Source organism: Oryzias latipes, chromosome 15 (genome assembly GCF_002234675.1).
Source record: "Oryzias latipes chromosome 15, ASM223467v1".
Classification (NCBI taxonomy): domain Eukaryota; kingdom Metazoa; phylum Chordata; class Actinopteri; order Beloniformes; family Adrianichthyidae; genus Oryzias; species Oryzias latipes.
Genome location: NC_019873.2, coordinates 28978487 through 29263089, shown reverse-complemented (window position 1 = coordinate 29263089; position 284603 = coordinate 28978487). Strand labels below are relative to the sequence as shown.

Genomic DNA, 284603 nt, shown 5'->3' with positions numbered 1-284603 from the left:
CAAAGCAATAAAGAATTTACACATATTTATCAAACTCATTACAGAAATGATGAAATGCATAGATTAAAAAGACAGAAAACAAAACAAAAATGTCACTTAAATCATATATGCTTAATTAAATACAGTGATAATTAACTGAGGTATAAGTAGAGTTTGATTTATTGCTTGAAAAGGAGTGGGAAGAAGCAAGCTTATATAATCCCACCCCTACTGAGTTCATTCATTTGATTGTTTAACAGTGTTTTTAAATCTGGTTAATGTATAGATAATGTAAGTCGTGACGTACAGTCGATGCTGTAATTAAATGGTACCCTTATTTACTGAGGCTGAGACAAATGTGTTCATTTAATTAGACAATTTTAATATATATATGGCAACAAATAATCTATTTTGATTTTATTACTTGCTAAAAATAACTAACTTTAGTCTCACTTAGTTCAGTTCTGTCTAACAGCTAAAATTGCAAATGTTATGTTGGATTGAATAAACTCAAGTCAGTCTGGCCGCACCACTTCAAGCCTCATTGTTCTCGGTCATAGCGTCCTGATTTTAGACAATACAAGAAAGACAAATGAACGAACGGTGTGCTCACTTGACCCATTCCTTTGCACCAGGCGCAATTGAAATTTAACTACAATTTTAGTAGATGAATCGCAAACTGCAATTGCACAAATGGGCAAATTTGTGAAACATTTGCACAAACTAAATCTTAAGGAAGTAAAAAGATGCTCGTTTCAAGAATAAATGCAATTAAAATTGCAAGAAAATGTTTTTCAATGGCAAAATAATCTTAATTTGAGAAAACATGTTTTAGTGACTAAATATTAATCTTAATTCTTGATAAAACCATCTGCATTTTCTCGGTTTTGATTATTTAAAGAAAATCTGCCAATGGGGTAAGAATGTTTGACTTATTTCAAGGTGGCCTGTGTTTGCAGTGTTTCTATCATATATATGAAAGATCATGTCATTTCATTAATGGCCACGCCCCCTTTTTGGTCTTAAATGGAGAGTCCTAATATAAGATCAAAACAAAATTGTGAAAAATCATGAACTGGACTGACTCCAGTTACTTCATGTTTAACAAACAAACAAAAGACTCATGGAGTTAAAAATCCAGTTTTCCTCTTTCTTCTTCTTCTTTAGAGTTTTAATATTAAACTTTCATCCAAACATCATCGTCATCCATCAACAGAAACTCCAAACAAGCCTTTTTTAATGCCTCAGCATCTGTGCTGCAACCCCCCCAATGCACACCAGCCTAAACATGCTCCCTAAATCAATCAGTCAGCTTATTTCCATGTTCATCAAGGAGCTTTTATTGCTGCTGCTGCTCTCTTTGCTCTCATCCAACCTGTTCACTCAGCTCACTGCCCACTCTGAAAAGCTTTAATTGTCTTTCAATTTCCACGGGCTTTTTGCTTGACTCTGGGAGCACATTGTTTACCCTCAGTTCCTGAGAAGATCCATCCAGCCACCTAGTCAGGTGCTTATCTGATGCAATGGACCACTGGTCACCTTTTACCCTTTGCAATGAATCAAGTCTCTGTTAGCTGAGGAGAGAATCGTCCCACTTGGTAACCCAACACTAACCTAAGATATTGCTTCTTCAGGTTCACTAGCCCTCGACTTGTTAAAGTGCTTTTGTTTCACCCGCATCTGTGCATGATGCAAAAGAAATATTTCAGTGGAATCACAATGATCCATGTCTCACACAAACAACAGGAATTTACCACCAGTGAACAGCAAACGCATAGGATGAAACAGATGAGCAAGCATCCTCTTTAAGGAAAGTCAATCCCTATACTGTCTCATAAACTTTGTAAAGCACTTCCTCAGTCGTGTTTACACATTGCACAAATCCAAATTCCATTAAAAAAAGAACATAAACACTTTGTTTCCCTCAACAAACCACTAGATTTAGCCGTTCTGACAAAGACATTAAGGACCACCATATGGTCAATGCTGGTCATTAGAGCCCGATCGCTGTTTGTACATCCTATTGCAGACAGACTGCATGGGTTGCGTCACAGGCTAAACTCTGGAACACTGTGACAGTTTGTAATTTATCTCAAGGTTGTCAGGACTACAGAGACGAATACTGGCGAGGGGAGGATGAAGCAACGGGACTGTTGTGATGTCACAGACATCACAACAGTCCCGTTGGGGTAAAAACAAAGCAGACTGCATCGCTGCAGTTGGCTTTGTTTTTACTCAGAGGGCAGCAGTGGCTCATGCGGTTGAGCAGGTCATCCGATGAATGTCCCGGTGATGGTCAGAGGTGCGAACCGGCAGCCACGCCTCTGTCATCTCAAAGTATGAATGAGGACTGAAGGAAAATGGACACAGTGAGCTTTGAGCGTCTGGAACTGCATCTAATCCATTCAAGATGCTTCCACTTTTGGATCTTCTCTCAGTTTGCATTTTCTAAAATACTTTAATGCAATTTTGGTTTGTTGTTCTGTAAAGTTGTTGGCAAGTGGATTTTTTTTATTTCTATTTGTTTGCTTAACTTTTCGCACAAGACTGAAAGACGTGGGAGAGGACATGACGCTGCAGCAACATATATTTTGCCTGATTGAAAAATGAACATCAGTAATTCGTCCCAAACTCTTTCCTTCAATTTACAGATGGGGGGTGGGGGGTTAATAGCCTCTGCTTGTCCCACTGGCTCCACTGAGTACCTAGTTTCTAAATGGGGAAGGGGGTGAGGGCCAGATCGTGGTCTGCCGTTCCTCCCGGCGCCTGAGCTGATACAGTGATGCCAAGAACAGCAGCAGCAGTTAAACTCTGGAACTTAACCACCAACAACCCCCCCACCCACCCCCCCACATAGCTCCAGCCTAATTGGGCCATAATTTTACTGTAAGCCACAAAGTAGAGACATCAGCCATGTGGGAAGTTGGGGGCGTGTGTGGGGGGGGGACAGGGGATTAACCATCGTTCCAATAGTCCCATTAAAGGATTTCCTGCTCCGGGGATCATTCACTCTTCCACAGATCTTTTGGTGAAGGTCAGCATTTTTTAAATGTGATTTGAGATCAATAACCCTACATAAGCAGCAGGCTCCTTTAATGGAAAGGTTTTTTTAAAAATAAGTATATAATGGCTTTTCTTCATCACAGCTCCAGGAAGTGAACGCCGCCACTCCAAGAATGTGAGAATGGTTAAACAGATTACCATCTCTTCCTTCATTCTATTTTCACTGGAGCCCATCCACTTATTATTGCAAGAAAACAAAGTGTGTCCAGCAGTGAGTAAACATGACCTCACCAGGCAGCCGTGCCATAAACGTTTGCGCAAACGTATGACTTTCTCGGTTTCGGTAAGCGAGGACAAAAGCCGCCGCAGAGGTTTGTGCACACGGTGAAAGACATGGCATTTGGCGATCTTTCCCGGGTTTTCTTTTCCATCAGGCAGGCAAAAAGCAGGGGACAAGCAAAGTCCAAACCTCACACCTAAAGGAGGAATGTTTTTCCAACCGCCAGAAAAAAAAGGCCCACTTCATGGTGCTGTAATTCTTTCATAGGTTACTCCAACCACAGACAAACACTCCAGCCCCAAGTTTGGTCAAAATGGTCGGTTTTAATGCAGTCAGATAATTACGCAGGCAGTAATATACAGCTCAGTAAACGGGCTAAATTATTGTTGGACAACTTGTGCAGTTAGTGGCTATTATACTTTGCATTCCTTCTGGGGAGGAATGCAATAGGGTGAAAATACAGTCAAGAATAAAACAGCCCCTCTGTTTATCTTTCTTCATCCTTCCTATGATATATTCCCTGTTGTCTTCACTGCAAACTCCAATAAATGGTTATTTGTTTCTCAATAAGTACGGGTACATACTTACCCTGCGATTACTTTCTCTGTTTAAATGAAACATGCTGCTCTCTTTTATTGCTTGCACATATTTAACAACTTTTCCTGCCCCGGAGTGAAAGGAAGACCAAACATCCTCCATCGTAAATTTCCTTCCAGAGTGCAATCCAACGAGCACGCCACACAGGAAACCAAGGACACACATGCACAAGCCCACACGCTTACAGGGGAGGATGGGGATGGGGGGGCGTCATCATATGTGGAAAAGGATTTTCCTCCAAAGAGGATTCATCCAGTTGAAGCACCAGCGGATGTGAAGGAATCCTCCACATATTCCCGTTCTATGCGAACAGATAACATGTGCATGTTTCTCACCAACATCCCATCAGTCGCCGTGAAGGTTTGGATGTTCATGGTGGCTGCTCCTCTTCACTGCAAGATAATTGGAAAATCAGTTTTCGGGAATATCTTTGACTCATTGCTCATCTTGAGCCCCCCTGTTCAATGAAACGAAATCAATTTCTCAAACGTGATTCATCTCCAAATTGATATTTAGCTGAACTGTGATTGATGATGATGAGGATTAGATCTGGTATGAAGATGTGCTGGCAGCTCTCTGAGCTTCATCCTCTGCTGCAGCTGATATTTCTGCAGACAGAAGCAAATGGGTCGTTTTTTAACGGTTTGAGGTTTGGTTTGTGCACGTGTCCGTGTCAGTAAGGGTTCTGGTCCTGCAGGGTTTGTGGCTCTGGTTTCAGACTCCAGGAGGCCGGAGGACCGGAAACTCCAGAATTTGGTGGAGAGTTCTGTTCATTTACATGAACTGTTAAAAACAGAGCAGGAACTTTTCATTATTAATGGTATATATCAGAAAGTAAAACAATGTTTGTTTCTTTACATTTCTTTTATTTCATTTGGGAATCAAACCCAGATCTGGGTCAGACGGACACGACTGTAGACGGGGACTGAACTGTCTTCGTGTCAACGTCTAAACATGTGACTGAAAGTGCAGCTGAATTTACAGAGAAGGACAAAAATGTAAAGAATAGAAAGTGTCTGAAATAATGAAGCCCTTATCTGGATTTAAATGATGTGACTCAAAACAAAACGGTTTAAAGTCCTGCAGACGAACAACAGTAAAAGTTGGTAAATCTCCAGCTTTTAGATTCATTTTCTGGGGTACATGACGTCTAATCAGCAAAACACGAAAAGAGGAAGAATCTACAAAAAGTAATGATGTAAAAATAATCAAATTTGGTAACAGTAAATATAGTTCCAAACGGTGCAGCTGGTTTCATGCCTGTGGACCAGCGTCCCAGCATGCCTCAGGGCCGCAGAGACTTCATGTTTTTAGGAAGACATTTTTAATCTGCTTTCAGTTGAAATTTTTTATTTGATATTTTACTTATTTTATGTGCTCTTTTAAACCATTTGATATATTTGTAATTCACATTTACCAATTTTTGTCAGTCTATTAAGGTATATTTATGTACTCATGTGGTTTTTTATCTATTTTTATTTTTATTTTAGTCTTTTTTTCAGAGGGATCCTCCACATCAGTGACTGATCCTTCTCAGTGAACGTTGCAGTGGGATCTACCGGGTCTGGCTCTGGGGGGGTCCCAAGTGGGGGGGTCACTGATGTGGACATGTCCCCATAATATTGTTTCCCCGCTTTAGTACAAAGCCAGATTTCTACATTGCATCATTTTAGTGAATCCTGTTATGCTTTACCATGTTGTGTGTATGGGTCTATGTGTGTGTGTGTGGGGGGGGGGGGGTGAATGAGTTTTAGACACAATATTTGTTTGATGTCGTTTGTTTTTGACATTGGATTATGTTTTTATCTAAAGCACTTTGAGCAACACAAACTAAACTAATTTGATTTAATTTAAAAAAAACACATAAAACCTAAAAATACACCCAACAGGTTTTACCTCTTAGAGTTTGTGACTAATAATAACAACAATAATAATAATATTAATAATAAAAATACTAATAATATATTAAGTGCTTTCGCAAAAGCAAAAAGTCTGATGAAGCTCCTGTGGATTAAGTCCTTACATCATAAAAAATGTAAAAAAAACAATGAATAGCTATGTGAAAGAAAAAAACAGAAAAACATAATAAAACACTTAAAAGTTCAATTTAAAGTAAAATCCTCACATGTGACCAAAAGCTTAAATGTAAATACAAGAAACACAGAGGGATTTCTGTGTTTTTTCTTTCATTTTGTTATCCAGTTTGTTCTTTCAGTCCTTAGTCGAGAGTAGAAAATCACCAGCGGCGCCTCCAGATCGTGTTGCATTTTTTCAAGTTTCTTTTCAGTATTTCTCTCCCACTTACATAATAAATTCCTAAAGCTTTCCATCAGCCTGTGGCTGTTTCTTCTGCACAAAGCCTTCATGACAGAAACTCAGATTTTTAAAGAATCTGTAGAATTCAATATCTAATGTAAGTAAACGACAGAAAGTGTCCTGATACAATAACCCCAAGTTAACCAAAGTAGCTTAGCCCTTGTGCTATCTTAGATGACCCCCCCTTCCATTGAGGTGTTCTCCCTACCATGACAAAGGTGGATAAAGGTGGAAAGATTTCATGTAATCCATGGACACCAGTCAGGTTCACAAATCATTGAAGAAAAAAGGTTCAGAGCACTGTCTAGTGGGTCTAGATGACCCAACTCCCAATGTTAAATTGCCTAGCATAATAATGTAATCATTAATATATCCATTCAGAATAAAGACTTTTGCATAGCCAGCATCTATGGTCCTAATGTTGACGACTCTTCCTTCTTTCACAGATTCTTCACCTCACTCTCAGTTCACTCTGACTCCACAATCATTATAGGAGGAGACTTCAACCTTGTTTTGGACCCTGAACTTGACAGACTCAGCACAGCAGCAAACCAGCGTACATGGCAGTCTGCAAGTATTCTAAAGCAGTACATGAATGATCTGGGTCTCTGCGACGCTTGGCGCTCATGTCATCCAAACACTAAGGGGTTCACCTTTTTTTCTCCAGTTCACCATTCACAATCTCGTTTAGATTATTTATTAGTCAGTAACTCCCTTTTGAAAGAAATTAAAAGTTCCAACATTCATCCAATTATTATCAGTGACCATGCACCAGTTTCTGTTACTATTTCAAGGGAAGTACCCAGACCCTCGGGTTCAACCTGGAGGTTTAATACGTCTCTGTTAAAAGACCAGGAATTTATTGAATTCTTTAAAAAAGAGTGGGCAACCTTCTTAGAATTCAACGATACTTCTGAAATATCACCAAGTATTCTTTGGGAAGCAGCAAAAGCAGTCATGAGAGGGAAAATCATCTCTTATTCAACGCATAAAAAACGCAAGGAGAAAGCAGATTTATTAGAATTAGGAAATAAAATAAAAACTCTGGAGACTGCTTATGCTGCTTCTGCACAGGAACACATACTGGGGGACCTGAAAAATTTAAAGCTGCAGTTAAATGACATCATCAATAAACAAACACAATTCCAGATACAAAGGCTTCGACTGGAAAGATATGAAAACTCAAATAAATCTGGCAAATTTCTAGCTAATCAGCTTAAAATTAATAAAGAAAAATCAACAATCACTTCGATTATGGACCAAACAGGGAATGTCACCCATGACCCGGTAAAAATTAATAATGCGTTTAAAGACTTTTATCAAAACTTATACACTCCACAGATCAATCCATCAGAACAAAGCATCAACTCATTTCTCAACAATATAAACCTGCCCAAGTTAAACGAAGATCAAATCACAAATTTAGACTCTCCGCTCTCGTTGTCTGAGCTTCATGAAGCTCTGTTACTTATGCCTAATGGTAAAGCACCAGGGCCTGACGGCTTTCCTGCAGAGTTTTATAAGGAATTCTGGGAACAACTGGCACCAACGTTTTATAAAACGGTAAAATTTATCAATGAAAGCCAATCTCTACCACCTAACATGAACTCTGCCAACATTATCCTTCTTCTAAAACCAGACAAAGACCCCACGAGTCCTTCGAGCTATCGCCCCATTTCTTTAATTAATGCAGATGTAAAAATTATCTGCAAAGCACTAGCACAGAGAATAGAAAAAGTCACTCCTCACATAATTGACTTTGATCAAACTGGATTCATCAAAGGCAGACACTCGGATGACAATGTCCGCAGACTCGTTAACATAATAGACTTTGCCACCATCAAAAACCAGGAAATGACTATACTATCACTGGATGCTGAAAAAGCCTTTGATAGAGTAAATTGGAAGTTCCTCATTGCTGCCCTCCATAAGTTTGGATTTGGAGAATCATTCATCAATTGGATCAAAATATTATATCACAACCCCAATGCATCAGTTAGAACTAATAAACAGACTTCCAACAGGTTTTTTCTTGGAAGAGGAACTAGACAGGGTTGCCCACTCTCCCCCTCGCTTTTTGCAATATTTATCGAGCCTCTAGCTGCAGCAATAAGACAGAATGAGAGTATTAAAGGAATTAAAACCAAACACAGCCATCATAAAATTAGTCTCTATGCAGATGACATATTACTGTTTTTAAGTAATATACATTCTGTAAATGAAACGGCAACAATCATTAATGAATTCTCTTCTATATCAGACTATTCCATTAATTGGAATAAATCTGTTTTATTACCACTGAACAGTAATGCGGAGCAAGGACTCACAATACCAGTTAAATCAGGCAATATAAAATATCTAGGTATTTATTTTTCCCCCAAAATATCAGAACTGGTGCTGCTAAACTACACCCCATTACTGAAAAACATACAGGACGATCTAACACGCTGGACCAACCTGCCTTTGTCCCTTATGGGCAAGGTAGCCACGGTTAAAATGAAAATCTTACCCAAAGTTAATTATCTCTTCTCAATGATTCCCACACAACCGCCATTAAAATGGTTCAAAACATTAGACTCATCCATATCAAGCTTTCTATGGAACAATAAACCTGCAAGAATTAGTCTAAAAACTTTAAAATCTGCAAAAAGCTGTGGAGGATTAGAATTACCTAACTTCCACAATTACTTTCTTGCAAATAGATTACAATACATCTTAAAATGGTTAAAAAATAATCCAGAAACCAACTCATGGTTAGACTTGGAACAGGCGTTATATGGAAAGATCAACCTGTCAGATCTTCCATTTATTAGTCAAATAGTTAAAAAACAGGATTGTTTCAAAAGTATTAATATAAATGCCACTTAAACAGCCTGGTGGGAATTTCTCAAAATATCAAAATCATCAATTCAACCGTGCAAAATGACACCCATCTGGAACAACCCAGACATCCTCATAAACAAAAAAATTATCCACTTCCCAGCTTGGCAAGCAGGGGGCATAAAACAACTAGAGCACATAATTATTGATAGAAGATTCATAACTCCCCAGGAACTTCAAGACAAACATGGAATATATAACTTCTTGGAATATCAGCAACTTAAATCAATTATTACTAAAAAGTTTAAATACAGAGACAACGATTTAAAGCTACCAGATGTAGTTACCACTCTGATCAATTTCTCAATGAATAAAACTCTCTCCAAAATATACAAACTTTTATGTAATTTAGATAACAATATTTCACTTCCGACAACAAAATGGGATGCGGATTTGAGCATCAGCACAGATGAAAGTTTTTGGTCAGAACTTTGTCTAAACACCTTTAAAATGACAAAAAATCCAAATCTGCAGCTAATCCATTTCAAAACTCTTCACAGAATTTACTACACTGGACAGAGGATGTTCAAGATGGGTCTCAGTAACTCAGACATTTGTCAGCACTGTGACAGTAATCTACCCGACAATTACATGCATGCACTATGGTTCTGCACGCCTGTCCAGGCTCTCTGGCAGCAGGTATGTGCCGATCTATCAGTCTGGCTTAAGGTTTCAATCACAGCTTCACCGTCACTTTGTGTGCTTGGTGACATGAGTGCCATCGATGTAGAAGGAGGATTAGGCTCTATCATTTTCATAACTCTTTGCATTGCTAAAAAAACTATTTTAATAAATTGGAAAAGCAAAAAAAATATAAATATAAGTCAACACAGAAATCTGCTGCTTGATCATATCAGCTTGGAAAAAATGTCAGCCCAAAGTTCAAGTAACTTTGAAAGAATTCGGTCTCTCTGGTCTCCCATAGCTAACTCCGTGACTTAGGGGGTGGGGGGGGCATGGTCGTCGCTGCTCCTTGCCCTTCTGCCGTGGGCCGGGGTGGGGGTCGGGGCCTCCGGTGCCTGGCCGGGGGTGGTGGGGGCTCCGTTGGTCGGGGGGTCGGGTCCGGCGCCTGGGTGGGGCGGCCTGGGGCGCTGCGTGGTCCTCTGGGCTTGGGTGTGGGGGTGCGTGGTGGGGGGGGGTGGGGTGGTGGTCTGGCTTGGCTTGGGGGGGTGGTCCCTTTGCCTGTGCCGGGGGGGGTTGGCGGGGGGCGCTGCTCGGGGGGGGGGGCCAGCGGCGCTGGATGGGCTTCCCGTCTACACCTGGGGCTGGGATCGGCCCTTCCCTGGCTCTGGGGCGGGACGGGACAACCCTCTTGGGGCCCCCGGTCGCTCTGGGTGTCATCCGCTTCGGCTGCGGGGTCTGGGGGTGGGGTGGGGTGGGGGTCTTGTCGGCCCTGTCCTGTGGGGGGGCATTCTGGGGGAGGGGGGGGGGGCACTATTGGTACGGGGCAGGGGGGTTGACGGGTCGGGGTCTCCGCTGAGGCCATCGGCGGTTTCCCCGGCCGGTTGGCTGCCTCGGTCCCGTCGAGGCCTGACCAGAGCTCTTCTAGGGCCGGCGTTTGGGGGTGGGGGCCTGGGCTTGCTCCGGGGGGGGCCGGCGCTTTCTGGCTCCCCTCTCTCTGTGTAGGGGTGGTGGTGCTGGGCCTGGGGTGTCTGCGCCTCCGGGGGTGGGGCCCCGGGGCTGGGTGGGCCTGGCCCCCTTGCTGGGGGGGGGGGGGGGCGGGGGACGGCTGTTTGACCACCGGGGGACAGTCTATCATCTGTCCCCAACTTACCCCCTTCCTCATATAACCTCATAATAGGGTGAGGGGGTGGGGGGCTTAGCCTGCGATGAGCCTTGGGGGGGGGGGGGGGGGGGTTTACTAGGCAGTGACCCCCCTCCTGTGGTTGCCGTATGGAGTGGGCCCCCCCTCTTTCGGTTTTATTTGCACCTTAGACATGTAGGGCCCTTGGTAGGGGGGGTGCTTGGACATCACTGCCAGCAAGCAGCGGATGTCCTCCTAGCACCCTACCCGCCAATTTTAACCGCACCTTAGACATTTAGGGCCCCTTGGTGGGGAGGGTGAGGGGACGTCACTGTGAGTAATCAGGAGACGTCCCCTTAGTGCCCTACCCGCCAATTTTAACCGCACCCCCCTTAGTACACACACCCCTCCCCCCTCAATATATACATCCCAACATAAACACACACACATGCACACACACACTCTCTCAAACACACATACACGCACACACATTTTGCAAGGAAGGTGGGACCTAGGACCATCTGTCCCCTGCCTCTTCCCTGGTGGGGGGTACGGGCCCCTTTGCAACGGCGGCTGTGTCCCCGGGGTGCTGGCTTCCTGGGCCCGGCGGTGCTCTCTCCGCGCGGTGGGGGGGTTCACATTACATCTGAGCCGGGGGTGTTCGTGTCCCTGGGGGGTGGGTTCTGGTCCTTGCTCCTGAGTGCTGGGCCCCGCCAAATTTCCAACTGTGGCCGAGCCTGGTCGGGCCATATTTACAACACCCCTTGTGGGCCCTCTTTTTTCCCCGGGGTTCCCCCCTTCTGGGCGGGGGCGGCGGGCCCCTGCCTCGCTCCTCCCTGGACCAACCGTGGGCCGGGCGGATGGCTGCCTGGAGTGCGGAGTGGGTCTCCCTTGGGGGGTCCTGGCCCGTACCTGGGGTTGGGACGGGGGGATGCCCGGAACTCCTGGGTGGTGGTGGGGTGCTCGTCTGGGGCTGTGGGCGTCCTTCTCCGGTGGGGCCCTGCGTTGGGTTCTCCCGGCGCGGCGGGGGGGCTGCTCTCCTGGTTGGGCTGGGGCGGCGCTCTCTTTCCCTCCGTGCCTCCCTGCTCTCTGGCTCTGGGGGCCTTGCGGCGGCCCTGCTGGCCCTGGCCTGGGTGGCGGGCTTGGTCGCCCGGGCGGCGGTTGTTCCCTGCCGGTTCCCGTGTGGTGTTGGGGTGAATTTGGCTGCCGCTGCTGGTGCGGTGGGGGTCTTGGGGTGGGGATGGCTGGGCACTCTCACTCCTTCTTTTCACGTTCCACCATCCATTTTAGAAGAACATAAACACTCACCTGAGCACAGGTATTAGCTCAACAGACTGAACGACTGAAATATTTCACACTAGTTGGTTTTAAGGCATAAGTATGCGTGTGAACACTATCTGTTTTGTGTACATGTCGACAGGTGGACATTTTTGCAACTAACAGGTGTGTTTATAACATTTGAGTGTGTGTGTGGACAGGCTCCGCCCTTTTTTTTGTTTTTTTTTTACATTTGAACCTTACCATAATGATTAACAACCAGTAAACTTGTTGCTTTATGCTGCTTCATGGTCTTATCCCCCTTTCCCTCCTATTATCACCCCCTACCCCCCCTCTCTCTAACGTCCCTCTTTCTTCTTCCCCTCTTTCCTTTTCCGTCCGGTCCAACACCAAAGATTTTCAGACATGTTTGAAATTAATAAAGTTTGGCCTCAATTACAAAAGGGGTTTATTCAGACATACCTTTGGTTTGTCTGAAGATTAATAACCCCTCTTGTTAAAGTAAAATATGTCCAACCCAAGAGGCCCTCAGCTCTCATCTGTCTGCCTAGCTGTTGGACAGGACAAGTTAAAAAAAAAAAGGAAAAAAAAAAAAAAAAAAAAAAAAAAACATTGCCTAGCATAGCACAAGGGTTAAGGATCCAGATTGGGAATCCAAAGGTTTCCCGTTCGGGGAGGGGCAGCGGTCTGGAGATGCTCTCTTGTCACTCGCAGTAAGTGCCCGTTCTGGAGCCAGTCTAAAGCTCCCATAATCCCGCTCTCTGGACTCTTTGGAGAGACCATAATGTCTTTTTATAAGGTGACATGACATTAAAGCACAGGGAGAACATTAGAGTGCCGCCAGGATCTCAGGAATAGACAAAAGCCTTCCGCCTGTGCTTCCTTTCTCTCCGTTTCTGTGCTGTTTGTGAAGGACTGCTTCAGCCTGAGAAGAAAACGCGTCCACATGTGTTTCTCTTTGTCTGGTCCAAGGTTCACGGCGAGTCCGAACAGCAGGGCTGGCGAGCCGCTCTCTGTCTGCCATCACCCATGTCCACTTACACACAACCTGGACCACCGTTGGAATGAAGAGGGGATTATGGCCCCGTCTGATCCTGGAGGGGCGCACACTTAACACTACAGTAAACAACAGGGCTCCACCCACGCTGAGCTGGAGTGGGGGGACTTGATCTGGCTCCACAGAGCTTGTCTTCTGAAGGGCTGTGGACACGCGTCTTACTCCCAAACATTAATGAGCTGATCTGAAATCTTACAAACAATAACTTGTGTGTCTCTACTAGTTTTTTAAAAGGGGAAAGTCTAACACCAGACTTTCTCCTCTTTGACTATAAAATACTGGGGGAAACGGATTCATAGAGAAATAAGTGAGAAAACGTGTTTGAATACCAAACAATCATTTTTCTTGAAGAAATCAGTTTGACTTAAAATAAAAAGTTTACACTCTGATGCAGAATCCAAGAAGTTTTACTTATTTGTTAAAGTCCGATCATCTTCTGATTTGTTTTCAAAGCGTTCTGTTGTCTTTTGATCCGCATGGTGCCGTTTTTACAGCAAAATCCAAAAACCTGTATCATTTCCTGGGACACAGTTTCTGCAGCAGCAGGAGGTCTGCAGAAAAGTCACCTCCGAGTTGAGAACGAAACCATCCATCTTAGATTCAGATTCACACATGGGTGATGGCAGAAACACGCTTTTCATTGCAGTGGGTCTTTAAATTTTGAATGATGTGTCACTCGGATAGTTTGTGATTTCCTGATGACTTTATGGTAGAATATTCACGTGTGCCGACCTTCTATTCCAGAAGAACAACCTTCTCTAGTTGTCTTTTTCTTACTTAGCAGAACTTGAGGGAACCACAAAGGGCTGGGAGAACTCGACGCGCCGCTCGCTGATGTTTGTGCGTGACAGAAGATCGTAGAAAAAGATCTCGGGCCATAATTTGCTTGGTTTGGGCCAGCTCCAGAGGGGCTGCAGAGGCTTTTTCCTGCTCCAGTAGTTTGGGAGGGGGGGGGGGGGGGGGGGGGGGGCAGTGAAAGCAGCCCCCTTTAAAAGATCCGAAACAATATGTTTCACATTTTTCTGACTCGTAGGAATGATGGGACTTTTCACCCGATGGAGAAGAGGTTTGCTTTAGTTTCATGAGCAAAGCAGGGAGTTGTAAAGTAAAGGTTCTTCTCCACAGAAAATATATGAATGGGAAACAAATGCCTGGCACCCCCACCCCCCCCACCCCTCTCCCACTCTCTATAGGATCCATAAAGTAAACTATTGCGGCAGAGCAGCTCCACCCGCAGACCCTCTGTCTCTGCAGCTTTTTGCAGCAGCATGTTGTGTGCTGAACATTTAAGCTGATGACAGACTTTCACAAACATCATCAATCTCCTCTGATGTGAGCCTAACACACTTTGGTTCTTTCTCCTCTTTATGTATTCTAATAATGCTTTAGTCAACGCATTCAGGAGCCACCGGGCCTCTCAGTGGAATCCAAACATCACTGTCCTGATCACAATCCTCCAACACAGAACACCAACAAGACGCGTTGCTTTCTGGAATGGTGGTAGACGCTGCAGGTTTCTGGATGGTTGTGAGGCCACCCTCCCATTCTCCCATGAAAGTGGCCTTCAGAGTTAAGCTCTGCAGCCAAGGAATTTCAGCAAAGCCCCAAAGGTTTGTTTTTGCAGCGGTCTTTGGTGAGCCTCAGCGCAGCCTAACCAGCTCAGCCTGGCTGCGAGCAGGAGGGGCTCCAGATGGGAGCGCAGCCCTCTGCCAGGAAGAAGGTCTGAGGACCCTGGCTGCCGGCCTACAACCACAACCTCCAAGAAGTGATGTCCTCAGGCTCTTCTCGAGCAGCACAAACCGACTCCCTGACTCCAATCTGCACCAGAAAAATACAAAAAGAGCTACGATGATTTTATCCATGAAGCACTAAGGCTCAACGGCTCAAACCCTGTCTGGAAAACCATGAAAAATGCCCCAAATGTCAAACCATGAGAAGATTGATGACATCCAGCGAGTGAACCCACAACCTGAGCTGCACTCTTTTGTCTGCACTTTAAAATCTTAACAGCGTGCCTCCACCCATCATTGTCTCTGCATGAAAGAAAGGAGCAATCCATAATGTTGCAACACTTTGCAACTGTTAGCTGACAGCAAACCCAGAAATAATAAAAAGAAGAAAAATTTAAGGGCTTTGAGGGCCGTGATTAAGGAGGGAGCTATAATTATGCCGTCCTGCCCGGGCAGGACAGAGGGAGCTTTTGTTGCCTCTGAGACTCCAGGTTTGTAGGAAAGTGCATCACTCACAGTTCACTTCTTTTTAACAACTTCTTGACTGTGAGGAAAGTAGAAAGAGGGAGGATTTTTCCTGCACCTGCACACAAACATTTAGCTAAAAATGATCCGAGCCTTAGAAGAAGTGGAGGAGAGTTTGGGCTAACATCACCTGAATAGTAAAAAAAAAAAAAAAAAGAGGAGAAAAGGAAAAGGAGACTTTTGGAAATCTAAAAAAAACAAAAGCAAAGCAAGGATTGAAAACTGCGTTAGCATCCAGGTAATCTTTGGAGTTCTTGTTACCCCAGGACAGAGGGATGTTGATGAAGCAGGGGGATTTATTCCCAGTGAATTTATATTCCATGGATGTCACTGAGGCTTTGACATGGTGACCATTCGTCATTGCAGGGATAAAAACCAAAGATAGACGCCAGCCTTTGCACCTGAGGATGTGCAAACAGGATTATCCGTGTCTGATGGGAAACTTCATTCAATACTCAACGCCGTCTGGAGCCGTTTCACATGGTTTGCATCCGCGAAAAGATCCATCTTCACAAAGACAAGAGTCTAAAAGCAAATTTTTCTGCTACCTGTGGAAGCTGCTTTGGCTTTGACTTATGGACAAAATCCACTCTTCCTTTTGGAGAGAAAACAATCTTAGGTTCAATCAATCATTCTTCCACTTCCTGCTCTTCCTCCCCTTCGTCCTCTTCCTCCTTAAACTTCCCCTCCCTCAGCAACCGAAGTGTGTATGTGCTGTTCTGGGAGCCATAACTCTGTCCAGCTGCCCTCCTGCACAGTTTCAATTAAACATCGTTTATGAGCACTTCATTTTTTTAACAAGCTTCTTCTTTTTTTTATTGGCCAGGCCTGTGTTTACTCCTGACAGTAAGAGTTCTGCTGGTGCACCAGCCGTATATCTCCATCCAGCCTGTCTCCTGTCATGAAGGCCAAAGGAGGCAGCAGACTCTTTATTATCAACATCACACTAACAGCCACCTTTCTGTCCGCCTGCCAGTAAAATACGGCTCTTCCAGGCAGCAGAGCTTGTGTCAAGGAAGAACAGCTTCATTATTGGACTAAATGTGTTCTCAGCATCACTAAAGCTCCAAAGAAAACATCTGTTTCTCAAATAAATCAACAAAGTAAAGAAGTTTAACCTTCTAATGGGGTAACAATTAGTTTTTCACACATGAGCTTTTTCTTTATTTCAGTCAAATTCTATGAGTTTTCTTTCAAAGCATCCGTCATGAGCCGTTGACGCTTATTTGTGCTTGAAAAACCAACAGTTGGAAAACAAGCTGGCAGGTTATGATCGCTGCACGTCAGGGTTGGATTCCTGTGATGTCACCACTGACGTCACGACCACGAGACGAGGCACAGGGGAACGAGTCTGCCCGAAAGGCCGAGGGGCTGTGATTGGCACCTCCAACTTTATGATTCAGCCCACGTATAAAACACACCCAGAGCCGTAAAACACGGCGTGTCAGGCGAGGATGGCAAACACAGCAGCCCTTTACAGTCCTGCACTAATGCACCCTTTGACGTGCAAAACAGCACGACAAGACCCGAACCGCAGCAACGCTTCAGCAAACAACAGCAAGGAAGAACAGAAATCCATACATCCGTTTTTTCTTCTATCAGTCCATCATGGAGCTCAGAGCAAACTTCGCGAAAGGAGAGCAATGGAGTTTCTCGAAGACCAAACATGTTCTTCTTCCTGATGATGGAGGACTTTCGTAACCCTTGTGCTATCTTAGATGACCCCCCCCCCCTTCCATTGACGTGTTCTCCCTACCATGACAAAGGTGGATAAAGGTAGAAAGATTTCATGTAATCCATGGACACCAGTTCACAAATCACAAATCATTGAAGAAAAAAGGTTCAGAGCACTGTCTAGTGGGTCTAGATGACCCCACTCCCAACGTTAAAGTGCCTAGGATAGAACAAGGGATAAAGGAAATTAAGCTCAAAGCTCGATTTCTGAGTATTTCTTCATTAAAGTCCTTGTGAACCTGGATCCGATAAAAAACAGATTGAAAGACGATCGACTTTAAACGCTGCTTTTTTAACCTTTTGAGACCCTAGCTCTTCTTTAATTTGCCTTTTTTTCTTTGGCTCTCACAGGCTCCCAGGTAATCAGAGTTTACTACAGTGCTAATAAACCCACAATGTGATGTCCTCGAAAGAGGTTACAATGGTTCCCTGTTTCCCATTTTCATTGTCATGCTTACTGACATGTTGAAAGTGTTTCGAATCATCTATCTGTCCCATCCATTCATTGAGGGGGGGGGGGGGGGCACTGGGGTTAGTGAGGCAACACCCAGAACATCACCAGCACTTCCAGGGACACACACATGAAACACAAACCCTCAGACACACAATTCAGAGTCACTTGAAGAAACATGGTTTGACATGTTGTTGTCGTTTCTACATCATGTTTGTGTTTTCGTAAACATGGTTTTGTCTAAAATGTTTTGTCTGTAGCTTTTTGAGAGTCTGTGTTTGTGTTGGGAACTTCAGTTGTATTGTTTCTAGTTTTCCTATTTATGTATTACTATTACTAGATATTGTACATATTTATACTGTATATTCTGAATATTTTTTACAATCCATATGTTCTGCAAAGTATTTTCCAAAATTCTAAAGTTTTTTTTTAACATTTATTTAACTTTTTTAATTGAATTGACGTCTTTTTTTTATCTGAAACAAGCTCCTTTATAGACCTGATGTGATTTTTTTTTTTAAAATGTGTTTTTGTGTTTTTATCATGTTTTGTGATAAAAACATTGAAAAAACATTGCTGATAATGGATATATATATATATACACTCTATATATGCATATATATATATATATATATATATATATATATATATATATATATATATATATATATATATATATATGCAGAAAATTAAGCCCAAAATTGTTTTTCTTTGTTTGAATAGTTGTAAATCCGGAGCAGACGAAAAAACGTCATTTGAAAAAGATCAGAATTGAGGCTTTCTGTGAGCCACAAGCTCCCCGCTCCGCTTTAGCCTTCAACCAGGAAGGGGGCGGGGTTGTCTATGTCCCGCCCACAACTCACAGATGAATTTCGAATGAAGTCCTGCAGCTCTGCAGAAACTATGACCTAAAAAAACATTGCGCTTTTGCTTTTTTCGATTTTGGCTAAAAAACGGCATCATCACAATTAAAAGACCATCGGGAACACTTTGACAGTAGAACCAAAGATGATCGAAGCGAGACTTTCAAGAAAACCTCTTATTCTTCAACCAATAAATAATAATCTGCTGACATCTAGCAGATCTGCTCTCTTGCCTTCTCCTTAACAGTTTTTCCCTCTACACTCCAGGATTTGTCGCCTCAGATGTTCAGCGAAAGCAAAACCCCCACACCTAAACTCCTAAAACAGTTTTATATTTTTGTGCTTTCTGTGACACAATTAGTGAATGTTTAGAAGATCTGCTCACATCACCTCCACACTCACATGAACACAGACTTGCCTTGTTTATCCTTCCATGCAGAACAAGACACGGTTCCTGCAAGCCCTTAATCAAACAAAAGTAGACCCCGCCCATACGTGAGTACTGACCCAGCGATGAACCATTCATTATCTGCTGTGCAGAGCAAAGGCTGGGCTGAGCGGCAGAAGCTCAGGCAGCGTTGGTAAATCAGGAAATATCTGCTGTAGATGCACATTGTAAAATAATGACATGACAGAAAACATGCCACACTCAGAAATGTGAACTTTTGACCAAAAACTCTGGTGTCCTGCCCAGGTTTTCACCACGGATCTGCACGCCCCCTGATGCTGTCAGACCCCTTCTCTCCCTGGACTCATCTCCTGTGGATGTGGGCTCCTTTGGCTTTGCACAAAGCCTCATGTTGACATTCCAGAGGACCAAGCCTTGTGCAAACACACCAGATCCTACCAGATGGCTGGACAACAGAGCATGGGGCCACAAGGAAGATGAAGAGGAAGACTGCAGGCAGAAAAACATCAGTCTGAAGGTCAGGCGACAGAGTTCATCGGCCTTTTGCGCCTCTTCGTGCTCTCTTGAAAGTTTCTTAAACTCAAATCTTCTCGCTTACTAAATATTAAGATGAAAACTATATTTTCCATACAGATTGCAGCACATCTGAGACAAAAAGGAGCAGAGGAAGAGGAAGACAAACCTCTCCACAGTGTCTTCCAGATTCTTCTCTCTTAAGTCATTCAAAGCTAATATTTGAGGGTCAGCGGGTTAATCTTCAGGGAATTAGGCAACGAAAATCCCTCCAAAGGAAATACTCATTTAGAGCCCTGACTGTGTGCAGATTTCTGTGTTTATTAGTGGAGGACAGGAAAATGGCCCAGATCCACAACCAGGAGAGGTAAAGCGGGTTTAATATCACACATTTTGTGTGATATTTGTTTGAAATATTGATGGAATAAAGGAATCGTCAATGTATTATAGTGTGCTTAATTCTTCAAGATGGATGAACATTGTGAAGGCTGCCAAAGCAACTAATCCACACTGTCCCAGTGCAGGAATCTCCATGAAGGTTTCCCCTTCCTGTGTGTGTCATCAGTCTGCAGCACAATAGCCCTTCATTCTGATCAAATCCAGCCTGGATATCCGGCTCCTTTTCTCTTCACTCCATCCATTTATATTGCAGTGTATTGCTGTGGTTCATCCCTTTCTGCCTGTCCAATCCCCCGTGCCTTTTTTTTCTTTACCCTCATTCTATGGAAAAAGAGGAATGTGTCTGACTTTTGCCTCCAATTCTTTTCAGACTTGGAAGACAAGAGGGAACATGTCTGCTGGAGGAGGACTTGTGTGTTTATTCCAAACAAGTTGGAGCCTGGTAATAGATGGGTGTCCCGGTTCATGTTAGAGAACACCTTTGGTATCCCTTCTAAATAAGTCATTGTTGTAACTCCTAGTTGTTGGAGAACATGACCTGCTGTGGAGAAACGCCTCCTGGTCAACTGACTCTCTTGTAGGCAAGCATGAAAAGAAAAATGATGTAAACGTTTCTGTGGATGTCTGTACCAGTTTCAGAAGGGAAATTATGTTTTCTACTGAATTCTTTTGATGCTTGACACAATCAGGGTCGTCTGAACACACGTCACCCTGCCTAAAGAGGGTTGGAATCTTATTAACCCTTTCATCCTATGGGGTCAAGATGACCATTGACGTGTTCTCCCTACCATGACACAGGTGGATGAAGGTGGAAAGGATTTCATGTAACCAGTGAAGATCACAAAAAGAAAAAAGGTTCAGCGTTCTGTCTTGTGGGGTCAAGATGACCCAACTCCCAATGTTAATCCTTGTGCTATCTTAGGCATTTTAACATCGGGAGTTGGGTCATCTAGACCCACTAGACAGAGCTCTGAACCTTTTTTCTTCAATGATTTGTGATCTTCACTGGTGTCCATGGATTACATGAAATCTTTCCACCTTTATCCACCTTTGTCATGGTAGAGAGAACACGTCAATGTAAGGGGGGGTCATCTAAGATAGCACAAGGGTTAAAGTGCCTAGGATATTACTAGGGTTACGTAAATATGCAATAACCCACATTTAAATTGCTTAACCTGGGTACACCCTGGATAGGTTGTCAGTCTGCTGCAGTGCCAGAATCACATAGGGACATCTTAGAGTCAGCAATTTACTATCAAAGTCTGAATCATGTTGTTAGACTGTGAGAGGAAGCTGGAGTGGAAAAAAGCCATCACAAGGAGAACATGCAACCTCCACACAGAAGGGTCCCAGCTGGGAGGCAAGCATGCTAACCGCTGCACCACTATGCAGCCTAATAAGTTATGCCAAATTAATTAAATTAAAATTCAGAGCACTGTCTAGTGGGTCTAGATGACCCCACTCCCAATGGTAAAGTGCCTAAGATAGCACAAGGGTTAAATGGTATGTTGTGAATTTGCAACAGTGTGAAAGGATGTAACAGTTTCCCTGCACCTCATGTTACGACCACTGATTGTACAGCAGTCTGAGTGGCTCCTCCCCCCTGGCGTTTCCAACAGGAAGTACCTGCTGGCTCCAAGAAGCCAAAATCTCATAGACTTCTATATGAAAATAAACACATGATGATTTGTACGTCAGTTACGTAATATTAATGGGATATGTGTGCCGTATATGCGATATGATTCATGTGTGAAAAGTCCATTTGACACATGTGGACATATGTGGACGTATGGCGCTGGTGGTGTGCCACAAATATCTTTCTGGAAAAAAATCATGCTCCGTAACGTAAGAATTGCATATAAACTACGTAAAATACACATAAACTGCATAAATCTCAAATCGACCAAAACTTTCAAAAAGCTCAAAATTTCTTCACATAAAGACCCGTCGGCTGAAACCCGGACGGACATCTGTGCACATTGACAAATGACTAACGCAAGAAACACTTATGAATTCCATGAATCACGCATGTATAACACTTGTGCTATCTTAGATGACCCCCCGCCCCCTTCCATTGAGGTGTTCTCCCTACCATGATAAATGTGGAAAGCTTTCATGTAACCCATGGACACCAGTGAAGATCACAAATCATTGAAGAAAAAAGGTTCAGAGCACTGTCTAGTGGGTCTAGATGACCCAACTCCCAACGTTAAAGTGCCGATAGCACAAGGGATAATGAAAGACCCACATGTCGTGTGTGAGAAACTCGCGAATTGTATGAATCATCAGTGCGACACGGCCTTTACTGATGACGTCCGGCATGTTGCGGAACAATGGCGAATAAAACCAGAAGAAACCATTTTCTATGGATGACATCACACTCACACACTCCAGTTCTCGCATACAGTCAGTGGTTATGACCTTCTTCACACGTCTGCCATCAGTGAAATGTGAGGTTGGTAATTAACCCCCAATGCAAAGAGTGACCACATTCCCAGCCGTCACTCTTGCTAATATGTCTGCTACGATTCCTTACATTAAATCAGGTAAATCCGCTGCTCGCTCTGCAGAATTTAATCTGGTCTGATAAGCCTGACGGGGAAATCCATCAAGCAATGAAAGGACCGATTAGAGAGTCTCTCAAATGATCAAAGGCAGACAGATGGAGACACAGACATGCTATCATGATCAGTGTCTTTTGCATTAACCAGATTGCTTTGATTCTTCAAGTAAAGTCTTCATTTGATCAGATTTCATTTGTGATGTGTCCTGGACAGTTAAAGGTTAGTATTTTTTATAGCAGTGCACCATCACATGATCACTCCATCCTGCTGCTGATTTTTCCAGTTTGTCTGACCTAACTGCTCATTTGGTGGAAAAAAGGTCTCTCCTGTTTCCCAGAGGTGGAAACTGATCCACAAATCAAACAAGAATGTCTGGTTTGGGGAAAATGTTCACAATTCACACATTAAACCGTCCAAAAAGTCACAGCTAAACCACAAATACAAATTTCCATATTTATTTTGCAAATGTTGTAGGAACCCCTGCAAAACAACAACTGCATGTTGGTCCAGTAGAAAAAAAAACCTTTGACGCGTTCTTCTCCAGATTTTTATCCTTTCAGGTAAATTTGACAGTTTATCTAAGTACAGAGGCAGATTGGTAAACGTCTTATGTCTTTCAATTATACATAAATATCCAGAAAATGCAATTTCCTAAAGCGCAGCTACAAAAGACTGGATAGAGATGACACAAACATCTACACATGAAAGGGATTAAGTGGCTATAAAATGTACACTTTTTAAAATTTAACTTAATATTCACATTCATATATAAAACTCATAAAAACTTGAATTTCATTAAATGCTCTAAAAATACTTTTTTTTTTCCTGTTATTGTTGAAAGATCGCTTTTAAATTAGAATACATTTAAGTGATTATTTTTGTACTATCAGCATTATTAATGTCATCATTTCCATCATAATTTTTCAAAAATTTTGATTCCTCTCAAAGTACGTAAGTCAATAAATTAACACGCTACCTCGGTCCCTGAAGCCAACTTTGTTAAAAAAAAAAAGCGCAGGAAGGTTTTCTGTGTGCGTCCACGTCTCCATGAAGCAAAACCAAAGGACACATCATTTTAAAATTCAAAACATGGGAGAGGGCTTACTTCCAAGTTCATACAAAAAATAATTCATAGTAAATATATATTTTATACATATTTGAATATATTTACAAATATACCCAGCACTATACATTATACTGTGTATTCTTTCTCCAAAAGAATTGGGGAGGTTTATCAAGAAACATAAAAAGAAATGTACCAATATTACAAAATAAACAGGAGGGAAGATTTGATACTTGTTCTCCTCCTGTTCCTGTTTTGTTAGTTAAATCTGTCTATCAGTCCGTTTCCTATTCGTCTTCTTTTTCGAGTCACCTAAAGGTCACACCAGTCCATACATTCCTCCAGCAGCAAACCTTGGAATCCCAGTTCTCCAACTGGATCACCAAACGTCTTTGAAGCTCTGGGTGCAAAGATAAGAACCAACAGGAAAAGTTTATTCTGTGAGAAGAGGAGGAGGATGAAGGAGAAGCATCCCTGGGGAATGAAGTTCCTTCAGTCAGTCTATAGTAGCTTCTGTAGAGTCCTCCTCTTTAAGGCTTCACATCAGCATGTTTTGTGTGTTGTGTGAGTGCATGGCAGTGTTAGTGTGACAGCAGCGCTGACACCAGCATCGTCCCATCCTGGCCCAGGAGATGGGCCGGATGATTCCAGAGAAGGTGTCCGAGTGAAGTTGAGGTTGGAGCCCTGTGGGGAAAGGCTCATCTTTTGACGTTCCCGTTAATGTGCTGGTACTTGGGGAGGCAGGGCTCGTCCGGTAAAGGGTCGTGGGAAAATACGGAGTCGTCACCGGAGGAACAGGAGCTCCTGGTGTCGGGGAAGCTGGGGGAATACTGCTCTGTCGGGGCACACAGATCGAGATACTCCTGCAGGAACAAAAAAAAAAAAGAAAAGCAAAATATGAAACAGGATTATTTCAGAAGGGAGGCGTTAAACCTTAAAGGATTTGGAAGCTGAAGCCCAGTCAAGAAGAACTGGGACTTTCCAGAAAAGGGTGTGAAAAGACAGAGAAGACTTTCACCTTGATAGAGATTCTCATCTAAAACCGACCAAATCATCCAGAGAAGTTTCTGAAATGGAACCGAAGAAATATGCATGGAAATAAAAGAAGGAGGTCATTAACTGTTGGACTTTAGAGGAGCTGGTTTGGTTTTGAAGGACAAACACATTTAGGGAAATGGCAAAAGATGATGTTCAGCTTAAACGGATGTGATATATGAGACTGAGCGCCTGACATAACAACACTGGAAGATGGTTCGGAAAAAAACTCTCGCAGGAGCAAAAACAAACCTCCATGAAGAAGGAAGAAGAAGAAAACTTTAAAAAATCCCGTTATTAACTTCTCACTTGCTGCAGTGTTTTGTGAAGTTGTTTCTGCCACCCCCCCTCCTCACAAGCACACCCCTTATTTTCACGGTTTTGACTGGGACTGGCGGTGTTGGAGGAGGAGTTTGCAAAAAAAAAATCAGCACTGGCTTCCATTTTCCCAGCTCAACACAAAAAGGCTCGCATTACTAAAGTTCTCCACATCTGCCAGCGGTTTGGGGTACAGGAAAAGGAGGGGGGAGAAAAAAAAGCAAGAAAAGGGCACTTTATTACATTTTTTAAAGTTCTGACTCTAATTCCAGTTGCTGTTTTTTTGGCATAAATCTCTTTGGATCCAGCTCCAGAACTTAGGAGTTTTGACAGATTTCCATCCACAGCCTCTTTTCAGGTCGACACATGGATATTGCAAAAGACAAGAGGAAAAAACATGCAGGCCATTCCTTCTGATATTCCTTAGCTGTTTTCAGAAATCATACCAACATGATCCACGAACTTCACGCAGAAGTAGATGTTACAGGATGACCTTCTCTGCCCTATCTTACTCCTTCACGCCGACCAAAGGAGGGTCTGAAAAAGGTAAAGATGTGAAGGTCAGAGCCACACTCACCTCGTTGGTGCTGAGGCTGAGGATCCGATCCAGATCCTCCACAAGCTGCTTGAAAGTGGGTCTTTGAGATGAGATGGCGTGCCAACAGTCTTTCATCATCATGTACCTGAGGGGGAACAGAACCACAAAAACATCAACAACAAAAAAAGCATCTCCTGATTTCTTGAGGGTGTCTCTAAAAATGACTTATCAGTTTTCTCAGAAACTCTGAATTTGTGGATTTTTGGGGGGTGGAGTAAAGTGATTGGCCCCACCCCATATTTTTGTTGGGTGTGGCTTTTTAAAAGCCTGTGTTGCACCAATGGAGAAGCTGCCATGTATTCCATCCTCTAAACACTTAAACCGCTGATCAAGCTGAATGTTTTTTCCGGTAAAATGTATGCGTTTGTGTTTGCGGAACGGCTAAACTTACAGCTCGTTGGTGCAGTTTCCAGGCTTGTCCATGCGATGGCCCTCTTTGAGCAACTTAAAAAGCTCTTCCACAGGAATGCCAGGGTAGGGCGAACCCCCTAGGGTGAAGATCTCCCACATCAGCACCCCAAACGACCAGCTGTTGTGGAGACAACAGACATCTGTATTGGTAACACACTAACAAACACCTATAGGTTCAATCGATGTTCCCCCACTGCCACTACAAAGGGTTGGTCAAATGAAAGCATTGTATGAAGAGGCTTCAATCCCAACTCTTTGCCATGCAGTGACTTGTGGTGCTGAGCTAAAGCAAGAGCTACTCTGGCCATGGTCACAATGATGGTCTTTGTGAGCGGCCTGCTGGTCCCACAAACTGGTATTGTTCCATCACACCCCACCAAAGCAAACACTGACCCACTCATGATGGAAAAAAGAGGGCATGTGTTGAGATGGACATAGAGACTGATAGTTATTAACTGCTTCCTGGTTCTGGTGTCCAGTTGTTAAATATCAGTGAATCCAAGCTGTGTTTTTGTCTGCAACAAAGGCATCGCAAATGATAAATCTGGCAGTGACAGCATGCCTGGTTTGTGCCAGCAAAAGAAGCCTGCTTTATGATAACAATCAACACATACACACACACACACACACACACACATTAGAGGTCCAACTAGTTTGCAGGACGTGAAAAGTGAGTGTTATCCGCTCTTCCATCTGTTTACACAGCCAGTCGACCGACCAGGTTTGTTCTGTCCTTTATCAGCTCTTTGTATCTGTCCTTGTTGACACACACGTCTCTCCTTTCTGTGTCACTTTGTAACCATCTCTCAGCTCTTGTCAATCTGCCGCCGGTGCGAGTCCCTGTCCACTAGCAACAAAATGAACAGAAAACCAGAACGCTGCATGTCGAAACAGCAGAGGCCGGGTCTCATTGGAATTCATTTAGTCTGATGTCATGTATAGATCCAGCGCTCTCTGAGCGCCAGACCCCGCCCCCTCCGCATGCTACAGAAAAAAGCCAATTACAATAAGTGAGTGATGAATTGTAATTAGCAGTGTGGTGATGTACGGAGGACTAAGAGCGCCGCTTCATACCCACAACCCTCTTGTGCTGCCCCCCCCTCCCCGTATTGATTGGTTCTGTGGAGCTTAAAAGGCACGACGTCTGTGCGAAGCCAAACAAGCCCGACCGCGACACAAACCGTATTCTGCATTAAAGGACGGGATGACTTAAACACAAACATGTTTGCGGTTACATTTCTTTTCATCGTCAACAACCCAACAATAACTAGAACAGACTATTGTTTTATGCGTTTTCATTAATTCCCAGTGAATTTAACTGCAGTCTACTCAAAAATATAGAAGTGTTTTAAGTGTGGTTTTAGGTGTGGTGTGGTACCACATGAGTCCCCATAAGAGCAAACACACACACCCTCCTGTCCTGAAGGTCAGCGTGGAAGCCAGTTATCTAATTGCAACACACTTTTGCCGCCATTGTCTGCGGCAGAAACTTCAAACAAAGCTGTCAGTCTGCATAAGACTCAAAGACAGAAAAAAGGGAGACGTTCCCCTTTGTTCCGTTTTTAGAACCAGAACTCTTGATCTTAAAAAGGAAAGGGGGGGTTGACAGAGATGGGTCAACAATTCACATACCAGATGAAGAAAAAAAATCAGAATGCAGAGATGAAGAGGGGCTATTTTCTGATCATGGAGCTGCTCCAGAACGATGCTGCTGAATGAGCAGGGGGGGTGGATGAAACCCAGCCCCGCAGAGTTCCGGCATGGTTACGTTCAAACATGAGCGAAGGCCCAAAAAGGTGCGGAGACTTCCAAGCTGGGCCGGAGGAGGGAGGAGGCGCTGGTGGGCTTCCAGCTCCTTCCAGGCCCTTTGAAGCCGCTCAGATTAGTAACACGGCATTGGCTCCAAGTCTAGCGTGAAATCCTCACTTTTGCCACAGACTGGCCAGTACTGCCCCCCTAAAGACAGCCCCTCCCCCCCCCCGCACCACCTTTGTCCACTGCAGCACCACGGAAACCTTCACCTTCCAGAAAAACAACCCGTTTAATCTAAAAGTACAAACTGAGTCCAGCTTTTCCACTGGAGTTTCTATTGATTTTAAAGAGTGTAACAGCGACACACTCTTGTGTACTTACACATCACTCTGGTGTGTGTAGACCCGGTCAAAGAGAGCCTCTGGAGCCATCCATTTCACCGGGAGTCGACCCTGAGGACACACACAAAGGAGGACACTGGGGTTAACTCCACTCATTACCTGAGGACTTTATTTCTGTTGTCCTCAACATGTTTAGAATGAGTCGCTGCAGCCAAAGCTCACACAGGAGCCCCCAGATGCGTCGCAAGATGAGCAGATGTCTGAGCGAAAGACTTTCCTGGGCAGCATTTACTCTGTTAGAGCAACACCACTGATAAACAGGCCCAGGCAGAGGGGAGAGTTTATCTCCGCACGCCATGAAGACTGATTGGGAATCTAAGCGAGGTTGACAAAGTTGATAAATGTGAAGCCCAAAGGCTGGACTTATCTCATGACACTGAGCTGTTGAACAAGGAAAGCTACACAAATGTTCAAATACAGTGATCCTCTCGTTTATCGCAGGAGTAGCATTCTAAAAATAACTCGCATTAGGTGAAACTCATAAAGTAATCATCTAAATGTTTTAAAACAATTAACATAAAAGCTCAAAATTGCACTTCTGGGTATTTCTTTATACAAATTGTTGTGAACCAGGAACATTTTCATATTTGTAACGTAGAAAATACGCTGGATTGGGCCACTAGCTCCCTGCTCCCCTTAAACAGAGAGCTCTCAGCAATGGGGAGGGGAAAGGGGGGGGGTGGGGTTGCTTCATGCAAACAGAATCGCCCACAATCCAAATGAATTCCTGCCGCACTGCAGAAATTATGTGCTAGAAAACGACCCAGGTTTTTGATCATCGGAATTAAAAGGCCACTGGGAACGCTTTGAAAACAGATCAGAGGATAATCAGAGTGGGTCTTTAGGGCACTGAAACTCCTCACTACACGCTTTCTACACTTTTCTCAGACAGACATGAACATTTTCACACTTTTTTCTCTTGCTTAAAGTCTCAAAGTTCAAACCTTCGTAGAAAAATAAGTGCAGGGTTCAAGAATGAAAACAAAGATCTGATTGCAATTCAAGATAACAGCGAATCTGGCAAACTGAACGCACTTGGTACAGGAGACACGGCACGGAGGAGATTGATTGACAATGGTCTACAGCCAATCAGAACGCAGAAAACAATGCACTTTTTTTTTTAAAAAGCATGCATAATTGCACACAAAAAATCTGCAAAATAGAGAGACCACAAAATTAACCCTTGTGCTATCTTAGGCACTTTAACATTGGGGGTTGGGTCATCTAGACCCACTAGACAGTGCGCTAAACCTTTTTTCTTCAATTATTTCTGATCTTCACTGGTGTCCATGGATTACATGAAATCTTCTTCACCTTTGTGTGGATCTGTGTCTTTAATTTAGAGTGATCCCCAAACTAGCAGCCATCACTATCGCATTTGTCGCCCCGTCATCATGGCTGCTCTCAGCATGATGGGCAATCGTGTATTAAATGAGGATATGAAGCTAGTCCTTCTCCATGGTGGGAAAGAAGGAACCCACCGGGACACTATGGAGATGTCAATTATGTTTAGGCCGCTCCCTCCCCCTTCTTTGTGTCCCCCTTTGAGCTAATTGTATAAGTGTCGATGAAACCAAAAGAACAAGAGACAGAGGGGGTAAACAAGACACAGCCTTCAGAGGAACTGCATTCACAGCCTGCCTGGGAACCCTCTGTTTCTGCCAAGACACCAGTAGAGGAAAAGAATGAAAGAGGAAAGATGAGGGAAGGGAGGGAACGCAGAAGAGGAGATGGACCGCTGTCGCCCAGACGCCTGCTTCAAGCCCCACTTCCCTAGGACATATGTGTCCATCAAGAAACATGTTGAGGACTCACATTTGTGGTCTTTTTATAGTAGTCGATGTTGTGGACGTCCCTGGCCAGCCCAAAATCAGCAATCTTCATGACGTTGCTCTCCGTAACCAGGACGTTCCTGGCTGCCAGGTCTCTGTGTATACACTGGGATGGAGAGAATAGCAAACAGAGAAAAAGACGAGGTCAAGGAGAGAAAGACGTAAAGGGAGCTGATACACAAGAAACATTTATTGACCAAAAGTACACATGGTCCGGAAAGGTGTTCGGCCCATAATCCTGCCACATTAACTATTCCCCCAGCACGCCTGGGTTACGGTGGCTTCTTCATGTACTCAGTTGCATCTATAGCTGCAGGTCCGTCCATCAGCACAGGAGCATCAACGTAAAAGCAGCTCTGCATTGGTGTGCGTGTGAAACTCCGTGCTTTGTCACATTCCAACAGTGAGAGGAAGCGTGAGGCGGCATTAGGCCAACATGGCTGGAGCCCATTGTGAAAACTTCACGACTCTTCTGCACAGAGAGGCTTTTGTCATGAAACGGGAGACAATGCAGGATTGGGCAGGGGGTCTGAGTGGTTTTTAGAAAAAACAATGTTCCCACAGTGACGTAAACCGTCCCTGAACAAAATGGCCAGTCCCCCCAAACACTGGCACAAAGGATTGTCTGAACATGCGATCCAACCTTTTTATGTTAGCGAGCGTTTTCTTCTCACCTTCTTTGATGCTAGGTACTCCATGCCTCGTGCCACCTGATAAGTGCAGGACACCAGATCCTTAAAGGTCAGTTGTTCGTCTGAGACACGAGCAATGTCATAGGAGTACTCCATGCCGGGTGGCCGTCGGGCTCTGAGGTATTCCCTCAGGTTGCCTTTGGAGGCATATTCTACTATCACATAGAGAGGACCTGTACATGTGACAAGACTCTGGTTAGCTTTTGAACTTAGTTGTTATTAGTATTTTTCAACTGAAAGTGACACATTTTTGCTGCAATGTTTCTGCTGAGAAGCAAACATCCTACTTTTCTTAGTAACGGCATTGTTCAGTTGCAGAAAGAGATACGGTTTGTCCCATTTTTAAGAAACGTCTGAGAACTGAGCAGCATCCACACACGACTGTCACATCCATGCAGCTCACGCACGCTACACTGAAACTGCAGACGTTTCAAGAATTCTTACATCCATTATAAATGTATGGGATTTATTTTTCAACATATCTGAGTAGTTAGGACAAAAATATTATTTCAAATTCCAAATAATTTGACATAAAAAAGCAGTCTCTGAAACTCACCGTCTTGTGTGCAAGCACCCAAAAGGTTGATGATGTTCTTGTGTTTGCCCATCATCTTCATCATTTCCATTTCTGACACGAGGTCAGACAGGTCTTTTTCAGTGGCATCGTCTAACAAAAGAGGAGGTTTCAATAGGTTTTGTCTACAAAGTTAGAAAAGAAACTTGACAACTGCTCTTCTCTTATTAGCAGTCCAGTTAGACAACAGTGCATTTTGTTTGGGAATCTGAATTAGACGCACTGACACACAAATCAAGCTGAAGTTACAACAGTTGCAGAGGCTTTTCAATTGTGAGGAGAAAGGAAGAGGAATTTTTAAAAAGTGTTGGCTTTGTTACCTTTGGCAAAGCTTTGTTTTAGCCAGTAAAAGTATGGTAATGTATCACCACACTGGAGTCAATTTCTAGACACATCACTGTTCTCAAGAAGGGTCAATCTGTGGGTCGACTGCGGCTCAAACTGTGTAGCTCAGCGCTCCTCCCTCTGCTTTCATTAATCACAGCAGCAATGCTTGCGTGACTTGCTTCTTTGTCTGGGTGCTGACTGAGATTTAGCCAGCTGCTGCTCTGGGGTCAGGTATGTGTCCACTCCTAACCCTCACCTACCCAACCCTCCTACCTCAAGCCGTCACTCAGCAACCGCCAATAAGGAATAATAATGACAGCCCCAGGCTCCACCTTGCACCTTTGCTGAACCCTTATTGCTGCATAAATCAGTCTCAGTATGCCCTAAACCTTACCAGACAAGACACAATAAAGCAGTGTCCGTCTTATCCCACCGCTCAGAATATAATCACAAGTCAGACGTAAGACAACACAGCCTTACTGTGGTTGTGCAACAAGAGGAGACCCACTTACCTTTCAGCATCTTGACTGCGACAGTAGCAGCCTCCTTGGGTTTGTCCTTGTCGATGCCAAGGGCTTCTGCCATTACAACTTGGCCGAAGCAGCCCTCACCCAGAGGTTTGCCCAGGGTCAACCTACAACCACCAGACAAGGACAGAAGACAGGGAGCTGATTAGTTGCTGAAACACAGGCTGAAACACACCCAACCCATCTGTGGAAATAAACAGGTTAGATAAAGAGGAAGAGTAAATGAAACCAGGCACCAGGCCAAATTCCTAACCTTAGCCTATCTTTTTTCTTACTACGTCACTCTTGCTGGATTTCAGACCGATTGCATCTGTGTGAGTGCTTTATTGGCTTTGGGACGGCAGCCTGTGCCAGAGTAGTAGGTAAGAAGGCAGACACGGCAACGATAATCACTTGATAAAGCCTGAGAGAGCCGGTGCTTTCTAAACTGTTTACCCTGTCCTGGCATGTTCTAGTATACACTCTTTACAAGTCATTACGCAGGGCTTAGCTTAGCCCTGACACATTAGCCTGTGACAGATGGAATTCTGCCTTTGTTTGGAGTTAAAGGTGGGTCTAAATGCAATTCCGATTGGAAATTTAGAATCAAAACTAATTGCTGGTAATGCAACAAAACCAGCGTTAAATGCATTTCAACCTGTGTTCTTTCACAGTTAATCCAATGACCTGGAGCGCCCATCTGACCCTGACCAAGTGGTGGACCTTGGAGTTTCTCATTTGATTGACATGTTGCTCCCACCCCAAAGGCCCAGTGTTCTGCTGTGTAAACACTGCGCAAAGCAAAGCCACGGGCCTGAGGCCGGCGCCCTGCCGTAGTAACACAATCCCCTATCTGTCCACACACACACACGCCTCACTCAATGGCAACTATTCTGCTCATCCAGCCACACATAATCTATGTTATTTTTCCTCCAACCGCAACCAATAGCATTCCTTAATGTAGTGCAACCCCAATATAATCCCTCAGGCGCTGGGATGACAGGTGGGTAATAAAGACCCAAACAGTGAGGCGCAGAGATTTATTCCATCTGGACAAAGCATCCTTTTTGGTCAGATCATCAATTAAAAAACTAGAATGCTATTTGTCATGCATGCACAGAATGTAGCATGACATCAGATTGATGGTAAAACTTAATATCCAAGATGGTTTCTACAGCCTTTTTTTAACTAAATACAGAGCTTCACATTTGCAGTCTGGGATTTCCCCTTTTCTTTCAAAGTTTGAGGCCACAGTTGGGTATTAAACCCTTCTAACCTTTGTTATCCAGTTAAATCCACCCTAAAGCTTGTCACTAGCTGCCATAACTGTGACTAAGCGAAACCTCATCTGTGTTAACTCGTCTGATATGAGACAGCCCAAACACTCCCAGCCCAAACATGCAGATGAAAGCTGTGAATGTTAACCGCTAATTAACAGGGCTTTAGGTCTCCTCCAGCAGCAGCATGTGGCGGGGCCGCGGCTGAGTGAGAGTGTGAAGAGTGGCGGTTGAAATGATGAGGCGGGGAGCCTGGCCGCCATGTGCAGGTCGTTTCACTGCAGCAGATGAGTCAGGAGTCTTCCTCTCAGCTGCTACTACAGTACTGTTGTCCTCCAGTTAGTGACTTCAGGCTGCAGAATGATCCCACACAAACACTCACCAATACGTCTATTAGCAGTTTGCTTAACGTTCAAATGACAACAAAAGTCTATGTTGGGAAATAAAAGGTTCTACTAAGGCCTCAGTCACATTCGCATGTATGGGGGGGGGTTGACCCGTATGGGTTCCTTGGATTTAGCGCTGCTGGGGTCCGTGGAGGGTCATAGAGAGGAGGGGCTGCATCTTAAAGGGAGCATTAAAACGACACGCCTGCATTTCCCCTACGTCACCCGTGTGCGTTGTATGTGTGTGTTCTCCACGCCCGCAGCACGCCCGTATCAAGACGTGCATGAACCTTTTCTCTCTGCGGGTTCACTGAGCGGTCCACGACCTATGTGGGTCACCCGTGTGCCCCGTCCAGGTTTGACCCTTTTTTTTTTACCCGCAGACGACCCGTATCCACCTTTATGGACAGGTGTGACTACGGCTTTAGGAAGAGTCAGAAAAGAACAGAGTTAGCAGAAAATTGCAGCCCTCACCTGTCTCGGGAAAACTCCCATCGCGGATCCTCTGGAAGGTCATATTCCGGGATGGGCAGATCGTGGGCAGAACTTCGCCGGGTCGTGATCCGAACCAGGGGAGTGTTTGAGTTCATGGAAGAGCTTGAATCCGATGACACCTAAAGGAAAAATGCAATTGGCTGGTCACAACTGTCAACGTTCAAAGATCAGATAGAGCTCAGAGGCATCGCTAGAGGAGTTTGGGATTAGAAATAAAGATTTCCACGTTAATCTGAACAGAATAATTTTCATGCTTGTGGATAAAGAAGAGGGTCTCTTATTTGGGAAAAAAAAATTAACATTAGTGGTTTCCTTTCTCCAGTCTGACCTTACCTTAACACAGGAATCTGTAGTTTCAGGGCATTTGACTTCTCGTGGGGGGAAAAATTTGTCAACATGAACCAGACATGATTTCTGGATTAACATGTAATTAACATAAAGTGGAGTAATCTACATTCAGTGGAACAGCAGGTCACATAATCAAAAATCCTTTTGAATCCAAAATCCATAGTACTTTGTGGATTTAAATGAATGTTTTTTTTAACTATGTGAAGTTTTTCAGGTGGTGTTATTCTATTTTTACTTTTAATATTTGTTTAATATTTTTTATTGAAGACTATGAAAAAGATTAAAAGTATTTACACAGTAAATTAGTATTTCTTCTACACCCAAATCTTTGCAGAGTCTTCAGACATGAAGGACAATAAAGGAAGGGGTGCCGGAGACAGTTTTCATGTCCCAAAAACTTTATGAAAGTCAAGAAAACAAAGAATAGTTCAATTCGGTAGCATGATGTGGTTTAAAATGATGCTTACTTGTACCAAGTCCTCTGTATTTTTTATATTACCATATTTTTAGCTTTGTTTCTTTGTTTTGTGTGGGATGGATTTTTTAAGTCCCTGTTAACTAAGAGAAGTTGAAAGTTTTTCTACGTTTTCTTCAGTTTTCTGCCTTTTTCTGAAACATGTTTGCGTGTTTTCTCCTCTAGAGGTGTTAGATGCCTTTAGAACTCTTTATCTACTTTCTGTTACCTGGCGGCGCAGAGGAAGCTGTTTGGTCAGTTTGTGGACTGCTGGCTGTCCGTTGAAGTCAGGCTTTTTTGCGGTGGTCCTCATTCGGCACACCACCACGATGACCACCATGCACAGGATCAGGAAGACGCCCGCACAGTAGATTGCAATCTCCACGTAGTCTGGGGAAATTGGCCCTGGAGATTTCTCAGGGGCTGAGTGACATGAAGGGACACCGGTGAGCACACAGACACAGTCTGGCCATCAAACACACAAATGTGGCCAGTGATGACTCAAGTCTCAATGTACCCCCCATCTACAGATCAGTTATAATTAATAGACATCCTTGTTTACAACTTTTGAGGTTCTGTTGTGTGTTTTTTAGAATCCAGCAGACATGAACTGAGATAGTCTAAATATGTTTAGATCAGCTGGAGCTCATTTACCTGAATCTGAAAGCAGTGGCAAAGCTCAGACAAACAAGGCTTGCACCAACGATGATGCAAAAATCACGTCTTTTGTTGTGACATTTGGTCTGAACTGTATAAAAAGGACTTTATGAGTGCTAGTGTACCGGTTTAGTCTGTTCCAACACCTGCAAAGCAGTGCAAAACACAAAGTATAGTCTTGGGTCACCACATTCTCACCCCAGCCAATCATATGTGGACACATGGGCGGGTGCCCCCCCTCCGCGCCACATCTTGTCGCCTTGGATTAACCCAAATCGCTGTTTTTCAAAGAGTTTGCCTGCTCTAATTAATTTACTTCAGTAAAGTTTCACAAATTCTGACTTCCACCTTAACAATAATACTAACGATAAAAATAAATTTATTTTCTTTTTCATGGTATGGTCTAAAAGTAGCAGTTGATGTATTGCTTTCCCTTAAAATATTCTACATTTGGTTGAAAACGTAAATCAATCACCAGCATTTTCAGCTTTACCAAGTCAGAATTATCCAAAGCGTTAATATGTGACCCGGATGGGGGTCCCTGCCCATGCGTCCATATGTGACAGGTTGGGGCGAGAACGTGTTGCCTGGGCAACTAAACAGCCAATCAAATGTGGATGAATTGACTGCTAGGAAATGTTCTCCTGCTTGTTGGATGTCTACTGGTCCAAAAAAAGAACACACACAGCCTTTGAGACTTTACAGCAAAGGAGTCTATGGATCTGTAATTACACATAATCATAATGATGAGCTTCACACTCATTACAAATATACTTTATTAAGAAAACACAAGGAGGTTTTGGCTCTGATAATTGAGAAAGTCAAGCCAACATAAAGCAAATGTTGAGCTTTTAGCTTTCAATCTTTATTTGAAGAGGATGAAATAAAGATTCTTAAATGCGTCCATTATCAGAGCCAGAAAAAGGAAAAAGTGCCTTGGACACTTTTGCATTGGAAGGCCAAATCCTCACTCTGCAGTCCCAAATCCTGAATCCTTATGAAGTTTGAAGATGCTACGAGTAATATTGCGTCTACAAAGTAATTTTGTAAATTAAAAAAAAGATTTTAATCAATCTGCTGAGTGTCCTTGCTCTTTGCATTTTCCAAGCACTACAGATTGAGCTTACAGGGGGGGGGGGGATTTGCCTTCCAACAATTTTACATAAGAGCCAAAAGTGAAAGAAGCACAAGGAGGACAGTATTGGAGTTTATATACCTGGAAGCACCGTCAAAGTAGCAGTGTGATAGGAGATCCCAATAGAATTACCCGCCAAGCACGTGTACTCCCCAGCATCCTCAAATGTTACATTGGGCAAGTGGAGAACTTCTATCTCCTTATCTGTGGTGTTAACACCGGCTGTCTGAGAGAGGAAGAGCAGGAGGAAGAGGAAAGGAATAGAGGTAGATGTGCAAAAAAAAGGGGGAGGAAATTCCAGAGAAAAAAGGGAGAAAGAAAGAGAAAAAAATGAGACCCAAAACACCAAAAGAGGAAGCAGAGGAGGTGAATAGTGTCCATCGCTGAAGTCCCGTCTGGAGGAGGTGATGTTGGGAGCGAAGATGGAGAAGAGACAAAGACAGATCCCAATGCACCATCAAAACCTGAGAGAACAAAAACCAACGCACCAAAAAAAACACAAAAAGACACCCATCACCTGAAGAGCCTACCAACAGGAAGCACTAATCCAAACACCAACGTGGACACATGCATGGAAAAACACGGACAGCATGGAGAGCACTGTTCACCATCTGGATGGAACTTGCACTTCAAATAGAAGAGTAAAATTAAAAAAAAAAAAGTTATAAAAAGTGAATTAAAATGCTAGTTATGTAGTTGTCAAAGTATGCAAGCCCAACCAGTGCTTCCATGGCAGCACCAGTTCCAACAGGGGGATGAAGAGGGGAAACCTGAGGGGTGTAACACTGGAGGACAGAGAAGATCCCCGAAACCTGGGACCACCACGAGACCACCAGCAGGACCAAAGGAGAACAATAAAGGACCCACGCTGGGGAGGGGGAGGGGGGTCAATGCTCAAAGGTTACCTGGGATGACCGTCAGCCACCCCGACTGGTGGGCCTCCCCAATATAATTGGAGACCTTACAGGTATACTCTCCAGCATCTTCCTCAGAGACGTTGGTGAGGGTGAGCACCTCCACGTCTGAGCTGTTAATGCCTGAACGCTGAAACCCATACACACAATTCAGGAACATCAGACAAACAAGCAGACAAATTCAGGTGGATCGTGTGATGACAGCTAGAGATCCGGGCCTACAGGACACAGCCAAAATCACCGCCGAGAGCCGGCTCGTACATGTGTGAGCACGCAAGTTCACATGATAGACCTTCGTCCATGAACTCAAAACAGAACGCAAACGATTGTGGAACGTACCTTTAGCACTCTGACGTAGGGGTGGCCATCAGGACCCAAGCGACTGCCGTTCTGGGTGATGTGCTTCAGCCACTGGATGTGAGGTTGAGCATCGCTGTAAACTTTGCACACAAAGCGGGCGTCTTCACCAACGTGCACAGTGGTGTTAGCGGGAAGACCAGCCTGGAGAATTGGACGGTGAGGAGACCGCTCTGCAGGGAGAAAACGACCATTTTCTTTTTACTTTTTTGAATATAAACACATTTTCAGAACATAAAGACAAGAGCTTCCAAACCAGGACACCCCAACATTTTTTAAACAAAGTATTACAGCATGTGAACAAGACAAAGGCTACACAGAGAATGATAAGACAAATTTAAAAAAAGCAAAAAATTACTTATTAAACAGGGAAGAATATTATAAAATTTATTAAATTATGTAATAAATCCAAAAACCTGAGGAAAAATATTTTTTACTTTGCATTTTTGTGTAAAAATGTAGGTTTGAAAAAGATTAACACGTTAATCCTAAACTGCAATTTCATAGTATGATGCTGTGGTTATATGTTGTCATATCGTATTTGATATATATCTATAGGAGGTGTTTGTGTTTGTATTTTATTGTAAATGTATTTGTGTTTTTTGAAGGACTACAGATGAAAACTTGCTTTAAATAACCTATTAATCATAATTATTTTAGCTTGGCAGCATGAACTGTCAGGAGTCACCCTGTGTTTTTGTATGTGATGTGTGTTTTCATGTCAGATGGAGGATGCAGAGACCCCTCCCTAAAGCGTGCAGCAGCAGCGGGGGCCGATCCACATGTGAGCCGCTGAAAAACCTTCATGGAATCGTTTGTACGAGTAAACATTTGACCTACGTATCCAAACAGAGCTAGACCTGTGGAACAATGCCCCCTTTCAAACACAAGAGCCTGCCAGCCCCCACCACCTACTGCCCCCAAACACTGCAGGGAAAATGGCATCTAATGGAGGGGCTTCAGTGACCTTCCAAAACAACGACACGGGTGCAGTTGTGGCGAGCAGAGGGCTGGTCGGAGGCGGATCCTGACGACTACAGCCGTTAGACGGATGGAACGCAGATGAAATGGAGGCTCCTGTCAGTCGCATTCTCCCATCTCTCTGAAGTATATCAGAACAGACCCCCACCAGCCCGCCTCCCCCTCCCTCCATCACATTCCTAGAGAGTTCCTTGTTTATTGTCTGTCTTTGTTTACTGCCCCTCTCCAGAGCTTCACAAACAGAACAAGGTTGAGACCTTAACTCTGACAACAGTCGGCGGCTTTCTGCTTTAGTTTCTTTGTGAAAGCCTCTGAAAGTTTCACTAAAACTACTTTGAAAGCAAAAAGAAGACAAATGTGCAAATCTGAGGATCTTAGAAAGAAACCCCGGCTCTAGTTCTGCACTTGAAAGGTTCAGGTCGTCACAGGAACAGCTCTGTAATTCAGAGTCTGGCTGGTGTTTCTCCTGGAAAGGAACATTCTCAGTGCTGTGATGGACAGGACATGTTTACATGTTTTAGGTACCTCACTGGGGGTCAAAGGCATTTTGCTCCAGACTCTTGACAATTGAAAAACTGGATTTAAGACTCAAAAAACCAATTGCTTGATTTTGGAGAGCATCCACCAATAACCAAAGTCTGATCGGTGTTCTGCTAGCAGGAGTCAAAACGCAAAACTTCACTGTTTTACACACTTTTTTATACACCACAGTGGGCTGAACTTCACTGTTCAGTAGCAGGAATCTCTGTCTGAGTCTCATTGCTGGAAGTTTGGATCAAGAGGATCTGGATCCACTTTAGGTCAGAGGATCAATCCAATCAGATCTTTTAAAGGGAATCAAAATCGAAAGGGAATCGACTCGGCAACCATAAATATAGAATCGAATTATTATTTTTACTTGATGGAGAAAGAAAACCCACAGAAAATCTACATGGCATTTTATTTACATATTCAATTCATTTGTGTGAGGAAGCTCTGTAATATTACTCATTTTTTCCGTTTTTCAATGTTTGTGTGGAAGTCCTTGTTTCTAGATATTCAATTTTTTAATTTTACATTTCTTTAGTAAACTGTATTATTCTTTTCTTCTTCCTGGAGATTTATTTCTATCTTTTCCATATTTTTAGGCTTCCCTCTTTATGCTGTGATTTGAAAAACTTTAAGAGTGAAGAGGAAAATGGATGCAACGATGAACTTTAGGATCTGTTTGCATGAATGTTAGGATGAAATTTGGTTTATCACCAAGAAGCTCCGACCAAAGCTCTGTGACGCCGGTCTCCAAACGTAGGAGTGACCAAACACAGTTCCTGCTGCGGTGTCCCGTGAAGCCTGAACTCCGAGTAACCTGGCGGTTTGGCAGACAGGCTCTGAGGTCAGCGAGGGGGGGGGGCATGATGGCACAGGATGGCACGCCTCTTTCAAAAGTGTTTCATTTCCAGGGCGCCACAAATCTAATTGAAAGACTCAAAGTTTGTCCCTTTTGCTGGTTTCTCTGCAGACGTCCAGACTCCAGTCTGAACCAGTGAAGTCAGGCTCTTCCTGAGAGTCGCTCCTGCAGGTTATTTAAACAGAGAGAGGAACCCCCCCCCCCCTCCCTCCCTCCCAATTCTCTGCCCACTGCACTGTAGTGGAGCAGAGAGGACAAAAAAGGTTAGCAGGGCAGAATGGAGGGGCCTTAGTGCTGCAGTAAATATGTGTCTGAGGCAGAGCTAACTGGGGGGGGGGGGGAGGGGGGGGCAATCCCATGGCGATTCCATACAAACGAGAAGCAGAAGAAAATAAAAGGTAGAGACAAAGTCAGAAGAGTGTTGTAAGAACTGGGACGGAGGCTGGACGGGAATCAGACCTTTGCAGCGTCATGTCTGCCGCCCTTATCTGAACGACCGCTGCAGAAAAGCTCCGATATGAACTGATAGCTTCACAAAATGGGCCAAGGGACGCCAAAAAAACCGAGCTGACAAACACGGCTCTGCTATCTTTATCCCACTCCACTTGTTGTTCCCGCTGTCTATTGATTCTGCAGAGCTGACAGAAAAACACCGTCTGATGCTCCAAAGGTGGGTTGGGGGGGCTGGGCCTGCATTCCCACTGATGAGGCCGTCCTGCTCAGAGAGGGGGCCGCAAACCACCATCTTTATACGATTAAGACCCTGAGCAAACCTGAAAGGTCCAAATCTCAGAAGCTCATTTGGAGGTGCCGGTAAACCCAGATGTGGTTCCAAAACGGTCACTTACGGAGCGGGAAGCTTAAAAAAGACTTTTGTCAGCGAGCCCACAATGAAAAGATGACAACTACATTCATTCATTTTTGTGGCAAATTATAATTTTTTTATTTATTTTTTTACAATTGACAAAATCAAACCTATATCAATAAAAGATTATTTATTAATGTCACTATATTCACTCATCCTTATTATTAAATGTCATTTCTCATATCTTAAATAGCATCTTTGTTGGTCAATTTTTAAGGCAGGTTTTAAAGTTTTCCACCTTCTTAAAGAGTTTTGTTAGAATTTTATTAGTGTGGAATAAAACATCTGGTTTGTGAACACACTAAATCTTTTTTTAATTCATTCTTTAAGAAAGTTCATACTGAATCAAGCTAGATGAATTAATCGATTAAATTGAAATGAGTTATGACCTTTAGATAACTTTTCTCCATTCAGGGAACTGAGTTTGAGTTCCTGAGTTCTGTTTAAGCTGAGGAAATAGCCAAATGGTTCCTAAACCAAATGTTTATCCCTTGTGCTATCCTATGGGGTCCAGATGACCCCCCCCCCCCCCCTTCCATTGACGTGTTCTCCCTACCATGACAAAGGTGGATAAAGGTGGAAAGATTTCATGTAATCCATGGACACCAGTGAAGATCACAAATCATTGAAGAAAAAAGGTTCAGAGCACTGTCTAGTGGGTCTAGATGACCCAACTCCCAATGTTATAGTACCTAGGATAGCACAAGGGTTAACACATGTCAGTCACATCCATTCAACTTCAGGTGAGCTCTGAGTCTGTACTGACCCACTACATCCAGGGTGTAGGTGTGGTTTATGGATCCCAACTCGTTCTCCACCACACAGGTGTAGTTGCCCTTGTCGGACGGCACCACGCTCTCCATGAGCAGAGTCCAGTGCTGGGAACGCACCTGGGTCAAAGACACAAGATCAGCAGACATGAAAGGCCTTGATCAGAAAAAAGTAGCAGATGGGATTTTGGGTGGAGTGTAAACGGTGAAGCTGGGAAACAATTTTGAAGTTGAAGACAGTCTTTTCCTGCAGGAATGACAGCATTGGGATGGTTTTTGTTCTTTTTCTGTTTCCAACTAGTTTGAGGTTTTTGAAATCATAAATTTCCTGCACGGTTCGTTAAGCAGAGATGTGGAATGTTTCCAACTCTGCCATTGTCTGTAGAAAAACACACCCCTGCACTCTAAGCTCTTTCAAGTATGCAGGTATTCAGTTTTTATTTGCAAAAGCAGGTTCACCTGTGTGTGGAATCCACAGGTGTGAGCTAACAATAGTTTCCTTCTGCAGGCCACAGGGACACTGTAGCCTTTGCTTGTGCAGCCTCACATTCCACACAATGGACAGGTAAGGCCACAGGGTTGGGCTCAGGTATGGCTTTTGTCCAGCATTTGTGTAGTAAGTAGTGAATCTGACAGGCCGACGACGTCATTCCTGTTCCTGTTGAGCCCAAAGCCACATCAGCAGCTACGTTTACCCAATCCTTTCCTGCATTGTCAGGTAGAGACGCACAGTTTTTCAGGAAACCTTCAGTTTTTTATTCCAAATTAGGCAGCTTAAAGAATGTTTGTTAGCCACTTTACAGACAAGAAAATCCCTTAGACCAGTCGCTCTGTGAGCAGTTCTTCCTGACTGGGTTACCCGAACATCCTGCTCTCATTTCAGTTCCGCCACCGCCTACTTTTTCTCTGTGCGTCTGTCGGTTGTTCCCCCCTGAAGCCCTGGGTTTGTGTTTCTAATAGATTGGGGTAAAGAGCAATTTCGGGTTACAGTCGGAAGCTCTGCAAAGTATCCCCGTGAGTGGAGGAACACGGATGAGCAATTCCAATTTCACACCAGAAACCCTGCCCTGGCTCCCTCCGTCCCTCCTCCTCCTCCCGTCTGTCTGGTGAAGGGTGGAGGAGGGTGAAAGAAGGGCTACAGAATGATAGGGGGCTGTTGCACCGAAGAGAAGGAGGAAGAGGAGGAGGAAGAGGCCAGGTCCTACCTTGTACCCTCCCATGCGGTCCTCTTGGCGGAAAGGCTTTTGGTTCTTCAGCCAGCGCAGACTGGGCCTCGGGTTGCCTCCTGCAGCACAGCGGAACTTGACCGTGTTGGCAGCAGGCACCGCGTGCAGACGCTTCTCCATCTTTGCCGGCGAGGTCCAGTATGGAGGCCCTGCAGCCAGAAGGGCGTATTCAGTCAGGAGAAGAGCTCAAGGTCTCAGACTGGCTACAGCAGGACAACAGGGGCCGCATTCCCAACACCACCAGAACCCCCCCATGCCCGGCGGTAACAGTGGCCCAGTGTGGAACAACATAACCTGGTGCTCCCACAGCTAAACAGAAACACACTCTCTTCCTGTGTGCTCCACACGGTGCAGCAAAGTGGTGGTGGTGGGGGGGGGGGGGGCAGCTCTAAAGGGAGAGGGTGGCTGGGCGTTGCCAGAAGGGTAACTAGACCATCACATTCAATTTCATCTTATTCCACTGAGCAGCTTTTTTCCCTCCACTTCCTCCAATTACCGTAGCCACCCTGTTAATCTGCGCGTCACTCTGCTAGATACCCATAACTTGGCCTCGGATGCTTATCCAAAATCATTATGAGCCGTCTGGGGAGAAGATGAATGTCACATTTCTGGAGTTAGCAAAGAAGGCGTTTGTTGGGTCACCCATCAGCAGCCATCGGCACCAGCGCCGGTGCGCAGGGAAGCTGCATTCCTGGAGTTGTGAGCTCTTTAGCTTTCCACTCTCCCTTTCTCCCGCACCTGGAAGCCTGATTGCCCAAGCAGATGGGGCTCGGAGGGGAAGACGGACTGGAAGTCAAACAACAACCCAAACGGTTCTCCACACCATCACTTCCTCTTTGTTCAGCAGGAGTGCCGAGGGAATACCCGCAGATAACAGCCCTGCTGGCTGAAGAGCTGCAGAATAACAGTAAATCAAAGGTTTAAAGTCTGCCAGGATACCCCCCCCCCTGCCTATTATTTTCATGGCTGTCAGATTCGCGTGCTATCAGACACTTCTCATCCTTTTCCCTGTACACAGAAACCGGACGTGTCCAACATACTTGGTCAGTAAATGTTGCTCTTCCTTCCTGATCGGATGCCTCCATTTTTCCACCTTTTTTTGTCTAAATTTCTGCTCATGTTCCTTCATCTCCGCCTCTCAGGGTGCAGGTTTCCCCTTCATCCACTCTCCTCCTCATCACTGAATCTTCAGGCAGAAGCAGACGGCTATGTTGTCCCAAGGACATTAAAGGTGAGGATTGTTTCCCATGCTCCCTCAGACCTCCCTCCACATGATGCCAAACTGCTCCAACTGCTGCAGAGAGCAGAGTCTGACAAAATCATCCGGATCCTGAGTCAGGACTGATTATCCTTAGCCGGCCCGGGTCAGTCCAGGTCGTACAACTCCAGCTCCAAGTCCATGTTCTGTTTTAATCCAAACATACCCAACTTTCTTAAATATCTTAATGAGCTCACTCTCATTAACATTTTTGAAACGTGTTAAAGTTTCTGTTGTCAAAAATATTTTTTCTGTGTTTATTTTTTTAGGAGTTAAAGTCTTGAAGTTTTGACGTTTTTACAAACCTAATACTGCTTTTCTTTTGGTTTAAAAAAAAGCAGGTAAAAGGTCAACCTTTTGGTGGGGATGCTACGTTTTTGGACAGTTATTTATCTTTTGGACAAAGTTAGTGTCTTATCTGCAGCAGACAACAGTCGGAGAACTAAGTTTGGAAAATCAGTGAAAAGCTCTTATCAGAGATTCAAGCCAACAGCTGCTCACAGAGGCTTTCAGATAAGAATAATTTTTTCAGGAATTCTAAACGAGCTCGACTTCAAAGGCGGCGCAGCAAACCAGAACATTGTGTATTTTTAGCCTGTTTTTTTCCTGCGTCTGACACTTCATCACACTGGATTTGCAGAAACGGTTCGTGTTGAAGCACGACGTTAAAAAGCAAGAAGCTGCTGAGGAGAAAACGTAGCTGCTGAGAAAAAGATCCGTGTTACGTAACAAAATACATCGGCAGAGATCAGACAGTAGAGATTTAAGATGCTTTGGAATTGTTTAAAAAAAGGCTGGGTTTGTTCTCAATGGGATCAGTTTAGTTTTTAACAACAAGCAGAAAAAATCCAAGTTAAACCATAATTGTAAAAATGTTATGATAATTACAAAACACAAGACAGAAAAAAGTGTTCTGACCCGAGCTGTGGCAGAGCCTGGTTCTGACAGAAAACTCCGTCCCTCCTTTTTCCTCTATCGTTGCTGGACTGTAAACTCACAACCTGGGATTTAACTTAAAAAATTAATGATATTTTCTGAATTTTTGTCACCAATTACCGGTAATTTTTTTTCTGGGTTTGTGTATTTTATTCAGTCTCAGGAGACATTTTTGTTGTCAGGTGTTTTAAAGAAACTAAATGAAACTGAAACTAAATGAATTCTCTCATTTAAATAATGCAGACCTGATTGGCTACCCAGGCCTTCGTGGTTGTGGGGGTTTTGTGTCTTTGGACTTTAGTTTTCTTGGGTTTTGTGTTTGGAAGTCAATTTGGGTTCAAGTTTAGGGCTTTGCTCTTCCTCCTGGGTCGTGACAGCAGGTTAGGTGACTCCGTTGGTCTTAGCTAATCCTGCTTTACTCCTAAGGCCATGAATCTTTGTTACTCAAAGCCAAATCCTTTTAACTCTCCTGGAACTCAAGATTTTATATTTCATTCTGACATGAAAAACATCAGTTTACGTTTAGTAATTAGTTTAATTTGAGTTTCCTCGTCAGCACTTGTCTTCTGGATTTGGATTCTGATTCGTGTCCCTTCTGGGACATGACATTCATTTTAGGAGCAGAACGCAACAACTTCAGGCCCTGAAATAACTGAAAAAGCCACCCGATGAAGCTACTTTAAGGGAAAGCACGAACACACTTTGATTTAGTGACTCCATCTGGCTTCCTCCACCCGCTGCCCTACACAGCCCCCCAAACCCAGAGGAGGCTCCTCCACGTCTCCACCGACATCAGACACAAACACGGTGTGGCAGTTTTCTGCAGAGTCATTTCTAAACGCAGCGTTCTGCAGTGAGCCTCGCTGGGGAACCGAGGAAAAAGTCAACTCAAACATGAAGCAGCTTTCTCCTTCCCTCCCACGCCTACATGCACCCTCCTCCTCCTCCTCCTCCTCCTCCTCGTTCCAGTCCTCGGCTTGAATCCAATCCCCAACGCCGAGCTCAGAGAAGAGCTGGAGCTCATCCAGCATTCCCCCTGCAATCCCCCCTCCTTCACATCTCCCCCTCCCTTTTAATAATAATCTTTGCTTTTTAATTTTCAGAAACACACTAGAAGAAACTGCAACCGTCCTGCCAGAACAGCTTTCCCTTTGTCTTCATTCAGCCTATTACCAGCAGAACGGCTGGACTTTTCCCCCCTCCCTCACTTTTTTCCCTTTTGCCGAGATCCTCCCTCTCAAATTTTTAATGGATTTCAGGCAATTGCAGTGAGCCTGGATGTGGGGTGGGAGAGCTGGTGGTGTTTGGAGAATTTTAACAAGATGTGGAAGCCTGCAATGCAACTCTGTCCGTGCAGGGAGAGCATGCATGCACGCATGCATGCATGCGTGCATGCGGCTGCAGAAACCTCGCTTCAGTGAAACTTCAGGGAAAACGTTCCCTTTCACGTGCACGCTCACGTGCGCACACACCAGGTCCAGGTGGGTCACTGGGCGAGTGTCTTTCACAGTGGACCCAGCTGACTGGCTGAGAGGCTCCGACTATCCAGGAGATGCTAGCACATGGAATTTCAGGAATTCCTAAATTCCCTGAAGCATCTAAAATGGAAGAGACACACTTTCACAGCTCCCTGGATATGTTTGGACAGGAATATGGACGAGGTGATATGTGAAGGAGCGGCGGGTTTGGCTAACAACTAGCATCTCCAGATTATGACCAAGACAAAACACTTTCAGTTCAAAGAAATATTTTACTTTGAGATCAAGCTTTTTGGCAGCTGAGCTAATCATTCAAGCTGTAAGTAACCACTATGAATTCATACAAACCCTGAAGTTAGTTTTTATTTTATTTTACTTAAAGTGCATAAAAGTGAGCTAAGAAGAGGTCTACAGTAAATTGATATATTTGCTAAATATGGTATGAAAGTTTCAAACAAACTGCATCTTTTCCTGCAGAGGAATGAGTCAAAGATCTATTTATGAACATGGAATTGTTTTAGTGTGTGGCTCAATAATCTGCTTTCTTACAGGGCCTCAGTCTGGTGACGCTCGGTCACACCCGCCCTCTTCTCCCCATACTCACTTGACTGAACTCCATCCAAGCCAGTGTCCTCTGACCGCTCTGTGTCGTCCTCATCATCCCCCGAGGAGATGGCATCTGCACAGAGTAACTACAGTTACAGTCGCCCATCTTCACGTATCTCCACCTCCCAACTCTCAAAGTTGGATAACCGTATTTTCTGGAGTATAAGTCGCATTTTCTTCCAAAGATTTGCCAGGGGTGCGACTTACACTCGAGAGCGACTTATTTGTAATATTTAAACATAAAGAGGCTCATATAGTTGTTATTTTCCCCCTAAGAACCTATAGAGGGCGCTGTAGGTGCGTGTGTCTGTGTTTGCTGCTAGTAACAGCGCAGAAGAAGCGCCGCCCAAGAGAAAAAAAGGGCCGTGTCCGAATTCCCACCCTAACCCTGAACTACTAAAAAACTAGATTTTTTTAGACACGGATTTTAAAAGCAATTCGGACACCATGCTCACTACTTTTTTTTTTTAACGGCGGATATGACGTCATCGATTTCACAAAGTTACAATCGAATTAATATGAGCGTTTTGTGACGATTATTTATGAGTCCAATGTCTTCTGAAAATAAAATCGTTGATGGTTTAATAAAAAATTACATTTAAATACATTTTTTTGACAAAAATTGCATTGTGGTCTATATTTGGCAATCTAGTGAACATCGATGCACACTGGTTTTTCGCAGAGACTTCTGGGAAATTTCTGGGGGAACTGGATTTGGGAATTCTAGATTCGGACAGCGAAAGGAATTTGGACACACCCACGGAATCTGATCGTTTTTCTCCTGAATGTTATGATGGGACATTATTATTATTGCTTTTATTTTTTCTCCTTGGATTTTTGCGGGACAGCAAGTCATCAAACTGGGTCACAGAGAGACGGAAGAAATTCCAGCAATTCCAGCGTCTTTAAGATGCAGCTCCTGCATTACAAAAGGCAACGATCACGGTAAGAAAAGAGACTGCCGGAGATGATCGATGCTTTTGTAGAGCTCTTCCAAATAAATAAACATAATCTCTCAACATCATCCGTATCTTCTTTGCATTATAAACGTGATATGCAGCCAAAGCCTCCATGCGGGCTAAAAACGTCAGACAGTAGCGTCTCCACACGCTAAGAGCTTCTAGTTTCTGAACACATTTTTGGATAAGCAGTGAACATTAAATTTGATACGCGTCAAAAGAGGCCGCAGACGTGGATTTGACGCACGGATCGTGTTCGGCGAGTTTGTTCATAAATGCTTAACTTTTCTCTTAAAATTGTGACTTTTTGAGGTTTTTTCTTCTTTACTATGTATTTTTTGCTCCAGCACCTTATTCCCCACAGCGACTTATACTCCAGAAAAAAACGGTAATTCAAAATCAAATTTAGACGTTAAAGAAAGACATTTATTGATAAACTTGTCTGCCGCTGCTTTCATACATTTTTACTCCTTCAGAAAGTAACTGAGGCATCTCACCCTAACCAGATCAGCTCCATGGCCATTCCCTGAACTCAAAAGTCAGACACAAACGTCCGAGTCCTCTACCTCCTGACCTGTCCTGCCGGCTCGGACTCACCTGTGACATTGACTATGAAGAAGACCGTGTCTTTGCCTACGCTGGTGCAGGCGTACAGGCCTGAATCCTTGGGCGTGGCATCACGGATCTGCAGCACGTCCTGCTCTATCACTGTGTGGTTGTTGGTGCCCAGAGAGCTGCCATCTTTGGTCCATGTGATAGTCCCCGTCGCGGGCAGAGGGCAGCTCAGCCTCAGCGCCTCCCCCGGGTGCACTGAGCACACCGTGGGCTTAGAAATTTGGTATTTGTTCGATGCCTCTGCAGAGCAAACGGGGGGAGGAGAGGGAGTGAAGGAAAGGGGCGGATGGGGGGAAAGTAGGGTGAAATAAAGTAGGAAGAGGGTGCACAAGGTGAAGAAAAAAAAAGAGGAAGAAAGAAGCCAGAGAGTAAGAAACAAAACACCACAAAACCCCACTGGATGCACTGAAATCAACTTTTGCAGGAGGAGCGTAACAGAGAAGAGGCCCGAGTTTTAAACCGTCACACCATGATGTCGATGCCCCAAACCCCCAGTCAGTGTGGAAATGAACCCCGGCTGTGGTATAGGTGTGCAGCGCCGTTGGCGGGCGGATTTAGGGCATGCAGTTAAGGCTGTAGCAGCACGCGTGGAGGGTAAAATTATCGGTGCTTCTCATGGCGCTGGGACTCCTCTGATGACCCCCCCACACACACTTTAATGCAGATGCCAAGCAGCCGGTGTGAGTGAGGCGGGGCTGAGCAGAAAGACTGCCGTAGCTTTAAAAAAAAAAAAGTTTTAAAAAAATGAGCATTTTCAGATCCAGCATGTCTGCCTGTCAGGGAGGAAAGCAGCCAGAAAGATCCGGAATGGAAGCAGTTGTCAGGCAGGGGGGGGGGGCATGGGAATGGTTGGGGGTGGGGGCAGTTTGCTCTCTGTTTTTGGGATATTTTTCTGGCTTTAATGTGCGTCTATACTGAGGAACCGGTTAAACCCTTCACCGCCCTTCCTTCTCTTTTACAACATGGCCATGGAGGATCTGCAGCTCTGAACACGACAGCCGAGCCGAAAACCTCAGAAGCGGCTCCAACGTGCATAAAAGCTACATTTGAAGGAGGAAAACGCAGTCTGCGTGTGAGTGCACGACTGACCGACATGTTAAATCAGCAACGCCTGAAATCTCTTTTGTGTAACTCATGCTTCGGTTCTGTTTAAAGGCTGGAGTTTGTCCACATTTACACACAAGGCACTTGTGCAGTCCTGTTACTGTGCAATGGACTCAGACGGCAAACTCCTCACTTCTTCTACACCTCAATGTTTTTTGCACGCCTGTGGGCCTGTTTTTTAGAGCTAAAAAGGGGCAAAAGAAAAAAAAACAGGAATCAAAGTAGCTGCAATGGAAAAGCACAAATAAGAAGCCAGTGATGAAGTTTATGTGAGGAGTGACAGATGTAATTATAGAGGAGCTCCCAGCGTCCCTCTGTGCACCTTTTAAACAGCCCACTCCCCCCTGAGATGTCCTCCCTGTGCTGACAGCATAGTGGTACACCCCCCATGAACAGACAGTCCAGCTTCAAAAGGAATGGAAAGTCACAGGTGAGAAAACCTGAGCGCCTTCCCGCAGGCCGAGCTGACAGCGTTCCCATTTTTCTTCTGTTTTTCTTATTTCCAACAGGAAACTGTGAAGCCCCGCCCCACGATGTGTGTGGTCTGTGCTGAATGATGGGAACTGTGTCAGTGTTTCATCAGACTTGGTGGCTTTGTTTTTGTTTGTTCGTTTGTTTGTTTGTTTGTTTCTTTGTTTGTTTGAAATCACTGCTGGACATTTGTCAGGAATATTTTTGTAATTTAAGGTTTTAAACATGCAGATGAGCTGAAATGGATGAGCCAGCATGTCGGAGGAACGGAGTCCCACTCTGATCCCAGTGGTCTTTTCATTATGATGATGCCGTTTTTATATAAACGTGTCGTTTTCTAGGACATAGTTTCTGCAGAGCGGCAGGACTTCATTAGAAATTCACCTCCGAGTTGTGGGCGGGGCTGTTGGCACACAGCAAACCCCACCCGCCTGCTGTTGCTGAGAGCTCTCTGTTTACACTCTCTCCTACTAGCTTACAGCCCCTCACACCCCTAACCAAACATTAGTGGTGCAACAGAGACGGCGTGCAACATTGGAGCTATCCAGCCGTCCAGTTTAGACCCAGATTCCAGCTCAGACCAGGAAAACAAAGTCGTTTGTGGATCTATTTGTCTCCAGGTGGATGATCAGAAAGGGGCGGAGCAGGGAGATAGTGGCCCCGCCCAGTGTATTTTCTACGTCACAAATAGAATCTTTTCCCAACGGCATTTTTTCATCTGCTCCTGATTCACAACAATTTGAATAAAGAAAACCTCAGAAATGCATCTTTAAGTTTAATTTTCTATAAATATGTCCTCCATCCATGTTCCACAGGAACATGTTAAAAATACCGAAAATATCATTTTTAACTGGACTGGATCTTTAAAGACAATCATTCATGTCAGAATTACGCCTGGTTAAGTTAATTAACATCCAAACTGTTGAAATTCATGGAGGTGAAATCATAAATGGGGGCCTAAGTGGGCTCTAGTCTGAAAATGTATCAGAACTTCCCTCCAAAGTAGGAAAACTCACAAGTTTCCACAAACCACAATTTTGTCAAAAACAACGTTTTTCCACTCAGAGAGCGTATTCCAAAGGTTTGGTTGTGGGGAAGGCCAAGTGACCCACAGGAGTCTAAAGTCACTCCTTCTGATGATAGAGCAGGGATTTCAAATCCCCCTGTAGATTTAATGAGTCAGATCCTAAGATCCTCCACACAAACACAGAAAACCAAAAGTGGAGACCATCATTTGGGGGAAAAAGGTTTATCGGAATAATCTTAACATAATCTTAACATTTTCAAGTCCAAGTCCAGACCTGTACTGACTGGAAGTTTACTGGTGGACCATAGGTGAGCCCTAAATATCTTCTTTGTTTGAGAAAAAACTCCTCTGTGAAGAGAATTCTGCACGTTTGTTTTCATGACGTTTCTTCTTTGTGTCAAATGTAGCTTTTATTTTGTTCACCTGGGATTAAAGTTAACTGATCTCAACACCTGGCATGAAATAATCATGTTTATGACATGTGATCATAAAATCCTACCACTGAAAAAGGATTTTGGAGCTTCTCCGTGAGATGACGCTGACATGGCAGCAACACCTGGAGAACACGTGAAAGCTGGATCCACTGAGACGATGCAGGAACATTTCTGTGTTTTACACCCAACAGAAAAGCTCTACAGTAAAGTCCAAATGAGGGAGGGAGGGGGGGGTCAAGCAAAAACAGAGGGATGGGAAAGGGGAGGAGCTTCAGGAGACGTGCATCTGATTCACGAAAGTGTTGGTCTTATCTCTGCTGCGTCCATCTGTTCTCCTCCATCAATCCCTCCTCTGTCTTTATTTGCGTCTCCTTCACCTCCCCTTCCGTTTTGCCCTCTTCTCCCCCTTCCTTCACATCCTCAAGCCCTGCATTCCCCCGTGACCCCCGACCTCTTCCTGACCCTCCGCTAACCTGTTGACACCCCCCAGCATACCTGATTGTTCATGGGAACGTGTGCGCTCTAACACCCGGGGATAAAGACGAGCACACTTCAGTGCACGTGAACAGACAGAGGACCGTGCTGGGATGAAGACTTTAGGAACGTTTTCTCTTTGCAAGGAGAAGTGGGAGAGCAATGGGGGCTTTTATTTCCCATCAGCCATTTCTTTCTCAAGTTGGTTCAACATGCTGCCACCTGTTGCCTCCTCCATCGGTCCTCTTCTCCTGCTCATACAGGTGTCAATCAGGCGTGATGGATCCAGACTGTCCTCCTCCTCCATCACCTCATTTTTACTGCAATAATCAGACAATTCCCACCAAAGCTGGTCGGCCGTTTCTCTTCTTCTGTCTGTCGCCGGGTCAAAGTTTAGGATTCTCGAAGCCGAACTCGTCTGAACGTTTTCACATAAACTCTGACTGCTTCCATTCTGTCTATTCCAACGCTCCTCTTCATCATTCAAACCACAGGCAAACCTATATGCTATGTAGCTGATATTTATAGATCCATTTACCTACAGTGGATTTTCCTTTTCAGCTTTCTCTTCCTTGAGTAAAAAGAGGCAGAGAAATGTTTTTTCTTCTTCCTGTTCTTTTCTTTCCCAGATATAAAATCTTGTGTAAAATATTCTGTTTAGTAAACAAATAAAAAAACAAAATAAACCTCTAATGTAAGCTTTTTAATCTATTGCACATCTAATCTAATTTTCTGCTCACTTCTGGCTCAGATTCCTCAAACACCTGAGCTGGGACAGGTACCAGTCTCTTAGCACCTTTGCCCCAAAGGTAACAGGATCAGGAGGAAGAGCTCCTGAAAGTGTGAAAACCTCCCGTCCAGCTGCCCCCCACTTCCTGCTCGCCACAACCCTTATGAACTTTCCCTTTGAGTTTACGTCCACAGCCGCAGACTGCTGCTCATTTACCGGCTAACCGACAGTTTTATACTTTTACAGCTGCGCTCCTACTGTGGGGACAGCAGTGTTTAGAGTTCAGACAGATTCACACACATTCTGAAATGAATTCTGCATTTTTCTCTGTTTAATCTAATCTAGATTCTTTTTTTTAAAGTGGCTTCCAGGTGGAATCGAGCAGCAAATACAAATATGTCAGAAAAGCTTTGAAGCTCAAACTGTGCCAAGAAAGTGACAGAGAAAACAGTGTTACCTCTGTCTTAGCCTGGTTGAGCATGACGCTGCTGGCTTCATGCATTCTGGAGCCTATATTTATTTGACCACTGAAATATTTGGAAGTGTTTCCTTCAGGCTGATGAGAGGATGCGGTTTGGCAGACGCCTCAGGAAAGTGCAGCTACCTCTGCTGCAGCTGCTCCGCCTGCTGCCATGAAGAAACAGGGCGATGGACCGAGAGCACGCCACTCAACAGCAGACATGGATGTCAACCGCATGCATGCATGCATGCGTGCATGCACGCTCCTCCAGCATTTAAAGCCATTCAGCCCTGTCAGTGTTTCTACCCGCTGTGCAAATGGAGAGCACCTGACCCGAACAAGGTAAACACTTGCACAGATCCTGAAGCGGCAGCAGCGTCAACAATGGGCTTGTTGTGGTGGCCTCAACCGCCGCGCTCGCTCCGCTTCTTCTGTTACCGCGGCCGCAGGTAAACATACGAGCAAAGGCCATCAGAGGTGCAGGCGTTTCTGCAGAGACAGCGCTGATATGCAATCTGAAGCATCTACAACAAGTTCCCACAGACGCCGGCTGCAGTGTAAGCACCGCCACAAGGCACTTGGGGGCGGGGCCTCGCCGCCAGGTCAGTGGATGAGTCCATCTAACATCTTTCTCTTAACAGGTGAGGATGCCGTTCAAACTTTGTCTTTACCAAATCACCAAAAGAGGAAACTGAGAGTCAGATCAGAAGCTTTTTGTGAGCCATCTCTCCATCATGTGACCCCCACACACTTGATCTATAGTCACATGACTCTACAGCTGCTCAGTTCTTTAATCTCTGCACCTAAAGGAGAAGTCAGATACGCACAAATCCTCTTAGAAGTTTCAAAAAGGAGCGTGCCGCTCTGGAAGACTGTGGAGCGCGAGGAGCTGCAGTCTGGAGCCAAACTGTCTGACATTAAACAACAGAGGAGAGCTCAGGCACCTCCTCATCGGAGCTGCAGGAACCGGGCCGAAGCAGCAGAGAGGAGATCTCTTTGGAGGAAAAAAATGCTTTAAGCATTTTCTGAAAAAGTCTGAAAAGAAGCACAGTTCTGATTTTCTTCACTCCTCCTCATGTCTCTCTTGTCAGCATAAACTCCTCCCCATCACGGGTCATGGCGCCCCCCAGAACCACCAACCCGGCTTTAGCGCACAAACACACTGCAGACGGCCCAGACAGCAGTAAAGACGTCTCCACCTCCAGCTGAGGAAACCTGCAGCTCCTGATGCTGAACTTCATTAGTTTATTTGTTTAAACCTCCACACCCAAACTTTCAAGTTTTATCAAATGCAGACCATAAAAAATGTTTTACAGGAACTTTGATGAAATCTGTTTTTAAAGAAGGAAAATTTCAACTTTGAATCAGAAAACGTTACAGTAAATATATTCTAAATTTGCTGACAAAAAGGCACAGTCCTGTTTTATATTTCATAAACAGAATTTTAACTATTTTAGCTGTTAACTATTTGGTATAATTTAAGTATAATGTAAGACACCCCCCCCCCCCCATCCAACAGATTCTTGCCGCTCACCTTCGGGTTCCAAAGTGGCCTCCTCCCTGGCAGCGGTGAGTGGCGGCCGGGCCAGGCCCACGGTCAGGAGGGACAGCAGGATGGCGGCCAGCAGCCAGGCCATCCTGTTAGTGAGGGATGACACTCCCCATGCCCCCCTCTTCCACCTCCCCCTGGACACTGATCCCATCTGAGGGGGTCCGCCCAACCATCAACTGCTGCCCGGTCGGCCGGTCACTCACTGGAATTCACACCAATCACCTGGATTGAAAAAGGGGAGGAGAAAAGGCTGGAGTTGAGGAAGAGGGGTGAAGGAAAAAGTGAGAAAAGAGGAGAAGAGGGTCAGCTGAAATGAATCCTCCAGAACTGATTTAGCAAAGATTTTCTTTGCCTTCCTTAAATGCAGCAGAGGGAGCAGCTCGGAGCTGAAAAGCTGTCAAACAAGCCATGCCACAGACATACCAGAGCTGCAGACACTCGGTTCTAATCACATGCTGGGCAATATTGTCGAAAAACAGGGCAGAGTCATTTTATTGGAGCTCTCGGTGCGTCAAACCTGTTTGCTTCAAACTGCAGCTGCCAAAGCTGGAAGATCCGACTCCAGGAGTTGATTCAACTCACAGAATCAGATCTAGAGAAGCTCTGATAAGATGACCTGTTGCAGCTCAGCCCACCTTCCCTCATATGATGGGCCGGGGAGACAGAAAAGGTCACCGCGCTTTTCCTGCGCAACCTATGGGCCAAACCTATATGCGCTGCGTCCCTAAAAGCCTTTTTATTACATCACTGCGATCTGATTACGGGCTTTAACCGAGTACCGGGGCTCTGAAGACACATATGGACGGCGCGCGCGCGCCGCACACACGCGCGGCTGACAGGCCTCTGGAGGTTAGCTGAAGTCACGCTTCTCTGCGCTTCTTCTGCTCCAGCTGGACGTATCGATTGTCTTTACGCGCAAAGGCATTTGTGGTTTGACTTTTAAAGGGCGAAGACAAAACCTACACAAGCTGTTTACCCTAAAGCCCCCCCGGGGGCCACAGGCGCTGCGGCGCACCTGATGCTGATGCAGATTCAGAACTTCTTCGGGTGTGTTTTGGGAAAATGCATCGTTTTAACCTCTCAATTCAGCTCGGAGTCGCTCCAACATCATGTGAGGCAGAAATAAACTAAGTCATCAGAGCAAAAATCCGCCTCATTACTGCTGTCTGTCCGGAATCTTTCTGCAGGACGAAAAACATTTAAGTTCAAAAGATCCGTTTTTTAAGAATCCAGTTGATTAAACCAGCAAAAGAAAAAAATGACAAATGATTTTCAGCTCATTTAAGGAGGAAAAAGAAGCAATGTTACAAAAATCCCAGGAACGAGCATCAGAGCGCAGAAGTTAGTGCAGAAACGTGACGTGGGACTTTGCGCCGTGCGCCACCGAAGCCTTCATTTAAAGCCACGCTTTGAATGAAATGTTTTGGCGCTGCCTGAATTCCTTTTGACATTCAAAACAGTTGGCTTTCTGCACAAAAGAGCTCGTTTGGAGCCGTTCGGGGATTTAGGGCTCCGCAACGAGCCGCGAAAAAACAACTGCGGTCACGCGCTAATTGGCACCATAAATGCAATGTAGAAAATGAAGCAAAGTAATAAATAACCAGGACAGTTGATGAGGGTTTGGTGCGCGCTTCAAGTAAACAGGCGGACACTTTGCTGCTTTTTCCTTTCTAACATTTGATTTAGGATAAAAGAGGAAGCAAAAACTTGAGAACTTCCACCAAATTACGTAATAACTCAGGTGAAGAAAAGCCCAAACTGCAGAGGGAAGCTTATGAAATTGTTGTTTATAAAAACACAAACAGAAGCGACTGCTTTTTCCCAGCTCTGTTTTCCGTAAACCGAAAAAAAGAACTTACCAGGGAGCCTGGAATCGCGATGATCTGTGTTTTGGCACAGATAAGGACTGAGTCAGTGAGCGTGAGCTGAATCCACAGACAGGAATGTCTCCAACTCCACACAGCGGGAACAATCTGGGAGCCTGTTCTTCGTTTGTTATTCCACAATCAGCATCGACGCGCAAGAATATTCCAAAGCCGTCTGGCTGCGTGGTCCACTGTCTCCAAAAACAAATCCGACTTTACGCGCGTCAGTTATCCTTGGAAAACAGCTCGGTAACCATTGCGCCGTCCCCCCCGTCCCCCCTCAAAACTTTTCTCCCGTCACCGAGTTCCTCCTGCTAGAGCGCAAACATCCCCACCGCTCTCGCGGCGCACTTGTCAGCTAAACACAAAGTTCGTGGGGCTGTAGTGAAGCTGGTGGAGCGCGAGGGCAAAGCTGTCCGGGGCGCGGCGTCCTAAAATCCATCAGCGCGCGTGCTCCTGCGGCGCGAGCGGCGTCTCATGCGTCTCTTCCACCGACAGACTCCGCTCTGCCTTCAGCCGCTTTGTCAGGTTTGGTCGCTTTTTCTCCTTCTTGCGTCTCCGTACACCGCCTTCCTCCTTCCCTCCGGTGGGTGTCATCCCCCCTCCTCCTTCCCCCTGCACCTCCTCTCCACCCACTCACAACCACTCCGAGCGTAATTTGAGCTGCTCCCTGGCTGCAGCGCCTTCGAGCCCGGCCTCCCCTCCGCCCATCAGGCTGCAGACCTGCCCGCGTGCGCGCAGCTCGCTCCCATTAATGGGTCTAACGCGCGCGCCCTCCAGAACAGCGCCGCCCAGCGGCCAACGCGCGACTGCAGCAAACTCATGTGCTGCGCGCGCCAACCGTCCTGGAGCTGATTCAAGATTTTCTCTCTGGATGATGACCGCGGCGGGAAAACATGGAGCAGTTTTTTTGGGAAAGTCTGTCAGATCAGATCTGGATGATGAAAGTCACATTTCAGCGGGAATCCAACACACGAAGAAGAAATGAAGGTTTGGCGCGGTGGTGTTATGTGACCCGAAATAGGAATTTCTCACATTTCTGACATCAATGTGAGAAAAGTTTCAGGAGGAAAGAGACACGACGAAGAGCCAATCACAGCCAATGGTTTCCGTACAGTTGTCCAAAAGTTTGCATGTGAAATGATCATCAATAAGGTTTCTTTGGATCCTGGAGGAACAAACAACAGGACTTGATTTTACTGTTGTTTTATTTTTAGTTAAAATGTTTCAGAGGTTTATTTATTTATTTATTTTCACTTAATTATTTTGAGAATAAACTTAATAAACTGCGACAGACTGGCGACCGGTCAGGGGTGTCCCCTGCTTTCGCCCACAAGGGGCCGAGATAGGCTCCAGCAGCCCTGTGACCCCGAAAGGGACAAACGGATTAGAAGATGAATGAATGAATGAACTTAAGGTGTAACCTTTAGAAAAAAGCAAGCTGCACAGCTGTCCTCTTGCTGCAGTGTCACATTTTAAAGTGACAGAACATCCTTCACTTTTGGTAAAAAGGCAGATATCCTGAGAGTCTCACCCATTTTTTATAAACGTGTTCTCCAGTAAAAGTTCCTTCAAAACATTATAAATTCATAAAAAATCAATATCTCTAAGAGCTTGTAGTGAAATCACAGATCCTCTTAGCCCTTGTGCTGTCTTAGATGACCCCACCCTTACATTGACGTGTTCTCCCTACCATGACAAAGGTGGATAAAGGTGGAAAGATTTCATGTAATCCATGGACACCAGTGAAGATCACAAATCATTGAAGAAAAAAGGTTCAGAGCACTGTCTAGTGGGTCTAGATGACCCAACTCCCAATGTTATAGTACCTAGGATAGCACAAGGGATAAGGATCAGATGTGACCGGACCTTCCCCTGAAGAAACGTTTCGTGGAACAACCGCTCTGTGAGCCATTTCCTGAAGTTTTATTTTAAGTTTGAAAGTTTGAAAGAATTTAGCAAAAGGAAAAAATCTGAAAGTCTGTTCATTTGGAAAGAGTCTGCAGTAAATTGAGTTCCCCAAAGGAAAGTGAAGGCGCCCCCACATCAACGCCAACCACAGCCCGGCTGTCTCTCCCATCACTTCAGGCGTTCAAGTCCTCTGACAGAGACACCCGGGAGGCGGGGGGGGGGGCTCTAATCTCCACAGACTTTTTATCTTTGTCTTCTTTTCACTGCTCAAGTTCTCTTTTCTTAAACAAGAGGAGGGAAATGCTTCCATTCATGCTGAAAAGAGGCACTAACAAGCCTTTCTCTGAGGCGGAGGCTTGGACAGTGAATAGGCGGTTGTAGGTGTTTTTGTCTCTTCCTTCTGCAGGAAAACCCTCCGTTAACAGTGCAGCTGACTGTTTGCTTGCTTGGGAATGAGGGCTGACAGAGATGAGGCCACAAACTCAAACACATTTTTCAAGGAGAAGCACAAATCGGCCGCCTGCAGCTTCCCCTTTCTGTGCAGCACTTTTCTTGCAGTCCTTTTTACAATTAGCCGATTTATTTTCCACCATTCAGGCCTCCTGCTGGAAAAAAACCCATCTAGCAGAGGCCCTTTGACTGCTGACTGGATGGACTCAACGCTCCTGCACTGCGTTATCCATCAAGCTGTCACCTTTCAGAGCTTTCCTTCATCCTCCTTTTTCAGTGTTGGAATCAACATGGATGAGTTGTCATTGCCGTCTGATGACTGAAATGTGTCAGTGAGGAGCTCTCCCTGCTGTTCGGGATGAAGTCGGTCTCTTCTTAGCAGCACATCGATGCAGAGGTGAGTCCTGCCCCCAACTTTAATTCAGGTGAGTGCATTGGATAAAGCTGAGGTGCAGCTGCAGCTTTGGGTATTATGTATCCTGTACTCATTGAAAACAGCAGAGGAGCTTCTACTTTCTGATGGATCATAAACTTTAAACAGTTTATGATCCATGTCACAACACCCCATCTTTGCAGTGCTGGAAACATGCATCAGAGCTGGAAACATGCATCAGAGCTGGAAACATGCATCAGAGCTGGAAACATGCATCAGAGCTGGAAACATGCATCAGAGCTGGAAACATGCATCAGAGCTGGAAACATGCATCAGTGATGAAAAAAATGCATCAGATCTGGAAACATGCATCAGTGATGAAAAAAATGCATCAGAGCTGGAAACATGCATCAGAGCTGGAAACATGCATCAGAGCTGGAAACATGCATCAGAGCTGGAAACATGCATCAGAGCTGGAAACATGCATCAGTGATGAAAAAAATGCATCAGATCTGGAAACATGCATCAGTGATGAAAAAAATGCATCAGATCTGGAAACATGCATCAGTGATGAAAAAAATGCATCAGATCTGGAAACATGCATCAGTGATGAAAAAAATGCATCAGATCTGGAAACATGCATCAGAGCTGGAAACATGCATCAGAGCTGGAAACATGCATCAGTGATGAAAAAAATGCATCAGATCTGGAAACATGCATCAGTGATGAAAAAAATGCATCAGAGCTGGAAACATGCATCAGAGCTGGAAACATGCATCAGAGCTGGAAACATGCATCAGAGCTGGAAACATGCATCAGTGATGAAAAAAATGCATCAGATCTGGAAACATGCATCAGTGATGAAAAAAATGCATCAGAGCTGGAAACATGCATCAGAGCTGGAAACATGCATCAGAGCTGGAAACATGCATCAGAGCTGGAAACATGCTTCAGAGCTGGAAACATGCATCAGTGATGAAAACATGCATCAGAGCTGGAAACATGCATCAGAGCTGGAAACATGCATCAGAGCTGGAAACATGCATCAGTGATGAAAACATGCATCAGAGCTGGAAACATGCATCAGAGCTGGAAACATGCATCAGAGCTGGAAACATGCATCAGAGCTGGAAACATGCATCAGATCTGGAAACATGCATCAGTGATGAAAACATGCATCAGAGCTGGAAACATGCATCAGAGCTGGAAACATGCATCAGAGCTGGAAACATGCATCAGATCTGGAAACATGCATCAGTGATGAAAACATGCATCAGAGCTGGAAACATGCATCAGAGCTGGAAACATGCATCAGAGCTGGAAACATGCATCAGTGATGAAAAAAATGCATCAGATCTGGAAACATGCATCAGTGATGAAAAAAATGCATCAGATCTGGAAACATGCATCAGTGATGAAAAAAATGCATCAGATCTGGAAACATGCATCAGTGATGAAAAAAATGCATCAGATCTGGAAACATGCATCAGAGCTGGAAACATGCATCAGAGCTGGAAACATGCATCAGAGCTGGAAACATGCATCAGAGCTGGAAACATGCATCAGAGCTGGAAACATGCATCAGAGCTGGAAACATGCATCAGATCTGGAAACATGCATCAGTGATGAAAACATGCATCAGAGCTGGAAACATGCTTCAGAGCTGGAAACATGCATCAGTGATGAAAACATGCATCAGAGCTGGAAACATGCATCAGAGCTGGAAACATGCATCAGAGCTGGAAACATGCATCAGAGCTGGAAACATGCATCAGATCTGGAAACATGCATCAGTGATGAAAACATGCATCAGAGCTGGAAACATGCATCAGAGCTGGAAACATGCATCAGAGCTGGAAACATGCATCAGAGCTGGAAACATGCATCAGTGATGAAAAAAATGCATCAGATCTGGAAACATGCATCAGTGATGAAAAAAATGCATCAGATCTGGAAACATGCATCAGTGATGAAAAAATGCATCAGATCTGGAAACATGCATCAGAGCTGGAAACATGCATCAGAGCTGGAAACATGCATCAGAGCTGGAAACATGCATCAGAGCTGGAAACATGCTTCAGAGCTGGAAACATGCATCAGTGATGAAAACATGCATCAGAGCTGGAAACATGCATCAGAGCTGGAAACATGCATCAGAGCTGGAAACATGCATCAGTGATGAAAACATGCATCAGAGCTGGAAACATGCATCAGAGCTGGAAACATGCATCAGAGCTGGAAACATGCATCAGAGCTGGAAACATGCATCAGATCTGGAAACATGCATCAGTGATGAAAACATGCATCAGAGCTGGAAACATGCATCAGAGCTGGAAACATGCATCAGAGCTGGAAACATGCATCAGATCTGGAAACATGCATCAGTGATGAAAACATGCATCAGAGCTGGAAACATGCATCAGAGCTGGAAACATGCATCAGAGCTGGAAACATGCATCAGAGCTGGAAACATGCATCAGTGATGAAAAAAATGCATCAGATCTGGAAACATGCATCAGTGATGAAAAAAATGCATCAGATCTGGAAACATGCATCAGTGATGAAAAAAATGCATCAGATCTGGAAACATGCATCAGAGCTGGAAACATGCATCAGAGCTGGAAACATGCATCAGAGCTGGAAACATGCATCAGAGCTGGAAACATTATTCAGAGCTGGAAACATGCATCAGTGATGAAAACATGCATCAGATCTGGAAACATGCATCAGTGATGAAAAAAATGCATCAGAGCTGGAAACATGCATCAGAGCTGGAAACATGCATCAGAGCTGGAAACATTATTCAGAGCTGGAAACATGCATCAGTGATGAAAACATGCATCAGAGCTGGAAACATGCATCAGAGCTGGAAACATGCATCAGAGCTGGAAACATGCAGTGCATAGACAGACTGCCCCCTCCGCGGCAGGGTCCTCCAGCCATGAATGGTGGAGACGTTTAACAGGGACCTCAACTTTTAAGAACCCCAGAGCACAAAACCCTCTTGTTCTCTTTTTTGTTTTATTCTTTTGTGTGTGTGTGTGTGTGTGGGGGGGGGGGGGTGTTAGTGATGACTAACAGTGATGTGTTATTATACCTTCTCTGTGCCAGATCCAGGAGAGATGCTTGTCTTTTTGCTGCTGTATCACAGAAGCCCTCTAATTAAAACATCAAATGTGGGTGAGTCATTTCCGGAGCAAATATGAAGCGTGTGTGACGGGGGGGGGGGGGGGGGGGTGCTGGGGGCTTCCAGAGAGCGTGAGCGTGCCTGAGGCTCTAATTTGAACCATGTATGCGGTGCGACGGGACTCTGGGTGTAACAGCAGGAAGGGGGGAATGGGTGCGAGTAGCTAGCATGACGAGGATAAGGGGCTCGTTGCAGAAATCTGCTGTCCAACCAGACGGGACACTTTCTCCAGTAACCCCCCTCCCTGAGCTCCACAGTTGCTGTATTTTCCCCTTAAAAAGATAAATCCCCATTAAGTCTGGTGGTCCTCCTCCTCACCGTCACTGCGGCCCCCGCTGCCCTCCCCCTCAGCAGGTATCAGACTGAGTGGATGGAGGGGGAGTGGAGGATCATTGATCCAGATTCCTCTCATGTTTCCACCTCACTGCTCCAGACTGTTTGAAATAGCTGGGATGCCTGCAGATGTTGAGGAACAAGAGAGGAACGGCGGGTTGAGAGGCAAACTTTGGTGCTTTTACCCCCCTCTAGCTGCACGTGTTAAACAGCAACACTGGTGGAAACCAAGATTTGTTGATTTGCAGCTTCTTTTTTCAACTTTTCCACATGGATGAGCGTGTTCCAACCACCTGACTGGCCCTGCTTCTGATTAGAATACACTTTTCAAAGAGAGCAGAGGGAAAAGCTGAGTGGAACTGGCATCTTTATGACATAGAGAATGTTTCTTTTTCCTCTGCTTATCATCGAGTACAAGTTTCTTTTCCACTCCTCCTCTCTGCCTTTTATTGGCTCAGGAATCGCACCGACACTCTGCTCACACACACACACAGCAGGAAGCTGCTCTGGAGGAGAAGACGTCATGCCAGCCATGACTCATTCTTTGAAAAAGAGTCGTTCTCTTTGTGCTGCCTTTTTTAAACTCAACTTCACCTGGTTCCTGCCTGAGTGACTCCTTTATGCCCGGCCATCCCTCTGCAGAAGCCCAGAACAAACAAATACTCACTCCAGAGGTCTCTGTGGTGTAACTCTGTCTGTGACATTAAGGCATAATAAATAAGCCATTGGTAATTATTTTTTACATTATTATATTTTGCATACAAAAATATTAGCCAACAATTCAGTATCAAAATCAGATTCCGCTACGATGGTGATCTCTTTGACTTAAAGAGACTGAAAGCCAAAACTAAAACCTTTACTAACTTTATCAGAGAAGCACAGTACGCTGATGACATCGCCATCTTTAGCGACTCCTCACTTGGTCTGCAGACTTTGCTAACGGCATACAACGACATGGCAAAACGAATGGGTCTCTCTATCAATATCCCAAAGACTGAAACTGTGTGCATTGGTCCGGAAGACCAGTTTTTCATCGACGGCAAGCCAATCAAAAATGTACCTCGGGAGCATCGTTACCAGCGACTGTTCAGTAAAAGAGGACCTGGTCACACGTATACAAACTGTATCATCTGCGTACGGTCGGCTACGTCAACGTGTTTTCGATTCCCATGACCTCACACCCTCGACACCCTCACACCCTCACACCCTCGACAAAGCTGAAAGTTTATACCCAATGTTTGACGCCACTTCTTACATACAGATCAGAAACCTGGACACTCTACCAACATAACATCAATCAGCCTCGGACAGTCCAACAGCGTCATCTGAGGAAAAAACTGAGGATAAAGTGGAGCGACTACGTAAGTAACAAAGAGGTGTTACAGCGAGCGAATGCTGAGGATATTGAAATCTCCTTAGTTAAAAGCCGTTTGCGCTGGCTTGGTCATGCATCTAGAACGGATAACGATCGTCCTGTAAAATCCCTCCTCTACGGTGAACTCGACAATGGTATTCGTCCTGTTGGTCGACCGAAACTAAGATATGAGGACACTTTACACACTTGTATAAGTGTTCTGAAGTCGGGAAGAGTTTTAGATCAATGGAAAGAATTGGTTACTGACCAGCCGCTGGCAGGGTCACCAGTGAAGATCACAAATCATTGAAGAAAAAAAGCTTCAGCGCACTGTCTAGTGGGTCTAGATGACCCCACTCCCAATGTTAAAGTGCCTAGGATAGCACAAGGGTTAACACCAGAGACATCTAAATGAGACGCAACTTCCACTTCAGAATCACTGGAATTACGGTAATTGTGTAAACAGTAAAAAAGTTACACTAGTTGAAAGAGTGTAAACACTGGAGCTGAAGCTCAAATGTTCACAGGTTCATTTACTTTGTGAGCCTTGTGTGTTTTTGTTCTACTGAAAATGTAGCGATCTTTTGGCACTGTTGGTTTTCATGCTGTTTTTGGTTTACTGATAGTCCATCTGCGGTTTCACTGTAGAGAATCGCACCAGGGTTCACTTGGAAGTGATGATGTTCGAATGGCGTTTAGAGTTCCAAGCTGTCTGCCTGGAGAATAAGAATAAAAACTTTATTAGTTTGTGAATTTAACAGACCCTGGAGGTGCAGGAAGCGGCCACAGTTTATACCAAAACAGGCTTCAACGTGAGGAATAAAAGTTGATTCAAATCCCTTTTGTGGGCATACTTTCTGAGGAATTCTGGGATTTTCAGCTCACTTCTCCTTAGGAACCCTCATAGTTTTGTTGTTTTCTTCAGATTTGTGTTCTTTCGTCACACCTGGATCTCTGAGATCATTACCTGGACAGCAGCCTGTCAGCTGGATGTTTTTCTTATTTGATTGTTGATCCTTCAAATTTCACTTCATTTTTATTATGTCAAGCAGTCCAGTCCTGTTTTTCTCAATGCTTTGTCACAGGTCTTTTAGTTAAAAGCTTTACTTAATAAATTCTGCTGACCACAAACTATGAACCCAAAGGGCATGGTTCTGGACTTTGAGAGGAGGCCAGCATTTCTGGAAAAACCCTCCAACCCCATCATGAGCAGAACTGCTGCTCCGTGAAACTCCCAGCTGTTCAAGGGGACCGAACTAACAACGGTTTAGCTCCAGGAACTCTGTTTCTATTAAATATTTTCAGTTACAGCACATACTTTTGAATGAAAATGAGGGAATTCTTTGTTTTTATTCATTTCCAATGATAATCACAGAAAATTCTTTGATAACGCCATGTATTTAAAAAACGCATGGCACATGCCAGTTATCATTCCCTGAAACTCTCAGGGAAAACATCAATGATTGCAATGAGTTTAGCTTTAAAACAACCAGAAAAATGGGATTTGCGAGATGTTTGGTCTCACTTTAAAGAAAAAAATGTAAATAGCTGATTAGGAGAGTAAATTCTTGAGGAAAAAAGAAAAAGTTTCCTGTTAATCTGCTGGTCAACTGGGGTAGCAAGCAGACTATGTCTTCCTGGTTTGGGAGGTGTTGCATAAAGCCTGGCGGTTTGGCGGTTTCAGGCATTAATCTTTGGTTTTGCCAGATATGGTCTTTGTGTCACGTCTGCAGTGAGCATGTTTGGCTTCCAGGTAGAGCTGAGGGCCGTGATCTCTGCAGCTTCCCTGCCCAGCAGCGCAGCATGAGGTCTGGTTAAACATTGCACCGTGCACGGCGCCGTCTGCGCCGCCTGAACCAGCAGCAGCTCCATCCACTGCTGGGGAGGGAGCCCATCCCTCGAGATGTCCTCCCTGGTTTGAAACAGAACAGATGCTGAGATACTTTCACTGCTCGTGTCCAGCGTGCGTTCTCATCACGGCGTTTACAGATGAACCCGTGTGACTTAAAGTGAGCAGTTATCGCCACAGCCCGATAAGGTGGAGCGACAGGAGAAACAGAGTGAAAGGCTCTTTCTTTACCTCATCCCAGCACAGACATGGCTTTCTTTGTGTTTATGGATCGAGGGGGGACCCAGGGAATAAATCCCGGGGTCATTGAATGGGTTGTCTGACCTTTAGCCTTGAAGCTGAGAAAAGCCTCTGCTCTATGTCCTGATGTCATCAGCAAGTCATTACTGCCAAGGCTCTCAACACCTCCAGCATGGCAGCCGAACTCTGCAATAGCGCTAACCCAGGGCACCTAAATCATTCTGCGGGGCGTCACTTATAGACTTGACCTTGGCTCTCTGCTGCTTTCCATCCCATGCTCCCACATTTAACCGTTTATTGTTTCTACGTCCTGTCTCAGTGCCCTCTAGTTCCAGGAGATTCCACAAAACAACTGATGGAGCTTCATGTTCACCGAACTGCAGTTATTCATCCACCCAGGGTCTTTTTTTGATCCAAAAACGGCTTTGAAAAGGAACGTTTGGACACGCATTAGTCCCACTCTGATCATCTTCTGATCTGTTTTCAAATCGTTCCCAGTGGTTTTTAATGATGGTGCTGTTTAAATAAAAAATCCACAAAACCTGAGTTGTTTTCTAGGACATAGTTTCTGCAAAGCGGCAGGAGTTTATCAGAATTTTCACCTCTGACAGTTGACACACAGCAAACCCCAACCGCCTCCGGTTGCTGAGAGCTCTCTGTTTACACTCTCTCCCACTAGCTTACAGCCCTGACCGAAAATTAGTGCTGCAACAAACACGGCGTGCAACATTGGAGCCATCCAGTCGTACAGTTTAGATCCAGATTCCAGCTCAGACCAGGAAAGACGTTCGTGGATCTGCTTGTCTGAAAGTGAATGTGTCAGAATGGGGGGCGGAGCTTGGAGCTTTTGGCCCCACCCAGTGCCTTTTTCTTCACAAATACGATCTTTCTCAAACTACAACTATTGTTGTAAATCTGCTCCTGATTTACAACAATTAGAATAAATAAATAAATAAATAAATAAAAGAATAAAGAAATACTCAGAAATGCAGTTTTGAGCTGAATTTTCTTAAATGATATCCTCCATCATCAGAAAAATGCCACATGTTGAAAGCAGCTAGAACAGGATTTGGGGTCTTTAAAGACAACACGGCTTCTTCCCGGAGCTGGACAGACGTTTCTCAAGCTTGTGTTTTCTTAAGGGACGGTGAGGTGAGCTAAGGTTAACTATTTTGACCATGAACACCCAATCTGAGACTTAATTTGAGCCAAAAGGCCTCCTGAGGAGTAACCTCCTCACCTGGACCCTGACCTTTAACCCCCACATGGTGCCTCTGCTCTACATCCACTATAAAAGCTGCACAAGAAGGAGAAATAAAAAATCTAATGATTTGAGGATTATATACAGCTAAAATTTCCAAACTTCAGTGTTTTTCTACTGTTCTTGGCAACAGAGAAGCAACTGTGGACAAGCTGGATCGACTCCTGGCTTCAGGTTGCAGCACGCCCACCTCCGGAGCACATACTGACAGCTTTATGTTCCCGTCTACCGCGTCGTTCTGCACTTTGCAAGTCTTAATCATGCCGTTGAGCAATGGCATCCCCCTGAAGATCTCATCTCTCAGCAGCTACAAGTTTCATTCTCTTCCTCCCTTTTGCCCACAGCCATGGCAGAGATCCGGAGCCGTGTGCAGAGCGGGGAGGATTAAAACCCCTGCTGGGCCAATAAAATAGGCAGGTATTCATGGGGGCACCTGTGCAGACTCCTCTGCAGACGTTCACGCAGCTCAACACAAAGGAGCTTTTGACTAATGTATTTACATTAACGTTTGGGCCTACACCAGGGGTGGAGGCTTGCCAGGAATCGTCTTGACAATTATTGCTTCATGTAAACAGTGGTGTGGGCGCGAGCGTGTGCTGGCGAGCGCACACTTCACTGCGTCTGACTCCCTTCAAAGCCATCAGCCGTGTGAGAGCCCGTTTTGTTCATATTCCATCAATCACGATTAAACCACAGTGGAAAAAAAGAAGGAGCCCCGAGAAAGAAACCTTTTCAGGGAACGTGAATGTGACGGTGAAAAAGACGCCAAAGACCAGCCCCCATGAAAAAAAAACTGTTTTTGGTGTTTTCAACACGTTCTGGTGGCGTTTTTCTGCTGATGACGGACAATTGTTAAAAAATAAGTTCTAAATTGTATTTTTCTTCTTTGTTCCAATCTTTGTGAATCAGGAGCAGATGAAGAAATTCCATTTGAAAAGGATTATGTTTATGATGAAAACACAGTGGGTCGGGGCTGGAATCTGGATCAGAACCGAATCTGGATCAGAACCAAATCTGGATCAGAACCGAATCTGGATCAGAACCGTACGGCTGGATCGCTCTGATATCGCTGATGCACTGCTAATGTTAGACTGGGGGGATGGCGTGGAAATAGATAGATAAAGGGGAGGGGAGGCGGCTTTACCCCTTCCCACATCTCAGAGGTGAATTTCTAAGAGACTCCTGCTGCTCTGCAGAAACTATGTCCTAGTTTTGGCTAAAAACAGCCAAACCATAATTAAAAGACCACTGGATCGATTTAAAAATAGATCAGAAGATGATCCCAGTGGAGCTTTAAAGAAAAACACTAAAAGTAAAGAAATAGGTATTTGTTTAAAACCTTTTTGATTGATCTTTTAGGTTTTTGTATTAACTGCGTCATACTTGCAACTTGTTACTTGAGTCAGCAACTTCAATAAATGAACCACAGAGCAACGCGTGTTAATGTGTAACCGGGTTTCACAAATATAAACTCCTAAAATAGTTATTTGTCTTTAAGCACATGACATCTCTGATTTGTCGTTCTGGCGCCACAAATAACCTCTGGTTGCGCGCTGCATTCGCTGTCATTTGAAGTGTGGGAAAACCTGCGCTTGTAATTACAGTAACAGTGAAAGTCAAGAAGACACACCTTTGTAAGAGGATTCCTGAGAACCCCCGGCGTTCACACTGATGGCTCCTCCCCTGACTTTCCCTTAAAATGCATGGTTAGGGCTAACCCCCCCCCCCCACCCCACATGCACACGCACATGCACGCTCCTCTCTCCACGCCGCCCAGCACGCGCTGTCACTCCTTTAGTGTGTCACTATAATGCACACTGACAACAAACAACTGGCCTCACTACTCTTTACCCATGATCCCTCACAGAGCAGAAAGGAGAGGGGTAGGGGAGGGCACAAGGCAGAAAGGGGGGGGGCTTTTGTTATGGATATGAATCTATTATCGGTCATATTTGCTGTAAAACTGGGAAATATTTCCTTCCGTCCTGCGGGGACTCTCTGCAGAGGAGGATGAAGATTTTTGCTTTATGACTGCCGTAATTCTGAAACAATCACTCCTCATCTGTCAGAGATCGGTCACGCCGAGGAATGGGGGGCTGCTCACCTTTGACCTCTGGGGGGAAAAGAGAGAGGTAGAGATAGAGGGCAGTTTAACTTTCTGACCTTTCCTCCAAAGCAGAGCTTCTTGTGCAAAAGCAAAGAGTATTTTTCTCCCCCGTGAGACTTTTACAAGCAAAAGACAAAAAGAGAAAAAGCTGGGGGGGGGGGGGTAAACTATGAGAGAAGAGGAGGAGGAGGACAGGATCTGGAATTCAGTCAAAGTTGAGGCGTGAATTGAAGCCGGACTTCTGCAGTTGGTTCTGCAGCCGAAGCCGAAGCCGTTTTTCCTGCAGAGGACGGCCTTTCTGAGGATTGACGTGCCGATGGCACCAATCGACTGTTTCGTCTTTTTTATCTCGAGTTACTCAGAAAGGGAAAATCATTCAGGATGTAAACATTAACCCGGCTGCTCGGCGTTGCAGGGCATGAAAACACTTCCTTGGAAAAAGAGGGAATTTGCTCTCAGTCACATGAAAGAAACACAAATGACCCCGAAGAGCAAACACCGAGAGGAAAAACATACTGCGAAAACTCCTAAAACCCCTCAAGACCAACAGAGTTTACACACTTTTTAGAATCAGCGGTTCCACTTTTGCTTCAAACCTCTTACATCTTCTTGGTGAATTTAATGCTTTCATTTTCTGTCATATTTTCACGCTAAGATCAGAATCCTGGGATGATACAGACTTAGCTGTAGAATAAACCATGTTCATTTGTTCAGTGGATGTATGCTGCTACTCGCCCCCACCATCGCTGGATGAGCGGCTACATGCCCTCACTCTCCCTCTCTGCCCCGGACACCCCGGTCAGAGCTGCTCATTCTTTTCAAAATGGTGGCTTTTCTTTTGGTTTTATCTCCACAGCAACCATTTCGTGTTTGGTCACTTGGGCTCGATGTAACGTTTAGAAGAATCGGCTAAAGCAAACCTTTGGATTTCCTTGGCAACAGAGGTTTTTTGGTAACCACGCCCACATTCCCAATATGTTCATTTCAAATTAAATGTTCTCAATACTTTGTTAAAGGATAAGCGAGCAACACTTTAGTGAGCTTTCCTCGCTAACGCCGTTCAGAATCTACAACCTTTAAATCCAACAGCATCTTCCCAATGATGCTCCAGGAGTTTAGGAGGCGATAGAGGGAAATCCGTATAAAGACTTTACACTTTAGAAAACAAAAAGGGGGAATTTCTGGGAAAATACAAGATGGTGGCCTCTACCCGAGGTCAAAGTTCAACTGGCCTTTTATGTGGTTGTAGACTTTCATGAAGATCGCTTGAACTAAAGTGTTCTTTTCCCATATTTTGGGAAAATTCGAAAATCGCCAAATTTTACACTTTGGCACAGAATGGCCGCCAGGCTGTAGGTCCTGAGCTATCCCATAATAATTTCAAAACTTCCTTTGGATGTCCCCGACACGTGTGTTTGGGTTTTGGATTTTGGCCCCATTCATCTTTTTGAAGGTTTCTTCCGCTTTGATGTCATCCTTTCATCTTTTCCTTTGCCCCGGATATCGGTGTGTTCAACCTGTGGCGGGTTTGTGAGTCCGAGCCGGACGTCTGTGCAGCCATGACGTCTGCGTCTGCGTCTACGTCGTCAGGTGAACTCACAGAAATCTGGATCAAACCAGTCTGTTGACGTTCACAGACGTGGTGTCTTTCATTCTGTGTTTACAATTATGGATGAGGAAAACAATCAAAGAATGTCACCCCCCCAAACCCCTTCAACCTCTTTCCTCTCTATCCATCCCACATTTCAATCTACCCCAGCCCACCCTCCCACATTCCCACCACCCTCCCTCCTTTCCTCAGCCAAAAATCAAACTAACTAAATAAATAAATAAATAATAATTAAAAAAAACTTGCAAATTTGGAGTAAAACTATGCATTTAGGAGTAGAAAACATGAGTAGAAAACCTGAGTAGAGTTCAGTTGTAATCAGACGGCTAGACCATGGTACCGACAGACTGTAGACAGGGATTCTAGGTGGCCTGAAATGATTTCATTCAGCCTCTAAGTGAGAACCGCAGTTTCTCAGGTTTATCATTGTAGAGGACGTCACAGAGCCAGTGGGCGTTGGAAGGGGGGCGGGGATCTTTCCAGTTCGGTAACATCAGACGACAGGCCAGCAGAGGGATAAAAGCCAAAGCCCACTTCATGGTCCCTGGTACAGCATCATCAGGGGCAACTCCAAATATCGCAGTGATCGGGTCGGGTGCAAAGTGATGAGTACAGGCTCCCCAGAATAGAACCAGAATCAGGACACAACCAAACTGCAAAGAGGAGAGTGGAGGTGAAGAAAAGGGGCGGGGTGTCAGTCGGGGGTCCTGGTCGTGACCATGACGCCTGCCCTCCTGACCCAGAGCACCAAACAAGATCATCCCAACATGCAGAGTTGCTACGGCGGGTCAACGGCCTCGTGTGCGATCCTTAACCCTTGTGCTATCCTAGGCACTTTAACATTGGGAGTTGGGTCATCTAGACCCACTAGACAGTGCTCTGAACCTTTTTTCTTCAATGATTTGTGATTTTCACTGGTGTCCATGGATTACATGAAATCTTTCCACCTTTATCCTCCTTTGTCATGGTAGGGAGAACACCTCAATGGAAGGGGGGGTCATCTAAGATAGCACAAGGGTTAAACAGTTGGTTTGGATGCTGACAACCTGAAAGATCCACCACAAGTGCACGTTCCCGAGACTGAACTGCTGAGGTCACTCTTCATGGGCGTGCACGTGTCCTTTGGTAGTGCACGAGCAGATGGGGCTGAAGCGGTGTGCTCTGGACTCCATGGCTAATCTGCTAATGTTTTCCAGAGGTCAGAAGGCTTTTGCACCGAATCAATGAAGGGATTTACGCAGCTTTCCTCTGGAATGTGCCCCATCCGCACTCCGCCGCAGAGGAAAACCTCCACCTCGGCTTTGCCTGTCGGCCCATTTCCAAAAGCGTGAAGAGAAGAGAAACTCCAGGACAAACGTAGAGCGCTCCAGCTCTGAGCAGTCATGTAAAAGTTTGCAGGGACTGTGTTGTTGTGTAGATGTTAGATAAATCGATGCACAAAAACTTTGTTGTGTTGTTTCTGATGGGAGGGGTTCACTCATTTACAACAATCTTCTCAAAGATGCCACAGCGAATGTTACTATAATATAAACAGGAAATGGGTTAATGTAACGGGAATTGCATTAAATATTGTGGGAAATGATTTTTGTTTTCTTTTAGACATTTCATTTCATTTCTTTGATTCAAAGCAGTAATATAGTTATCTTGAATAAAAAGCAAACAACAGCACCTTTAATTTTGATCCGGTTTCATGGAGAAGCTGCCAGCTTGATGTGACCTTGCAGCAGAGACCCCAGCATCCCGCAGGAAGAGGAAAGTTCTGAAACCTGTCATTCATCCAGGTTGGTTCCATCATAGTAGTAGGTTTAGGGCCGTCATCTGGACTTAGTTTTTTAAGTTAGAAGGCAGGTTCTGAAACCTTTGATGCTTTATCTGTAAAGGATGATTTCAGAACTGAACCCTGCTTAAAATGTTGTTGTAAAAGTCCACAATGGCCTCCTCCCTCTTTTCCACAGGGCTGTAAAATGTATTTGAACGCCATCATCAGGGAGTAGAAGCGACGGCTCCGTCTGCAGATTGACGCTCGTTTTCGGACTGACCTGAGAGATTTCCAGCTCTCTTTCTGTGCTGCTGTGAGATGACTTACGCCAGACGGCAGCAGCTTTACGCCGCGCTCCTGTCCTCCTCTCGTCCGCGTCAGATCCTGGACGGCGGCGAGCTCATGTCATAAATAAGCTGGCTGTGATGGAGGAGGACGCCGGATCCCAGACAGCCAGGCGAGGCCTTGGGCTGAGGTCCAGACAGCCCGGCCCGACCCAAACCAACCACAGACACAGAAACTGGGGGCTTCGCCTTCGCCATCCTCACGGCTTCAGAGAGGAACAGGAGTTTCTATCCGAGTGAAGGAAGTTATTCAGTCAAAACCACGTCTGTGAAGAACATGGATGCTCTTGATAGCTGGTAGTAGGAACAGTTCTGGAAACACTGGATTTACGTTTCTAGCTAATCACTTTTGCCTAACCAAGTTCAAAAAGTAGTCTCTATTCCAGGGGTGGGCAGTTCCAGGCCTCGAGGGCCGGTGTGTCTGCATGATTTCCAGATAGTCTTGCCCTACTCATGGCTGATTACCTGCTTCAGGTGTGTCCAGCCAATTAGAACATGCCAGAGCAGGGTATGCTGGAAAACATGCAGGAATGCGGCTCTCAGTGCCCACCTCTGCTCTATTCTCTCTTCAAAACTTCACGTGTTCTCTCTATAATTCCCGTCTCTTTCTGATCTATTTTTGACAAATGAGAGTAAATTGTCTCCCTTTTATGATGACGCCGTTTTCAGCCAAAGTCCAAAAACCAGTGTCGTTTTCTAGGACATAGTTTCTGCAGAGCAGCAGGAGATCATCAGAAATTCCCCACAGAGTCGTGGTTGAGACCGTTGATGCAGAGAATGTCTGCCCCCCCTTCCCGTTAACCTCTCTCTGTAACATAGCGGTGCATCAAAAATGGCAGCAGTATCGGATCTATCCATCCGTCCAGTTCTGATCCAGATTCCAGCTCAGACCAGGAAAACAAAGACGTTCATGGATCTGTTGGTCTGCAGGTGGAGGATCAGAAAGGGGCGGAGCAGGGAGCTTTTGGCCCCGCCCAGCATCTTTTCTACGTCACAAATACGATCTTTTTCAATTTGAACGGAAAAAATACAAAGGAATGTAATTTGAATCTAAATGGTGAAGTTCACCAACAACCCCCCCCACACACACACAGACACACACAGACACCCCCCCCCCCCCACCCTGAGTCCTGTCTCAAGTCCTTCTGGGTGATGTGATCTGTCCATTCATTTGTCGGATCGTTTCCTGTGCACCGGGTGACGGACGGGGGGTCAGCTGCTCAATGAAGCTACCAAAGACCCCCCCACACACCCTTTAGCTTATGAGAAAGGCCCAGGATGGCCTCTGTCACCCTCTGTCACCCCTTCCCACTTGTCTGTCATTCCCTCTGACTGACAACCCCCCCCAAACGGTCACACCTCCTGCAGCTGCTCCCATTCAGCCAGAAACTCACTAATGGGTGGAAAAATGTGGACGTCACATTTTTTTCCACATGGAAAATGGAGGGGGGGACTAGTACTTCATGACCCCACCCCCCCACCCCGCAACATCAAATTCTCATGTTTTCTCCTCTGCCTCTTGGAGGAGCAGGAATGCATCACGTCAGGTTTGACAACACTGTGGGTGGCGTGAAACCGGGACACGCATGATCCCCCCCACCCCACCCCCACCCTATCACATGGCAGGACACATGGAAGGGTATTTGTAATAAGAATTTTCACTTTCTGCCAATCTGCCGAGGCAGAAAGTTGGAGGGAAACTCTCCTTCTCAGGAATGACAGAACCACACCATGACACTCCCACCTCCCACTGCACAGTTACACTTGACCAAACCTCCCTGGAAGACATTACTCATTTGTTCATTTGGTGGAGTGACACTCTTCATTAGACAAATGAGGCTTTTTCAGGAGACAGAACTTCTTGAACCACTACAGGATCCCCCAGAAAAGGTGGATCATGGAAAAAGAGATAAGAAAGAACTCAAATATGAAAGCTTCCCCATGACGGCTTCGTCCAAATTCCCTCACTATCAGAGCATTTACAGTCCACTAATTCCAAAATCCGGTGCCCTTGAAATTTCCCAGAAGCCTTTACAATAACCAGTGTGTGCCGATGCTTTTATATCTATAAATCTAGACCACAATGCATCCCATAATATTAAAATTGTGGCTCATTAACTCTTCAAACTAAAGGATAAGTCTGTTTTTAAGGTTGTGAATAAGTGTTCTGTTGTTTTTCTCCAGCTGCAGTTCTTCAACAAAATAGCAGAAAAGCAGAAATTATTGGAAGTATTTTCCTAAAAGTCGACACCTTAGCATGACTGAAAGCCGCTGTGAAGCTGAAGGAGAACATTTGGAAACATCCAGAGCACAAGGTCTGAAAACCGGGAAAACTTTAAGCAAATATTCCAGACATCATTTTTTAAAAAAAGGGAACTTAAACTCCATTCTGCCTCCAAAAATGCTTTTTCCCATCTCCGAGCTCGATGTTGGCCTTCCTGCTTCCAGCCACTGAACCCTGCTGTCAGTCTTTGAGTTCTCTCTGGTTCTCCACATGTGTGGCGTGTGCCATCATCTTCCTCGCTCTGTTTACAGAACAGGAAAAGCCAGAGGCCACAGAGCGGCTCGGAGACTCGTTCCTGCCACAAGCGGCCCATTCCTCCAGAAAAAATATTCACCACACGACCAAAGAGCAAAACACTTCCCTCCCTGCGGCTCCGCTTCTCCTCCTCTGGCCACCAGAACCCAGAAGAAACACAAACCCCAAATTATCTCCAGCCTTTACAAGGTGGTGCACTTCAAATCCACCCCTGCTCAGACCAACAGGGGCATTTATTCAAACCCCAAGCTGGCTCCAAAAGATCCTCTATGAGGCCTGTGTGCCACTCTGAGGTTTCCTTAGCGAGTCGGGGTCGACTTGAAAAATACTTCTGAAAAACAAACGAGCAGAAAGACGGGATGAGTAAAGGAAGCAGTGAGGGACAAAAAGGTCTGAACGGAAGGAGCGGCTTGGTTTTCTCCTTCCCAGCTCTCCTGGATCCTGGCTGGCCTGTGATTGAGCCAAAACCTCATTTCGCCAAACGAAACAAGAGTGCAGCCAGGACCATGATGTTTCTTTCTCCCAAAGTTTCCTTTTACGTTTTCTTTTCCTTGTTTAACGAGAAACTCAGAAACGCTGCGTTGAGTTTGACCTGCTTTCACACATTTTGAGTTTGATCTGCTCATTTCTCCCCCAAACTCCCAGGTTAGAGGAGTTTGTCCTGAATCTTTTCCCATAAATTCCCTCTGCGTAACTGCAGCCTAATGTGGGCCTGACTGAACTCTGCTGTCTTTGCTCAGCACTAACTTCCACCTGAAAATGGGCGCTGAGGTTGAAACTAAAGTCTTTTCTGCAAAAGCTGCTTTTTTCCTTGGATGACTGCTGGTCTGCAGGAATAGAACGTGATTCCCAGATCAGGCAGCAGCAGGGTCAGCCACAAATCTGTCCAGAAGACGTTGAGTCGGCGCTCTCATGCACACCCAGATACACCAGTAGCTTGGAACGGTTTGTGTTGAACGGTTCTGTGAGACGCCGGCGGGCCCCGGTCCAGAGGCCACGGTGGCTGGATGAGCCGGTGTGCGTGCTGCTGGGGATTTCTGGGACCAGCCTCGCATCTTCATGTGGTTGAGAGGCTGCAGCTTTTGAATCCAGCTGGATGAAATGCTTTGATTGATTGATATCGGTGAAGAAAAAGCAATAATCAGGGATTTCAGTGTCTGTGCATCAAGTAAAGTGTTCAGCATGGCTGGGCTTTACATGGATGTATCTGCAGAGCTTTGAAACACCAGGATGTTGGTTTGATGCTTCAGTTACTTTATTTTAAAGAAACCAGTTTAGGGGAAAAAAAGAGAAAAAAAAGCAAAAACTATTGAAGAAGTAAAGCTTCATTCTAGAAGGCTGGTTCTTTTTCACCATCATCAGGTGATCATTTTAAACTTCTGTAAAATCACAGATCAGTTGGTAGCCGATGACCTGCAAGCCGTCAGATTTAAAGATCCACTCTGATCATCTTCTGATCTGTTTTCAAAGTGGTCTTTTCATTATGATGAATCAGTTTTTTGCCAAAATCCAAAAATCTGTGTCGCTTTCTAAAGGACATAGTTTCTGCAGAGCGGCAGAAGTTTATCAGAACGAGTTTATCTGAGGTGTGGGCTGGTTAGCAACCCTGCCCCCCTTCCCTTCCCCATGTGGATCAGGGGAAGGGCATTTTTTCTTCTGCTTCTGATTGACAACAATCTGAATAAATAAATACTCAGAAATGCAGTTTTGAGCTTAATTTCTCTCCATAAATGTCCTCCATCATCAGAAAAAATGAGTCAAAAACAGCAGCTCTGCTCCTCCTCTGCTCCATCTGCAATCAGCATGGAGACCTTCAGGTTCTCAGACGGTTCATCTAAAGTTCTCCAAGCGTCCATTTAGAAAAAGCCACCCACACTTGTGGCAGGAGCTCCTCCAACCGTTGCCAGTGTTTTTGCAGACGGTCTCATGGTCCTGCAGAGTGACGGACAGGCGTCAGAGTGACGGACAGGCGTCAGAGTGACGGACAGGCGTCAGAGTGACGAAGACGAGCGCGCTGCAGCTGACAGCCGAGGGTTTTCATCAGGAACCACTGCTCATGTGAGCTGGAAGATCAAATGTGACAGAGATGCTGATACTGATACGAACACCACGTATTCATGGTTATAGAAGACGTAAGGAAACAAAAACAAAACTTTTCTCAGGGACTTTAAAAATGAAAAGCACACATTGTAAATTTCAATCATAAAAAAAGTGTTTAAAATGTCTCATAAAGTTGTTATTGGCCGTTAGGAGGAAGATTAGGCTTTTTATAGGTTATGTTTGGGAGTCTAATGCGTTTAGAGCATGAGGTGTGAGTAGAGGAGGTGAGGGCGGCTGCAGGACACAGTGTGCGCCCTCCAGACGGTTTGAGGATGGGTTGACCCCAGAAGAGCCGAAAGTCTGCTGCTCAGGTCTGAGCGGCATCAGCTGATCATCATGGCGCTCAGACCTGAGCGCCATGATGATCAGCTGATGGCTTCATTAAAGCCACAAGTGTGTGTTGTGATCGTCTTAACTGCACCTAGAGGGGGTTATTTTCATTTAAGGGGGCACGCTCACACCCAGACCCAGCATGTTACCGTGGCGATGCCAAGGACCCCCCCCCCCCCCCCCCCAAACAACAACAGGGGCATTCAACAGGCAAAGATTCAGAGCTTTACAAACTTTGGCCACTCGTTCTGCACCAAGAAAACAGGAGGAAGCAGAATGATGGTCTGGGCTCTTACCTACGCCTGCTCCTGGAAAAGTTTGCAGGAGAGTTTCCATTTTTCGCTGTGTATTGAGGAGAGGGAGGGGGGGGGGTTAAGGGAGACGGAGAGAGTGAAGTGACAGACAATTCCCAGAGGCAGCATATTGAGAGGTGGGCCGGGTCTCCTCCACCCGACAGATTTCCTCCATTCATACGGACGCATTAGTATTCTAATGCCAGTGGGAATATGTGAGGCTGCCTGTGCCAGAGGAAGAGGAGACCAGACAATGAGGAAGGACTAAACAGAGGAGAGACATTGAGCACACAAGGAGGGGGATTTATTCCTAAATATATGGCAACCACGATCATCTCATAGGTCATAAAGCGCCTGATTGTTCTTTAGTCTGACTGTGACAAACAGCAGGTTCACTGCTGTCCAACACTTATTTTGGGTTAGTAGAGAAAATTACAAGAAACAAATGTTTAAATCTGTAGATGATGGTTCCAAACTGAATTTAGTCTAGTTTATATTTATTAACATTTATTTTTTTGGAAATCTAGCAGTTATTTCAAAGAAGTTGCATCTTATTGAAAAAGCCTCCATCAGATTTAAGCTCTGAGTGTCAAATAAAAAGATTTAAAAATGGAAAGAAATGTCCCTCCTACAAGTGTTTTGCTTTTTTGGCTTTAAATATCCATCTTTATTCTGAAATCACCTTTGAAGATACAGACACACCGGGCATGGGACGCACTAAATGTCAAAGCGGTGCCAATCTGGTGAATGTCACTCCAGGCTTTTTCTTTCACAGCTCTATTCTGATATATTAAAAAAAGTTGGCGTCATAAATTCCAGCGGGACTCGAACCGCGATGGTTAAATTCTCTTTCATGATTCATGGGTTGGCACTTAAAGGGATGCCATCCATTCCTCCCATAAAAACATAGGTAGCAATGCACGACCATGAGAGTTTTGAACGCTGAAGCGCGCCTTCACGCACGTTTCAGTAGACGTGCTCGCTTGAACGCATTGCCGAGGGCGGCGTGGGCGTGGCTTTAGCGCCACAGCAGGGGTGTCCAAACTTTTCCCGAAGAGGGGCAGGTTGGGTTGCCTGTTGGGTTTAAGCTGCTCAGAACCAAAGTTTTGCAAAAGCCTTTTCAGAAACCAATAATCTATAGCTTCTGTGAAGCCATATAATGACAGCAGATGTAGAAAAATGTCAAAGAAATGTTGGTTTATTCCTGAGGATGGATGTGAACTCGTGTCACCTCAGGCATTGATATGCCATGAATTTGAGCAATGTGGAACCAGGGGTCTTCCTCTCTGGTTCCAGGCGTCCTCGGCTGCAGAATGCTTGAACGTACTGTATGTGTGCAACAATGCGGCGCTTGTGAGGACTTCCAGCGCGTCCAGCAGAGAACTGGATCAACCCGAAGCCGCGTGTCAAAATGCATTTTCCATGGTCCTTCAATAACACAAGCTAATCACTTTAGCTTTGTCTCTGACGGGACAATGCTTCCCCCCATGGGCCCCGTCCCAATGAGGGGCCCAGAGAGCAGAGCAGCCACTGTGTTGAATTTGGGTGACAGCGCCCCAGTGGGAGTGCCCCCCCCCCCAGCCACTGCATAATCCCTGGGAGAAAGGGCTAGCATTTAGGGTGCGATACGCTTCAACTGGGAGTGGCTCTCATTCACACAGCATTTCCTCTGGCCCAGAAGTGTCTGCCAGTGCCGGGCCCCGTGTGGGGGGCCAGGACAAACATGAGGTCACTCTACATACATGATGCACAGATGATGGACAGAGGAGGTGGGCGGGACACAACACAAAAAGCCAAGCATGTAACTTTGCACCATGTTTGCGTGGTGCCAATCCAAACAAGCAGCCCACGCTCATGAGGGCTGGTGAGTGAAAACACACACACACACACGCACACACACACACTGTACACGTTGTGGGCACAGCCAGTGTTTACCCCTCCTCCCCCCAGGGTATAATGAAGCAAAGCTTGCATGCAGTGTTGACAGATTTCTGAGGCCAAAAAAAGACGGAGATCAAAGCGGCCGCTGCCCACAGCCTCAAACCGACAAACAGGAAGTGGTGGACGCTCCTTCAGATGGCGTCCAGGTCTTCTCACTCCCATCACAAGGAAGCTGCTGGACGATCAGCTTGGTTTTCCAAACCCCTGAAGGAAACAGACTTTCAAAACAAAAGCACCATTAAGGCGCATTAATGTAAACAGCAGCAGATTTTCTTCCTTAGTTCCAGGGCAGGTTTCCAAAAAAAGAGCAAAGAACGCAGAGTGAACAGGAGCAGGAACATTTTCTCATGAAACTGCTGCTAATAAATAAGCGGTCAGTCGAGTTTCAGCTGACACTGAATCTGTCCTGACAGTGGAAACTCTCCGCGGTCCTATACAGTTCATGAAACCTCAGCTGCTTGCTCTGGGCTCAGGTTCTCCGCCTCCAGCTTTTTTCAAAATCTGCATGCTTTCCAACGTGACAAATCAAAGCCATTTGGCACCGGGACAGCCGAAAATAAACCAAAAGGGATCCGAAGAGTCTCTGTGACTGAAGCCTGACATGAAAATGAAGCCCCCCCCCTCCAAGCCTCCCCTGACGCTGACCCTTGGCTGAACGGAACTTCAGCAGCATCGTCAGCACAAACCTCATACTTACAAAGAATTATGAGCAGTGACACCATTATACTTCTTGTGGTATTATGGTCTGCTCATAAAACAGCCGTCCGGTCCAGGCCACTTGTTTTTACAGAGAGGTCCACCGCCGCGCTGGCTCGAGGCCTCATCTGCGGCGTCCACCAACGTTTAGAGAGCTTGTGGCCGTTCCAGGAGTCTGTGCGCCCGTCTGCAAGTGTGTGGACGGCAAGCCAGAGGGGGAGATGCCGCCAGCATCAGGGCTACCTTGTTGGAGAATTGGCGGTGAGTCATCGGTCTGGGATGAGGTCAAATCGGCGATCTTCAGGGTTCCCCTCCAGATGGGCCGCCTCCCAGAACACGACGGGTCAGGGAAGGGGTCGCGACTGCAGGTGAGCCAGTGGGGATTCCTGCTGCTGCTCAGCGTCTATAGATGATCCTAAACATTTATTTCCATATTTAAGGAGATTGTTTCACTAAGAAAGGCCGTCAGGCAAAAAACAGCAAATAAAACCACTTTATTCACTGCAAATATGTTCAAGCACCCAAACGTCGCCGTCAGCTCAGGAAGTTAATGAGTTCTTGAAAAAATGCTGAGAGTCAAAAGCTTCACAGAGGTGAAAACAAGCATTGGGATTTCAGGACTTCAGGACTGTGAATCTGCGTTTCAGGAAAGCTGCCCTGCTGTCTCACGTTCGGTCAGCTCATCCCAACAGCAGCTCCAGCTCTCAACCGTTTGCTCTAGAACATGTACCATGTCTACTCTTGGTATAGGAACTTTTGCGTGTTCCACGTCACACGGGTGTCATCGTGTCCAGGAAAAGGAGACTAGGGGGTGTGTGCAGTATCTTTATTAAAAACAGCAGGAACATGAAAACATCAAATACAACACTGCCTTAAAGGGATGAGGAAACAGATTCAAATGTTCTTTTTTCTTTGAATCTTCTGGAAAGTGAAGAGGATTTCCAGGAGATGCTGCTGAAATGAATCAGATCTTCTTTTCCAGCATCAGAACGGAAGCAGGGATGAAGGATGGAAAACACGGGGTGGGGGGCGTGGAAAAATCAGGAAAAAGAAGGAAAGGTGAAAGATTCTCAGACTAATGGATGAATCAAAGCATGCGACTGTGGAGCTGCAGCTCGGTGAGACTATGAGGAGACGCAGCAGAAAGCACTTTCAAGGACAGACGTGGACTCAGCGGGAGGCCGGCCTTCAGGAGCGGTAAAGCAGGATCCTCTCGGCGCACTGCTGCCCCACCAGGCTGGCGTACTGCTGCACCTCCCTCTCGTCGCTGGCGCCTTTGCGTTTGCGGCTGTAGGTCACGTAGGGCATGACGGCCCGCCGGTGCAGCACCAGAGCTCTGCCCACATCCTTCAGCGCCCGGCTATCTCCTGCAGAGAAACGGGTCATGGATGTAAACAGGGGCTGGCGTAGAACCCTCCACCCCCATAAACTTCACCCTCATCGTCGCCAACCCGTGAGTCGCTTGGCAGAGGAGCGCCGTTGCTCAGACAGCAGTCTTACCCCCCCTAAGATCTAATTGCCCTGAAGTTGGAGTCATGGCGGTCTGCTTTACAGTTTACCATCAAACTGTGCGTCACGCCATCCGCTTCCATCACAGCGACCACGAGGCCCAAAAGGTCAGACGAGGGGAGAAGAGCCCAAAACGACGAGCCCTGCTCTGACACTAAGGCTACGTTCACACTGCAGGGCTTAATGCTCAATTCGGATTTTTTGAAAAAATCCGAATTGTTTGCTAGACCGTTCACATTTCCAAGTAAATCCGAACTTTTGTGATCTCCAGTGTGACCGTGACACGACCCAAACGAGACCCGCATGCGCAGAAGCCAGAAGAATACTCAACGGTGAACGACGTCACTTATTGTTTGCGGAGCAAACGTTAACAATGGATGTCAACAACAGTGTTGTCAAAGAAGGCAATCTGTGTCATTGAGGCTACGTTCACACTGCAGGCTGAAACGACCCAATTCCGAATTTTTTGCCCCTAAGGGCCCAATTCCGATCTTTTCATGACAGTCTGAATGACACAGATCCGATCTTTTCAATTGCGACCCAGGCCCCGTGGATTTGCCGTCCTGATTCCGAATTGTAGCCGTTCTTTTCAATTGCGACCGCCGTCTGACCGGCCAGGCGACTTGATTCCGAACCGTACGTCATCGACACGCAACAAACGTCATCATTTTGCGTTGAAGTAGGCGGGAACGAGAACGTAAACATCAACCATGGTGGACGATGCTGCTGAGACCAGTCAGTGGAAGGGAAGGGAGGTCACGGATTGGATTAATATTTGGGCTGATCGCTCTTTTAAGGCCAAACTCCAGGGCTCTTATCGCAACTGGACGGTTTTTGAAAAAAATTCCAGCTAAATGGCAGAGCGTGGTGTTGAACATTTCCTGCGATAACTTTTTTTTCTTTCTCCCCTTTCCACCGTGCTCAGAAGCGCGGGGGACCCGAGGCGATCCTCCTCCTCCTCCCTGTTCTGATCCTTAGATTCTCCAGAACGGGTTAATAAAGAGTCCATAGCATTTATTCTGGGGGAAACCTTCTTTTATTACCGTCCTCCGTAACACACAACATGAATGCGCGCCCACACTGCCCCCCCCCCCCCCCCCCCCCCCATTCTCTATCGCGGCACGCACTTGCACACACACACACACACACGCGGGCGCGCGGCCCCAACACATACACATTCCTCTTCCACTACAGTGGGTCCAGACGATCCCGACTCCATTGCCTTCTTAAAATGAGTAGATTGTAATTGTGCTGCTCCTTCGTGAAAATAAATTTAATATTACAAAAAGAGCTCCGCTTTTGACAACACTGTTGTTGACATCCATTGTTAACGTTGGCTCCGCAAACAACGAGTGACGTCGTTCACCGTTGAGTGTTCTTCTGGCTTCTGCGCATGCGGGTCTCGTTTGGGTCGTGTCACGGTCACACTGGAGATCACAAAAGTTCGGATTTACTTGGAAATGTGAACGGTCTAGCAAACAATTTGGATTTTTTGAAAAAATCCGAATTGAGCATTAAGCCCTGCAGTGTGAACGTAGCCTCAGACTGTCATGAAAAGATCAGAATTGGGTCGCTTAGGGGCAAAAAATTCGGAATTGGGTCGTTTCAGCCTGCAGTGTGAACGTAGCCTAATAAGACCGCTCTGGGGGGGTGGGGGTGGCGGGCAGGAATAGCTGACCGAGCCAGAATACCCCGAACATACTAAAGGCAGTTTTAAAAAAAAGCTCATTTTCTCCAAATGTGAAAAGTCTAAGACTGATGGTTCAGTTTGTCCAACATCTGAAAGGCCACCCCCCCCCTCCCATAAAAATCCTGGTTTTGCAAACTGCCTTCTGATCCATTTTTGCCGCTCTGCAGACGCTGCCACAGCTAAAAATGTCATAATCATAACTGAAAGACGATCTTGTTAAAAGCTGCACCAAAGTTTGTGCTGAAGAACAAAAGATGAAAAAGGATTTTTCCATCAGAGCGTCTGCCTCAAACGGAGCTAAAAGGAGGAAAGGTTCTGCAGATCCACCCGCCTCTGCAAGGTTCCCATCATGGAACCAGCATTTACAAGCTCACTGTAAATGAGAGAATTATTTATGAGCTTCTATTCATGAAAACCAGCTGAGTCACACAAAGGGAATCAAAGATCATTTCAGCCCTGATCACGTTTGAGGATCCAAACATTTTCTGGAGCTTCCATACGGATACGGAATGAGGGCTTCACGTTCAGGAGCGCTTCAACGTGCGCTGCTTCCTCGCCGCAGGCCTGCAGCGTGGTCTGGTGTTCCTCATCAGGGCTGCCAGCCCACTCCACCACAGCAAAGTCTCGTTGTGAGGATATTAATGAGTGCAGGTTTTCCAGAAGGCGCTGGACAGATAAATGCGGCTTGCAGACGTCTTCTTGACAGCAGCGGTGACACTAAGCAGAGGCCTCATCTTTCTCTCTTCGTCTGGGAAATCCAAACATCCGCTCCTCACATAAACATCTCTTCTCCCTTTCACTCACTCCAGCTTCCTCCGTTCTCCTCTCATTTGGAGTGGCTGCAGATCCCGTCACCGGATGTTCGGTGACACACCGCTCTGGGGCCGCGGCTCTGTCGGGTTTGGGTTCAGGGGTCGGGCTGGCGGGGGTGGGGGGTGATGAGGGACACGCCTGCGTCACACCTGTGTCCCCCTTACTCACCCTAACGTGGTGTAGAAGTGTTCCCTGAACGCCTCTCATTGAGTGGTCTACCCCCTTGATCCTTTACCTGCGTGCCCCCCCTCCCCCGCAGACAGCTCGTTAGGACAGGTGTGGCTAAAGCTGCGTGGTCTCTGCCTGTCAAACTCTGAGAGACGCTTCGCCTGCGCTGAACCGCTCAGACCTACTGTACGTTTGTTAGAGGTCACAATGAGGCGCTCCCCCCCTCCGTGTGTCAACGGGGGGGGGGGTGTTATCATTGTGAGAAGAGCGGCGTGTAAACTTCAGATTAGCCGTCTTAACACACCTCATTACAGCTCTGCTCTGACGGGCCGGCTCAGTGACCCGAATGAGGCGTGGACTTCAGCGGAAGAGGCTGGAATGCTGCCTTCTCAGGTCACATGAGGCTTGACGGTTTTTCTGTTCCCTGTCGGAGTTACACTCCAGTTTGACAAATACAAACCCAAGAAATAAACGTTTGAAACGTCTGAAAATTAAAAGACTTTAATGATCACAGTGATATGTATTTAGTTGAAAGACAAACCTCCCGTTTGAGGTCAAATCCACAACTAAGTGTTAAACAGCAGCTCCAGAAGAGACATTTCACTCCGCCTCAACGCTTTTACACCACAAGGGCAGTAAATGGGAGCGGGGGGCCCCTGCAGCTCCCCTCCAGGACTTTAACTGACCGGCCTGCACAGTAACCCGCCGCCGTCTGCCTTTCTGGTTGACTGCAGTTCAGCTGGGCACCAAAACCGAGATGAGCAGCAAACGCTGGGAGGTGTCGACACTGTGTTTGGAAAGCTAAGCCTGAAATAAAGCCCAGACGGGTCCAGGATCAACATGCCCCGCTGGAGCGGGGGCACCGGCAGAACCACAGAGACAAACCGGCGCTGGCTACGGTGAGAACCCACAACTGTGGGACCTCCCGGCCACAGGCGTGTGTTCCCGCGCACTGATTGGTGGTACAGCAGTGCCTCCAGCTAAGCTGTTAATGGCAATGCTGTAAATGAGTGATTATGAGCTATTAAGGAGTTTGTCTTTTCACCTGGGTTTGGTGCTCCAACCAACACTTTAACCAGCAGGTACCTTAACTAATAAAGTCCAGTCCAGAAAGGGCTTATGATTATGGAAAGAATAACTGCTGACCTTTTTTATTGTTTGTTATCTTTTGCTGATATAATCAGATCCTTTTCTTCTGTCTGGGAAACAGTTGATTCTGATGACGTCACAGTGAGAGAAACCCCCAAAAACAGATGGGGCCAAAATCTCTGATGGGTCTCAAGAGACCCAAAACCAATCCAGAACAGAATTTTTTTCCCCAAAAATGTTTTAAAATTATTATGGGACGGCTATAAAAACTACAGCTTGGCGGCCATTTTTTGGAAAATGTGGAAAATTTCACATTTTTCACACAATATGGCAAAATTTTTGAAGCAATCTTCACAACATTTCACACACGCCACCAGGTAAAGTCTATTACCACAACCAAGTATTGTTGACCTTTGACCCTAAGTACAGGTCATCACCTTTTCCACACAAAAAAGTTACCAGTTATGAATTGAAACTCCTCCTAGGGATTTCCATCCATCTCCTCCTAACCTGGATCATCATCAGGAAGCCACTTGGAGGAAATAATGTTGGATTTAAAATGAGCAGATTTTGAACGGCGTTGGCGTGGCGAGCTCTCGTAAAAGCTTTTACTGGAATATTGTGAAAATGTAAAACACAAATCGTTGACCGGAACAATGTGACATACGATTCAAATGCGTTAGGAATGTGGGCGTGGTCAGCAAGAAACATCTGTTGCCAAGGAAATCCAAAAGTTTACTTTTGACGATTCTTCTTAAAAAATAAATCCATCGACCTGTCAACCAAAACATGAAATGCTTTCTATGGAGGTCAGTCAACACAAAAGAAAAAAAGGTGTTTTTTAATATGAATTTCTCACCTGCAGGTCATGCGGGGGGCGGGTAGCGCCCGCCGGCCGTACAATGGCGCTCACAGCTTCAATTATGGCCCGCAGCAGTCGTTTTATTTTGAAATGTCTTGCATGAACAATGAACAACAATAACTTATCTTTTAAAGGTGAAGTTTAAAATTCAACTTAATCAGCTAATCTGATTCTACCAGCAGGAAACGCATGAAAGGAACACAAAACTAATATCAAAGCTCCATTTTTCACCTTCTTTGCAGATGTGACCTCATGGGAATCAGGTTTTGCTACCAACTCCCTCATTCCTCCTCCACATGAATCACCTTATTTTCTCTTTATCTCTTCATTCCAGCTCAGAACCAGCAGGCAGCTTCATTCTACCTCGCCTCTCCCACCTCCATCTTTCACTCCTAATATTTTGGACAATTAAACAGAAGTTTGTTCCAGTCCAATGATTGAATCTGGAGGAACTTTTCGACAGTCCGCCGTCGAGCACAAAGGAGGAGAGTCAGCGCATCAGAAAGTACCTGCATCCGGATCCTGGTTGAAGCGGGCGTAGCGGGAGTCATCGAGCAGCGCTGTGCATCTTTCTATCGGTACCCAGGCGTAGGTTTCAGGGCAGAGGAGGTCTGACGGCCGGTACTGCCCCTAAAAAAGAGAAGTTTCATTCTCATTTGTACCTGCTACACCTTCAAAAAGCTTAAAGTACCATACAGTGTCTTCCAGCCTTTAATGAAATATTTACACTACATCATTTCCTGTGGGTTACATGAAGCTAAGGAACTGAAGGCCACTTCCACACACAACAGTGACTGGTGAGGGTTGAAGGCCTGACAGGATGTAAACAGACCTCGGGGTCGAGAAGAGGTTTGAGGCTGAACTCTTTGTTTGATCTACGCCTCTCCATGTCAAGAGCGCCGTCTGCGGCGCCGAGCGCCAGGCATAAACACGGCAGCATTTTGTAATGTGTGCTTGTCAAAATGGGTAGGAGTCTGTGCTTGACCTTACATTTTGGACGGAAAGTAAACCGCGCTGAACAGAAACAGCTGCAGAACGGAGAGAAGGATGAGGAGAACAGAAAGGAGGGAAGGAGAATCAATTATCAGAAAACCTGCGTTCTATCACATGGCCCCAAACAAATACAAACGGCTGAGAAAGCTCTGTAAACAGTCAGGCGCCGCCATGGGCCTGCTGGCCCGCCTCAGCACACACAACAATATTTAGAGTTTATATGACATTAAACTGCAGGACAAAGACTGCAGCATCTATCTGCAGCACATTTCATACACAACTGAGGTCAGAAGTGCTGATAATTAAACGCAAAACAGTCCTCACAACCAAGTATAAATAAGCAAGATAAAGGAAATACCATCTACAGTCAGCCTGACTGTGACCCATCAGCTCTAAAAATGTTTAAAAAAGAGACTGACTTCTATTGACTATAGTGTGATTCATATTTAATGGCATTATGGATCCATTTTGACTGATCAAAGTGTTCCCTAGTGCTCTTTTAATTATGATTCCGAAGCTTTTAGCCAAAATCCAAAAAGCTGTGTCGTTTTCTGGGACATGCTTTCTGCAGAGCAGCATTAGAAACTCACCTCTGAGTTGCTGTTGGGACCATTGGCACAGAGCAACCCCGCCCCCCTTCCACTCCCCGTTGCTGTGTTCCTATGTCAAAAATATGATCTTCATCTAACCGTATTGTTTCATCTGCTCTGGATTCACAACAATTTAAATAAAGAAATGCCAGAAATGCACTTTTAATCCTAATTTACCGCATCAGAAAAATGCCACAGGAACAAGTTTACACCAAAAACACACTTTTCTCTTTGTTTTTAAGAAAACAAAGAGACAATACCAGCTCAAGAGGCCGACGAGATGCTTTTAGTGTGGCTGCTAACAGACGGACGGTTGTGGAATGAACCAGAGCTGCAGCGGATGCAGCAGCATCGACGCCCTGAAAGCCTGCAGCTTCCACAAAGGCCAACAGCTCGAGCCTGCGAGTCTCACACTCAGCCTCACCTGTATGGATTCATTCAGCACTCAGACGCGCCCCTAAACAAAAAGCGCACACCTGGGTGGCACAGAAACACTCAGCCTGAATGTGGAGGAGAGAAGCCAAACAGAGGTGTGAAAGGATCCAACAAACACGAAACATTTCAGGTCAGAGCAGCTCAGAGTTTTGTGAGGGTTTCTCTTGTCTGCAACAAAAGAAAAAAAAAGGATTCCAGTTTTCTGCAAGTCTATACTTTAGTGTTTACAGATCACAATGATATACGAGACACTTTGTTATAAAGTTTCAAGGAAGAGATTTCCATCTAACCAAAATTATACACAGAGCCTGGTTGTGGCGGACACACAATTCCTCAATTCTCCCCTGAAAAGAGGCAGGATGACAAGAACGACGGGACGCAGATTTTAGTGGTCTGGATGGAGGAGAGAGGAATGAAAGGAGGAAAAAACTCGGTCTCCACCATGCAATCGTCAGCTTGTTTTCTTTACTGGACTGAACACGAAGGCTGAGCTCATCGCTGACTTGCTCCATCTTGCCTCGGTCCCTTCCCCTTCTTGTTTGGAAGGAAACCACGGGTAACTTGGAGCTTCTGTAGCTGCTCTATTGCCCTGCGTTTTCTGTGTTTGTGAAGGTTTCCGCTTTTTTATCTGGCAATAACTTACAGCTGACTGAAGTAATGTTGCACCTAATTTGTTGGCAAGATTTCTCAATCCATGATCCAAAAAAGTACAGAAAACAAACTAAATGATCAAAACAGGTTTGAAGCCCACAATGGCCAAAAAAGACCTTTTTTGGTTTACTCCATTTTCCACAGTATAAGGCGCATTTTTTACATAGTTTGGTCAAGGGTGCGACTTATACTCTGGAGCGACTTATGTATGAATTTTTAAAACAAATAGGCTCACATATGTGTTATTGTCCCACTAACAGCCACTAGGGGGCAATGTAGGTGCGTGTATCAGTATTTGCTACTGACAGCAACGCAGAAGAAGTGTCATCCAGAACAAACATGGAGGTGAATCGGATCATTCTCCTGCTGCACCTTATGATATTTTCCCGTTTCGCATGCAGACAATTTTATTCTAGTTTTTAGTTACTCTGACAAATGCGGGACAACAAGTTAATACGGCTACAGAAACACAGAAGTATCACTGAAAGCGCAGTCATTCAGATGCAGTAGAAGGTTAAGATTGATGTCAATGAAATAAAAAAACTGAAGGAGCTTTTGAACCCAGACATGGAGACGTGATTCCTGATGTTTTTGTGGAACTCTTCTGCCTCCTCTATGCATTGTAAACGAGACATACAGAGATACATCTCTATGTAGCCATGAGGCTAAGAACTTGATGTAGCTGATCTAAACCGCAACAGGAGCGTCTAGCTTATGAAGGCGTTTTTGGACAAGAACTCAACATCAAATTTGACGTGTTTGAAGAAAGGGGGAACACAGGTGAATCATATTCTGTGTGAATGCATCATTAAGCTGGGCTTGCTGAATTTGTTCAGAAGTATCACATTTTTCTACCGAAAGTGCGATACTCCGGAGCGACTTATATGTGGTTTATTCTTCTTTATCAGCCTTTTTTTTTGGCTCCTGCAACTTATACTCTGGAAACTCCGTCCGATTCCCTTTAAACGTCTTCCACGCAGACTGATGTGTCAGCGTCCCTCTCATGAGGAGACGGAATCGGCGGTGAAGAAGGTGACCGACTGACTCTGAAAGGCTCAGTTAGTCAGAAAAGTCACGGGAGGATGAAAAAAAAAGTTTCAGTTGGCCACCATCAGATGAATATGAAGACGGGGGGAAAGAGAAAATGAGGTGCAGATGAGCGAAGCGATGGTGTTTAACGCTGCTGAGGCAAGCCAAGGCGGGGGGGGAGCCGAAGATAATGGAAAACAACTTGGAAGGAAAGAGGAGAGGATTAAGACGACAGGGAAAAAAAAGCTTTTTTTTTGAAGGAATCCCGCTAAACAACATGTGATGGTAACTGTTTATATCTGATGTTTTACAGTGTTTTCCAAATGAATGAGCAGCAGTCACTGTTTACAGAACACCAATCAACCTCACTTCCCAATGAAAATGAACTTTAACAAGAGAATGACTCAGCTTCATTTAAATAACAGGCCGCTTCAGTGTAAACAATTGCAGCTTCAGTCATTGCAGCTAAATAAACACAAATCTCTGCTGGAGTTGATGTACAGATCTCCAACACTTTGCAGATGTTCCTCGCTCGGCAACAGTCATTCCTTTCAGCCCAAGCAGATCTCGCACAGAGAGATAGCGGTGACCTTTATCACCAAGCCAAACGCTGTGGCTCCTCCCACTCCCTTTGTTCCCACATTTCTGTCGGTTACTCACACCTCATGACAGTGAACGATGCCGCACACTCAGACCTGGGATTTATATGAAAAGCAATGTGTCAAGAGCCATAAACGGGAATGCACCAGTGCAGCTGAGGAATCCTCATGAAAGCAAACACCTCTCTCCCCTTTTGATTCGCCCCCCGACTCCCACTAAGAAGCGGGAAAACGGGCTCGGCATGCGTGGAGGCCGCTTTTTGAAGGGCCTCAAACGTCTTTTTCAGCTTCTGAAAGTGATGAAAATTTGTCGAGCGTGGAATTTACTCATCAAACACAATTTCTGCACACTTGTGTTGTGACAGATTTCAATTTTAACACCAATTTATTCGGTTTTGGTCGACAGATCAGAAGAAATGACACACTTCACGGTTCTGGCAGCGAAGAAGACGACTACAGCAGGTATCAGAGACAGAGCACACTTATGTTCTGCTTTCAGCATCAAATGATAAAACTACCTTTTTTAAGATGGCTTTGATTCACCCAACCAAACAGCAGAGGCGAGGAACCACTTTACATCTGCTGCACACTTCATATTTGAAACATTTCAAGCTGAGCTTGCATGAAGTCTCACTGCGTGCTTGTTTGCACATGTGCACAAAGCTTCAGCGCGCGACTCTTTCCGTGTTCAAGCATTAGATCACATCTGAACAGGAGAGATCACAACCGTAAACTCCGCTGAGCTCCTGCATACATACACTTAAAGACAAAGGCGTTTTACAAATGAAGTGAAAAAGCTTTTATTTTGAAAATACATACTGGATCTCTGAAAGTGGACAAACGGAAATCAAGTCAAAGTAAGGCGACTTGATTTTTGTGCGATGTGTTCTTAATCTGCTGCAAACTATTTTTTACTCGTTAAGATTTCTAGCCTTGTCTTTAGACCGTCCAAATATTTTAGCAGGTTTAGAGGGTTTATCTCCACCAAAATCAACTTTTTGAGCGTTTAAAGTGTATTCTAATGTTCATTCCTCATAAAAACAACAAAAGTGGTATTTTGATCCATTCACACATCGCTGAGTATTCCTCTAAAAACTGCTCTCTGAGCACCAGCCCCTCCTAATCCATAAAAATAAGTGGGTCTTCACATTGTGACATCACAAAGTGAGGAACCGCCCCTTCCAGTAAGAGTCTGCACTGCCAGCCCCACCCCCAGGCTAACACACACACACACACACACACACTTTCTGAGTGGAGCTAGCAGTGATCGGCTAAATGCTTTCATTGTACAATAAGCACATCAATCTTTGCAAGACTTTAGATGTGGTTTGTTTTGGTGGGAGAAACGCAGACACGCTGCCAAGGCCGACTCTAGGATGATGTCATGAAATGGGCGGCACCCACAAGGAGAGAAAGGCGGAGCCCCAGAGATTGAGACGCCTTAACTCTGGGTAGGAATATGAGCTGCAAAAATAACTCGTATTTCATTAAAGATCCTTTTTTTAGTGTGCCAAAGGTGATATCTGATCAAATGCAAGGATATAATTTACGCTGAAGGCTTAAGAAAAGCAGGATATAACTTGGTTGAACTTCTCTTTGCTCTAAATCACCCCGGTGGGGAACTTTTTTGTCTCCTTTAGAGCTAGGATCTAGAAGTAAAGAAATTATTATTAAAGTTAGTTTAAGTCCTGTTGATCCAAACGCTTGACAACAGAAAAAACTGGTATAGGAATCAAAAAAACTTACATTTCAGTGTAATTTTCGGCTCAGTTTTAAAGAGGTCATTTTAAAGTTCAATACTTGTTGACATGGACTGAAATTTATTGTTTATTTTTGTCAAAACAAACATTTTCATTTATGTTTTAAGAATAAGTGTTTTGAATTTTATGAGGATTTATTAAGATGGACAGACTTAGATTACCAAGATTCTCATTTGATTCAAGATTTGTTTATTGTCATTCCACACATAGTTTTTGCAGAGAAATACACAGGTGAGACGAGATGTTGTTTCTCACTAGCATTATAGTGCAAGAAAGCAGCAATAATAATAAAATAGCAATAATCTGGGTCACATTTTATTGTAAAATGAGTTTCTCCATTTATTACACTCGTTTTTTGACAGTTTAATTGTAATAAACTGCAAATAGGTTAATAAAAACGAAATAAAAATACAAATCATTTGTTTAGAATTAGCCTAAAAGTACTTTTCCTTTTTTTAGTTAGCTTTTTTAGCTTTTCTTCCCTTCTTGAATGCATGTGTGGAACTCCTTGTTTCTAGATTCTAAGATTTCTTGGTTAGTAAAAATGCTGGATGGACAGATCCTTTCATTACTTTCTAGTCATTTTCTTCCAAGCAAGAACTAAGAAAGCAGACAAAGAGGCATAGTGTGACCCCAAGGCAGGAAGGCCTAACCTTCTCAGGCCCAGGCCAGCACTCTGACCCGGGGGTCACGCAGAGTCAGTCTGAGTCTAAAACCAATAAACAAGCCCTGAACCCGACATGGGTGCTCTGTCCTGCACACAGCGCTCTCATTCTGTCATCCTCACAGAGCGGTCTGCCCAGACGAAGGGGCCTCCGGCTGCTGACGGACAGGCGTAAACGCTGCAGCTAGCAGAAACACTTCTGCAGGTAGACAAATGACAGCGACGACGAGGCTGGACTAAAGCTTTCACTGAAAGACATGTCAAAACAAACAGCTTTTTTTATGGGGGTGGGGGGTCCCCATGCAGAGCTACTCTCTGCACCTCTATGGCCATAAGTGCTGAGACTCAGTGCATCTGTGCAGGAGGGGCTTGAACATGTCTGAGGTCTACATTTGGCAAGATTTATGCTAACCGCTGCTGTTTAAACACTCGGGGCCCACCAAAGCCTTTTCACCCAACTCAACACATTACCACAGGATGACTTTCAAATAAAGCTTCCAGGCTGGCTAAGTCTCCCCCCCTTGGGCCCCCAGACAGCCTCTACAATTCCTTCCACTCACTCCGCTCTGTCCCAGCACTCCCCAGCTATGCGTCACAGCCCTGCAGATGACAGGTTAATGAGGAGAAAATATTTTTACAGGATCACATTTCCACCAAGCCTTGAGAAGCGATGGCAGTGCTTTTATGGGCATCAGCTCTCAGACCGGGCACTTTTATCTCTTTATCTTCCCTGGACTTTATGGACAAAGTGAGCTGTTCTGCCTGTCCAACACTGACCACACCATATTGATTTGCAGCCAGGGCCGCAGCCCCAATCTCAGGTTTCAGACCCCAGCCCGTACTGCTGCAAAGACAAACGACCCTCCACGTCTGCACTTCAGCTGCGTTTATGAGCTCTGCTTATCAAAGTCTGGCAGAAAGAAAGCAGACGGTTCAAGAAAAAACGCTGCAGCTGCAGAACTTTTGAAAACAAATAGTCGTGGCGCTAATAGCAAAGCAAACACCTCAGGCTGGCAGCTGGAGGTCCCTGGATCTGCTCAGCGTGACACAAAATCCAAACTCTCGATTGTGCCCCGGTGACCTTAAGAGCCCCCCCTATGGTCCTACCCCTCTGTCCACTCCACCTTCAAACTCTGTCCCAGCAAACGCAGTGAGAAGGTCTGACCCGACCCCCTGAACTCTGCTCCCTCAGTCCCCGTCAGAGCTCCTCCGGGGAGATGCCAAGCAGTGGCCGCCCCCCTCCCACGCTGTAACCTGTTAATGGTTTGTTAAGAACACAAGTCTGCTGGAGGAAGAAACGACCAGAATAAAAGAGGAAAAATGTATAAAAGTGTGCAGAAACGTTGCAGCACTGTTGGTGGTCTGCTGTCGAGTTCAATCAAACAAGTGTTTCTGTCAGAAAGTAAGATGGGGGGAGGAGAAGGAGCTGGGGGGCAGAAAAACAGCTTTTCCTAATAAATTTTGATGAGAGGTGGACTGGAAATGGGTCTGAGTCAGATTATTGCTGTGGGCGTTTGGTCGTAGCACAAGGTGCTCCTGGCAGAAATGGAGGCTTCAAAATGACAGTCGTACACCAAAGGAGTCTTTTTACCCCTTTATAATGGGACGTCCTGCAGCAAAGCCAGCCAAGAACATTCTGAAAACCTGGATCCAAGCTATGAAAAAGTACAAATATGCTCCTACCATGTTAAACCAAATAAAGGAAACGATGTTTTATCTGTACATGGAATCAGTTGAAAGCTTCTTTAGACATAATCAATCTGTCATCTTAACCACCATGGCGGCTGCTTTATGGAACGCTTGTTGAAAGAAGAACAGAAACAAAAAGAGGAAAAATAAGCTTGCTCTGTGCCCGGGCCTGCAGCGTCTACCAAGTGTGAATTCCACGTTCACACTGGAGCTCATTGGAAACTCGTTACAACCCAGAAGCTTCTCCAAGTCTTAAAAAAACAAGTTTTCCAGGTTTTTACCTGAAGCTCATGCAGCTGAAGTCTAACAAATGCCTCGAATGGTAAAAGTGGTTACGAAACAAGAAATTTAGGGAAAGATGATTTAAAAAAACTGAAAAACACATTTACGATTTCATATTATATTATAAACAATAATGACACCAAAAAAAAGTTCACGATGCACCAGAACTATCCTATAGTCCCACTCCAGTCATGTCTATGAACGCTCCCCCAGTGGTCTTTAAATTATAATTATAAAGCTTTTAGCTAGAATCTAAAAACCTGTGTGGCAGGAGTCAGAAGTTCACCTCTCAGTAAACCTGCAGTCCTTTCCCATCATGCCTTTGTTCACACCCTCTCCGCTAGCCTACAGCCCCTCACACCCAGTGCTGAGGGTAGGTGCAGCAAAGATGGCAGCAATATCGTAGCTATCCAGCTAGTTTAGATCCAGATTCCAGCTCAGACCAGGAAAACAAAGAGGTTCATGGATCAATTGGTCTGCAGGTGGATGATCAGAAAGGGGCGGAGCTTGGAGCGTATTTTCTATGTCACAAATGCGATTACTTTTTTTGTCTGCTTCTGATTAACAGTTTGAATAAAGAAATACTCAGAAATGCTCAATTGTCTATACAAATGCCGTCCATCCTCAGAAAAATGCCACAAAAACACACAAAAAAACAAAAACACGAGTGGCTCTTTAATAGAAAACATTAAACTCTAGCTTTACTGGAAAATGTCTAAATAATTATTTTTAGCTTTTAGGTGTATTTAATGTTCATTTCTCACAAAACAACCCCAAAGTGGAATTTTATCCGTTCACACATTTCTGAGTTTTCCTCTAAAAACCTGCCCTCTCAATCCAGCCCCTCCCATTCCAACGAGTGGGCTCGCACATTGTGACGTCACAAAGTGAGGAACAGCCCCTTCCAGGAAGAGTCTGCACTACTAGCCCCGCCCCCAAGGCTAACACACACGCCGAGGCCAACTCTAGGATGATGTCATGAAATGGGCGGTGCCCAAAAGGAGCGAAAGGCGGAGCCTCAGAGACAGAGTCATCTTACCACTGGGTAGGAATATTAGCTGTGAAAATAATTTATACTTTATTTTAAGAATCAATATGTTGTGTGCCAAAGGTAAATATATTATCACATATATGGATATCATTTGTTATAGATTTAAAAAAAGTGGAGACATCCCAACGACTGAGTTACACATTTATTGGAATTTTATCAGAAGAATGGGGGGGGGTAGACTTTTGGAAAATATTGATTGGGTTTTTCATTAATTGGTTTATTTCAATTACTAATGGAATACTACCATAAAAAAACTATAAATCAAAGATACATCAAACCCATTTCAGATCATATTAAATATAAAATAAAGAAGAAAATAGTAAAGATGTGAGAAGATGATCCCATCTTCTTGACAGTGTAATTACTCATAATCATAAATAGACCTGTTTGCTTAACGCAACAAGCTTACATGTCACATTAGATTCAATAAATATAAAGATTATCCATTAAAGTCAAGAAGTTTGATTTGTGGCTTGAAAAGGAGTGGGAAGAAGAGAATATATATGATCTCACCCCTACTGGCTTTTGTCTTTTATACAAATATTTTCACATTGTTGCGCTAATCTGATCCTTATCAGATCAAAAAAGAGTGTTTATTGGTCATTGTAAAAAACACTTACGTAATTTCAGTAAACATTCATATGAAACACACTTTGTGTAACAGGTTATGTGTATATATATATATATATATATATATATATATATATGCAGATATAAAGTTATTTGGTTAAATATTTTGTATAAAAGAATTTATGGGATGCAACATTTGACGTATGTAATGTCTGTAATTAGAACAACTCTCCTCCATGACGGCACAACCCTAATGACCAAACACAAGGCTTCCTTAAATCCAAAAAATATACTGCAGCAAAATGTACAAAGATGAGGGTATCTTGGAGAAACACCCACTCCTAGATGCCTCAAATTCATTCTGTCACTCAATCTGATGCAGAAGGGGTGCGCTCCACGCAAAGTGGCGCGTTCCATGTGTAGTCGCACACGTACGCATAACAAACTCTGTGCCCCTTACAGAAAATAAAAGGGCTGCAGTGGTGATAGCTGCAGCTCGGGCATGTCAGAACCTGCATCTGGAAGACTGAGAGCTGGCTAATTACATCAACAGATACGCTTGTTTACTGATGACTCAATGATTCACTGTTGAAATGATAAAAAAATGTGGAGGCCAGATAACAGTAACTTCATAATTTTGTATTATTCCTTTTAAAGCATCATCTTCTGTTCTATTGTAAAATCGTTCCCAGTAGACTTTTTAACTCTGCTGTTTTTAGCCCAAATCAAAACAACATAGTTTCTGCAGACCGCCAGGAGTTCATTGGAAATTCCCCTCTGAGTTGGCGGCTGGCAGCTCACCGTGTTACGGTAGATCAGGATGACCCAAATGCAGGACCAGACCCCAAAGTTGAGGGAAGATCCAGAGATCTTTTAATAACATAAAACACCACACTAGGTGGTAAAAAACTCCACAACATAACAGGACTAGGAACCAACAAGATACAGACCAAACAAAGACAACACTCCGACACAGAAGGCAGAAACCGACACACTTCAATAGTGTACAAACAAATCAGCCAAACTGCAGACAGCTGAGTGCCACTCATGGAGAGGACAGGACAGGAGGCGGGGCCCGAAGACTGTGACACACCGTTTACCGGTTTTCTGCTAGCTTACAGCCTGTCAAAACCTCAAGATGACATTACAACATAAATGGCGAGCAACATCAGAGCATTCCAGCCGTACAGTTCAGATGGGGATTCCAGCTCAGACGAGGATAACAAAAACGTTCGTGGATCTTTTTGTCTGCAGGTGCATCATCAGAATGGGGCGGAGCTGGGAGCTTGTGGCCAGCATATTCTTTTACATCACAAATACAATATTTTTCAAACTGCATTTTTTCATCTGCTCCTTATTCCCAACAATTTGAATAAAGAAATACTCAGAAATGCACATTTTAGCCTTATTTACTATAAATGTGCCCTCCATCAACAGAAAAATACCACAAGAATATGTTACAAAACCCAAATACACCCTTTTCATCAGAGTGGGGCTTTAAAGAAAACCCAAAGATTGGGAAATGGGTTTGCACTCTGTGGTGGGATGAAACTTTATGGAAGACTTTCAATTTTAATGGACGTAATCATCTTTATGGAGACAAACCTGCAGCCACTTTTCATCTAAGAAGAGCAGCAACAGACTGAATATATCCAGCTGTCCCCCTCTATTCTTTGACAGATGGATTCAGAAGCTTTAGTCATGTGGAAAACCAGTGTTATTGGTGAAGAAGAACTAAACTGATCAGAATTGCAGCAGAAAGAAGAGTTTCTGTGAAGTCTGTGAAGAAGTACCACCAGAAACTAACAACCCTTTTAACGACTCTTTTCTCGTTTGCTTTTTCTGCCACTTTTTTCCCTCTCTAACCACCTCCTCCCTTCACCCAACTTGCCAACACCGTCTTCTTTCTTTGGCTCTGTGGAAAAAGTAATGGTTTCCTGCACCCAGAACAAGACATTCTTTCCCCCAACAATAATAACAACCCTAAGAGCCACTTCATGCAACCATTTGAGTCCTGTCAAAGAGGGAAAAACTGTAAATGGGATGTGCATACGTGTCTCACTTGAACATCTCACAGCAGATAAAGACTACAATCTAAAACAAGTGGCTGAAAGCTCAGTTTGTTGTAAACAGACTTTCCTTAAGTATTTAAAAGCAGCTTTTGGAGAAAATTGCTCAGATAGACTCAGGGAGAAACAGAAAAGCGAGAACTTGGATCTCCTCTCAGCTCAGGTCAGGAAAACAATTAAACCAAATCTTGAGAAATTCTGGGAATTTCCAAGTCGATAAATCTTGAAACTGCAGGTAATAATAATAATGGATTAGATTTATCTGCGCTTTTCCAGACGCTCAAAGTGCTTACAATGTGTCCATTATTCATTCACTCTTCATTCATACTTGGTGATGGTAAATCATGGCTGCCGGTTCGCGCCTACGGTCCCTCTGACCATCACCGGTAGGCAGTAGCGTTAAGGGTCTCACTGGGTGGTGTTAACTGCTCACCAATTCAATTGCTTGCTTGTTCATTCCCCCCCAAGGAATTGAACCCTGGTTTCCTGCGTGTCAGTCCTTCACCGTACCTACCCAGCTGTATTGGGTAATCTTGTTTTTCTTGAACAGCAGGAACAAAGATGGATACAGTGTGTGTTTTAGTTTAACAGATGATTAAGCAATTCAACTCATCTGCAGGTATTGGAAACCTCCAGAAGAGTGTTTGCTCCTGCCACACACCTGCTGAATGCTCCAGAGTGCCGTCCCTATAGAATCTAGTTTGTGGTGACACGTATAGTAATATAATGTAAGATATACTGGCTCTCAGCATCAAACAAGACTCTCTTAGAAAAAGTCTCAAAGCCACAGCATTCAGAGGACTACCAGCTTCATCCCACCAGCAGGATTGTGAATAAAGGAGGGCAGCAGAAGGGCAAAGACCTCTGCTCTTGTTTAGCCTCCAACAGCTCCACCTTCTGCTCTTCACAGCCTAACATCAGAGGACCAGGCAGGGCCAACAGAGCAGGGACAGAAGCCAGGGGCAGGATGTCACGTCAAACCCCGGAGCTCCCAGCCAAACCAGCAGGACTCTGTGGGACGTTCAGAGCCAGCTTCCCCAACAAAGGACAGGGTCTGACACTGGCCAGGCAGCCCTCAGAGTCTGGCAGGACTTCAAGTCTTCCAAGGATCCTTAAAGGCTTCAGAACCATGTGGAGCTTTTAGTTGATCCCACATGCAGCTTTTTTCCAGGGTGCTTGGCGATGTGAGATGTTCAGCCACTTTAGGAGCTCTAAAATGATCAACAGACCGCTGTAGTCTTCAAAACAACAACAAGAGTCAAACTCATTTGCACTTTTGGGAATTCTATGAAATATTGTGTGAAATATGAACAGTGTTTTGGAGTTTTTCCTGGATTCCTCTGAACATGTTACTTTGTGAGGAACCTCACATATTTCTATAAACCAATAAATAGAAAATACTTGAACTGAATATTCAGAAAGGACCTTTTGGTGCAAAAGACCCAAGAAAACCAGATGTTTGTGAAAACTGGCAAAACAAAACAAAATTGAACTAAAATAAAAACTTTTATTATAAAGTAGGGTCTTTAAGCCACTGTTATCCAGCCAGGAAAAATGCAAAGCTGCGCCAGTTCCTGTGTTTTAAATCAAATCAAAACACAACAGAGCGTGCGAGCTCTTGTGAGGGATATCTAAGAGGCTGGGGGGTTGAAGGACAGTGGGTGGGCAACGTGGGGAGTGGGAGGGCTGTTTAAGAAATGGCGTCTAAGCAGGGTTTGAGTGCAGAGAAGAAAAAGGCATTCAGAAAAATTCCAGAAAACACAAGAGCAAAGCAGTGTTGGCAGCTGCGACGGTAGCGCCGTATGCCTGTGCATTAATGCTTCTGTTTGGCTAAGATGCTAATGAGAAGCCAGACACTGCGTGTGCTGAGAGCAGGTTTCAGCCAGGGAGCACTTCTGCGGTAGCCTGGAGGTGGGAACTCTGCAACCTTCTAACCCTGAGAGCCGCCACAATAGGAAAAAGTGGGAACAAGATGCAACGACAAAAGCTGGAGATGGGGGGATGGAGCAGAACACGTCCACACATCCCACAGTAAGGTGGTGTTCACATCCAGAAGATGATTCAAAACATAGAGAACAAGAAGAGAACATTTAAACCCCAAAGCTGGACACATCAAAGGTATTTCACCAGGACGGAACAATCATCTAAACCTCCAGACCTTTGTGATGCATTTTTCTACGTGCCCAGACATTTTAGGTCAGCGCTCTCATTTCAGTCCGCATGAATTCTGCTTTTGTGCAGCAGGTTCTGTGTGAAGTTCTAGCATTAGTGGAAACGGACCACAGCAGTTCCATTTTAGATGTGTTTTTGCCTCCTCCTCCTCTCAGGACCACATCAGGAAATCTAACCGCTGCAGTCCTGGAACGACAGGGTTCAAAGATGGACCGTATTGAGACTTAGATTACCAATTCTAGTGGTGAACTGTAAACGGATCAATGTTTGCAGTAAACCCTTCCGCTAGGATGGAGGGAAACTCCCAAAATATCTTAATTTAGTCAAAGAAAAAGATCACAAACAGTCTCAGCATTAATAGATGATAAACTATAGGAGAAATTCCAGCATTTTCAATATTTCACAGCTGGAATTCAGATTCATGAAGTGTTATTTTTCCATGGAAAATCTAGATCTAGATGATAGAGATGCTAAAAGCAAGGTAGTCAGAAATGACAAAGGCAGAGTGACGTCTGCAAAATCACAACAACTGAACCATTACTGAGGGTCAATAAAGTTTTTACAGATTCAATCTCACCCTCCATGCAGTCCGAGTTTCCTCCACTTCCAGTCAGATGAGGACGTTAAAACGCATGCAGCGTTCCCTCGCTTTGTCGCGGTTCACTTTTCACCATCTCGCCGCTTCGTGGCTTTTGTTTTTTTTAGTCCAATTTTTCTTTTTTAAACAGTGTTTTAAAAATGTGTGATAATGTTCATGTCTGTCTGAGAAAAGTCTACAAAGTGAGGAGTTCTACTGCCTTATACATCTGTATTCCTACTTCATGGATTTCACCAATGGCGGGCTACTTCTGGATCATATCCCCCGGGATCAACAAAAGGACACTGTACTCTACTTTATCATGACGTTTCTGCAGCCCAAAAACAGCTGATGTGGCATCAACTGTGCCACTCTGGTGGCAGCTGCCCCTTGATTTTTTTAAGGTTATTAGTTAGTATGTTGACTTCAGAAGGCACATGTCAGTTTAGAGCATAAAAGGCAAATACACCAGTTTTTTGTAAAGTATTAATAAAGACGATTATAAAGTCAGTCCCTTAGGATAAAAGCTCATTTTTAGTGTTTCTTTTTACTTTTTAGGGACTGAGTAAAAAAAGTTTAAAGCTCAGGAGGATAAGAAAGGGAAAAGATATGCTCATTTCTTTGCTTATTTGTATTTTTTGAGAAACGGTAATGAGTAAAAGTTACCAGCAAAGGTTGTGTGCATGTTTGTGCACGTGTGCGATAACTGGTACCTTATAGCGCATCTTTGGACAAGAGTGGATGTAGAAGCCCAGGTAGTAGAAGGACAGCTTTGGGGACTGTTTCTGCAGCTGCCTGGTGAACGCGATCTCCCTGTGAAAGTAAAAAAAAGTACTTTAAACTTTAGGAGAAAAGCTTCACACATACAGCATTCAATTATATCTAAATAATGGCATTTGTTATTAGAAAAAGTGAAAAAAAGAAATGTCATCAGAGTCTGCAGCCTTTCATTCATTACATGATCAGGACAAATCACATCTAAAGGAAAAAAACTTTTTTTAAACTAAATATGACTTTGTTTCTTTTAAAGCACAGCAAAAACTCAAGAAGTTCTAATAATAAAAGCTTCTTTTCTGATCAAAAACATGAACAGAATTAGGAACTACCTAAATATAAGGGAGAGACTCATAATATGATTTACTGAACTTTACCATGAAAATGACTGAAATAAGGTTTAAAAGAAGTTAAGATTAAAGGGAAACCAGAATCAGAATTTCCTTTTTGGTCACTGTAACCACAATAAAAGGATGATGTTTTGAAGGGGTTTAAATGCAAATCATAAAAAAATTTAAATATAAAAATATTTAAACAATCTGAAATAGTAAAGTCTAAAATGTGTGCCTCAGAGTGTGAAAAGATGTTTTCTGCTGCTGCAAATCAAATGGTCCAAAACTTGGTTTATGTGCATCAAAAAATGACTTAGAAATGCTGCAATAAGTTAACTTTTGTGATTTCTGTAAAGCAACATAAATGCAAAAACACATTCAAATAAAAGGAGTCTTTTCTTTTTTCAGGGAGACACTTTTCTCAAACGTTATTTTGTCAGAAGCCTGTAAACAAAGGCGTCACCGCTGCTGCTCTGACTGTGGAAGAAATGAAAGTGAGGAAGTAAAAACCTCCATTCAGAGGGGCTCCTTCTGTTGGCCTCAAGTCCTTCCACAAAAACACCCCCCCTTCCTTCACTGGCACTGAGACCCGGCACCAACCAAAAAGATTTACAGCTGCGGACTTCTACACCTTCTTCAAATACAGTAAATGTCTTCCCTGCTTTATTTTTCCTCAATAGTTTCTTCCTTAATTGCATCCTTTCACTGAAAGGCCATTTTCCCCTTTTCCTTGGGCCATTTCCTTTGCTCCTCTGTGACCAGATTCCAGCTCCTCTTTGTTTCGCTCTTCCTTCCACCGTTCGTGCTTTCGGCGCTAGAGGGAGGGGGGGGGGGGGGGCTCCTTTCTTACCACACTCCAGAAACAGAGGAGGAGGCCTTAAAAATAAAATGGATGAAGTGAAAAATAAGAGTCGGGACAAAACGAGAGGGGAGCACGCGGGGAGGAGGAGCGCGCTGGAGGAGAATATAAAAGAGGGGAGGTCAAGAAAGAGAAAGGAGCGCAGAAGAGACCGAGGTGCTGGAGGGTCACCCGCTTTCTGCCAGGTTCCTGGGTTCCCATCCCCTCGTCACAAAAGCGCCCGGCAGACCTGAATCGCAGGATGGGGGGGTGGGGGGGGGCATTCACAAAAAGCCATGTTCCCCCCCTTTCATTGGAGGCCCTTACACCCCCATGGCAGCAGCTTGAGCCTGCCATTATCCCCTCTTCAGCCATCTGACACTCCAGCACAAGCCAATTATCAAGGCCTCTGCTCCTGCACGGCTCCCCCATGCTGATGTGCACACCCCCCCTGCAGACGCGACGCGCCCACGAAGGAGCGCACCGCGAGGTTCTGCCGCATCTCCCACCACATTACTTCACTTAACAACGTTACCTGTCGCAGGTGTTTGTCCTAAACCACTGAATTATGATCCGGAATCAATCCTTCCATGTTTGTCAGATGAACAAACTCAAACACAATTTACGTTTTCCTAAAACTGTTTCCACACCGGAAAACCTAATAAATATTCTAAAAGGAAATAAATGATCAACTCTGCTCTGAAACAGCTGATGATGTCAAAGAAAATCTAAGTTTGTACATTTCTGCCTCGTCAACACATTTGCAGTATTTTAGCTAAAATGGGGCCAGCGTACATTAATCAGGACATCCTGCAGGAAAAAAAGGTTGGACACCAGCTGTGTTTTCTACACTCGGAGCCTCCAGCAGCTCATTAGGAGCTTCTCCTCCTACGACGGTCCTCATGGCCTGTGGCGGAGAAAACCTCTGCAAGAAAAGTCCTCCGAGAATCGCCCTCTACTGCTCCACCACGGAACTGCACGCGCCAACTTTCATCCAAAAGCAGAAAGAGAGCAAACGGCAATTATGCAGAAGTTTGGAGGAACGTTCAATCAAAACCAGGGCGTCTGCCAACAAACGTGACAGACGTACCCCCCCCCCCCCCTTCAAAGCCTTCTTCACACATGGAGCTCTCTGTTACTCTTAAGTGCTGGGGGGGGGGCTGTCCTGAGGATGACCAGGGAGTTCCCTCTATATGAGCAGCAGTAAAAGGCATCTGCAGCCTTGATTTAGAGCATGATAACATCTGCACACAGGCCAACACATAGCAGCACCTATACGAACTGACCCCCCCAGATCCCCACATCTGTGCAATAACATTTTAAAAAGCCTTTTCACATTATTGAATTACATTCGACAGGAGGCGGCAGACATGTGTGCCTGTAGGTATGCGCGTGTTTTCAAGAGGAAAACGCCACCGTCAGCTAAAGACTGAAGAGGGTTTTTTTTACTGAACATTATAGGAAAGCTGGAACACACTGGAAGGTCTGAAATGTTCAAACAGACTGAAAAATACCACATTTGTTTGTTTTATGCCAGACATGTCAACAAAAACTAACATCTTCAACAGAATTAGGAGTTTCTTTGCTTTTTAAGTGAAAATTGCAGACATTTGTCTGAAGGCCAATGAATCAGACAAGAGTTGTCCAACAGGAGAGGCAAAGTTCTGCCGTATATTAAAGCTTGTGATGCTAAAAAGATGAACGACCAGAAGAAAATGTTTCTGAAACCAAAGATCACAGCGCTGGACAGTCACCACAATGGAGGAATCCATGTGTGGACAACGGCTACGTCATGTAAGGAACATGTCATTATTTACCGCTTGAGACATCTTAAAAAAAACACGCTTCTTTCAAAAAAAGGAGAGATTTTTTAGATTACAGACTAAACTAAGTTTTAACGTCAGGATCTTTACTTTAACGTATTGAGAAGTTTAGGTTTTGAGGTGATTCTGCAGGGTGGTCACAATGAAAATGAGAAAAACTTTGACATAATGGAAAAGAAAACCAATATCAATAGATATTGGTTGGTCGATGGAATAACTCCAGCATCCTCCAAACCCGAAACAGAACAGAGTGGCTTAAAGGATGGATGGATGGATGGATGGATGGATGGATGGATGGATGGATGGATGGATGGATGGATGGATGGATGGATGGATGGATGGATGGATGGATGGATGGATGGATGGATGGATGGATGGAAACTACAGTATGCTTTTTTTACTATTGTGATTAGTGTGTTCTCACACTGTATTTACGTCTGACTTTTATTTTGAAGGTTAGGAATTGGTGACACAGGTGTACATAAATGAATATCAGATGAAGCTTGTCGCAGACAGTGCAGCTGTGCAGACGGTGCAGCTGAGCAGACGGTGCAGCTGTGCAGACGGTGCAGCTGAGAGCGTCCGGATCTCTTTCCTCTCCGGGTGTCAGGACCAAGATCCACGCTAGTGATAACTCACCTGAGAGCAGAGTAGGAGCCCAGAGACAGAGCAGCAAAGTCCGGGTGGTAATACAGGTAGACGGATGACACACAGGTGGGCAAGATGTCAATCACTCCCACAGCCACAATTTTCCCATCAAGCCAGTATTGCTGGTGGAAGGAGCCGTATCCCACCTCAGGACCATCCGGAGAAAACTCTGCCTGCAGAAGAGAAAAACGATTTGGAGTGAAAATGTGGAATTTATGACCCAAATATCGACTTTCTTCCTTTGATCTCCTCCCTCAAACATATATATACACACACCTGTAGGATGGTTTATTATTACCCCTTTCCCCGTCAGGCCTCATGCATTAGGTGTGGGGGTGTACAGTAGCCTCACATTCAGCATTGCTAATGGCTCCCAAATGTGGAATGAAAGCTGCAGCGAGGAAGAGGAGGAGCGAGGAGGAGGAGGAGGAGCAGCAAGGCTGGCGAAGCGGCCGCAGAAACAGGGGAGAACTTTTTTAATAAAAGAACCACAGGAGCAAATTCAATTTCTCCATGCCGGGATGGATTGCGGCCAAGCGTCTTCCTGCAGCTCCTCTCAGGAATGCTCGGCTGCATTCCAGTCCGTTCAATTAACTCGATATTCGAGCATTTAACACCCAAAGCGGCTCACGCTGGGTTTTCAGACCCAAACTCTTTTCTAGCAGAAGCTTAAGACTAAACAGAGAAGGGTTAAAGTCCGGCTAAGATGGAGAGCTGGTTCAGTTTCCATGTGTGGAATCTTCGGTGAGCTGGTAACAGAATCCTCCTCCTCACCAACAATCATCTGGACACAGTTAAGAAACGCAGACGCTGCTGGTTATCACGACACGGAGCCCGCGCTCCGGTGATCCCGCACACTGACCCCCCCCCCCAGAGGGCTGACAGTTTTCTTGAGAGGGTCTGCTTTTTCAAACTGTTTTCCTCCTCAGGTCAGATCATTGGCCTTCCAGCTGCCTTTACCTGTGTGTGTTCAGGTAATAGAAATGTCTGGGAAGAACAGCCACTACTCTGCGGTGGAGCCGTGGAGGCTGAAGGCGTCGGGTCGACGCTCTGAGCCCACAGCAGAGGAAGCTGCCGTCTCCGTTATTCTGGGGTTTCTGGCAGCAGAAACACTGCAGCCTTTTTCGGAGGCTCTGCCGTATCATTTCAGAGCGCGAGGAAAAGGTGTTGTGGCGACTCCACCTCCAGAACGGTATAATGACATGAAGGTAAATACGAAAAAGAAGTAATTGACCAAGACAGGAAGGGTTGAGCCCCGAAGGCCGACGCCGTGCGCCGCCCCCCAAAACGACAGCTTAATGAACGTGTCCTCGCCACTGTGACAACAATCCTAACGCCTCTGGAAACACTTCAGACCAACCCAGAGCTTCTTAAGCAGCCCCCCACCCCCCGATGGGTCTCATATGGCCTGGACAGGAGGCGCCGGCACGCCGTGTGCAAAACCAGTCTAAACACAGGTGGGTATGGCTTCTGACTAACCAAAAAAAAGGGTTCTAATAAAGTATGAGTACGAACTCCTTCAACAAGTAAAAATGAAATTTTCTGTCTTTGTTATAATAATAATGCATCTAGAAAGCGTTTCCTCCTAAAAACAAGATTATAAATACGACTAAATTGAAGATTATCATTTTCAAAATTTATAAAAATTACTTTACTTGAACCATAAATATTATATTTGTACTTTTATGGTCAACAAAAAGAGATTTTAAACATGTACTTTTAAAATGTGCTTTGGGAAGTAATGTAATGGAAGTAATGGAAGTAATGGAAGCCAAATGTACTTTTAAAACAAGTCACTAAATAGACAAAACTAAAATGAGAATTTTTCACATTGTGTTAAAAAATACTAAACTCCATAATGCTACATTTTTCCATATGCATGACTTTGAGTGAAAAACACGCCTTCACATACGTGTGAGTTTTTTCTGGGCTTCCACAGAACCGTACAGGTAAACCTCACCTTAACCTTTCAGTAGCTGGTTAGGCTCCAGAAACCCGTGTGACCCTCATCTGGACTAAGCAAGACGGACAAACAGAATATAGCAGGAATTTACAGTTTGACCATCAGGGTTTAGGTTTGGAGCCTTGTGCATCAGCAAAACATTAATTAGGTTATAGCAAAAAAAAAAGAGTAATAGGATACTTGATATTTAAAGCTATCTACATTTTGACTTGCTCTATTTTTGTCTGAAACTGTTTACATAAACTGATGTAAAATGAGTCATACGGGTGTTAAAAGGCAACAGAAAGACAATAATTCTTTTAAAACAACAACTAAAAAGGGGGGGAAACGGTCATAAACAGGATAATACAGTATTAATAATCACCTGCTGTAACTACTGAAAACCTTAAACTTTACTTTGTGAAAATAAGCTTTGGATCGACCATCATATTAGATCGTCTAAACAAGAGACAAAAGCTTCTGTTGGTCCAACTTCCAAGAGCTTTTTGACAGAAATGTATGAAACATGAAAACAAACTATTTTAGGGGATTTTTCTTTTGTATCGAGGTTTGTTCATGTTTATCTTTTTTCGCTTTAGCTTGAATCACCATGTGGAAGCTGGATGTATGTAAGGCGATCCGTGATAAACTGTTAAACTTTTCACAACATTCAGATCGGACTCCAGGGAACTTTAAAGCTTCTCACTTCCAGACAGCGGAGAAGCTGCAATCAGGACTGGCATCACGGTGAGGTGAGACATGGGTTATGAGGACAGAAGAGCAACAACAAGAACATGCAGATTTCTGCTTCATCACAATGGTTTGTTAGAGGGAATTGTTCTTCTGCAGGCAAAAGAAACAGAAAAAAGAAATGTAATGTCATTTGTTACGGGGTAAACCTACATAAAATGTGTGCAACGTAAATAAGAAAACAACTCCATTTGATGCAGACACATTTAGGTAGCTGGTTTGGCCTGACTCCTCTGCAGGAACAGTTCTACATTCAGATTTGGTTGCATGCATTTGGCATACGTCGGTATAGGCAGCGGCTTTTATGTGAGCTGAACCGCACGGTTTCCAGGTCCATGTGGTGCGAGTCTGTGAGGCCGCTCTAATGGCTCTCTGATTGGAGACAGATGGAGAAAAACACGCAGAGTAACTCCGACTTTTATGAAGAAAAATGCAGTTAAAAAGAGGAGACACTGGGGGACAGATGAGGCAAACAGAGATGAAGGCCGTTTGGAAGGAGATCCTGCAGATTCCGGTAGAGAGGGAGGCGACGGTCGGTGCGCCGCCGTGCGTGCAGCGGGACTGAGCTGTGAAAGTCAGAGGGCCTAGCCGCCAGCCTTGACGAGGTGATAAAAGCTTGTTTCCTATAAACACTAATGACGTGCATTAGGGAAAACCTGCGGGGGCCCCAAGGAGCGAACACAGCGGCGGGCGGCGTTTGTCAGTGTGAGCGTGCCCTGAACCTCAATCCTCATAAAGTGACTCTCAGAGAAACCCATTGTTGCTCTAATTGCTGGTGTAATTGCCTTGACCCAACAGGTCCACAGACGTTTCGAAACAAATGGCGCCTCAGACGAGAAGATCGAGCCATTATCTAATCCAGCCCCACACCGATGGAAAAGGGTGTTTTGGGGGGTGTCAACATGCCCTTGTGGCGTTTTTCTGAAGATGGAGGAGTTTAAAACTGCATTTCTGTGCGTTTCTTTAAGGAGCTGATGAAAAAGATCAGATTTGTCACATCTCAGCTATGGGGAGGGGAAGGGGTGGGGTTTGCTCCACGCCAAAGGCCCCGCCCACAACTCAGAGGTGAATTTAATGAACTTGTGGCAGTCTGACCACTGGGAACACTTTGGAAATAGATCTAAGGATGATCAGAGCAGATGTTTAGGGTTAATCTAAAAATGTAGCTTGAACATAAAGACTGGGGTAACTGCAACACTAGGCATCATAAAATTTCCCATCATGCTTTAAAAGATCGCTTTAGGTTAATAAAAAAAAAAATCCCTATTGGTCTGTAATCTGGACCACACAATAAAATAAAGAGTGACATTTCTAATACACAATCTGGAAGCCAGATTTCACCAAACGTCCTCCTCAAAGACCCTCCTTTCAACTCAGAGCAAACACTAAAGCCCACTCCGTCCAGCGGGAGGGACTTTCAGCAGCGGGATGTGGCAAACCACAGGAACCGGCGGACACTTTTCCACAAATTCATTTTCTGTGGCAGGAACTTCATCCGCTCCTGGTCGGTGCAAATCCGTCATTTTAGAAGACATGTGTTCAACTGTTGACAAATGAAATACATACCTCTAGTGGAGAATCGCAGAGGAATCTCTGGAACTGAATGGAAGCAGAAGGGAGACACAAAAAAGAGAAAAAGTCAATTAAAATCATGTGCATCGTCTTTCCTGTTCTGTTTAGTTTATCTCTTCCTGTTTTCTGCAGGTCAGGTGTCACGGCCACTTTATTTACCCAAACATTTAGCCGATCAACAGAGACGCACTAATGAGCTTCTGATGTCACACACCAGATAACAATTACTGGAGGATTTTGGGCAAAACCATTTCTTCCATCATTTCCAGCACTGTGCCCCACTTCCAACTGAGGAGCTGAGAGCCACGCGGTTACAGATGTGCAGGACGAACGCTGTACGCTTCCTGTTTTATAATGACATCACAGCCACAATAAGGACGCGTTTCCTGCACAAGTGCGTGATGAGGTCACAAATACGCTGCTTTTGGGCTCCAACGCTGTTCAATGCTCACGAAAAAACACAAAACAGGAGCTACACAACCCGAGCGTCACAATAACAACAAAAGGATCGTCGACCACGAGGGCCCAGTTCAGTCCAGAGGGGCCATCTGATGACCTCATCATTAAAGGACACCTTAAAGAACAAGTCCACCTTAAAAGGACTTTATTAACAGATAACTGAGAACTTGTCTGATCACAGATAACAAACATGAAAGAAAGATATAAACAATGAGTAAAGCAGCAGATCAGATTATGGAAAGCTGAACATTAAAGCTTTTGAATTATTTTAGCACTACATGTGTCTGCTTCTGATGACGCTCACCAAGAGAGAGCTTTAAAATCCCAAAAAGATGCATTTAATTCAAACTTAAAATCAATACAGAATTCAGAAACTAAACCTGCAACAGAGTATTAGAGCCAACATAAAAGAAGAAAAATGTAAGGGGAAAAAAAAAGAAGCAGCTCATCAAAGCAGCTCATCTGTTACTGCCTTCAGACTGTGTTTGGATCACGTGACCACCGGCTACGGTGGCCGTTCTGGTTCAGTTCAGTTGTTCCGCCCCGAGGACGGATTGTCTGCAGACTGAGGAATCTCAGAAACCAACCGAGACGTCCTCCAAAGACGGGTCAGAGAGCGGTTCCTGGTCCTGGAACAGAGTCCACTTGGGTGTATTCAGCCTGAAATTTTGTTCTGGATTATTGGCGGAAACGAACTCTGGTTCACTTGAAACGGACCAAATGTGTCTAGTCTGAATGAAGACGCAAAGATTTAAAAAGTAGTAAAAAAATATGTTCATTTTCTAGGAAGAACTTTTAATTTTGTAAACATGCTTGAACTAAAATGCTGAACTTAAAAGGTGATCCAAACTAAAGCAGCTCTAATGGATTTTCACAAACCTCCCTGTGAGGAAGAGGAAGAAGACTAAGATGAAAAATATTTGAGACCACATTCTTCAATCTGACTGAATTCTTCTCAACCTAAAAAAAAAATAATCTAATCATTTGTGCGACATTTAACCTGAAACTTTTTAAGCTATTTGGGCCAAAATTCACAGGTAAGTCCATAAAAGTCTGCAAGCCTGATTTTAGTTTTACTGTCAGGAGTTCTGCAAAAATGACATTGGTTGTACTGCTTAATTTAATAATCACCGGCTTCTACACAGTCTATTTTGTATAATTAGGAAAAAACGGAGTAATTCTGTCCTGTCAGCAACCCCCCACCCCCCACCTGTGTTATGAAGCCAGTAAAGTGTAATTTTCCACTGCTGCCTCTGCTGCTGCTGGTCAGACGCCTCCTGATGTGCTGCATGGCTGGAGGGCACAAATAAAACCCACAGAAGAAACTGAACAGCAGCTGCATTTAGGAGATGAAGTCATTCAGAGGGTAAAAACTACAATTCCTTACTGCGATTTAACAATATAATGAGCATGACTGTCGCCTTTTACCGGGTCTGAGGGAATTTCTGCAAAGTCCGTCGCTTCAGGAGATCCGGATTTAAGCTACGGTTAAATCAATCGACACAAATTCCTCATTAGGGAAATGTTTACCGCTTTCTGCCTGACACGAAGACAAAACAATGGTTTGTGGAGGATCCTCATCTGCACACATGGAGTCCATCTTCCTCCTCCACTCTCCCTTTCTTAAGGGAAACACTAATCTGTCTATGATTAGGGCGGCGAGCCGCCACCTCAGACGCACACAGTTCACTGGCACGTGCACGCTTCACTTAAACGCACACATCTGCTGAAGAGAAGCGGCTACTAACGACAACACGTTGTTTTCTGCCTGCAGTTGATTGACAAGTCGCTCGCATTCACTCATTTACACTTAAATCTGCTCCTTCCGCTCTAAATGATTGACTTAATGTGCAAATAAAGAGCTACTGATGCTGCAGGCAAACGCCTTCCTTGTTGACATTGGTTCATTTTCCACATTAATTTCAGCCGTTTGAGTTGAAGCTATCTGTCATCCTTTTCTAACAGTGTTTTGTTAGGAGTAAACGCAGTTTTAATTAACAGGATTTGTTGGGGTTTTTTCTCTAAATGACTGCCACATGTGAGAGCAGTTTGGACCGAATGTTAGTTTGAGCCTCCAGTCGGTCTGGAACCAGATTTTTTTTAAAAACTGGATGGTTTCCAATCATGTTATTACAGGAAATGTATACGTCCGTTCCCAACATTACGCTGGTTAATGTTTGCATTATTTTGGGAGGTTTCTCTTGTTGCGTGACCCACAGCTTGCTGATGGTAATCCAAATTTTTCCCTGGGTAATACTCTAATGGGTTACTAAATACCTTTACAAAAACAAAACCTTGTAGTTCATCATAAACTAAAATGTTGATGCGGTTTCTTTCTGTATAGGCTAATTATAAGTCGTTCCATTTAGGATAAATTCAGGTTAATGGCCCCCACTCTCCACCTTTATACATTTATTTTCCCGTTATTCCAAACCCCTTCAGTCCCTGTTTTTACTACTCTGAAGTGATTACCACAAACACATCACCTCGTGTTCTGGCACCAGGAAAGATTCTGCCACGCTCTGCCCAACCTGACAGCTTCCATGATTTAATTATTACCTGACTCTTTATAAGACGCAGAGTTTAGTTCATTTACTGCAGAGCAGGAGGTGAAAGCTCTCCAGCTCTGAGACACCGGATGTCTGCTTCCTAATTCCAATCATTCATATCATTTACCTTAAAAAATAATGACAAATCACAGCCCAACTGGTTGTTTCGAACGTGTTTTTAAGTGTGCTGCTGCAGAAACTATGTCCTAGAAAACAACACCGGCTTTGGGATTTTGGCTAAGAACGGCATCATCAGCTGGGAACGCTTTGAAAGTAGATCAATAGATGATCGGGGTGGGACTTTAAAAGTCTTAGCATGTGATTTGGTTGATGTGATCGCCGGTCTGGAGGATCAATCAATTTGCTGCCAACGCAACATTTAAAGCTTGGAATGAAACTTTTCAACCTTCATCAGACCACACATAGTTCATGTCAATAGTTTACTCTCTGTGTGCAGATCTGTAGTCCGTTTTCTGTTTTCCTTTATGATTTTTATTCGCCTTAGCCCAGTTTTCTCATTGCTCTGGACTCTTCTGCGTCTTTATTCTTGCCGAGCATCTCTGTCATGTGGGTCTAAACCTGTTTATTGTCTTTTCCAGAGGAAAATGGGAATGTTCAAGCATCTGTAAATTGTGCTTGAAGAAAGAAGCAGACTGTGAAGGCCTGCACTTCCTGTCCTGATGCCTTTGTTCATTCCTTTTGGGTTTGAAGGATATAATGAGGCCACCGTGTGCAAACGATAGCCTTAAAATCCATCTGCGAGCGTGCTTCCAATGAACTCTCATTATGCCAGCTAACACGTCAGACCTTTGTGTGCCAGAGTATCATCATGCTAACTTCTCCTGGCTGTGTAAAGGCCCTCTCAACTCAGGACATCAGAACTGTGAAGTGAAAAAAGCTGAACTCTAAAATTCTTTCACAGGATGCAAAATGTCTAAGATCTTAAAGTTAGAACTTGAAAAGGTGAAGTGTGATCAGAATCATGCAGTACCTGACTCTCACTACATTCGCTGGGGTCATCGCCATGAACGGCCATCTGGTAGCGGGCGTACAGCGCCGCTGACTGCTGATAGGACGCCGCGAACTGAGGGTCCTCAAAGTTCACCGGCACTAGCCTCACCTTCAAGCACAAGGTATGGTGGAGAGGAGGTGGAGGGGATTGATAAGCACCGACATTTATCACAGAGGTAGTTAAACGACGAAGACAAAAGAGTGAAAGGATGAAGAGCGCTTTGAAGTGGTTCTGATTTCTGCATCACTGTTGGAAAAGTGCAAACAAACCGTTGCATTCTGGGAGACGGATGAGACACTTGAGGATGAGGCTAGTGCACCCCTCAGCTTTCACCGCAGCGCGCTTGGAGACAATTAGCAAACTGTGTCTGGAGAAAATCACAGTGCGTGTAAAAAAAAAAATCATGATAAAAAACCATCAACTATGATGCGATAATCTAAACTCCATCCATAAAAGCTCCTGTCCCGGACCCCAAACTCTAAATACAATCAAGTCAACAGCACACAGAGTTTATTAAAAGCTCATTACCACACTACTTAACCAAAATGAGCTTCCAGCTCAAACAAGCGGGACTGTTGTGAGGGTAAAACGACGGACATCACACAAAGCCAGAGCGGCTTCAGCCGCCAACGAGCCGGCGGACAGGGAACCAACACCTGAGAAAACACCGCATGGAAACGCTTTCCCTAACCTCCTCTGCCTTACTCCCACCTTTACTGCTCCTGCCTCACTTTGAGGCTCCGCCTCCTGCTAAGGTCTTTTCACCTCTGCTCCCTTCACCGAGAACTTCAATGAGACAGAAGCCGTGACTCAATGTCAGAACAGACCACCTTAAAATAGTTACACAGACACCCCCCCCCTAACACCCTCCCCCCATGGTTGACCTGTGCCTGTCCGCCTCTGACCTGGCTCTCGGAGGGTTTGTCAGGAGGATCCTTGTGAATGGCCATCTGGTAGCGTTTGTACACCTGGTAGGAGGCGCTGAAAGAGGCTTTGAACTGCGTGCTAGGGGGGCTGGAGCGCACTAGCCTCACCTTCAAGAAGAATACGTGCAAAGAAGGGTTACATAGAATGACAAAAAGCAATTACAGAACAAGAGAGAAACACGTGGGTCACGTCCTGATCAACCAGCTCTTTCTGTGACTTCACCATGTTCAGACAAATGTGCAGACCTTTCACTACTAGATCCGTGGCACAACAATGTCTCCAACCTATGGCACAAAGGTTTCTAAACAGAACGTCTCTTTTTACCGACAAATATGGATAAGAGGGAATGTTGTGCTGTTTTAATGACAAACTCTTAACTTTATCTCTATGTAAACCTGCCGGTTTCAAATCAAAGCTCCGCAGTTTAAACAGCTACACTAGAAACTACATAGATCTATGTTTCTGCCTCTTTTCATTTAAAACTTCCAAAAGTCAATGACTTGTTGCATTCTTAGGCGTCTGATTTGTCAGAGAAGACGGCAACAGAAGAAACAAAAATATTAGTTTGGAGGTTTGTGTTGATTATATGAATCCACTGCAGGAAAACTTGTTAGAAAATTTGTAAAAGATTTAAAAAAAAAAGACCTCTACCGAACTTTAGAAATCCGCCTCTTACATTTGATTGATTAAAAGTTTAGAGTCCAGTTTTATGGAATCAGAAGAAAGAAACCTAAAAATCACCTTTTTCTTATGTCTAACATTTCTAGAAAAAGAATTACCGTAATTTCCGGATTATAAGATGCTACTTTTGTCACACGCTTTCAGCCCTGCAGGTTATTCAATGATGCGGCTAATTTATGCTTTTTTTTAATTCATTTTTCTAACGGCTGCTAGGGGGCGCTCAAGCAGAAAGGGTAAGAGTGAGCCAGGGGGAGTATGGTATATGTGTCGAGGAAGACGCAGGTTTAATGTAAGTTCCTGCTCTGTGAAGGAATAGCAAGAACAGACCCTCATCATGGAAAATCCAAGAAGAACAAATCACCAACGGGTTTGGAAAAGCTGGTCTGCTACGTGACGGAGACGACAGGAGAAGAACAGGAGGGAATTTACCTCAGAGTGACACTGACAACAACCAAGGAGAGACTGAGAGAGAATGGTGAAGAATGTCTGACGCTATTCCAATCCCACACTGAGGAGGAAGACTTCCATGGTTTTAGTGCACAGGAGGAGCGTGCAGCGCAGAGGCGCCTATAAGTTACTGCTGCTCTCAGTGACTTTTACCAGTATTTTATTTTTAACCTGTAGTAGTAGTGGGACCGTTACTACCGTATAGCTGCCGTGTTACTGCCGCGTCACAGGCACACTGGAATAGAGCTGTGACGGTGTGGGATTTTTGATCACCACGGGGATGAAGCAGCAGGAGTTGTGGTGTTGCGGTTTAACACCCCCCCCCCCCCAACACAAAATACCACGGCGGCCATGTTGCAAATGAATACCGGTACAAGTAATAATTACAACCCAGTATTCTTTATTAACAAATAACAGTAACAACGAACTAATGAAATGACTATATAGGTGTTGTGGAATGATTATGTGTGTGTGTGTGTGTGTGTGTGTCAGCACGCTGCGTGTGTAGAAGGAAGGAGCCGGAGCAGCGCAAGAGTGAGTGAGAGAGAAGAGTGAGTGAGAAAGAAGAGTGAGTGAGATAGAAGAGTGAGTGAGAGAGAACAGTGAGTGAGATAGAAGAGTGAGTGAGATAGAAGAGTGAGTGAGAGAGAACAGTGAGTGAGATAGAAGAGTCAGTGTGAGACAAGAGTGAGTAGGAGTGCTCCTTCTTGCTGCATGGGCTCCCTCCTCTTTCTTACACACGCGGCGCGTGGTTTCAGCACATACACATCCTCTTTCTACAACACGTTTCAATGTGAACACATGCGGCTTATAGACAGGTGCGGCTTATGTATGTACAAAATGTTTTATCCTTTAAAAATGTAATGGGTGCGGCTTTTAATCAGGTGTGATCTACAGTCCGGAAATTACGGTAACCGCTTTGAAGCTGGAGTTTAACAGACGGAGAGAAAGACAGTGGCAGTTTCAATAAAAAAGAAAGAGGAAAGTGTTAAAAATAATACTTTTGGATCCAATGAATGAGAAGAGGCAGAGGACAGTTCCACTCTTCCCTGAGGTGCCTGAGGGATCTCAGACATGTCGACACACTGGCCTCTGCTGGAGGAAAAAAGAACTGCAGCTCCCATTAAAAGATTGATAAAAGTATTGATGACTAAACCAATCTATACATTTTCTACTGAAAACCTAAACATAAAATATAAAGCAAGATTAAGAAAAAGGACATCTGTTGTTTTATTATTGCACATTTTTGGGAAAAATTGCTTACCAGCTGTACTCACGAGGTGGAATGATGAGACAGATCCTCCCTTTACCACATTTCAAGGAGCTGTCATGATGTTACTGCACAAACCTCAAGGCTTTTTTCCAAACAGCTTTCTGAATCACTCTGCTCTGTGCCAAAGGCCCACACTCATTCCCTTTCATGTCTAGATTTCATTTAAACGTTAACGTAAGCCAGAATGTGTGACAGAATTGGACCTACGAAGACGTCGTCGTCCACTCAGCTTTGGACAGATGTCCACATGGTGAAGTCACTGGAACGGCGGGACATCAGGTAGACCCGAGAGGGAAAGTCAAAGGAGAAAGGAAAGGAGCCTCTTCCTTCCAGCTCACCTCCAGCCGATGAGTGGCGTCATCCGGCAACAACTCACTGACCAAGTCCTCGAGCGATTTGGGTTGGATGGCGAGGGAGGGGGCCGGCTTTGTGAGGGAAACGCCATGTTGTCTGGTTTGCTCTTTTTGAAGACGGCGCTCCTTTCTCAGGTCTTTAGCCTTCCGACATGGAGGTTGGCTCGGGTCAGCACCGCTGCCTGCACACAGGTAAGGAGACATCGTTTAGTTCAGTCTGTGACGTTTAGGCCGATGCCTCCCACTTAAGTCAAGCGGCTGAGACCAGGACGAGCGACCCATGACCATCTAAACAACGCGTCAACGCCAAGGTCCACGAGCCGCATCCTGCCCGCCAGATGATTTCCAGTTACTGATATGAATGGCCCGGCAACATCTCAAACTATACTTTAGTGAGGTTAGCTTAAGGAGGCTGAGAGATCCGTTATGATGAACTCTAACTTTACTTTTGGACCACACAGCGTTCCACGTCATGAGGGGGCGGGTCATCCTCCTGTCACTCATAGTGCAGATGAAAATAAACATAACAGGATGAAATTATGAGGGGCCATATAAGACATTATTTATTCTGAACCATTCACATTCATACATTCTTGCTCTCACAGTCATATATACTCTCTTTCGCATACATATATTCTCACTTGCACATTGTGAGAGCAAGAATGTATGAATGTGAACAGTTCAGAATAAATAATGTCTTATACGGCCCCTCATATAAAATGACTATTTTTTTTAATTCACATTTGTTACGGCTGTTGGTTTTGTTCTTCGTCATCAAATGGGGCATAACAATATTTATGTTAACAATGTGACGCCATAAAAGCACATGTGCCTACAGCTGGAAGAGGCTTAGTGCCAAATATCTTACAATAATAACCCTGACTTTTAGAAATGAGGAAATTAGATAAAGTGTAGTTTGTTTGACAGGAATCCTACGGGCACTTACGGATCACGTGCACACCCTGTGTGTGTGGTCAGTGAGGGACCAGTGCTCACACCTTACCAACCGCTAGAGTGTGGCGTTGGGACGGCGTCACCCGTACGTCATGAGTGTGCGTAACTTCCATTCTGAGTACTTTACTATACACCTACCACACACACAATAATGGTATGTTCCATTTTCATGACGTCCCTTGGGGAGGACGTACAGCCTCAAGGAAACTGAAAGACACCCCTGCCCTCCCCTTAAGGTGCAGCCGCTCCTGTCTAAGATCCTCCACGGACCGGGACGACCCAAGAACCTGCAGAACCCGTACGGATGTACGTGACTAAGCCTTTAGCTGGTTTTGGAGTGAGTTCAGGCGGGATTCAAAGAAGTGAGAGTCAATCAGGAGCTCAGAGACGATGAATCTCTATGATTATCCACAAACAGGCCCTAACAGCCATCTGCAAGGCCTTAAAAAGAGAAACTCCAGTACTTTCTAAAGGTTCAGCATAGAAATCAATAAAAACAGATAAATTCATGTGTTTAATGGAAAATTATTTTGGCAGCATGCAAAGTAGATGGACAATCAAGACATTTCCAGGTGGCAAAAGCCTCGTCTTATTGTTTTTCTACACAAAATGAAGAGCACAAACATTCCCTCATTGGACATTTTCCTCCGTTTTTCACTCTGCTTCTCCTTTAACAGCTCCTGCTAGGATCTCTGGCCGTCCGCCCGCCGCATGTCAACCGTTTACACGCCTACATCCTGTTTGGAGCAATAAGGAAACGAGCGTTTCCTGCTCGTACCACCAGCAGCTCACCCACTTTCCCCTGAGATGACTCAGAACAGAGTGAGCCCCCCCAGCACAGAGGAGCACAGGTCTCACACCTCCGCCCGCCGTCCTCCACCTTCTGCTCGGCTGTGTTCTTTATTTGCGTGAACAGATCCTAAAGTGGGATTCTGCTCAGCAAAAACATCTGCAGATAAAGTCTGACGGATCAGTTCCCGCTCACGCAGTTAGTGCAGTTTGCACTTCAGAAGGTCTTCAACTTTCTGAAGACTTTCACAGGAAGCTTACAGCCCCCCCTCATGACAAACATCACCTGCTGTGGACATAAATGCAGGAGAAAAACCCTGACAGAGCTCCTGCTCCGTTCCCTGGAGACGGTCGTCTTTATTAAAGGACTTTAGTCAAGATATGACTGGAGCTTCCCCAACATTTGAGAAACTCCACTCGTAAATCTAGAGCGAGTGGATGTCCAGGTGTTTTCTGTTGGAGGGGGTGTTGAAGACAATAAAAACCTCCTTCTTCCGCTGTGCTGTGAAGGCTTGTTATCTCAGACACTTTCACTGAGATCAGCCCTGACTAAGACATCTCAGAGAGAAACAGCTGCAGTTCCCTCTGGCTGTTGACGTTCTTGGTCTTTGGAATCAGCTGCTTCCCGTCTCCAACATACATTTGTTTTATTATGGATATAAAAGCTGGATTGATTCCACGACAGGAAAATTCAATTGTGCAATAAAACACGATAATAATAAATATATATATATATATATATATATATATATATATATATATATATATATATATATATATATATATATGCTGTATATGGAGGAACAGCAAAAAAACCTTACATTAGCAACAGTGGCCCCCTCTGGAGGGAACTGGTAACTACACCAACATGAGGCTCCTGCTGGGAAAAACGGATCCTGAAGGTACTTTTTTGGTGTGACTTCATGGAGCTGCACTGATGAGGATGGACAAAATGAAGAAGACTAATATAACAGCCGATCAGGCTTTAAAATTCCATGTTTATTTTAATACTATAGTGAAAGAAGGTAGAGAACATTGGCTTCTTCAGGACAATCACACAGAACATAAGAAGGCTTTTCATCATTTTTAAAGAATCCAACTGGAGCCAAAACCACAAAGGGGTCAAAATGACCCACAACTTGAATTGTAAAAAAAATTGTTCCATTCATAAGTGCTTTTTCTGAACAACAACAGAAAATCCACATCTATGTCTATGTCTGAATTCCCACCATAACCCCTAACTACTAAAAAACTATATAGTGTGTGTGTGTGTGTGTGTGTGTGTGTGTGTGTGTGTGTGTGTGTGTGTGTGTGTGTGTGTGTGTGTGTGTGTGTGTGTGTGTGTGTGTGTGTGTATATATATATACACATATATATATGTGCTCTGAGAGGATCCTAAAACAGGAGACTCATGACACAAACTGCTCAATTACTATTCAAATAAATGTGGATTTTCTAATCTAAACAAAATAATTCACAAAAGACCGATTGATTCAACAATAACAAGACAACAATGAGAGCAGTCACATCCACAGAGGTGCATCAACAGCTGAAATGATTTTAAATCCTTGTAAGTCCACTGTATGAAAAATCCTATATAAAAGGGGTTGATTTGATTTAAATCCTGGGAAATTCAACTCAAAGGCCAGAATAATAAAAGTTTAACATTCCTGAGCAGAAAATCTATACCAGAAATAATTAAAAAAACAGACATGTAATAATGAGATAAATCATGAAAAGGTTACCAAAGTTTGAAGTACATCTATAGAAAGAAGCGGGATCAAACCTCAGACGCTCATCCTGATGATTCAGGGTCACGATCGAGACTCTGATGCACCGCAACAACCAACAAATGCGTCCCACAAATTGCCATCTTTATGTACAGAGCAATGCAATGCATGACGTAAAGAAAAGAGTCTGCTGGAAACAAACACTGAAAAGTGAAACGAGCTCCAGAGGACAAACATTTCTGCAGGTTTACGCTTCACATGCTGAGAAGTTTTCAACCAAATCAGCAGCTGCCATTGAAAAAAATCCTTCCAAATCCAGAAAAGTCTTTTAAGATTTTCCTATAGAAAATACTGGGATGTTGTTTTGTTTTTTAAATAAATATATATTTTTTAAAAGACCAAAAACTGATGGAACAAACAAAATCAGTCTGACTTTCCTGAATTCATTCATTAATTTAAGGTTCTGCTCTAATCTCATCTCATCACCAAAATGATTAACAAACATGACGTCCTGCAGTTGATGTGTGACAAACAGGTGAGCTTGTGTTTACTGGTGCGGAAACCCCCCACCAGCACTGATGGGGGATAACCGTGGCCCGGTGGTGAAGCGGTTCCTACCTGCTTTAGGAGCTTTTCTGTCACTCGGGACACAAGCGGGATCCTTCTGGCATGCTAAAGGGCTTGTAGGAGGAGACACTTCTGCGACGGAGAGAGACTGGGCTTTGTCCTGCCCGACGTCCGTCACTGCGGCACACTTCAGCTCTGAAGGACAGGCCTTCGTGGACCCCCGAGGACCAGCATCTTCACACGCCGAGTCCATCAGGTCACCTTCAAAAACCCAAAAACCCAGAATCCAGATCAGTAGAGCATGGATCTCTAACAGGAAATCCTCCTTTTAACAGTCATTTTTACACAATAAACTGACCAGGCTCCTGTCCTTCTGGCAGCTCCCCTTTAGAAAGGAACTTGTTCATCTTTTTGAGAACTTTCTTGTGGGATTTGGAAGGCTGGAATTTCAGCGCATGACATCTAGACAGAGAAACCAGCAGTTGTTGTTGTTGTTGTTGTGGTTGCGTGTTCCCAGATGGAATGACGTCGTTCTGGTGTCTTTAACTCAACATTTGGAGTCTTTTTTCTTTTTAACGAAGCTTCATTTACAGCAGGAAGTGCGGGGATTTACCTGATGGCGTACTGGGGACAGCAGGTCTTCTTCAGTGTGGGCTTGTAAACGTACTTCCCACTCCTGAAACACAAAATGCATTTAGGCCACAAACAGACACCAGCATATGGAGTCATGCTCAGTAATATACCTAACATGCATAGACACAGATAAGGACATGTCAAACCGTGAGGCTAAAGAGAAAAAAACTGGACATAAAAACTAGAATGACAAGCAGATCATATCGTGCTTTTGGCTAAAGGAAGACAAAATCCTACACAAAATAAGACAGACGAACATAATATTAATTACAAAAACGCAACCTTCCCATGAGGAAATCTTACCTCCTCCATCCTCGATCGATCAGGTCTTGGTAGTCTTGAACAGTCATAGTGTGAGACCACATCCCTAACAAAACCAAAAAGTCCTTTTGTTATCAGAATTTGCCATGTTTAAATAATAATGACACAATACATTTTATGAACTTTAATTATGCCCATTAAAAAAAACCTAAATATCACAAAATAAAAACCTAAAGTGTCTTTTTTTCATGAATGAACCCAAACTGTATTTAAACTCATTCAAATGATCCGATAACAGTAAAAGGAAAACTTAGTCATCATTCAGCCGCCAATGAGATCAGGTAAGAAATTACAAACACCTGGAAGTTTTTTTTCACCATATATAAACCAATTTTTTCACCAATAAACACATTGTCAAACTCAATGTGTTTATTTTACTAAAATAAACTTTGAAATAAAAGCAAAATCAATTTCACTTTAAACTTTCATTGGTTTTTGGTTTGTCAATTGTACGGTGAAAAAAAAAGACATTTTTAATTCACTGTTTGATGACGGCATCCCGTGAGGGTCATTCCCACAGCGCCTGAGTGGAAATCCAAAAATCCAGCAGCTCTGCGGGTCGGAGCTCCAGCTGAAGTTGACATCAGGCGTTTCAGTTCACTAAGCTGACGGCGAGTCCTGAAGCCGGATGTTCTCAGTCACAGCAGAAGACTTGGTGTGATACAAAACAACACGACCATTTACAATCTTTCCTGGGGGGCAATGAGATCGTCACATCCGTCTCATCTGTTTTACAACGTTTCAAAAGTAATGTCTCTTTTTGCTCTATTTTATTATTATTATCTGCTATAGACAAAGGATTTGTTTTGTCCGTTTTCAGATATCTCAGTAACTTTTGTGAGTTTTTCCTTCATTACCAGACTGATGACAAGAACACAAAAATAAAAACCCAGTGCAGCTGCCGTTAGGATGGTGAGGGCTGGTAAAGCCGTGTGTCAGAAACACATGGTGAGATGAACAGCTGTAACAAACTCTGCAGTGAAATGAGATTATCAGTGGGGTTCACTGCATAGGTTCAGTTCTTTGAGACCCACTGCGATGAAAGTTGTGTTTTTAACGTGTTCTTCTAGCATTTTTCTCATGATAGAAGACATTTATGATTTAAGTTCTGAGTATTTCTTTATTCAAATCGCCATGGATCAGAAGTAGATTAAAGAGGCAGTTTGAAAGAGCTCAGCCGTGACAGAAACGGTGGTTAGCGGGTCATAAGCTTCCCGCTCTGCTCCATTCCGATCATCCACCTGCAGACCAACAGATCCATGAACGTCTTTGTTTTCCTGGTCTGAGCTGGAATCTGGATCAGAACTGGACGGATGGATGGATCTAATACTGCTGCTGTTTTTAGCTACACTAGTGTTAGCTTGGGGTTGTGAGGGACTGTAAGCTAGCGGGAGAGAGTGTAAACAAAGGAATGCTGGGATATCATTGAAGGGCTACTTCCACGCCAACTGTCCCGCCCACAACCTAGAGGGGACTCTCTACTGAACTCCTGCCGCTCTGCAGAAACTATATCTTTGAAAACGACACCGGTTTATTGATTTTGGCTAAAAACAGCGTCATCAGAGTTAAAGACCACTGGGAACGCCTTGGAAACAGATGAAAACCTCGTTGGAGTGGGACTTTATCAGACAAACCCATCAGCGAGGCACGGTGGAGCGAAGCTGGACTCTTTAGAGACGTGATGAAGAAAATTTTTATCTAATGTGACCTGCATGTACAAATACTACAAATGTAAATAAAATTACCAACAAATCATTTTGTGAATCATGAAAAAGGACTGTGTGGTTTTTTAAGGGACTAAATTCTAAATCCAGTAGCTTTTTTTTTAAAAGAATGAAAAAAGTAGAAATGGATCAGCAGCCCGGCAGGAGGAGCCGCTCTGTTCTTCAGCCTCCACTGAAGCATAACGGCCTCAGACGATGGCAGATCGCAGCCGCTCCGTTCCCACCACTGATAACATCAGCACACGAATCAATGCCTTTGACGCTGCAGCTGCCTTTACTGTAAAATAAGCAGCGATCACAATGAAGACGGTCAACAAAAAAACACCTCTGCAGAACGAGGACTACAAAATAAAAGCCTCTGAATCAACACTTTTAGATGCTTTCTAATGGAAATGACAAACCCAGTGACTTCCTGAGAAGACATGAGAGTAAAACGGGATGCACATATAGACTAGGGCTGCACATATAGACTAGGGCTGCACATATAGACTAGGGCTGCACATATAGACTAGGGATGCACATATAGACTAGGGCTGCACATATAGACTAGGGCTGCACATATAGACTAGGGATGCACATATAGACTAGGGCTGCACATATAGACTAGGGCTGCACATATAGACTAGGGCTGCACATATAGACTAGGGCTGCACATATAGACTAGGGATGCACATATAGACTAGGGATGCACATATAGACTAGGGCTGCACATATAGACTAGGGATGCACATATAGACTAGGGCTGCACATATAGACTAGGGCTGCACATATAGACTAGGGCTGCACATATATACTAGGGATGCACATATAGACTAGGGATGCACATATAGACTAGGGCTGCACATATAGACTAGGGCTGCACATATAGACTAGGGCTGCACATATAGACTAGGGCTGCACATATAGACTAGGGCTGCACATATAGACTAGGGCTGCACATATAGACTAGGGCTGCACATATAGACTAGGGCTGCACATATAGACTAGGGATGCACATATAGACTAGGGCTGCACATATAGACTAGGGCTGCACATATAGACTAGGGCTGCACATATGAGCAAAACCTGCGATATGCGATATTAGTGATCAATATTGCGATAACGATATAATTTGCAATATAGCAAAACAACCGAAAACATCATTACCATTTGTAAGTTTAAAAAAATTATCCTCCAAATGACTCTCACTGACGTAGGAGGCAAACATCTAACATAAAAGGGCTCATCTGATTGGTCAAATGCATAAATGGATTCATTTGATTCGTTAAATGCTTCAGGGATTGTTTTAGCACATTTAAGGAAACCATTTATTGTGATTTTTGCTGACTTTTGCGATACGGATATTGCACTGCTTGATAATGCGATAACAATAAATTTGCGGTATGTTGTGCAGGCCTACTATAGACTGTAAAAACAATGGAGGAATGGAGGTGTGACGTCACCCACAGACAATGCCTTACCTGCGGCTCTCGCAAAATGAGGCTGAATCCCTCACTGCTGCTTCCTGATACGGGCGCCGCCATGTTGAGGCCAGTCGACAGAGATTGGTCCGAGTCATCATATCGATGGCAATGGTGACAGTAGATGTAATAGATACGATGACTCAGGACCAAAACCCAGTCGACTGGTTTGAACATGGCGGCGCCCGTATCAGGAAGCATTCGTACTTCCTGTTTGGGCACATGAGGTTGGAGGGGTTGGGCTGTCCATTGTTACAGTCAATGAATGTAACACAACCAGATTAACACTCCTGACTTGGATCAGACAGGAGATCTTACCGGGGCTCATTGGCGGCATTAGCAGCTGAATGAAGACTAAATATAGTGGACCTTAACCTCTGACATCAGTATGATCTCCACAGGAAATCCCATTTCTAAGGTTATAAAATGTCTTTTACACAGTGTTCAAAAACATAAATATACCTAGTAATATTCAAATTTTCCACCATATTTATGTATAGATGCTGCCTGAAAAGTTATACAACCACATGTAATTTCTGACAGGATCCTGTTTTATATAAATGTCTCCGGTTAGAGAAGAAAATAAAAAAGTAGCCATTAAACAAAAAGCGATCAGAACTAATGATCACCTCTGGATAACAATGCTGCAAACAACTGATAAAAGTGCTTAAATGTACTTAACAGAAATATCAGTTGGTTGATTTTTGTACATTTAACAAACATTGTAAAGAAACGTAGAGGTTTAATTGTTAAACTAATTCAATTTGATTCAATAAATATAGATTCATAATTTTTCTTTTTATTATTTTAACTAATTTAAAGGTGCCATTTTTGTTAGCTTAGATATGAATCCTTATATTTTAAATGAATTTTTACATTAAAAAATGGTTCTACGAGATGAACTTGACTGTTTTAACCAGTTTCATATTTTGATTTTTTTTTAAAAAACTTTATTAAACCACATAAGTTTTACATGGAGGACCAGTACCAATGGTTCGGCACCGCCCGCGTTAGTCCGCATAGACTCGTTTTCGGATGTAAAGTAGTTCTTCTTGAAGGGAAACTTAACTTTTTGAAAGGGAGACTTTTCTTTAGAAATTTTATTTTTTTCTTGGGGAAAAAACACAAAAAACGACCAGCAGCATGATGCTAGGAGCTAACACACGACTAGTTTAGTAATCCAACGCCGTCTATATAAAGGTCTATTTTATGTATACACTGTGAGCAACATGCACATAATGTGTTTATATGTTTTATAAAACTTGCACGCGCACACGGACTGCTCATGTAGCTTAAGTACCAACGGCTAACATTTCTCCCCACAGCTGAGCCGGTGACTTCAGAGGCTAGCTTCATGAAGCTAGCTCGTTAGCACAACATGTAATCTACGGCCGCGTTTCTACGTGACAAATAAATTACCATGAGAGAAGTTTCCTTTGTCATTTTTGCAGTAACCGCAGCGGTATCCGTCATCCCCACCGAAGTATTCCACTATGGTATAGGAGGAGTCCCCTGCCATCTTCACCATCAACGCAGGACACACAGCTGACTTCGACAGGTCAAAGGGCGACCACCGGAAACTCCGCCCACATTCCATGCGTCACCACTGATGCCTTCAGAGGTCGTGGGAACTTGGAAAATGTCAATATGTAGGAAGATTTTCTTTATTTCACAAAAACCATTAGTAGTTACCGCCTGAACAGTGATACTATAAAACTAGTTTAATTTTTGTGACAAAGAAAAACGCAAATGACCACAAAGCTGCCATAATAAAGAGTTTTGTCATAAATATAAAACCACAAAGTCATGATTAAGGAAGTATTCACAATATTTATTAAATTATCTGTGCAAAAAGGGACAAACCAAATCAGAACCAATATGCCACACAAAATAAAACTGCAGTTTTTTGAGTGTTAGGAATAATCTGAATGTATAAAAAATACATTATAAAAATACCAGGAGGTGTAACCATCATTCTCCATTTTTATCTTAAAATAATAGATTCACAGGGAAAAATCTTGTGCATTAAATGCAATCTTTCATACTTTAGCATGACATTAATATGAGTTTCCTCTTATCAAATCGCCGTTTCAGGAGGTTTGTATATATTTAAAGCACAGGATCACAGGTTTATGGAGAACTTTGACCAATCGAGTCAAAGGAGTAGCATCTGTTCTCCGTTGAATTCACTTCTGAACCTTTGAAGTGGACTCACACAGGTGATGAAGCAGCAGATGACAGACCACTGGCAGTAACAAAACAGTTTATTCTCTTTAAGGACAGCTTTCTGTGCACCTAACGAAAACCGCCTTGAGGAACTGGGATGTTTTCATGTAGATATTTCATACTGCCTTGCTCAGAGAAGTCTGATACAGTCTGTCCCTCTCCCCGAAGAACCCATTTGGTGGTGAGGAGACCCTCCAGACCCACGGGGCCTCTGGCGTGAATCCTTGCTGTGCTTATGCCGACCTCGGCCCCTTAACGAGAACGTAAAAGTGCCGCTTGAACACAAAAGTAAATCAATGACCAGAAATGTGTCAAAATAACGCATACCCACCCAGGCCAAAGCGGTACCCATCAGCAAAGCGAGAGCTGGCGTTCCAAAAAACGCAGGCGCTGTCCACCTGCTGTAAGAACTGTTCAGCTGTTTCCTCGTTCTCCGTGACGATGACGTCCGTGTGGGAGCTGCCGTATTTGTGGATGTGGTCCACGGCGTCCTGCATGCCGTCCACCACCTCAATGCAGCATTCGAGGTCGCCGTATTCGGTGCGGAGAGACTTCACCTCAGACGGGCTGAAAGTTAAATAAGATGCGAACCGCGGACCTGCATGGATTTTTACCTGAAAGAAGACAAAAAGCTCACACACTACTGTTGTACTTAACAACTTTCTGGACCTCCATGAGCTCCACACTTCAGTGTGTGCGTAGGTTTCTTACATGTTCCTGTCTCAGCATATCAATGATCTGGTCAAACATAGGAGTTCGCAGTAAATCTCTGTGAATTAGGAGGGTCTCCATAGCATTGCAGGCTGCAGGGTAGTCACATTTGGAGTCTTTGACTAGAACACAAGATGTCAAAAGTTATTAGAAATCCAGGGTTACAATAAGAAGATATTAATATGTAGGGTGAAGTCTGGAGTTGGATTATTCTAAAACACAGACTAAACTGTGCATTTTTGTAATGATGGATATTAAAAAAGAAAATTCAGATTAAAAATTGCATTTCTGAGCATTTATTGCTTTAAACTGTTGTGAAACAGGAGCAGACAAAAAAACAAAACAACAAAAGGCTGTTTGGAAACTCCTGTAGCAGTGACGCAGGTGCTACAATTGGTGGGCTGCTCCGCCCCATTCTGATGAATCCGTTTGCATTTATCCGCTCTGCAGAAACTATGTCCCAGAAAACGACACAGCTATTTGGATCTAATAAACCGCAGTTTATTAGAGTGGGACTTTAACTCTGTCAAGCACCAACAGACTTGTTTTAACCCAATAGCAGATTTGATTATAGGAGGAAATAAAAAAATCAGACTTTTAAGGAAAATTCTCTCCTTTCTTTTCAATGATATTGAGCTGCAGACTTTAATTTATTTTTTTCCTCCACAGTTTTCCGGCTTAAGAAGGAGCTGCTTGCAAAAACGAAACATTAGGGAAATAAGATGTCAGATGTCACGACAAATACAGTGAACATAACATAATAGATGTGTAAACGACAAATTGACAGCAACAACTTTACATCATAGGATCGATTCTTTCCTTTTGAAATTTGGGGCAGACATTTTAAAACATAACTCCCTAAAGTTATGGGCGACAGTGGCTCAGATGGTCGGGCAGGTCGGTCCCGGTGACGGACAGAGGGGCGGCCACGCCTCTGTCCGTCTGCCCCGGGGCAGCTGTGGCTGCATCAGTAGTTACCATCACCAAGTATATGAATGAATAATGGACACATTGGAAGAGTCTGGAAACGCGCAGATAAATCTAATCCATTATTATTATTATTATTAAAGCGTTTGCTAGAAAAAGCAGAAACACGAGAAATATATATATATTTTTGCTGTTTTAGTTAAAGTAACTTATGTCTTCCATGACCCCAAACCCTTAAACTCATGTCTTAAATTAAGCATTGACAGATCTTACATAGATTAATATCTACATGACTACCAGACGGAAAAGAAGCGCACAGTAAATCACAGTAAATACGTACCAATGTCCAGAGCTTTGTCTATGCTGGCATCGGCGTCGATGTAAACATGACAAACGCCCTCACTGTGGCCCAAGACGGGGATGCCTTTGGCAGCTCTCTGAATGTCCCGGACCAGCTGGGATGAGCCTCTTGGAATGATCAAGTCGATCATCTTGTCCAGTCTGCACAGATCCTCCACTTCTTCCCGTGTGCTGACCTACAAGACGCAGCAGCGGCACAGATTAGATCCCAATAACTCCATGAAACTGCAGAAAAACACCACCATCTATCTCACCAGCTGGATGGCGTCCGACACCCCGTGGATGGAGAGCGCCTCCTGAGTCAGCTGATGGAGGATCTTGTTGGTGTTGGACGCCTCCTTCCCGCCCTTCAGCAGCAGAGCATTTCCACTGGCGATTGCCAACGCCGACACCTGGGTTCAAAGGTTACACACATTTCATCTAAACGAAATGAAAATAAATCCACATTCAGCCGCAGAGACGGATGCTCAGCCGACCTGTGGGAGGCAATCGGGCCGCGACTCAAAGATGACGAGCAGGACACCAATGGGAACCGTGATCTGTTCCAGTTCCAGGTTGTTGGCCACCCTCGTCCGTCTGAGCACCCGCCCCACACTGTCGCGGGACGCCACGGCAAGCTGGCGAAGGCCAATGGCGAGGCTGTTCAGCTTGGAGGTTGAGAGACTCAAACGGTTGATCAGGGGCTGCGGCAAAAAACCTAAGAGGACAAAAGACATGGCTGACAAACCAAGAGAAAACCAAAGGAATCCTGCAAACTAAACACTAACTAGACTTAGGTTCTTCGTTATCAGACACGGTAGAAGTCAGTTACTAATACAGACAGTATGAACTACAGACATTACTGAACTAAAACCAACTAGAATTGGACTGAAGCCGTGTTTAAATGGAAGACTAGGATTTTGACGCATCTTCAGGTCTTCTCTCCGTCTCACCTTACCTGTCGCAGACGCCAACTCCATGTCTTTCCTGTTGGCTGTGAGAATTTCCTCTTTTCTCTCGGTTAGAAGCTCAGCAAGGCAGCAAATGATCTCTTCTCTCTGGAAAACAGAGATTTTAACATTTCGTTAAAATCTACTTACAGTTAGTCATTAAACAAATAAGGTCTTGTTTTGGGATGTACACATCCTCTTCAACCCCACCTGCTCGGGCAGCAGGGAGGCCAGAGTGCGGCCTGCATGCCGCGCCATCTCCGTCTGCTGCTCCACAGTAGGACCTAGTTTTGCAAATATTCACAAATGTGACAAACACAACAAAACAAGCCCATTTTTCCTTAAAAAAGCGCTTTATTCCATACCAGCAGGTTTGACTTCAGAGAAGAACGTGCCAACTTTCTTCCCCTCCACGATGTCTGTGATAACGTGGCCGGTGACCTTAGGATCCGTTCCGTTGGCGATGACGACGGAGGTCCCGCCCTGTAGCGCCCACAGAGCAGCTTTGACCTGTGTCAGGCGGCAGGAAGCAGAATCACGCCACTTTGTTGCTGCGTGTTTACATACCCAGATAAAAAGAGGTCTGCCATGCGGACCTTAGCTTCCATGCCACCGATTCCAACTCTGGACTTGGTACCGTAGGTGACAGACTGCTGGTCTCCAGGGTAGAATATGTCGATCAGCTTAGCATCATCTGTTCCTGGGGGGCTGTCATACAAACCTACGCAAAACAATGTCGTCATTTGGAAGTACAGAAAGTAACCAAAGCGGAAAACGTATCACTCCAGTGGTCAATTCTTGTAGTAAAGCCGGCTAGTTCTGCTTTTCTTGTGTGTAAAACTTTAAACAAACACTTCCTGGAAACACAGTGGGCGTGTCCAAATTTGAGGGCTGCGTCCTTCCCGGGCGACGTTGGCCAGGTCCTTCGTCGAGCGGATGGGCCGGATGTTAACGGCTGTGAACGTGGACGAGTCTAGCCTTTAGATCACATGTGTCAAACTCAAGGCCCGGGGGCCAAATGTGGCCCTCCATGTCATTTCATGTGGCCCGCGAGAGCATAAGAGTTTTTATCTTCTTAAAATGAAAAATAGAAATCGGTGTGTATTTATTCATATCTAGGGGGAATTGAACTTAAACTATCGGATTGGGCAACTAAACATTAGGACTTAAACACTGTCCATATAACCTAACCTGACAGAATCAAACGTAAAAGGATTTATGCTAAAGTAACAAGCAAACATATGTTTCTATGCATCTGTAATTGTCACTTTAAAGCAGTGCTTCTCAAATAGTGGGGCGCGCCCCCAGGGGGGGGCACGAAGCGATGCCAGGGGGGGCGCGCGGTGGTGGCGGTTTTAGGCACAGGTTTGTCCGGTGCGCAAATTTAACGTGGGGGCAGCGGTGACAGCGGCTCAGTGCTTGGAAAATAATCTGGTCCACTATTCGGTTCCTATTGTCTGTTCTGTCTGTCCGCGGCTGCGCGAGTGAGAACGAAAGGGGAGGGGTGGTGTGGGCCCTGTCTGCCAGGGGAATCGGGGCACGCGGACCACTGCTACCGCTGCCTGTTGCCCAAGATCACCGCTGCCCTTAGATTCCTAAGCTCATGCTAACAATGTCATTCTTTATGAACTTTTGTAGACATTTTGATGACGTGTCTTTATTTTCCATCCATGTTTTCTTTGTCTGCCTGTGGTTTAGTTGGTGTCAGACAGACATAAAGACAGCAGGTAATGCAGGAAAACAGCTGCACTTTTATGAGATCAGAAATAAAAAATCCGTCATTTAGAAAAAAAAAATCAGCACGTTTTTACCTATTTCTTCAGACTAAAAACGTAAAATATATTGGTGCTGCTGTGTTAATGTTTCAGATCAATTTAGATTTAATATTATTTATTGATTGAATTATTTTTTTCAGCATCAAATGGTTCAGTTGGTCAAAATGTTTCTAGTTTAAATAAGGAATGACAGATTTTTTTTATTTCAGGTACTTTCAGCTTCTTTTCTGTTTTAGACTAGAACAGGGTTTCTGTGGCTAAATAAAGTTAATATTTGTTGAAAGTGGATTTATTTTGCTTTTTTCTTTTGTTAGTGTTAAAAGATACAATTTTAGGTATACAAATTTTATAGATACTGACCTGATGTATTGTCACCGCGCGAGTGTGTCTGTGTGTGTGTGTGTGGGGGGGGGGGGTTATGGGGGGGGGGGGGGGGTCAGGGGGGGCGCGAAACATTTTCTTTTCCTAGGGGGGGCCTGGCAAAAAATAATTGAGAAGCACTGCTTTAAAGAGTTACAATAAATAAATAATGAATGATTTAACATGAAGAAGTAGTTTCATTTATTTTTGATTACATTCGGTTACACGTATAAGTAATATCTGGCCCCTTGAAGACAACCACTATGTGGATGTGGCCCTCTGTGAAATTTAGTTTGACACCCCTGCTTTAGATCATTCCAGCCGTTACATCAGTCAATGTCCTGTCGCCTAGCAACCGTGAGTCCCGAACAGAGAGGAGTAGTGAACCGGGTTTGAGCTCAACATTTTCCTGGCTCATTTGATCCAACTGTTAATCTTGGAGGTTTAATTATAAAAAAAGTGTAATTATCTCCAACTCTGGGTCAGAAAATCTCTGGGTTCAGCTGCAATGCATCTTGGGATATGAACAACAAAGATGGATACACCAGACCAATCCTTGAAATCGGGGAAAAGAAGGCCGTATTCGTTGACAGCAATTGAAGAAGTCTTTGAATTTGGACAACTCTTGTCGCGGCGTAAGCTACAAATGCAGCGCAGGAAGAACGCAGCCCTCCAATTTGGACACAGTGGCTGAAGAGATGATTTGATTTAACAAAGTTTGAGCAAAGTAGAAACGACTTCTGTTACCTTGAACGTCAGACAGCGCGATAAGAAGGTCAGCTTTCATTTCAACAGCGAGGCGGGCGGCCAGGCTGTCATTATCTTTGATGCTTATGACCTGAAATTAAGAGAAACTTCGTTAAGTCAGGATAAATATTCAAATATGTGAGGTTTCACGAAACTGTTGCTTTTTCTAGACTTTAAAAAGTAATTAGATGTCATTTTATGCAGCAGTCTGGGACTCAGGGAACCCAAAAAGTGTTAAGGTGCTATATCATTAAAGCTTTATTCATTCAAAAAAATGATTCAATCTCCAGAATTATCCTGGTTAAATACAAATAAAGTCATTAAACAGTAGAATGTTTTAAAGTAGACACCAATAGCAAACATCAGCTGATGTTTGCTCATTAAAATAAGTTAGATGACAACAAAATACATTCAAAAAAATACATGTAATGTGATGAGAGACCATTAGGAAGCATGCAATATGTTACACAGATGGATTTCCCCGCCACCTCCTGGTATTCCCAGCATGCCCATCACCCAGTACCCACATTTACCCCCTGAAGGTCACTGTTGGGAACAGGGGGAGGAACTACGGCGTCGTTGGTGTTGATGATGGGAACGATGTTCATCCTCAGCAGTTCGTGGAGCGTGCTGTTCAAGTTGCGCCGCTTTTGCTCATCATGAAAATCCAGGTTTGTGACCAAGATCTAGAGATGTGAGAAGCGTTAATAAACGCGCAGTGAGGTTCTCCTGCACGGTCAGACGAGGACATACCTGTGCCGTGCAGATGCTGTACTGGGTGAACATGGCTTCATACAACGCCATCAGCCCGCTCTGTCCAGCGGCTGCACACGCTCGTGCCTCCAACACAGGAACTGACTGAATCATGGAAAGCATCCGGGTTGAGAGATAAATCAGTTCACTTCACTACGGTGGCCCAGAAGGGTCACAACACTTTAGTTTCGCATCACAACACGAAATAACACTACAATTCGTCACAACACTACAAAAATTAACTCACAACACGACAAAATCAAATTAATCGAATTGTAACATGTTATTTTGTGTTGTGTTGCAAATCTTAAGTGTTGTGACCCTTCTGGGCCACCATACTTCACCTATGAAAGGTAAATCCACAATACTTGCTGGCATCATTACCATCTCTTTGAGCTGGTTCTGTCCAGAGTGCAAAGCCTGTCTGACACTTTGAGACAGCAGAATCTCGTGTCGCAGTCGCTGCTTCCCAAAAGCCACGGCGCCGCTCGTAACGATCATCATCTCCCGTCCTTGATTCTGCAGCACGGCCACCTGCGGGGGAAAAGACGGCGCTTGGGGTTAAGAGCCGGTGGAGGGGAGGGGGACATCTCCTCAGCTCCCGGTCAGACATCACCTGCTCCACGATGGAGGCGAGCCGTCCCAGCGCCAGCCCACATTCATCCCCCCGTGTGACCACAGCGCTGCCCAGCTTCACCACAATCCGCTTGGCCTGTTTCAGCTCACTGCGGTGGGCAAAGGACTTCCCATGTGGCCGTGGGAGAGAAACTGCAGGGGGGGCACAAGAAGAGGCTCGCGTGACAACACCACGCGGGAAGCCATTTTTTTTGCATCATGCCAGAGTCATGTCAAACTTACATTTGGCCTGAGAGAAGGTTCTGATGATGATGGAAGCTGCACAGACGTCATGACCGCGCCGGGTCCTGGAGGGCAGCTGGGAGCACAAGGCCAGCCGGGCAAACATGGTGCAGAAACAGAAGCCCTGCAGCAGAGATGGACGCGGGTCAGAGCCGGGCTACGGTCTCAGTGGACTGACTGAGTGACCTCCCGTCAGATCAGAAACTATTGGGGGTCAGGACCGTTCAAGCGGCATCGCCTCAGCTTTCTGTTACTTTACCCTGAAAATGTACTCGTTAAACGTTTAATTCACACAAAATTAAATCGGTATTATTCAGACAGACTGAATTACAGTAAATTGTAATTCTAATATATCAGTAAAACTGACTTCAGGCTCAGGCAGCGTGTCGGTAGTACAAACAATAAAGCCGGACGCCAGCTAACGCTAGCTAGCTTTAGCTACTGTAAACTTCTGCTGTTGTTGTTAGAGAAAAAAGTGCAATAATAATGTTTTTACAAAAAGTGGTTTTACCTGATAATGTCGGACCTAAAAGCTTTCCTGAATGTACAGTGAGGGAACCGCGGTTAGGGGACGCGTCAGTCAGACTCCCGGTGCTGCCACATCCACATCCACGCTGTTGGGGAAGCTCACATTAGCAGCTATTCACCAAACAGAGTTACGCAGAAGACCGTCCATGAGCACGCGAAGGGCTCGAGCTTTTTACGTAGGTACGTCATCACGCACGTAGACAAGAACCAATCAGATTTGACCCATGCAAGAACTTTCAATTATTGCAGCAAGAACTAGAAGGAGCTGCGTTTCCAGAGGAAAATGCAGGGTTGGGTGCTATATTGCTGAATGAAAATGAAACTTAAAGGGTCATAATTGAAAAATAAATAAACAAATGATCAAAGTGAAATCAATCGAAAAACAGCACAACAACAAAATAGATATCAAAATGCCAGAGTCGGGTATCAAACCAGCGAGATTCTGCACCAAGGATTCCTTATGTGTTTCATTGGAGGCAAAAATCCTGGAATATATGAAAAGTTCAAGGATTTGAAGGACCAAAAGTAGAAAAAGCTGAACATTTTAGTAGTTGAAAGGTTAAAATAGCTGGAAAATATTTATGCGGCAAAAAATGGTGGAAGATAATAATAAAGAAAGAGAAACAGGGAAAGAATGGGTTGAAGGCTGTACAGCATTCAACCAAAGAAAAGTTTACCGAATACATTGTATCCAAAAGATACTGCTTTTTGAGAACCAAAATAACTGAAGATTATTTTTACTTCAATTTCTGTATTGCTTTACTTCTGCATTTCTGTTGCATTTCTAAACAAGTTGTGTAAAAACGTTATCTACAAAATATTTGCTTTTAAAGCCGCTTTTCTCACATTGTACTTCGAAACAATAGGTTTGTCACCGAAGGCTGGATTAAAAGTACATCTGACATGAGATGCAACATGTCAGAGCAATGTTTTTTTTATTTTTGGTGTGAGTCTATTTGTCATCTCTCAATTTCAGTTTGTACAAAAATGCTGCCTCCATTGTGAGCAGATCCCCCGTGTTTTATCATCTGTTCACCGATTCTCCATGCTCTTTTATTTGTTTTAGGCACTGAAGTTGTTTTAAAAATGTTTTATTTTCTACAGAACTTTGGTCAGTTGTTGTGTCTTTGTGTTTCGCTCCAGTAATTTAAAAAAAAGTACATTTTTATAAAGTGTCAAAGTAAAGTAGTTATTTTAATGGACGAGGTAAAAGAATCCAGCCTCTTTGAGATCTAAATATTGCTTTGTAATTTCTTGAACTTTAGTAATCACAAATCTAAACCCCTAATAAAATACCAAAGATACTGTTGATTCCATAGATTCTGATTTTAACTGTCATTAAATCATTAAGAATAATTGTGAATCTCCCTTGACCCATGGTGATTTGCAGATCCGTTTGGTAAAATGTCCTTTCTTTGTGTGTTTGTCTGGTTTGAAGTGGGTTCTGCTCGTCTTCAGTAACGTGACACTAAGGCTTATGAGGGATGTAAACTCACCAAGAGAGACCCGTGAAACTTTCATGAGCAGGAAGGCTGGGAGTACTGTTCCCTCTGGGTCACCACTGCAGTCAGAGCTATGGACGCAGCCGAGGACGGTTTGAAATGTCCCGTCTGCCAGGATTTCTTCACAGAGCCCGTGACACTCGAGTGTGGACACGACTTCTGCCTGACCTGCATTCAGGAGGTCTGGGAAACAGACCCCCCTTCTAAGGGCCCTTTCTTCTGCCCAGAGTGTCAGATTTTCTTCACCAGCGAGCCCACTCTGGAGGTGAATCCTGTCCTCCGGTCCAAAGTGAAGGGCGTGGCTGCAGCCGCAGAGGAGCAGACGGTCTGGTGTGATCACTGCTTGGAGAAGCCGTCGGTGGCTGTGAGGACCTGTCTGACCTGTGATGCCTCGGTGTGCCAGGCTCACGCCCTTCAGCACCGGCAGAAGTCTGCTCTGAGGGAGCACACTCTGGTGGATGTAACCAGCGATCCATTCTCGCTGAAGTGCAGGGAGCACCGGGACCAACTGAAGCTCTTCTGCGTGGAGGAAATGGTTCCTGTGTGCTGTTTGTGTGTTTTGGTCGGTGTGCACAAACACCACAAGGCCTCTCAGCTCCACGAAGCCAGTGCAGACCTAAAAGTATTTCTTGAACATTTCTGTATTGCCTCTGCTAAAGTACTTTGATGCATTTTTTATATGCTTGTTTTATTTATGTATTTAGAAGATGTTGGAGACAAACATGAGCCAGCTGCTAAAGAGGAGGGGCGAAGCTGAGCACGCCATCAAGGCGTTGGAGTCACTGTACACACAAACTGTGGTACCGTCATGGTTACATCCTTCCTTTTTAGCTGCTGAAACATTCTCCGTTGAACATTTTGTGCTCCATGTTTTCCAGAAGTTTGCAGCAGACTTCAGGGAAAGAATTTCCGACAAATACAGCAGGATCCGATTTGTCCTGGATGCAGACGAACGCCTGATGATGCAGATCATCGAAGCAGAGGAGACGTACATGACAGACTGGCTGGAGTCCCAGAGGAGCATCATGGAAACTCAGATTCAAGAGATTGACAGTTTAAGAACCAGAAGCAAATTACTTCTTCAGCAAACAAACGATCTCAAATTCCTACAGGTAAGCCCAAATAACCATGTCGTGTTCTAAGTAAGGCATTTGTTAATGTTAATGTGTTTTTGCTTAAATAGTGTGAACTGATGCACTTTATTTTATTTTTTTGTTTCATTAAGAGCCCCCAAACTTTCCAAAACCCACATTCTAATCCAGGTGATCGGCTGGATACCTTTTTCATTCATTCATTCATCTTCTTAACCGTTTATTCCCTTTCGGGGTCACGGGGCTGCCGGAGCCTATCCCGGCCACTTGGGCGTAGGCAAGGGATACCCTGGACTGGTCGCCAGTCTGTCGCAGGGTGGAATATTCTCAATCACACATCCATTCACTCTCACACTCACACCTATGGACAATTTAGAGTTGCCAATCAACCTATGTAGCGTGTTTTTGGACGGTGGGGGGAAGCCGGAGATCCCGGAGGAAACCCACGCATGCACGGGGAGAACATGCAAACTCCACACAGAAAGGTCCCCCATTGATGTTGTGTTTTTCATGTCCCCCAGCCGGGACTTGAACCGGGGGCCTTCTTGCTGTGAGGCAATAATACTAAATAATAATAATAAATCAGACGACAGCAGAAGAAACATGAAAAGGAAACATTTAGCTGTCTTTATTGGTCTTTAATGTGTTCTGCAAAATCAGGGTTTATCTCACCATGTTCATCTAATCACACATGGACCAAAAACAACAAACCCACTCTGATGAAAATGGTGTTGTTAACATGTTCTTGTGGCATTATTCTGATGATTTAGGACATAGATTTAAAAAAATTAAGACCATCCACCTGCAGACAAATAGACCCATGAACGTCTTTTAGTGGCTGAGATATTATTAGGAAGGGGGGGGGGGTCCAGACCAACAGTGTCACCCACAACTGAGAGGTAAATTTCTAATGAACTTCTGCTGCTCTGCAAGACTATGTTCTAGAAAATGGCACAGGTTTTTGGATTTTGTCTAAAAACAGCACAATCACCATAAAAAAAAAATCACTGGGAACGCTTTGACGAAAGATCAAAAGATGATCGGAGCGTCACCCACATCAGTGGGTTGTGGATTTGACTTTTTCTTTTTTTCTTTATTTAATATAGGGGACAGCGCATATTAATAAACATTTCCTAGTTAGCCAAAGGGCTATTTTTATTCTGCAGTCCCTGCAGCTTTTGTAACTGCCGTTCCAGGGAGTTTTCTCTGCTCTCAAAAGTGTGAATGACATGTTTGTTATTTACCAGCAATAGTTCATCACGCGTGTCCAAATGAATTGACAGACTTTGTATTTGATAAAAATGTGCAGCTCAAAGGCTTTTTAATGAAAACACTAACGTGACCTTTTTCTCCACAACAGCAAATCACAGCGCAGAAACTTTGGTGAGTGTTTTGACAGGAAATGTTGTATTTAGTACATTCCCTTTCCTGACCCATATTTGTCCTGTTTTTTGCAGCCATCCTGTGGATTTCTCACCGATCCAGACCGTCGATGTGGACCTGTGTGAGCCTGAGAAGCTGAGAACAGTCGAGAGGCTGGTGGATGACCTTTCTGTGGCTCTGTCCCAACACTTTCCACGAATGTGGTCCTGTTAGTGACAACGTTTGAAGATCCACCGTCACTCTCTCTTATTTACTTTTCATTAAATGGAAACTCTTTTTCATTTCCTTTTTGCAGATCTGAGTTCGCCTGCTCTGGACTCTAAAACGGCCCACCCAAATCTGGAAATATCCAAGGACAATAGACAAGTGTTCTGGAGGCGCCAGCCGGTCAGTGGAGAACCAGGCCCTCGTCCTTACGACTCCCAGTACAGTGTCTTGGCTCTGGAGAGCTTTACCAGTGGACAGCACTACTGGGAAGTCATTGTCCAGGACAAACCCTACTGGATGGTGGGGGTCACCACCACATCGGCGGATGGAAACGCCAGTTTGACTCCGGGTTCTTCCTGTTTGGGTGTGGACAACACCTCCTGGTGCATCTACCATGGAGAAGGACAGTACCTGGCATGTCATGACACGCAAGAAAAACGGCTTTCAGTGACAAAGCGAGTGAGAAAGTTAGGCATCATGGCAAATATCCAGAAGGGGGAGCTGTCCTTCTATGATGCCGATGCCATAACCCTGCTTCATTCTTTCTACATCCAGACCACAGAGCCTCTCTACCCCATGTTCAACCCCTGCATCGACATCAACGGACTGAACAAGCAGCCGCTTTCTTTGTTTTGGATTAAAGATTCCTGGAACTGGCAAGGAGGTGATGGGGGGAAATGAATTTGGAGACCAAAATGTAGTTTGGACCACAGATTTGCTGTATTTGCTTTGTGCTGATTATTTGCTCTGACATCTTGTGTCAGATGTCCTTAAGAAAAATGATCATTCTGTCGCACAGCCGTCCTGGACCACAGGGAACAGACGGATTTCACCATTTCTCTTTCTCTCTGCAGCTTTGGCCGAAAATCTGATCCCCGCCACAAACTCAAAAACTCACGCAATTATGAATTTCGGCCATGGCGAACGACCGCCCCCAAAAAATGATGACATCACAGAGGGAGAAACCACAAAAGACATGAACGAGGCCCAAATGTCTTATGGGGCTCAAAAATGTATTTCATAATCTACCAACAAAAGCAAAACACACGTGTTGAGGATGTCCAAAGGTAGTTTTGAAAGCATTATGGGATGGCTCCCTGTGGCTTGGTGGTCCTTTTGTGGCAAAGTGTGAAATTATGTGATTTTCCCACAACATTGAAAAACTTTTGTGTATGAACTTTGACACATATGTTAAAAGATTAAATCTATAATGACCACCAAAGTTTCGTTGACCTTTGACCTGGCAGAAAGAGTTCAACACAAAGCCTTTGTTGCAAATTTTTCTGACTCATCTACAAAATTACGTCTTTAAGGGAAAACTTGACGCCCCCCCCCCAACATACTCAAAAACTCACCAAAATTTGCAAGAACCTAGTAGCTACCCGACGAAAATGAATTTTGGGCATGGTGAATAACACACACACACACAGATGACATCACACCAGGAAAAGCCCTCAAAAAAATGTAACAAAGTGACATAACATAATAGAAAATCTCTGTTGCTAAGGAAACCCAAAAGTTTACTTCTGCTGATTCTTCTAAAAATGTCATGGACTTGTTAGCCACTGCCAGGGGGCAACACATTACATGGTTGCTATAGAGATGAAACCCAAAGAAAAGCCGTCATTTTTGGGGAGAAAGAGTTTTTTTTTTCCATCAATTTGTTCTGTGCAGCTCTGAACAGGCTGGCAGAGCCAGAGGCACAGTAAGGTTTCTATGTAGGCCATGAGGACACGGGCGTGTAGCGGGCGCTCAGCAAGTGAGTCCGGGTCAAAGGCGGCACCAGTGGGCCACACAATTCATTTGGGTTTTGGTTGACAAATAATAAAGGAACACGCCAAGGGTTTTGGGATCCTGACAGCCGAGTTCATTAGTTTAAATGCAGAGTCACTTCTGCGTGACCTTTGGAGTGTAAATATTTTATTAGCGGTATCTGATCCACCCTCAACCCACACTTTTGTCCTGAGCTAAAGACTTTTGTACTGTTTAGTGTTGTCCACCTGGATGATGACAACCTCCAGAGACATTTCCAAAGGACTTTTGTAAAGCGGCTGCTTGTGTTTGTGTGCAGCCATCCCAGCCTCTGAAGGCCAGAGCCTTCGGGCTCACGTCAGCGGCCGCTGATGCTCAGTGGCAAACTCGCACTATACGGGGTCAAATAACACAAGATCTACGGAAAGCCAGGAGGAGGTTATTGTTCTCGGATTTACATGAATATTTAAACTAAAATATTAATTTCTGGTGTCTGCTCAGTCTGAACATTTTCTTGAGAAAAAAAAACAAAAACGGAGTTCTTTCTGAATGTTTGAAGGCCTCACATGCTAAACGGGGATTATGCCAAACAAGGTTACACAAGTGGCTCACGTAATGTCAATAGTTCTCTTCCCATCTAAATCAGGAGGTTGTCAACACATTTGTGTGTTTATTGATTACACATATAAAACAAAATGACAAAGGAATAAAAAACATGATTTCTCTGTAAGTTAGAGTAGTTTTCTTTATTGAGTCGTTTCCTTCTTCACATCTGTATTGTTTCATGCGTAAATCTTGTTTTGTGTGCATTTACATTAAGGCACTTATGGAGCATTGACAGGAACAAGCTAATGAAATGTACTACAACAAAGATGTTCCACTGATAGATTTAGACCTTTAAACAAAAATATCAGAGACTCCAACAGTAAAAGTACTCGTCCTCCTCCTGACGCCTCCACATGCAGCCATGATGAGAAATGGAAGCTTGCTCAAGGATTGGATTGAATCGTTGACTTGATCCAGTCCAAATAGTGAGTAACTCGTGTGTAGACCCCAGGGCTGTTCTGCTTTCCACACTGGTCTCCCCAGCTCACCAGTCCATAGATGACGCTGCTGTTGTTGTTTTTGCACGTCAGCGGTCCTCCAGAGTCGCCCTGAACCAAGACACGGTGGCGTTAAACGGGGATCGGCTTTGCAACCAACCAAAGTCAGCATTTTCCCGACTCACCTGGCAGGAGTCCACCCCTCCCTGCAGGTGACCAGCACAGAACATGGTGCTGTCAAGCTTGCTGCCATAGATGGCAGGTTCAGAGCATTTCCCCTGGTTGATCAGAAGAACATTAGCCTCCAACAAGTGACTAGAGCCATACTGAGCTGAGGAGACATGGTTAGTAAAACACAACTTTTATTACAGTTCCTGATTGCTTTTCATCTCTGGGGTACTCAGAACAGAGTTCATTAGCATAGATTTACATTCTTCAGTAGCTCCCCATCCAGAAATAGTGCACTCCATCCCGTCAGGAAGTTGTGCGTCTGGTAGACAGGCTGTCTTCACAAACTGGGTCTCATTGGCACAGAGTCCCCGAGTCCCCCTCAACCTCAACAAGGCTTTGAAAGAAAATATGAAGCCCGGTCAAATATTAAACAGGTACACATCATTTCATCTCCTAAAATTCATCAATGAAATAATTGTTGAGACTTTGGTTATGGAAGTCTTGCCTCCCAGCTTTAGTTTTATTATATAAAATAAGATCCAGACTTTTTTATGATCTATTGCTGCATGAGTGAGGTTTGCGTTCTTACCTATGTCATTGTAAACGGCTCCTGACGTCTCTCTGTATCTCTGGTGCACTATGGCATTTTCCACTGGAAGAGTTTGAGCTGAAGGATCAGTTTTATCCAACGAGAGACTTCCCATGAGAACCTGCATGTCTTTGCTTTTATCTCTAAGGAAGCAACAGGCAGAAGAGGTCACATTTCTCTTCATTCTGTCAGTTTGAGTGAACTTCTGAATGCTTACATGCAATGGCCTGCAGTCAAAACCCAACAGCTTTTAATGAGGACTCCTCCACAGACGTGTCTGTATGGAAGGTTCGAGTTCTTCGGCTTTTGCTGCAAAGAAACCTGCCAGGGAATCGCCCCTGGCGAGACTTTGAGACCCCCAAAGATTCGGGTTATTGCTTTTTTAGGTTGAGGCACGCCGCAGGTGAGAAACTGTGATGCTGCGGCTTCAGTGGGGGAAGCGGGACCAGCAGAAGGTCGTGGAGGCAAAGTAGTAAACAGAGGTTTGGCAGATGTGGGCTGTGGACTTGGAGGAACACCAGTCGGTCCCACAGCTGAAAACAAACAGATGGCATGTTTTGATGTGCGGAGGACCCACTCAGAAAAGCCCGTCCTGGATTTAAACCTGACTTGTTGGTTGAGGACACGGCGTCACGTCGCAGTAGTCCCACAAAAGTCTGCGGCCTCTTCGGAAGAAACACCACGGCTTTGGCTCTCCGTCTGGGTTCCTGTGTGACAGAAAAAAAATCAACTAAAAGGTCATTAGAACAAATCCCCCCTGCAGTTTAAAAATGTTCCTTTTTTTCTTGACCTGCAGAAGTTATGAGGTCCGAGTCCATCTTTGTCCTCAAAGGATTTGAAGGGATTGACGCCGTGGGCCAGGATGAAGTGGGAGTTCCAGTGCAGGCAGTCGTCGCCATCGTCCGTCTCACTCACATTCCCACGATACGACTCCCCATCATCCAAGTAGCAGTCATTTGGACCTAATGGATTGACCACACCCATCCAGTACGTGAATGACTGATGCATCCTCGTGGTTGGGGAAGAAATAATCAATAAGCAACCCTCACCAACGCGGCAGAAACGTCCGCTGAACCCCTCAGGACAAACACAGTCAAAGTTGTTTCCATCCATGATGCACTTGCCGCCGTTCCTGCAGGGGTTTGGCTCACAAACGGAGACTTCCCAGGAAGAAACACAAAAAAATTAAACTAAATCCCAACGATGTGCAAAGATTGTGCACGTTTTCCTTACGCCGTCTGCAGTTTGGAGGCTGGAAGGGCTCTTTGCACTTGCACTCATAAAACGGGGACGCTGAGGTCAGCACACACTCTCCATGTCCACATAAACCCATTCTACAAATTTTCGGTCCTGGGCCAAAGGAAAATTCCGTTTACGCATTTCAAACACGCACCTCAACACAACACAGATGAAGGCAGGTTTTCTGACCTTTCTGACATCTCCTTCCCTTGAAGGGCTTGGGACAATCACATTTGTAATTCCTTTTGCCTTTTTCTTTACACACTCCTTCATTCAAACAAGGGTTTGGGTTGCACTTGCCTGAGAAATTAAAACATGATATCAATCTACAACCGCAATGAACCCAACAATAAAAGCATACTGAGAGTGGAAATGGAGGCAGGCCTACCGTCTGGATCTTGGAGGTCAAACAGCCAGTCCTGGTTACCTTGGTCATCATCCTCTTCATCATCGCCAGTGTTCTCCGCCACAAAAAAGACGTCTGAATCGTTCAGTGAAGGAAAGTTGCTTTGCTCCAAGCCTTTTCAGACGTGTTCAAACATGGACACAAAGAGGCAACAACTGACCTTTAATGATGTCCTCATACTTCATTCTCTTTATCTTCTTCATTCCATGTCTGGAGTGGTTGCCATGTCTGCCGTGGTTGCCATGTCTGCCGCGTTGGCCGTGGACTTCCTCGTTGTCATGACCGTTTTTGTCCTTTTTCTTTGGCTGAATCAAATCATTCATTCCAACAATGACAAAGTTAGAAATTTCTGCTGAAATGGTTGACAGAAATATTTTTGAAAAGAAAATGATCGAACAACCAACTTCATAACTTTTTGGATCTAAAAAAAAAGCTCAATATTACAAATAATTGAATAAATCAAAGTAATAAAAACTGATGTGAGAGCGGCTGATGAAACAAAGACAAACCTCAGCTTTGCAGAAGAGCGCCGCTAAAAAGAGGCAAAGCAGGAGCAGCTTCAGTTTCATGGCAGCAGCTTTCAGGCGAGTGAAGGCAGGTAAGCTCGGCCCTCATATCCTACCTCCAGGGAAAGACCTTTGACCTTTGACCTGCTGTGCTTTACTAGCCTTCACCCTGTTGCAAAATTACTCCAATCGATTAAACTCTTATGTCCTTTTTTTTGACAGCAACACTAGATAGCGTGAAAGAAAGGCTTAAAAAAACAAGGACATCAATGATGCAGACTGAGTCCGTTTCATTTCAGGAGAGGAAACTTTCTGGATTATGAAGCCTTAAAAATGTCATAAGTTAAGAACAAAGCTGGGTAAACACGCAGATGCAACAGAAAAAAAGAGTATATTTACAGAGTTGATGTTTATTTTAGTTTAAACTTTGGATTGGCACACAATGGGTTCATCCAAACATAAGCTGATGAGAAAACCTTGATTTTCTTTTGTAGCTAAAGAATAAAGATGACAGCAAAATGTCCTTTCAGGTACAAATGATTTTTTAAAACCGGATATGCGTTTGGTTTTATGACACAGCACATCTTTCCTCTGAACGTCCACATCTTTTCCTGCTTTTTCTTCTCTCAGAGTTTGTTCAATGCGAGGCTTGTTTACCAAAAGCTAAATCTGCCATTCTGTGGACTCTATTATTAATCCAGGAACAGCCGTTTGTCAAACTCTACATATGAGACGCTTGTCTTTTTAAAAAAAAAGCAATGCTGATAAAATGTAGTCCAGGGGTCTGCAACACTTAAAGAGCCATTCGGGTGGATTTCTCACCCACCACGACCCAGAAGAAGCCACAAAGTCTGACTTCACCCTTTAGGAAAAAAAGAGACCGTAAGTGAACTGATGTTATTGTTACTATTATGATACATATCAATGAATTCTATTGGTATAAATGAAACATAAAGAGAATCCAGCCTTTATTGAAATATAATAACTAGTTTATAACTTTTGTCTGAGGTTCAAGACTTCCCTTCAAAACAAATGTAGCAAAGGAAGTGGGGTTCTGTCAGCAGGGATTTAAACAAATAGTTGATTTTACTATTGTTCTCATCAAAAATGTGTCAATCTAACCAACAAAATGAACTCAGAGCCAATTAAGTGACCCCACCACTTGTTCTAGAGCCATAAGGAGCACTTAAAATCCTTAAATGTGTTCCAAAATAGATAATCTGCTTTATAATCTGGTGTGCCGTAATTCTGATTGACCTCCAGTCTTTCTGTTGTAAACGGTAAACGTTTTACTCTAAAGTCAGATTTTTGAACTGGCTTTAAATGTTATATTTTTCTTTGAAGAGGCGTAGGAGAGCCCCACGTGGCCGCGGACCCCTGCTGCAGAGCTTTTGCGTCACGGTCTCAGCAGGAAAGTCGTGAAGCTCTTCAGTGGATCCACACTTCAGAGATCACTGGTGGGAGACGAGCTGTTGAAAAGCACGACGGGTTTGGCGTTTTTGCCGTCGTGGTTGTGACCGGGACACAGCGCCAGGTGAAGGCGATCTGAGAAGGTTCCTGCACAGAAGGAGAAAAGAGGCGTCATTCTGTCCACTTCCACAAACGTCACCAACCCCGCGGGGAAGCTGCACAGCACGCCGATCCGACAGAAGGCCGTTGTGAACGGCAGCTGATGAGGGACCCCTCCGTGCCAGGCTGTGTACTCCCCATCAAAGAACTCCACACACCAGGACTCGGGCCCCCGGCCCAGCCAGCAGTCCTCCGATGCACCTTTGCGAAGAATGGAGGGGTAGGTGACTCCAAGCTCCCAGTAGGTTTTCCCAGTCACATCGATCTCCCAGTAATGGCGGCCAAAGCTGAAGCTTTGCAGACTGATGACATTCAGCGTGGCGTCGAAGCGCTCGGGAACATCAGGGAGCGGCTGCCAGGCGTCGGTGTAGGCCACACTGTCCCTCCGGGGGGAGACCATCAGTTTTGGGTGAGCCGTCTCCGGATCCAGATGTACCTCACTGGAATCTGGAGATGAAAGTTGAATCACTTTGGGGTCAAGAGGTCAAGGCCTTGGTGCCAGGGAGATGAGTCAAACTGACAGCTCTTCAGCAGCTTCCTGATCAGAGGAGTCTGTGAGCAGACGAGCAGCAGCATGTTGCTGGCGAGACTGAGGATCTGCTCGGCTTTAGCTTCGTCCAGGCTCACGCTGCTCGTGTCCGACTGCTCCAGAACATCCACCACTCTGCAAAGGACAGGTTTTGAAAAAAGCTCCGTCATGAACCGCTGGATGACGAAGCATATTCTCCATACCTGTCCACGTCTAGCTGCTCAGGGTACGAATAGAAGGCCTGAAGAACAGCATGCAGGAGTGTCAGCGTGGTGAGACATGATGGATTTATGTGCTAACTTTGGTTTAGTACCGCAGAATCCGGCTCCCTGTTGATCTGGTCCAGAGCCAGGCTGAACCGGGCCAAGTCCTGCTCCAACTCCTGAATGAGAGCGCAGTTCCTCTCCATGACTCCATCCAAGGCAGAGACGGCGGCGCGCTCCTCCATCTCCAGGTGGGACAAAGTGATCCTCAGATCCTCCTGCAGGGACGTCTGGATCTCCTGGTACTTCCGGACCACGCTCTCCCTGATCGCAGAGGACTTTTTCTGATCCAAGCACAAACACGAGCATGTCAGCGGACGGGTTGGCTTTCGTCAGGGTCGATCCCACGCCGCTCTGCTTCAGAGGGAAACACGGCACACAACTCACTTTGATGTCCGCCTGCCGAGCTGCCAGCTTCTTCAGTCTCTGCTTGACGGCATCTCGTTGCTTCTTTAGACACTCCTGGTGTTTTGCTAATGTCTCCTAATGGAAAAGTTTCATACTCAGTAGAATAAACCTCATCTGCACAAGTCCACAAATGTTTGCAGCGATGAGAAGCGATCTTCTAAGAATTACATTCTTTCATCAAGTTGATATGAAGACATTTTATAAAAGGATAAGGAAATAAATGGTTTCTAAACGTATAGGACTTTATAGTTTTTTCTTTTTTCCAGTTTTTTCCAGTGAATCAAAACATGTTTTAAGTGATTTCAAACCTAAAATCCAGGTGCAACATAAGTTGAAAATGACGAGGATCTTAAATGAAAAGAGATCACACATTTGGGAGTTTATGAGTCAGATTTTCTATTCTGTTGAGATTCAAAACCTACATTTTATCTAGAAACAACATTTTTTCATAATCAAGGTCATTGAATGAAAATAAGAGAACAGAACTTTTCAATAGAAAATATTTTTTTACACTAACAAGATTTTAACCTTCTATTTATTAAAAAAAATCCTTTTTTGATCTTCCTATAAGTCTATCTTTTTTTAGCCAATTAAATATGAAATAAACTGCATTTATCTTTCATACTTGGAAGGAGAGACGTGTTCAGGCAGAGACGTTGTGTGTTAAACCCCCACATTTATTCATTGACGCATGAATAGTCACTGCTCATCAACTCAGGACCTTTTCAAGCTAATTGTTGTGGAAAATCTTGAACACAACTTCTATTTAAATGTGGACAAAAGAGCTGATGACGTGTAGTTCTGGAGAGAGACTGACATTTATGTGAAAAAGAAAGAAAAAGTCTGAAATTCTGTGGATTCCTTATAAGATTTTTCAAAACACCCGAGCTTTTCTGTTTGGACATTTATGCCCCTTTATTCAAGTAGTCAATTATTTTTAGATTCAAATTTATTTGATCTATTTCTTTGCTTCGTTTATTCTTAACAGGAAGGTAAAATGGTGATTTTTTTTTTAATGGACTAGGAATGTTTTATTCTGTTTTGAAAATTAAAATAAAGATTTCTTCAAGAAAATGAAACGATCAATTTCGAGTTGAGCTTTGATTCTACAGTATTTCAGCAAAACGCTGCTGTTCTCCACATTTAGACTCAGCCAAACACAAATATAAGTTTGTTTGTCTAAATTTTATCTTTTTTTGGTGAAAAACAATCGGTAAACAACCACAAACCAAGCTAAACGATGAAAGAAACAATAAAGATTATGATGGTTCTCGGTGTGTTTGGACATTTTCTACCCCACCGGTGTCCCGGCGTGCGCCGCTCAACCCGTTTGCCTCCACGTTCCTTCTTACCACAACACAACTGGGAAGTTTAGCCATAAATGTTCAAAATTCCCAGCCTGTTTGTCATTCTATATCATTTCACATCCAGTAGGGTTTATATTTATACTGTTGGCTTTCTTATCAGCCTACTCTAATGTAAATTGTGTTTTAGTGTAATTTTAACAACATCTTTTATTTATTGCTCTGTGATTGGCGACCTCGGGTCCAGAGATGCTGATATTGTTTCACGTTGTGGTGAAATGACAGCAGAAACCCTCGATTCCTTTTCCTTTTCGGCCATCCTTCCTTCTTGCATGTTTGCATTCGAGTCCTTTTGTGAACAGAAACATTTCCGTTCACAAACAACCAGGCAGATTAACTGAACAGCAGCTTGGACCAAAGGTTAAAAAAAAGCGAGATTGTCCAGAAAAAATGGAACATTTTCATTCAACTTGGGAAATAAGGTAAAGGGATGCAGGGGATAGCAAACAAAAGAGCAAAGAATAATTCCTTCAGGGAGGATCAGACTTTGGTAGAACTGCAGGAAATGCTGCAAAGCTCTGCTGCTTGTGCTGTTTCTTTTTAGAGAACCCCAGATGACCCCCCTCCACTCATGTTGGCTTTGTTCAGAGGTCACATGAAAGAAAAGTGGCGGGAAACCTGGACATAGCAGAAGGTCATCATGATTCATGGTGATTTAAAGATTTATTGGCTTTCATTTCAATACAACAAATGGCAGTGTGGGGTTTATTTAAAAAACAATACTTTTAAATACAGTTCCTTAAACTGGGGCTTTTATCTGTCGGTCAGGCTGTGTCAGTTTGGATAAAATAGAATGAATGCAAAAGGGGAAAAGTTGAACTGTGTTCATGAAAGCCTGAGAAGAGAGAGGTTTTGGTAAGAAAAAAGGCGGGAAAGTGACGTGGTTTACCAGTGGCTGGATGCAGATTCAGTTACCTGACTGCATTCTCAGAGACTTTGCCTCTTTTTCTTTTTTTAATTCAAAGACTCACTGAGCCGATTCTTGCTAACTTTGGGCTAAACACACGCCAGCCCAAGCAAAGGAAAGCCGACGTGAGCTACAAGCGTCTGAAAAGGGCGGCACTAGGTCTGACAATAATTACAGGAACAAGAAAACCAGTGAGAAAGAAACACGGAAACAAAACAAAGCAAGAGGTCAAACAAAGCAAAAGAACTCTTCATCCATTCTCATTGTCATTTTTGAGCGTGGTAGAGATTCCAGTCGTTGCTCGTGGGACACGTCCAGGCTTTCAGCTCACGGCCTCAGGGAGCAGTAAGTTATATCAGGAGAAAACAACCAATAAAAGGGAAATAAAGCGGAGTCTGGGTTCCAGTTGCTGTGTGCGCTCTGACTGAATGGATGATGGGATGCATGCTGCTCTAACTCCTAGAAGAGCTTGGCCTTCTTTTTCATGTCGTTGCGTTTCCATAGAGGAAGCCTGTCAAACTCCTCCATCTCCATCCCAAAGAGGTCAAAGAACGTTTCAGGCGCTAAGTGGCGCTAGAATTGAGAACAAAAGGGGAGAGAAAAAACAAAGGGGTGGGGGGGTGGGGAGGGGGGTGGTTAGAGCCAAAGCTGTAAAAAAAAAAAAAAACAACAAAAAAAAAAAACCGGGTCCCTGCAAAAATGACAAGAAGCAATGAATACTGCACAGCTGCAGCTGTATTCGGGTGACATGCCGTTGAAATCGAGAAATGCAAGAAGGTCAGTTTGGAAGGCGATACCTCCAGTCTGGTTCTGTCCACATCCCTGGGCAGTTTAGCTCTCCCTCTACTGGTTATCATGAGCATTTCATAAGGATATACCTTCAAAAGGAGACATCTGTCAGTCAGCAGGTCAGAAGCACAGGCCAGAACACAAAAGCATCCGCTTTGGCTTATTTTGCTCATTCTGGCTGTGAGGTGGGAAACATCAGGTGAGACAGCAGGTATGTGACAGGAGGCTGACTGGGTTGTTTCTGTGGATTTTTGGGGGGAAATGCAGGTGTCATGGTGTTTTTGCCTCTGCATTGATTCATGCATCAGGAAGAACGCTAGGTGTGTTTTTGTAGAGCAAACTTCAAAATAAGAGTCCTCTCTATAGTGGTTCAAATGGGAATGAGTGTCCTGGAAATTTCAGGCGCTCTCCTTAACGATCCTACTCCAGAAATTGAATTTGTTTACAACATTTCTGTGACTTTCTGTGAAGCAACTCATATGCACAGCGTGGGGCTACGAGTTGTTTGGACGTTGGATCTTTTCTCTGTACGCGGCATTCAGGATCCACCCGCCTGGACTCCAAGCTTTGTGCAGATGAACATGGAGAAGCCTGCATGCTGAGCGCTAGCATGACTCTGCAGCTCCTTAAGCAGCATGCTGGATCAGAACAGTCTCCTCCTCCACATGTTTCTGCTACTCTGCTTCTGGCCTTCATGTTAATGAATCGGTGGAGAGATCTACAGTCATGTCAGTGGTGCATAGAGAAGAAGATACTTGCTTTTGGTTCCAACATATTAGGCATAGATACTCCCCTGTCCATCCTTGCAAGAACTGGACGGCCATCCCTTATGTGCTAAAGAATAAAACATACAACAATGTAATATAGTGGAAGGGGACTGCAGTTTATTGACATGAAAATGTCCACTGGTGAGAGCGGGTCAGTTTTTAGTGGATGGAGAAAGTTGATTCAATGTGTCTGAATTATAACCAAGTATGAGTGACTGGAAATGTGTTCTATGCAGCTGCCGGTTCTCCTTCTAACATGACTTTCTAAAGCTTGAGCCATCGCACACAGCACACGGTAAGACATAAGGCCATGGTCGTACACTGCCTTTAGAGCGCTACGTCATCCAGCTACCGGGCCTGGCGTGCTTCTTGTAACTAGAATGTTCACAGCAACACGTGCCCCGTGGTTGACGGCAAACGAAAAGCAATGACGCAGGCACGAAGCAGGGCTGGACGCTGTGCATTCAGGGCAACGTGTGCAACTCCTAAGCAAGCAGATATATATATACATATATATATATATATATGATGCAAGGTGAGGAAGCATGCTGTATGAAAAAGCAGATGAGAGACATACCTGAAACTCTGCAGGACAAAATGGGACAAAAAATGAGACTCACAGTTAATGGCTGTGCTGTCAAATCCCCTGTCAGGCTACAACAAAGCTGTCCCTACTGAGAGTCAAATACTTTAACAGTGTGTGTCTGATTATGAGCACAAAGCAAGCCCATCCTGAATAGGTTTGGTGAAGCCGTTTCTCTGTGGGGTCTAGTTAGAGCCTCACCTCTCCCTCCTCCAGACATGTCTCCATAGCTGTTGTACTGAGTGAAATCTGTGGACTGAGGCTGCAGAGACACAGAGAGAACCACGTCAGCCGCGGCCAAAAACACTCCTTTCAGATCTACTTCATGTCTTCAACTGCAGGGAAACTCGCTTTTCCAGTTTCCAAAGTCCAAAAACTTCCCTTCTAGATCAGTTAGGGTCGATCAGGTTCATTGAAGCTGCCAAAAAGATTTAGCCTGAAGCCACATTTTATGTCAAACTCTGGTTACGGACACACAACGTTTCCAAATCCTCACACTCTTTGTGTTGTAAATACCACAAAGAAAGGCTAAGAAGCTTTTGCAGTTTCTTCTGACACGAGTGCAACATTGGTCATAATAAAAGCAGATCCACACAGACGGAAGAAAAAACTCTCACAACTGAATCACAACTGAAATTCAGGTGAATCGTCCTAAAGCTGAGAAGGCCGGCTTCAGTTTTGAGCACTTTAGTGTCCCAAATCAGGGGAAACGCACTGCAAAAACACAAAATATCACAGAGTATTATGGTCTAGTTTCTAGTTTTAATATCTTTTTACACTTGATAGTTGACAATAGTAACTTTTAGGTGAGTTGTAAAACTCTGCTTTACTATGATAATAAACCTTGAATATCCTTTTTAGTCATTTGGTCCTAAAAACTGTATTTTGAGAGAAATCTCAAGTTTTTCTGGATCATCATTTCCATATATTTGAGACAACTTTATCTTGAAATGTATCGTTCCTGATTCTTGTTTAAATTAATCTAAAAATAAGGATAGCTGGACTTAAAATAAATTTTCTTGGCATATATTCCATATATATTCCTTGAGAAGGCATTCAGCTTTACAGTGAAAAACATTCATCGGATATGCCTTCTCATTTATACCCAAAAGAAACTTTGAAAGTGAAAAGAAAAAAGAAATTAAATAAATATGAGTATAATGTCAAGATTAAACGTCATCTTAAAAAGGCAGAACATCCCAACCTACTTTTAGAAATCTTAACTCTACTAGTTTAATTGGAAGATTTTTTTTTCACTTATCACAAAGGAAAAACATCTTCTTTTCTAAATTTTTACTTGTTTTGAGGACATTTTTTTCATTTTTGCATTGGGATGTTTTAGGTAGCAAAGGACATCAATTGAGAAGTTGTAAAAAAACTATTTTATTTATATTTTGTACTTACTCTCTACTAACATGGTACTTGCTGTGTATTTATGAGGTACTACTTGGTTTCAAGTAAAAGAGAGAAAATACGGCTGACTTTGTTTTACAGTCCAGTTGATGCCTACCAGAGGGGTAAATACCAAGTATTACTGATGTGAACATGCTCAGCATTTAATCCTACAAGTACCATTTAGTAGAGTGGAAGAAGGGTAGACTTTCGTCACAGTCCAGCTTGATTGTACTTAAAAGGTAGTCTCTTTGTACGTTTATTGGTACTTACCTTTTCAATGGTAAGTACTACGTAACACTCTATAACTGAACATGTAAAATTCACATACAATAATGGTACTTTCTGTGTAATTATGTGTACCACATACATACTACCTAAAACCCATCCTCTTACACATGGTGAGTACCATGAAACACATATAAACTTACTAAATACTTAAAGTAAATTCCAGGCCCTTCTTCTCAGAACTTCAAAGGTAGTTTCTGTTTACCTGCCATCTTGTAATAAATGGTAAATACTATGAAAAATACAATAAGCAAAGAAGTAAATTCAAGGTACTTAATTTGTACCATAAAAGACACATTAACACAACACGTAGTAAGTACTATGTAAAAGTCCAGTGTGTACAGTATAAATGCCCAGTGGGTACCACATAAGTATGTACCAAAAAGTACCACAAGCATTCACAGCAAGTACCATGTAAGTACTCAGTAAAAAGTACCATGTAAATAGCCTGTAAGGACTCAGCAGGTACAGAAAAGTACCGTCTTGTCAGTACGGCTACCAAACGTTCTCTATAAAATGTAAACATTTTAGTAGTAGTTGAGTTCTGACCCGATGAAGCCCGTTCCGTCCATAACCAGGCAAAGAGTTCGTCTTGGTTGGAGATGTAGGGTCTGAAAAACAAAACAAAAAAGCCCAGAATGTCGTTGGAACGCATGTGTGCAGAAATGGTATTTTTATCTTTATTCTCTAGGCTACAAACAAATGTACACAAAGAAGAACACAAATGCAGGAAGCAGAAATGGATCTGTGGTACATTGCTGACTTTGCAGCGGTGCAGCTGTATCACCTGCATCACAGTTGCTCTGTTTGGAGTCGCAGCGCTGTGCAGAAAGGCTCCGAGCGTGACGCTCTCTGATCTTCTGTTTCTCCATCTCCTCCTTGAGGATGAGCTTTCCCAGCCCCGACTGAATCTGCACGAATGCTGGCGGTCAGTCGTGTTTGTGCGATTCCTGTTTTAGCACATTCTCACTCTCCTGACCTTACTAAGATGTTCCTCCTGGAGCTGCTTTCTTTTCAGAGCCTCCTCCTCCTCGTCTTCTCTTGAGCGCCTCCTTCCCTCTGAGCCTACAGTGTCAAAAAGGGTGTGAAGAAGTCACAGAAAGACGCTCACGTCCCAGCGGGAGGCCATGCTTGGTGTGCATTTGAGACAGACAGGGATGGTTTGGCTGCACGTCACGAAAAAAAACAACACAGAAAATGGAGGACTGAACACAAATGGAGGACAAAGTGGAGGAGACAAACAGGAAGCTCTGAGCTCGAATGACACGACCGATTTCATCTCTCATGTCAGGATTTTGGAGGGGGTCAAAGACGAAGAGAGACAGATCAGTACAATGCAGGACAGACAGACAGACAGACAACAGTTTGAAGTCAGTCCCGGTTTTCTGTCCATCATTGTGACCGTGGTCATCGGTGACGCTCACCACTGGAGGAGGAGCATGTAAAATGATGCAACAGTGGCAAAAACAAAAACAAACGCTTGCTGAATGAATTGGAAATTAAAAGGTAAATTCTGCGGCACCAGAGGACCAGCGTCTGGTTTGGGTGAGTGCTGTACAACCAGGAGGCAGCAGTGCAAACATGCCCATCACGAGCCTACTGTACCTAAAAGAGTGAGAGAGCGGGGGCAACAGTCGGCCTCACTCCACCAGCTGTCATCCGGGGTGGGAGCATGGGCAGCAGGGAAGGTGGCGGATCGGATGATTTCGTCTGCAGACTTGCTTTGGTGGGCTACGGCAGCGGAATCTAGGTTGATAACCATGGCAACCGAGCTATCAGTGTCTGGGTTCATTCATAAAAGCTTCAAAACTGACGAAACGTTGGGTGCTAAAAAGAAACTCCCCATCCATCCCGTCTTGGCTGAATTAAGGAGGAGAACAAAAGTAAACACAGCAGCTTCAACGGAAACACAGTTCCTCGATGGACGAACTACCAGGGAGACAGAAAACCGCTGGAGAAAGACTTCAAACAGAAACATGGCGCTGGGAGTGATTATGGTTAGATGATCACACAGATTCAGGAGGATCACAAAGGCACCGACCTGTCAAATTACAGTATTCCAATGCACAAAGCTACTAAGAAAAACAACCCAACTGACCGCAGAGCGTCGAGTACGGTGGCCCTGAAGGGCAAATTACATCAACAAATCCCTCAACGCAAAAACATTTTTAATAATCACAGTTAAAAAACAAAACCAAACCAATATTACCTTTTAAAAGTCAGAACAAATTTCCAGAAGACCATAACGTAAATCCCAAAAATTAAATAAAAAAATTCACACAAAGAGAATGAAACAAAACAAAAGGAAATGTTTTGAAAACCAAACTCATTTCCGGAAATCAAAATAAAATGTCAAAAAATGAAACAAAATAAAGCCACATAGGCGCTATCCAACCCTCCCTCTTCCTACCCCTCAGTGCCTCACTGTCTGGCTGTTACCCTCCCCTTCTGTGTGAAAAAAGTTCACCTATGAGCGAGCTCAGGACAAACTCAGGACACAAAAACACCTTTTCAAAATGGCTTTTCTGTCTCCATAGCAACCCTTTTATGTTTTGGTCGCCTCGGGGTGAGAAACAGGTCTATCACTGCGTCCGAATTCCTTCCCTAATCACTATGTAGTGCCTTCCAAATTTTCTAGTGCTGTCCAAATCTACTGTTCCAAAATTTCAGAGCACTATAAATTTCCCAGAAGTCTCTGCATCGATGCTCACTAGATCAGCAAATATAGACCACAATGCATTGCGTCTGAACAATTTTTGCCAAAAAAATGTATTTAAATGTATTTTTTTATGTAAACCATCAATGTTTTTATCTTCAGAAGATAGTGGACTCATAAATAATTGTCCCAAAACGCTCATATTAATTTAAAATTCGACGACGTCATATTCGCCGTTAAAAAAAAAAAAAAGTAGTGAGCGTGGTGTCTGAAGTGCTTTTGAAATCCATGGCACTGCATACTACCACACTATATAGTTTTTAGCAGGTAGGGGTTAGGGCGGGGATTCAGACACAGGCAATGTCAATTACAGAAGAATAAGCAAAAGTAAATTTTGGGATTTCCTTGGCAACGGAGGTTTCTTTTTTTAGCCATGCCCACATTCCTAATACGGTCATATTTTCGTGTTCAGTTTGAGTCAACAGTAAATGTATCACCATATTCTGGTAAAAAAAAAAAAAATTAAAAAAAGCAACCATAAGGCCGTTCAGAATCTACACACTTTAAAACCAAAATTTTTCTGAACTAACTTCCAAATGTTCCTAACTTCCAGAAGTTAGGGAGCGAAAGGTTGGAATCCCTATAGGAGGAGTTTCCCTTTGGAAACGGCCCTAAAGGGATTTTTGAGGAAAATTCAAGATGGCTGCCTCTTCCTGAGGTCAGAGGTCAACCAACCTGTGGTTGTTGACTGAAGCAGGCGGCATGTGTGACATTTCGTGAAGATCGCTATAAGTTTTTTCTTTTTCCATATTGTGCGAAAATGTGAAAATCGACAAATTTCCCACCTTGGCACAATATGGCAACCGGTAAAAGGCAGGTATTATGGGATATCACTGATTAAATGATGACGTTTGTTCACCTTTTCAACAGAGGCTGTTTGGCACGGCGATATGTTCCGACATAAATATTCCTCTAGGCTCCTAGCCACGCCCACTGCAAAAGTGTGGTGACTGTTCATCACCTTTAACCACAGTTCGGGCCAAACTTCCTTCTGTTTCCCTCTTTTACCAACATCAGCATCCAATTGGCAGTTTATTTTGGGTTTCTGGGGTTTTATTTTGATTTCTAAAGAGAATGATCTATTTTATTCTTTGTTTTGCTTGTTTAATTGTCTTTAATATGTTTCTGCGTTGAGCGGCTTGTTCTTCAGAGCTCCTCCAATCGTGCTTTTAAAACGGAACCAACAGTTCTTTTCAAACGTCCACATGACTCAGATCAGAGAGTGAAAGTACCGTGTTGTCTGTAGATGGGGGGCTTTCTGTAGATGTTGCTGCCCTGATCTGAAACCAAGCAGAGACACACAACACGTGTAGTGAGTCGACAAACGTTTCCGTAGACAAATCCAAAGTCTGCTGTAGAGATGACAGCAAAGCAAAGGGCAGAACCGCCGCAGGTACAGGGTGCGCTCCAGCTCCTACCTGGGAGGTGGAAATGTTTGGGGGTCTGACAGAGAGGCGGAGTGATCGGACGGCTGTCGGGCCTGAGCGGGAGGGGGGAGCTCCGGCCACTCGGCGGGTCGAGGCCTCCAGGAGAACCAGAAACAGAACATCAGCAGAAACACTAAAGGGAACCGCAGGTCCAGGAGATGCGGACCCACTCCAGGGGTTATATGAGGTCATGAGCTGATGGGTGATGAGGAGTTAAAGATGGGACTTGGGGAAATTTCTCCCAGCATGCAACACAACAGTTGCACCGCTTTTCCTTCCCTGTTAAGGTACAGGACTCGTATTTAGACGAGAAAAGCCGAATAGTCTCAGAGGTTCATGGGAAACCCGCCGACAGCTCCTCTGAGACGCTGCCGAGCGACGGTCAGGAAGCTGCTGCCGGACGGCGGGTGGTGATGAGGAGTGGTCCGAAATGAGAAGCGGCACATGAACAACGGGCGGCGTCTCCACGGTCATGGAGTCTGCCTTACCTTGGCTATGAGGGAGGAAGTGGTGTCTGAAAGGGGAGGTGGGCCGGGAGTCACTATTTTTGGAGCCCACACTGTTACTGCAAAGGGAGGAGCAGAGCTTCTGCATGCCTGTCAGAGCCTCTGTAAGGAGGGTGGGATGGGGGGCCAGACCCCCCAGGACCAGGCAACAGAGGTGGACAGGATGGGTCGCAGACAGGGGGGAAGACGGCAAAAAAAGGGGAGATACAGGAGTTGATAAAAACAGGTAGAAAAGACTGAACGTGAGAGCTGAGAGAGATGAAGAAACAGTGAAGACGATTCAACGTTAAAGGAAACTTTGAACGGAAATTAACCAAAAATATGCAATAAAATACTAAATCAACTTTGCGGTTTCTGCAACAGTGAAATCAAAGCAAACTTAAAGTTAATTTTTTTTAAACATTTCATTCCAAGAGCTCACCTGGTCGATGGAAATGCTGCGGCGACCGCGACAGGGTGGGGGTGTAACCATGGCGATTATAAACCGGAGAGCCGATGGATCCCTGACTGGTGGATCTCTGGAGGATACGTTCCCTCCTGTCGTAACAGACCTGACGCACAAACACACACAGAGTTCTGTCCTGCAGCCGAAACTAAAAGTTTCCCAATTATTATGGGATGGCCACACGACCCACTGCTTGGCGGCCAATTTGTGGCAAAGTGGGATATTTGGCGATTTTCACATTTTTCTGGAAACACGAATCTTCAGGAAATTTCACACATGTGCCACCAGGATAAATCCACAACTACAACAAACGTTTCATTGACCTTTGACCTCAGGAAGAGGTTGCCATCTTGAACCCCCCCCCCCCCCCCCCCCCCCCCCCATAGAAAAAACCTTTTAGTGCCAGTAAATCTTTCTAGGGATTTCGATCTATCTCGTCCTGACTCCTCGAGCATCATTGGGACGCTTCCTGGAAATCACGGCATTAACGTGGCGAGCTCGCAAAAGTGGCAGTCCTCTTTTACTGTGAATATTCAACCCATTCATCGTGACCCTATTAGGAAAGTGGGCGTGGTCACGAAAAAAACCTCTGTTGCCAAGGACATCCAAAAGGTTACTTTTGCCTATTTTTCTGCTCGTCCACCCCAGGCGGCCCAAACATAAAGTGGTTGTTATGGAGATATCGATCAACAGAAAATCCGCTGTTTTGAAAAAAAAAGTGTAGTTTTTTTTCATGAATTTGACGTGTGCAGCTCTGACCAGGCTGGCAGGGGTGTATGGGGGGAGTGTGGGGTGTGTAGCAGCTGCTCAGCCGGTGACGGCGGGCAAAAAAGGGGCTAATGGCGAGGTGGCGAGGGCAGGTTGAGTCAGTGGGCTATACATCGCCGCTCGTGGCTTAATTTGTCTCTTGGTGAACAAGGGGGGGTCTCTATAATTGTATTTATTTGATCTAGTTTGCTCAATTTAATAATTTTATTTTTTTGGCTTTTGTCAATTGCTGCACCCCAAAATGAACAACCATACAGAAACTGTCAAAACAACATTGAAAGCCCAGGAAAAAGGAATTTTTGACTCTGTGGGGGTAAATGAAGATGTATGTTTGGATTATTTTCATATTTCATTGATTCCTGTGGTCTTATAGTGGCCCCTCCTACCAGGCGGCGCATAAACCAAACTTAATTGGATGAAGTAACTTGAAAGGTCTGAGTGCTCACCTCTCCGGATGGGGTCGGAGACATGATTCTTGAAGACTTGGAAAAGAAAAAAAAAAACACCGCAATGAGAAAATTCTTCTTTGAGAAAAAGCCTGATGTGAATCAGGATCAGGAGGCTTCTTACTTTGTCATCAGGCATGGGGGAGCGTTCCCTCCTGGCAGTGTGGAGCTGTTGAAGACATCAGCAGATTTACCTGAGCGGTCTACACTGAGCGCTCAAATGTGACAGAGACAAAAGTGTAGCTTTACCTCCCCCACACTCTCCAGCCTCTCCCCTCTTTCATCCAGGGAGGTGGTGTACATGGGTTCATAGGTAATAAGGTCGGGGCGCTCAATGTCATAAATCGCTTTGACTTTAGGAATGGCAGCTAGGTCTCTGTAATCAAGGATCTCATTGTCTACTTTTGCCTTCGGAGACAAAAACACACAACGGTGGATCAGTACACTAATGCAGAAGACGGGTGGGGGTCATTTCCAGTGGTTTCCGTGACATTTCTTACATAAATGGTGTGACCCGGTGAACCCGGTATGCTTGAACCCGGTCTGGAGCAAATACTCTCGGACGAAGACCTCGTGGGCTGTGAGGAAACACAAAACAAACATTCACCACCCCCACATCGGTGTGAAACTTTGAAGAAGACTCTCCCTCTGGTCTTCGTCTGGTCTAAAAATGCTATGAGTGCTGCAAGGGAACTCCCACGTATGGCATTCATTTGAGTGTGGATGCTCTATTCCTTAACGCCCTAAATGCTTCATGCTTTGTCATCATGAAAATGAAGAGACTGAGAATGAATGGAGAGCAGCTGAACGGTCACCTGATTCCCCTTTTTTCCTCCTCCAAATGAGTCGGAGACTCATGCACCCAGTTTTATGAGCGGCTATGAATGAAACACTGACAGGGCAGTGCAGGCTGCCTCCAGCAGGTGGCAGCACAGAGTGCATCATGTGTTACAGTCATGTGGGGGGCAAAGCACGTCCTCTTTAAATTCTTTGGTTTTACTTCTCTGGAAGGAAAGAAAGTTTGACTCATTTCTAAACTCTGTCCTGGCTGGGCCGGTAAAATAATGTCTGACACATGGCCAGAACTGACTCTGAGGGTTTGGTTTGTAAAAGAGTTGGTGAAGAAATGAGGGCTCGTGTTTGTGCCAAACCAGCCCATATCATGACTCCTCTACCACCAAATTTGGCAGGCACTATGAGGTGCTTTTTGTCTTAAAATCCCACTCTGATCCTCTGATCTGTTGTCAAAGCGTTCCCAGTGGTCTTTTAATTCTGATGATGCCGTTTTTAGCCAAAATCAATCAACCTGTGTTGTTTTCTAGGACTTAACCAGCTCAGCGGCCTTGTGGTAGAGTGTCCACCCTGTGACTGGAAGGTCAGATGTTCAAATCCAAGCCGAGTCATTCCAAAGACTCTAAAAACGGGACCCAATGCCTCCCTGCTTGACACTAAGGGGTTGGATTGGGGGGGTTAATCCACCAAATGGTTCCCGAGCCCGCCTGCAGCTCACCGCTCCCCCAGGGGAGGGGTCAAATATGGAGAACACATTTCACACACCTAGGTGTGTGACAAGTAATGGTACTTTAACTTTAACATAGTTCCAGCAGAGCAGCAAGAGCTGATCAGTAATTCACCTCTGAGTTGTGGGCGGAGCTACTTATCCAAGCGGCTTCATCATTGCTTGGTTGAATATTTTCCGGACTTCTGAAGCCTCTCGTCTGACTTTGCTGTGGAAGCCTAACCGTTTCTGTCCCGATCCGCCTCGGAAACTCTTTGGAAAGCTTCACATTTGTCCTTTTTGTGTGACCTATGGGGTTCTAGAGGTCGACAGCTCTGATAGGAAGCATGTTTCCCCATTTTCTCACGAGTGCATATTCTGACTTTGGGGCTGATGGAATGTCCTCCCCCAGGAGAGACTAAATGCCTGAAATGAGTCCAGCCCTGGGAGGATCTCCCACTCTGGGAAATGATGGATCCCAAAGACATCCTCTGCATTTGGCTCAAACGTTTTATCGCTCGTAAAACCTCTGAACTCACTGAGGGAGCACTTTGATCTCACATGACTGAATATATTCATGGGGGGGGGCAAAGTAATGTCTCACAGTACCTGCCTTTCTGTTTTGTGGAGAAATGAGAGGGACGGAGGCAAAAGCTGTGGAGGAAGGGAGAGGGGGGGTTCACACAGGGGGTGTGCCTCTCCTGCCTGACTCAGAGTCTACATGTAAATACGGTCAAACATTCACACACATCGCTGAGTCAGCACGCAAATGACTTCCACCACAGCCGGTTAAGCTTCAACAGTCTAGAGAGGAAGCCCTAACATCAGAGAATATCTGACATCTGCTCCTGGAAACGGGGAGCAGCATTGATGCTCCTACCCTCTCCCTGTGTCTCTCCTCCGCCCTGGTGGTGTTCTTGCAGTTGGGATGCCACACGGTTGACCCTGAGAAACACAGACAGAAACGTCTTTTCTATAAACTTCTGGTGAAAAAAGCACATTTGGAGTTTTGTCAAAGTGGTATTTGTATCTGAACTCTAGGCTTTGGTGAATTTCTGGGATTCTGCTTAACCCTTGTGCTCTCTTGTGGGGTCCAGATGACCCCACCCTTACAGTGACGTCTTATTCCTACCATGACAAAGGTGGATAAAGGTGAAGAGGATTTCATGTAATCCATGGAAGATCACAAATCATTGAAGAAAAAAGGTTCAGTGGGTCTAGATGACCCCACTCCCAATGTTAAGGTACCTTCAAGGCACGTTAATGTTGGGAGTGGGGTCATCTGGACCCCACAAGACATCACAAGGCTTAAAGCTGCAGCCTCATGAGGTTCATGTTAATTAATCATTTATGTGCAGAAATTTAAACCTTTTGGTGCACAAATAAATCTAAAGTACCATTAAAAATAATTTTCTTCAGTGCGTAGAAAGTTTACCCGAACATCTATTGTAGAAATGTCAAAAGTATATCCGGGTACAAAAGCAGCATCAAAACGTTTTTGAGGATTTTCTGCTTTCAGGTTAAAATGCATCGCTTTTCATGCACTCACCTTGCAGATACATCTCCTCTCCCTCTGTAAACATCTGATTGCATCTGCTGCATCTCGCACAGCTGGGGTGGTAGTGTTTATCGCCCGCCTGGAGACCCAGGACACAAAACCAACTTGACATCAGAGGAAAAAGGAAAATCAAGGAAATGTGCAGCACGGCGAGGGAAGCTGAGGCGGGGCCTGCTTGAAAAGGTGCTCCGCCTTTAACATTTCCATCCTCCTCCACTCGATAACATCATGAAAGCAGCTCTAGCTATAAAAAATTAACTAAAGGTGTTACTTTCACCACATTTACTCCTTTGACCTGGCGCATCTGCATCCAAAACCTGCTCTTTCATGCAAGAGGAGTCAATAATGTGCAGCTTTGACCACAGCTGATAAACACCCAAATGAACTGTAACCTGCTGTTTGACCACATGCAAGTGGCTACTCAGATATGAATCCTGATATTTGCATTTCGACAGCAGCTGCCTTGTCCTTTGATGTCCAATAACGAACCTTTCTGAAGCTTTTTCTGCGTCCCTATTTTCACAAGGTCCTGGATTAAGCCTGATGGGACCACTGTAACCCCTCATACCCCAAATAAAAGCAGCTGATTGGATCAGTGTCTGCAGCACCCACAGGCTCCAACATGCCGGACAGATTATTGCACAGAAATTCTGCACGCCATGCAGCTTTACAGAGGGCAGCGGTCATAAATGTGAGTTTTTATTGACGTAATTTTCATGTCGTTCATGCAGTTTAAGCTCGTACGGGAATTATGTGTATTTAGACAGAGTTAGGAAAACCAAAAAATGATAAGAATTAATCTTTCGGAGAGATGTCACAGCTCTACTTGCTGAGGAGATTACAGCAGAGATTACAAAATTACATCTCACCGTTCTGCAGCATGTTTCATACAAAACCTCTGAATGTTCAAACACTCATTTATGGCTCAAAGCATATTTTGCAATCAAAGCTTTGAGCGGCGTTGTATGGCCCACCCCCCAACCTTTGCTGCCCCCTAATGACCCACCCTCACTGGCTGAGCGACTGCTTCATGCCCTTCACCTTCTCCTTCTGCCGCCCTGGTCACCCTGGTCACCCAGGCGAATCTTTTCTGCTGGTTTTACCTCCATGGCGACCATTTTATCAACGGTTCACGTGTAAAATTTTCCAGAAAAAAGTGTGCAAACAATAGACAAATGATGCCTTTATAAACATTTTGGTCATTTTGGTGGAAAAATTTAAATGTCTTTACTTTTTTATTGGCAATCATTTGAAAAACAACATCTGGTTCAATGAGCAAACATCTTTTAAACGCTAACGTCATTTAAAACCTACAACTTCTAAATGAAACATGTCTCCCCCATGGAAGCTTCCCTTCATGGAAGCTTCCATGGGGTTAGGAGGAGATGGGTCAAAATCCCTGGAGGACTCCTTTTCATTTGTAGAAGGTAATAAAGAGGATTTTTGTGGAGGGAAAAAAATCAAGATGGTCACCTCTTCCTGAGGTCAAAGGTCAACAAAGTTGGCATTAAAAGTTTTCTTTTCCAATATTTGGGGGGGGGGGTTGCCGAATTTCATACTTTGTCACAAAATAACCACCAAGCCATAGGTCCTGTGGCCATCCCATAATGATTAAAAAACCTGCTGGTCTTACCTCCAACACTTTCCCTGTTATAAACTGATGGCACGCCTCACACTGGACACCAAAGTGGATCTGATAATCCTTCTCACAGTAGGGGGCGCCATCCCTGAGCAGCAAGAGGTCAAACATTAGAGACATTTCAGGGAACCTCCTGCCAGACCGGCCTGGATCATGTAAGGACTAGAACTGCAGCATACGGGCTGCTTACTTGCTGATGTATTCCCCGGTCAGAACTTTGCTGCACGCTTTACACTTGAAGCAGCCCAGATGCCACTGTCGGTCCAGGGCCAGGAGAGCTTGCCCGTTCTTGATGTCCCGCCCACATCCGGCACAATCTGGGAGAATCACAGATTGAAGCTTAAAAACGGGATTAGGAGGATCCTCAAAACGCTGGTTTGAAATAGAAACACTTTATTTTGAAAGGAGATCAAATCCTGCGTTAAAAAAGGGGCCCGGTGGTTTTAATGTGACCCCCAGACACTAGGTGGTAATAAAGAGAACACGGCTGAGCTCCATCTATTATAAAGTAGCATCTGGGGCTCCACTGGCCTCCAAACAGACGTCTCTTCCATAATGAGCAGAGCAGCTCAGAGCCGCCAAAAACCGCAGGGGGCCCTGACTTTGAGAGGCCTAACAAGGTTGCGTGATGATGACGTGAGCAGAATCAGCATACCTTATTTATAGGTGACCTTGTCTCAAAGCTTTCAAAATGCCAACAGAGACACCAGCAGGGATGGGTGAGGAAGAGCGGGGAGGAAGAGTAGGAGGGAGGCAGAGGAGCTGGAAGAGGAGGGGTATCAAGGCTCTTCACATCCTCCACCAGAAAAAAAGGAAGATGAATAATTTAGAAATTGATAATGGCAAAGGAGGGTTGTGCTTCAGAAGAGGAGAGGAGAGGAGGAGGATCCCCCTGAATGATGCTCCTCCACCACCATGGAGGCTGATCCTTCAGGAAATATGATGCAAGCTGGGAGCTTCCTAAGATGCAAAAGTCTCTTTTTGCATCTTCATCTTTTTCATGATCCTGTAGATTTGAGAATCTCATCAGAGACTTTAATTTAACTGATTGACAAATAGTAAAAATGTGTTAAATGTATATTTTAAATGCACAAAACAGGGGTAGAACAGCTGAGGGGTAGATCAGCTGAGGGGTGGAACAGCTGAGGGGTAGGTAGAACAGCTGAGGGGTAGGTAGAACAGCTGAGGGGTAGGTAGAACAGCTGAGGGGTAGATCAGCTGAGGGGTGGATCAGCTGAGGGGGGGATCAGCTGAGGGGTGGATCAGCTGAGGGGTGGATCAGCTGAGGGGTAGATCAGCTGAGGGGGTGGAACAGCTGAGGGGTAAGCACCTGAGGGGTGGAACAGCTGAGAGGTAGATCAGCTGAGGGGTGGAACAGCTGAGGGGTAAGCACCTGAGGGGTGGAACAGCTGAGGGGTGGATCAGCTGAGGGGTGGATCAGCTGAGGGGTGGATCAGCTGAGAGGTAGATCAGCTGAGGGGTGGAACAGCTGAGGGGTAAGCACCTGAGGGGTGGAACAGCTGAGGGGTGGATCAGCTGAGGGGTGGATCAGCTGAGGGGTAAGCACCTGAGGGGTGGAACAGTTGAGGGGTGGAACAGCTGAGGGGTGGAACAGCACAGGGATGGAACAGCTGAGATGTGAAACAAGTGAGGGGTGCATCAGGTTCACTGTGTTTATGTTAATCCACATCCGTTTGGTTAAAACTGATGCCTTTATAAACATTTTGTTTATGTCAATAATTTTGGGGAAAAATTGAAATGTCTTCACTTTTCTATTGGCAATCATTTGAGGAACAGCATCTGGTTCAATGAGGAAACATCTTTTAAACCTGTTTATATATTTCTACATAAGTGACTCTTTGTTTCTCAAGTTAATATCTCAGAAAGTCAGAGTCTCAGTTCATCGGTTGAGTTCCCAGCCTGGACGCCATAGTGACATCCTGTGAAGGACAATCCCTGCAGCCAATCGCTACTCACTGCTGGAGCCCGGGATGTCCTTGGGTCCTGGAGACATGGGCTCCACGCAGAACTGACACAGACAGTCTTTCCCATTGAAGGTCACCCTGTCCCCTGCAGGGAACGGACGTCTGGAAGATAACCAACCAACAAAGTATGAGTTTGCTGCCCCATGATGGGTGGGAGAGTTCATTAGTTGAGGACTGTGGGGCATCTGACAGCTCTGGAGATGACAGAGTCACATGACGCAGATCTGCATCCACACAGTCTGCCAGAGTAGCCTGTTTGGTCACTACAGAAATGACAGACAGCACACGGCTGATGAAAAGCTGCAAAAATATAAATATATCTGTGATTTTTCTCTGTTTTTATTAAAGTAGCTCTGATCATTTAAAAAAAATCAACTGAAAAAAGCGAAACAACTCTTCTAAGAAAATAACAGTTTTTTTAGCTTTTAATAAGCTAACTAGATCTGCAATTAGAACCAAGAAATGCCCCATTTTTTTATTTGTCGTCTAAAAATCCTTCCTCCAGTGAAATGTCATTTGAGAAATCCTAGAGTGTTATTGTCACAAAGGAAAAGAAAAAATTCATCAGTATTTTTTGGGGTTTCTTACAGAATCACCAACTTTAGTATGTTTGTAGCTTTGTATGATGTCTCACAGTTAATGTTTCATATAATTATGTCATTTAAGGCAAAACGCTGCAAAACCCTCAATAAGTAATTAACGCAGACATAATTCATGTATTTTTCCATCACTTACAAGTGATGGAAAAATAACTAGAAGGAGCTGCATTTCCAGGAGAAAATGCAGGGTTTAATGCTATATTGCTGAATAAAAATGAAACTTAAAGGGTCATAATTGGCAAAAAATAAATAAACAAATAAATAAATAAACAAATAAATAAATACATAAATAAGGAAATGATCAAAGTGAAAACTGCTCAATAACAAAAAATATATTTTTGTGAAAAATTCCAGAGCCGGGTATCGAACCAGCGAGCTTCTGCACCAAGGATTCCCCAATGGAGGTAAAAATCCTGGAATATCTTGAAAAGTTCAACATGAAGGACCAAAGGTCATAGGTGAAGAGTTTTATACCATTCAATTCCATTAATCACTTTATTTATTAAAGTTTGTTTGTAAAACATCTAGAAATACTAAATATAGGTCTTTATAAGCAGCATATTAACACTTATGAGGCATTAGCAAGACATTGACAGATGCTAAGAAATATCTTCATTATATCGAATTAATAAATTATGTAATTAAACACATAACCAACACCTGTTGTGATTTATACATTTATAAGTGCTTAGAAAAGTCTCATGAAGGGTTTAAAAATGCAATCAAATGTCTTACTAACACCTAAGGCATTAAGACATCTATGAATGCTTGTAAATGTCTTATAAATATCCTATAGAGGCTTTTAAACATGTTTGTTATATTGTTTTTTCTGCACTGGAATAGTGTCCGATTCAACCTACTTGTGCTTGTGGACAAGTCAATAAAAGCATATCTATCTGTCCATCCATCCATCCATCCATCCATCTCTGTGTTTTTTCTTCTCCCGCCGTCAAAGTTCTTACTTGCAGATGGTGCAGACGAAGCAGGCCGGGTGGTAGGTCTTTCCCAGAGCAGTGACCACCTCCCCCTCCACGAAATCCCCGCAGCCGTTGCAGCGGGTGCCATGCATTCGCTGGTAGTCCAGTGTGCACAGATATTCCCCATTCTTCATGAAGAAGCCCCCCTGGGCGAGGTCACAGCCGCACACTGTGCAAGGGACACACATTTAACGCTAAAGTCATGTAGCATGAAGAAGCTGGATCCTCCATGACTCTGTTAGGACACAGATGTCTGAAGATAGATATTCCACACAACAAGAATTCTATGTTTTGAAACCCAGGAAATAGTCTAGACCAGTCTAGTCAAGTCATGATTGGAGGTCAGCTCCAGTAAACCTCTACAGGAAGGTCGACTACATGGATCTTTGTCTCCAAACGGGGGGTGGAGGGGCACTGGTCCAAAAGAAATGACTTCATTTGGTGCTTTGACCTCCGACCTTTAAAAAACCATTCATCAACAACGAGAAGCAGACCCCTCTGTTCTGGTCTGCAGGTTTTATGGTTTTAATCTTCTTGATTTAGGGTCTCATTCTTCCTTGTATTCATTCATGTGAAAAAGAGAATAAAATATATATATTTTTTTAAATTTAAGGAATTTCTTTGATACATTTAATCCTCTCCTCCGTCATTCCTCTGCTGAGGAATGGGCAGCATTGTGGAAATGCCACGGCTAAATGAGAAAGCACGCCGATGTTTGAAATAACAGCATTGTTACGCAATGAGCTGCGCTGAACCCTGGAGATGAATGAAGCCAGTGAGGTTGGGAAAATCAGCTTTAATTGCATTAAGGCTCAGGGATGATGAGATTAGCTTTTGAGCTAACGGAGTCGAAGAAAACCTTCAGTGAGGTTCAGAGGGCTTCTGGATGCTGAGTTCCTCCACTTTTGTTGGACTCAAACTTTTACAGAAAGCAGACTGAAACCAACCGGCTGGCCTAATTACTTCATAAAATCAAATTCTACAATTCTAGATTTTATGCCTTCGATTTGATTCACTGTGACTAAAGAGAAGATCCTTGTTGTCCTCCTGCAGCTCCTCAAAAAAAGGATCATTCCAAAATGTCAAACTTTGTTTTGTATTCTACTATTGACTAGCAGGCGAATGCTTTAAAGTCTGCTTTTGTTGATTGGGGTATTGTGTGACAGCAGGATTATCTGATGGATGAAGAAGAACAGAACAAATATGGAAGCTGTTCCTCCGACATGATCTTAAAAAGGACAGATTTAGGCGATAATCTCAGAGTTTTTCTATTGTTATACTGAGCTCCTGGCGGACCGAACCAAGCCTGACATGATGCTCCAGATTAACAGACTAACTCATTCACATCAGAGAGGAACTGCCTCATCAGATGATTGTTGCATTGTCCTAGACAGATGGAATGATTAGATCCAGATGCCGTTTAATGTTAATTCTGGGACAGACTTTATGCCTCAGTACCAACTGTCCTTACGGGTGGACACGGCTGTCTGGGGGGGGAATGATCAAACCTGTACGGGACACACAGGTGGCCCCCCTTATTTTTCTTTGATCATTGTCTCCATCGTTTCACACGCGAGCTGAAATGTTTTCAAACCATCCATCCTCCTCACAGAGGAAGGGCTTGTTTTCTGACGCGTAAAAGTTGCCGTACCTTTACAGGTGAAGCACTTCAGATGGAAGTGCTTGTTCTGCACCCGCAGCACCTCCCCCTTGCATGGCTCCCCACACTTGTGGCACTGGATGAGCGGTTTCTCTTTGGAGTGATGGTGTGTGTCCTGCGCATGAGCCACTGCAACACACAGCGCACATCATTAACCGCAGAGCCTCTTTTCATTTCCACGCATCCGTTTGTCCGGTGAGGATCTGCAGAAGATGAACGGACAAGTCTGTCAGGGGAAGAGCGGGCCGCCTCGGGTTCAAGGCTGGACGAGAAACCGGCTCCATAAAGTCCATCCTGATGGGTGGAGAGTTGAATCGCTGAGGGAGCAGAGTTTGGTCATGAAGCAGTAAAAAACTATCAATAAAATCATCAATCGGCCTTCTTCCTCCTATAGGTGTGAGCCTCCCAAGGCTGCATTCCATGTTTAAAAGAGTAAAGTACCGGTATGAACAACTCATTTTAATTATAATATGTTTGACTTTTCTCTCTTTGAGAATTATACCTGTTTTTATGACAACACACATCATTTCTCCTTGTGTTGAACTGAACGGACTCAGACACCATGAAGGTACAGAGGCACACGTTCTGGAGGCCAATGTCCTCTCATGGAGTCAAAACAGAGGAAAACTGACACATTATAGTGTTCGGTGAAGATCTGACAACTTACAGATTCCATAGTTAAAGCAAAAATAACATCACGTACTATAACTGTATGGAGTCAAACTCCAGCCAATGATACGGAGCCCCCCAGGTGCCAGTAGTTAAAAAAAAAGAGAGGAATCTGATAAACTGTGCCCACGATACCCAGGCTACTGTGCCATGCGCAGTCTGGAAGCATTTGTGTTGCATAACTAAAAACAAAAGTCAATGCCAGAAATGCTTTTTCATTTTCAAAATGAAGCTGCGCTCGTTGACTCAAAATTGAAAGGGAAAAACAATCCGCCAAACCGCTTTTTCTTCTTCTTTTTCAACACCGCTCATTCAGTCACTTAATTAAGATGATAGAGAAAATGGTATTTGATATTTCATTTTCAAGAAGTCCTCTTGTAAATGTGTAGCAAAATTCAATTAGAAATGTCTAATTTGACAATTAACAAAAAATGCTTTTTTACAATGTAACGGCATCAAATGACTAAAAAATAAAATTAAAACTCAATTCCCCAAAATGCTTTTTCATTTTCTACTTAAAGACCGCTTATTCTGTGACATAACTAAAGCTATGACGTAGAGAGGGGATTGCATTTTTGGTTTCACATCGACCACACAAAAAGTGTAGCATAATGTAATTCCAGTTAGCATTTGCAGGAGAGCAAACGGTTCACCTGAGTCGGACTGCGGTCCAAAGCCTCCTCCGTAGCGCACACCGTAACAAAGCACCCTCCCCTGCCCGCAGACACGAAGCTAAGAGTCTGGTACAAGGACAATTGATTATTCTGTTCGCACGGCTTATCAGATTTCTTTTTATAACCACTGGCACCTGGGGGGCTCCGTACAATGATGCTGCACGGCTGTGAAGATACGTTTTTAAGTGGAATAATGTTCAGCTCTTTTTATTTAATCAAAGGTCAAATCTGCTCCTTTATGAAGAAGTAGGACTGCTTTTCAGAAATTATGTTTTCTGCTTCTCTTTTGCAGCTTTATGGTTAGCAAAGCTAAAGAGAAGAAGAACTTGTTTTTAAGTCTACATTTACTGAAATGTAAAGAGTCACTGCGTGCAGTCGGTGAATTAAAGTCTGAAACCCCGGTTTGACATTTATCAGCTATTCTCCATGGAGGTTTTTTAGCTGCATTTAGCAGAGACACTGACAGTGAAACTCGCTGAGGAACACAAAGGAGCAGCAAAGAAAGACAGGATTTATGACATGAAACATTAAAAAAGAAAATAGAACAACAAAAACACAAGGACTCAACCCTGACCAACAGGGAATTCAAAGGACATAAATAACACTATTTTTTTTACATGAGAACATAAGCATTGCATCAGCAATCTGATTCTTGACACAGCTGTGATGATGAACCTTTATGCGACTGAAAACCCAAAATAGGACAGTACCTCGCCATTTTGGTTTTCGGTCACATCTTTGATTCCCATTTTTGTCAGGAGTCTCCCAGAATGAAGTGAAGCAAACATTTATTTAGCCTGAGGTTTTAGCTCGGATCCTAACATGTGGCTTTTTACCCAGATTCATCAACTGCTGTGCAGTCCTCCCTTTTATTTACTTTTACAGCTGTTATTCCTAACATCCCCGCAAAACTCTTTTTCTATGTGTTAGGACATGCATAATATGAGGCAGAGGTTCTCATCAGCTGGTTTCATCTCTGCTGGGGGGGGCTTTCTGACATGCAGCATAATCTTCTGCTACTGTACATGAGCGCTGCTGCAGTGCAGCACTGCACACACGCGTCTGAAGCCCTCGGAAGCGTTCCCGCTCATCCTCAGCCTGGTTTTGAAAGGCACGCACACAGCGACAGCACACATCAGAGGCTCTTTATGTCTTCTCCTTTGCAGAGAATCATTAGACTGCAGGGCTAAATTAAGACACCAGCAGAAGAACAGAAATAGCAGCGTAAGCGATCAATAGTCTGCTGAAGAAAGGCATTACTGGAGATCATTGATGACTTGGCCTGACTCCACTTTTACAGCAGTAATGTTCCTCCAACATCCAGAAAGGCTGTGGCTGCAGTCAAATAATCAAACATTTAGATAAATAATTCATTAAAAAACAGTGACAGCTTCTCTGCAGCCTGAACGGGTCATTCTTTCAAACATTTGTTTTAGTGCAAATGTGCTAAAAGCAGTCATGAGATAATTAAAGACACAGGAAGCAGAAGGGAAGCTATTAGGAGGACGGGGGGACAGAAGGAGTCGTTGTGAGGGGAGTAACGTGGGGAGGACCCGTCTCCCTAATGTGATTACACTCACCAGGACAATGAGGCATCTGTGGGTGAACCGGACCGCTGGGACACTGAGGACCAGCAGCTTTTTGTGTGACTTTGCACCTTCATGAAAAACACTCAGACCATCTGGACGTCTCCACACCGGAATGAAACACGTTCTCCAACAAACCTGTTCTAGACACACTCCAAAGATCCCATTTCTTATTCTTTGGCTTTCTTTTTAACACTTTCCATTTGAAATTGAATCAGCACAAATGAAATTGAAGGTGTCCCGCTTTCTGACCTTGATTCTCTTTTTGATGGATTAGTTTAGTTCAAGCACTTTTCAGCAATAAAAATGTGTTGTTATTGCTGAAAATTGCTTGAAATAAACTTGAAATAAACTAATTGGAAAAATGTCAATAAGAATAGCATTTATTATATTTTATATTTATATTTAGGGCATATTTAGGGCATCTATTCAGAAATTAGATAAATAATTAAAAGATTTTGTTTCTTTGAACCAAAACAAAAACAAAAATTGAATAGATTCTAGAATCTAAATCTAAATCTAAAGGAAATGGAGCTAAAATAACGCAAAAAAAAATGCTGATCTGGTTTTATGCAAAGAAATGAATCTTTTGAATTGAATCAGGCATGGAATTCATTAATAAAACACACACACACACAAAGCTGAATGTCATGAACTTGAAAGAGAAATGGAAACGTTTTCTATCAAAAAGTGCAAAGACTCCTACAGGACGAAGACGAAGACGAAGAAGAAGAAAATCGTCCCAACCGACGCACCGAGTCAGTCAGACGTCAACGTCACGAACACAAACTCAGTGGTTGGTCACAGTTTGTAATCAAACACCAACATTTCCAGTTCGGAGCAAATCATATTTAATAAAACTCCTCAGAGATGCCGACTCTCAGAAGAGACGTAGAACTGGTTCCTTTGCTTTTGCAGATTCCAACATTTTATGCAACAAAACTTGATATGTAAAACATAAATCTAATCTTGCAGTAAAACTGATTTGTTTCAGTTGGTTTTGCTGTCGATTTCTGGGGAAAAACTTTCCTCTTTTCTCAAGAAGATGTATTTGTTGTAACACCAATAGAAACTGCTGTTAGGGGAGTTTTTGCTCTCTTCCTATAGAATTAACCTCCTTTACTGAGTAAAATCACTTCTTTGACTGAAAACCACATAAACGAGATTTAAAAGTCCCAAAAGTACAGTATATAAATATGCTGTGTTGCTATTTCAGCACTAATATATGCACCAAACACGTATTGTAATGAAGTGCATCGTTTCTTCACATTAAATACTCTTTCAGAACAATATCATTTTATAAAGTTTGAGGAAATGCTCCCCAACCGTTCCTGAGAAAACCTCCAATGCTGTGAAGAAGATGGAAATAAAAATCCCTGATGAAGCTCTGTCTCCTTAAACATTAATAAACTAAAAACAAAGTGATGTTTGGATGTTCTTCAATCTATTCTTCTGCGCTCAGCTTCACCACTGTTGGAAATCATGTGAAGGTGGTTCAGTTCAAGTTCAAAGTAAAACTAAAGTTTCTACTGTTGTGACTAGAAATGATCAAATGTAATTTATCATGATCCACGTTTCCTGTACTGTGAGATCAACGAGGATCCTTTGGATAACATCTAACCAATAAAATCAATTTTTGCTGCTAAACGTCTGAACTTCCTTCTTCTCAGATCTCTGACCCCCCCACCCCCCCCCCGCCAAAAAAAAAAACTTGCTGAGGGGGAAATAACTCCTAAATTTAGGGACCTTTCACATAACTGGGATTGAGGCAGCTGTTTGAATCCTGCTGAGCACATCTGGGACCATACATACCTCTGTTTGGGCTATTTTTAACATTTGGGGAAGGGGGGCGGGCTTGCCCTGCATGGAAAAGTCAACACTGGTGACGTTGGAAAAGGCAGATGTTTGGACCGGAGAACTGAGATTTACGGTCTGGGAGGGAAGGGTTTGCCTGAGCACAGAATCGTCCCGTTCCTATGACAGTGAGCGGGTTTCCAGAACATTCTGCTCCGTCTGAGCCTCTGACAGAAATAAGTGAGTGACAGAAAACATACTCCTGATCCGGCGCCGCTCACATTCCAGCGTCTTGGCTGTGCAGGCAGACCGAGGCGTCCTGCCACATCACCACAGGACGACACAATGAGCTTTCCGCTGGGACAATACCCGGCACAGCGTCCCAAAGCCGGGCCCGGTGAGCAAAGGGGGCTCTTCTCTCCAACCATATAGTCAAGCACCCCCCACCCTTTAAAGCAGAGCCAAATATAAAGGCTGCAGACGATCCTGGCGGGGGGGTGGGAGTGAGAAGGGTCATGTTGAATCCCCTGAGGACAGAGTTTTTCTGGGACACGTGCCCCCGGTAGATTGTGGGTTTAGACGGATCTACGGAGGAAGTTCCCAACTTCACGGCTTTCGTTCCTCTGCTGTGGTTGGGGGGGGGGGGGGGGGGGGGGGGGGCAATAGATGAAAGCTTTATGAAATGATGAAATATTCAATGTTCATTCTCGCGACTCTGTTTCCAGCATCTCAGCTGGAGACGCAGTGAGGCGGCGAGTTTGGAGCAACAACATCAAAGAGCAGAGGACACGCCCACCACGAAACCCCAATTATCAGCACCCAGACATAACAAGCTTGTCCTAACCCCTCCCCAACATGAATATGTATGGACCCTCCTCAACACTGTGCCCCTGCCAGCAGACAAAGCACTTCAAACACAGGGGGGGGGGGGGGGGGGGGGTCTATCTGCCTCCACCAGCAAATCCTCAGAGACCTGAGCTTTAAATAATGACCTGATCTGAGTGGTTTAACGCCACAAAGCAGAGGTTAGTGTGAGCGATTGAGCATTCATCACCACAATGACCAGAACCGAGGAGGTTCTGTTCACCAGAACAGAGAACAGCTCCGTGTTTGCAGGACGTGAACCCATCCTCCTCTTTTTGCCAGGAGGATGTGTGCATGTTGGTTTAGCCCGTCAGAGGCCGTGCACGGCCGATCTGCGGTGCACGATGATGTCTGTGACAGCCCCCCCCCCTCAAAGACGAGGCAGCATTGCGGTTGTCTGCAGCGAATGCAGCAGGCAGCTGCAAAGGGAGGAGACGTGAGACGGACAGAACCAAGCCAGGAGGATTCAGGGCCAAGACGACAAAAGGAGAATGTCCTAAAAGACGCCACAGAAAAAAACATTTCATGAGGACTTTTAAACATTTGGAACAAAAGCAGAGCAGCTCTGCAGTCACTTGATACTGATTCATTATTCTGATGCCACAGTTTTGGGTCAGCTCTGCATCCCAGAACCCACCTGGCCTCCGGCGGCTTGAGTAATGAGCTCTCTGGAGTCCAAACTGTCCTTCTGGCAGGAAAAACTTTGAAAATTGGACTTCTCCCTCTATAAACCTCAACCGTCACCAGGCAGGGTGGTTCCAGCCTTCAGAGGGACCATGAGAACACGTGGCAGCCAGAAGTTACAGGACTTCTGCCAACGCTGCCGGGCCACGCATGGCAACGGGATGCTTCACTGTGGTCAGCTGGACGCCGCCTCCAACCGCCAGCACGCCGTCAGCTACAAACAACAACCCTGAACTCTGATTTCAGTGAAAACGTCTTTCAACTGATCCAAAAAAATGTGAAAGGAGCATGTTTAGAAAATAGCCTCCATGTGGGGCACCAGGCAGAGAATGACCCCGTAAAACAGCAGAACTTTGCTGTCAGTCCTGAAAACACTTTAGAAGATCAACTGTGTTTTGGTTCAAACATTTCCCCTGAAACAATCTGTGAAGGGTACAGTCGGTTTCTGCTGCTGCTGCTGCAGCTGCTGCTGCTGGCAGTGAGTCACGCCGTCAGACAATGGTCAGCCTCACGACTGCGTGTCCCGGGAAATGGCGGGCGGCGTTAAACATCTCCTCCATCTCCTGAATCATCACGCACAGCTGGGCGACGGCGCTTGTAAAAGGAGCCCAACCATGCGACATGAATGGGGCCACCGCTGACAACAATGGAGTGCACCTATCGGAAGGTTGCCATGACAACGGCTGCAGACAGAGTGAAAAAAGGGAGGGAGAAAGACAGAGTGCAGGTCTGTAGCCATGCGCAGTATGCCTCCCAACACCAGTGCTCCATTTCTCGGTTCTCCCTTCGTCCAGAAATGGGTTGTTTATACCCCCACCCCCCAAAGAAAAAAAACAAACAGGCATGTCAGGAGATGACCGGCCTCAAGCTCCCCCCACACGAACACATGCTGTGATCCGATATCATTTTGCATACTCCAAGCAGGAGCTGAAAGGGCGTTGCACCTTTAACTCAGCCGCTCAGCCCAGATCCTGATGTGCTGAAGATGCACATGTGGATGGAGTCCTTAGTCCATCCAGACAAGACAGAGAGATGAAAACTTTATGAAACTCCCAGGGGAGAAATTCAGGAGTCCAGCAGCAAAACACACACACACGACCACACACAATAAATAACAATAAGATAAAAGAGCAGATTCCTTAAACAGCCTGACAGCTGAAGGGACAAATGATGCCAAAGCCTCAAAGATGCAACCGGCAACATGAAATCCAACGAGGTGGAATCCAGACGTGAAGAACCCAGCAGGACACACCAGCTGGGACGCCCAACAGCATGACTGGCAGAACCAAACCCAGAGAAGCACGGAGAAAATACCTTTTTCTTTGACCATGACCATTGGAATCCCAGAAAAGCTGCACCAGAAACCACTTCAGCCGCTGGATCCCAGACTGTCAGCGCGGGAAAAAGTCCAGACGCCGAAGCGGGAGAGACGCTGCTCAGCTCTGCTCCAGCATGGGGTTTGCCTCCCGACTGCCTGCCTGCCTCCCATCCTCTGCTCCTCCTCCTCCCCCCTCCCCTTTCCCTCCCTCTGTTGTCAGCCGCCTCCTCAATGCAGCATCCGGGCGGCTGCTGCTGTTTGTGACACAGCAAAGACACTTTTCACAATCCGCAACACGATTCAGAGGATTTGATTTAATTCAGGATCTTCAAAGCTCACTTTACTCCATTCTGATGTTTAACAGTTTTATGGTTTTGGGATTAATCTGAAATTGGTCAATTCCTTTCCTGTTTTATTTTGAAAATGCTCAGGCATTTGTTCCTATTAAGATGGTCTTTCTTTTTATCTTTTCAGTTTTCAGATACATTTGGACTAAAACTGGATGAAATTGATTTTCCCTGCTACATTAATAGTCCTATTTCTTTAAATGACATTTTTTGTTTACTTCATTTTAAATCTTAGTCAATAAAAAAACGTTTTAACTTTTAATATTTGCCTGGGTGTGAACTTTCATGAGGCAAACCTTGTTTTTGAAAGACATTATTAGGCTTGAAAATTACTTTTACAACAAACAATATTAAAAAAAAACAAGTAAAAATATTTGGTTTAGTGACAGTTTGTAAAGAAAAAAGAGCTCCCCTGTTCTTCTCTAGATGGATCAATTCCCTTGTTATGATCAGGTCTCTTTAAAAAAGATGAAACATAATCGTCTTTTTTAGACATTTGCATTATTATTAAGGCATTCAGGTTTTCTAATAACATCAAAATAACCCATAGATCCAGTCAAAAGATACATTTTGAAATGATTTTAGGACATTTTTGCTCTTTGGATCCATTCCTTCTTCTACAAGCATAGATAAAAAAAAGCAGTTCTTTATTAAATCCTCCCCTAATACGAAGTTTAAAATAAAAGGCAGCATCTCTTAGATCACAGGAGGTCACATGAGGCGGCAGATCAGACTTACAGGGATCTCTACCTGTAGCTTTGTATGAGTGGATCCTTTCAAATCCAATTACACAGAGAACATGGCAGCGTGTTAATGACTGAGCGCGGTTTCCTCACCAGCTCCTGTGTGCTGTCACCTCAATAACCCTGTGAAATGTACATTTGCTCGCAGCTCTGCAGATGAACCCACACTTATGTCATTAAAAGCTTGCTAAATAAACCTGAGTCCCATCTGTTAGGAAGATGAAGAAACATGTGAAAGTGCTGATGGAGCTGAGGCCCAGCAGGTCTGAGAACGCTCCAATTCCGACTCCCGCACTGACTATCACAACGGAAAATTCAGAGAGCGGTGACAGAAACTTGAGGATCAAACAGAAACGGATTCATCCGGAGATGGAGAAAAGCAGCGGCGTCTCTATAAACGCTGATGTAAGCATCTCATTCTGCATGCAGAGAGCGTGGATCCACTGGAGGCTGAAAACCCAAAGCGGCGCCTCTCTATCTACAGGACGTTTGCATAATGGAAGAAAGGCTGGGAAGTAAATGGGAAAACACCACGTTTGGAAAAGTCCTGCCTTCCTTTTGTGACCAGGAAGCATGTTAACCTGAATTCCCATGATGCCTTAGATCTAAATGCACCAAAGACAGAAAAATCCTGTTAATGTCCCCGCCATGGGTTATAAACGCCATTTCCAGTTTTATAATCTTCATCCATGCTGTTATGCATGGATGGAAGCTTTCTGCTGTTTACCTGTGGACAATCATGCCTCACTGATATTTGTGGGCATTAAAGCTTCCCTCCCATGAAAATAGTGTTTTTAACAAGCTATTGCTGCATTTCTCTGATGATGGACGACATGTATTAAGAAAATTAGCCTCTAAATTGCATATATATGTACGTATTTTTTTGTTCTAATAGGTGTGAATCAGGAGCAGACAAAAAAATGCAGTTGGACAAAGACTTAATTGTGACGTAGAAAACTCGCTGGGCGGGGCCACAAGCTCCCTGCTCCAAACTGTCAACGACAGGAAAGGGAACGGGGGCGGGGTTGCTCCATGCCAACAGTCCCGCCCACAACTCAGAGGAGAATTTCAAATGAACTTGAGCCGCTCTGCAAAAAACTAAGTCCTAAAGCAACAGGTTCTTCTTTTGTTTTTTTGAATAAAAGACATAATTCTAATTAAAAGACAACTGGAAACACTTTGAAAATAGATGAAAGATGATCAGAGTGGGACTTTAAGAAGCTGTTTCATTGCAGCAAATAAATAATGCTAAATAAAAATAAATGCTGGGCCACTTCTTGGCAGAAAAAAAACAGATAAATCTTTCAATAAAAGTCAAATCCCTTTTAAAATCTGTTTCAGCAACTGGAAAAGAAAAAAGAAAGATATTTTAAACTGCAACCCACAAAAAGCTTTGATTTTCTGAGTTTGTTCTTTTCAAATCCCTTCTGTTTCAGCCAATCAGAAGCTACATTGATCATCAATTCACAGTCAGGTGGAAATGAAACCAGAGGAGGAAGAACACGTAATTTCTCTGACAACAGGCCAAATGAAAATATTGACCCTTTCAAAGGTCAGCCAAGGTCAGGCTGCTGACTGAGTTTAGCTGTGACCTGTAAGCGACATTTCCACTCCTTCCTTCTTTATCCACACCAAAATGTAAATCCAAAATAGGACAAGCTGCTCCTTTTTGGGGATTTTTTTTCTTTTCTTTGTAGTGCCAAGAAATGATGATGTTATCACCGCGCCTGGCATGCAGTCAGAGAATGAGCAAAATCTGGAAATCTCAATTTGTCCTCATGCCCACTTCCTAATCTGGATCAAAGCCCCTCTGCTGCTAATTCGCTGTAGATTACACAACTTTACAGAGGCTGCTAATGAAACTCCTGACTCTTTCTGGCAAGAGTTGGTTGAGCAGAAAGGCTCGCACATTCGCAGGAGAGGCCTCCAGAGGTGAAAGCCCGCTGTGGTCCAGTTCTCAGAACGTCATCAGCAAGTCATCAACTCCAACTGACAGTTTTTTTGTTTTGATTAAAAAAACACATAAAAGGCAGAATATGCAAAGAAAAAAGAAGCAAATTCAAAACCACGAGTTTGCAGTTGATAAGAAAAAGTTGGATTGTGATTGATAGCCTAACTGGTTCAAGCAGAAGAACATGGTCCACTTTCTAGTCCTACCTGAGGGAACATCGTTCAGCCTCTCACTTAGGTAATAGTCATTGGGATTGAGGAACGGGAGAAGCTCCATGTACTGTTTAGGGATGAGGTAAAGCACCTCGGCCACATGCCCGTCCTCGATGATGGACATCCGCTTGACCGAGCTCTTGCGCTTAACTCGGATGCGGTTGGCGCTGTGGCTGCGGCTGACGCTGTGGCTGCGGGTGGCGCTGTGCCTGCGGCTGACGCTCTGGCTGCGGTTGGAGCTGCACAGCTTGCCCAGGCTGTTGAGGCCGGGCAGGGTGGGCATGGTGCCTTGGTGTCCGTCGACTCTTCCACGGCTCAACTGGCGTTGGGATCAGAACCGCTCCAAATCCTGTCCGGCCAAAGTCCTCAGGAACTCAAGAGGACCTTCATGGGTAATTTCCCAGAAGATCCTCCTTCAACCAAAGCAAACCCTCAAGATGCTCCCAGGCTGAAAGCTAGGATTCGTCCTCAAGACCCCTCATGACTTGTTAGTGTCCACCTCAAGGTGGAGATGCCACTCAGCAATTTGTCGGAGACCCCGGCTGCAGGCGGAGCGGGGCAAGATGTGGAGAAAGAAGCTTACACGATGAGTGTCTTCAGCTCAACCAGCCTGGTGCCTTAAGCAGCTTAGGGCTGACGTTGAGCCCGATTATCTTCTGGGTGGGGTTAGGTTGGTCTATATCAACTTTTCCCACACTGGGGGACCTTACTACCTGGTTCCTGTACACCTTCATTACCTTCTTTGAGACGAACGCTTTGATTGAAACGGTCGGAAACAAGAGATCCATTCTACTAAAATAAAACTAAAATATTTTCTTCTCTGGTTCTCTTCAGGTCCGTTGGATCGCCCTGCAGCGCTAAAGGAACCTACGGTGTCCTGAGAGCACACAGAGGATTGGGTGCATGCCAGTCCTTGAAGAGGACAACAGCCAACAAGGTGATTTCAGCAGAGAACAATGCACAACGCCTTTGAAATGCCCCCAACAGCATCATCTCAGTGCAAGAAATTCAACTTGGAAGTCAGAAAAGAAGGAAGCATTGAAAAAACCTGGAAGAGAAAAGGGATTTCTGTTGATGGAACTCCACAAAATGACATCTTCCACGTTTTTGGTCTTCTGTTTATCTGATTCGGATGCAGGAAAAGCCGTTTTACAACTTTTTGGTTGGTTTCTCTAGAACTCAGAACCAAATTAACTCCTGATTGGGCAAATATGTACTCAGAAATTTCTCTAAGTGGGAGGTAAGAAGATAAATGAGGCTTAAACTTTTTTATCATATGAAGACATTTCTCTACGTCAAGAGCATTTATCAGACAATGACGAAGCACAAATGTTCCTTCGGTCTGGAGGTGTAGGGCTCAGATTAGACGTTCACCTCTGTCTCAGGGGGCGCCACAGTTTAACATTCCTTCAGCTTCTCTGTCATTTGACTTGTGTGCAAAAACACCTTCATTCCCGAAGCCAGAGAGACGGTGAAGGATAAGCGAGAAGTAGTTCACCCACATGTACCTGGAGGCAGCTGAGGACATGGCACTCTGCTGCAGTGAGGCACCACCTCTCTTCCAGGCTGTGGAGGCTTTCCCACAACTACCTCCACCCTCACAGATCCACACAGACATGCACAAAAACAACACTGCTGACGAAAACACCCCCACGTAAAGAATATATGTCCTCTATCATCCTTAATTAGTCCAAATGGACCACCCTTCCCCACACCTGACTCTCTTCAATATATTTTCCCCCATCTTACCATCTAGTCCGAAGCAGGAGGTGAATTTTTGGGCGTAGTTACAGAGCCCATCGTAGCCAGGCTGCTCCCTCCCTGTGTTCCTCTCCCCCATCTCTACACACTCCCACACACCGTCCCGTCCGGCACCGCTTTCACTCCTTCCACTGCTTATCAATTATTCAAGCGTTTGCCGGGACGCTGGCATGCGCGCGCACGCCGGCTCTCTCGCTCAGACACATAACACAGAAAGACAGGCAGACCGAGGGGAAAGTGCTGAGTCTGCAGCATGCAGCGAGGAGCAAGCCCCCTCCGGTGGTACCAAAAAAAGAGGGAGGAGGCACCGGATTCAGCTGCTGCAAAACAATCTTTCTCTCCATCCACCATTGGTCATCCAGATTGCACCACAGTGTAACAGGTAACAGGAAGTGCTCTTCCTGCTCTAGGAAAAGGTGGGATGAAGGAGGAGGAGGAGGAGGAAGAGGAGGCAGGCTTCAAAGATCACTTTTGGATTTATGAGGAAAATATCAAACTTTTAAGGGAGTGGTACCATAAGGTCTTTAAAATGTTCAAAATGTTAAGAAATGCATGAGGGAAACCAGCCGTTTCTGCTAAACTGTACCCAATATTTAACCAGGATGACAGTAAACATGTTTGTTTACCTGATAACATGTCCAAATTTAGCAAAACAATGACAGATTTGAGCAGAAAAAGTCTTTTTTTAGGAGTAAAGCAAAGCAGTGGTTTGATGCACCAGCATGAATGATTACAAAGACACAGAATAAATATAAAAAAAAACATACATATAGGTTAAGAGAATTACATTTAATGGCAGAGCTGATCTGATTTCACCGGATGCTCTGCAGACGGAGACATCTGATCGCTCTTCCGTTGACCTTCAGCTCTCCACTTAAACTGGTGGCTGCAGCTGAGCTCCTTAATGTGCATCAATAACGGATCAGGCGGGGCAGCTCACAGGTACGCCGCCACCATAATGGGTTCGTGAAAAATACGTAAATTAAGATCACGCTAAGTGAAAAGAAAGAAACCTAGAAATGCAATGGGAGTGAAGGCAACAGACGGGCCCATGAGCTTAGATCACAGTGATGACTTTAATGGAGATGCCTCCAGGAAACAGCTGGACTGAAAGCAAAGGATGTTAGAGGTAAGGAAAGAAATGCAATGAGAAATGCATTCTGGGAAAGGAAAACCTTGCAAGGTTTCGGTGCTCTAAGTAGGGCTTTAGGGAAAAAAAATCAATTATCACAATATTTTACTTGGCAATAATGGTATCCATCAAATGCAGTCGAAACAATGTTTAATTAATTATTTATGAGCAAAAATGTAGTTTAGCGTCTTACTCTTGTGATCTACTTCAACCCCTGAACACTGCAGCGCAGCACACCCACATGATCCTGCCAGAACCATCTCACCGTGGATGTTTGTTCATTCGGCTGGCAGTTGTATCAAATATAAGGGCTGACATTACTTTACCTTCCTCCGACCCTTCGACCTGTGTTCTCTGCCCAGCTGTATTTAGAGAATTTGAGCCAGCGTCTCTTCAATTTTTAAATGAATTAGTCAGTCAAAGCAAACCATCAGGTTCTCCCCTAGACTCCATCCCTCCTAAGTTTTTCAAGGAGGTCCTCCCCAGCATTGCACAGACGGTCCTCTCTATTATCAACAGCAGTCTTGCTGCTGGTGTCGTCCCCTCCACCTTTAAACATGCAATGGTTCAGCCGATACTTAAAAAACCCAGCCTGGACAGTGCTGTACTGGCCAATTTTAGACCCATCTCCAAGATGCCCTATATCTCTAAACTCTTGGAGAAAGTGGTCTATTCACAGCTGGAGGATTTCTTAAACCAACATAAAATTCCTGAAGTCTTCCAGTCTGGGTTTAGACCCCTTCACAGTACGGAGTCAGCACTGCTGAGAGTCAGCAACGACATTCTCTTGGCCAGTGATGCTGGAGATTATGTTGTTCTAGTTCTGCTGGACCTTACTGCAGCATTCGACACCGTAGACCATAGCATTTTAATTTCTAGGCTCCAGAACCTGGTGGGGATTCAAGGTACTGCACTGGACTGGTTCAAATCCTACCTGGCGGAAAGAACCATGTGTGTCAGTTTAGGTGGTTATGAATCCACCACAGCTCGGGTTCCCTATGGGGTCCCACAAGGGTCGGTTTTGGGACCTCTTCTGTTTTCTTTATATCTGTTACCTTTAGGGTCCATTCTAAGAAAACACGGCATTTCCTTTCATTTATACGCTGACGACAGTCAGATCTATCTGCCGCTAAAAAAGGATAATCTCTCTGTGACGCGGCTCCTGTCATGTCTCCATGACATTAAGGACTGGTTGGCCCTAAGTTTCTTGAGTTTGAATGAAAAGAAAACAGAAGTTGTAATTTTTGGACCGAATGATTTTAGTGGACCCTCCCCGATTGATCTGGGCTCTCTGACTGATTTCTTAAAATCAACTGTTTCTAACTTGGGTGTTAAATTGGACAGTAATTTTAGGATGGACCAACAGATAAGCTCTGTAGTGAAGTTAAGCTTTTTAAGCCTTCGCCAACTTGCTAAGGTAAAACCTTTTTTAACACCTGCACACTTTGAAACAGTAATCCATGCTTTCATCACGTCCCGGCTGGATTACTGCAACTCTCTTTATCTTGGACTCAGCCAGTCGTCTCTCTTGCGTCTCCAACGTGTTCAAAATGCAGCTGCTCGTCTTATGGTTGGAGCACGCAAAAGAGACCACATCACACCGATCCTAGCATCGCTTCACTGGCTGCCTGTGCATTTTAGAATTCATTTTAAGATTCTTCTGCTTGTTTTTAAATCTTTACACGGTCTTGCCCCGCTGTACCTCTCTGAGCTTCTCACTCCCTATTCGCCGGCACGGTGCCTCAGATCAGCTGATCAGATGCTTTTAGAGGTACCGAGGTCCAGACGGAAGCTCAGAGGGGACAGAGCTTTTGCTGTAGCCGCTCCAAAGCTGTGGAATACTTTGCCGCTGGCCATTAGAGAAGCCCCTTCACTGACCATTTTTAAAACCCGTTTAAAAACCCATTTTTATGCTCTGGCTTTTAACCCAATATGAAGACCACTGTTTTTCTAACTGTTTACTGTTTTTCTATAGTTTTATCTCCCTCTGTGTTTTCCCCCCTGTAACATGTTTTAATGTTTTTTACTGTTGTGTTCAGCACTTTGTCTCAACTACTGTTGTATGAAAGTGCTATATAAATAAAGTTGAGTTGAGTTGAGTTGTTGTTACACTACGGTGGCCCTGAAGTACAAATCACTACAACAAATCACTCAGAAACACAAATTAAAGATCCCAACAACGAGTAACCCTTGTGCTATCTTAGATGACCCCCCCCCATGGTAGGGTGTTCTCCCTACCATGACAAAGGTGGATAAAGGTGGAAAGATTTCATGTAATCCATGGACACCAGTGAAGATCACAAATCATTGAAGAAAAAGGTTTCAGAGCACTGTCTAGTGGGTCTAGATGACCCAACTCCCAATGTCAAAGTGCCTAGGACAGCACAAGGGTTAAGCAAGCAGAGCAAATGTTTAAAAAACAACATTATCTTTTAAAAATCAAAGCAAAATTTACAGAAACCAAAATGTTAAAAAAGAATCTTCCAGAAATCAAAACCAAACGTTAAAAAATGAAACAAAATTATAAACTGGAAAAGTTAGGTATTAAGGAACACCACTGATTGGATGATGATGTTTGAGGGACAACAGAAGGATGTTTAGCCTGAAATGTGGTGGAGAGTTGATTGATCCATGATCCCCACACTGCTGGCAGTGGCCTGAAGCTTAAAAACCCACTGGTGTTTTTAACATGTTCTTGCTGCATTTCTGATAATGGACGACATACAAAAAGAAAATTAAGACTAAAACTGCATTTCTGAGTATTTCTTTATTCAAATCGTTGTGAATCAGGAGCTGACGAAAGCATCCCTGTTTGAAAAAGATCGTATTTGTGACGTACGCTGGGCGGGGCCACGAGCTCCCAGCTCCGCTCCATTCTGATGCATCCATTTACAGACAAACAGATCTAACCTGTACCACTTTTGTTGCACAGCTAATGTTAGGTTGGGGGTGAGTGGGGCTCTAAGCTAGCGGCGGAGCGTGTGAACAGGAGGAGGACAGGCGTATTCCACTTCAACAACTCAGAGGTGAATTCCTATGAACTTTTTTTTTTTTTTTCTCTACTGGATGTTTATCATTACGGTAAGGTACAGATAGCGCACAAATCTCAAAGGGGTGGGGCCTGTCCACACACACACACTCAAATGTTATAAACACACCTGTTAGCTGCATAAATGTCCACATGTCAACACGTACATAATACAGATAGTGTTCACACATGCATACTTATGCCTACCAGCCAACTAGTGTTTATGTTCTTCTAAAATGGATGATGGAATGTGGAAAGAAGGAGGGGGAGCAACCAGCCACCCCCACACCCAGACCCCCGCCGCAGCAGCCGTGGCAGCCAGAGGCCCCCAACGCAATGCGGCAGCAGGCGTTGGCGGCCCCCCGGGCGCCCAAGCCCGCCACCCAGGCCAGGGCCAGCAGGGCCGCCACGAGGCCCCCAGAGCCAGAGAGCAGGGAGGCATGGGGGGAAAGAGAACACCGCCCCAGCCCAACCAGGAGAGCAGCCCCCCCGCAGCGCCAGGAGGGCCCAACGCCGGGCCCCATCCGAGAGGGGTGCCCACAGCCCCAGACGAGCACCCCATCACCACCCAGGGGTCCGAGCATCCCCCCGCCCCAACCCCAGGTACGAGCCAGGACCCCCCAAGGGAGACCCGCTCCGCGCTCCAGGCAGCCACCCACCAGGGCCACAGATGGTCCAGAAAGGTGCAAGACAGGGGCCAGCCGCCCCCGCCCAGGAGGGGGGCACCCCAGAGAGAAGGGGGGCCCACAAGGGTTGTTGTAGATTGTAATTCCTATGAACTTCTGCTGCTCTGCAGAAACGATATCCAACGAAACGACACAGGTTTTTGTAAAAACAGTATCAGAATTCAAAGACCACTGGGAGCGCTTTGAAAACAGATCAACAGATGACTAAAGAAATTTCTCCTGTCTGAAGATATTTCCATGTTAATAACTTCCGCTTGAACAAATGTTTACATCCATTACGCGACATCCCATAATCCCTGCCTTTCCTGCTTTCTTATTTTATGTTTTGGTTTATTAGAATTAAATGCTGGTTTCTGAAATGCTGTTTTGTAATGTGTTGTTTTAATTATTTGTTTGCCTTTTTCATTTGAAATGTTTTTGCCCCTTCAGGGCCACCGTATTGTTCCACGGCTCAGTGATACAACTCGGAAATCGTATCCAGCAGCCGTTTCCTAAATGTATAAAGTACATTAAAGTTAGAGACTTATGTTCTTAAAATACTTCAATAACCTTATTGGTTAAAGCATATTTAGGCTTTTTTTAACTACTGAGAAATTATTTGTTGTGGAAATTCAACATCGAGTAATGAAAAAATATGTGATAATTTGTCCAAATAAAAGCGCTTGGAATTTGCTTTGGCAAACGCAACTTGTACAGGAGACAGTTATTGTGCTTCACGTTCTGATAAAATGGATTTAGTGCAATTGTGTTCATGTGAAAGTTGTATGATTTATCGTCTCTGTTACAGTTTTAGGACATATTGTTTCGCCTTTAAACAGCCCTAATTCTCAGCGTTCTCTTCTTGTTCCAATATAGACCCAGCACAAACGAGAAAATTTGTTTTTTCAGTATAATTTGAAGTTAATCCAGGTGTTTCTAATAATTGAGCTGTCTTTTCAGACATTTTTCGTAAAGATTTCTTCATGTTTGTGAAACTCCTGACCAGAGAGGAGAGGAGCGACTTGCTTCTCATGAAGACAGATTGTTTGCAAGAGCTTCATCTTCTAATCAGGTCTTCCGTATGAAGTGAAGAAGCTGTGGAGCTCTGAGCTGCATCGATCTCCTCCAACAAGCATGGAGGGCAGATCCAGGAGAATGAATGAAGCCTCTATCAGAGCCTTCCTGCTCAGAGGGACAGAGATGAACCCAGCAGAAAGCTTCTTACGGGCTTCTGCTTTTCTCTGTATTACAAATCAAATCCATCCAACAGCAGGTTCATCACGGTGACCTTGGGTCGTGTCGGTCCCAGCACTTTTTTCTCTTCCAAACTTCCAGTCATGGAGGCAGGCCATCTGATCCCAGCAGGAACAGCTGGAGGCTGAGTCCTAAATCAGCACAGATGGAAGCATAATCCACCTGCACCGTTTATGTCGAAGAAAACAAGAGCAGGTGCCCCAAATCACTGGGAATTTTTCAAATTAACATTTTAAAAGTATCTGATATAACTGAAACATTAAAATTGTAAATGATAAATGTTTCAGGAACAGGAAGTTGATTCCATCCAGTGAAGGGTGCAGCAGTGGAGCCATGTAACCTACTTACTAAATTAGTCTTTTTTTCTCAGCCCAGTTTTTCCTGAACACCGACGCAAGCGGCTTTTCTTCAGATTCTGGAGCACAGAGCCGACCTTCAGTCACTCACCTCCCGCAGACATGCCCGGTAGGTACAGCCGCTCTTTCCCTGCAGCAGCTATGAGGAACAGCCGAACATCCCCAGAGGAGCAGGCGGACGGAACATGAAGTTTCTGGATGTCGCTTCTTCACGGCGTTTGGTGGCGCGTCGGTAAAACGCTGCGCGCGCTGCAGACCGGAGCGGACTGCGCGGCGGAGACGGTCGTTTCCAGCCACAGGGCGTGTCCAGGAACAGACAGCATCCTGCTTTATTTTCCACCAAGTTTCTGTCCACGACGGAGCACTGTAGAACAGTTAGTTAGCTCCATCATGGTCGTTCATTTTGCTGCTGCTGAGGAAAGGACAGACAGCCTCTAATCCTACGACCGCTGTTCTGGTGAATGGTATTTAGGATCAATCTGAAAGTTTTTTTTTCCGTGTTTTTATATTTCAAAAATCTTCTACATCATTAATGCTCTTACCCCCCCTTAGATCCATGAAACCTAAAGCAGATATGTGGGGAGAATCCAGCACTATTTAGAGATCTGCTTGTATTTGGGTTACAGTGATGATTTGATATTCACAGCAGTTATTATAAGCGCAGGATTAACATTTAGTAATTAAAATGCATCCCAGAATGAACGCCGTTCTTTAATTTGGTGGAATGGCTCGCGCCTCATCTGTATGCGCCGACGCTTCTCACCAATTAGAAGCCTTTGTGCGGCGCACGGGCGACCCCTGGCGGTGCGTCTCGGTAGTGCATTTTGGCGGAGGAAGTGCCACGGTGTCCTGAGACGGTCAGCGACGTCTTGTTTACACTCACCGGCCATGCCAGGCCCCTGAAGCCCCCCGAAGCGAACGGCGCGTTACGGCTTTATTGCTTACGTTTATTTCTTTCGTCTCAAGGGTCATTATATGAAACCTCCAATCTGGAGCGAGGCGGCAACAACAGGAAGAAGAAGATAGAGGAATTCTCTAGGTCTTCTCGGGAGAAACTTGTACAGTCGAAGAACAAGATGTTTTCCAAATTTACCTCCATTCTCCAGCACGCGGTGGAAGCGGTAAGTGATTCGGTTAAACGATTGTTCTTGTCACATTTTCTCCACTGTTATCGCTGAAAACGTCGTTTTTACCAACAACAACCCGGCATTTGGTGTGCAAGCTAGCAGCTAGCTTAAATAACCACGGCTAACGGGCTAGCTTGTTTATACATTAATGTTCCTCATTATTATGTCTTTTTCCATAGTAATACAAATCGTAACACTTTGTTTTATAGCAACTCGTTACTACAATTCTAATAACTAGTTACAATGACGCTAAGGTGTTTTTTAAAGACGTGTGGCTCTAAAAGTAGCTAAGCTAACTCTGCAGCTAGCATCCCGTTACAGATGACGAGTCGTGTCGAAATTCTTAGACAGACCTGCTAAAGTTGCGCAAACTTCTGGTGCCGCTAAAAACGATTATGTCACGCGTGTTATTGCAAAGATAAACCGGGCTAACCCGGTATACGCTTGTAACCGGGTTAAACCTGATTCCGAGCGGCTCTGTCTTTCCCCCGCAGTTTCTCCTCCACACCGGGATCCATGATTCTGAACCAGATGTTCCAATCATTCCAGGTGTGGAGGATTTTCATCTGTGAACGATCAGCTGCTGACATCTATGAGCTTTTTACTCTGCCTCAGTCAGGGGAGAGGTTGAGAATCACAAAGCAAACTTTATAAAGCATTTCTCATACTTAACACAAAGTGCTTTACACTGAAACACGGACTCAACTCCGTCCCAAAGTGGAAACCCTACATAAATCAGAGCAAAGACTGCAGGTTTTTGTTCAACATTAGAGTGCGACTGAACACTTGTGCTTCTGGAGGAAGGGTCACATGTTCTGATAAACTCTCCTAAACCTGTGGGAGACGTTTGCAGAAAGAGGAAGCAGTCAAAGCTGGAAGTGATGCGTCTATATCATAACTGCATAGGTTATGAGAAGGATGTCACAGCTTCACATGCTGCATGTTTGCATAGGGGGGCCATTCCCTTCCATGCAAACCGTTGAGATCTGGATGAGACCTGTCGACGGCCTGATGGTTAGTTTTGAACATCTGGAGTTGAAGTCCGGGTTCCTGGACCGGCAGTACGCTTCCCGTTGCAGTGCTTTGCCCGCCATCATCCACCCTGCTGTTGTACCCTTGAGCCCAGGTGCTCCGCTGGCGCCGCTCGGCGTTGGATGAATAAATATCCGTTCACGTCTGAATAAATGAAGGTGAAATGTTGTTTCTTCCAGCTGGCGCCGTCGCTGCCCCTGCAGGAGGACTTTGTCTATCACTGGAAGGCCATCACGCACTATTACATCGAGACTTCAGGTAAACCAACGTTATTCTGGTGACGGTGAAGCCGTGTTTCTGGTTTTTCTTTGTCCCCCCGCATTAGGAAACTGCCACAGTGCTGTTTTTCTGTAGTGCTTTAAAGTAAAACCCGGTTGGCTTTGTGGTTCGAAACAAACAGACCATAAGCATTTCCATGTTGCGTTAGAAACTCGTGTAGGATCCATTTTATTTGGAATTGTAGAAACCTATTTAACTTTTGTGTCCTGACTGACGTTTACTGTTAGTTTTTTATTTTGGCCAGTGAATTTTAATTATATTTTTATCCTCAACCAAAGGCTGAAAAATAAAAGCACACAGCGACTGTCAGGAAATTATTTACAGAAAAAAACTAAAATGTCAAGATAAATGTCTAGTTTTGGATCTTTGTAGAATGAAAGACGTCGATCTGTTTTGTCTGTTTATATAAAAGCAGGCAGAAAAGAAGTGTTGTGTGTGTGTGTGGGGGGGGGGGGGGTACGCGTGTTATTGTAACAACAGTTGTTATAGGATTATGAGGTTTACATTAAATCATTAGTAAATAGTAATTAAAACAGATAGGTAAATGTTTTTTGAATTTTGGAAAACCCATATAGGTCAAGTTTGGCCGCTTTTTTTTTTTTTAATAATTTCTTTTTTTAGATTTATTTTTAAAAAGTTAATTCTTAATTTGTTGCTGTTAATTGCTGCTGGTTCTCCGGGGTTTAAAAGTAACAGATAAAAACAAGTTTTACTGTAAATGTTATAAAACATATATTTTTGGATTTTATTTTGAAATCCCAGAGTTTTCTTGTTGTTTCTAGGCTATTTTACAGGAAAACACAGCATATTTCTGTTACTAGCAGCTCTAACATACTGATACTGACGTCACCTGCTCTGGCGTGGTGGATCCTTATGGATCTCTTTATTTTTTGGGTGGATCTTCTGACATTCTCCTGCCAGACGACAAAGCTCCCGTCACAGACACCAACATCCCCTCCCACCTGGAACAGATGCTGGACATCCTGACTCAGGAGGAAGCAGAACGGGAGTCGGGGGAGACGGGCCCCTGCATGGAGTACCTCCTGCACCACAAGATCCTGGAGACGCTCTACACTTTGGGCAAGGCAGATGTAAGGCGCTCCGGCTTTAGTGACCGTGGGAATTATTGGTCAGGTGATGCATGTTTGATGGGAACCATCTCTTCATGATTTGTCATCAGTGTCCTCCAGGAATGAAGCAACAAGTTCTGACCTTCTACACCAAACTGCTGGCCCATATCCGTCAGCCGCTGCTGCCTCACATCAACGTCCACAGACCTGTGCAGGTGAGCGTGCAGCTGCCTGGACACCTTTACCTCCAGATGTCCTGCGATCTGAGCCGCTGATTTGAACGTTTCTCCTCACGGCGTTCAGAAACTGATCCGACTGTGTGGGGAGGTTCTGGCAGCGCCCACAGAGAACGAGGAGATCCAGTTCCTTTGTATCGTCTGTGCCAAACTGAAGCAGGACCCGTACCTCGTCAACTTCTTCCTAGAGGTGAGTCTCTGTGACCTTTGACACCCTAACGCGATCGAGGAGACGCGTCCGTCCTCTGAGTCGCTTTCGAAATGTCTGCAGAACAAGTCAAAGAGGCTGGAGAACCAAAGCTTGGCGGGGACGGACGGCGGGAAGGAGAGCGCCTTGGCTCCAGACACGGGCCAGTCTCCTGCAGACGAGCATGCAGAGGAGGCGCAGGCGGCAGCCGCTGGTCCAGCCAGCAGCACTAACAACTACAACCTGGTCACATCGCTGCTCAACCTCACCAAAAGTCCCGTAAGGCGGTTTCCTCTCTGTTCCCGGCATCGTTTCCTGGACACAAAGGCTTCTGCTCACTATTTGTTTGGTGTCAGGATGGCAGGATCGTGGTGAAGGCCTGCGAGGGTTTGATGCTGCTGGTTAGTTTACCAGAACCGGCTGCTGCCAAGTGTTTGACGGAAAACACGGAACTCTGCCATCTCCTGACCGACAGGCTGGTCTCCTTTTACAAAGCTCTGCCGCAGTCCATGGACCCCCTGGACATTGAGACAGTGGAGTCGGTGAACTGGGGGTAAATAGTGTTGTTTTTTTGTCTTCCTGTGCTTTATGGCGGCGGTTCAGTCTGAAGGTCGTTTCTCCTTTCAGTCTGGATGTTTATAACCTGAAGGAAGACGCCGCCATCTTCACGGGAAAAAGAGCTCTCATCTCATTTCTGTCGTGGTTGGATTACTGCGATCAGCTGATCAAGGAGGCTCAGAAGGTTCCTCAGACGTTCTGTGTTTGAAGATGTTCTCCACAGAAGCAGCAGGAGGCTGAGCTGCAGCGTTTTCTGCCTTTTGTCTTACAGTCAGCAGCCGTGGTGATGGCGAAAGCTGTGAAGGAGCGGTTCTTCATGGCCGTGATGGAGCCGCGGCTCATGCAGACGTGAGTCCCGTCACGAACCGCCAACCACGACCCCCCCACCCTGAGAGTGCAACCACAGCTTTGTGTGGGTCTCCGCAGGTCCGAGGTGGGCATCCTGACCTCCACCGCCCTGCTGAACAGGATCATACGGCAGGTGACGTCAGACGCCCTGCTGCAGGAGATGGTGTACTTCCTGCTGGGAGAGGCCACGGAACCCGAAACGCCGGCCAAGACGGCGCAGAATCAGCTCCGCCACCGCCTCATCGAGCACTGCGACCACCTGTCAGACGAGGTCTTTATTGCTCTTTATTCAAGACAAACAAATTCATAGCCTATACAGCTAATAAACATCCTGTCTGAATACGGCGTGGAACCCCTTCATGCCTCAGCGTACCTTTGAATCCAGGACTCCACTTAATTCAACATCTCATTGAACGGAAAAAGGTTTATTTTACTTTTCCTTTGGAAGTAAATACAGACATGACGACACAACAAGCACACGGCGTCCAAAGCCCTTTGTCCGTCCACCATGAAAAAAACTAAATGTTTCGCAATATTAGCTTTAGGCGAAGTTCGGGGGGGTCGGGTCATGTGATCGGCAGGGTCCACCATGTTTGTGTGTTTTTACATTAAATCAGATACAATTCTCAATTATTGAAAATGATCTAATGACAGGTTTTCCTCCCCCCCTGATGATGTAATCAGAGTCCACAGCCAGCAAAGGAGCCTGAAGTTCTCCTGGACTTTATGACAATTTTCTCCGATATTATACCACGGTCCGGGTGAATACTCGATTCTGATTGGCTGCTGGGTGTGCATTGAAAGTGATACCCTACGCCTAAAAAAGTAGTTCCGGTCACATATCTTAAATGTTCTGTATCACTGCGCCAGTTTCGTTCAAACAAACTTTATCTTCATCATCTGGACAGAAATATGCGGTAAAAGGAGAACTTTCTCTCTGAACTGATGCTTGATTTAACACATGGTGATCATCAGCATAAATATCGATTTCCTTTGCCGCTTCAGTCAAGATTGTAGGCTGGACCACGTAACGAATAGTCCGCTTTTGTGAAAAAAGTGATCCAAACCGTAAAAATGACAAGAATAAAGGACTAAAAACTGGTTAATTTCTTTTGTAGGTGATCGCGGTATGAGCGGGTTAATGGCAGATGAAGTGTGCATTCATTTCTGATAATGCACACTTTGTCGGCCATTAACCCTTACTTATTTTCTCCCGCCTCGGACTAATGCGGGACATCAGGTCGTCAAACTGGGTCATGGAGAGACGGAGGTACCGCTGAAAGCGCCGTGATTCAGACGGTCAAGCTCGCCGTACCGGGAAAGTCTCAGAAACGGAGATGTGATCCCCGATGTTTTGTTTCTTCAGAATCAATCCTCCTGATCTCTCACCCTCATCCTCCGTGATGTAGCGGTGAGGCTAAAAACCTTTGACGGTAGCTCCTCCCACTCGCAGCACGCACAGGCAAAGTAGCATTAGGATCTCTGAGAGTAAAAACTCTTCTCTGATCTTTGAAAACCTTCTGGCCAGCAGGAATTTTGATTCTTTTCCTCACACCAAACATGGATGAATCACATCTCCACAGTCAAGCTGCCGCTGCTGCTCACCTCCTGGTGGAGCGGCCGTCTCCTCTGTGCCGCCCGCTGAGCCCCGTTTCCTGTCTCCACAGATCAGCATCATGACGCTCCGCCTGTTCGAACACCTGATCCAGAAGCCCAACCAGCACATCCTTCACAGTCTGGTGCTGCGCAGCCTGGAGGAGAGGAACTACCTGGAGAACAAACCCCAGGAGGAGCGCGAGCCTGTGGAGAACGGCCAGCCTCATGACGCTGTGTAAGGACCCCTTCAGGCCTTTGGCCCCCCCTCCCTGGTGGACCAAACACCATGCATCGAGGAGCTGCTTTGGTTTCTTCTACTCGCGTTTGGATTTCAGGACTGGATCCGGTTCTGATGCATAATCTAATCAGTAACATCCATTCCTCTGGTTTTGATGCAAACTAATGCAGATTCATCCCCACATTCTCTGGATTTTGGCCCACATGTGATGGAAACAGAGGATCTAGATGACTGACATCAGTTCTGCTGCACTGAAGGTTTTACAAATGGCTGAAGGCTCCGGGTTCTAGTTTAATCAAACTCTCTCCTCAGAGACCTGGAGGAGGATCCGCTCTTCGCCGATGACCTCTCACCAGACAGCCGGCTGGCCTCCGAGTGGATCAGCTCCTCCCCGCCTCAGAGTCCGGAGCACTCGAAGGCCGACGGGAAGACCGAGGTCCACAAGATCGTCAACAGGTCCGCTCACCTCGCTCTGCTGAATGTGTCCGTCTTGGCCCCAAAGCCTGATCCGTGACCTTCTGTCGCTGCAGCTTCCTGTGTTTGGTTCCCGATGAGGCCAAATCTTCGTATCACGTGGAAGGAACCGGATACGACACGTACCTCAGAGACGCACACCGACAGGTGAGCTGCCGCTCACGGCCCGGCCCGGCCCGGCCCATCAGCAGAGCGTCTGCGCTCACTATGGGTTCTGTTTAGTTCAGGGACTACTGTGGGATCTGCCAGCGGTGGGACTGGAGAGGACACCCCAAACCCTTAGAGAAATGTAACCTGGACTCCCCATTTTTCGAGGGTCACTTCCTGAAGGTTCTCTTTGACAGAATGGGCCGAATTCTGGATCAGGTGAGTTCCATCGACTGGATGAATCCACATATTTTTCATCATGCGGATAAATGGTGGGTTTGAGCAGACGTTGGCGTGATTCTCACCCGTTCTTCATCCCGCAGCCCTACGATGTGAACTTACAGGTGACGGCGGTGCTCTCCAAGCTGTCTTTGTTACCACACCCACACCTGCACGAATACCTGCTGGACCCCTACATCAACCTGGCCCCCGGCTGCAGGTCCCTGTTCTCGGTTATCGTCAGGGTAAGCTTCCCGCCTCCAGCTCCTCTCAAACCCGCAACTCCTGCTTAAACGTTTGAGCGGCAGGTACCGAACCGCTTCACAAAGGACATGTCGATGCTGGAGGACGTCCCATCGCTGATCCTCAGGAGGGTTTTGCTGCAGTTTGCTGCTTCTCGTGTCCTTCAGGTGGTTGGAGACCTCATGTTGAGGATTCAGCGCATCCCTGACTTCACCCCCAAACTGCTGCTGGTGAGGAAGAGGCTCCTGGGCTTGGAGCCGGAGGGCATCACGTACGTCCTCCTTCTCGCCGTGCTCGCTTCTCCGCCGGCTGCAGGACCTGACCTCTGTTTTTCCGCAGGGTCGACCACGGGACTCTCCTGGAGGGGGTGATTGTCCTGGAGGAGTTCTGCAAGGAGCTGGCCGCCATCGCTTTTGTCAAGTTCCACGCCGCTGCCTCGTCTTCGCCCTGACCTCCTCGCCGTCGGGACTAACCGGGACATTGTGGTTCTGTGGGACGGGAGGCACAGGGTTTTTTAAGTATTACCGCTTCACCGGGGGCGGGCTGGAGGACTGTTGAAGACCCCATGATCCACCGTGAAGACCCGGTCTGGTTTTTGTGAAAACTGTCCGGCCAGAGGCGCCCCCCCCCTGTATTTATTTTCTGTCTGTAAACGTGTGGAAACGCATCTTCAGTTACAGCGAATCTGTGCGTTTCTATCAGAAAACGCCATCCGAGCCTGCACTTACCCAGAATGCAGTTCAGTATTTATGATACTGCAGCTCATTTTAAATGCCAAGCCCTCGTATTGAACTCTTTGCTTCCATGTTGCCTTTTTTTTTTGCTGTTTTACAGCGTCGTTTGTTTTTTTCCATCTTGAAATGCGTTCAAACGATCCGCTTAGCGTCACGCGGTCCTATCTGGACCTCGCTGTCACTCGTGCTCATGGAGGGAAAAGCTCTGGTGTTGTGCTGCGTTCCTCTGAACATCCATGTTCTCAGTCACTTATTTATTTGTAAAGCTGCTTGTGTTCATCTTCAGATGTTTTGTGTCGACGCACGGCTGATGTCGCTCTCGCGTGTCCTAAAGACCTCTAGACCCTTCAGAGGTATTTCATCCAGGAGCATCTCCAGACCTGAACCGCCGCAGTTTTCCCTTTTCATTGTGGTTTAAAGAACCGCCCCGCTGGTTCTGTGTTAACTGGGACATTTAAGATCCAGCTTTGATTGGAAAGTTTGTGTTGTTTTTGGAGTCTTCATGGTTGCTTCTCAGGCTCCGCCCACACATCCACCCTGTCGCTCCTCCTTATGCGACAGTCCAATGACTCATCGTCACGTTTGTCTTCATAAACCAAAAAGAGAAATTTGGATTCTGATGGAAAACATTCCTATGTGGATGGTGATGTTTTTAAACTGTCAATCATGCACATTTTCTATCAACTGTGTGTATAAATACATACGTATACTGTGTACTCTCTATAGAGAAATCCTACCGGGTGTAAGTGCATCAGTAAGGATTGTTTTACGGTCACAGAGGCGTGGGTGGACCTCTGGGTTCTCCTACTTCGGTTCCACGTGCTTTCCTCACCTTCCTCCCGTTAAGCTGGTCCGTCCGGCGCGTGGCGGTCAGTTTGAGCGTGGTTGCATCATTGCTGCAGAGCGCACGCTGGCTTCAGGTTCTCCCTGCAGCCCAAGCGGAACTTTCAGGACCTTTTGGAAGTTCTCCGTCTGAATAAGACCCCTTCAGAGGGAAAACGCCGTTCTTCACAGACTGTCGAGTCATCTTCTTTTATTACAAAATGTTTGTACAGTAAAACAAAAATACACAAATAGAGCATTTCTGTCAGTGATGAGGTGAAAACCACTCAAATCTATTCAATCTTTCAAAATAAACATTCCTTTATAGCCATCAGAAAGAGTCCCTTTCCTCAGAAGGAGCAGGACGTAAACACCACTGTCCTCTGCTCGGGGGTCCGGGTCCTCCTGGAGAACCGGGGGATGGGGCGACGGTTCCAAAGGAAGAAACTCTTCAGCCACGGATCAAGAGGCACGGCGGTGCAGAAAGGCTCGACTCAGTGATTGCAGCCGGTTCGGCTCGTAAGCCAAGAGGAGTTTGAGAAGGAGAGACCCACCATGTCTGATTATCCTGAACGTGAGTTCATCTGGGTCACGACTGAACGGATCGTCTTTGCACTTTTTGCTCATCAGAAGATAAACCCGAACAAAAACAGGAGAATGGCCTGAAATGAGGCAACTGTGTTTTTGTCTCGTCATCGTTTTTACAACCAAATGAAGGATTCATGGGATTCGGTGACATTTTAACGGATTATTTGAGATATTCCAGGAAAAGAAAAACAACGGCAGTAAATAGTCTGTCAGCATGATAATCCAGAATATCTAAAGTAATAATCCAGATTCCTTTTTTCCCGTTTGGTAGTGAAAAAACTAGTGACAGTAAGTCAAACCATGTGAAAGTATATTCAATAGTTTTAACTGAGGCGGTTAAAAAACACTTCATGAATTAACAAAAATATATTTACATTAGCAAATGTAGGTTTTTCTTTACGGTTGTGCTGAAACGGCGGGAACATTCGGACGAAACGTCTCTTTGGCTGGTGTGAAGCTCTGGCACCGGCAGCGTGCGTGTCTGTAATTACACGTTACCCCCAGAAAAATACATGCTCACGCCACGAAGGTAACAATCCAACAGCGTAGAAAATAGGCTCTGATGTTACAGTGATATATCTGCGATTCATTTGCGATATACATATTTATATTTACACATCTCTATACCAAAAAACCAACTGAGCGAGCTGGGTTACACGTTCGCCCCTGATTGTGTGTTTTTAATGTGTAGAAATCACATTCAGAAGAGTGAAGCTTTTTTTTTAGGAAGGCATCAATAAATAGACATCTGTGTGTGTTTGTGTTGTGTTTGTGTTGTGCTGAACAGCTCCAGCCGCCCGTCAGTCAGTCGCTCTTAGAGCTCGGCGCCGCATCCAGGTTGACCACCTGGAGCTCCGTCAGGTTACTGCTGCTGCCGCCGCTGGACTGCTGGCCAATCACCATCTGCGGCAAAACACAGCGGCGTGAGGAGACGGCACAACCCAACAGCCAATCACAAGTCAGCACAGACGGCGGTCCTGCTGGGAATCAGGAAAAGCCACAAAAAGCTGGGATATTTATTGGCGTTTGGGACTGGCATGCGGTGCTGCAGGCGTTTGTGCGAGTTGGGCTGCAAACGAGGCGACGCCTGCAGATGGTTAAAGAAACGGAGGCGTGTTTGTGGCGCCGCAGTCAGGATGCGTCAGTGCAGTCAACGTGGCATGCTGGTTGCAGAGGGAATATGAGAGTTTCACTTGTGAAATGCAGATCTTGCCGTACTGGGTGTAGCTGCACAGCCGAGACGGGGATCTGCACCGTTCCTGGAGGTGCAGTGAGGAACACCTGAGAGACCGCACCTGACGGAGACAACACAGCAGGTGAGCCACGCCAACGCGCACTTTCCACGGGAGGCGGGCGGGGCAGCCTCTCACCCGCGTCCTGGGCTTGTGCGTGGGAAACCTGCATGGCGGAGGTCCCCTGGGAGAAGGCGTTGAGCACGGCCAGCCCTCCGTCAGCCAGCGCCGGCGTGGACGCGTACATGACCGTGTGAGGGCTGGGGTACATCATGTGACCCGCCACAGACGTCGGCACCGACGAGGTGACGATGGTTGCTGGGAGACTTACGGTTGCTGCAGAAAAAGAGAGGGAGGCGCCGCTTACAGCTGCGTCCACCAGCAGAGGGCGCCACGAATCTGCTAGCTGCAGAGGCGTTTCCATCAGAGGAGCAAACATTTCTCCTTAAACCTGTTGAAGGAGGTGCAGAAACGACATGTGGGTGGAGCCTGAATGGCGGGACCTACTGGTGGAGTTGGTGGAGGTGTGGGAGATGTCGGGGCTGCTGTCGCTGTTGGAGGTGGGCTGCGTGTTCTGGTGGACCTGGATAGCCTGGAGCTGCTGGGGAATGCCGGGTCCTGCAAACACAGGGGACATGAGGCCGGTCCCGGTTCAGGGGGGGGGCGCAGCAGTGGTGGCGCCGTGCGCTGGTGCAGTCAGAGCTGCAGGAACCAGCGGCTCGAGCATTACGAAGCACCGACACGGGTGGGATTAGCAGGTGTGGGGGGGGGGCACCATGCAGAGCAGGTCACCTGTGAGGGAGACAGCAGCAGGGAAGCGGAAGACAGCCTGCTGTCCCTGCTGCAGCGGCGGGGCGGCCAGCGCCTGGCCATGCTGCCCCTGCAGCGCCAGGGAATGCTGCTGCAGCTGGCTCAGAGGAATGGTGGGGGTGCCGGGGGGGAGAGGAGTGCCGGCTGCAGACACGCGTGCACGCACACACACAGAGAGGGGGGCGGAGACTAAAGGTGAAAGGCAGAAACAGCTGGAAGAGAAGCTGACAACAGGATGAAATTCCTTTACAAACAAACCCCCCCCCCCCCGCTGCCAAATGGTGCAACACCCCGGAGGAGGCGGGGCCTAAAAACTGATGACCCGGCGCCTTTATTTATCTAGTCAGAACTTTCAGATATGAGTTTAACATTAACCCGGCCCGGAGTCCGAGCCGCGGCGCCGTTTCAACCCCCCCTGTTTGAGTAAGACCGCATAGGAGGGGGGCCTTTCGTTAACAGGACGACGACGCAGCCCGGTTCTGGAGCCACACCCCCACATATGGCCGCAGCTCCATAGGTGGCTGCTGCAGCGGGGGGGGGCGGCTTTCAAGCTGTCTACTGTGGAGCTGTCAGCGTGGGGGGGGGGGGGGGTTGTTGTTCCACCTGGCACTGCTGCTATGTGGCGGACAGGTGGTGAGGAGGAGGGGCAGATAGAGAGGAGGCAGGAAAAGAGGGGAAAAGGGCATGGGGGGGCTGTCAGTCAAAAACAACACCGAGGACCCTTCAGAGGGCAGCATTTGTCCGTCCTCACGGCCGGTTAACTCAGTGCCTGACAGAAATCAGAACATGGAGGTTCAGCAAAAACAATCTCACATGATCCTCCTTAACCCCCCCCCTCATAAAAAAAAAGAAAGTGGCGTTGTGTGAAATTTTGGGAACAAACATTTTCTTCTTTTTCCCCCACAAAATTTGAAAAATCACCAAATTTCTCAATTGGCCAATGGTCACCTCGCTGTATGTCCTGTGGCCATCCCATAATAATTTCCTCCTGACACGCGTGTTTTGGTTCTGTATGTAGAATTTGACATTTTTCGGAGCCCAGGAAGACATTTTGGACGCGTTAATTTTCTTGACCAATATTCCGGCTGTGATGTCATCAGAGGAGAATCCTGACAATCTGCTCCTTCAGTCCCGGACGGATTCAAGTAAAACTCTCTTGAGGGGAGGGGCCACATCTGGTTCACACTCCATAGATCGAGTCTTAGTTTTCGTTTCAGCAGAATTGATTAAATATTCATGATTTATTGTGGAGTCCCCCCCCCCCCCCCCTTTATTACTGTCCCTAAGTGACAAAGGCATAGAAGTGGCCCCCCGGGACAACCGCGGGCGATCTCTTTGCTGTGTGACATGAGAAACCCCCCCACGTCGTGACAAGGACAGAGAGGACATCCCACGGTGGCAGCCCCCCCTCCCTACCAGGCATGAAGGTGAAGCCGCTGGGCAGTTGCATGACTCCCGCGGGGGCAGTTTTCAGGACGGTCCCGTTGGCGCTGACGTTGCCGCTGGCCGACGCCGGCGCCATGTAGTTGGTGATGGGGAAGGACGGCCCGCTGCTCACCTGCATGGTGGTGGAGGTGGTGGGCACGGCGGGGGTGCTCGTGCTGCCCGGTATGTTGGCCACGGTGAACGTAGGCTTCAGGGCTTCCTGTGATGAAGGGGGGAGGGGGAGGGGGGGGGCAGAAACGGAACAGATTTAGAATCAACTCTGTAGGAGCGGCGCTGAAACGAGCGGGAAATACGTTTTTGGCTCCGATTCTGTGATTAACGGTGGTAGAAGACCACCTGAAGGTCTGTCTGCCAATAGGCCACGCCCACATTTGGGAACAAAGTAAGTACATGAAACTTTATGTGCAAACTTTTTTAAAGGTGTCCAAAGGTAAATAAGGACCTATGAAAGAACCCCCCCTAGTGGTTACATAGGCTACGTTCACAAAAAAATCTGATTTTCTTGCAAGGCCGTTCACATTTCCAATTAAATGTGATCTTTTGTGATCTCCTGTGTGACCCTGAAATGACCCAGAAGTGACCCGCATGCGCAGAAGAGTCCTCAACGGTGAACGACGTCACTGTTGTTTATGGAAGTAGCCAACGTTAACAATGGATGTCAACAACAGTGTTGTCAACAGCAGAGCTCTGTTTGCATTATTACATTTATTTTCACAAAGGAGCAGAACAATAACAATCTTCTCATTTTAAGAAGGCATTGAAGCCAGGATCATCTGGACCCACTGTTGTGGAATGGGGATGTGGATGTGCTGGGGGGGGAGCGAGAGAGAGAGAGAGGAGCATTGGGGGCGCATTCATGTTGTGTGTTATGGAGGAAGGAGAACGGTGATAAAAGACGGCTCCCCCCAGCAGAACTGCTATTGACTTTTTATTAACCCGCTGAGGGTCCGAACGGGGAAGTGAACCCCGGAGGAGGATCCGCCTTGGAGACCGCGCTTCTGACCACGGTCGGAAAGGAAAAAAAGTCACGGCGGGAAAGGTTCAACACCACGCTCGGCCATTTAGCTGGAAATGTTTTTAAAAACCGTTCGGTTGCGATTAGAGTCCTGGAGTTTGGCCTGAATAGAGCTGTCATCCCAAAAATGAATCCAATCTGTGACCTGGCTTCCCTTCCACTGACTGGTCTCAGCAGCATCGTCCGCCATGGTTGATGTTTATGATCTAGTTCCTGCCTACTTCAATGCAGAATGATGACGTTTGTAGCGTATCGATGACGTACGGGTCGGATACGTGTGGCCTGGATCTCATTTGAAAAGATCGGATCTGTGTCGTTCAGACCGTCATGAAAAGATCAGATACAGATCGCATAGGGGCAAAAAAAAAAAATCGTAATTGGGTCGTTTCAGCCTGCAGTGTGAACGTAGCCATAGAGAACTGGACTTTTTGAAAAAAGGCTTCAATCCGGAAGTTGAGGATCAGAAGGTAAAATACCATCATGATCACGATGCATGATCACTCCCGCTGTCTGGAGTTAATACAGGAGCAGTGAACCATAGAGAAATAAACCAGCAGCAAAGGTGAAGGTTTTAGTCACACGTTTGGAGAAAAACGCAAACAAATGTTGAACTTTTCCCCAAAGACAACCATGACAGAACCTCCCAGAACGTATGAAACCCTCCCATTCATCCTGCAGCTCCATCGGAAGAACAATAGCATCACTCCTGTTACCATGACAACGGACCCGGCAACTCTGCAAAAACACACAAAGACGCGCGGCAGATGAGACGATGAAAAGAGGAGAGACGCTGCACCTCAGCTAATGTGCTGGCGAGTGGGCCGCATGAGGAGAGGAGTGGGTGTCAGCCGGGAACTACGACGCTCTTCCAAACCCCCATCCACGCTCTTCCCCCACAATACCAATGATCTGTAAGAGCAGCATGGACCACAAACCACTGGAGCCAAGGGTTTGGTTCCACGGGAATCCGTTCCCACAGAGGGGGTGTGGAGCAGAAATGTGCACGGCGAGTTCCCCAGTTGGTTGGGCCGCTCTCCACGGTCCAAAATCATTCAGATTTTCTCTGCAGGAGTCAACCCAAGCAGGATTTCCGTCCTCCACTGACACGTCCCGCCTGCACAGCGTGGGCCATAGAACCGAACCGTCAGGCTCCACAGATCAGGAACACGGTCACAGCGGAGCATCAGAACCTCACCGACCAACGCGCGCCGCTTCACAGATCCGACTATCTCTGCCGACATGAAAATGAAGTCTTAGCTGGAGTTTGCTGAGGCGTGTTTTGCATGTCGTCGCGGTGTGGAGAGCAGCATAGACGCGATAACCTCCCAAATATTTCAGATAGGAAACATGTTTGTGGGCCACGGCGCTTCACAGCATCTTCTGTAGATGACCCGCTTTTATATGTCAGAACCAAGACGTCCCGGATCTTCTCAGGTCCTTAAATCCAGCAGGAATGATCTGGAGCTAGCAGCAATGCATTAAAGCAATGCACTTTATAAATAAAATGTATAAAAAAATGATCCTTTGCAAATGAAGGATTTGTAAAAAGCAGTTCAAATAAGTAATTGTTGTGCACGGCAGTGGAAGGTTCATGATCCGTCTGGACACCTCGGGATCCCCTGTTCTTTCAGAATAAAAGACTTCCTCTGCATGTAAACGAATGAAGGTGAAGACGGCGGCCTTTTCTAAACTTTAACTGCCTCAAAAGTTCCTTCCCAGCGGAGGCAGAAGCAGGCCGGGCCAACCCGTCCTGGCAGAGTTCTGTTGGTTTTTATATGTGACCGATTACGTGGGTGAGAGGTGGAGAATCCAGCGTGGGTTGGGGGAGGGGCGGCGGAACCGTAGGGAGCTCAAAGTTAATGGGAGTAAAGCGTCCGTCCAAGGTCCTTTCCCTCCGTGGTTAAACAGCAGCTCGAGCGTCGGAGGGGGAGGAGCCAACAGAGCTGCGGCTCCGCCGTCTGATTCCAACATCATGTGGCGCTAAATCCACTCAGAACTGCGTCACATTTCTCACAGGAGGATCTCCCCGTCAAAGCCGCTCAGAAAATCCTCCGGTTCCTCACACTGGTTCTAAAACGCTCCAAACGGCCTCAGGAACGTCTCCTGCTGCAGGACCTCTGAGCGTCACCCAGGAGACCAAAGTTCAGCAGGAGAACTAAAAGTATGACGCTGTTACAGACAGCTGAGGGTGCAGACAGCTGGCAGGAAACCCGAGCCCCTCTGGGGGGGGGGGGGGGGGGGGCAGATGAGGCAGCAGGAGACCCCTAAAGATGTCCGCCACGGGTCTGAGCGCTCCTGTGACAGACCCAGATGCTCCCTTCTTCAGAAAGTTGTTTCAAAAAAGGCCCAGGACCGACTCTTCCCGCTTCGCCTCGCTCCTCTGTGGAGGCAAATGCGGCGGTTTTTCTCGGCGCCGCGGGAGGCCTGACCGAGTTTCAAACAGGTCCAGAGCACCTGATTACCCAGCATTCAGAGCTGCATGATCTGCGTGACGTATAAAGGGACTGACCTACTGTTGTGTTTGACCGCCGCTCAAACGCTCCGTGGATAAACGGCGCCGGCTTTGGTTTCAGAGTCACCACAGCCAACAGCAACCAGCAGTTCAGCCGAAGATGAAGACGCCGGCGGCGGCGATCTTCATCAGGTAACTGAAGCCTTCAAAGCTGCTGCTGCATCACTACAGTTCACATCATCCATAAAAACAGAGAAAGGATCACAGCTCTGAACCTCTCTGGTAGTAATCAGATTACTTTAAGGTTTATTATTGTTGCCTTAATGACATTAGATCAGATAAACATTTAAGCAAAGAAACCTTTTCAAAAGACAAGTAGAAACAAACGAATGTTGGTTTCTAGTTTGAGTTTTTTTTCAGAGTCCAACATTCCCTTTTTTTAAAATTTCCACCTTAAATATTCAACAGCAGACTGATGAACCGATGGAAGAAGGAAACAGTCAGAATAAACCCGCGTGGGTCCTGAACCGCTCTCTCCAACAGCGTTTATGAACGTTTTTCTTCACTGAACACCTGAACCCAGAACTGGAACAGAAAACGGTTTGGTCCGGATCCAACCAAGTGAAATCAGTTCAGCTGCCATTTTTTCCTGATTCAGATGCCGATAAGTCGGAGCCAGACGTCGTCGGTAAGCAGAGGTCGGAGTCAACGTTTCTATGGCAACCCCTCGCACCAATCAGGAGTCAGCTTGTTGGAAGGCCACACCCCTCCCACTTCAAAGCAGGCTACATGAAATCTGTCAAACGGTTTGGCCAGCAGGCTCCACCTACTTTTAATTGAGGTCAGTTTATGACTTGAACTACAGATAAAGTATCATGAAGAGCCAGAAGTCTGACCAATAAAATGAGGAACAGCTAGGGGGGGGGGCGGGGTTACTCTGTCCAGTTCTCCTATACAGTCAGTGGAACCATTGACAGTTTAAAAAAAGGCTTTTTCACTACAAGAAAACGTTTTTTCCCCACAAAATGTTTCCAGAGGATTTTTAACGCTCAGACACTGACATTAGTTTCTCTTTATCCTCCATTTTTCCTTTGAAAGCGTTGAGGCCTCCCTTCCTTCATCTGGTCCGGACTGAAGCAGAAACGTTTCCTCTGCGTCTCCACGGAGCAGCCGTCGCTCCGAGGCTGCAGGCTTTAGAAAATCTTCATTTCATAAAGACTGCTGATGTTATGGAGACCTGAAGAACTGACCCATGTCTCCATTACCGGTCTCTAAAGAATCAAAAGTGACCGACCCGATTGGCGCCTTTCCACGTTTTACCGCAGAACTGCAGCCAGAACCATTCCTGCCAAAATCCAAAATCAATCCGAGTCAATATTGACTTCATGCTTCTGTTCTAAACCCAACCAGGTTTGTTTTTACGTCTCTGAAGGATCCAGCTGTGGAAAAAAAGAAAATTTCAGCGTGAAGACGAGGAATCATTTCATTAACAACATCTCAAATAAAAAAGAAGGAAATGCTTCATAACAAAACTGATGTGCAGGTTCGATGATTTGATCTTTTAAGTGAACATTACTGGTAAATGTTCCAATCAAAGCTGAATCCAGGTCCCCAACCTCCCAACGTAATCCAACATGTCTCACTTTGGACATCGTCCACACGGACTCAAACCCTCAACGTGATCAACAAACCAAAAAACATCCATCTTCCACAGAAACTCTCCAGATTTACTGATTTTGTCTTTTTTCGTCCACGTCACCAAACGTCAGCAGAAATCTGTGCAGAACGTCCAGCTCTCCCTGGAGCCGCTCTATTGATTCTAAAGCTGCACCGGTCACTGCACCACAGCGACGGATCAATACCAGCCAAGAACTTCTAAAAGGAAAGGAATGGTTCGACTGCAGCCAACCTGGATCTTTGCTGGAAGTCTTTGATCTTTTGTGACATCCGAGGATTTGAAATGTTCAGGAGACAGTTTTCATTGGTTCATCGTTCAAAGAGCCACGAACACGACGGCGCTTGACGGACGGGCAGCATCACCCGACCACAGCGCCTTCCGGTTGGTAGGCGGTCAGGTGACTTGCATGAAGACCCAGAACTACTGTCAGAGTTTGGGACCGACCCAGGAGTGGAGGCCCCCCCCTTGACAGACCACAACCATGACCAGAACCTCTGACCTCCGAGCTGGTTTGGCAAACGCCACACAGCTGCAGGCCCGTTCACCAGATGTGAGGGGTCTCCAGACTGACCATTCACAACCGACTCCACCCCTTTGACTGGAATGACAGACAACCGCTGCAGGCGACTCCACCCACACCAAGACACCGCCGTGAGCGTTTGCAGTGAAGACCATGTGACCACGCAGCAAGTGTCTGAGCGATACGCCACCATGTCAGGACAGGGACATCATCATCCCCCAATTCTACTAAAACACCCTCAACTCCCTGTTCATGGATGATCCCGCTCCACCACACGCTGCCGGAACGGTCACAGCTGGACTTCAGGAAGCCTGAACCACAGGCCGCATTAGGAAACGTGCTCATGTAAACAACAATATCCAAAACGTGTTGGGAGTAGCGGGATCTCCTTCATCTCACAAGGAACCAGAAGAGACGGACACACGGGACTCCCGGTGGTTGACAGTGGATTCATCTCCAAACTGAAGGTGACAACTGGCCGGCTGGCGCTGTGCTGGGATTGTGCTTTCTTCTGGTGACCGGGCCTCGTCTAACCTCCCATTTGCTGGCTCCCGTCTCCCAGCCTGTCACCCTGCCAGCAACATGGAATTCACAGCTCCATTTGGGACTGCTAAAAAAGGCAAGGCAGCCCAAGAGGAGGAGGTGCAGCCAATGGCGGCTGACCTGTCCAGTTGCTCGCTGTAAAATAAGGGGGTGGAGGAGGGGGGCTGCTGCTTTCCTCCCACTTTAACACGCCGACATGCTTCACGCACGTTCAACCAATCATGACGCCGTCAGGCCTGTCACCCGAAGGCCTCCAAAGAGGCTGGGGGGCTGGAGGAGCTCACAGAAGGAAATACGATGAAATGAAATGAATCAGGATTTCAAACAAGCGGATCAGAGAGAGGGATGAAGGGAGAGGAGGAGGAGGAAACAGGCCAGAGGGTTCAGAATGAAGAAATTAGCTGCGAATCGAACTTTTGCTGCAACCTCAAAACCACAGAGATCCTTCCCGGGAAGGAAAAGTCTGCGACTTCCTGCTTTTCTACAGAAACCCAGTAAAATGTCAGATTTTTCCAAACATCGGGGTCTGTAGTGCAACACGGCGTCTTCATCAGGATGGGATGAGCTGACCAGGGCAGCCAAACGCCGTTTCACGAAACGTCAGAATGCTCCAACGCAAGAGGAAGAAGATCAAAGAAACCCCCAAAAGAAATGAAAAAGGATGAAATAACCTGAAATCTTCAGCAAACACAGAGTCCAATGTAACCCAAACTGTGACAGTCAGGAGGAACAGTTGGGAAATCTAACGTTCTGCGTGGGAGCACAAAGCCGGCGCCAAAACCTGACTGTCTCCTCCTTTTTCTCCTGTTTTTAGTCGTGCTGATGAAAACAAAAATGTGTTGAAATCACGACCGCCTCAAAACAGTACAGAGACGGACGACCAGAACCGCACAGCACTGATCCGCTTATGACGTCAAAATATGAAAAAGAAATGTGTGATACATGAAAACGTCCTGACAGCTTCCACAGAAATGAGTTTTCAAACCAGTTCCAATGAAAACAGGAAGTAGAAATGTTGATGAAGGTTCAAACCCCAACGTTTCATCTACCGAACTCTTCAGACTTCGCAGCAAAAAAAGCTGCGGTTACATAAGCAAAATCTCTTGATGAGGTCAATGGTGGGATCAGAATCCAACCGTGCACATGGGCCCAGAAAAACTCCGATTAGAACGAGCGTTCACATGGTCACACTTTCAGTCGGAATAAATCATTTGCACACGAGTGTTTAAAAAATACCGGAAGAGGAAATGAGTTCCACTGTTAAGAAAGTGAGCTGCCGTATACATTTATGCAGCAGCTCGGTGATGTACGAGGTTATCTTCTTAACGTTATTTTATTATTATTCATGTTATTATGAAGCGCCTGTACGCTCATCATTATATTTTTAATCCGTGTGGTCAGTGCTTTTTTTGTGGCAAAACAAAGCCGGACGGCGGGTTAGGTGAAGGCCAACACGGGTTAACGACAGCTTTTAGCCTGGATGAACCCCAGACGTCAGGGGGCACGGAGCGCTCCTCCCCGGCGCCCCCATCGCGGGGGGTGTCAGAGAAGATAGGAAGGGAGAGGTAAGGAGCCCACGGGGCGGGGGCGGAGCGCAGAGGAGTCCGCGGAGCAGCCGGTCGGTCCCGTTTGAGCTCCAAAGCCTTCTCTTCCGTCTATGCGTGACGTAAAGCCAGAGCAGTAGTGACACACGATCCGAATGAACTGTTTCCATGAACAATGATCGGATCAACAATCCCACCATCTCCATCGGAAAGAAATTTTGATCCGAACGAGTCTGACCGGAGCAGAGTATTCCGAACGGCGTGTTCACGCCGTTTTTCTTCCGATCAGGCGTTCTTTCCGATTACTTTTGTCCACGGGCGGCTGTGGTGCAGCGGTATGGCGGTCAAACCATAATCGTAATATTGCAGGTTCAGTTCCCGCCTTGCACGCCAATGAGTCGAAGTGTCCTTGGGCAAGACGCTGAACCCCACCTTGCCTCTGGTGGGAGGTTGGCGCCAGTGTTCGGCAGCGGAGCCGCCACCAGTGTGTGAATGTGTGTGTGGATGGGTGAATGGGTCTGTGACTGTAAAGCACTTTGGGCCTTCGAAAGAGGGTAGAAAAGCGCTATGTAAGTATACGCCATTTACCATACGCCATGTAAACGCAGCTACTGACTCCTCAGCTGTCGAGCATGGCGGTGGAGGAGTCATAGTCGGGGCTCTTTGTAGGAGAAAACTATCAGGACAAAAGAACTTCCATTCAAGCAGCACAATAACATATTTTAAGGCTGCAAACGAACGAAAAGTGATTGAATCCTTTTTTATGCCAAACGGGAATCAGAAAATATCTAAAGCTATGATCACGCCGTCCTCGGAAACGCCTGCATGGGACGGCCGTTTTTGGGGTTGTACGGCCAAAATGGGCGGCCATTGAACCATTGACCATGTATTATTACAACTGGACGGACCGCGTGTGACGTCGTCCACAGAAAATGACTCTCTTCCGGGTCAAAGCAAATGAAGTCAACTCAGACGCCGTTTTTCCACAAAATGTCCGTCGCCATGTTGGAGCCACGCCTCCTCAGTGAGCCGGGATTCATCCGTCTGCATTTCTATGGCAACCCCTACCACTGAAAGCGGTAGGGGGTAATTTTTTATTGGAGGAGTCTGATCGGTCAGTTAATAACTTGAACTACAGCAAAAGTATCATGAAAAAAAGAGGATTATCAAGAAGGTGTTGGAGAAAAAAAAAGGTTCCTCTGATCAATAGAATGAGTCACAGCTGATTATTTCTCTATGGAAGTCAATGGGATTTTGGCTTCTTGGAGCTAGCAGGTACTTCCTGTTTGGAACGCCGGGGGGGGGGGGGGGGGGGGGGGGGGGGTGGTGTGTCACCCAGTTCAGTTCTCATTTGCTGTCAATGCATTGAACGCTCGTTGAAAGTTAAACCTGTAACCAATCGGGAACTGATACATTTGGTGGTGACGTATGGAGGATATTGTTCCCGGCTGGAATTCTACGACGCCATGTCTTTCACTTATCGGAATAGAGCTGTGAAAGAAAAAGCCTGGAGCGACATTCACCAGATTTGCACCGACTGTGAGGACGTGCGGCGGTATCAGTGAGCAGCGATGCGACGCCTGGTATGACCACGGCATCAGAGAGGTCATCTCTGGAAAGGTATGTAAATAATTACGTTTTAAACATTGGAAGGAAAGAGAAAATAAATACATTTTGCCACATTCACGTATAGATTTCCCTTTGGAACAGTCCAAGTTCTCAGATGTTTCAGCAGCTTCAGACCCAAACCTGATGATCAGAACCAAACTTGGACCAAGGATTCATGGTTTCCTGGTGTTTGAGTGTTATTGGAAGTTCAGGATGATGTCATCAGTGGTTTCATCCCAACAGTCTCCTTCACCTTAAAGCCTCTTGGCGTCTCCCCCCACCATGTTGTGTTTAGACTAGCTTGGACGTCTGCGCAACATCCCGCTCTCATGATGGATGTGATCCAGACTCTGCAGACGCTCGTGCAGCCGAGTGGGAACCGCGTCCACCTGCAGCATCCAAATGGCGGCGGCGGCAACCTTCCCGACATTTCCAGCGTTCTTTGGGTGGAGAGCTCTGACCTCCGCCCTCACGGCAGTGGAAGTCTAGAGGTTTCCACGCCGCGCGCTCATATCTGCATCCATACCTCCCCTCCGTATCACTGAGGGGAGTTGGGGGTGGGGTGGCGGGGGGTGTAATCACAGGACTCCAAAGACAGCTGCAGCTTATAAGGAATGTGAGGGGCCTCAGCCAAGAGAGCAGGCAGGGAAACCATACCATATATGGTCTCAGAGACAGAATCTCATTTTTATCAATGAGCAGGGGGGGGTTCAGAGCGGCACCGCACGCCGGCTTCAGCCCCCACCCCGAAGGAGCACCCCCACACTCCGCTGGCGGCTGGGAAAACACCATGCGGGCTAACGGGCCGTCCTCAATGCCGTGTAAACACCCGGGGAGGGGGCGGTCCCCGCTTCCAGCATGCGACTGACTGCCCACGGGGTGGCGTCGCCGGAGAAGACGACTTCTGAAGTCATTTCATTCATTCTTGTTCTGAACGTAAAGCACGGGTCACGTGTTCCGAGAACGCCGCCATGCTCTTCATCCACAGACCTGCTCTGACCTCTCTGCTCCTCCTGGGGGCAGAGGTCAAAGGGGAGGTGCACAGGAGGATCCGTCGGCCTGCCGGTTTAGACCTCAGCCATCGCAGGAATCGTACTGCGTCCCAGCCGCAATCGTGTGTTCTAGTTCCAGGTCTCGCTTTTGACTGTCCCCGATAGACGGGACGCGTGGCGGGAGACGGGACGCGCGGCGGGAGACGGGACGCGCGGCGGGAGACGGGACGCGTGGCGTTTACACTTTTCCAGCTCCATCAAGATGCTTTGACCTACTTGAAGACGTTTGGGGTAAATTCATGGGGCAGACGAGACGAGGTTGGAGGTAAATCCGGTTTTTCTTTTTTTGTGTATTTTAAAAGCCTAAACATGCCAAAGTACTAAACCAAAACTAAAGGTCGGGTTGAGATGATTTGGCAGCTGGTTCATATCTTCTTCAGAAACTGCTGAAGTTTAGTCGCATTAGAAAGTAAACGTGCAGCGAAAATGTTTCGTTTTTTCCTTTTTTTGGGACCGAGTCTGAAAGAAATCATGTCTGAATTTAGGATGGCGTCATGGCGACCTCGTCTGTAAAAACCCTGGAACGTGAACAAAGGCTGTTCTCAGGTTTAAGGTCCGTAAAACTCCAACAATGTCATCTGCTTGTGTCACATTTGGCAGCGACTGGAGCGATTCTCTTCAGATTACAAATGACGACACGGAACCGTCCCTCCACAGCCCCCTCAGAGGTGGGTCAGACGGCGCCGCTCGCTCCTGAAGCTCACCTTCGTGTCGCCCATGCTCTCCGACTCCGACACCTGGTAGGTAAGATCCGTCTCCTCGAAGCCCGTGGCGCTCATCCGCTGGTCCATGGAGGGGTCGGACCGAGGCGGCGAGTCCGGGGAGTTCAGGCACGTCTGGATCAAGGCTTTGCCCGTTTCGCTGGTGATCATGGGCTGAAGCTTGCGGGTGGCAAAGGTGTAGACGTGACCCGTTTCACTGGCCACCAGCAGCAGAACCTGGGTTCCTGTGAGGGTGGACAGTTCATACGCCTGGAACGAGACCGACAACACAACATGAAGACCGGAGCGGAAACGCGGCCCTCAAACATCTCAACGGGAACGTCAGAACTCCAACCTGCAGAAAAATCCAGAAATAAAAGTGATGCATTTCACCACAGAGACCAAAATAGCAGAAGATAAAGGTTCGAGTCCAGGAGAAGCTCGTCCCTCCAGCGAGGAGGACGGAGGAATGGCTTCCAGCAGATGCTTGGACTCAGACTGCATCCAACACACACATCCGACCAAACGGCTGCACTCAGCCTGAACTCCCCTCAGAGTCATCGCTCATCCTGAAGATGCTCCCGTCACCGTCAGGGAAGGCCGCCATCCCCCTCAGCACACGCCGGCGGGGGCGTCGCCCCAGAACTCGCAAATCAAATTCAAATTTGAGAACTTTATGGAGCCGTTGTAAAACCGGCGAAAGCTTCAGAGTAGCGGTGGAGAGCAGCAATCGTCCAGCCCCTCTGCTCCTCGCCGTGACTCCACGCTCACCTCCCCTCGCTGCCTACCGCGGCGCCGCTTCAACAACACCGCCGAGTCTGGCCAACGTCCAGCCTGGAAAAACGGACTCATTTGTCAACCTGAGCGTGGACGGCGGCCTTTAATAGGGCTCCTCGCTCTGCCAATTTTCACATAAATATGAGTAGCTGCAGGTGGGGGTGGGGGGCTGCTGTCTCCGCCTGATTGGTTCCTTTGGCACAACTAAAGCGGAGCCATTAACGAGAATTGCCGTACAATAACAGGCATATGTTAACCCTTTAACGCCTGTATTCATGCCAGCTGTTCTCAGGCTGATGCTCAATAAAGTTATTTTGGAGCCAAAGTGGTTTGATCCATATATGCATCAACAGACGTAAAGAAGTTCAAATAAAAACTTTGGCTCTTTGCTGTTTTCTTAGGCCTCATCCGGGTCCAAAAAGACTCGAAACGTCCTAGCAAAAGAACTCAGGAGCCCGAACCATCACTTTATCTCAGGCCGTGTTGGGGGCCACTGAAAACCAGCGGCAGATCCCTGCTCCCTGTAAACGACACGGCGTTCACCACGAACGACTCCACCGCTCGCCGCCGAGGAGAAACCAAAACGTCCATGAGAAGGAACCACCTACGGACCAGGAACAGAACCTCCAGCATCACGTGGATCCGTCAAAATGAAAGTTCAGAGCTACGATGAGTCGTCCCACTCCACCCACCTGTCAGCTCCTGTCAGGGCTGACGGAGTGTGGGCAACAGAAATCTCCATCCCCTCATTGTTGCCAAAAGCCCACATGAAGACACCACAGTTTCCACGACAACAGTCTGGGATGCATCAAAACACAACAGTTTAGATGGTGCTGTGGAAATAAAAACACACTGAAAAAAAGAGGAGTTTTTATGAAATCTGGCTCCTAATGACCTTCAGATGATCAGCAGAATATTTCTGTGTGATCGGGTTTTTAAGAGAGCGGTTCCGTGTGCAGAAGAACCAAACATGAGTATTCAATGAGGTTCTGCTCCTGGTTCTGGGTGCACCATACGGTGGTCTGTGCAATCGTCTGGTCCGGTTCCCGGGGGTTTAGTCAGCTGTTGGCACATGCAGGCCTGCAAGCCATGTGGCAGCTGCATACATGCATGCATGCATGCATGCAGCTCCATGCATGCATGCATGCATGCAGCTCCATGCATGCATGCATGCAGCTGCATACAGTTATGTGGGGTGAACTTCGTCACAAGCAGAACCGGGATCCTGCATCCTCTGAGGAGGATGTCAGAACTTCCAGACCCAAACTCTGGACATGCTTTCCTCCTCTGAGGGAGCTGTCAGCTCACAAATCAATGAACCAATCATCTTAATCAATCAATGAGCGTGCACGCGCCTCACACACTCACCTTCTTCATGATGCCCGTCTTCCTCTTGCTGAAGGTCGTGTACCTCCGTAACTTGTTGTCTATAAACTCCATCTTAATCTTCACGCGCCCCCGGGTCTTCTTCCCGGGCTTTGCCCCGGCGACTCCCCCGGACACCATGCCGTAATCTCCGGGGGTGACTCCCGCCTCCTGCCCCGCCGCCGCAGCCTCCATCATCTCCCCCCTCTCCCGCTTCACCCCTCTCCTGCTGTCCCCGAGTGACCCCACCGGGTCGTCGTCGTCCCCGGACTCAGAGTCGTTGTCGGAGCCGCTGCACACCCGCTCCGGGTCGAACCGGGCCCCCATGGGCAGCACGACGCCCGCGTTCAGCCCCACCATGTGTCCCGGTACGGCAGCCTGCAGGGGGTTCCCTCCGGTCCCGTTTCCCGGTCTCGCGGCCCTCGAGCCGCCTGGACCGTTGGCTCCGAGCATCCCAACCGCGTCCCTGTCCCCGGCGTGTCGCCCCGCAGCGCCCGCGCCGTCGCTTAGCCCCGGTCGGACCAGGACGGGGCGAATCCCGCCGCCGACAACCCCCGAACTGTGACCGGTGCTGCCCTTGCCGGACGCGGACCCGTTTCCAGATGGTACCGATCCAGCCTGGCTGGGTAACATTATATTTAGGTGACCGACCGAGTCCCGAGACACCAGCTGGAGAAGCTGGAGCGTGGCGTTGCGTGAGTGCCTCCTGATATATACCGCACGCGCCGGGGCCACGCAATGTAAACAAAGCGCTCAGTTGATTTGGACGCTACGAGACATTAGTGACCCAGACTTTGAGAGTGACGCTGCCCCCGGACCCGCGAACCCGGCTCCGTTCGGTCCACACTCCTCCTCTATTTCCAAAACTCTCCGTACTTTCTCAAAAAGGAAAGCGCGAACAGCTCCGTCGATATGACTCCGCTGCGTCACATAGTTCGCCGTGTGAGCAAAAAAAAAAAGGCCGAATATAACACCCTATGTACTCACGCGAAAACGTGAAGGCGTCGCTTTATTTACATTATTTAGTTTACGTGGATCAGAAATGCATAAAATGATCCCGCATTTTAAAAAGTTATCGCCACGGCGGAGTGATACGAGAGCCAGGGAACTACTTTCCTCCTTATAAAGAGATACAACGTTTCCTTATATGGTGCTGTCTCTCCTTATTTGGTGAGTCACAACGTCGCCTGCTGATTGGTTGAAGATTATCTGACTAAAGCAGTGATTGGACGATAATAGAAGCTCATTTGAATAAATACCAAAATGGTTGCAGTGATGTCAACGTCACAGTCAACGCTCATGTCGCCGAAAAGCGCAACAAAAACACAAAGTTTTCCGTTACAGATTATTTGAGTTTTTTGTTACGCAGTTTGTAATTCAAACATTTGTCCCCATCAACACAAATGTAGAAAAAAAAACATTACAAGCCAACAATAAAATAACGTGAAAAACAAAAAGTACAACAAAAAGCGCGTGGTGATTTATTTCAGTCTGCTCGGGCCTCAAACTCACCTGTTGGTCTACCTTTATTATGACGGCTGGACCAATGAGCTGAGGTCACCAAACTGAGTCTAAAGGTCACGGATGGAAAAGAGCTTCAAGGTCAAAACTGGTCCAAAACCATATTCCTCTTATTCTAAAGGTTCCTGTTAAAAAAAAAAAAAAAAAAAACTTTATTAAATCAGCCAAATCTGGAGCAGCTACAGCCCAACACCACCCAACCTAAAGAACCCCCCCCCCCCCCCCAAAAAAATGTGGCTTTTTTCTAATTGACATTTCATTTCTTTGTTCAAATCGCTGTGAATCAGGAGCAGAAGAAAAGATGCTGTTTGAAAAGGATTCATAAATATGCTGGGTGGTCACAAGCTGGTCTAGGCTTTCAGAACAGTGATGGGAAAGGGGGCGGGGTGGCTCCACATTAACAGCCTCGGTGGAAGACGACACAGATTTGTTTTAGGCTAAAAACGGCATCATCACTTTTAAAAGGCCACTAGGAAGACTTTGAAAATAGGGCAGAAGATGATGAGCAGAACTTCAAAGATTTCAAAAATGGAATTTAGAAAAAGTAAAGTTATGTTCCATCAAAAAAAAAAAAAGACAAATCTGAGCTCAAACTAAGAAATTAAAGGATAAATCCATCGTCATCATCACGGTGTGCATATATGTATATATGTCAGGTTAAACTTGTCATGGAAGTCAACAGGAAACTACATTAGTTTAAACATGAGCATAAAGAACTTTCTTTTTAAAAATAGGTTTAAAAAGTTTAAAAACAAGATCAAAACGGGCCCAAGAGCTACTAGTTTCCCTCAACGATGGATGGATTTAGAAATAATCAAGAATGACTGAAAACTTATCTGGCAAATATTTATGAAATTCCACAAGCTTTGATAACAATGAATATTAAACCTAATTATGAAATGTTAGAACACTTAAACACTGATTTTTGAGACCATGTTCTTTTTTAAACTAAATCCATTTCTACATAAAAACACCTCCCCCTAGTGGCTGTTTAGGTTACTGCACGGCCACCTCTTGTGGTTCTGACTCGAATCCTCAGAACCACATTTCCATGTTCTGTTTACATCCCCGATACTTTTTTATGTCTTCTAGAACTCTTCAAGTGTCAGAGTGTGAACAGAAGTGTCGCCAACATGACATCACTCGTTATTTTTAACCACGCAGCTGCGAGCAGAGGCCGTCGACTCTGCCACGAGCTGGAGCGTGCAGGAAGAGCACTTTGACTCCATTTCTGCTCATATTTAGACAGCAAAAGATTTTAAATAATACAGAAAGAAATGTTTTTTCAGCTGTTAAAATCGTTGGAGCAAATATTTGTTATTTTCTGAAGAAAAGAAAAAAGAGCATTAGAAAATGACAATATCGTCAATAGAGAAACGAGACGAGAACCAACCTGAGTGAAAACAACGAACCTTTATTGACAGCAGCTTGTATAGTCTGGAATATATCGGATTATTGTGAACCTTTGCTGAAGCGTATTAAAACAAAGTCTAGGAGTGAGTTCCTAGCATTCATTTAAAAACAATACACTAAAATCCACATATATATATATAAAAAACAAGTTGATAAAAAAGGACTTGCATTTGATTAGATATCCCAAAAAAAAGGGGGGGACTGGTTAAGATAATCCTTCATTTTCCAGGCACTTAAAGGAGTTCTGGTGACCCGCATTTGTTGGCTTCTGTTGTCGGCGCCTTCAGACTGTGGAATGAACAGAGAAGGAGCTCACAGTCCGTCTGCAGAAACAGGACCGTCATCATAAATAAGCAGGCGCCTGCGTCTCCGTCTGCACAGCGGGAAGCAGAAGGAGCGTGACCTGAAGTTAGTGCACCGCTTCTGCATCAGAAACACTTGGCCGGGCCGGGCCGTGCCGGGCCGGGCCACGTGGTAGCCACACATTTTTGGACCTCGGAGTTTCGTTTGGACCCTTGAGTCGCGGGGTGAAATCTGGCGACAGGCGGAATCGCCGTGGCGTCCGCATGGTGGTGTTTGCACGTCAACAGAGGCGAGAAAGCGCCTCCAAAATAGAAAAGCCACATTAGAAAAACATAGAAAAGTTCACACTGGCACAATCTCATCCGTTTGTGGTCCTTGGCTATAAAACGGGATCTTCTGCTCGTGGATTGTTGTGGATCAGCGAAGCGACAGACGACAAACCTTCATGCAGACGTGATTCACTCCCCAAACACACAGACACACACTTTGAAAGTTTGGAGGGTTTAACGGAAGCATCCGTCCATCCTCACAGGGTCAGGGGTGGAGGGGGGGCGGAGGCACTGCGGTTGTGTCCAGGAGGGGCTGCAGATCACCGGGGGGAGGGGGGGGGTTGCATTTAAGGCGGAGCTCCGGCGCAGCTCAGAGGGACGTTCACACTAACTGACATCAAGAGTCTGATCCGCGCTCCGGATCGAGTCATAAAGTCGTTTTTCTCTTCAACCCACCTCCCGGGTCGGTTCATAATCCAGCATTTGTGTCCCAGCCGCGAGGGGGGGGGTTCTGCTCAGACCTTGCTGTCAGACGGCAGCTCCCCCAGCACGTGGACGATGTCGGTGAAGGACGGCCGCTCCTTGGGGCCGAGCGCCCAGCAGCGCGCCATAAGCTTGTAGATTTTGGAGGGGCATCCCTCTGGGGGGGGCAGCTTCAGCTTCCCCGCCTTCAGACCTGCAGCACCGAAAAGAGGTTCAGAAAAAAAGCGGGACGGTCGTTCTGACAGCCGGCGGCTTTTCTCACCTTCCAGAACCTCCTCGTCGTCGAGTTTGGAGTACGGCATTTCCCCGTGACTGAACACCTCCCACATCAGCACGCCAAAGGCCCACACGTCCGACTTGGTGGACAGGTCGTCCTCGAAGACGGACTCTGACGGCAGCCAGCGCAGCGGGATCCACGACTGTCGGTAGTGATAGTACTCGCTGTGCACACATGCAAAGAAAAGGAGAACCTTACTCCTCAAAGTTCCCGCCCTCCTGCGTTTGGCGCCTTTTTCCCCCCAGCAGACCTGTTGTAGACGTCCTTGCTGAGGCTGAGCGAGGACACCTTGACCCGCCTCTGGCTGTTGATCAGACAGTTTCGGGCGGCGAGGTCTTTGTGGACGAAGCGATGGTTGGACAGGTGCTCCATGCCGCGAGCCACTTGAGCACAGAGAGACATCTGGACAGAAAGGCAAAGCTTTTGTAGGGAGATCATCCGAACGTCAGAACAGAAACATTTCAGAGAAACATCAGATGATTTAAAGAAATCTTCAGGTAACAGGATGTAAACCTTTGAATATAAACTAATCATATGCAGCTGAGAACAGGACAAACTGACAAAAGACCAGATCCCGATGAGCGGATGGGTCTGGCTGGTTCATACGGGGTCAAGAGGTCACCCATGTGTTTTGGTGCTAAACCGTTCAAAGAAAGACCTCAGAACTGGACCGATGCGGTTCTACATTTTTGGTCCCTGTGATAACCCCAGCGTTCAAGTTCTGAATCGGTTGATGCTTTTTTTTTGGGGATAAAACCACCGTCACAGAGGTCACGCCCACTAAAGAGGAACGCAGGAAGTTGTTTTTTCCCGCTTAGACATCAGATCTTTAATCCTTGAATGTTTCTGGCCTGGTTGGTGCTTTTCAGATGAATAGATTGAAGCTCTGTGTTATATATATGTGTGTGTGTGTGTGTGTCATCGGCATAGTTATGGTAGCTAATGCTGTTCTAACCACGCTGGTCAGAGCTGCGCATGAAGAATTCATTAAAAAATAAAACATTTTTCAAACTGGCAGCTGTTCGGTTGGTTTTATCTCCAGAATAGTAAAAGTACACTTTGGGATTTCCTTGGCAACAGAGGAGTTTTCTTTAACCACACCCACATTCCTAATCTGTTCATGCTCCTTGCTATCCAATTTTCCCAATATTTCAGGAACAGAAAACTGCGAGCAACAGAGGAACGCCACTTCTGCACGCTGCTAAAAATCTACAAGCTTGTAAAACCAACATGTTTTTTTCCCCAGCTGCTTCTTAATGATGCTGGAGGATATGGGAGGAATTGAAACGTGGGTGATTTTTTATTCGTTCCTGAGGTCAGACTCACTTTGGTTTTGGTGCTCAGAGGCTGAGACTTCACTTTGTCGTCTTTACTTTTGGAGATCCTCAGATATTGTTTCAGATCTCCCTGTGAGGGAAAGAGCCGGCAAACATGTGATGAGGAGAAACGCGTCTGAACTGTTTTTAGCGTGTCAACACACGGATGTGCGCGTACCCGGTCGTAGTACTCCAGGACCATGTAGTGCGGCTCTGCTTCCCTGCACAGGCCCAGCAGGCGGACCACGTTGGCGTGGCTCAGCTTGGAGAACATCTCCGCCTCGCGGCGGAAGTCTTGCTGCAGCTGCTCGTCTCTGGTCTGCAGACTCTTCACCAGCACCACCGTCTCCTCCTCGCCCTCCTCGATGCTTTTGGCTTTGGCCAGCAGCACCTCGCCGAACTCGCCTTTACCTGAGCAGACGTTCCCGCCTCAGATCAGAGATCCCAGGAGGACAGAGGCTGAGGGAGGGGGGGGTTGTCATGGTTACCTAATGTGGTGATGGTTTGGAGGTTTGCCCGAGGAAAATGAAGTTTGTCGCTGTTGACGTGGCTGTGGCGTTTCTCAGTCGTCGCGCTGGTTCCCATGTTGGCGAGCGCCACTTCCTCCTGGATCTCGGCGGTGGTGTGGCCGTTTTGCTGAACAGCACCGCCTGGTAAAACACACCTTAACCTCAACTCTGCCCAATTATTACAAACAAAACCGGTTTGTTTAAAGCCACCGGTCCTTTAATTCAACGTTCAACTGAAATGACCTCCATCAAAATCTACTGCTGTGTGCAATGCCCGCAGTGAACACAGGGTGGCAGCAAACACCACGCAACAGTTTCAGGAGCTTCGACCGCTTTGTCAGGATACAGAGGATGCAGGTTCCTACCGTTCAGACACTCCATCTCGGGCTCCTCGCCCTCCGGGCCCTTCTGCAGCCTCTTGGCGTTCCGCCTCTTCTTGCAGTAGAACATCAGTCCCAGCACCACGATGATGTAGGCCACGGCCGCCCCCACAGACAGGCCGATGGTTTGAATCATCTTGTACGGAGCCCGGTCTTCATCGACGTCGTAGGCGTGTGTCGGCTTCTCTGTTGGGCAAAGAAATCCGACGGATCGGTCAAAACAAAACGTTCAAAGGAGCCTTTTAAGCAGTTAAACGTAGGAACATCAGATGCCTCCAGCCGCTGTCCTTTGATCCACAGGAGTTACACTCAAACCTCTGAAAAGCCGGACTTACCGACTACATACAGCTGAGCCACGAGGAATTTGATGCTGCAGCTGTTCCCAGCCACACAGGTGTACCTGCCCGTATCGTCTGTGGTGACATCAAAGATCACCAAGGAGCCGTTGGGCATCTTCTGGAACCTGGAAGACGGAGAGGAAGAAGTGCTGCTGTCAGAAACTCAGGAAAAGAGGTTTGGAAGGGTTAAAAAGGGTTGAATTTGTCCCAAAAGACGTCTTTAGCTGTGATTTCTAACAATCTTTCATGGATTCTTTGTTTCGCCTCATCCGTCTTTGACCCGCTGGAGTTTCTAAAACATTTCCTTTATCAGTAAACATCACATAAACGTTTTACTCCACTTGAGAAACATGTTTTAGTTAGATTTTCCTGGAGAAATCTTCCACCTTCTGGTGTTTTGGTCAAGTAGAAGCAGCAGGTGGAAGTTTTTCTTTGATTCCAGGCGAAACAGCTCCTCATGAACACACTGCTTTCAATGTGGCATAAAGAGATAAGACGTTTCCCTGAATCTGCACCGTTTCTATGTTTGATTTCTCAGATGAGGAGTAATGTTAATGGCTTCCCTACCCCTCTGGCTCCTCCCCATTGCTCCAACTTTAGGGGCATTTGAAGCTGCGGTGGCGTCTGAAAGTGGTTTTTAACGATGGTGTAATCACTTTTTTCACCCAAAGAGTTCACGTTTGTGATTCAGATTTATTCTCAGAAGCTCCGTTTAGAATCAAGATTTCTGTTGTGGAAATTTGAACCTAAAAAACACAGACTTAAGGTGGATCCTTCAGGCTCGTCCAGCACCGGTTTCCCGCCAAACCTCTTCATTATTTTCCACAGACCCGCTTGGACGTGTTCAGGAGGTCAGGTCAACTAAACGGAGGTCATACTTTTGTTTTTGCCAAATCAAAGAGGCAACGGCTGCTGGATGTTGTTAATCTAAGATGTTTGTTAAAAAGAAATCCAGAAAATGCACAACATTAGACAAGTTACAACTACAAAAACACATTTGTTGGGGGTTTGAAACAGCAGGTTTGCAGGCAGATGCACAGCCGTTGTGGACGGGCTTCCCCTTGGAGCTCCGTTCACCTCTTGTTCTTTTTCATGTCCAGCATGGCTTCCTTCAGCATCCAGTGGATGCGGGGCTCGGGGTCTCCGGTGGCCTGGCAGTGCAGGACGGCCGTGTGGCCCTGGTACACGGTGGTGTTTTCCGGCTCCAACTTGAACCGGATGTACACTGCAGATGCAAATCGTCCCATCAGCCAAAGTCCAGAGGGTGGTTTTCGCTTTCAGCCTCTGAAGCCAGAAGTGGGAGGAGCTTACCAGCTACGATGAGAGTCACCAGGGCTCTGATCTCCCCCTGCAGGCTGTTGGAGGCGATGCAGGTGTAGTTCCCGGCGTCGCTGCGGGTGACTTTGCTGAAGTGGAGCTGGCCGTCCTTCTGCTCCACGTGAGGCAGCAGCTCTCCTCCATCTGCAGGACACAGACGGGGACGTTTCATCAAAGCGGACGAGGACAGATTCAAACTCCTCATTCGCCGTCGTACCTGCTTTGGTCCAGCGGATTGTGGGCGGTTCCATGCCTGTAGCTGAGCACTGGATGGTGATCTCCTTATCCAGCTCCAGGCACTGGGACGGCTGGGGGGTCGGCGTGAATTTCAGCTTCTCTACAGAGCAGACATACGACATGTGGTTCACAGAAACATGCAGCCTGAGATCAGAGGCGGGTCAGGTCATCTGTCAGCGCCACGGACAGGAACGCCTCATGACCACCCGGCTCTAAAGCAGAAGCATGAGTCACGCTTCACACCTTCCTGCAGGAACACAGGCCCTCAGGAGCAGCTGCTGCTACACCTCCCTTCAGCAGAAATTACCCACAATTCTTCTCAAAACCTCTAACAGAAGATCAATAAAGTCTAGACGTCACTGATCCCCCCCGCCTCACCGAGCACGGCGACACGAGCGTGGGCGGACAGGCTGACGCCGGCGGTCCTGGCTTCACAGCTGTACATGTGGGCGTCGTACACCTCCACGTTATTGATCCTGAGGGTGCCGTTGGGGAAGACCTCAAAGCGCGGGTCCTCGGGTTTGACCACGGCGTTGTTGCGCATCCACGTGACCTCGGGTGGTGGGTTGGCTCGAGCGAGACAGTGGAGGTAACCGGGTTTACCTTCCTCCAAGTTGCTGTCCTGAGGTCTCGTCACCCACTCTGGACGAGCTGTGCACACACACACACACACACACACACACACAGTAATGAGTCCTGGTGTGTGACAGACTCCCGGAGTTCCTAGTGTGCTAACGGATGTACAGCAGGGCAAACATGGAAATGGTAAACGGCGTGGACTTCTAGAGCACTTGACTATCTTGGCGGTAGCTCTGGATGTTTGGAGCGTTCCTCCGTTTATCCCCGGAGTTACGTTCTAAAGATAATCAGCGAAAGGTGAAATCCACAAAGTAGGATTATGGATTTTCTAAGGCTGTGAAACTCCTCAGGTTTTAAACTCTCCAAATTCAAACCTTCACAAAATAATGATTTCAGGATTATAGAATGAAAACAAATATCTGATCGGGATAGAAGACTTATGCGGATTTGACAAAATGAAGGCCTTCTGTACAGGAGACACGGCACAGACAATAGTCTACAGCCAATCAGGACGCAGAACGCCACGCAGTAAAGAAAAATGGATGCAAAATTGTAGCTGCAATAAAGTGAGGAAGCACGATATTTCTATTACCAGATAATTATCACAGACTTGACCCTTAAAGCTTTTCAGTTTTATGACATGAAAGGAAATGAATGATCGTGTTAACGTCTACGGTTTTTTGACCCTTCTCCCCTCCCGTATGCGAGTGACTTACTGGCCACGGTGAGGGTGGCCTCCTGCGTTCTGCGTCCCGCCTTGTTCTCCGCCACGCAGGTGTAAACGCCAGAGTCTCCCTCCGCCGTCGGGTTGAAGACCAGGTCCAGGCCCTCCTGGAACACCCGGCCTTCTGCGGGCACGCGCTGGCCGCCCCTCTCCCACCACACGTCGGGGCTGGGTTTGCCTCGGGGGGGCCGACACGCCACTCGCTGCTGGGTGTTGGCTTGGAAGACGAGCGACTTCTCGGGCTCCATGTCTTCTATTTCTGTAGAGCGGAGGACAGAGGAACACACTTCAGGCTGCAGGGCGGAGCCTCAGGTTGGACCCGTCGACAGATTTACTGGGCCCTCGGGCCGGAGCAGCAGGTTATCGGAGAACAAAGAGCACCGTAGTCAAATCCCAGACCGCTGGGAATAAACCGGAACCATCGTGAGGCGGGTCATATCAAACTCCTGCAAAGAAAGCGGAGCAGGATTGGAGCCCACAGGACCTTCCACCGCCACGGCCCGCAAAACAGCCGATCACGGAGACGCATCAAACATGAACGAAGGTGGAGTTCTTTAAACTGGTTCCTGAATATGGAATTCTGCTGTCACACAATCCCCCATCATGCCTGCAGGGATTACCAGCAGATTAAGTGAATTAAGACATTTAAACAGAGCTGCGGTTCAGTGAGTTAAAACTGCAGCTACAGTCGTACCTCATTAATCCAAAGCCTTTGGGGGGCAAAGGAACCGTTTATGGGAAACCAGCGTTCAGGGCATTAAAACGCGCTTATGGAGAATAATGGAGCTGCATGCTGGAGCTGGTTAATGACATGAAATAACCGGCTTAAGTCTGAAGAAGCTGCTCAGAATGCTTTCATGTCTTCTTCCAACAATGAAACCGGTTTGACTTGTAATTTGGTGACTTTTCTTCCTGCAGACGCAGCGGTTTGAATGTTTTCTAGACGTTTGGGGACACCTCTTCTCGGACAGCTGGCCCATCTGAGGTAGCAGAATTAGTTGGAAGCAGAATCCGGTGCAGCTCAGTTCTGCTGGGCCGGATGCCGATATGACAATCGGATTATTAATAGCGAGTCTTGGCTTGCAGTGGAAGCAACAGGAAACGAGCCCGGTGTCGGTGTGGGTACCAGCGATCAGCAGGGAGGCCTCCAGGGCCACGTGGGATCCTCTGAGGCCCCGGCCGACACATCGGTAGGTTCCCGTGTTCCTGGGTTTGACCTGCGTGATGAGCAGGCTGCCATTGGACAACAGGAAGATGCTGCAGAAAGGAAGAAAATATGCTATTCACATCCAGGTGAATCCAGGTGAACCACCAGACCAATTCTTTCACCTTTGAGTGGAAATTTATGGAGTTAATTCAGTCTCAATAATCAGAAATGCACACAACCTGTTTCACAAACACACATGTTGTGTTTCACAGATGCACAGTAAGTGTTTCTCACAAATGCGCACGCTGTGTTTCACAAAAACACAGTAACTGTTTCAGAAATGCACAACAGATGCTGCACAAACATCATTTTTAGGTACACTTGTAATATGAACGGCAGAGGAAGTTTGAAGTGATGCATAGAATTCTGTATTCCGACTATATTTGGATGAGATGCAGGTGATGCGGCAGATGTGGTGGGACAAAAGTTAGGTATAGAGTTAGGGTGCATGATGGGAATGGCCGTACCGGGACTTGTTGGACAGCGGGTCGTTTTCGTGGAACCACTCCAGCGTGGGAGGGGGCTCGGCGGTGAACTGGCAGTGGAAAACCGCCTCCTCGTTCTTCATCACCACCTGGTCTTCAGGAGTGACCACCGGCCGCGGGAAGCTCTCATCTGCAGGAGACGCACGGACATCAGCAGGTTAGATCTGCACGCCGTTGACCACCACCTGGTCAGGGGGGGGGGCGCCTTCAGATCTGCAGACAGCCAGATCAATGCGCCCCCCACCTTGAAGATCTTACTGAGAAGATCCTGCAGCTTAAAGGTTGAAGTCTATTTTTCTCTCAGATCATAGAATCATGAACGGAGGAGACTCTCTAATCTGAGGATCACTTATAAATACAGGGCTCCAGACTGCGAGCAATTGGTCGTATTTTGCGACCAAAATTTGAGAGTGTGTGACTGAATTTTACATCTAGTCGCACATGTGCGACCAGTAAATTTGCCTCCCCCACCCTCCATATTTTTATACATTAAACGTGGAAGCGGCAAGTCAATGATCAATGAAATAATCAATGAGACGCGAGCGCACACGCACGCAAACACACACACAAACCCGCACACATACTCATGAGACGAGAGCACACACTCGCGTAAGTGGCTAAAATGCGTGTAGGGGGCGGGGCCTAGAGATAATCGAGTGCTCGTAAACATCTGTGGGAAGGAAACGGAGACAAATATCATCACAACCTGATATATGCGTGCGTCTGAGCTATGAGCAAGCGAACCATTGATTCGTTCTTCCGACCTGCGGCTGGTGTACCAGTGCCAGAGTGTACAGCAGGGGTCTCAAACTTGCGGCCCGCGGGCTATTTGTGGCCCCCACCTTGAAATTAAAGTTTAATTTTAATGCGTCCTGCCAGTTTGTGAATGACATCTTTCCATTGTCGTGTGCGGAGCTGACAAACCAACCAATCACAATGGAGTAAATGACTATTGGGGGCGTGACAATGACCGGGCTTGAAAGCAGGAAACCTGACAGCCCCCTCCCTCCCCGGTAGGGTTGGGCGATGTCCCCTAAATTGGCCGTTGACGATGTTTGCCGTCAACCATCGGGATGGACGATGACATCGTCGGGGGGGGGGGGGGGGGGGGGGGGGGGGGGATTTTTACATTTTTCGTTCTTATATAACTGCTATTCGTTATTTTGCTTTTTTCATTTTATTTCCCAACTAATGACTAATCCGCGATGATCCAGTATAAACTGAGGGAAGTGACTTTAACAAAAAAAGTAACAAACAAAATAGAAAAGAAGTAGTCCGCTCCCGCACTTAACTAGCGAAGTGGACCGGCGGAGTGCGGATTTACAGCTTTGTGTTTGATGGGAAGGGGGGGAGGAGGGGGGGTACATGAGCGGTATGTGTGGGAGATTTAGGACTGCGATCCGTCCCGCAGCTCTAGGGGTACAAGCTATCAAACTCAGAACCGGGTCTAAAAGTGTGTCTGAGCACAGCTCGGATCGTCAGCAGACAAACAGCGGTTTGAGCTTCAAAGCAGAAATGTCGCTCAGTCCTTAGAAAACATTCAAACAATCACGTGGATTTGTGTTTCCAGTCGTGTCCCGACTAAATAAAGGCTGATGTTGTTCACAGCAAGCAGCACCACCCAAAGCTAATGTTGTTAGCCCGTGTTAGCATACTGCTAATCCTGGCTACGTTCAGAAAAAGCACTGACCACACGGATTAAAATTCAAATGATGAGCGAACAGGTGTTTCATAATAACCGTAACATTATTAAAAGCACGTTTAGAAGATCGTCTCGTATTTTACCGAGCTGACATGTCAATATATATAGCCGCTCGGCGCTGTTATCGTTTTGTATTGAATTGTTACATTCAATAAAGTTGGGGGAAAAAAGCCGCTCGGCGGAAGTTGTATCCCTTTCCGGTTTTCAAACTGCGCATGTGCGAATACTGCGCATGTGCGAATGATTTATTCCGACCGAAATTGTGAGCTTAGTGAACGTTTTTATATTCTTAAAACATTTTTTTGGGCCCATGTACACGGTTGGATTCTAATCCGACCATTGATCCCATCAAAATATTTTGTACATGTAACCGCGGCTTATGGTGTCGACGCGCAACGTGGCGGGGGCGTGGCATCACGATGGTGGTCTCTCCATCGGGATGTCAGTCACCCATCACGATGGACGATGACATCGTCCATCGGCACAACCCTCCCTCCCCGGACCACATGAAGGAGTTCCTTACTTTCCTTTTTAGAACGTATCTATTGGCTCGTAATTTTCTAAATGCATGCAGTCCGTGCTGAACTTTTCTCTGGGTCACACAGACCCGGAGGTTACGGGGGTTACGGTTAAGCGCGCGGCGTCGCATCCCCCCAACCAAACGGTTTATGCACGGCTGTTACGGCAGCACACCGCTCCCGCGGGAGTCGGGTCATCTGAGGAGAATAAATGTCCCACACCTACATGCGTGACAGCTAACGGGGCTTGAACTTTAAACACGTGTGAGCAACAACACGGTTTAGTCCGAGACGCACTTAAAACACGTGGTGAAAATGCAAGGATAGACGTGTTTGAGATGAACCAGCGGCTCGCCTGGATCACTGGGGAGACCAGGCCGGGGGGGAGGGGGTGATGGCGAGACTGAAGGAGAACAGCAAGTTGAAGTTCAACTCAGTTCAATTTAGTTTTAATATTCCTCTCCCCCTTAGTATGATCTGTGTTATTATATATTTTATATTTATTTGAATGTTTTGTAATGGATGTAGCCTATTTTTAATCAATTGGTATTTTAAATTGTTTCAATTTCTCACTTAACTACAAAAACCATCAGGACACATGTCCCATAATGCATTGTTTTGTAGTCATATGGCAGCTTTCAATCAGTTCAGTACTAAATTTCCAGCTGCGTTCGGTAGGTTGGGGCCTTGCTGCTCCCGCCCCTTTCTCCTGAAATTTTTGTGATGATTGACAGGTGATGTTGGAGCAAAAACAAAAATATATGTCACACACCAGGTGATCTGAACAGCGTTGCGTCCACCTGGGTGATCTCAAACACGCTTATTGTGCTTCTTGGCTGCACTTATTTGGTGTCACCAACATAAATTTCCATCAGTTTTTGAGCCTCTCTCTGATCTCAGGTATCTGTATCGATTGTTCTGATATCCAGTGAACATCGCCCGTTCTTTTACAGTTTACCTTCTTCTGTCAGTTTACCTTCTTGTTGCATCTTCAAAAGTGCAGAATAAAATGTGACACTGAATTTGAAACAGCACATTGTAATTTCTGTATCTATTATTAAAGTATTTATTAGTAATACAGTGGAAATTAGTAGATTTGGTTAGAATGTTGATTTACGGTATGCGCCCCTAAATTTTCTGGTTGTGCCCCTAAAATTTTCAGTTGGGGGGCCACTGTGCTCCTAGTGAAAAAAGTTAGTCTGGAGCCCTGAATTAATAAAAATAAAAAATCCCAGATTTTAGATTAAAACACAAAACGGGAAAACACCATTTCCTGATTAATGAAGAATAAAATGTGGAGTTTTAAATCACAAAAATGACCTGAAGTTCATTGGTTTTAACAGAGTCGGGCCTCTTAGAACCACCTTAGGAATAAAAAGTTCTGCCAAAGCAAAGACTGGGAACAGAGCAGTCTGCAGGAAAACTGGAGCGGATCAGGCTCCATAACATGAAGTAGCTGTAATCCAGGCTTACGGAGGTGAGCCAAGACTTTACCTGCTGCCAGCTCACAGAGGAGTGGCTGCCAGGAGCAGAAACTGGATCTGGTTAAGGGCTGGTGTGCAGACAAAGAGGGCGTGCCCCCACAGAACACCTGGCCCACCCAGGAACCAAAGCGGCGCTCCAAGAAGAGCAGCAGAGGCGCGGTGACACCATAACCCGCATGTCAAAGATCGTTCAGGCGCTCAGCCTGCACGTCTTTGTGGCGGGGGGCCAATTAGAACAGAACCACACAGGCAGGTTCTGTACCAACGGGACCCGGGCTGAGGCCTGCTTTTGGGAGCACCAGCAAACGAAAGCCAGAAAGGGCGACGAGAATCAGATCAGGAGCAGCACTTGACTGAGATTCCCGCTCGCTCTGCGGGGCGTTTCGGCGGCGTGGATGGCGGGGGAGGAAGCGCGCTCTTCAGATAATGACAGCTGAAACTGCATCTCCCCTGCTCGCTCCACTAATGGGCTTTCTGTCAGTTCAAGCAGAGAAAACGTGGAGCGAGAAAAGCTTTGCGGGGAGGAAGCAGACTCCGCCCGCTCTCACACTCGCCGCTTTGATGAATACAGACGACCCTCAGCAGGAGCGGCGGCCGTCAGGAGGACCGCATTTCTCTGAGTGGAGAGGTCAGATCTTTCTGCACTTTCATTTTCCTGGTTTGTTCTAATATTAGGGAATATTGGAGCAGAAATGTGGTTTTAACCTGCGTACAGTGTTCGTCATTCAGAAAATCGGCGTGTTTGTATACGTTACATGTCAGGACAACAGACTGTTTGGAGCAAACATTTGGAGGGAGGCGTTTCCCAAACGTGCGCACACCTATAATGTTGAGAGTGAAGTTTGGATTGCTGCAGACGCTCCCGGCTGCATTTTTGGCACAGCAGGAGTAAAGGCCGCTGTCATCCGGACTGGCGCTCTTGATGGTGAGCGTCCGCTCCTTGTTGTTGATCTGATGGGTCTTCTCCGTCAGCTTCACGCCGTCTTTGTACCAATGACACGTTGGTCTAAGACAGATGAGGAGGAAAGAGCAGAGACAGGAAGCTGAGCGGGGAAGGCGTCGTTTGGAAGGATCAGTCTGGACAGACGCTGGGACCTACCGAGGGTGTCCGTCGATGTGACAGCGCAGCGTCACCGGTGCAGAGCTCTGGATGTCCTCCTCTGAAAGAGGCTCCTTCAGAGTCAGAGCGCCACTTTCCAGCCCTGCAGAGGCAGAAGAAACGTGAGCAGAGAAGGACAGCAGGAAACCGTTAACCGCCTCGCTGCGACATCACTGAGTGGACTGGCGTTCTTTACACGGTGCATGAAAGCAGGCCACACATCAGACTCGCAGGTTTGACAACACCCAACACAAAAAGCTGATGCAGTCAACTTGAAGGATTTTCAAAATAAAACAAGAAAAAGTCACGATCGCTAAGCCTTCTCAGGCGTCACATGACGAGTGAGGAGGCCAACAAACTGTACTCAGGTGTGTCAACACTTTCAACCAGAAACGGTCAGGAGGAATCGTCTGCATGAACGGCGTGAAGCCCATCGACTGTGACGGAGGGGAAACCAAGCAGGAACAGAGCTCAGCTGTCCCTGAAATAGAAAACACCGATCACTGTGAATGAAAGGACGCCGTCCAAGAGACACGGGGAAATAATAAAATCCTCCTGCACTAGACATTTCAAATGGAAATTGTACTAAAGGTGCAGAAAACTGTCAACTGGTGAGCAAGGCACCAGAGCAGAGAGGAGGTCCGTGTCCTCAGAGCAGGAATTCCCCTCATCCCTCTGCACGCCGACTAGACAAAGACTTCAGCTTGGTTGTAATTTATGTTCCAATATGCACTCAGGAACGAGTGCATGCACGCATGTACGCACGTACTCATGCACGCATGCACTCATGCATGCACTCAGTGGGGGTTTGTTTGTTTGGGCTGCATCAGCTCTGTGGGATTTCTATACCGAGCCCGTTTTCTGCAACCACTCCTCGGATGCAGAGCTCCAATACCGTCTGTGGGTTTGCTGCATCTCCTCACTGTGGATCATCTATGAATTATATGATCCCCTTCCTCCTCCTCCTCCTCCTCACCTGAGACGGCGAGGAGGAGGAAGGGTGAGATGCAGCATCCCCGAGAGGTCAGAAGAAGAAATGTCAGGATGAATAAAACAGGAAGCTGGAGGTTCTCTGAGGGATCACCGCAAACCGACTCTACAGTAATAAGCTCCGCCTTCACTCGTCTCCCCATCTGAGCCGCTCATTAGATCATTCTGAAGCAGAAGGACCCCTCCACAGGTCTATCATGAAGGAGAAAAACGTTCAGATTCTCCATATTTATTTTTGACGGCTTTTCTTCTTCTGCGTTGCTGTCGGCAGCAAATACGATAGACACACCTACAGCTCCCTCTAGCGGCAGTTAGTGGGAAAATAAATATATGAGCCCATTTATGTTTTTCCACATACAAGTCGCTCCTGAGTATAAGTCGCACCCATGGCCATACAATGGAGAAAAAAAAACTGAAATCCAGAAAAATATGGTAATTGTGCAAAACTAATCGCTTATACTTCATGTTTTATGATCCTTTTTTTAATTATTTTTACCTAAAAATCTTTTTATGATAGGGGTTAATGTGTTAGCACCTTAAGGTTAACTACACTAAACTTTATTTCTATAATTATTCTTGTTCTCAATTTGTCCACAAGTTCGTTTCATTTCCAAATCAACACAGTTCGATTCCACTCCAGGAATTTGGTTTCTTCTATAAAAATTCATTTAATCTAAACAAAGGTGGAGTTTTATGAATAAATTGTTTAAGTGTTACAGTATAAAATAATCATAAAGCATTTTTTGCTGCAGACTCTCTTCTTTTGAATGGATTTCTGGATATCAGGTTCTTTCTAATTCCTCCTGGTCTTTCTAGGAGGCTTCACAACTTCATTTATAGTTGGGATTCCTCCAGCTGTCCATACAGAAGCCTTTCTTTTCATAACCCATTGATGGCAAATGGCTTCCCATAATCCCTCCAAGAATGCATGACTAAGTGTTTGAGCGGGCCTGGCAGGCCAACGCCGTCATCAGGCCGTCGGCGTCATCGGGGCCGCCGTAATTACTATGTTGGAGGCAGAACAGGCAGCAGAGGCAGATGCTTGGACGGCTCATTCCTCAGCATCTGTCCCAACCGTTTCCGTGGTGGACGAGTCGGGTATGGGGGGGGGGGGGGGGGGGGGGGGGGGGGGGGGGTCACATTACGGGCTGGCAGCCTAAAACGTGAAAGGAGGAGAAAGGCTCAGGTAGTGTGTGTGAGTGTGTGTGTGTGTGTGTGGGGGGGGGACTGAATATTTTCCCTCCTTACTGGAGGCCAATGAACCCAAAGCACATTCTGAGAGTGAGTGCTTTGCCCCCCCCCCAGCAGTAAGAAGCAGCCCAACAATGGTGGGACTTCTGCCTGACGCTCCGGCTGGGTGCAGTCTTACCCCACAAAGGGCCCCGGGGGTAGGGGGGTGGGGGACAGAACTAGTGAAAACAGAAGGGGAATAATTACCCTAGAGTAACTCTGCTGGCAGGATTAGCCCACCCACCACTGAAAGCAAGATAAATGGACCCCCCCAGCCCCCATCTTCGGTGGGGGGCGGGGGAACACGTCAGTCCATTACATGTACATCACATTTGGAACCACCCCTCCTTACAACCCACATTTTCCCCGATGCACGCAAACTTTTACACACATGACTTAATACACATGCAGGATTATTGCAGGGGGGGGGTCACTCTATGGTTGTTTGACATATGTTGGGTAAATATGGTGATTTTCATCTCAACACTGATGACCTGCCATACATGTAGCACGCGTGTTTTATAGACACAAAGCCTGTAAAGACGGTCAGAAATAAGGTCAATGATGACACTTTCATGTGAATTCAAAGACCCACTCGGATGTAAAGGCTGTCTGTGGTGTTTTTAACACTTTTTTGATGATGTAGATTAAAACTGCATCATTCAAAAACTGCCTGAACCATCTGTAGGAGCTTCGTGACCCGGTCATGTTGGTAGAATAGAATTTGCTCCTAAATGTTTGAACCTGGATCAATAAAAAGGTGATGAGCAGACTTCAAAATAAAGACAAATCTTGATGTCCGTCACTGATATTTGAGTAAAGGCCCGTACACACCGGGACCAATATTCGCCAGGCGTTATTCGCCACGTTTTTTGTGTTCACACCCAGGCGATTTTCGCTGACGGTGAGCCGAGCGAACATGCAATTTCATTCCCTGACATTAGATGGCGCTTAATGTAAACAGAAATACTCCTGTACACAAGGTGGCGCTGCGCAACTTTACGCTTCTTAAAGTCGCTTTTCACTCAGAAGAAGAGAGCAAGTATTTACGCGCTTGTCAGAATAATACAAAGAAAACATGAATATTTCAAGCACCAGTAGCTCCAACTGGTACTTGGTTCGGGGATGTTTTAGAATGTCCGTCATTATTGCTTCGCGGCTGTGTAGACGCTACTTGGCGTCTATCTTCTTCGCTGGTATGTGTGCTCAGCAAGCGGTTTTGTGTTTGAGCGCCCCCAAGTTGTGTTTTACTGTAACTTCAGAAGCTCCAGACACGTGAGCAAAAGCGCCGTTCTCATTGGTCGAGTAGATTTCGACGCGACGCGTCGAAAAAAAAAAAACGAACCCGAGGCGTTTTTTTTTTTTGACGCTTTAACGCGTGGCGTTTTTTCGCGTCGGTGTGCACACTCTCATTGGTGCCCTTTGTTTAGTCACGAGGCGTTAAACGTCGGCGAAAATCGCCGGCGAAATTCGTCCCGGTGTGAACAGGCCTTAAAGCTGCTTCACGGTGACTTTAGGGAACTCCTGCTCGCCTGCCCTAAAAACTAAACGTGTTTAAAGCCAGTTTCAAAAATCGGAGTTTTTCATTCAGGTTATAAACCAACTGAATTTGGCCTCAAGGACTCAAAAATGACATGAATGTCCAGAAAACGGCTGAACTGTAACTGAATCCCCTAAAAACTGCAGATTTATTTGAGTTTTTTTAACTTTTCCTGACCAAAATGTAACCCTGCTAACCCTAGATTAGGAGGATTTGATGGTAGCGCGTGTGATTCAGTTTCAAGTGGAGCTTCACGGGTTCTGCATCCGTCTGCTAGGAGGAGGAGCGACCGAACGAGGAACCGCTCCCGGCTTATCCTCGCCACAGAGGAGAACGTTTTCCAGATGGAGCCGCTCTCCAGCCGGCTGGTATGGATGCGAGCGCCGTGTTTGGGGGAGACAAAGTAACGACTGGTACCTGAGGGCCCAACAGAAACCCAAATGTGGTTTTTATTAATCCTGCACAGAGCCGGCATTCCTCAAGGGAGAGTCAAGAAGGTCGCTGGAGAAAAAAACCTCTTTCTTTGAGAAAAGACGAAAAGTAGCTAAGAAAAAGTCAAAGTCTTTAAGCGATCACAGCAAACTCCATCATCATTTGCTTTAGTTGTTAGAAGTTACACAACGCCAGCATTTTCTGAACGTCCGTGTGAGAAAGACGGCGGTTGCACAACTGAGAGAAAAAAGACGAAATAAGAAACATATGCTGGACGGGACACGGATCCAGTTCCCAACAGAAGAAAGGAGCCACGAAGAACAAGGTGGAAACATTCCTCCACCTCAAACCCCCCGACATCTGAAACGCTGATGTTTGTCCGCCTTTCCTGACCCAGAAACCCAACGCCGCCGTTATGAAACACAGCAGCCGTCTGACACTCACACTTGATGTTGAAGGAGGCGTTGCTGGACTGGGCCGTCTCTCCGGTCGCTGCGTTTTCGGCGACGCACACGAAGTTCCCGGCGTCCAGCCGCCGGTCCACCGCCGTGAACTTCAGGTTGCTTCCTTCCTGGAAGCGCCGCTCATCGTGCTCCAGGCGCTCGCCATTGTGAAGCCATCTGTACGTGACATCCGTCGGATTGCCGACTTCGCAGCGCAGCATGGCACTGCGGCCGTGCAAAGCATCCTGGGACGTGGGTTCCTTGGTGAAGTAGATGGCGGCGGCCTGGTTGGCCAACACTGAGAAGACGGAAAACAGAAAAGAGACAGAATAATGAGACTGAGGCTGTTTTTGGAGGTTTACAGCTTTTCCCGCTCGTTACACCGAACCGTTTAGTGCCAACGTGGTGAGAGCACTGCCCTGGCAGCCGGGAGTCAACACCTCCAACATATGATGTGATGATGCACACCTGGACCTTTCATTTGACCTCACCAGGCGGCAAACAGGCCCAAGTTACCCACATGCAACGTGTGAGAACGAGTTGGAAATAAAGGCAGCAGAGGGACTGAACGTAGCCGTCATAGGTCAGAGGATGACAGGAAGACTCTCGTTAGGAGACATCAAAGTGAACGCTGAAACACTTCACACAATCCTGACTTTTAGATGATGTGATGATTGCAGCTGCGATACTTATTGTTGCAGAGAAAATAAAATCCAGACGCTGCAACATTCCATGCCTTTTCCTGCGATAGAGATCAGTCAGGGGGGGTCCAGGCAGGTCCTGCTCTGCCCCCAGAGACACAGTGTTATCAGATCTGAAGGTTTGATTCACGGCTGGAGACGATTAGGCATGATCCTGATCCTCCGCTCTCCTGCTCGTCTTCTTTAGGTTAGAAGCGGCAGACGGGAGCAGAGGGGGGGGTCCATGTGAGGAGGTGGGACACTGTGGGAAGCAGAGCTGGATTTATCTCATTATTGAAGGAGTTTTGTTTAGTTTCACATCCTGAAGCCCAAACATCTGTGCTGGGAAAAGTCTCTCACCCCCGACGGTCATGGTTCACACGCGTGACGCTAGCTTTCACACCGGTACAGCCGCGTGACGCCATCAGGACCAGAGAGGAACGCCGACTAATCCGATCATTTGAATATCTTGATTGTGGCTGATTCCAGTGTTCCAGAAACATGCTGATCAGCCTGATGGATAGACACCCATGGATGGATTGATAATATCCTAGAATCCTAATAATACGGTAGTTATTTTTTTGGGTCGTAGAGAGGAGTAGCTGCATCTTAGAGGGTGTGTCTTACAACTGTAAGGGTCGCAGACTACCTCATGGGACGTCAAGAAAATAGAGCGTACCAATGTTGTGCGTGTGGTAAGTGTATCGTGGCGTATTCATAAGGCTAACGAAAGTTCCACGCACTTATGACGTATGAGTGACGCTGTCGTACGGCGTCCTTACTTCACTGTAGTCGTTCGTAAGGTAGGAGTTCCGACTCCCTACTGACCGCTCAGATTGTTCAGGTGATGCGTAAATTGCCGTAGGATGAACACACAACTTACACTGTAATGTCCTCGTTTCAAACAGTCAGGATGCAGAAAGGAGCGTGCACGTATCGCATGAACAACACTACTGGGCTCCCTACACAGTCTGCACGATTGGGGGGGGGGGGGTAACTTCACTTGTTGTATAAGAGTTTGCTACCACCTGTCGCCCCCAGCATGCCCGTAGGAGAAATGGGCATAATTGAGCAGTCTACCAGGCCTGAACAACAAGGACAGGTGGGACTAAGGCTTTAAAGACGAGATGCATCAGCTACACCCGCTTAGATTATTAAGTCACAGATCAATAAGTAACCTCCATAATGTCTGAATGCTGACAAACATGGACGAGCGTTACTGAACCAAAGACTCGTTTGCAGGTTAGTTTATGACCTGCAAACGAGTCTCCAGTTTCCACCAAAATAAAATAATATCCCGATGGCCTTCCTCCTCCATGACCAACCTGAAGGTGTGTAATGAGATGCCGTCTCCACGAGATACCCCACCCCACCCCACCCCCGGAGCAGTTCAGGGCTTTACTGGAAACGCGGGGGAGCCTGCCTGAGATGAACTGACATCCCATAATAGCCTGAGCTGAGACAGGGAAGGTGTTTCACATGCAGGAACTAAAACCCGAACTTCTGACATGCGTTTACCTGAGCAGCTTAAACACAAAGCAGAGAGCAGACCGTTCATGTATCCAGACAGACGCAAACAACGTATGGATGCACGCAGACGGCTGCAGGGCAGAGAGGAGGGTCACGCTCTTAACCAAGTCCTGAAAAAGTGCTTATGCCATATAAAGGACTGGGGGGCAGGGGGGGGGGGGGGTAAAAACAGAGCAGTGTGGCATTAAAAAGCAGAAGGGCGTTCAGTGACTGATGATGAAGATTAAATGAAGGAACCTTCGTGAATTCCAGCGTTAATTAGCAAAAACGCAGATGCAGGTTTGGTAACGGAGTTCACTTTTGAATATGCACCTGGGAGTTGAGAGGACAGGACAGTAACAAGGATGAAGACAAAGATGGAAGACACTGGGGGGGTTGATGTCTACACTGGGGACGCTCCTCTTCAGCTCACCGAACAGTCGACCCCATTAAGCCAAGCAGAGCTGTCGCCGTCGTCAGGTGGAACTTTCGACATCCACCGTAAGGAGCTAATCAGCTGCTCCAGCGTCTGTTCTTTCTGTTTTTAGCTTCTCAAACGCCACAAACGGTAACAGGAAACCCAGATTTCATTATAGGAGGAAAAACACGCGGAGCTGAGAGGAATGATGCCGGTGTGGGAGCCGGAGGACGACTGCAACATGAACGATGACACCAATGTGGAGAGAAGACAGTTACAGGGCTGACTTTCAAATAAAGGTGCTATTCCAGCGTAAAAGTTCAGTGTTTTCAGAGCAAACCCCCCCCCCCTCAGACAGAGAGTCTGAGGTCGACCATCGATGCGAAACGCTGCTGGTGGAGGTCAGGGAGGAGGGCGCTCCACATGCACAGACAAGAGCAGCTACACCCACAAACACTTCAGGCACTCCCACTGTGAACACCCCCCCCCCCATGTGTGTGGGGCTCAAGACTTCACCGTATCGACACCAGACAGCTGCTGGGGTATTTTTGGGCGAGGGGGGCTGCGGAATGAGGAGTCGCAGAACGCTGACGGAGCGTGAAGCCGTGATTGGACTGTTCCAGGTGGATGCTGTTAGATAGTCATCTCAGCCCCCCCCCGTCCAAACAGGCATATTTTCACAGAAACTCCCACAGCTTGCAGAATAACTAAGAAACAAAAGCGGCAAACAGACTCAGACTCAAACTTCCTTTGAACGTCACTCACAGACGCCATTATAGAGATTCCAGCCATGAATAATGAATAAAAACAGCCTCCATGACTTTGAAGCAAAGCTTCCTCGGATTGTCCCGTCAATCGAGAGGTCAGATTAAGGCCAAACCATGAAGAACAATAGAAAACACTAGGAGAAAGCCCCCCCCCCCAAGGCCGAAAAAAGATTTATTTAAAGCCAGCAGTTCTTTGCTTTTTGTGTTTTAGAAATGTTCATTCCTCAAAAAAACAACCCCAAAGTGGCATTTTGATCTGGCCATGTGTTTCAGCGCCTCCCAATCCATAAAAATGACCGGGTCCTCGCCTTGTGACATCACAAGGTGAGGAACCACCCCTTCCAGGAAGAGTCTGTACTGCTGCTCCCCCCCCCCCCCAGGCTAATATACACGCCCACTTTCTCTGAGGAGCTAGCAGTGATCGACTAAACGTTTTCCCTTTCTATACACAGTGTGTGCATCAATCTTCTGTGGTAGAAACGCAGACACGCAGACATGCTGAAGTCGACCCTAAGATGATGTCATGAAATGGGCGGGACCCATAGAAAGGCGGAGCTTCAGAGATCGAGTCGTCTTATCTAAAAAATTTTAAAAAATGGTTCTTTAGTGTGCCAAAGGTCATATATGATTATATATATGGTTAAGTCAATCATTATGCAGGCCCTTTACAATCTTCTTTCTGGAAACTTTTTGCCACACGGCGCCATGACTCAACTTAAAAAAAAAAACAAAGTAATATTTCCTAAAACGTTGAGATTTTTGGATTTTCCCTCTGATTACTCAAATGCGTTCACTTCACCGTGTTGTCCACAAGGTTGTCTTAACGGATAACGGTCCTGGTCAATTTTAGCATCTCCATCCAAAAACAAGGCCGGTCTAGAAACCACTGGATGGACGAGTGTGCGTGTGCGTGAATGCATGCGTGTGTTTTTTAAAACCGAGCTAACTTCTTCAAGTCTCAAAAAAGTATTTTCTAAGAGGTTTTTCTGGTTCAGTAAACGACAAACACGTGAAGAAACACGATGACTGACAGCGTGACGAATCTATGCGACTGCATGAAAGCCTCAGGAGAAAGGAATGGAGGGAACGTGTCGTACAAACATTTAGATGATGGATACATGATATCTGAAGGAACAGATCAAACACAGTGAAGCTCCATCGGGGTTTTGATCGCCCATCGGTTCAGTCTGTGTTTAGACGACTCGCATGTCAGAAGAAAAGATGCTTCTCCTCCAAACAACCACACAAAGATCAGAAAGACTAATAAGACAATAAAGATGAACAAGGCAGAAAACTCAACTCTTCTAAAAAAAATGTTTTTTTTTTTTTTACTTATCTGTGATAGACAGAAAAGTAGTTTTTTGTTTATTAGTATGTCAGGCTTTTAAAATAAAGCATTTAAAAAATGGCCTCCTGTTGTTCTTTTAGTTGTCCAAGTTGTTGTCATGAAATCTGCCATCTGCGGTTGGGGGTGTGAAGGGCTGTAAACTAGTGGAAGAGCGTAAACACAGAGCTCCTAGTGACAGGGAGAGAATTGGGGGAGGGCGTTGCTCAACGCCATTGGTTACGCCAACAACTCAGAGGTGGATTTCTAAGGATCTGGTCTCCACAGAAACTCAGATGTAATCGTGTGCTCGGCACACATCCTCGTCACGCCAATGATAAAAGAGCGGCAGACGCTGACGGCCGCTTTGACCCAGGCATGAATGCATGCTGAAATCCAATTGCTGCTTTTATTGTGGCGGGTAGATTTCCCTCTGCTCGTTTGCTAAGGAATCCTGGGGCTCATTACAACCCGCCTCACCGTCGGTCCGTGCACGTCTCCCTCCATCCTGCCTCTGACAAAAGGCAGCAGCTTTGCGTCAGACCAGGACAGACTCTGCACCTTTTCAGCGGGCTGTTCTGACTTTGGAGCGTCAAAAGGCCAACCGGTTTTCCCGTTTTTACTACACAAAGCAACAGCAGCCATCCGTAACGCTGTGATGGAGTTTCCAAGGCAATCCTGGTCAGGACAACTCGTACATTCATTTATCAGCAGAATCCTTTGAATGACAGAATTTAATTTACCTCAGAAAGCCTGACAGCAGCACGCCAACGCCGACGAGCAGTAATGATATGACCTGTAATCCGCTCTAACGAGTCCCTGCTTGTCAGCCTCTGAAATGAAGATGCGTCTACATAACGAGAAATGTAAAAAAAAAAAAAAAGAAAAAACAGAGGAGGAATCGGGTGAAACTCGCAAACACGGGAAAGCCTCCAGGACCCGCCCCCAGCACTGCTCAAGGTGTGTTTTAATAAGAACTCAAGTCATTATCACATTATGAGGACTCAGAGGTAACAGTCAGACTTCAGGAACGTTTAGGATGGTCTCATGAACCGGGTCTGAACAGAACCAAAGACTGAGGCTGGAAAAATCCTGAACGCTGTTCACCTGGGGGCAGTAAGGCCTGACCAAGCTGGGGGGGTGGGGGCGGTACCAGAAGAAAACCAGCAAGATCCGTTCTTTGACCCATGATGACATCGGTGTACCAGGACGATCTCAGAAATAGATTCTGTGGTCCACTTGGTTTGTGGTAAAATACACAACATTTTATTTTTAGGAAAAGTGGGTCGTCCATCAGTACAACACGTTTACTCAGACACATCGACTGGATCTAAAGACTGGATCGAGTCAGTGTGATGTCACACCAATGACCCGCTTCTGGTTCCGACAGTCAATTCAGTCGCCATCTTTTGACAATACAGACGCCGCCACGTTAACATCTCTAGGGCAACCACTCTGGCCAATCAGAAGTGAGCTTGTTGGAAGGCCACACCCCTTCCACTTACAGAGCCACAGGAATCTGTCAAACGTTTTGAACGTTGGACGTGGGGCCACATACCGTATTTTTCGAGGTATAAGTGGTGGTTTGCAAGGTTTGGCCGGGCGTGAGACTTATACTCAGGAGCAACATACATGATTTTTTTTACAAATAAATGGTAACTACCACTAGAGGGCCCTGTAGGTGGGTATATCAGCGTGTGCTACTAACAGCAACGCAGAAGACGGAGTGCCGCTAAGTTGTACACCAGCGTCAGTGGAATTGTTCCAAAGTGACACACAGGTTGAAGAACTCAACCGATGTGGTGATTTAAGCCATCTGAAGAGTCTAGTGGACTTGTTAGCGTGTTCTGATCATTTGAATTGTTGTTCACATGTTGCTCTGACATGCTACATTCCTCCTATGCGTCATGGAACATCCAGACGTGAACACATCACCCCGGTACTCGACTCCCTGTTCTTTTCAGAATTCGGTTCAAACGTTGCCTGTTTGTTCATAAATGTCTTCATGGTATCAGAGCTTTCAACGGTCCGCATTCAGAGACTTTTAAGGACTGCTAATCAACATAATCTTGATGTGCTGAGGTCACCACAGAAACACCGGGATGACCACGCTTCTTCCATTGCCGGCCTTCCCTTATGGAATAACTGCAGAACTGTGCATGAGATCTGAGCTTAGAAGCTTTAATGTTAATTACAAACTTATCTTTTTAGCATGGCTCCTAATGCTCTGTGGGCATTTTATCTTCTTTTACTTGCTTTATTGCATATTTATCTTTTCTGTATTTTAATGCCGACTGCTTTTTATTATTTTATGCTGTTTTTAATTTTTTTATTTTAACTTTCTCTGTCCTAAAGGAGTTGTAAAGTATAAATAAAGCTTCATTCATTCATTCATACATGAAGCTCAATACACATTAATTTATGTTTATAACTTCAACTACTGAAAAAAATATGGAAAAACTGAGTTTTGTTATCAAGAACATGTTAAAAATAGGAGCCAGAACGGTTCTTCTGACCAGTAGAATGACGGAGTAGCAGCTGTTTATTTCTCCATGGAAGTCTGTTTTGGTTTTTTGAGCCAGTGGGTACGTCCTGTTGGGACCGCCGAGGGGCGGGGTCACTCAGTCCAGTCCTAAAGTGCAGTAAATGTTTAAACCACTGCTTTAGTTTAGCCTTGTGGGATTTATCAACCAAACACCAAATCCAGGATATTCCTGCCGTTCACTTCCACCGTTTGCTTCAGCCTTAAATGAGGGGGGGGGGCCCCGGTTCATGCAGGTTTGGTTTCACAAACGATACGGCCAATAGAAAGAAACACACAAAAGTAAAAAAAATTTAAATAACCCATTGATAAAAATCCAGTTGAAGCAGCCGCTTTATTTCTGAAAGTTCCTCACAATCCTGGATGAAGTAAACTTGATCACCTGCACCTCAAAACAAAGCGTCACTGTTCCATCCTCAGAGTAATCACCCTGCTTTACACAGATGGAGCTCCAAAACCTACAAGGCCTCTTTCAAGCAGCTTATGAGCCCCATCGCTCATCGAGTTCTCGGCAGCGAGCTTCAGAACTGTCACACTTTATCTAAAACAGAGACATCTGCGCTCAGGCAGCCCTCATGCCCTTTCAACAGCCACTCATAAGAAGCTAGCTGTTGAAACGCGGGGAGCATAAAGCGTCTCTTATGAGCCTCTGAAAACAGGCTGAGTGGAGGAGCTACCCCAGAAAAAAAGGCAGATTAAAGGTGGCCTAGTTTGTCTGGAATGCAGAAATGATCAGGAAAAACATTTGTGGTGTCTTCAGATCCGAAGATCCCTGTAAGAAGAACGGTGAGCACCGTTAGGCTTTGTGCACAGAAGCCGGGCTCTTCTGAGGCAGAGAAAACACTGGAGCAATTATTAGATTAGGAGGGATTAGGCGTTCCTCAGGTACAGCAGACCCGTTCATTCCCGTCTCTTTGGTTCGGACACACTGGCACTAATCCAGGAACGCGGCCTCCTCGGCGTTTGGCTTTTAGGTTGGAGACACACGAGGACTCTACACAGCTCCAGCATGAAAGCTGCAGGCCCGGCAAGAACGCCGTTTAAGACGGAACTTTCTGCAGAACCGAACAAAAGAACAGCCGATCCAAACATCTGGAATCACAGTCCCAGATTTTCCAACACTGCCGGCCAAAGATGGAGGATTAAGCCGGAGTGGAACAGAGCGGCTCAGCAGTTTTCATGCCGACGAGGACGCGAGTCAGATAAATGTAACGAGTCTGCTGTTGACGTGGGAGGAGGTCAGCAGCGTCTTTCTGCAGGCGCAGGTTCAATCCCTGCGAAGCAACAACTGAAGAAGCAAAACAGCTGGAAGAAGGCTGACGGGGGTCTCCAGGGCTCCTGTCCTCCAAAACTCTGAGGTTTTAGGGAGAAAACCTTCACGGATAGATAGCAAAACTCACCAAGAAAGACCTGATTGCGGCCAAATGCAGATGGGACGATGACCGCTCTGAAACCAAGTCCTGCCAGGACCGTGGAGGCTTTGTCCAAGACACGATGGCGGTAAACAAGGAGGCCGATCCAGAAGGACGGGGGCCAAAACAACCGTTTCTGTCCCACAGAGATTTGAGGCTTTTGCAGAATCTGTTCAGCTCATTATTCCACTGTTATGGCTAAAGTTACAGAGAAATGATGTGAGGAGTTCACCAAGAAACAAAAAAATTAAAGGATAAATCGGCCAAAATGTTCATTTAAATAAAAAAACTGTTGGAAGAAAAAGGGAAGCTGCAAAGATGAGAAAGTGCAATAAGGAATGGTGAATAAATGCACATTCCCATTCCTTAAATGTGGATTCCTGCACTCTATCCACAAAGCTCCTGGGGACAATTTGGGATCCATAAAGCTTCTCCATCCCCCTTTAAGTGCACATCAGTAAATGGCTTTCAGGCAAATGTTTCCTAAGAGCTTCCTGGTTTTCCCCAGAAGCAGCAATCTGCATTTTCACCATTCCAGCAATGCTGAAAGGACTTCAGCTCCTAAAAATACTCCAAAGCATTTACAAAAAAAGAGTTTAAACTGTTGAAACAGCCGTCCAATAGAGACGTACTTTATGTCGCTCCATTTCCTGGTGATTTCTAAAAACCAACCTGGCAACCAGCAGCCAGCTCTGGACAGCAGCTTTCACAGCAGATCTGAAGGTTTCCAGTTTTATCAGCTGCAGCCTTTAAGGACAGACGTCTACTGTAACTGCAGGCCCTGCTGCCCCTCTGGGGGTGGGAGGCTGTATGGGAATGGATGGATGGTTTTATGAATGCAACAACAAACCATGACATTTCACATCCATCTCTCAGTTCTAATGTCAGCTGAAATTCCAAAAACAAAAGATCCAAAATAAAAAAAATTCTGATGATTATTTATTCATATTTAACCTAACAGGAATCCTGAAGGATCTTTTGTTGGAACCAACACAGTAATGCTTTTATTTTGTTCTTTTGCTTTGCACAGCCCTTCTCCCCCCTTTCTCTAATAAACCGTGCCCGTTTTTCATGCGTTATGGCCGCTTTGTGGTCATTTTCCCCCAGACTGCGGCAGGTTTGCCCGTTCAAATGCTGGATTTGGAGAGAAAAAAAGTCTATTTATCCAAAAAAATCCAACATATTTAACCTTAAAATTCTTAATTTCAGGGATGAAAATTACATTTTTATTTATTAAATCTCTTGTTTTGTAAAAAAAAAAAAAAAAAAAAAAAAAAGCTTCTTATATTCAACTAAACTCATTTTAGATAGAATTTCAAATCAAACTGGCATCTAGCCCTACATCCTAAATGAGTTTTATCTGTTATTTTAGTATTTCTTGGAGTTGAGATGTTTTTCTTACAACACTTAGACGGTTAAATTTGACACGTTATGATTGTTATGCGAGTCAGCGTGGATAGAAGTAAAACATTTGTTGTAATTTGTTTAAATGAATTCTTAATAGTCTGACTGCTGCAGAGTGAGATGAGAACCCTGGATTTCAGATAAATGACCATAAACGTGACGTCAACACTGAGATGAAACTACAACACTAAAGAAAACTCAATCCCTTTTTCCAAATCAAAGCCATTTTTTGTCTTTGTTGGACGCTTCAGAGCAACCAAACGCTGCAGCTCTTTTTCCTCAGCCTCTTGCCAACAATCACCGCCAAGGACAACCCACACACGCTGACCACGTTACTCGGCAACACGTCCTACTCGTCACGTTTCCAGCCACCCCGTTCGACTTGAACGCAGGTCAGATGACTGTTTTATCAATGAACAGCTCCAAAGCACTCACCCGTCCCACAGAGCAGAGCTTTTCCTGTTCTTTCAAGGTTTCATCCTCTGCACATCTCTGCACACTGACAGAAACAGAAATGTTTTGTCTGGGCTTTTTTTTTTAGGATTGGAGTATTGTTTGTCCTACAGCAGGGTGCGCAGATAAACATCTAGACATCAACAAGGGAGAGCAAAGTACCGAGACCCCCTCCTGAGGGAAAGGGCTGCATGTGTGTAGCATGACTTTGTGCTTTTATTAACTGAAAAACCTTACAGATATGTTTGTCGATCAGGTTTTCCACCATCAGCAAACGTTAAAAACATTCCATTTGCATTTGACATGAATTAAGCCTTTAAATGGAGCTTCTGCAACAACCTACAGCAGAGTTTCTACCAGATCCGTCTCTACGTCTGCAGTTTTCATGGATCCAGAGCAGCAGGGAGGCGAAACAACCGACAGCCCTCAAGACAAAGAGATCCAAAAGTGGAGAACATGTTTCCGTTGTCCCACCCGTCCCCCTTTAGGCCCCCCCATACCATTAAAGAGACTGCTGCTAGTGTTCAGAGCTGGAAAGTGGACGCCGCCGTTTCTGTTTCTGCTCAGGGTTCAGTTCTCAGGGTGATGGTGGAAAGAAAAGCCTGTGGTGGTGCTGACCGGCCACATTCAGACTCACCAATGCTGCTCCGTCTGATGGAAGAAATGACACTTTTGTCAGATTACAGTTTGTTTGTGTGTTTGCTGTTTACTCAGAGATGCGTCATAAAGTGAAGGCCGTTGTATCGCCCGCAACCTGCCTTACTCTCTCCCTCTGCCACCCTGGTCGGAGCACGTGACCAATTGATTTACAAATAAATCAATGAATAAAACTTTGAAAATGGCAGATTTTCTGTTTGGATTTATCTCCATAGCAACCATTTTATGGTTTGGTTGCCTTGGAGTCATTTTAGAATAGGAAAAAGTAAAGTTTTGGATTTCCTCAGCAACAGAGGTTTTTTGTTAACCACGCCCACATTCCTTATATGGTCATATCATGTCGTTTCATTCATCTTGAACTTGCATTAAACTTTCAAAGCAACAGTAAAAGACTACCTTTGCAAGCTCGATCAAACGAACGGCGTTCAAAATCTACCATTTCTAATTCTGAAATGTTTTCCCAGGTGCTCGAGGAGTAAATAGGGGATCCGTTGAAATCCCTCCGAGGAGTTTAAATTTGTAGCTGGCTCCAAAAAGTGAGTTTCTGGGGGGGGATAAATGAAGGTGGCAGCCTTTTCCCGAGGTCAACGGTCGACAAAACTTTGGTTACAGTTGCAGAACACTAAGAAAGAAGGTTTGAGAAAACGGCTGCAGGACAGACCAAAGACCGTTTCTCAACCAGTTGAAGGCATTTTGCTAATGTAAACGCTCGCTACACTATCATGACATTCCAGCAGTGAATCTGTGCTCCTTGTAGTTTTCTCTCTCCAGAGTGTTGTGAGCTTTTCCACTGTTGTGAAACCCAAACACACAAAGGCGAGTCTCTCTGCCTCTGGACTTCATGTAAACAGCATTGGGAAGCAGTGAGGCCTGACCGGAACAAAGACCTCCTTCTGGGTCTCCTGTCACTCACACTGTGGGGAGGGAGACTCCTCACTGCAGGAGGTGGCGCGACCCCCTGAGACTTGGTGAAATGACACCTTCACACAAACGCGCACGCACAGAAATCACAGTCGCACAATTATACGCCTTTCGGCCTCTAATTGGCTTGCTTGGCTGCGGGTGAATAGTCGGCGGGGGTGGGGGGCGGCAGGATCTCTCAAAGGTGAGGAGCAGAGGATTTGAATTTGTGCGTCTGCGTGTTTGGAATAAAGGATACGGTTTCCCGCTGAGCCGTCTGTCGTGTCAACAGCCAATTACCTGCGTGTGAAGCCAGAGCCGTCTGCTCTTTAGGACTGAATGATGGCGGTTGCTGTCTGCTTCACTCTACATGGGAAATCAGGGCTAAAGCGCTCACTCACAACGGTTGTGTTGCCGTCTTATTGACTCCAGTTTTCTGTTGTTCTTCTGTTCCTTTAAATCCTATTCTTCTGTTGAGACTTTGTGATTTCCTCCAGACTTTAAAATATGAAGAGTTCCAACTTGACTTAATCCCTTTCTTTTTTTTAAACTAAAGTTAAAATCTAGTCTTTCGATACTTTACTTTTTTGAACGTCTTGACAACAAATACTGCATAATTGCCATCAAACAAATACATATTTATGGTTATTCTTTAGCCATTTCTTATACTCCAGTAGTAACATTGAATAAAGGAAAATTTAAGAAACAAAAACTCTTTTCTTCTTGTTCATCTGAAACCGGTAATTTTTTTATATTTAAGAAAAAAGTGACCCCTGACCTTTGAAACAAATTAGCTTTAAAATGAATGAAAGTCCTAAATATTCCATCAAACCAAAGGCTTTAATGGAGATAACAGCTGTGTATTTGTAACGCTGCGGTCTAAAGCACAGAGCAGTCAATTGAAGTTCAATGAATCCATGTGAATGTTAACCATCGAATGTCCCAACCATTGACGTCTACGAGAACTAGAATAAAAGAGCGTGACGTCATCCGGCAACAAAAAATGAAATCAATTCAGTCGCCCATATGTCGCCATACGGACGCCGCCATGTTGGAGCCAGATGTCGTCAGAAAGCAGTGATTGGTTTAAGGTGGTTGAGTCAATGTTTCTTTGCCAACCACTTTCACCAGTAATATAATAATTGATGGATTGGGGATTGGGGGTCAATTGGGGATCAATCCGCCAACCCTTCGGTTGCTGGACGACCTGCTCTACCGCCTGAGCTAAAGTTCTGCCAGTAAGTAGTGATCATGTTGGAAGGCCACACCCCCACCACTTGAAAGCAGGCTATACTGATCAAAAGTTCTGAATCTTGGACATGGGGCCAGCAGGCTCCGCCCACTTTAATAGCTCTGATTTGTCAGTTTTTAACTTGGTTAACGAACTACAGGAAAAATAAATGAAGATCATCAAGAAGATCTTAATGATCATTCTGACCAATAGAGTAACAGCTGTTGATTTCTCTATAGAATCTATAGCATCTTGGCTTCAGCAGGTACTTCCTGTTTGGATTGCAAAGGGGGCGGGGCCACTCAGTCCAGTTCTCATATCAGTGATGAAAGTCAGGCAAGGAAAAAATCCCTGAACTTTTCTTTGAGCGATATGGCGGGCACAGAGCGAAATTTTGGAAAAATACGTGGTCTTAGATGCATTCTGGTGCATTCTGGCAGCTAGTTATTCACTTCTTTATCAAGAAACTAAGACTAATTGGAGCATCATGATTTGTCATTCAAACCCCTAGTTTGACTCTCCATTAAGGACTTGCTGGTCCTAAAAAAGAATTTGGAAAATTGCTCAAAGTAACACAATCCTACAATCTACGCTTTTCCTTAAAGCTGCAAAACATACAATTGCTAAAATATAGTAACATCAAAGCCCCAAATGGCAAAAAGAACACCAGTAACTATGATATTCTATGAAAATACCTCAGTTATTTATACATTATTTCTGCTTTAGAAATGACTGATGTACAACATCCACTTGCACTTTTTTCTCAAACTATAATTACATCAAAATATGGGATCTGCTTTAAACTATAATTCTATAACATAATACATCAATTCTTTAACACCAATACTAAGTAATCTGGGAAATATCAAAACAAACATACAAACTAAACTAAACATTGTAAACATTGTTTTTTAAGGGAGTGCGGGTCCAAACCATCAAATACTTATAATTAATGTCAACTATACTGAACTAAATCATGGTAATTAGGAAATACAAATAAATTAGATAGAGAAATGTATTCAAAATAAAAACTGAAACTCAAAACTAAAATTGAAATTATTTCAAAATGTGGTTTTGAGATTATTTTACACAAAAAAGTATTTGACCTACACTACCTTAAAAATCTTTTTTTTTTCCAGCCAAGACCACTTCAATTTGTTTTTTATCGTCTTCTCACAACTGAGGTCGTGACCACGCTCAATAATGACGATGCCTGCCATTATTTTAACACAAATTTGATCGCAAACTCTTCAGATGTGTTTGTGAAAGTTTAGCGTGGGTCCGCCAGTTTTGGTCTCTAGGGAAGCAAGTCACGCTGACCACGTGGTGCAGACAGAGCCAATCAGACCCGTCGACGCATCCGAAAGCAACTAAAACGTCCCGTCATTGGTCAATTAGGCCGGGAAGACGAGAGATGGCCACGACCATAGAGGAAGCGATCTGCGGAGAAATATAGAAAATAAAGCTAAAATTAGCTGATTTCAGACCATTTTCTAATCCGGAAAGCGATTTGTCCCTAGAGATCAGGTCTTTATTTCCCGGAAAGTACGTTCGGTTTGCTCAAAAACCCGGATTTCCGGGAATTCCCGGAAGACTTTCATCACTGTCATATACAGTCAGTGGTCCTAAAAAGGCCAAAAGCATTTAAAAATAAATCTATTTTTTCCATAGTCCTTGGTTTAGCTCCTCTTACTGTTGGATTCCTGCTCACTTGATACATTAGCTGAGTTTGAATAATCCACAGGAATAACCAGATTTAAACGCCAACAACTTCCTAGATGTGCTTTAGGAAACGAGTGATTTCCCTGGAAGAAATGCACCAAGATACATCAGATTTCCATGACCCCCCACTACGATCTAAACAGTAGAAACAAACACAAAAACTGCAATCCTTCCATGTTTTGCTTTGGATTTTTGTTAAACCACATGACAAAGACTCAAATCCCCCTCCAACTCTGTAATATGTCATCATTTTAAAAAGGTTCAAGCTGACAGTGGGTCTTTTTAAAAACATCTTAAAGAGGATGTCCAATGTATCATCTTTTAAAGGGGGAAAAAAGTGGTTCTTAGTGTTAAGTGTCACCGGCGATGGTGTCATCCCAACAAACATATCAGTAACACAAAGAGCAGCTCAGGGTCTCCTTAAATCACTCCAGAGTCAGATTTACAACCATTCTTCCACAGGGTCCAAATGCTGGTTGGCCTTCGGTAACCGATCCTTCCCTAAACCGTAGAACCCCCACCCCCCTGCTGCCAAAATGAATGTGTCAACAGAAAAACTGATGGGTTCTGGACAAATGGGAAACAATGAGCGATTGAATTACACTGCAAGAACAAAGTTCTCTTTGGGCACGAGTCCAACCATCAGTCTCACCCATCTCAAGGATCCATCTTTCAATCTGGCCAGGGGCCACAAGCCAAAGTATCAACAACTGTCCTGGTCCAGTTCTCAGATGTCACACTAAATGAAATGAACCCAGAGGAGAAGAAGCTTTTAGGATTCCAGAATGTATCTAGAAATACTTTGGGGGGTAGAAACACCATCAGGCTAGAAGTGGTTCCTTGTTGACCAAAACGCAGACTGATTCCATTCTTCCTGTCAGGAAGCTGTAGATCTGAATGAGATAAAAATCTCCAATGTTCTTCCCAGACGGACAGTAAAATGAAAAACCATGTTAATAGTTTTCCTTTAATAGTTAGGAAAACTTCAACTGTAAAGGCAAATAAAATATGCTTCTGTGGTGCAAATGTGAAACAAGTCTTAGGATGTGCACAAAATAAAATGCAATTAAAATAAAAATGAAGGTGCTTTGAACATTTTTCCTCCAACTGTGATTTAGTTCTTTAGTGTTGCCAGGGAAACTAGTGGACAACAGTCCTCCAGGGGAAAGCAGGCTCTTCAGTTACAAGAGGTCAATTAGGGGTAATTTCTTTGGCAGGAGAAGCGGTGGTCGACGTTCTCTTAGTGTGTTTTCTTTGTAGTCGTCTTTCAACAATGACAAATTTCACCTTTTTAATTAGCGACACGTAGCAAAAGCTTAGCTCTTGTGGATTTGTGTGGCTATGCCAGCCGTCTGTCAAAGCAGGACAGAAAATTTCACTTTAATGTCCTCAGAGATCCAAACAGCAAAGTAATGGAAGTGCCATCCAGCCTCCCTTTATTGTTTAGTGACCTGAATCCTTCTGCAATTTAAACAATTCCCAGAAGTCATTTCACATAGAAAATGTCCAAACCAATAGAAACTTTACGGATTTTGATGTTCATCCAGGGCTTAACCTTCCCAGCCCTTTAAAGTGTTAAAAAGAAACACTGAAGTCAGCAGTGAGCCTGATGCTTCATGAATATTAAAGACCTTTCAAAGCTGCTGCAACCCAGTTGCCTGAAACCTGGAGGCAAGTAGCCAGAGGCCACCCATCACAGTGGACAACCTAACATTGTGACGTGTTCACTGCCGGCACTTAAAGCATCAAAAGAAATCCCAAATATTTCCATAGAGCTCACTAAGCAATCCAAAAACAAGGAGAGATTCTATATCGCTAATTCAGGCAAATGACATTTAGTGAGGAGTTATTTAGATGCTATCGATGGCTCAGGTCTTTGTGCTTTGGGGATTAGAGACACCATGCCCGATGCTCAAAGGCGCCTTTGTGGCTGTAGTCTTTAGTGAGACCGGAGAGGCGCTCAAATGCCTGCGTGGAGGGTGTCAGTTATCAGGCATCCCACCATGCCCTGCTAATCTCAGGCCCTGCAGAGTTTCTGAAGCACAGCCAGCACGTCCAGCACCAGACTCTAGAGTTCCTCTCCAACCGGAGGGACAATGATGCATTCACAGGGAGAGCCACTGGACTGCCAAGCCCCTCTCCATAAGTGAGAGGCATAGGAACAAGAGGAAGCTCAGGGCTCTGGAGTACTACTAGAATGAGAATTCATCCGACTCATGCCTCAGACATCCTGCAGACACACAGGCTCAAGTCATAGATTCCTGATTAGTTTGATCCAGACTGGATGTTGCCGTCATTTGCACTACAGATGTCACTTTGTGAAAACATGAAGACTGTTGAGTGACATCTGATCCCTGAAGGCCACAACACTTTTACTTTTAAGATGCCCACAGGTACACTAGTGAGGTGATCAGAGGTAAACCTACGTTATAATGAACTAACCTGGAGCTATAATACACCCTAAATAAGGATTCTAGACGTTTGAATAAAGTTTGTCTGACTGACATCAGAATGGGACATTCCTGAAAAGGAGTTTGTGGTTAATGATTTAGTTTTTAAAGAGCCACTCTTTTGAAAATTGTGTTTCTGACATGTTCTTGTAGCATTTCTATGATGATGGAAGACCTATAGAAAGGAAATTCATCTTAAAATTGCATTTGAGTATTTCTTTTTTCAAATCGTTGTGAGTCAGGAGCAGATGAAAAAATGACGTCTGAAAAAGATGGTAAAGAAAACGCTGGGTGGACCACAAACGGCTCCGCTCTATTCTGATGCATCCACTTCTGGACAAATACATCTGCAGAAACTAGGTCCTAGGAAGCAACAACACAAGAAGTTTAAAGAACTTGTTAAAAAAAAAACAATCCATGGTCATAATTACCATGACCAAGGTTTGTGATGGTATAACAGACCATTTTTATCCATAGCAACCGGCCACAAAACGGGGAAAAAAGATGATTTTCAATGAGGGCAAGACCTGACGCAATATGGAAAGATCAAAATACGATTCCTCTCAGAAAAGTTGAACCCACAAACCTCAAACCTAACGGACAAACTTGTCTACTTCAACAGCTTGGATGTTTGCAGCGTCTCCCCAACAGTGATGGAAAAGTAGGTCAGACGAGCGCAGCTCCGTCCACACAAACACTCACTCGCCGTCTCTGATGTTTTAATTAAATCGTGATGAGCGGGACAAAGACAGAGCTGTGCAAAGCAGTAAAAATGTTCCTTCCAGGCGTCCAACTTTTAGGAGTTTGTCTGAAAGGAAGGGGGTAAAACAAAAGGCCATGTGGGCGCAGAGGGGGGGGCCTTAAAAAGAAGTGAGCTGTGGATTAGGGGTCCCGGATGAAGGGATGAATTAGATCTTGAATTAAATTGCGGCTGTCAGCTGCTCCTTTGGTGAATAGAGTTGGGCCATGGACGTCTTCCATCCCATATTTTCTCCAAACGCTTTGGCGCGGCGCAGCTTCCCTTTCGTCTCTGTGGCTTCCTTTATGCTTCAGTGGGAAGCAGCAACGCTGAAGGACCGTCGTAAATGCTTGGCTGGAGGGTTTCACAGACATCCATTCCATCTGTACCTCCCCCGGTCCCTCTGTATTGTTCTAGAGTAAGTAAGCGAGTAACGGAACCCCAAACGTGCAGCATCAAATGGTTACCGAGGCTGAAGTCTGTGGTTTGACCAAACCAATAGGAGCTGAAAGGCGCCGCTCTTCCCAATCACACGCCGTTTACCTTCTGGACAAACGTTTTCCATGAATCGGACGTTTTTTGCTCTAAACGTCATTTCTTCTACTTCTTTGGCCTACAGAGAGTCTGTCTGCATTCACACGGGGGGCCAACCCGCTCCATGTTTTTCTTTTTAAACAGAAACAAACCCCCCCCCCGTTCTGTTGCTGGGTTCACTGATTTGATGGACAGCAGAGAATAAGTGATCTTTCACAGTTGTCAAAGTGAGCCGACTCTCCATGAAAATGAACCCTGGTGTGAATCAAACCTGCAGGTGTGAAAGCGCCTCCACTGAGATGCAGAGTAACGGCTTTCCTAAAGCCCATCGGTCCCGACACATCTTTAGATCCACAAGTTGCTTTCAGTTAGCCAGCCTTCTCCGGGCAACACAATCCCAACCATTGTTTCTGTGGCGTCCCAACAACATGACGCTCAAACCCCCCCCCCCACACACACCGTCTTTTAGCACCGGGGTGGTACATCTCTGTCCTTCCTCACTTTATTGCAAACAACAAAGGAGACGTTCAGATAAAAGACGCCGACTTAACGGCCTTCAAGAGAACCCTGCCAACAAAATGATCTGGTTTCCCCGGGGCAATTAGCACTTACTTCCCCCGAGGTAGTCCTCAACAAGTTGTGGGGTCAATACTTCCCAGACCGGGCCGTGGCATGAAGAGGAGTCTCCGGCTGTCCTCTGTGAGGCGTCTCCAGCACGTGGGGGGCATGATAAATGATTCCCACCGCATCGTTTCCTTTCCAACAGGAAGAATTTAGGGCCAATGTTTGAGACCAATGGCAGTTCTGGCAGCTGGCGAGGAGCTGACAGAAATATGTGAATATAAAGAGGAGTGAAAACACATTAAATCATCAAAGTGCTGCTAATGTAGAAAGTCCCTCACATGGAAATCAGGTTTCCATCTGAACAAAAGCTGGAATCCTTGGATGAACTTTGGAGTTTTTTCTCTGAGTGACACCATTTTGTCTAAAAGGAGCAGAAACGTTTGGTCTCTTTTGGGGATTGATCAAACACCATTTGACGCTTTCACTTGTTTTAGTTTGAACGGTTGAAGCTCTGAAATGATATTTAAAAAACAGGAGAATAAGTCTAAACAGCTCTTTAATCTTTTATATGTAAATGTGATCATGGAGGGTTTGCCCCACAGTGGTGAGGAAGTAACCGCAGAGTTCCTTCACTCTGATTAGAGCTGAATAATTAGTTTTAATTACTTCCTGCTTTACCGCCACCTCCTGCAGTCATGCACGCAGAGAAAGAACAATGTTTGGCTTCTTTCAGGATTGAGGCGGGGGGGGGGGGTGTTAAGGGTGTGGATGGAAGGGGGGTGAGGGGGCCGTCTACCTACCAGACACGGTGTTTGCGTGTAAAATGTTCACGGACGCACACTTGAAACAGGAATAGAGCGGGGTCCTGCAAGCAGAGGGATCGTCGGAGTAAACCAGGACTTACAGGAGTGACAAAGCCGCCAATTAAGGGCTTACGTGTCTGCAGATCACAGACACTCTTTGTATTGAAGTAAAGATGAGTGGAGACGCGCTGCCGTGCACGTGAAAGTTCACGTTTGTACCAATGGTTAGGATGTCCTAATGGGAAAATGAAGGAGTAGGGCGGAAAACTGCAGGAGGATTCCAGGGTTCAAGTCTAAAGTTTAATTTGTTTTGGATTTGTCAACTCCACTAACCCGGCCTGAAAAAATGTCTAGACTTTTAGAACTTTAAATGGAAATAAAATGCAGGAGAAAACTGTTTTTGTAAAAAGATAATTGGTAGCTTTAACCGTTTTATCCAGAATCACTAATTGCCCCACTGACAGTGAGAATAATACCCCTGTAAGCTGCATTGACCCGAATAAATCATATTCTTAAATAGGATGTTCTACAGCAGCACAGCGTCTCCTTGTGTCTTTTTTTAATTACATCTGTTTCTGTGGAAAATGAGATTCGTCTGGTCAATGAGTCATGGTCCACTGAGGAGCTCTGGACTCTTGATTACTCCCTGTTGGTCTGCCTGTTGATCAAAGCGCTCCGCGAGGGATGGGATGGTCTGCACTCCGGACCTCTTTGTTAATTTCTACCAACCCAGGAACGCCGTTTTTCCCAGCAGGAACCAGCATCTGGCACAGGTTATCCAGACGTGGCAACTGCAGGTCGAGCTTTCCATCCGTGTTTAGTTGTTGAACCAGAGGAATGGTTTATTCCCAACTGCCCGTATGGACTGTCCCGTTTCAAACTAAAGCTTGTAAACAAAACCATGTGACTAAAGATCTCTTCAGTCATTGGCCAAGAATTACAAGGGCGAGGCCAATCATCTGGTGCTTCATTCCTACTCTGTTAACGTCCCGTGACTACCGGCTAACGTGGTCACTTTGGTCCAGTTGTTCCGCTCAGAGCACAGAACTTACTCGTACTGAGAAATCCCAAAAGCAAACCGAAGCTCAGACCGACTGGAAACTAACTGAGACCACCTCCAAAGACGGGTCCAAGAACGGTTCCTGGTTCTGGACAACGGTCCGCTTTAGACTGAAAATTTGTTCCGGATTATCGGAGGAAACTGGTTCACCAGTCTGAATATACCCTTAGCACCACGTGCATGCCCCGTGCCTGCAGTATTTGCTGTCGGTCAGTAAGGTGCCAGTATCACACCTTACTAATAACTATAGAGTGTGGAGTCAGGACGCTGTACGACAGCATCACTGCACTTCCATTGTTCTTAAAAATACTTCCAACGGTACACTTACCACACGCACGACAACGGTATATTCCATCTTCATGGCGTCCCTTCTCTATGGCCCTCCACAGACCAGAATATCCCAAAAACCCGCAGCCTTCGTACGGTTCAACCTCCCGGACGGGTGCCAGCGACTGAGGCTTCAACAGTTTCAACTATGACATAAGATATCTCCATCTAATCTCACTGAATCCTGTGAGTCACACTCTCCCATGTTGAGCTAATGAGCATTTCCAAAAAGCCACTTCACACACATCCGTCAGCCTTTCTCCACATAAAGGTAGGAATATGTGCAGTTAATGAGCCAACACAATCCTCTGGCCATACACGTCGATCAATAACAGGGAGCGGACCGGGTTAGATGGACTCTATCAATCACCTGGCACAACACACGACTCCTGCAGGGTTCACTCCCACGGAAACAGGATCCCTGGCGCTTTGTTCCCATCTCAGTGGTCATAATGCTTTCATTTCTAATGTGTTTGTTTGTGAGGTACCCCCGTTTGAGTGCAGAAGACGACGGTGATGTGCGGAGAAAGGGATGTAAACATGACGGCGGTTGCTGTGAAACCATCTAAAGTTGACCTCATGGCATCTCCAAACGTGCAAACATGGTGTTCAAGGTTCTATAGGAGACGTTTCATGGGAGAAACGCCGAGCAGTGACTGTTAGAAATGTTGCTGCAAGAAGTCCCTAAAAATAAATCAGACTTAAATACATTATCGACTAAAAAAAGAGTCTATGCTGTTGGGATTTCCAGGGTCATTCAGCAAGCTTTAAGAGAAAAAGATTCCAATTTTCAGATATGAAGAAAGGGGAGTTCTTCCCTAGAAAAAAACTCCAAAAAAGGCTATAAATCCAAGACACCCGATAGTTAAAACAAAAAAAGAAAACCCACAGAAATCCCCGTTATAAGTAAAGACTATTCAATATTTCTAGATTGACAGATTAATAGATGTAGGAGAATTTCGCTCTAAGTAAATCAAGGCGGTCTGAAGGATCCTTGACCTTTAATTAAACAGTAATCCCCTTTAACAGACAGTAACAGCGACTCAAATCCCTTCACACCCCCCCCCCCCCCCATATCACAAACCTTTCTGCTCCTCCACCTCCATTGTGTTCAAAGTTAGAGCCTCTGAAAAGCAGGTAGCTCGCATTTCAAGACAAAGCCCAATCCTCCGTCAAAGAGGAGACGCTTTCCTACCCCAGCCTGCCATTTATCACCAGTAAACCTGTTTTTCTGCCCCCCCCGCCGCCCCAGATTTATCTTTCTGCACTGAAAGACAAAGATCGTAGGGAAAACTGTTGTTCTTGTAACCCTTGTGCTATCCTAGGCACGTTAACGTTGGGAGTGGGGTCATCTGGACCCCACAAAACCTCTTTTCTTCAATGATTTGTTATCTGCACTGGTGTCCATGGATTACATGAAATCCTCTTCACCTTTATCCACCTTTGTTGTGGTAGGGAGAACACGTCAATGTGAGGATCTGGACCCCATAGGATAGCACACCACCATCACAAACAGGATTAAAACACGGCCCGACCAGCTGAGAGCAGCAACAACTCCAATGTAAACAGACCTTTTACAGCAGACAGAAAGATGTTAACATGATGAAGACTCTTAAAACTAAAGGTCAAGCCATACGAACGACCAAGTGTTTGAGAACCCGAGGTTAAAACACACTTTGACCTTTGACTCAAAAGCCAGAGAAGAGTTTTGAAGGTCAAAAGACAGATTAACAAAGAGCCACTGATCCCTGTCATTCCTGTCAGAGTGAGAGCTCCCACTTTCCCCACACAGATCTCACCGCTTAGAGCCCCAACACGCCATTCTTTTATACGTCACATGAAAAGCTGGGGCAAAGAAAAATCCAGGAAAGTCTTTGAATCAACAACACAGACGCTAAAGCAAAGGCCGGCTGTCCCAGCAGTCAATGGCCTTCAGGTGTCGGTCTCACACCTGATGGGTTTCCACTGGTGTCTTCAAAACAGCACTTCCATTCAGGATCTGCTTTTGTCTGAAGGGAAGTCGACATGGATGCGTTGAGACGGCGTTCCTTCAGGCTGAAGTCACATGGAGGCCCTCAGCCAAATGGCATCCATTTAGCGTCTTCATCGGCCGTCTACCGGAGTCCTGCTGGCCGCACACGCCATCGCAGCACGTGGAAAACAACCCAAGCTTTTAGCTCAACAGGAAGCATGCGGCTTAAATCAAATTATCACATGTTTCACCTTGCAGAGTGTTTGAAAGACTGGCTTGTTCTCTGCACACTCAGAGGTATTTAGGCGCTTGGAGGCAGAGGGAACGAAATCCCCTTTTGGAAATCACAGCGCTGTTAGTTTACTGCATACTGATGGACTTCAGAAGAGGAAAAAAGTGCTGCTGCAGCAGGTTTGAGCCGAACACGACTCATGTCATCTGTGGCGATTCTGATCAAACACAAATTATGGAGGAATTTCAAATAACTACTGTATTCAGATAAAAGGTGAATTGTTAAGTTTTCATTTAACTCAACAGTAAAAACAGTTGCTCCTTCATACGAAGGTAAAAACATAAAAATGGACCATCCAACACTAGATATAATGAAGTTAGCTCCATAAAGATTTCTCCTCCTGTGAAAAAGCTGCACATTGTTCCACAGCAGCACAGACAGAAAAAAAGACGAGGAAAAGCTAATCAGATCATTGTCACAGGATGAAGAAGACAGACGGGCAATAATTCAGTTAGCTCTGCTGCGTACTTTCAGCCTCTGCAGCCTGGAAAAAACATCACCGAGCTGTGGCAGAAAACCTGCAGCTGCTAATGCCCGGAGTCTGCAAACAAACGCAGCATTTCTGGCAGATAAACGACGAGTTAAAGGAGTTTGAAGTAAACCGATGTCATCCTGGACCGTCCGTCGCTCATTTCTCTCCTAAACTGAAAGCTTTCTCTGCGCCCGCTGATGCATTTCTGCACGACGTCCCTTAGTGGGAATCTGCTTAGTGTTTGTTAAGAGTCCATCTGAAATGTGAGCAGCTCGTTTGGGGGGTGGGGGTTAACCCCAGCTTCCCTGTGACCCTTTCACCTGCCCCTGCCTCTAAATATGGGCCTGATTCCACCCAGATTTAGAGCTGAGGCCAGGCTGGAAGCAGAGATTCAGAGATGTTCTGGCGGACTAACTCAATAACAGCTGATCGCCTCTGCAGACACACGGGTCCGATTTCCCGCTTTAGCTTAATCAACCGTTAGAAACAATCAGTGTTCCTGCTGCCCGGCTGGTCCAGGTTCTGCATTTTTGCTGAATCTTGCCAACAGCCTCAAAGTGAAAATATTTTGTGCTAAAAGCAAACAAACTGAACCCAACAGCGCTTATAGGGTTCTGCTGGCTGTCCGGGTCCGTAGAGAGGAGCAGCTACATCTCAGGTGTGTCTCGCGTTTGTCATTGTTGTGTGCGGTCAGTGCACTTCCCCCTCAAGCGTTGTGCAAGTGTTCTCTACAAGAACATGCAGCATGCCCGCAGAAAAAGATATGCGTAAACATTTTCTCCTTACGGGTTCACTGGGACTACGCCCCCAACATGACCTGCGGGCCACCCGTGTGGGCGGCTGGGACTAAATGGTAAATGGCGTATACTTCTATAGCGCTTTTTACCCTCTTTCGAAGGCCCAAAGCGCTTTACAGTCACAGTCCCATTCACCCAAGCACACACACATTCACACACTGCTGGCCGCTGCCGAACACTGGCGCCAACCTCCCACCAGAGGCAAGGTGGGGTTCAGTGTCTTGCCCAAGGACACTTGGGCGTGCAAGGCGGGAATCGAACCTGCAATCTTAAAATCATGGGTCGACCGCCCTACTGCTGCACCACGGCCGGCCGCGGCACCACGGCACTAAGCTTTCCCCGATAACATCTGGACCTGAAAACCTCCCCCACATAACCAACACGGGTGAAGTTTGTGCAAACTTCATGCCCTTGGCGTTTCCCTGCTGCGGGGGGAGGGGAGGGGGGGGGGGACGACTCATGTTTGGCGCTTCAGCACCGGCACAGACCTTCAGACGGAGCCAGAAACAAAAAGATCAAACAAACGGAGGAGGAGGAGGAGGAAGAGCTGCAGGACATTCAGCTCTCATTTGAGACGAGGAACATTTGTGCACGAGGCTTAGAGCAGCAGAGCTTCTTTAATTTATGACCCCCCCACCCCCCAACCAGCAGAACGGCCTGCTTTTGTCAGTGGATGTAAAGATAACGGCTACTTTTACAGCTGCTTTTCCTCAAACATGTCATTCAGAAGACTCCCAACACCACCAGCTTCTGACATTTTTCAGTCTGTGAGGAAAGAATAACCCGTCCTCCCCCAGAGCAGGAAGCTACTTCTCTTCCTTCACAGCACGCTGCCATCCATGCCCGTGTTCAAAGAGCGCCACAGAGGAGCGGCGAGGGAGGCGGGTTCACTCAGGGCTCATGTGTCATCTGACCTCATTTCCAGATGGACCTGGGAGGTTGTAGGGGAGGCAGGGGTGTAGCTTTCACTGAAAGCCTTTCTTCACCTCCTCCAGAATGACAGGAGGAGCGGCGTCCAGACAAAACCTGCCTGGAAACCATCCACGGATGAATGACGGGCCAGCGGTGAGGTCACGCCGCAAAAATGCAAAAACGTGAAGTTCCATCTTCAATGGTGGATGACGGTTCATCACCGACAGATCGCAGCTTACAAAGATGCTCAAATCCAGAGAGGTAAAGCTGATCTACACATCAGAACCATTTAGGAATATAACCACAAACAGGAAAAAATAATAATAGCAATAATTCCGTAAAATTCATCACACTTTGTCTGAATACAAACTTCGTTCTGAAGACCCACCTCACACAGTAGCTCTCCATTTCAGCTCTTAGTGAGGGATTTCATCAGAACATGTTTATCTTTTTTAAGCAACACTACCCAGAGTGATGCAGATTATGATCCATGCATGAGGGAAACTACAGATTGGAATCACCGACCAATTCCTGTTGATTCTGATTAACGCCTTGCTTACATTTGCATTTCAGAAAGAGGATTTTCTTGGTCCTAAAAAGCCGTTTTCATAACAGCTTCAAATTCAGAGACACAAATTCGTAGATTTTAATCGGTTAATTAAAAATGTTTAATTCCTGGAGACGGCAAGAGTTAATCGCTTGCTGTCGCCAGCTCCACTTAAAATCTCCTAACTATTGGAGGGGCCCCTCCCCTTTGGCGTTCCAGACAGGAAGTAACTACTGGCTTGTTGGTCAGAGTACCCTTCTTGACTTGATACCTTTGTTTAAACGTGTTCTTGATAATCCGTATTTTTATATTTTTTCTGTAGTTCAATCTATTTTAGGTAGTAATAAACTGACCAATCAGATGACTCGATAAAAGTGGGTGGAGCCTGCTGGCCCTCACATCCAACGTTATAAATGTACAGATTTAAAGGTTGTGACCAAATTCCTTCCACACTCACTACACACTGCACTTTAGTCCGTTCACCATTTTGTAGCGCTGTCCCAATCAACATATTCCCAAATCCAGAAATTTCCCAGAAGTCTCTGCGAAAAACACATGTGCGTCGATGCTTACTTGATCGGCGAATATAGACCACAATGCATTGCGTCGGAACAATTTTTTTTTTGCCAAAAAATGTACTTTTTCTAATAAACCATGAATGTTTTTATCTTCAGAAGACAGTGGACTCCTAAATAATCGTCCCAAAACGCTCATGGGAATTAGATTTTAACTTTGTGAATGGCGGTGACGTCATATCCGCTGTTTAAAAAAATAAAATAAAAAGCAGAAAGTGAGCAATGGTGTCCTAATTTCTTTTAAAATCCAGGGCACTAGATAGTCCACACTATTTAGTTTTTTAGTAGTTAGGGCGGGAATTCGGACATGGCCCTGGTGTAGCCCACTTTCAATGGGTAGGGGTGTGGCCTTCCATCAAGCTCACCCTGAGTGGTTGCCGTAGAAACGATGACTCAGACCAACCAATCACTGCTTTTCACGATGTCTGCCTCCAACATGGCGGTGTTGGGTTGGAGGATGTCAGTCGATGGTTCTAACCATCCAGGTAATCATCCATTTCTCCAGGAAATGTGTAGATTTGGGATTTAATCTGGGATATTCCCACCCCCTCCCAGCAGACCCCATGGACTCCTTTGTCGTCGTGTTTGGAAGGTTTTGCAGCAGATTCTCTCCTCTGTGACTGACCAAATGAGTCGTTGACGTCATGGCGTCCTCGTCGTGTTTTGTTCAGCGTTAAACATTGTTCCGCAGGATGGCGGTCTGTCCTGGAGAACGGAAGCAGAGCGATCACGCCAACACAATTCTCTGGTCACATCACCCAGATCTGCTGAGAACAAAAGTCTTTTCCCATAAAAAACAAAACAACAATAAACGTGGTGATCTGTGGATTTCATGACCTAAGACAGGATCTTGTAGCTGCAGATCTATTTAATCCGTCATTTTTGTTTACAAGTCTGGTTCCATATTTGCAGCGTGGCGGTAAAATCCTCTTTGGTGTTGAACAGGATGAGGTCTCCAATCACAGGAAGTCAGCATCCAAACAGCTGTCAGCCTTCACCTCCAACTGTTGTCCGGACCCACAGAGAGGGAGGAAAGGCAGGGCCGCGACCCTGTCCCACCCGGGATGAGCACGCAGAGGGGTGACGGTTCAAGTCTGCGTGTGCGCAGCAGGAAGTAACAACAAAACCTGCATTTCCCCCGCCGTCTGGCACACGGCGGTGACCCGGAGGCCTCCGCGAATGATGAGGAACAACACATTTCTGTCCGTCATCGCCACACCAGATAAGGACAGGAAACGGCGTCCTGTGTGCGCTGGCTGCACCTGCACACAGCGCCTTATTGTCCAACCACAACCGTGTTTGTCCTACGTGTGGAGTGACCCGCCGGTTCTGGAGCAGGGAGCTGCCGACAGAAACCCAAAACAACGGCTACAGATAAGGCCTGAATTTAACTTTATTTAGACACTTCGTGGACACAATCCCACAAAAAAAGCAGAGGAAACTCCAACGTCGTTTTATTATTACAGTATCAGTTTATACTAGCACGGATCTGTTTAAGACACTAAATCTTTAATGTCTTGTTGAGTCATTTATGTGTCTTTTTTCTCGTTTGTTTGATCCGATATCTAGTGAGCTGGAATTGCACCATCGTGTCTTTTCTCTCTGGAATTTCAAAGTCAATTTGATCCGGAAAACTTCTTTTTTAGGCTCAATCTCTAATCAACCCATTTTTTTTACATATTTTTCTGCAGAAGTCTTATTTGTGAACGACGGGATGGTTTTATTTCAACAAACAAAAGCTTGGTGAAAGAAAATGTTCATCATTTTTAAGAGAAATGCATCTTTATGTGTGATAGATGGTTATGGTGTTGCAGTGGAAGGAAATTATGTATTTGGTTGTTTTGCAATTTGTTCATGTATCACAAGTTATACCGTCATCGCAATAATGATCACTAATATTGAGAGTTTTCCTCATATCGTGCAGCCCTAGTGGAGTCTTTGATTTATTATCACGACTTAGTTAAAAATCTATTTGATTGATTGTAATAAACAGTAGAAACCTGCGACCGTTTGATTCGTTGGCGTCGGTTCCGGCCGACTCCTAACATCCAGACCGGATCATTGTCGGGTTTCTAAGGCGACATCACGGCCCGAACAGCCTCACCGTGTACAAGCCGGCCTTTTACATTCTAACAGTTGGTTCAAACCTCAACATTTTGGTCAGATTTGTTTTGGTTTATTATACAATTTGTGCTTTAAAAACGACAACAAACTAAAGGTTTGCTAACAAATAGGCAACAATGAAGGAAAAGCTTTCGGCTCCTTCGTACCAACGACACCGTCAGCGTGAACAGACGGGCCGTGCAGCAGAGATGCAACGGTTCATTGGGGTGAAACACTTTGGTTTTGAACCGTGGCGTCTCCAATACGTTCTGGTCAGGAGGCCAGCAGAACCACTAATGTTGAACCCACAGAACGGCGCTGCGGCACACTTCAGAGAGCCGCCACTCAAGCGGACTCTGGCACAGAACGGATGGCGTGCTGTGAGCAGACTGACGAAAACGCAGCGTGCAGCAGACGTAAACCACCGGAAAGTGGACAGGCCGCCAGGACTCCTCCTTCTGAAGATTTCTGAGTGAGCGGCGTGGTTCTCAGGATGCTTCCTCCAACCATCGCATCAAAACTCTTCTTTTGATGAACACGTCAACAACACGCGTGTGGCCGGGACTTTTCTGTCATCTGTATCCTTCATGCAGGAGAAAATCTTCCGTTTGCTTTGAGCAAACCTCCAGAACTCTGAAGGGATTCTGCAGCATCTCCTCAGCTTCAAAGGGAGGTTCAGACCGAGGACAGCATGAGGAGGATGGGGCCCTGAAGGATTGTGGGTAGAGTTGTAAAAGTGGGGCGGAGGAGAGGAAGGTGAAACGGAGTGAGAGGCTGTTTCTGTTAACCAGCATCAAGCAAACTTGTTGTTCGACACCCGCAGCCTTCAGCTCCGACAATCACCGTCTGCTGACGCACAACACCAACCAGGGGAGCTCATCGTGGCAGCGTGGTGGAGCGGCAGGCCAGAGGTCAGCACGGAGGTTTCAATCAGGATGAATTGAGAGGGGAAAGAACTGAAGACTAACGATTCAGACACGTTTTGTTCTGTTCACACGGCTGAGGAAGACCTGAACATAAACCAAAGTTCTTCTTTGGTTGAATCAATTCCAGACTGGCTCCTTTCTTCGGATGCTCATCTTTGGGATGGAGATCATTCGGAAACGGATTCTCATCTTTTTCCAGGTTCCGGTTCTGGGCTGAACTTCTAAAAGGAGGTTTTAGAGAGTTTAGGGTCTAACCTCTCGTTTGAATTTATACTCTTTAACATCATTTCATAAATGTTTCTTTACCTGGTTTTCGTGAGTGTGGATCCAGCCGTTACATTTTCTAAATACTATAAATGAGCAACAAGATAAAAAATAAAACGACTATTTTCCAGAAGAAAAGTCACACGAGCCAAACAAAGCATCACAATGACAAAAAATATCACAGACAAGTCGCACTTTTGGTTCTGCTGCGTTCACACCGAACCGGATTCACATCTGCTGCCTCTTTTTTGACGTCCATCCGACTCAATGCTGGTCCCAAAATTCTCCTCGTTTGATTTGGACTGCGCTTCTTCTTCTTCTGCGTTGCTGTCAGTAGCAAATGACAACTCACCTACAGCGCCCTCTAGTGGTCATTGGTGGGAAAATAATAAATATGTGAAGAAAGAAATCCCAGATGATTCACTCCTGAGTATAAGTCGCACCCCTGGCAAAACTATGAAAAAGAAAAAAATTGAAAAAAAATATGGCAATAAAAACCTGTAATTGGTCATTAAATCCAGAATAATTAATCCATGAATTGATTTTCCTATAGGGAGTTTTTGACAGAGCTTTTTACGGTATTCAGAGTTAAAAACAATCATAATTTCCTTCAAAATGTCCCACTTTTTTTAGATCTCTGGTTTTGTGAAAATAAAACATTTATGGCTTTTTAATGGAAATATTCAGAAAAATAATCAACATTACCTTAACTAGCAGATTCAATACTAATATTATCTGCAGCTCTACCCAATCCTGACATAAAAATGTATGATTAAAAAACAAACAAAAGAAAAAACCCCCAAAAAGTTCAGTTCTGTTTGTTTTGTGGGGAGAAATTCGTCGTGGTGTTTGCGGCTGTCTGGACTCCTCCGTGACGCTCTGTAGAAGTGTCAGGAACAGAGGAATCGAGGTTACATCTTCCTCTGCTTTGACAGCCGAGAGGACAAATGTGCTGCAAAGCAGAACTGCTGCGCTTGTTCGACAGCCACAACGCATGATCACATTTTCAAAGGAACCAGGAAGCTGTGAAAGATTCACAAGACTCCAGCAAAAGGCAGAAGGCGGTGAAGCCAGCCGCTCCCTTTCAGAGTAAACCACCAAATGAAACGGATCTGCAGTCCTTGGAAGCTGCAGGCTCCACGCACCGCTGAGGACCTGCCAGACGTCACTGCAGTTGTAATGCTGCTGTGATGAATTCATGAATGCCTCGGGATACAAAGAGTTAATGGCTGCTGGGATTATGCAACGGCACGCCAGACGCCTTTCTCTGCCCCTGCTCCTTTATTCCACGTTGCTTCCCAAATGGGCCAAAGCCAAGCGAGGCATTCCTGCACGTTCCAGTCAAACGCATTGAAATGCAGCGGCGCTCGTGCTTTTGCAGAGACGTGGGAACGGGCCCGAGCGGCGGTTCTGCAGGAGCGCTCCCCTCGCCGGGCCTCACACCTGCCCTGCAGGGGAAACGCTCTTGGAAGGGTTTACTATTTTCTGGAGAGGCTTACATCAGCAGGGTGTCATACTGTCGGTAGAAAGAAGGTAATCTTCAGGAAGAACAGGAGGGCGGGGCTCCCACCTGCAGCAGGTGAGGGACACGGAACCGCGGTTAAAAAGGGGGACGTGATGCAGGAAGTCCTCCTCACAACAGCTGACCGTCTTCAGTTTTCAGAAGGTCTTTTTCGGAACCGTTATGACGGATGAGGCACGGCCCGGTGACGCCGCCAAATAAAAGGAACGCCAGAACGTAAGACAGGATTCAAAAATCTATCTGAAATGGATTCTCCAACAGAAAACTTTGGATGAATAAATGATAAATACTGGGAGGACACTGGAGGATTCCACCATCACAGGAATATAACCCACTGTAAAAAGACCAAGGTTCATCCATTTAGATCATTATGATTACACACAATACTCCACATGGATGCTAATTAGGCACGATTAATCGCAAATGTATCGTTATCGCAATATCACGCTTTTTGATACGCATGTCGCAAAAGCTGCAAGACGTCTTTGAAGTCAGCAGATGATTTTTTGACGGACGGCAGCCGGACAGAAAACGGAGGAGATGGCGGCGACAAGAAGACCAGACACGAGAGAAGGAGCCGCCACGTCTGTAACCTCTGAAACGCTGCAAGAAGATCCTCCCTCGAGAGCGGCGCTCTGTTTAACTGAGTGTAAGTGAACTGCACACGCAGAGAAAAGCGGGCTGGAGCCTAAATCTGAATCAGCGCGGCCGGATGAACGAGCCAACGGGAAAGCCTCCCACAGTCCCACAACCCCCCGCTGGAGTTCCTGCTGCACAGAACCTTCCAGCAGAACCCAACACCAGAACCTTCCAGCAGAACCCAACACCAGAACCTTCCAGCAGAACCCAACACCAGAACCTTCCAGCAGACAGAGTTCCCCTAAACTACAACAGAGGAGCCCTCACGGTGGGTTTAACTGCATGCATGTGGACCTCGGCGCCTTTCCTTCACATCTGGCTGCAAACAAAACAAGAGTCTATGAAAATACACCCCCACCCCCCCATTAGACCTCAGCTAATCCAGAACCAGCTTTCCATCCAGATGAGCTCAGAACAAAATCGCCGTTTGAAACCTGAACGGCGGTGAACCGAGATTCGCCAACAAGCGGCGTGCGTGAACGCCGACAACATCCTGGTTTTCAGGCTGGACGCTGCAGCACAGCAACAGTAAAAGAGCTGAAGAGTTCAGGAACGCAGACTAAAGCAGGAAGCTCGGTAAAGAATAAAAGCTCCCAACCATACGGTTAAAAGAGAAACAATGAAAAAAAAAACAGATTATTAAATATTTGAAGAAGAAAAAAAAGAATAAATAGATCAAAATAAACACCTCAACAGATTTAAAAACTATAGGAACTTTTTAAAAACAAAGTACAAGTGTAAAATTTAAATTACACAATAATTCAAAGCAGTGGTCTTTCCATTATGTGATGCAGTTTTAATCCAAAACCATGTGTGGGTTTCTAGGACAGTTTCTGCAGAGCGGCAGGAAATCATCCCAAATTCTCCTCCAAGTTATGGGCGGGACTTCCCCTTCTTGTTGCTGAGAGCTCTCCGTTTACATGCCCTCCTGCTAGCTTACAGCCCCCCACAACCCCAAACTAACATTAGCAGTGCATCAAAAATGCAGAGCAACATTTTTAGCCATCCAGCCGTCCGGTTCTGATCCAGATTCCAGGAAAACAAATGTCCTGGATTTACCTGTCTGATCAGAATGGGGCGCACCAGGAGGCTTGTAGCTCCGCCCACCGTCTTTATTCGTCACAAATGTCTGCTTCAGAGTCAACAATTTGAATAAAGAAATCCTCCGAAATGCAATTTTGAGCTTTAAGAGTGAAATCCACTGAAGCGGTGAAACATCTCCTCATGTGAGAATTGATGCCATGACCTCCCAAAAACCACGGTTCTGGAAGCATTTAGACTCCTCCCCTTTCTTGGAGTCTGGTCATTCCGCGTCCATCAAAGCAAAACGTATAAGAAAGACGTAAATATTTTATTTAGATAAACGTTGTGTTTCATATTTGCAGGAAAAGCATCTGCCACCAAAGAGTCATGAAATCCCGGCACTTCCGGTCTGACTGAACATCATCCGTGTTTTTATCTCCAGCTCCAAACTTTGCTTCACGTGTTTCAGAATGAAAGAGTCGAGCGGCCAAACAGCCTCCAGACGCGCAGATATGCAGAAACGCCAAGCGTGCAGATGTTTGCATTAAGCAGCAGCTGCTGCTGCGTTCATGTGAGGATGAACCAACGTTTCCTCTGACGTGACAGAAAAATACGGTTTCTGGTCTACGAGCTCCTCTGATGGATCCCATCAGCGCTTTTCCTCCGGAGAATTCCAGCTGGAGCCAAATGTTTGGCCCCGCGGCAAAGCAGCAGATCAGAGGAACCACTAGGGTCGTCTGGGGCGGTCCGCTTCAGGACCACAGTTTGGGTTTCTGCGGCCGGGAGGGGCTCCTGAAGGAGCAGGACTGGCGTGACTGAAGAGGGCCACACTTTTAGCAACACAAACCCCGCATCCCCGGCCCGGACGCCGCCGCACAGACGCCGCATTCATCCCAAAACGGCACCGGGAGCAGACCGGGGGAGGGGGAGTTAGGGGCCACACTGCAGGAATGTCTCAGCTCCAAACATCACAGCAGAACGGAGACTACAGGCTGGATCCCACAGGATCACTGTGTTCCAGATCCCGGCGTACCTGATCCCACAGGATCACAGGGAACTGGATCCCCCAAGATCACTGTGTTCCAGATCCCGGCGTACCTGATCCCACAGGATCACAGGGAACTGGATCCCACAAGATCACTGTGTTCCAGATCCCGGCGTACCTGATCCCACAGGATCACAGGGAACTGGATCCCACAAGATCACTGTGTTCCAGATCCCGGCGTACCTGATCCCACAGGATCACAGGGAACTGGATCCCACAAGATCACTGTGTTCCAGATCCCGGCGTACCTGATCCCACAGGATCACAGGCTTCTGGATCCCACAGGATCAGGATACTGGATCCTGCGAGGTCACAAAATTCCAGATCCTGAAAGACCACAGCGATCTGGATATGGCAGGATTGCACTGTTCTGAATCCCACAGGATCCCAGCATTCCGGATCCCAGCGTACCGATCCCACAGGGTCACAGCGAACTGGATCCCACAGGATCACAGGCTTCTGGATCCAACAGGGTCACAGCGAACTGGATCCCACAGGATCAGGGTTCTGGATCCTGCAAGGTCACAAAGCTCCAGATCCTGAAGGATCACAGCGTTTCCCATGCAGCTGCACGTGGACTGTGGTGGACACGCCTCCGCCATAATTAATACTGGACGTTCTCCGTGATCGGTTCCGACGTTACAGACAGCAGAACCTGACACCATTGGCAGGACCAGGACCTTTCAAAATAAAATCCTAATCTGGTGATGATCTGGTTTTGATCTTTTGGGTTCTCCTCTTTGTAAAAATGTTCCTTAAGGGATTAAATCCCGCATAAAAACACCTTCAATTGGGTTTTAATCTAAACGCGTGATCCCCCCCCCCCCCACCCCGTGGGGGAAGGGCCCCCCAACAAAGTTTTCCTGAACTCCTTTCTTTCGTTAATTAGAAAAGGACGAGGGCGGGAAACAGTCTTTTGGACGGTTCCGTTTACCGAGCCACCGAAGCGCGAGTTCGATCCCCAGAACCGCAAACGTTGGGGTTTTCTGGCTGTGGTCCGGTCACGGTCGGTACCCACCTTGGAGGCTGAAGAAGCCGAGCAGCCACGCCGCTGTTCCCGGGGCTCTGCCGCTCCTGCGGCGGCTCTCCGTCCCGGTGCTCCGCAGTTCTCCGGTCATGTTCTCCAGTGGGAACCCGAGGCGCCTTCGTGAAAACAGATCCGCGCGCAGCCGCGTGCGAACAGGTCCAAACCGGCGCTGCAGCCGGCGCGATCCCCCTCGGGAGAACGAACGGCGGGCTCACCTGGTTGAATGGGGGTGGGGGGCAGACGCATGTGGGACCGACGGTTCACGGGCCGAGTTCAGGCTGGGCTGAAGCCCGGCGGAAAGTTAGGAGCGACGCGGAAACTTCAGGGATCCTCGCGGAGCGGCTGTCCGCGCGCATCCCAGCCGCGTGAGCCGAGTCTGAGCCGCCGCCGTCCTTCAGCACCGAGAGCCGCCAGACCAGAGCAGCGCCGCGCGACACTTTCAGACACACCGACTGCAAGTTAACGTCCTCCCACCACCCGCCGCCGCCGCCGCTGCTGCCTCCGCCTCCTCCTACTCCTCCATGGGTCATTATTCATTTCATTTTCAGCGGGGGGGTCAAGTTAGCGGAAATCCGTAGGGTAACATCCTCTTTGTATGTTTCAAAATAAAAGCCCAACGCAAAGCACTAAATTTTTCTTACTTTTTGTTCACGTTTAGAAAAGAACTTTACGTAGTTTACAGGAATTACTTCAATTTTTTACTAAACTGTAAACTTATGTCAGTGAAAAAATTAGAAATGAATCATCTTTTTCCTTTCGTCTGATATAAAAAATTGTTCTCCTCTTTCATATTGTTGGTCGTAATTTCATTGAAATTTAAGGCTAATCTAATTCTAAGCTTCCTGTAAAATACAAATAAAAAGTTTCACATTTTGCACAAACTTTTAACTGTTTTCATTTATACTCTTTTTTGTAATGTTTGTGATATGTTTTGTTTTAACAATGTACAATTGAACACTTTTAATCTATTTTTATCGGATTATTTACGTGTTTTATTTTCGGTCATTGTATGGGCACTTTTTACAAATACAGTTTATTATTATTATGTTACATACTTATTGTCAGACTAGTTAGTATTCAGAGATTATTTAACTTAATGTTAATGTGTTTAAATTAAACTTAATAACAATAACTTTTTGTTTTTAAAAGGCTGCTAGAAGTTGAAGCTGGGGTAACTATGGTGCACTGGGGTTCTGTCCTCTTTTCTCTTCTACTTCTACCCTTCCTCTCCTCTATTCTTGATCATCATTCATCATTTAGTTTTCCATGTCTCTGTTTGGTGCAGTGATTCATGTATTGTCCCTCTTTCCCTCTCCCCTCCTGGGGAGTGGGAGTGCTTCCAGACTCCAGTTGGCTCATCCGTGCTCCAGTTCCTGACCGTTTACCTCGTCTCTGCTCCTGCTCCTACACCTGGCTGTGGTTCCTGTCTCCGGCTCGACTCGCGCCTTTGACTGTCCCCCCAACCACGGCTGGATGAAGCTCATCTGCTGGACTTTTATATATGTAGTTGTAGATTTAGATAAGTTAATTCTTCTCTAAGAGTTCTGGTAAATCGCCTGTCCGTCCTGGGGGAGGATCCCTCCTTCATGTGGACACCCCTGAGGTTTCTTCGTTTTTTCCAGAATCCGGTTTTTTTGGGAGTTTTTCCTTACCGCGAAGGGGGGTCTAAGGGCAGTGATGCCAGTATAGCTTAGTCAGTTTGTTAGTTCATTTTAGTATTTTTCTATTGAACTCTTTGTATTCGTGATCCTTTTGAGTTCACGTTTTACTTCGAAGCCCATCGAGACGACTGTTGTTGTGATTTTGGGCTATACAAATAAAATTGAATTGAATTGAAAATTGAATATATTTATTTTACTTTGACAGCAGTTAACACAAGTTCATTTAAAAAATCTCCATTAAAATCCTCCCGATTCAGTAGATTTACCTGAAATAAAGAATTTTTAAATCATTCTGACTTCGGTCTGCCGTCACTCATTTTCTTTTTTTCACTATCAAATATAAACTGACGTTGGTTATAATCCAAATATCTGTATCATGTAAACAATGTGAAATCATGGGATTCTAATAATAAACCACTCTGACAGTAGATTAGACATTTATTATAATTTTACTCAGTTCATGTTAAATATATAAACATACAAGAAGACAATAAAACTCCAAACTAATTTTTTATTCATTTTGTTTGCATTTCCGGTCAAAGTGGGGGGATGAAGGGGCCACATTTGGCTCTGGGGCCTCAGGCTGCAGATCTATGCTTTAGTTCAACATTACAAACTACATCCTGTATAAAGAGGCTAAACTTTGTTCACTTGACATGTCATCCTCACTTTCCTACTGGAGTCACTTCCGGTCCTCATTCCTGACGGACGAACTACGTTCAACAGCGCCACCCTGTGGTCCAGACGATCTGCTGCAGCTCAAAGCAGCATCAGAATGAGGAATAAAGGTGATTGATGACTTTAAACGTAGCATGGTTGTTGGTTCCAGACGGGCTGGTCTGAGGATTTCAGAAACTAGTGATCTACTGGGATTTTCACCCACAACTATCTCTAGGGTTTACAGAGAATAGTCCAAAAATAGAAAATATCCAGAGAGCAGCAGTTCTGTGGATGGAAATGTCTCTGTGATGTCAGAGGTCAGACTGGTTCCAGCTGATAGAAAGACAACAGGAGCTCAAAGAACCACTGGTTCCAACCGAGGTCTGCAGAAGAGCATTTCTGAAAGAACAACACGTCCAACCTGGAGGCAGATGGACTACAGCAGCAGAAGACCACACCGGGTACCACTGCTGTCCGCTAAGAACAGGAAACTGAGGCTACAATTCACACAGACTCACCAAAACTGGACCATAGAAGATGGAAAAACCTTGTCTGGTCTGATGAGTCTCCATCTCTGCTGCCACATTCAGATGGTTGGGTCAGAGTTTGGCCTCAACAACATGAAAGCATGGATCCATCCTGCCTTGTATCAACGGTTCAGGCTGGTGGTGGTGGTGTCATGGTGTGGGGATGTTTTCTTAGTACCAACTGAGCATGGTTCCAACACCACAGACTACCTGAGTATTGTTGCTGACCATGTCCATCCCTTTCTGACCACAGTGGACCATCTTCTGATGCTACTTCCAGCAGGATGAGGCTCCATGTCATCAAGCTGGAATCATCTCAGACTGGTTTCTAGAACATGACCATGAGTTCTCTGGACTCAGACGTTCTCCACAGTCACCAGAACCCAGTAGAGAACCTTTGGGATGTGGTGGAACGGGAGACCAGCATCATGGATGTTCAGCAGACAAATCTGCAGCAACTGAGTGATGCTGTCATGTCAACATGGACCAAAGTCTGAGGAATGTTTCCAGAACCGTGTTGAGTCGATGCCACCAAGGATTAAGGCGGTTCTGAAGGCAAAGAGGTCCAACCCGGTACTACAGAGGTGGACCTAATAATATGGTTGGTGAGTGTGGTTTACATGCACAGAGGTGTAAACGTACCATTTGTGGCATTGGTTCAAATATCACCCATTTAAAGTAAAACTTTGAATGTGAAATATAATTTACTGTTTAAATGTATCAGACAGTCTGAGAGTACTGACAGAAACTTCAATAGATTAAGTTAGAGTCGACGTTTTCTTGTTGACAGACATTTGATCAACATGAAGGTCGACTATCCACCTCTGCAGACGTGGATCTTTGGCGTGGATCATTTTCCAAAAGCCTACAGGAATAAAAATGATGCAGGTAGCCACGCCGTTCACACGCTCCTCTGAAACGTCTCAGCATAACTGTAATCCAGATTAACAGTGAGCAGAACAAATCCAGTTTCTGCGCTGGAGTCGGATCCAGACCCGTGATGTCACAACACCTGAAAGGACTCAGAGCTGCAGCTTTGAACACATTCAGACGTTGGATGTGAACCTGGATCAAAGGGACGCGTGTGAACGGGAATCTTTTATTCATGAACCCTGATCCTCAAACGGTCATCGTACACACGGTCGATGCTCACAAAGCTCTACTCCCACCAACCTCCAGACAGATTAAAAAAGTCAATCCATCAGATTACTGAACACGTTGAACAAACACAGAAAACAAGAGAAAATCTTAAAAAAAAAAAAAAAAAAAAAAAAAAAAGGCACCAGATCTTTTAGAGACTTTAAGAGGACAACAGAGACAGGAAGAGATTGGCTGAAGATCTACTCCTGGTTTCTGTTTACGGGTGGAAAACATTCTTGTACATTTACACAGATGAGTGAAAAGTCTTTATGGCACCAGATTATCCTGGATTATCAGGACAGAGCAGCTGTTAATCCAGACCCCTAGAAAGTAGATTTTTCCAGCCTTTGAAGGCCAAACTCGTGTTCACTGTACGTTTCTCCTCGCTGGAAAAGAGTGAGCCGGAGCAGCAGGACGCACAGCCAACGCAGACGAAAGCTGCAGATTAAAGATGCACTTTAAGGTCCGTGGACGTCCACGTGCCCCTAAAATTAGGATAAACGTTTGACCCCCTAAACTTTACCCGACGATCTGCAGGGAAATCTCAACAGGCGCAGAAAAACAGAAGCTTTTACGTTTGGTTTCCTAAAGCGACAGTCAGAGAGGGAAAAGGGGATTTGTGTGCAGACGGGAGCTCATTCCAACAGAGTCACTGCCGAGTCAGAGCAGCTCCACACTTTATGGCAAAAGACGAGCGGAAAGTGCGGTGAACGGCGGGGACGGGGTCCCCAGACGCTTCAGCGTCTCCAAGGCAACGCGGGAATCAGGGAGACGTGGATTTACTAGAGGACACTAATTACAGTGTGGCTGGTGTGGATCTTTGGGTGGCGGTGGTGGTCTGAGCCCCCCCTGCACCCGCCTCAGTTCCCGGTGTAGAGGTCCACGGTGCTGGAGCTCAGGCCCCGGCTGCCGCTGAAGCTGTGGCCGCCTCGGCTCTGCTGGTGGAAGACACGGAGGTGGGAAGAGAGCAAAGCTCTGGGATAGGGCGGGAAAAATGCGATGGGCGCTCACCTGGAAGGAGTCATCGCTGCTTTTGTTCAGGTAATTCAAGGAGGCGGCTCTCTTCATGCTGGTGGGGGAATCATCAGCGTGTTTAGCAGAGAGCTGCTTCGTCACAATGAGCCATCATTCACACGTGGCGTTCAGCCTCTTACTTGGAGTTTCGCGGTTCCGGAGGAACGTTGCCCTGCAGTTTCTTCACCAGCAGCTCGCTGCTGCGCCGTAAGACGTCTCTGAGCTTCCCCAGAGAGCCGCTGCGCTGGAGCGCCCCGCTGCCGTCCTGCAGACACACAAACCCCTCAAGATCTCCCACGGCCCGCAGGAGCGTCTGCTTGCTCTGCTTCTACGTGAATTCATGCTCGTGGCGGTTTGACCTTCATGCTGCAACCACCTCAAACTTTAGGGACGCCGACATCTCAGATTAGAGACTTAAAAGCAGCTTAAATCAGTGAATTGAATTTGCTTCACAGTGTTTGTGTTGTTATCATCAGTCCAGATTCCCTCACTTCTCTCCAACCCCAAAAGACTATGGGTGTGTCTGAATCCCCTCACTACTCTCTGCGTAGTGCACTCTGTGGTGCGTTCGCCGCTGTGTCTGAATCCCCGCTCTAACCCCTAACTGCTAAGCTCCATGCAGTGCCCTGGATATGAAAAGAAATTCAGACACGACTCACTACGTTATTTTTTATGTGACGTCATTGATTTCACAAAGTTAAATGTAATTAATGAGCGTTTTGAGCAGATTACTTAGGAGTCCACTGTCTTCTAAGGACAAAAATGTTGATGGTTCTAGAAAAAATACATTTTATAAATTTTTTTGGGTAAAAATTGTTTAGACGCAATGCATTGTGGTCTATATTCGCCGATCTAGTGAGCATCGATGCACACTGGTTTTTTGCAGAGACTTCTGGGAAATTTCTAGGGCTCAGGATTTTGGAATTGTAGAATCAGACAAACTAGAACATGGAGAGCGCACTATAGAGTGAGTAGGGAAGGAATTCGGACAAATTCCAAAATCCAGAGCCCTAGAAATTTCCCAGAAGTCTTTGCAAAAAACCAGTGCATTGATGCTCACTAGAGCGGCGAATATAGACCACAATGCATTGCGTCTGAACAATTTTTGCCAAAAACATTTATAAATGTATTTTTTTAATAAACCATCAACCCTCAATCATCTTCAGAAGACAGTGGACTCATAATCGTAAAATCGTAAAACGCTCATTTCAATTACATTTTAACTCGATGACGTCATATCTGTAGTTTAAAAAAAGTAGTGTGCTTGGTGTACAAAATACTTTTCAAATCCAGGGAACTACGTAGACCCGCACTATATCGCTTTTTAGTAGTTAGGGGTTATGGCGGGAATCCGGACACAGTTTAAATAGTCTGGGATTATTCAGGATTTGAACATTATTCCGACACATCACGGTTTTTTATGACGCCATCCATTTGGCGAGGTAAAAAAACCAGTAAAGAGGAATTTTTTTGATGAATCCTCTGTGTTCGGATGACGATAACTTGGATGGTTTCAAACGCAATGCATTGTGGTCTATATGTTTGCCAATCTAGCGAGCGTAGATGAACGCTGGTTTATTGCAAAGACTTCTGGGAAATTTCCAGGGCACTGGGTTTGGGGATTGTAGATTCAGACAGACAAAAGAAAATGGCAAACGAGTAAGGAGGAAATTCTGACAACCATGGAGAGCTGCTGCTCCTCCACCCGCCCGCCCCCGCTGCTCCTCATTAGAGGAGCACACCTGCTCCAGGTGATCAGCAGGAGGTGGCGCCCATGGGGCCTGGTGACCTGTTTGACGTGGTTGCTGGCATTAACCTCTGAAACCAGCAAAAACATCACGTTTTTATGTTGAATTTATAGATAAAAATACATGTATTAAACTAATTTAAAGTTAAAGACAGATAAATGTTGATCCAGTTTTCTGTTTTTATGCCAATTCTTATTTTGAAAAATAAATACCACAAACTGAAGTTTTACAAAACGGAATGACTCCATTACTGAGTAAAAAAAATTCATCCAACTAAAGGAAAGAGAGAATTAAAGCTCATCCATCCGTCCGTCCGTCCGTCCTCATGTATAAATCCACGTTTGCTTTTCTTCTACATGCAGTACACGCTGACGGCCAGCAGGGGACAAAAGAACCCACAAACTTCACAAATGAAAAACTTTATTTGAACAGGTGTTGATGCCATAAACTTCACAATGCATAATGGAGAATATAATGCAGTCCTACTCACTAAGATGCTGCCTACAGGCTTTAGCATTTATGCTTTTCCACGTATGGATCACACTATATAGTCTGAGAATATACAGGTCAATAAATAAGCATTCCACTAACACAACAATATAGTCATAAATATGTGAGGAGCGACGGTTTTGTGGTTGTAGAAGCAGAGGAGTGCTCAGAGGGAGGAATGAAGGCGAGGGGCTCACACAGAAGAATCTAGAAGTCTTTTACGCCTTTTCTGTCTGTCTGACAACTAAAGGATGCAGATTTATTCCCCGTTTCCTGTTCAGATGAAGCGTCACTATCAGCTGTTTGTGGCGGGCGTGGCTGACGACGCCCCCTTCTGTCTGTGTTCGCCTCCTCATCAACCCAGTGAACGGTTTTTGTTTTCCATCGTCTTTGAACTGGTTTTGGTTCCTGTTGTGTTGCCCCAAAGCATGATGGGACCTTTTGTTGCTCTGCTTCTTTTATTTTTGAGCTCCAACAGACCTAAACAGGTTCAAGCGTCGGAACAAGAGAAAGTCTGGAAGAAGAGGCGTACACGTCGCCATTGCATTTCGGGTAAGGATAGCCATCGGCCACCTGACCAGTTTGTGCGGAAGGCCACGCCCACCACAACAGCTGATGGTGGCAGACCGTAGAGCTGAAACCTGTCAGGTAAAGGTCACCTTCACCCCTGGTTGGTCTGACAGAGAGAGCTGCGCATGAACACGGAAGACGAAAAGAAATTCTCCACCAAAGTGATTTACATTCAGTTAGTTTAACATGTGACTGTGAGGAGCGCTCACTCCGGGACCGTGGCGCCAAAATAACCAAAGGTCCACCACAAGTGACAACCGTCAGACAGGTGTGTGACAGAACAGGTGAGGACCTCCACTGAACTCTGTGCTAAAGCATCCAGGCTGAAAAGTGACTCTTCTAAGCACCGCAAGCACACACACCGACGCCACAGCCACGCCCCAGCACGAGCCGACACACGTCTGACCGCCATCGAACACGCGGAGGAGCAGACGGAGGCCATGCTGGCTCCAAACGGGTGCATCCTCAGACATCTCAGGTGTTTCTTCTCATTCCGGTTGGAGGGGCTACCTTCAGAAATGCCATCGCACCAGAGTGAGCGGAGAGAGAGAACAAGTCGCCACGGCAACCGCATCCCGCCGCGATCCGAGAGGTCTGTCGTCGGCACTTCTGCTCTTTGACAGCAGGCGATAAAAGCCGTTCTATGTTCAGCCACGAAGCAACACGGATCCATAAAAAATGTAAACAATAATCATAAAAAAGAGAGAATGAGAGGAAAAAAGGCAACGTTCCCTTTTTCTTCCCTCCACTTTCAGACGACAACAACACGTGTTACCGTACAGTACCGCTCATCTCCATCTGTTCTCACGCTTTTCAAACTCAAACCCTTTCATATCACCGTTGGCAAATTATACATAAAAAAAAAAAAAAAAAAAAGAGTTAAATAAATGAAAATATACTCTTATGGCTGAGGTCCACTTCTCCACGACTGCTTAGAAACGACTAACTGGAGCCATGATGGGGGGGTGAGACTGCCCCTGAAGGCAGCACGGTCATCCAGAAATAACTACTCAGTGTGCATTCATGGGGGGAGGGGGGTTGTGCGGGTGACAAAAACACGACACGCGCCACGACGTCTCTTTAGTTACGGCGGGAAACGAGTCTGAAGCGACGTGATGTGACATCGGTTAGCGACAGCAGAGGACAGAGCGAAAGAGAGGAGGAGCCCAAACGTCCCAGACAGAGGGGGGTGGGGTGTTTTGAGCCTCTGTCGCACCGAGGGAGGGGGGCACCAGGAATGGAAGAGGAGCTGCTGGGACAAAGGATGCCAGAGGGGACGATAGCACACCAGCCTTTATGTTTGTGTTTGGGGAAGGAGAGAAGGATGAAGGAATAATCTCGATGGCTTTAGGCCTGAGAAGAGAGAAAAGAGAGAAAAGGAGACAAAAGGACACACAGGTTTAGAGTCTGGGTGGGGTTTCCTGCTCCATAAACTCAGCCGACCTGCTGCTTTCCATGCGCTGCAGGTTGGTCTCGCTGCTCGCCGGCTGCAGTCGCAGTGACTCGGCTCTTTTCTGTTTCTACTGGAGCGGCAGAAAACCTGCCTCTGGCTCAGGCCCCCCCCGCCAACCACTGCAGACACGTGGCGTCAAGCAGCGCCGGCTCCATTAAAGACCCACTCCGGTCAAACTCCTGTTCTGACGCCTTCTTATGGCATTTTACTGATGACTTATATGAGGGTCACTAAACAGTAAATCTGCTTCTTTTGGTTCTTGACAAACGTCTTCATTCCTGTCTGAACCCCGATGTATCTCAATCTCAACCGATTTACGTCGTTTCAAAAGTTTCACGCCATGCTATGCAGCTCCAGTATAAAAGCCTCGCCCATCTTTGTACGGGTAACCCTCAGCCGGGCCGGCAGCCCCGCCCTCGGGCGTTACCGAGGCGGCGTCTTGAACCAGCGGTCAGATAAAGTCCCGGACTATGAACGAGAAGAATCCCTTCACCTACTGTTGGGTTGGGGCTGTAAGCTAGCAGGAGAGAGTGTAAACAGATGGTTGATGGGAAAGGGGA

At 45.5% G+C, this 284603-nt stretch overlaps 11 protein-coding genes across 54 annotated transcripts in view; 2 read left to right on the top strand and 9 right to left on the bottom strand.

Moving 5' to 3' along the window:
* Nucleotides 1–22761: 22761 nt before the first annotated feature.
* On the bottom strand, nt 22762–57609 carry fgfr2 (fibroblast growth factor receptor 2). 5 transcript variants are annotated; one of them, XM_011484753.3, is made up of 18 exons: nt 57047–57609; nt 55170–55437; nt 48918–49175; nt 47360–47434; nt 43063–43232; nt 41854–41977; nt 37837–38027; nt 37489–37627; nt 35015–35214; nt 33969–34108; nt 31838–31959; nt 30981–31091; nt 30407–30597; nt 29716–29838; nt 27881–27951; nt 25728–25865; nt 25316–25421; nt 22762–24248 (listed from the first exon to the last, which is right to left on the bottom strand). In XM_011484753.3, the coding sequence occupies exons 2-18, from the start codon at nt 55336–55338 to the stop codon at nt 24084–24086; spliced, it is 2493 nt and encodes an 830-aa protein (XP_011483055.1). In that variant the 5' UTR covers nt 55339–55437; nt 57047–57609; the 3' UTR covers nt 22762–24083. The 5 variants fall into 5 exon arrangements, with proteins under 5 accessions (XP_011483055.1, XP_011483053.1, XP_004077544.1 ...); XM_011484751.3 differs by lacking the exon at nt 37489–37627 and adding an exon at nt 36665–36809; XM_004077496.4 differs by lacking the exon at nt 37489–37627 and adding an exon at nt 36665–36809 and having other exon boundaries at nt 35021–35214.
* Nucleotides 57610–82537: 24928 nt separating this feature from the next.
* On the bottom strand, nt 82538–129130 carry ate1 (arginyltransferase 1). 3 transcript variants are annotated; one of them, XM_004077495.4, is made up of 12 exons: nt 128968–129130; nt 124347–124410; nt 124024–124086; nt 123769–123872; nt 123462–123671; nt 119356–119552; nt 116595–116723; nt 111664–111696; nt 107397–107578; nt 103704–103803; nt 88369–88489; nt 82538–83095 (listed from the first exon to the last, which is right to left on the bottom strand). In XM_004077495.4, exons 1-12 carry the CDS (start codon nt 129074–129076, stop codon nt 82917–82919), a joined length of 1491 nt encoding a protein of 496 aa, XP_004077543.1. In that variant the 5' UTR covers nt 129077–129130; the 3' UTR covers nt 82538–82916. The 3 variants fall into 3 exon arrangements, with proteins under 3 accessions (XP_004077543.1, XP_004077542.1, XP_011483052.1); XM_004077494.4 differs by lacking the exon at nt 116595–116723 and adding an exon at nt 115669–115797; XM_011484750.3 differs by lacking the exon at nt 116595–116723.
* A 228-nt stretch (nt 129131–129358) lies between these two features.
* Nucleotides 129359–137858, bottom strand: LOC101173087 (delta-1-pyrroline-5-carboxylate synthase). Of its 2 annotated transcripts, none has more exons than XM_023963373.1 (17): nt 137706–137858; nt 137195–137318; nt 136953–137104; nt 136721–136870; nt 136337–136441; nt 136111–136269; nt 135584–135674; nt 133298–133422; nt 133067–133211; nt 132912–132985; nt 132710–132809; nt 132249–132469; nt 132027–132164; nt 131753–131948; nt 130486–130607; nt 130106–130388; nt 129359–130025 (listed from the first exon to the last, which is right to left on the bottom strand). In XM_023963373.1, exons 2-17 carry the CDS (start codon nt 137298–137300, stop codon nt 129844–129846), a joined length of 2349 nt encoding a protein of 782 aa, XP_023819141.1. In that variant the 5' UTR covers nt 137301–137318; nt 137706–137858; the 3' UTR covers nt 129359–129843. The 2 variants fall into 2 exon arrangements, with proteins under 2 accessions (XP_023819141.1, XP_023819142.1); XM_023963374.1 differs by having other exon boundaries at nt 136117–136269.
* A 1371-nt stretch (nt 137859–139229) lies between these two features.
* Nucleotides 139230–144582, top strand: LOC101172841 (E3 ubiquitin-protein ligase TRIM39-like). 2 transcript variants are annotated; one of them, XM_011484749.3, is made up of 6 exons: nt 139230–139846; nt 139929–140024; nt 140103–140336; nt 141676–141698; nt 141773–141906; nt 141994–144582. In XM_011484749.3, the coding sequence occupies exons 1-6, from the start codon at nt 139298–139300 to the stop codon at nt 142584–142586; spliced, it is 1629 nt and encodes a 542-aa protein (XP_011483051.2). In that variant the 5' UTR covers nt 139230–139297; the 3' UTR covers nt 142587–144582. The 2 variants fall into 2 exon arrangements, with proteins under 2 accessions (XP_011483051.2, XP_020565444.1); XM_020709785.2 differs by having other exon boundaries at nt 139929–140336.
* On the bottom strand, nt 144385–147749 carry habp2 (hyaluronan binding protein 2). Its single transcript, XM_004077493.4, has 13 exons — nt 147615–147749; nt 147266–147410; nt 147088–147180; nt 146889–146999; nt 146694–146810; nt 146510–146620; nt 146251–146422; nt 146070–146167; nt 145678–145993; nt 145461–145603; nt 145131–145265; nt 144886–145031; nt 144385–144811 (listed from the first exon to the last, which is right to left on the bottom strand). The coding sequence occupies exons 1-13, from the start codon at nt 147672–147674 to the stop codon at nt 144647–144649; spliced, it is 1812 nt and encodes a 603-aa protein (XP_004077541.3). The 5' UTR covers nt 147675–147749; the 3' UTR covers nt 144385–144646.
* An 817-nt stretch (nt 147750–148566) lies between these two features.
* On the bottom strand, nt 148567–150122 carry LOC101172603 (E3 ubiquitin-protein ligase TRIM21-like). 2 transcript variants are annotated; one of them, XM_023963023.1, is made up of 3 exons: nt 149913–150122; nt 149702–149844; nt 148567–149627 (listed from the first exon to the last, which is right to left on the bottom strand). In XM_023963023.1, exons 2-3 carry the CDS (start codon nt 149754–149756, stop codon nt 149056–149058), a joined length of 627 nt encoding a protein of 208 aa, XP_023818791.1. In that variant the 5' UTR covers nt 149757–149844; nt 149913–150122; the 3' UTR covers nt 148567–149055. The 2 variants fall into 2 exon arrangements, with proteins under 2 accessions (XP_023818791.1, XP_023818790.1); XM_023963022.1 differs by having other exon boundaries at nt 149702–150122.
* A 2266-nt stretch (nt 150123–152388) lies between these two features.
* ablim1 (actin binding LIM protein 1) lies at nt 152389–192132 on the bottom strand. 25 transcript variants are annotated; one of them, XM_023963012.1, is made up of 26 exons: nt 191824–192132; nt 172686–172823; nt 171020–171203; nt 169451–169560; nt 167664–167790; nt 167468–167561; nt 165826–165913; nt 165157–165221; nt 164886–164930; nt 163279–163356; nt 163028–163186; nt 162903–162947; nt 162779–162814; nt 161541–161670; nt 161102–161221; nt 160605–160709; nt 160419–160466; nt 158076–158216; nt 157450–157535; nt 157258–157381; nt 157020–157081; nt 154992–155052; nt 154785–154792; nt 154200–154274; nt 153449–153529; nt 152389–153224 (listed from the first exon to the last, which is right to left on the bottom strand). In XM_023963012.1, the coding sequence occupies exons 1-26, from the start codon at nt 191834–191836 to the stop codon at nt 153111–153113; spliced, it is 2337 nt and encodes a 778-aa protein (XP_023818780.1). In that variant the 5' UTR covers nt 191837–192132; the 3' UTR covers nt 152389–153110. The 25 variants fall into 25 exon arrangements, 22 of the variants coding, with proteins under 22 accessions (XP_023818780.1, XP_023818774.1, XP_023818767.1 ...); XM_023963006.1 differs by lacking the exon at nt 191824–192132 and adding an exon at nt 185286–185468; XM_023962999.1 differs by lacking the exon at nt 191824–192132 and adding an exon at nt 183531–184118.
* Nucleotides 191720–201286, top strand: fam160b1 (family with sequence similarity 160 member B1). The gene is made up of 18 exons (XM_020709784.2): nt 191720–191841; nt 192699–192853; nt 194071–194149; nt 195092–195261; nt 195351–195455; nt 195544–195666; nt 195748–195942; nt 196020–196216; nt 196291–196405; nt 196493–196569; nt 196648–196840; nt 198237–198400; nt 198716–198859; nt 198934–199024; nt 199100–199243; nt 199348–199488; nt 199654–199757; nt 199826–201286. The coding sequence occupies exons 1-18, from the start codon at nt 191835–191837 to the stop codon at nt 199935–199937; spliced, it is 2316 nt and encodes a 771-aa protein (XP_020565443.1). The 5' UTR covers nt 191720–191834; the 3' UTR covers nt 199938–201286.
* srf (serum response factor) lies at nt 201225–219360 on the bottom strand. Of its 3 annotated transcripts, none has more exons than XM_011484747.3 (8): nt 218377–219360; nt 216235–216501; nt 205089–205317; nt 203655–203816; nt 203370–203480; nt 203001–203198; nt 202824–202925; nt 201225–202533 (listed from the first exon to the last, which is right to left on the bottom strand). In XM_011484747.3, the coding sequence occupies exons 1-8, from the start codon at nt 219004–219006 to the stop codon at nt 202493–202495; spliced, it is 1740 nt and encodes a 579-aa protein (XP_011483049.1). In that variant the 5' UTR covers nt 219007–219360; the 3' UTR covers nt 201225–202492. The 3 variants fall into 3 exon arrangements, with proteins under 3 accessions (XP_011483049.1, XP_011483048.1, XP_011483050.1); XM_011484746.3 differs by having other exon boundaries at nt 202849–202925; nt 218377–219352; XM_011484748.3 differs by lacking the exon at nt 203655–203816 and having other exon boundaries at nt 202279–202533; nt 202849–202925; nt 218377–219337.
* A 1928-nt stretch (nt 219361–221288) lies between these two features.
* Nucleotides 221289–275297, bottom strand: ptk7 (protein tyrosine kinase 7 (inactive)). Its single transcript, XM_023963079.1, has 19 exons — nt 274773–275297; nt 239171–239467; nt 234535–234637; nt 234257–234441; nt 229714–229861; nt 229166–229296; nt 228032–228298; nt 227115–227387; nt 226717–226836; nt 226494–226643; nt 226260–226407; nt 225180–225307; nt 224830–225030; nt 224444–224605; nt 224134–224366; nt 223966–224046; nt 222890–223041; nt 222625–222803; nt 221289–222555 (listed from the first exon to the last, which is right to left on the bottom strand). Exons 1-19 carry the CDS (start codon nt 274870–274872, stop codon nt 222395–222397), a joined length of 3219 nt encoding a protein of 1072 aa, XP_023818847.1. The 5' UTR covers nt 274873–275297; the 3' UTR covers nt 221289–222394.
* Nucleotides 275298–278713: 3416 nt separating this feature from the next.
* The window catches only part of LOC101171520 (kinesin light chain 1), a 21632-nt gene continuing 15742 nt past the window's right edge, over nt 278714–284603 (bottom strand). For 5 of the 9 annotated variants that reach the window (XM_011484729.3, XM_011484732.3, XM_011484731.3 and 2 more), the window contains 3 exons: nt 279924–280048; nt 279781–279838; nt 278714–279707 (listed from right to left, as the gene is read on the bottom strand). In XM_011484729.3, the coding sequence (XP_011483031.1) occupies nt 279630–279707; nt 279781–279838; nt 279924–280048 (261 nt within the window). In that variant the 3' untranslated portion in view covers nt 278714–279629. Of the gene's footprint in view, nt 279708–279780; nt 279839–279923; nt 280049–281934; nt 283944–284603 lie in introns of those variants that run through there. The other 4 variants (XM_011484735.3, XM_011484736.3, XM_020709782.2 and 1 more) reach the window with 2 other exon arrangements.

Coding starts and splice junctions, on each gene's coding strand:
- LOC101173087 (XM_023963373.1), bottom strand. CDS start 137,300: ATGTTTGCCCGGCTGGCCTTGTGCTCCCAGCTGCCCTCCAGGACCCGG. Junction 135,675..136,110: donor GTGACCTTCAGGGGGTAAAT/GTGGGTACTGGG, acceptor TCTTAATTTCAG/GTCATAAGCATCAAAGATAA. Junction 132,165..132,248: donor GGCCCGATTGCCTCCCACAG/GTCGGCTGAGCA, acceptor CTTTGAACCCAG/GTGTCGGCGTTGGCAATCGC.
- fam160b1 (XM_020709784.2), top strand. Junction 195,456..195,543: donor ACGTCCACAGACCTGTGCAG/GTGAGCGTGCAG, acceptor CACGGCGTTCAG/AAACTGATCCGACTGTGTGG. Junction 199,244..199,347: donor TGGGCCGAATTCTGGATCAG/GTGAGTTCCATC, acceptor TTCATCCCGCAG/CCCTACGATGTGAACTTACA.
- srf (XM_011484746.3), bottom strand. CDS start 219,006: ATGTTACCCAGCCAGGCTGGATCGGTACCATCTGGAAACGGGTCCGCG. Junction 203,817..205,088: donor CGGCTTCACCTTCATGCCTG/GTAGGGAGGGGG, acceptor GCGTGTCTGCAG/CCGGCACTCCTCTCCCCCCC. Junction 202,534..202,848: donor CGGCTGTGCAGCTACACCCA/GTACGGCAAGAT, acceptor GTTTTGCCGCAG/ATGGTGATTGGCCAGCAGTC.
- ptk7 (XM_023963079.1), bottom strand. CDS start 274,872: ATGACCGGAGAACTGCGGAGCACCGGGACGGAGAGCCGCCGCAGGAGC. Junction 239,468..274,772: donor CGGCTTCTTCAGCCTCCAAG/GTGGGTACCGAC, acceptor CCGTCTTCTCAG/TGTTGGCCAACCAGGCCGCC. Junction 226,644..226,716: donor AATCCGCTGGACCAAAGCAG/GTACGACGGCGA, acceptor TGTGTCCTGCAG/ATGGAGGAGAGCTGCTGCCT.
- LOC101172603 (XM_023963022.1), bottom strand. CDS start 149,879: ATGACGGAGCTTTTTTCAAAACCTGTCCTTTGCAGAGTGGTGGATGTT. Junction 149,628..149,701: donor CAGGAAGCTGCTGAAGAGCT/GTCAGTTTGACT, acceptor TTTCATCTCCAG/ATTCCAGTGAGGTACATCTG.
- ablim1 (XM_023962999.1), bottom strand. CDS start 183,819: ATGCCCACCCTGCCCGGCCTCAACAGCCTGGGCAAGCTGTGCAGCTCC. Junction 160,710..161,101: donor CTTCCTCCCTCATAGCCAAG/GTAAGGCAGACT, acceptor GTTCTCCTGGAG/GCCTCGACCCGCCGAGTGGC. Junction 157,082..157,257: donor ACAGAGCAACTGTGATGCAG/GTGATACAGCTG, acceptor TTTGTTTTTCAG/ACCCTACATCTCCAACCAAG.
- LOC101172841 (XM_020709785.2), top strand. CDS start 139,298: ATGGACGCAGCCGAGGACGGTTTGAAATGTCCCGTCTGCCAGGATTTC. Junction 139,847..139,928: donor AAGCCAGTGCAGACCTAAAA/GTATTTCTTGAA, acceptor TTATGTATTTAG/AAGATGTTGGAGACAAACAT. Junction 141,907..141,993: donor CTTTCCACGAATGTGGTCCT/GTTAGTGACAAC, acceptor TCCTTTTTGCAG/ATCTGAGTTCGCCTGCTCTG.
- habp2 (XM_004077493.4), bottom strand. CDS start 147,674: ATGAAACTGAAGCTGCTCCTGCTTTGCCTCTTTTTAGCGGCGCTCTTC. Junction 147,181..147,265: donor GTATGAGGACATCATTAAAG/GTCAGTTGTTGC, acceptor TGAACGATTCAG/ACGTCTTTTTTGTGGCGGAG. Junction 146,811..146,888: donor GGGAAGGAGATGTCAGAAAG/GTCAGAAAACCT, acceptor CCTTTGGCCCAG/GACCGAAAATTTGTAGAATG.
- ate1 (XM_004077495.4), bottom strand. CDS start 129,076: ATGGTGAAGATGGCAGGGGACTCCTCCTATACCATAGTGGAATACTTC. Junction 107,579..111,663: donor TCTGCGATTCTCCACTAGAG/GTATGTATTTCA, acceptor TCTCTTCTGCAG/GCAGAGTTTTCTCCGGATGG. Junction 103,804..107,396: donor GGCTCCTACTCTGCTCTCAG/GTGAGTTATCAC, acceptor TTACTTTCACAG/GGAGATCGCGTTCACCAGGC.
- fgfr2 (XM_011484751.3), bottom strand. CDS start 55,338: ATGGGATCAGTGTCCAGGGGGAGGTGGAAGAGGGGGGCATGGGGAGTG. Junction 47,435..48,917: donor CTTCATAGTCAATGTCACAG/GTGAGTCCGAGC, acceptor TACTCTGTGCAG/ATGCCATCTCCTCGGGGGAT. Junction 31,092..31,837: donor CGCAGTCAAGATGCTGAAAG/GTAAGTGGGTCT, acceptor CTCTTTTGTTAG/ACGATGCCACTGAAAAAGAC.